This window comes from Podarcis melisellensis (genome assembly GCF_964234715.1).
Source record: "Podarcis melisellensis genome assembly, chromosome: 16".
Taxonomy (NCBI): Eukaryota; Metazoa; Chordata; class Lepidosauria; order Squamata; family Lacertidae; genus Podarcis; species Podarcis melisellensis.
In genome coordinates this window covers 32748929-33017808 of record NC_138533.1, presented here as the reverse complement: position 1 = coordinate 33017808, position 268880 = coordinate 32748929, and the positions used below count along the sequence as shown (strand labels likewise).

The following is a 268880-nucleotide window of genomic DNA, read 5'->3' as shown; positions in this document are numbered from 1 at the left end:
GAGGTGAGTGGGGCTGAGAGACTTCAGAGAAGTGTGACTGGCCCAAGGTCACCCCGCAGCTGCATGTGGAAGAGCGGAGACGCGAACCCGGTTCCCCAGATTACGAGACTACCGCTCTTAACCACTACACCACACTGGCCTGGCTTGGAGAATGAGGTGTGAGGGCTCTGCCTGGGTCCTAGAGCCCTCTGTCCTCCTTCCCAAAGCCAAGCAAGTCCTTAGCAGGCTTTGGGAATATGATAGGAGAGTGGTAGGACTCTGCCAGAGCCTCACGCCACCTTCCCAAAGCCCAGCTTAAACCAGTGCTGCGAGGGCTGGGGGTGGGGTGCCAAATGGCCTCCATAGGAAGGCATATTACCAAGGTCTAACCCTGCCAGAACTCCTGCATCAGTAAGACAGAAAATGGGGATGTTCTGGAAAGAATCATGGGCATGTTGGGGGAAGTAATGAGTCTGTTAGATTCCCAATCTCATGGCATTTCCCAAAACCAGGATGAAAACTAAGCCAGTCCTGGAGCTGGTGAAGCTTATTCCCTTCTTCCATTGTTCCCACTGAGAGGTGGGTCATCAAGAAGAACGAAAGAACATATTCTCAGCTGAGTTGACTCCATAAGAACAGTGGCTGTTATCCTTATTTTAGCCTTTTATTTTTTAAAAATATAGGTCATTGTGTATTCATAAAACAGGATGGACCAAGAGGTCAGAAGTCCACACAAATATAATACATTCATTCATCTCACATATGGTTCAATAATTCATTTCTTTTCTCTTTTAGAATACCAAGATCTAACTTGCTAGCAAGCAGGCAGGCAGGCAGGCAAAGTGCTGAGTTTCAACTCCAAACAAAAAAGCATTTAATTTCCGAGTTATCTTCACCCTGCTTCTTCACATAGCTTTTCTTATCCGCAATTCTGGAGTGCTTGTTCCTTCAGGCCACAGTGGTGGAGAAGCAAGGCTCCAGCGTTAGTTATCACTGCAGCTTGCAAACCAAAACAGTATTTAGGTTTGAAGTCTCTGTGAGAAGGGTCTTTAGCCTGAGTCCCCTACGCCTTGCAGGACCAATAAAGATGCATTTCTGCTTGCTTCAGTCTAGCTGGCTACAAGGTGGCCAGTCTCCTCTATAGTTTGTTGCAAACCCTTTGACCATCTTGGTTGCCCTTTCTGGCAGCTCCCAGGCTGTCAAGGGTGTTATGTGGTCCTTCAGTGCTATAGCTTCCTAAAGGTAGGGTTCTACCTGTTTCAGGTGAGCTTTTAATTCATCCCCATCCTGAGCTGAGGTCCATCACACGTTCTTCTTGCTTCTCCTCATCCCAGAAGGTCTTACCAGACTTTGATGCCAGGCCCAGTGGATCTTGACTGGGGCTGAGCACACGTTCCTAACACTTCTGGTTTGGGAAAGAGTGTACATTCATTAGCTACAACCCACAGCTATTCTGTTGTTTCTCATGAAAATGCTGTGTTTTGATGCATTTCCCCCTAAACCAGCTTCAATCTGCATTGAGAAAAAGAACAACCTAGATGTGTTATGAGACAGTAGTGTGTACACTATCCCAGGAATATCTGAATATATGTGTGTGTGTGTGTGTGTGTGTGTGTGTGTGTGTGTGTCAGGTCTACTGAAGAAATGAGAACATTGATTTTCCTTTCAAAAAACAGGTTGTTTTTTTTTTAAAAAGGGTATTTGCTCACAGTAAGATTGTGGAGACCTATAATGTAGCACCATTTGTTCTGCCTTTAGCAAAATTTCATGCTAAATTTGTTCACCATTGCATTAGAAATTGTGCTGCAAGGACAGAAAATTTCCTGGCTTAAGCAATGGACGGCTGGTGTGTGTGTGTGTGTGTGGCCAACACTTTGCAAAGGTCTGCACATTGCTATGACCAATAATATACTCCTAGTTCAGGGGCCTCATTCAAATGAAGACCCAACAAATGGGGGCTTCATATAATCCTCCCCCAACTTTTGGCAGCAGTGGTAAAAAGAAAAAAATAGACACAGTGTTACTTGACCCCAATGCCCTGATGGCAGTGCAAATGATTTTCTCTGTGTACGTCAAAGTGATCATGTGATGAGCCCTTAGGACACAACAACCCCCTCCTTTGCTGATCTACATGGATTAGCTCAGGGGTCAGCAAGCTTACTGGATGACCCCTGAGCTAATCCAAGCTTACTGGACGACGGGCCAGCCCATGCTCCGCCTGTGGGAGGATGGGCTGGTGGCGTGTTCACATGCTATTTCCGACCTGAGTGTGCGCCAGAAATAGCGTGTGTGCGTGCGCACAGGCACTTTTCCATCCCGCACGCATGTACACATTCTATTTCCAGCGCACATCCGGGTCAGAGGAGAGCCTGTGCGCATGCCATCAACCCAGACGCCATCAACCCAGAAGTCAGTCCCTGCACCGTGCCGTGCTGGATAGATGAGCCCCATGGGCTGCTACCGGCCCATGGGCCTTAGGTTGCCGACCCCTGGATTAGCTAAACAGGGGGGTATTTGTCTCTGTCTGTCTGTCTGTGTACATGTGAGTGTGTGGTGTAGCCAACTATTGCAGCCCATGAGTTGAGGAGGCGAAAAGGCAGGGGTGGAGCCACATCAGTTCAAAGCTTGGGAATTTGGGAGGGCTTGGAGAAGACTGTGCCAACACAGAATGGACCACAAATCAGTTTCAAAAGCTCACAATCAAAAATAGTGCATCATTAAGAGTAAAACAACAAACAACAGCAAACTTGTTGTGAATTTATTAACCAAGAAAATTTATTAAGCCTAAGGAAAAGTAGTAGCTGCCAAAGATACAGTTAATTCAGGATATATTTATCCTGGCCCTGAAAAGATAATGAATAAGTCCATGGGAAATAGCTTCTGCCTGGAGACAGAAGTTGACAACTGGTAGATTGCTAGTGGCAGATGACATGTATTGGAGAATTTCATGTATGGAAACATACATTCCTGCAGTTTGCATGTTCATCCAGGGCTAGGAACAGAAATCACACAAGTAAATATGAGCAGTATTGGCTGTTGTTTATTTTCAGTCCACAAAGGTTATGTAAATAATTACGTTATTTTATTGCACTGAAATTAATTACCATATTTTTTGCTCTATAAGACTCATTTTTTCCCTCCTAAAAAGTAAGGGGAAATGTGTATGCGTCTTATGGAGAGAATGCAGGCTGCGCAGCTATCCCGGAAGCCAGAACAGCAAGAGGGGCTGCTGCTTTCACTGCGCAGCGATCCCTCTTGCTGTTCTGGCTTCTGAGATTCAGAATATTTTTTTTCTTGTTTTCCTCCTCCAAAAACTAGGTGCGTCTTGTGGTCTGGTGCATCTTATAGAGCGAAAAATACGGTACATAACTAAATAATCACATAAGTGTTGGATGTAGTGGATAGCGAAATGAAAAACATAGGTTATAGCGCAAGGTGAACTGCAATGGAACAGAAACAGCGCTGATTGCTGTGAACCCAGGTTGTGCCAAATCACTGCCTCCTTCCTTTCCTGGATAGGTGTAACAATGTGAACGGAGTTCAGAAGCAAAACCAGCAATAGTGTGGGAGGAGTCTGAAGGAGGGACAGGAAGCAGGGACGAGGGGAGATGGATCCAAGGCAAGGAGAGAACAGTAAGCCCAGTAACTGCTTTGTCGGAAATGATCTTAATAGTGTATGGTCTTTATAATGCACATGACTAGCCTTGATGGCTATGATCTGCCTCCACGGCTGGATGCAGTAATACTTCTGAATGCTAGTTGCTGGAAACCACAGGAAGGGAGAGGACTCTTGTGCTTGAATCCTGCTTGTCAATTTCCCACAGGCATCTGGCTGGCCACTGTGAGAATGGGATAATGGACTAGGTGGGCTGTTCATTTGGCCTGATCCTGCAGGGCTCTTCCTGTGTTCTTATATTTAGTTGTACAAACAGTGCCACATGAAACAGCGGGGAAGTACTGTCAGGCAGGAGTGTTGCTAAGCCAACACAGTTGATGCAGAGAAGATGCAAACAAACGGATAATCTCCCAGCCTTTTATTTAGCAGCTCTAACGCTCAAATTGCATGCCATGTTATACCCATAAATTGACAAAAACCTGCCGTTCATTTAAAAACAAAGGTACGCTCCTCTTGACGTGTGAGCAGAATCGGGTAAAATGTTATGTTTGCAGTCTAGGAATTTGTGCCTCTCTAATTGGTAGGGAAACAAGAGAGCCTTTTAATGCATTTTTAATATATAAAGAGGAAGGCTATTTGAGCGTGACAAGGCCAGATTGCCCCTAATGATGTGCTTGGATACTTGGAAGCGACTCGCCATGTTAGAGAAATAGATAAAATAGCTGCCTTAATCTGGGAGAAACACAAAAGGCTTGAAAATGTACTGAGCTGGGTTGGGGGAAAAGAACACAGTGCACTGTGGGAGAGCCAGGCAGGAGCACAGCCCTTCCTGGACCTTGTCCTACAAAGCTGGGAAGCAGTGCATTGTGGGGTTAGGTTGCAGAAGATGACAACCATGGTTGGAGTTCTGGAAACCACAGGAAGGGAGAGTGTTCATGTGCTCGAGTCCTCTTTGTGGGTATCTCACAGGTATCTGGGTGTTCACATTAAGAACCGGATGCTGGGCCAGATGAGCCATTGTCCAGATTCAGCAGGCTCTTCTCATGATGTTCAGGGTCAATTGGCTAGTGCTGATGCCATCACTGATGAAGAGTGACAGAACTCTTAACTCTCTGGCCCCCCTCCTGCAGCCTATTGTCCATTGTGACTTGGACAGCATCACTCAGCCTGCAACCAAGAACGGAAACTTATTAGTGTCGTGCTGCTGTGTAGGTATTGATCATTAATTAGTTAAATTACAGACTTCACAAAATAAATGCTTTGGCACGATACAAAATCAATTAAAAACATAACATTAATGCAGCTTTAACAATCCGCACTGAATCTTAAAAATCCAAGAGCTGCTGCCAGCCAGAGTAAATAAATAGTACAGGACTAGATGGACTAGATAGCAGTTTGAAAGCACGTCAAAGTGCAAGTAGATAAATAGGTACCACTCTGGCGGGAAGGCAAACAGTGTTTCCATGTGCTGCTCTGGTTCGCCAGAGGCGGCTTGGTCATGCTGGCCACATGACCCGGAAGCGGTACGCCGGCTCCCTCGGCCAATAAAGCGAGATGAGCGCTGCAACCCCAGAGTCGGCCACGACTGGACCTAATGGTCAGGGGTCTCTTTACCTTTCCCTTACTAGATGTACAGATAGTCTGACCTGGTAGCTTCCTACATTCCATAAAGGTATCTAGCTCCTGAGCAGTGCCTCACAATTAACTACACCACTTTCCTCTGGTACTGCCGCTGAATGCATCACCACTTATTCTGCAGCTACTCTGTGCTGCAGCTTCCTAAAAACCTGTAGTCCAACTGCCATCAAGTCAGCTGTCTGAGGGAAGAACTGTGTGACAGAAGCTGCCCTATCCTCTTGGCCAGAGCATTATCACCTGCTCTGGTCCAGGATCTGATCTGGGAGAGGAGCGAGCTTCAAAGGGAGGAACTATTCTATTCTGGCAAGACAGCCAGAACTGCCACCAACATCAGCTGCAACTTTAAGAACTGTAATGTTAAGAGCTTGTGCTTGAGCTTGTTTTGCCCTCTTCCCTTCCCTTCTTTTTTCCTTGCGTGCCATGCCTTTTTTAAGATGGTGAGCTTGATTTTGGGTTAGCCTTTTTGGTCAAGGCATAGATGCTGAAAACAAACAAAGAACTAATACTTTTTGGACATTTGCGACTACGAGTCCCATCAACATTGGCAATTGGCTACACTCTCATGTTTCTCTGGGGATTAATAGAGGAACTCAATGTTTGTCCTTGGAGGACCTGCTGCACTCCTTGTAAACTGACAGTACAAAACAAATCACTTCCTGGGGTGCAGGAGAAGATTTCCTCGATAAATATTCTGCTGTACTGCTGACATTCTGTTTGACAGGGAGATTATCTTTTTGTGATCGTCTGAGCTAATATTATAGCTCCAGCTTGTCTATCAAGCCCATGTCCCAAGGTGGCTCTGAGCTGTATATCAGTTCTCTCCCTCCCACCCCCGCCTGCAATCTCTCTAGCATCATTGATTGATAATTTCGGAGGCTGGGCCCCCTACATTTAGCTGAAGGTGACCCTCATGAAAACAACGGGAGCAAATCTCAGAAAATTTCTCTGATTGCTTAGGAATTTCTTTTTTAAAGATCAGCACTCATCAGGACTAGACTTGAACTTTTATTACAATGGAAGATGAACTATGGGATGCCTAGTTATAGCTCTGCAAATGTGGGGTGGGTGCATTAAGCCATGCTTAGAGGTCCTTTGGGTTTATGCACACTGCATGCATGATGGATTCTAGCTAATTTGAATGGCACACTTCTAGTCCTAGTGGGATAGTCAGAGCTAGCTGTGATCTTAAGCTTTTGGTCCCCAAATGTGCATCCCTTTACACCTGCTTGCACTGAAGCACATTTGCCATTGAACTACCGCTTGCCGGCTGCAAAATCTTGCCAGGGTAGCCTGTGTCTCAGCCCTTCTATGCCTCTCCCACCCAATAAATTCCTGCCACACACAAACCCTCCCTTCTATATATGTACTTCCTACCCATCAGAACGATAGCTGTTTTTGCTAGCTCACAATATTAAGTTGTAAATCATACAACACTATTAATGCTCAAAGTGCTGTGAGGCTGTTAGCTTGCTGATGCAAACTGTGGATTTAATTTTCTGCAACAGAGCATTTCTGTAAACTTTATCATAGCCCCCCCTCCCCATTTTAAAAAGCTTCTTCTTCTTTTTACTGCTACTGGACGGGCCATTAATTATCACCTGCTTTTATAGGAATAGTTAATTAGCCGTGCATTTTATTTTATTTTTCACTTCAGGCACATTTATCGTAAGAGGGCCTTAAACTAAAAATAAAAATAATTTTCCCCAAAACAGCCCCAATCAATAAGTAAAATTATGAAGAGTGTAATCTATTTCCCTCTTCTAATGAGCTGATGACTAAATAACTGTGAACCCTATTGGATGGGGCTATTGATTGCGGCTTCCCACTGAGGTGCTGTGCATTTTTTAAGAAGGGGAGGTCAGCAGGTACTCTCCGTAGGAACTCTCAGTAGCAGAATAACAACAGATTTCTCATCCTGTTTTGGTTCTCTTTGGGAAATTGAGCAGCGGTGCCTGTCTTTATTTGTTATAAGGATGCAAGAGGAATCTTGAGGAAGTATGTAGTTCAATAGTAGGGCATCTATTTCGCATGCAGAAGATCCCAGGTTAAAAAGTGCCCCAGTCTGAGCCTCTGGCTGCCAATCAGTATAGAAAATACTTAGCCAGATATATTTGTACATCATTTGCAAGTGCTCAAAATGTTTCACATGTATTATGTAGAAACCGTCCTGAAAACAACCTGGCAAGGTAAGTGAGGATTTAATTAACTACCGTACTTTGTTTTGTTTTTCCTTTTCTATTACATTTTATTGTAATTTATATTTGGTGTTAGCTACCCTGAACCTGGCCCTGGCTGGGGACGGTGGGGTATAAATAATAATAATAATAATAATAATAATAATAATAATAATAATTCCCCCATAAGGTAAAGGTACAGTGGTGTAGCGTGGGGGTGCAGGGGGGCCCGGCCGCACCGGGTGCAACATCTGGGGGTTAGGGTTAGGGGGCGCAAATCCACGGATTAGGGGGCGCAAATCCATGGGTAGGGGGCGCAAATCCACGGGTTAGGGTGCTGACAACCCACGCTACGCCACTGTAAAGGTAAATGGTAAAGGACCCCTGGACGGTTAAGTCTATTCAAACGCAACTGTGGGGTTGCAGCGCTCATCTCGCTTTCAGGCCGAGGGAGACGGCCTTTGTCCACAGACAGCTTTCCTTATGACCAGCATGACTAAACCGCTTCTGGCACAACGGAACACAGTGACAGAAACCGGAGCACACGGAAACACTGTTTACCTTCCTGCCACAGCGGGATGTGCATGTTAAAGTGCTAGTAGATTAATAGGGAAGGGTAAGTAAACAGCGTTTCCGTGCGCTGCTCTGGTTCACCAGAAGCGGCTTAGTCATGCTGGCCACATGACCTGGAAGCTGTACGCCGGCTCCCTCGGCCAATAAAGCAACATGAGCGCCGCAACCCCAGAGGCAGTCATGACTGGACCTAATGGTCAGGGGTCCCTTTACCTTTACCTAGTTTCCCTTTATACAACAGTCTAGTTTCTTCACACTTACTCAGTCCTTTCTGTCCTCCATCTAGGCAGGCAAGAGGCACAAGCAGAGTTCAAGGACACAACTCAGCCAGGCAGAAACTCTCAAAATGGATGGGCAACAGGGCTGCTGAGGGGCTTGATTTGGAAGGAGGCATGGCCTGGGAGAGTCCCGAGGGCCACATAACAATAACTGGGGGCCACATTTGGCCCACATACCTGAGGTTCCTGATCCCTGTCTCTTTCCCCTGCAATACCAAATACTTCAGAAGCAAAAGTGGAGCTGACAAACAGCTGTTATTAGTATACATAACTTTTTTTCTTTAAAAAAAAATAAACGCTTCTTCTCTGTATCCTGTTTTTCTTTTACAACAACGTGCAGCAATTTTTCTAAAGATAGGGAGTTTATTATCATCGGGAGAATTACTAGAATCTTCTACAGAGAGAGACACTTGTCACTCCTTTGTGAAGCAAAGCCCTTTAAGCAGCTCAGAAGCAAATTCGTAAGTGTCATTTTGAGCAGAGAGTGCCAAAAAGAGAGAAATAGTTCAGATTTCATCTTGGGTTTTGGCAGCTGATTAAATGTCTGAAATTGCAGTTGTATTCATTGCATAAGGAAGAAAGCACTGTCTCTCTATTCAAAGAACGATGCGTTTTTGTATTCTTGATTATAGGCCTGCACAATCTCTTTTCCCCCCTGCTCATTTTCCCTCCCTCTGTGAGGAAATAACCAATTTCCTTTTTGTAAGAATTTTAGTGGCACGTTTAGAATACTTTCAAACAGTTACCCATTAGTTCTGTTCTATGGTGTTTTAGGAACTATTCACGAGGGCTAGTGAGCCCCCCATTTAAAGGGACAATGCAGAAGATGATTTATTTGTTAGAAGGCTTGAAGCTCATACAAATACACCGGGAAACATCCATTTTACGCGGAATGTAAGAAGAGCCTTGTAGTTGGATCCGGCTAAAGACCCATTATAGTCCAGAATCTTTTTCTCGCAGTGGCCAGCCACATGTCTAGGGCAGGGGTCAGCAAGGTTTATCTTGCCTGGGCCGGATCGGTCCCACGGAGATCCCACGTGTGATCGTGCCCCCCGGGATTTCCGGCATCTGCGCAGACACAATTTTCGGCACATGCGCAACACGATTTCCAGCGCCGCAGAAGCGAGTCCCTGTGCCACGCTGTGCCAGTTTAGCACAGTGTGCGAGCGGGCAACTTGGTTTGGGGGCAGCTCATGGGCTGGTCATGAAGCCTTATTATATTATAGGGACCCTGAGCCAAGGCTCATTTGCCCGCTTCCCCAGGACCTCAGAAGAGACAAACTCACCAGGGATCAGAGTTCTTCAGAGAAAAGAGTTTATTGAGATCTGCGCAGAGGCTGCCAGTGGAATCACTTCCAAAGACTGGCCGCAATACATGGCATTTGGCAGGCATTCTTATACTGAAGGTACACCTTTCCCTTCACCAATCACCAATCGCCAACCAAGCATTTTACCTTAAGAGGATAATCACGTTAAGCAAGTTCCTCACCTATTTCCTTGTCTTATTTGGTAAGCCTTTTCCTTGTGCCTACGTGGCTTCTTCTATTATCTACTTGACCTGTGTCACAAGCCAAACCTGTTTAAGCAATCTATATTGGAATCTAAAGCCAAAGCTGCTCAGGCAATCTATATTGCAATCTATATTGTGACAGGGCTAAACCCTCCCTTCCTTCAGTCAAACAACCTGTGTGGGCCACTTCCGGCCCATGGGCCTTAGGTTGCTGACCCCTGGTCTAAGGGAAGCCTGAAAGCAGGACCCAAAAGCAGGACATGTTCTTCTTACATGTGATTTCTAGCTTTTACTCTCGCAAGATTGAATGTATTTCCCTCGGCTGTACTTGAGGGATGATTCCAACAGATTCCACATGAAAAACGCTTATGTGCCTGTGGAGATGGCAGTCCCGACTTGGTGGTGCATGCCCTGCTGGCTTGCACTCTTTATAAGGAAGGAGGTTATCACCCTTCTTTTTTTAAAAAAAATTAAATAAATTTTATTGAGTACAAAATAGGGGAAAAAAATACAAATATCCAAATACAAAGAAATAAAGAAAAATACATGTAGCCAAAGGAAAATTAGGAAAAATAAAGAATACAAATATTTTACCTATTCACATGCATATAATTATTTACAGATTTGTAAAACAATATTCACAAAGAAGAAGAAGAAAAAAAATATAAGAGGAAAAGAAGAAAAGTTCAAGAATGAAGATTTAAAAATGGGAAAGTATTCACCATAGATAACAATTTTGATGGCATTACCGAATCGGTGGCACATGCCCTGCTGGCTTGCACTCTTTATAAAGACTTGAGGAATGAGATTATCACTCTTCTTTTATTGTGCATTCCGGGTTGTCCAGCCACTTTCTCTTGGCGTTTCAAGATGAGCAGGTGACAGCAAAGGTTGCAAGGCTTTTAGCTGGGGCAATCAGAATAAGACCCACTATTTGACTATTGATTCAAAACCCTAAAATGTATTTTATATAATTGACTTTTCACTTCTAGTCCTTGTATAGCGTATTGTTGTTTTATTGCTATGGCCGATGGCTGACACAAAGATTCATTCATTCAACCAATCCTAGCAAACTGGTATTCAAAGGTAGAGCTGGTCCACCTAAGAGACAGACTGAGGTAGTCACCTCAGGTATGGAAACCCAAGAGGCGGCATCCTGATGGGCACCTCACCTGCTTTGCTAGCTTCACCACTGGTGGAGGAACGGCACTGGCAACAGCGGCAATTTCTGGAAAGCTCTCACCTAAATCTTATGAGATCTCCTGAACTCTGTGGGACTTTGCCTATAGTTTACTAGGTAAAGGTAAAGTTAAAGAACCCCTGGACAGTTAAGTCCAGTCAAAGACGACTATGGGGTTGTGGCTCTCATCTGAGGGAGCCGGTGTTTGTCCACAGACAGATTTCCAGGTCATATGACCAGCAGGGCTAAACCGCTACTGGCGCACGAAGGACCGTGACGAGGGCCAGAGTGCATGGAAACACCGTTTACCCTCCCGCCGCAGGGGTACCTATTTATCTACTTGCACTGGCATGCTTTCGAACTGCTAGGTTGGCAGGAGCTGGGGCAGAGCAACAGGAGCTCACCCCTATCGTCTGGATTTGAACCGCGAACCAGCAAGCCCAAGAGGATCAGTGGTTAAGATCACAGCGCCACTCGCTAGTTTACTATGTAATTGTCCATTGATTGACAACCACAGAAGCAAAGACATATGATTGTGCTTGGCTTTTGCGATCCTTGATTAATTCAGCTCCACAAGCCATCTTGCTGAATCCAGGGACCTGTACATGCCTGGGATGTCTCTACATCACCTCCAGGAACAAAGATGGTGACAAACGAAGACAAAAGCCACCATGAGGAAGTGATGTGCTTTCTTGGGCAGCTTGAATTCTCTTTCCAGCAATCTCCACTCCTAAGGATGAGTACCAGTGACTTTGGTTTCTAGGACAAAGACTTCCAGGCCTAGGGAGAGATCTTTGGGCTGACCTTTAAAGCCCTAAACGGCCTTGGTTCAGTATACCTGGAGAAGCGTCTCCACCTCCATCGTTTTGCCCGGACACTGAGGTCCAGCGCCGAGGGCCTTCTGGCAGTGCCTCGCTGTGAGAAGCCAAGTTACAGGGAACCAGGCAGAAGGCCTTCTTGGTGGTGGCACCCGCTCTGTGGAACGCCTCCCACCACATGCCAAAGAGAAAAATAACTACCAAAATTTTAGAAGACATCTGAAGGCAGCCCTGTTTAGGGAAGCTTTTAACGTTTAATAGGTTATTGTATTTTAGTGTTTTGTTGGAAGCCGCCCAGAGTGGCTGGGGAAACCTGCCCAGATGGGCGGGGTATAAATAATAATATATTATTATTATTATCATTATTATTAGTCATCCTGAAATCCCCCCCCCCCCCAGATATGGTGGCATTCCAACAAGTCATTGTTTGGGGGTAAAATGTGGGCACTACAGCAAAGCAAACCAAAGCAAAATGGTAAAGAAGAGGGACGCCTCTGCTGCCACCACTCCCAGTGAGATCTTGCCCCTGAAAGTTACTGAGAATTTTCCGCATTCCAAAATTCACCACCAGAGATGAGTTGACAATGTGGAAGGCGCCCCATGCTGGTCTTTCAACTGAAGTTTGGGCACATCAGTGCTGTTACAGCGAAAGCGGGATTGGCCTTCTGTTTTGTTTTTTTTGTTGACGTTGGCAAAGGAGGGAGGCAAACCCCTCAAAGCCATAATCATTTCTCACTTCTGCAAAAAAAATTATAAAAAAATGATAATAATAAAAATGGAGTGTTTTCTAAAAGTTAATTGCCAGCACATCTCAAAAATGAATTGTAATTGTTTTAGGAAATGTTTTGCTTAGTTACAGTAAGAGCATATTCCTAACGTGGCCACTGTTAGACAAAATTATGCCGTGCTATAAATATTCTTTATTAGAGAGTTATATTCCTCTTGGAAGGCAGAATTACTTTTTCCCAAAATAATTGACAGGCTTACCCCTAAAGCAACATTAGCGTGTCAATGCTTGGAGATGGATGCAGTCAAAATAATCACTTGCTATTTAAACATTCCATTCAGTTTAGAAAGTAAGATGTAATGCCTGCGCTTAATAGTCTTGAGTGCTCTTTTAAAGGGTAATTCTTTTAAAAAATATATGATTATTGGAGTGGAAGGCTTCTACTAACCTCTCTCTCTCCCTCCCTCCGCACTTCCGAAATACACAAGAGAGACAGAGAGGCACAAGTTATCAGAAGAACACCCCTGATTCAAGATGAATTATAAATGGAGTACAGGATTTAGACTGTAAGGTTGGAAAGGACATCAAAGGACATCTAGTCTAACCCCACTGCAGTGCAGGAATCAGAGCTAAAGAATCCCAGATGGCCATCCATCCTTTCTTTTAAAACTTCATATGGAGGAGACCCCACAACCTTCTAAGGTAGTCTGCTCCACTGAATTAGCTCTTACCTAATTCAGACTTTTGGGGGTGGATGGGGGATATTTCAAATTGAAATACAGCTATCATTTAAAAATTGCACTTCTCTGAATTTTGTTTCCAAACCTCTACGGAAGGAGAGCCCACCTCTCCTCGTGGAAGCCTCTTCCACTGTCAAACATCTCTTACAGTCAGAAACTTCTTCCTAATGTTTAGATGGTATCTCATTTCTTGTAATTTGAATCTCTTGGGTCAGGTCTTACCTTCTGGAGCGTCATCTTCCATGGGGCAGCCCTCCAGATCTTTGAAGATGGCTATTGTATCACTCCTCAAACTACTCCAGTCTGAACATACCTAGCTCCTTCAACCATTCCTCATGTTGCCCTTGTAGAATTTAGTAGGGAGGGGCTGAGAATAAATCAATGGCTCTGGCTTTAGTAGGGAGGGGCTGAGAATGAATCAATGGCTCTGGCTTCCTGACTTCTTCACTACCAGATCTATTGGACACCAGCCACTCATTGAATTCAATGGGGCTTACTCCCAGGTAAGTGGAGTTAGTATTGCAAATTTACTTTCTTACACTTGTTACGTCAAATATCTCTGTTTTTACAGTTGGATAATAGGCCTTAATACTTTTTGTAGACTTCTTTCCCTTTCATGGTTAGATCACTAATTAAATTTTTATGAAGTCCTTCAATCTTTTTTGTCATTAATCAAGTCATTAATTAGTTAATTCCCCCCACGAGCGCTTATAATTTATGATGAACATTAATTCTTACTTCCATATAATCAATTTGTAAGAACCCCTGTGACTTAGAATATATATTTAAAAGTCTTGTTAATTCATATCTCATTTTCATCTGATCAATTCCAAAAACCTCTTTCATATCCAATACACATTTCATCCAACCTCTGAAAAGAATAATACTGAAAGCCCAGCAGCCATATCGCCCTTAATTCATTGCCATATTTCAACCCATTCATTAATGTGACGTTTTCAACACATTGCACTCTGTCCCCCGAATAGACCCCATGTTCCTTCACTCTTTTGCTTATCTTAAATGTCTTTCCCTTCCCATTGTTCAAACCTGTTCCAGTTCTGATAATTCACTTTTGATAATTAACATTGCTCCAGTCCCAAATACCCAAAGTCTTTAATGATAGCTTGTTATATATTCTTTCATGTATTGCCCTTTCTTTCCTCTCCAGTATCTGTCCTATTGTGCCTCAAACATACTTTTTAAATCATCTCTTTGCTACGTGCTCAGTAGACAACCTTCTCCATGACCTCCATAATTCCAAGGCTTAAGAAGAAAGCAGAGCAAACGTTTGTAGCTTTGCTCTTGCCCCTATGTGCCTCATCCACAGGGTCTCCTCTAAGGACCCTTAAATGCTCATCCTTCCTTTGTACTGTATCTCTTACTGTGAGTAGCCAGGGTAGGTAGGTTGAACCAGTGTTTGAATGTCTCATTCTTTCTGCCTTACGTTCTGGAGCAGAGTTGCTCTTAGCTGCAAGAGGATGGAAAATGGAGTTTGCTGGGCACACGTTTCAGAAGGAGATGAGCTGTGGCTTACCAGCTGACAGTTGTCTATGACTCATCTCCAGACAGAAATCACGTAGTCAAAGCAAGGGGAACATATCCGTACCATCGATGCTAACCTTCATAGTGCTGGAGTGGCTAACTTGTGCCCACCCTCTGATGTTGCTGCACTACAAAGCCCATGAGCCCCAGCCAGCATGGAGTCAGCGATGATGGGAGTTGCTGTTCAGCAAAATCTGGAGGGGTGCAGTCCTTCCACTTCTTCTGTAGTGAGGGCCCATATGGCATGGCAAAGTGTGAACTCCATGGGTCAAGTGTGTTCCTGCACAAAGCCAGCATGAAAGAACCATTTCAGACTTGCTCTCAAGACCTTGAAAGCGAGACCGATATTACACATCTCCCCCTTTCCTTTCCTTCTTCCATAATTAATCACCTCTCTACTTAAGACTAGATTATTAGCTTGATTTTGTTCCCAAGGTGTCCCACCTGTTTGATCTTAATTATAACCGGATCGAACACACTGCCTCCATTTAATTGCCATCATTTCTGTCAATACTTCAGGGTGCGTGATCAATAGACTTAACTTCTTAAAAGTGCTCTCACACTTGGTTGCGATACTTCAGACAATGTAATTAACTGGCCACTGGTCAATACAATGTAACCTCTAGCAAGCAGAGTTGTTCACTACTGCATTTTTGATTCGCCCCCCCCCCCAACTCCCAAATAGATGAAAGGTTGAGATCTTTATGTGGTGGAGTCTGCCCCATTGGGGCAAATGGGACCCTGACCCTCCAACTTCAGTGTCTGCCCCCACTTGCCTGCCTTCTTAATTATACAACCAGTCCACAGGTGTGGCCCTCGTTGGCATCTTCTTCCTCCGGAGTCTCAGGGTTGCCCCTTACAAAACTCAGCAAGGAGGAGGATGGGGACAAAGAGAGAATTAGTTGGCTCCTCTACCTCTCATTGGCTCTAGAGACACCTACTGTTTGGCTCCCTCCTTTTTGCCCTATCAGTCCCAATAGGCCCCAGCTACCACTGGCCATCAATTACCGTATTTTTCGCTCCATACGGCGCACCAGACCATAGGGCGCACCTAGTTTTTAGAAGGGGAAATCAAGAAAAAAAATCTGCTGGGGCTGCCAGGGGAAGCTGGGTTTCCCCAACCCCAAAGAGCAAAGAAGCCTCGGCTTCCTCTTTAGCCGCGCGCAACCTCTCCAGCCGGGAGAGGCTGTGCGGGGCTAAAGAAGCCATAGCCGCATGCAGCCTCTCCCTGCCAGAGGGGCTGTGCGTGGCTATCCCTGAGGCCTTCGGAGCGCAGCGCGAGTTCCTGCTGCACTCCTCAGGCTTTGGGTTCCTTTTGCTGAAACCGGGAGAGGAAGACTCTCCTGGCTTCAGCAAAAGGAACCTGAAGCCTCCAGGACGCAGCGGAAACTCGCGCGGTGCTCCAAAGGCTTCAGGCAGCTATCCCTGAAGCCTGGAGAGCGAGAGGGGTCAGTGCGCACCAACCCCTCTCGCTCTCCAGGCTTCAGCGAAAGCAACGCGAAGCCTCCGGAGCGTGGAGGGAGTGCTCCCTCTGCGCTTCGGAGGGTGGAGGGAGTGCTCCCTCTGCGCTTCGGAGGCTTCGCGTTGCTATCGCTGAAACAAAGGAGCCTGCATTCGCTCCATAGGACGCACACACATTTCCCCTTAATTTTTGGAGGGGAAAAAGCATGACTTATAGAGGGAAAAATATGGTAATCTGGATGGCCCAGTAGGACCGAGTGTTGAAAGTCACGAAGAGGCGGATACAGGATCGCTATCCAGTCAAGAAGGCTCAGAAAGAGCAGGGTTTCATGGTTCAACAGAGCATTTTTATTTTATTTTTAAATTTTATTTATATCCCGCCGTCCCCAGGCAAGACAGGGCTCAGGGCGGCTAACACCAGGTATAAAAACAATTGATTAAAATACAACTTAAAAACAAGATTAAAATACAACATTAAAATGCAGCCTCATTCAGTAGAAGCTCAAATCAAAAACTTTTTGCAGATGAAAACGTCAAATCTTCACCAAGGCCAACTATCCAGACTGGTCTTATGTGGGCCAGAAAAAAGCCAGGGAAGTCCCCAAATAGGAGTTCCATCACAGAAGGAGAAAGGAAAAAGGAAAGAGGGGGAGGGGATCAAGTTGATTCCAAGCCGAAGGCCAGGCGGAACAACTCTGTCGTACAGGCCCTGCGGAAAGAAATCAATTTCTGCGGAAAGAAATCAGATCCGTATTACATGCGGTAGTGGCTTAGTGGTTGGAGAAGAACTGCTTTCTGGCATATGTTCACACCAGGGCTGCAGTGAGGTTTGCATCACAATGACATCCCTGCCATTTCACTCCTTCCCCTCTCCTTCTTGGTAAGTAGCAGTGACCCATCTGCTAGGAAGCTGGCACTGCAGCTCTGACTCACCCAGCAAGCCACTTCTGGTGATATCTGGTGTTGTTATGGATCTGTTGTGCTCTTCTAGAGAAGTCCTCTTCAGAGGAGGGCCTGGCATTGCCCAAATTGCAGCACGTGGAGGAACAGGTGGTGCCAGAGGTCACTGAAGCAGAATCAGGGCCATCCCTCGACGTGCACCATCTCCTATGCCTGAACTTAGAAATGGAGATGAAGTCCAACCCACCTTCAAGTCTAAGTGAAGGCTGGCTCCTAAAGGGTCAGGACCAGGGTATCCCCAGAAGTAACAAGCTCCTCCTGAGCAGAGGCAAAGCTGCATGGTCCGGCACCAGGGGCAGATAGCAGGCGTGGGCGTGGCTGGGGCACGTCCCGGGGGTGTGGTGCCCAGCACAGTGGGTGGTGCGTGGCGCACGTCTGGAGGGGCGGCCGTGATGGTACCCCCTCCCCGATGGTGCCTGGGCAGTGTGAGTACTGTTGCTCCTCTGAGTGAGACTCAGGTGACTGACAGGTATGTTGAAGGTGGCGCTTGAGAGAATAATTATTGCTTATTCATTTACTTATTTACTGGTACTTACTTATTCATAATGGGACGTAGGTGGCGCTGTGGGTTAAACCACAGAGCCTAGGACTTGCCGATCAGAAGGTCGGCGGTTCAAATCCCCGCAACGGGGTGAACTCCCATTGCTCAGTCCCTGCTTCTGCCAACCTAGCAGTTCGAAAGCACATCAAAGTGCAAGTAGATAAATAGGTACTGCTCCAGCGCGAAGGTAAACGGCGTTTCTGTGCGCTGCTCTGGTTCACCAGAAGCGGCTTAGTCATGCTGGCGACATGACCTGGAAGCTGTACGCCAGCTCCCTTGGCCAATAAAGCGAGATGAGCGCCACAACCCCAGAGTTGGCCACGACTGGACCTAAAGGTCAGGGGTCCCTTTACCTTTAACTTACTTATTCATAAGTATTTATAAACTGCTTAATATTTTGAAAACCTCTGTAAGCATGCACAATAAAAAAGCAAGCAATATTCTTACAACAAAAATTCCACATGAAACATGTGTAAAAGCATGTGTGTGCGCGGGGGGACAGGACCCAAATTAAACAGGCATTCATGGATTCGTCCTCGCGAAACTTCACAGTATTGCTTCTTCAGTGCAAACAAACAACCATTCCCTATTCAGGTGGAAAGATAACATTGTTCACTCTTAACATTTCCCCATTCTACTTGCCCTTTTCTTCAATATTTATAAAAGAATTGTGTGCACAGTGTTCTAGTCTTCTTTTAATTTCCTTCACTCTGGTTTTGAAAAAAAATCAGTTCATCGCATTCTGTGAAATATAATTTCTTCTTCTTTTAATTATCATTCTTTATTTTCCAGTTTCAAATAATCATTTTGAAGGGAGGGATGAAACACGACCCGGCAGAAAATGCATTAACTCCTCTTTTATAAATTCTCTTTCATAGCTCTGTGTGTTCAGCTATTCATCTCCTCACAGATAACTTCTGCCTCATAGGCTCAGTCCTTCTCCTGTATTAATGTTGGGTGCACATTCTTGATTTGTCATTAGCAAACTCTGGTGTCTTTATGTGCCAATATTCCTTTCCTTTCATTTCCTGATTAAATCCAGTTGCTGGAAAGAAGCTGGAGCATACTCGGAGGAAAGGTACCCACAGAATAAATGCCAAAAAGAAGGCGTCATATTTGTCTTCGGTGGCCTGTCAATTCACTGTTGAGCTCTCTTTTCAAGAACAATTGTGAAGACAAAGCGAAAGACATCTTTTGTCTGCTTTGGGATTGGCAAAATGCAGGGCCCAATCCATCATTACTCCAAGCAGGGCACTTAGGAATAGGCAATATTTTAAGTTTCTCTTCTCCCTGCCCACCCAGACTTCAGATTTTTTTTGGGTTTGTTTATTGCATTATATCCAGTAGCGTCGCAACAGGAGGGGGGTGAGGACGGTTTGCCCTGGGTGCCATGTCTGGGGGCGTGACAAGAAGGCACCATGCGGGGGCTCACGGTGGCACGAGCAACCATCGCGCTGCCGCAGCCGCATGTGGAGGATCCTCTGTTCGCTGCTGCAGCCACGAGCAGAGGATTCCGGTGCTGGCGTCAAACCGCTATGTACAGCGCATGTACGGCATCGCACGCATGTGCTGTATGTAATGATGCTGCACATGCGCTGTACATAGCGGTTTGCCGCCACCGCCGCTCGAGCACCGGATGGACGGTGGTGGGATCCCTCCGTTGCCACTACAGCCACGTGGTTTAGTGGTTAAGACTCATAATCTGGTGAACTGGGTTTGCTTTCCCGCTCCTCCACATGCAGCTGCTGGGTGACCTTGGGTCACAACTTTATTAAAGGAACTCACCAACTATCTGCAAGCAGCTGCATCTGTAACCTGCACCATGTGGGCATATCTAATTTGAGGTGAGATGTGGAGCAAGCTCCCTTCCTCTGAGAGCCAGTGTGGTGTAGTGGTTAAGAGCGGTGGACTCGTAATCTGGTGAACCGGGTTCACTTCCCCGCTCCTCCACATGCAGCTGCTGGGTGACCTTGGGCTAGTCACACTTCTTTGAAGTCTCTCAGCCTCGTTCACCTCACAGAGTGTTTGTTGTGGGGGAGGAAGGGAAAGGAGAATGTTAGCTGCTTTGAAACGCCTTAGGGTAGTGATAAAGTGGAATATCAAATCCAAACTCTTCTGCTTCTTCACGCTGCAACCATGAGCAGAGGATTCAGGCACTATCCAGACGGCCCTGGAGCGGCACTGCTGGCAAACTGCTATGTACAGCACATGTGTGGCGTTGCTATGTACGGCACATGCGCCGTACGTAGCGACGCCCCACCCCAGGTGTCACAACACCTTCGTTCGCCCCTGATTATATCCCACCTTTTTCTCTAAGGAGCTCAAGGTAGCAGACATGACCCGCCCCAATTTAATCCCCACAACAAACCTGTGAGGCATGTTACACTGAAAGGGAGTGGCTGGCCCAAGGTCTCCCAGAGAACTTCATTGCTGAGTGGAGATTCAAATCCTGGTCTCCCAGGTTCTAGTCCAACACTCTAACCACTATGCCATACTGGCTCTCATTCATTACCTCCTTCTCCTTCTTGTTAGATTATTAAATTTACATCCTACCCTTCCCTCTGGAGTCCAGGGCAGCAAACACATCAATAACAAAAATACAAAAACAGTTAAAAACATTCTCTCCGCCACTGATCAGGGTTGCCGGCAACAGTATCTTTCAACTATTTAATGCCTGGGTAAACATTAATGTCTTCAAATTCCTCCTGAAAGTTAATAATGAGGGAGGCAGGTGCACCTTGCCAGGGAGGGCATTCCACAAAAGGAGAACCACCACTGAGAAGGCCCTGTCATAGGTCAATGCTAACCAGGCAGAACCCAGTGCAGCAGCACCAACAAGGCCTCACCTGCCAATCATAGGTGTCTAAGACAGTTGATATTGGAGAAAGGGATCTTTTTCATGCATGCATGCATACATAATTTTATGTGTACGCTCTCTTTCCACCATTCAAACCATGTGCAAGGCATTTTCCAACACGAAAAGGCTACAGTTTGCTTTTGTTTTGAAAAAGCTACAAAAACATTTTCATGCCTTTTTCTTCCAGTGCATGCATTTTGATGTGTTTGTCTAATGCAATATTTTTGGGGGGAAGCATTTTCCAGTAACGCATTTGTGTCTTTTTTTTTTTTTACTAACACACACTTTTTGTGTGTGAGCACCTTCCCCTAATATGGGGTTAAATAATAACAATAATAAATGGAGATCTGCCTTGCAACATCGGGAAGAATGTGATTTTTGGTTCGCATATCGCAGTGCTGGGGAACTTGTTCCAGCACTAGGGCTGCATAACCTTCTGAGGCCACATGCTGTCTGCTGAGTGGGACCAAATGGAAAGGTGGGCAGAGCAAAGAATGTACAGTAAGCTACTCACACCCCACTCTCTTTATAGGTGTGTAAAAAATCAGCACTTGGACTATAAACCATTTCCCATGCTTGCTTTAAATGCATGAGGTTCAAAGGTCAGTCCTGACACCCCTGAAACCCTGGAGATCCAGTCATTGTGGAGAGTTCGACGCTAGATGGATTGGTTGCCCGGCTTGGTAGGAAAAAAGCTTCCAATATTCCAATGACATTATTGATGGTGTTTCTGAATTCATCTCTGCAGAACCCTAAACTGGCTGCTGCTGCAGCGGTGCTGTCAGTAGGGAGGTGAAGAGAGAGGAATGGGATGCACCTACAGAGTCCATTTTTGAGTGCTATTGCAGCTAATATCTGACACCAACTTCCAAAGCATTGTCTCAAGCAAGACCTCCCCCCCCTTTCCTAATCTAGACACAACTGGGAAATATTTAAATATTCAAATATTCACCAATGATTCCTGTTTGCTTCATTTGCATACCCGACCTTGGTTTTGACTTGATTGCTCTCCCTCTCATTATTTATCTTAATTTCACACATTTGCACCTCTCCTAGTAGCATGTCATTTATGAGTCACTGGAAAAGAGGTTTTGTGCCCCCTCTGCTTTTTGCCACCCCCCCAGCCCCAGCAATGAAGCCCAGAATATAAATCGACCTCACCCCACCCTAGTTAAAAATAACTCTTGCCTTGCTTTAATATTTTCCATAGGCAGTGACGCTGAATCACTTTGGCTGTATTTTGTTAATGAAAATTATGGGTGCATTGGACTCCTGTAGTGCTGTGAGCAATGGCAACCCTTTGAAATCCGTGCTTCCCTGAATTTTGCGATGCAGTTCTTTGGACAAGCATTGTGTACGAGATGCGTAGGCTGGGGTAAAGAGTCCATCAAAATGCATTTACTGACATACAAAAAAAATGGATTTTATATGGGAAAATGGCATTGTAACGAGGTATGCATTAAGGAAAATTGCATAGAGTTTAGGAGAAGTAGGCACTAAAATGCTGGTAAAAGGAGGATTTTTTCTTTTAAAAAAATTATATGAACTGTTGTGAAGAACTGAACAAAAGACTGGAAAAATCATACCTGTGAGTCTTCCAGCTATGGGGCCTTACTGTCAATGGACTTTGTTGAAGACCTAGAAGCAAGTAACTATGGACCAAGCAAAAGCAGATATGTGGGTTCTCTTAGATTTTATAGTAGCTCTGTCCAATCCAGAGGTTTCAGCAGCTCCTGAAGCCAAGCTGGTGTCAAACATATTGCTCTGCTTTCCTTTGGACTACATCAGCTGAGGACCTCCATACACATTGCCCAGGCTTGCACCCCTTGGAGGTCACTGTGGTGCTGCTAGCACAGCAGTTTGACTTCACTCCTGGGAGGTGAAGTCTCTCTCTCTTGAGACTGATGGATGCCAACAGCAAATATCCAGTTGCACATCAAATGGTCCTATTCATGTTCAAAGTGCTCGGAGGTCTTTAGCATGCTGATGCAAATGCGAGATTTAATTTTCTGCAACAGAGCATTTCTGTAAACATGAATGGTTTACATTCCTTAACTTCAGGCGCATTTATTGTAAGTCGTCTATCAAAATGCCAAACAACAACAACAACAACAAAACCACCAAGCCTGGGACCGATGACCCCATAACACCTCAAAAACAGTCCTTGTCAACATGTAAAATTATGAGGAGTGTAATCTGTTCCTCTCCTCTAATGAGCTGATGAGTAAATAACTTGTCGGCCTTATTGGATGGAGCTATTGATTGCGGCTTCCCGCAGAGGTGCAGCACACTGTATAAGTATCTTCCTTTGAGAAGGGGAGGATCAGTAGAAAATCTCAGGAGGGACTCAAACTAAGGGGTCTCATTCTATTTTAGCTCTTGCTTTGCAGTTGGGCACCCGTGCCTTTTGCATGTAATAATGATAATACTTAAGAACATCCTGGATCAGACCAAAGGCCTGTCTAATCTAGCAGGTACTGGATTCAGGTCAGGGTTTGGATTCCTTGTGACAGTGTCAGGTAACCTTTGACCTACCTGCTAGGGTGGGACTAAAACTCTCATTCACCCTAACTATTGACTATGATGGCTGGGTTTCGGGTTGCCCCCTTTGTTCTGGCAAAATGCGGGACAGGGTGGTGCAGTGCATTTGGGGGGCAGTTATTTTTTTATCAGAGGGACGCGGGTGGCGCTGTGGGTTAAAGCCTCAGCGCCTAGGGCTTGCCGATCGAAAGGTCGGCGGTTCGAATCCCCGCGGCGGGGTGCGCTCCCGTTGTTCGGTCCCAGTGCCTGCCAACCTAGCAGTTCGAAAGCACCCTCGGGTGCAAGTAGATAAATAGGGACCGCTTTCTAGCGGGAAGGTAAACGGTGTTTCCGTGTGCGGCTCTGGCTCGCCAGAGCAGCGATGTCACGCTGGCCACATGACCCGGAAGTGTCTTCGGACAGCGCTGGCCCCTGGCCTCTTGAGTGAGATGGGCGCACAACCCCAGAGTCTGGCAAGACTGGCCTGTACGGGCAGGGGTACCTTTACCTTTACCTTATTTTTTTATCTGGTGACTTCAGAGCAATCCATTACAATCTATTGCAGCCTAACAGGATGGCCCATCTGGAATTGGACACACCCGCCCACACCCACACCCCAGACCCTCCAAGTGTCCCTATTTTCCAAGGACAGTCCTGGATTTACAAAAGCCATCCCAGTTTCTGATTTCATCCCGGAATGTCCCACTTTTCCTTAGGATGTCCCTATTTTCATTGGAGAAGTGTGGGAGGGGACGGTATGGAGTTAAGAGAGCCAGTGTGGTGTAGTGGTTAAGAGTGGTAGTCTTGTAATCTGGTGAACCGGGTTCGCATCCCAGCTCCTCCACATGCAGCTGCTGGGTGGCCTTGGGCTAGTCACACTTCTCTGAAGTCTCTCAGCCTCACTCACCTCACAGAGTGTTTGGTGTCGGGGAGGAAGGGAAAGGAGATTGTTAGCCGCTTTGAGACTCCTTCGGGTAGTGATAAAGTGGGATATCAAATCCAAACTCCTCCTCCTCCTCCTCTTCTCCTCCTCCTCCTCCTCCTCTTCTTCTTCTTCTTCTTCTTCTTCTTCTTCTTCTTCGACTCCTAAGCCAAGTAGATAAGTAACTATACAACCTTTAGAAGACATCTGACAGCAGCTCTGTATAGTTTTATCATGTTCTTATGTATGTTGGAAGCCCCCCAGACAACGGCGGAGGAAGCCTCTCAGGGACCTGGGGCGGAGCGCCCAGGGCGGGGAGAACCCATAGGGAAGGATGGGATGGGGTGCCTCCTTCCCATCCTCTCCCCTGCCTGCCTGCCTCCTCTAATCGGGAGCGCAGGGCAACAGCACACCACCCACCTGCGACTCTCCCCTGACCCTCGACTCGCGAATTGAGGGGGGAAGGCCGCTGGCAAAGTGGCGCAGCTCCTGCCTGCCTCCTCCAACTGGGAGTGCAGGGCAACGGTGCACTGCCTGCTTGTGACTCTCCCCCAACTCCCGACTCTCAAAATGAAGGGGGAAAGCTGGCGGCAAAGCGGTACAGTTTCCCCCTTCCCCTGACGGCTCGGGACTCTACCCCGAGCCATCAGGGGAAAGGAGGAGCTGTGCCGCTTTGCTGCCAGCCTCCCCCCTTCGTTTTGTCAGGTGAGACGTGGGAGTCGTGGGGGGGGGGGCTGCTGAATGTCACCTTCCTCAGGATGACACCCAGGGCGGATTGCCCCCACCGCACTCCCCTTTCTCCGCTACTACTCCCAGAGGAGCTGGAGCAACCCAGTCATTAGGGCAGAGATCCAGACCATGGGGAGCTCTGAAAAATTAATAATTATAATTTGGACTATGATTTGGTTTTTTTATTTTAGTTTTTTATTTTAATTAGAGTATTAGGATTGGATATATTAATTGGATGTTTTTTATTGGAAAATAAATAAAAATAATTTTTTATGTGATGCTGTTGTTGTTGTTGAATAGGACATCCCTATTTTCATCGGTGAAATGTTGGAGGGTATGCATACACATGAATTGTAAATCTCTCTGTTTTTGGCTACCCAGAGCTTAAATTCATGACCCTTTCCATGACATACCCTTTCAAATTCATGCATTTGGAGAGAATCCTGGTGGCAACCCTAGCTGGGGTGGATAGGAGTTGGACTTGGAGTCCAACATCTAAAAACACAAAAACATAAGATGCTTCCTGCAGGATTAGGCCATACTTTATCCAGAACTTTGTTTCCCATGATGGCCATCAAAGTGGGTGGCCATCACTCATTCTTTTCCATTTTCCTTCCTTTGTTATGCTTTAGTGTATTAGCCTGACATCCAGGCACAATCTCCTAAACTCCCCTCTGCATTCCTTACTCTGTTGGGACTTTTAAAATGACAGCAGATTTTGTTTTGTTAAGGCTCATGGTTTAGGATAATTTCTCTTCATGGCTGTGGACAGACAGCACCCCCCTGCCCAAACCCTTTCTCCTGGCTAGGTTTAAAGTCTATGCCAATTAACATCTGTTCCCATATTTTGCAATAGGCATGCTAATTCCCTTTTGGTACAATACAATCTGACTCTTATTTATCTTGTCCTTGTTAACCCTTGGGGTGCCAAATCCTGCAGTGCATTCAGTTCTCACTGTCAAAAGATCCCCAAAGAGAAAAAGAGGGGGAGGGGGAGGAGAGAGATAGTGTGAAATTTGCATGTGAGAACCACTGACTAGCGTGCAAACAGCACACTTTGTAACAGAATTGCAGGATCCAATTTGGAACTGTAAATTTAAGGTGGGTTGCAGTAGTGATGGCTCTCAGTCCCATTTCTTACACAAGTCACGATTCAGCCACCATTTGTTTCTCTCCAGGATCCTGCAAAAACCCCAAAAACAAAATAAAAAAAATCTCTGCACTAGGCATAGAGTTGTTCAGCACTCTCAGGTAAAAGCTTTAATTGGATATACATGGCAAGGGTAGCAATGTTCTGATTTGCACATCTGATGTTTCTTGAATAGGCGACGAGCTTCACAACCCAAATAGCTGTCCTTGGTGATCACCTTTAATGTGTAACCTTGACTAGAAAAAGCTGCTGCAGAAAGACCACTTCACACCCCAAAGCTCCACCAATGATCAGAATTTTATTTGCAGCTCTAAGAAATGCCAGAAACTGTGTCACGAAGCAGAGGGCAACCTTTCAAGCTTAGCATTCTTTGAAATCCTTGTAATTTTGCTCCGACTCTGGAGTGTTTTCCACCCTAAATGGAGGCAGGGCTTTAATTAAAATCAGCACATGATTTTTTTTGTTTTGTTTTTTATATGTGTGCCCAGTGGTTTGATGTTCTATTTTTAGTTTCCTTAAATAAACCTTTTCCTGTTGTTGCCTGCCATGCTCTGGTCTCAAACTGATCCATTCTGCATTAAGAATATCCGTTAGGAGAATGCAACTCTCTCTCTCTCTCTCTCTCTCTCTCTCTCTCTCTCTCTCTCTCTCTCTCTCTCTCTGTGTGTGTGTGTGTGTGAATCAGGACCAGATGGACGTATCTCACATCCCAGGGTAAGCATAAGATTGTCAGGGGTTGTTGTCTCTTTAATTTTGTATTACGACAAGGGCTGGATTTAGATTTGATGAGGCCCTAGGCTACTGAAGGTAATGGGGCCCTTTATATGTCCATCTGTCCTTTGTCAACAACAAATTGTTGCAAAAAATTGCAATTCTTTTGTGTTGAATATATGCTACAGTGGTACCTCGGGTTACAGACGCTTAAGGTTACAGACGCTTAAGGTTACAGACTCCGCTATCCCAGAAATAGTACCTTGGGTTAAGAACTTTGCTTCAGGATGAGAACAGAAATTGTGCTCTGACAGTGGGAGACCCCATTAGCTAAAGTGGTACCTCAGGTTAAGAACAGTTTCAGGTTAAGAACGGACCTCCAGAACGAATTAAGTTCTTAACCCGAGGTACCACTATATATGGTAATTTATGGACCTAATAGGTATCTAAAGCCATTTGCCACTGTTGCTATATATTTTATTTTATTTATTTATTTTAAAATTTGGAAATATACATCCAGTTTATTGCCAGACTCAAGGCAAACACAGACCACTGAATACATAACAGCCGGTATGCACCATTCGCCCCCCCTGCTTGCCTGCCCACCCATTCCCTCCCTCTCCCATGTACCTTTGCTGCTTCCTCCTCCTCCACTTCCTGAGGCTGCAGGCATGGCCTTCCAGAAGCTCTATGGTGTGACCTTTTTACAATCTGCTATCGTCAGGGTTGTGCCAAAGCGCTTCTGCAGCCTTGGGAAGTGGCAGTGGTGGCAGCAGAGGAAGTGGCAAAGGTGCGGGGTGAGCGGGCATGCAAGTGGCGGAGGCAAGATGATGACGGGGGGGAAAGAGGTGGCAGTACTGCACACCGGCATGTAAGGTAAAGAGTAAAGGGACCCCTGACCATTAGGTCCAGTCGTGACCGTCTCTGGGGTTTTGGCGCTCATTTCGCTTTACTGGCTGAGGGAGCCGGCGTACAGCTTCCGGATCATGTGGCCCGCATGACTAAGCCGCTTCTGGCGAACCAGAGCAGCGCACGGAAATGCCATTTACCTTCCCACCGGAGTGGTACCTATTTATCTACTTGTACTATGACATGCTTTCGAACTGCTAGGTTGGCAGGAGCAGGGACCGGGCAATGGGAGCTCACCCTGTCGTGGGGATTCGAACCGCTGAACTTCTGATCTGCAAGCCCAAGAGGCTCTGTGGTTTAACCCACAGTGCCACCTGCGTCCCATACCGGCATGTACTACCACAAAAAGACCACTGGGTAGTACCAAGAGTGGGTGAGGCCATCCTTTCCCATGCACTGCATTTCCACACCCCTTGCTACCCACACAAAATTAGGCTGTAGGCAGTGCCGGATTTGCGTATAAGCTAAACAAGGTATAGCTTAGGGCCCCACTCTCTTGAGAGCCCCCAAAAAAATTAAAGGTAAAAAACTTGGATGTACATTTCCAAAATATAAGATAAAAAACAAATAAAATAAAACCAACTTATAGCAACAGTGTTTTGTTTTCTGTAGGCTCCTATGATGTAAGTAATGGGCCCCGCTTGCTAGCCTGCTCCCTGGAATATCACCGGTTTGCTCATTTCTATATATAGGGTACCTACATTCTGCATGGATTGGTTGCATGACAACATGTGCAAATGGCTTTAGATACCTATTAGGTCCATAAATTACCATATAGCATATATTCAAGACAAAAAACAGCGACAATTTGTTGTTGACGAAGGAGAGCTGGACATATAAAGGGCCCCATTACCTTCAGTAGCTTAGGGCCTCATCAAACCTAAATCCGGCCCTTGCTGTAGGTCACATGTGGCCCACCCCTGACTTAGAAGAAGGGTGGGGTAAAAATGTAATAAACAAGACCTCATAAATAAAAGCCTCGTTCTGTGCTATAGCACCATGGATAAAGTACGTTGCCATGGAAGTGACATTTATTGCATGCTTTCGTTACCCCATTCTGCTTTCCAGGGAGATCAGAGTGGCATTTGAGGTTTTCCCTGAGGTGGAGCACCAACAGGCGGTAATCCTTCCCAAATAAGCAAAATTCTCACTGAACTTAAATATGCAGTGGATGAAAAACATTGAAGTCCAGAGTTTGCTTGCCAACATTTGGATCTGGGCAGATCCTGCAGGGCTTGTCTTATACAAAGCTCACACTGTATACCAGGGGTGGGGGAACTCAAACCAGGGGCCAAACGTGGCCCTCCAGGCCTCCCAGTCTGGCCCTTGAGACTCTCCACAGACTGCTCCCCTTACCAGACTGATTTTGCACTTTCCTCAAGTATTTTAACCTGGCTTACATGTGTCCCTGGAACTCTGATAATTCCACTTGCTTTCCTGGGTGGAAGATAGAGATGGGCAGTGCTTCTTTTCTGGGGGGATGCAGGGGTATGTATACCCCTAAACATTTTGTGCATCTAATCGGAGAATAAACTATTTTTTTATTTTTTAAAAAATATTTTCTTCTCTAGCATGGTGAATCGTCAGTTGCTTTGCTACCCCTGACGGTGGCCCTTCTTTCCTGTCATGGTGTTTCCCGAGTCTCAGACGGAAGCGAGTGTTTAATGCAGGGGTCGGCAACCTAAGGCCCATGGGCCACAAGCGACCCATGGGGGTGTTTAACCGTCCCATGAACTGCCCCCAAACCAAGCCGCCCGGTCAGCAAGTTCCAATGCGCTGCGCTAAACCACGGAAATCGCATCTGCGCAGATGCAGAAGCCAGAAATCATGGGCGCGCATGCTCATGCATGCATTTGCAATACAGCCCACAGAGGGATCTCCGCTGGAGTGAACCAGCCCAGGCGAGGTAAACCTTGCCAAACCCTGGTTTAATGTTTGAAGCAGTGTGTAATGTGGATGTGTGGTGTTTTACTACTACTACTACTACTACTACTACTACTACTGGAGAGCCAGTGTGGTATAGTGGTTAAGAGCAGTAGACTCATAATCTGGTGGACTGGATTCACTTCCATGCAACTGCACATGCAGCTGCTGGGTGACCTTGGGCTAGTCAAACTTCTCTGAAGTCTCTCAGCCCCACTCACCTCACAGAGTGTTTGTTGTGGAGGAGGAAGGGAAAGGAGAATGTTAGCAGCTTTGAGACTCCTTCGGGTAGTGATAAAGCGGGATATCAAATCCAAACTCTTCTTTCTTCTACTAATAAATTTTATTTATACCCCACCCTCCCCAGCCAAGACCGGGCTCAGGGCAGCTAACATCTGATATAAAAACAAATTGATGGAAATACAACTTAAAAACAAGATTAAAATACAACATTAAAACATTAAAATACAGCCTCATTTCAATGGAAACTCAATCAAATACTTTTTGGGGGGGATGAAAATGTCAAGTCTTCACCAAGGCCAACTATCCAGACTGGTCCTACACGGGCCAGAAAAAAGCCAAGGAAGTCCCCAAATAGGAGTTCCATCACAGAAGGAGTAAGGAAAAAAAAGAAGAGGGGGAGGGAATCAAGTTGATTCCAAGCCGAAGGCCAGGTGGAACAACTCTGTCTTACAGGCCCTGCAGAAAGAAGGTTTGGCCTCATTGAGGGGCAATGTTTCAATATGAGTAGGAAAATTACTATTTTTCATCATGATGAGGTAATGCATGTTCTTTGTACTTTTGTCCATTTACTGTATTTATTTTTTCTGATTTGAACTATAAAATGGTGATTTTTCTTGAGTCAAAATGAGAGTACCCCTAAACATTTTTTAAGGAAAAAAAGCACTGGAGATGGGGGTCAGAGTTTGTGTAGACACATTTGCTGTTTCACGCACTTTTGGCTCTAGCCGCACCTGCCACTGGCCTGTGACCCTCCGGAAGTTGCCAGAAGGAAATGCAGCTCTGGGGCTGAAAGCTCCGCTTCCCCCGCATGCCATCTTAAAACAAAGACCTTATCCTGAGCGCACAGTAGTTTGCAAATATACTGCATACTAAAACAAAGATTTATCTGCATGGTGCGCTGAATAGTTAACAGTTAATTATGTTCCTGATCAGAAACTCATTAGCCAAAATTTCCACCAGAAGACAGAAGGTGCCTGCTTGGAATGGAAATAATTCACAGTGAATAATTCTAGCATCTATTAAAAAAACTGAAGCAGAGCAATACTGTTAAGGGGAACGACACCTGGCAACTCTTAATCCAGAATATCACAATTTATAGAGCATGTGTCGGACCCTCTTAATTTCCACAGAATTGTATAAAGCAGCAGCATCCATATGGGCCAAAAAGGGGACTGAAATTAATTACCAGAAAATCCAAATCTTTCAGCTGTTACTTACTTGCATGCATCGAGGTGTATCTTTAGTGAGACAGTGTGGTACTGTACAGTAACCATCAACCTTTTTAGATCCAGGAAGACCCAACATTTAACACCAGCCTGAAACATGGAACTTGGTTGGGATGCTTTATGCCAGGGGTCAGCAAACTTTTTCAGCAGGGGGCCGGTCCACTGTCCCTCAGACCGTGTGGGGGCCGGACTGTATTTTTTTGGGGGGAAATGAACGAATTCCTATACCCCACAAATAACCCAGAGATGCATTTTAAATAAAAGGACACATTATACTCATGTAAAAACATGCTGATTCCTGGACCATCCGCAGTCCGGATTTAGAAGGTAATTGGGCCGGATCCAGCCTCCGGGCCTTAGTTTTCCTACCCATGCTTTATGCTGTCTGTCCATGGAGATGTTAAACAGCACTGGAGACAGACTGGACCCATGTGGGACCCTACAGCCACAAAGCCCAACAACGTAAGGAGGGACATTGCTTCCCTGTTGCTGATCTACAGTGGATTGTCGTAAATGGTCAGGCGGTCAGTGCCTTTAATAGGGCCAGAAGCCAGTCAAGTTAAAATACAAAGCGCAAATGTCAGTAGACAGAAGACACAGTCTCCATTTCAACAAATATAGTCAGCATGACTATTTTAACTTGAACAGCTCAAGTTCTAAAAAGGGAAATGGGAAATAGGAGATGAGAAGCCAGATACCAAAGAATCATAGAATCCTAAAATCTTAGTGTTGGAAGGGACCCCGGGGTCATCTAGTCTAACCCCCTGCAATGCAGGAATCTGAGCTAAAGCATCCATGACAGATGGCCATCCAATATCTGCTTAAAAGCCTCCATTGAAGGAGAGTTCACCACCTCTTGTGGGAGACTGTTCCACTGCTGGTCAGCTCTTACTGTCAGAAAACATTTTTCCGAATGTTTAGTCGGAATCTCCTTTCTTGCAACTTGAAGCCATGCGTTCGAGTCCTACCCTCCGGAGCAGGAGAAAACAAGCATGCTCCCACCTCTATGTGACAGCCTTTAAGATATTTGAAGATAGCTATCACATCTCCTCCCAGTCTCCTCTTTTCCAGGCTAAGCATACCCAGCTCCTTCAAGGCTTGGTTTCCAGACCCTTGATCATCTTGGTTGCCCTCCTCTGCACATGTTCCAGTCTGTCAGCATCCTTCTTAAATTGTGGTGCTCAGAATTGGACACAGTATTCCTGACTAAGGCAGAATAAAGGTAAAGGGTAAAGGGACCCCTGACCATTAGGTCCAGTCGTGACCGACTCTGGGGTTGCGGTGCTCATCTCGCTCTATAGGCCGAGGGAGCCGGCGTTTGTCCGCAGACAGCTTCCGGGTCATGTGGCCAGCATGACTAAGCCGCTTCTGGCAAACCAGAGCAGCGCACGGAAATGCCATTTACCTTCCCGCCATAGTGGTACCTATTTATCTACTTGCACTTTGACGTGCTTTCGAACTGCTAGGTTGGCAGAAGCAGGGACCAAGCAATGGAAGCTCACCCCGTCGCGGGGATTCAAACCGCCGACCTTCTGATCAGCAAATCCTAGCTTCTGTGGTTTAACCCACAGCGCCACCCGTGTCCCTAAGACAGACTAGAGTGCTACTATTACTTTCCTTGATCTGGGTGCTATGTGACTTGTTTTAGAAATTATGTTCCTTCCCCTGCTTCCACACACACATGCTGAGTCTCCTGACAAGCAAAAGGTTCCCCAAAGATGAAAATGTATTTACAATGATGCTTGATAGAACATCATCTGACAATTTATTATCTTTATGATGCTGCTGTATGTATATATTTTTCTTTTGATGGATAGATGCTTTGCAAAACTTAATGGCCTTTTCATGACTTCAGGCTGGAAGCTTATTCATTCATTAGTATCAGCTATTAATTCAAGTTTGATTTCCCCCCTTTTATTTATTGTTCCATTTGGATTACTGTGTTTTGTTTGATGTCGGTTCTCTTCCCGCCCTCAGATACAGTGGATATTATTCAATCATATGCTTGATGTGCCAGACTTAAGAGGAATGTAGTGTGAAAAGTGGAAATCGGGTCCACATTAATCATCAGGCTAATAAAGATATAGCCTTAGTGATAGTTAGACCCTCAGTTCCCTCAAGCTCACTGAGTGGCCTTGGGCCAGCTATTCTCTCTTAGCCTTATCATTCCAGGGGGGTTGTTGTGGGCAGGAGTGCCACCTTGTCCCCGTGACAGTGGGTTCCCCGGGGCAGACCAACATCACCGTGGCATGTGTGCATCACGTTGGTACTCCCTATGGCATTGTAATGGCTTGGTCTCTCCCACAGATACGAGACAACTCCAGCAGTCAATTATTTCAGATTTATTGCTCAAACAAACAAATCATGATGGAGCTCAGCTACTCAGCGTCGTCCTTCAAGGCAGCAGTTGCCGGGTCTGAGCTCCACCCCTCCCCCCCCCCAACATGAAAACCCCCACTTCCGTTTTATTTCCTTTCCTTTTTAGTTTTAGATTTTATTTATTTTATTAATAATTTATTTACAACATAGTCCACAACAACTCATACATACAAACAAATCCACCACCACTGAATGGCTTTGAAATACTGAGAAAAATTGGGGTCAGATTTTGACCAAGCATGGATTAAAGGTGTGAGTGGCTGTAGGAAGGACCTAACCAACATATACCGGATAATGCAAAAAAAAAAAAAAGGAAAAATAGTAGTTGTCCCATTTTGACAACTGAATTGTACTGTATTTGGAGCTGCTCTTGAAGATGGTCTGGAGGCTACAGCTAGCACAGATAAATAAATCACAAAGTCCTCAAATTACCTAAAATGTGTTCAAATCTAGGAGAAAGTCTTCCAAAAAAAAAATTTAAAATAATTTTTATTAAGTTTTACATTTTTGTCATAATAACATCAAATAACAAAACATACAATTGCCAAACTAGTCTTCCCTAGTTTCTAAGTAGAAATCCAAGAGTGAGTTGGAGGCCTCTCCAGTGAGAGCATCCCAGTGCTGTGCAGACACTTGAGACTGGGATATGACCTAGTTGCATGTTGCTGACCCACCAGTGCATTTGCTCCAATATTCCAGGAGGGTAAAGTGGGCTGCTCCCCCATTCTGTCTAATCCATATTGTGCGATGTGAAACACAGAGCAGTCAAGTGCAACATCCCTAGAGTGGACATAAAAAGGGGATGTCTGGACCAGCCAGTTGGAACTTCCTGTTTCCTCCTAGACTGGGACAGACTTCCTCTACATGTGACCAGATGTGGGCATGGCCTCACCTGTGCAGGTAACAAAAGCATAGGACTGGCCGCCACCTCTCTCTCCCTGACTACATTCATTGAAGAAGCAACATCTGCTTAGCCTTATGGGATAGTTTCCAGGTATATTACTTTTGTGACATGTAAAGAAACTGAAGGTACATTCTTTCACCTTTGGTGGACGTGCCCAAGGATTATGGCTTTCTGGGAGATGATCTATAATGAAATGAAAAAGGTACTTAAGTACACTTTCCTGAAGAAACCAGAGGCCTTTCTCCTGGGCATAGTCGGCCAATTGGTGCCAAAGAAGGATAGAACTTTCTTTATGTATGCTACAGCAGCAGCAAGAATACTCATCGCAAAGCATTGGAAGACACAAGACCTACCCACTCTGGAAGAATGGCAGATGCAAGTAATGGACTACATGGAAATGGCGGAAATGACTGGCAGAATCCGAGACCGGGGAGAAGAGTTGGTGGAAGAAGATTGGAGGAAATTTAAAATTTATTTACAGAAACATTGTAAAATTTCTGAATGTTGATGACATTGAAATGAACTGAAGGGGTTCTAGCAACAAGGTAAAAAATAAGATTGGATTGATAATAGATAAATTAATTGGATATGAATTTGCTGAATTAATTTTTAAAAGGGATACAAAAAAGGGAGGCGTGAGGAAGTCAGGAAAATAAGTGAATCAAAGATGAGAAATTAAAAAGAGGGATTTTTGTTTCTTTGTGTGTGTGTGTTTTTGTTTTTCTTCTTTTTTTCTTATGTTAAATGTTTGTATTTTTTGTATTTTGTATCTTTGTGCCTTTATATTTTTCTCGTGTTTTTTCTTTTTTCTGTTTGTTGTTATTCTTAAAACTTAATAAAATATTAGAATATTACTTTTGTGACTTAAGTCTGCCTTCTGGGATCCATCTGTGAACAGAATGTGTGAGTAAACTCTTTTTATTCTTTTATAGAAGACTGTGTCGTGTCTACTTATTTTATGAGGGACTAAAGGGGAAATTACCAGGTAACTTATTTTAGAGGCTTTAGCGAGCCTGAGCAAACGCATCCGCTGTGCAAGCTTAAGAAGGGGAATGTTACTCTGCTAAATTGTAGAGCTTGTTAACACAAGTTGGAAAGGTGATAATCAAACAATATATCCTCTCCTGCATCCCTGAACATTTCCACACATCTCCACTCTCCTTTGTCCACCTTCCCACCCAATCTCAGCGCTCCCCACTCCTCCCACCTTTGGACTCCTTTGCTCATGTCGCTTGCCCTCCCTCCCCCTCCCAGCTTTGCCTGCCGGCAGCAGTGACACTTCAAATATATTTCCAGATGCTGGCTTGTGGATGTGCTGTGATGGAAAGAGGAAGAAGAGTTGTAACATTCAAGGACGAGATACATAGCTTTTGCTTGCATTCTGGGGTCCTGAGCTCTGGCGTGAGCCAACTGACTTCTGCCAAGGCACAGAACCAACACCTGTTTTTTTTGGTCCTGCACGGGAGCCAAAATGAGACACCCAGGATTGGGATCAATCTGAGATGCCCCTCTTAAAATGGGACAGTTGGGCAGCATGCCAATGGGAGAGCAATGGTCTAGACTGGAATTGTCAACATGGCAACCTTATGGTGAGTTGGCGATGAAAGGCTTGCAGCCATCAAGCCAGAGCTGTGTCACCCCTGTGAAATGATGAGGAGGAAGAAGAAGAGTTTGGATTTGATATCCCGCTTTATCACTACCCTAAGGAGTCTCAAGTCCTCAAGGACGCGGGTGGCACTGTGGGTAAGCCACAGAGCCAAGGGCTTGCTGATCAGAAGGTCTCCGGTTTGAATCCCTGCGATGGGGTGAGCTCCTGTTGCTTGGTCCCTGCTCCTGCTAACCTAGCAGTTCGAAAGTACATCAAAGTGCAAGTAGATAAATAGGTACTGTTCTGGTGGGAAGGTAAACGGCGTTTCCATGCTCTGCTCTGGTTCACCAAAAGTGGCTTAGTCTTGCTGGCCACATGACTCAGAAGCTGAATGCCGGCTCCCTCGGCCAATAAAGCGTGATGAGCGCTGGAACCCCAGAGTCGGCCACGACTGGACCTAATGGTCAGGGGTCCCTTTACCTTTACCTTTAAGGAGTCTCAAAGCAGCTAACCATCTCCTTTCCCTTCCTCCTCCACAACAAACACTCTGTGAGGTTAGTGAGGCTGAGAGACTTCAAGGAAGTGTGACTAGCCCAAGGTCACCCAGCAGCTGCATGTGGAGGAGCGGGGAAGTGAACCCGGTTCACCAGATTATGAGTCCACCGCTCTTAACCACTACACCACACTGGCTCTCAGAGGAAGGGAGCTTGCTCCACATCTCACCTCAAATTAGATATGCCCACATGGTGCAGAGGCAGGTTACGGATGCAGTTCCTTGCAGATAGTTGGTGAGTTCCTTTAATAAAGTTGTGACTATTTAACCACATTACCCATCTTGCGCTTTCATTTAGGTGTATGGAGACAACTCTATTATTTTCCTAAAAGCTGAACAGACTTAATGCTCTGTGAACTTCCATTCCCAACCACCCCAGAATCTAAACATCCCTCTGCTCCCATCCCTCATTTTATATGGCTCTGAACACCTGTTTACCAAATGTTAATTGCAGATAATGAATCATCAATTATCACTAGTTACATTTTCACCTGTTCCATTTGCAAATTCCCAGGATTCAGAGCTCCTTGGATGGGCCAGCCTCAGATCGCATTCCAGACCTGTTAAGGAATATAATATCATGGAGCCAGTCTAGTTAGCTGCTTAACCCTGAGTATACCAAGCTCCTTAGAAAATCCAAATACAGTGGTACCTCGGTTTACAAACTTAATCCGTTCTGGAAGTCCGTTCTTAAACCAAAACCGTTCTTAAACCGAGGTGTGCTTTCCCTAACGAGGCCCTTCCACCGGTGCCCTTCCACCATTCGGATTCCATTCTTACACCAAGGTAAAGTTTGCAACTTCTTTGGACACTACTTCTGGTTTTGTGGAGTTCGTAAACCAAATCGTTCGTAAACAGGGCTGTTCTTAAACCAAGGTTCCACAGTACAGTGGTGCCTCGGGTTACATACGCTTCAGGTTACAGACTCCGCTAACCCTCGGGGTACCTCGGGTTAAGAACTTTGCTTCTGGATGAGAACAGAAATTGTGCTCTGGCAGTGCGGCGGCAGCGGGAGGCCCCATTAGCTAAAGTGGTGCTTCAGGTTAAGAACAGTTTCAGGTTCAGAACGGACCTCCAGAATGAATTAAGTACTTAACCCGAGGTACCACTGTATTGATTCTCTAGGTCACCAAATATGGATACCTGCTCTTTAGCTGAGATGGCTGTATAATATTTCTTTTTATTCCTATGCTTTCCTTATCTCCCCCTCCCCTTCACTGGGTGAATGGGCAGTGTTCAGCTGAACAGGTCTGTTAGTGCAGGCACAGGCCAATTTGGCCCTCCAGATGTTTTGGGACTACAATTCCCATCATCCCTGACCACTGGTGCTGTTAGCTAGGGATGATGGGAGTTGTAGTCCCAAAACATCTGGAGGGCCGAGTTTGCCTATGCCTGTGTTAGTGCAATGACACTTAGCTGTGTAATGGAACTTCCTTGCCCTCTCCTCTCCTCACACACCCTCTGTGCAACTTCTGTTCTGGAGGTTCACCAACCTTCCTTCCCCTGGTGATTTACAAGGATGCGCAGGAAGTGCCCTGGGAAAGGAGAAGGTAAGGAAGACCCATTGCACAGTGAAAAATCCTTGCACTAGTGAAAATGTTTAGCTGGATACTACCCAATAGATATTGTGTGTCTCTTTACTATATTTTTCACTAGCTTGTTATCATGCTGCAATTTGCAAGGCTGTTAACAGATGGTTCTTTGGGGGGGGGGGTATTATTTATTTATTTTTTATAATTTTCAAGTTTATACATTTCACTAATTTTACAATCATTTTGACATTTCAAAACCTGACTTGCTCCCCTCTTTCTGCGGTTCCTTAAATTTATTTTTAATATCTTCTGCATATCCGAATTAACTTAATTTGCTCATTAATTCACCTTCTTTAAATATGTACTCTTATGAAACTGCAGGTTATTACAATAATCCTGCCAATGGTTTTATCTCTCGACAATTTATCTGTAAATATTCAACAAGCCATTTGCATTCTTTTCTTTAAAAATTGTTATCTTGATTTCTTATCCTTCTGGTAAGTTTTGCCATTTCTGCATATTCCATAAGTTATTGTATCCATTCTTCCTTTGCTGGGAATTGTAGTGCACAAAAGAGATTAGTCATGGGGTGGTGAGAACCCACACAATGGGTGAGGAAAAAACACTCTGCATATGTTCAGAGGAGCATCTTTTGTACACAGTGAGCCTTGTAAGGTTTCTTGGGCGAAGGAGAGAACAGGGGCTCTGCACCAGCACACACCAGGTTTCAACACCCAATAAGGAAAATGTGCTGTTTCTTTTGCGTACGCTGCTCCATTTATTTTTTGCTTCTGGCCCTCCCCTCCGCTGGCATGTGCCCCCCCCCCAAAGCAACTCCAAAGCAATTGTGGCCCTTTACCTTAGAAACATTCCCCAACCCCTGGCTTAGAGGCTCCTTATATTGTAGCACCCTGCTTGTGGTTAACGCTTAGCTGGAATGAAATATTCAATGTAGCAATAGAGAAATTAAAACAATAATTTATTTGTCAGACAAATAAATGATAGGCACAGTGGTATATGGTTACCAAAGCTCTGCCTATGCTCCAGCCCTGATGGCCAGCACTTACATTTCCTCAACCCAGCCCCCTTGCTCCTCCTTTGGCTGCCTCTGTCCAATCAGCCTGGTTGAAATTCCTATTGGCTGTTTGCTAGAACCAATCATAAAAGATACACCCATTTCCTATTACCTTTTATGGGAGACAAAGAGCTATATTTCCTTCTATCCATAAATGGCAAACAAGTAGCCATATATCTTACATTTACCTCGACAAGGCACCTTAATTACCAGATCAGCTTTTGCCCTTGTTACCCCTCCATTCTAAAATAGATGACTAAAACAGATGGCTCATTCTGTCTTAAACAGAGATCTTGGGTTCACATTCTCACATACCATCAATGAAATAAGAATATAACATAAGAATCTAACATTTCTTACTTTCTAAATCCTTTGCATAATTACATTTAAGCCAACAAATCTCATACATTAACATAGATAGCTTTTTAGGAGAAAAGACATTTTTAAAGTAAAACTTCAATTTACACCCCCCTTTCCTGGCCAGCTGCTTTTCCCATTAGCTCTTGCCCTTTAACCTTAGGAAAATGTGGCTAAAGTCTCTAATGGGAGGCACATGGTATTATATTTTGTTAAACAATAAATCCTACTATTTACCAACTCTTAATTAGTGCTTTTGCAGCTTGATTGTATTCTGTAATATGTGGGGTCAGTGTAACCTTCTTGCTACCAGCCTATAATTCCCTTTTACAACTTTGAGAATTTTGGCTCCTGCTATAAATCAGGGGGGCCCTTGTCCAGGAGGATAAACATCTGCCAAAGTCCTTAGCCAGCTGGTTTTTCTGCCTGGCATAAAAACATTTGCAAATATATATTTAAGCTCATTTTAAAATACAGACCTTGATCAGATGCCTCAATATGCTGCTGTTCTTAAAACCTAGCAAAAGGAAAGAGCAGCACTCAGCCATTGTCTTATTTATGCGGCTGCAGTGGCCGGCAGTATAATAATAAAATTTAAGGTCTTATATATATTAATAATAAATGTTCATAAATGTACCAACCAAGCACGTACATAGATCAGCACAGGAAGACTGACCTGAAACCATTTTGACTCCCAAACTGACCAGATGTTTTGTCTGCAAGGAGGAAGGGGGTCAGGGAGCCTTCCCATTGTCTCAGGAATTGGGAAATCACCATCGCAAAGGGTGACAGACTACCAGGAAAGGCAATCAGATAAGGCATTATTCAGATAACCTGGCAGACAGAAAAAACAACAACATTCAAATTTCTGCTGTAGACCACCTTTTCTGTGATGTAGGTATGATGTTTGTGGGGTGGTGGTCTTGGGTTACACCCCTTCTGTGATGTATGTATGATGTATGGAGGGGTGGTCTTGAGCTCCAGGGCAGGGAATTTAAAATGTCTATATAAGGGCCGGCACACCTTTGTTCTGGGTCCTCCTCCTTTCCTGCATGTGAGGGGAGCACCCTGTTGCAAACAGTTCAATAAAGATCAGGCTTATGAGCTGCTTTGCTTCTCAGTATTCTCTGGTTGGCCTCTGTTATTTTCTCCTACCAATAGGGAACCCACGTAAGGACTCTATACAGGCTCTTGGATACCCCATAAGGGAAAAAGGGCAGATCTTGTTTACAACAGGCAGCATAGAGCTATCTCAGCCAACCACAGTGGGGGAGAGAGAAATAAAACACCTCTCTGGTCATTTTCTGTAGCTTGCCTGTTTTAATTTCCTACAGATTCTCCCGGAGAAGCAATGAACTATGGAGCACAGAGCTTCTGTCCAAGTGAACCCTCTGTGTGTGTGTGTGTGTGTGTTAAAAAATGATAGCTCCGTCATGGGATCTAACAGCAATAAGGCTCTTATAAACGCTCCAAATTTAACAAGCTCCATTGTGCTTTTGCCAAGTGTGAGGCCTCGTTCCGATGAAATGTTACAATGCCCTTTATCCCTTCCCTTTCATTCCCAGCAAAGCCCCCCCCCCGCCCCCCGCCAGCTCTGAGGAGAATTGTGGGTTTTAAATCAGCAAAAAGCATGAAGGAATTGTGTCCCCCTTGAGTCTTTGTATTATGATAATGCTTAGATAAAGATGCCTTTTTATTAATTGGAGTTATATCCACAGGGACCGGTAACATGCGAGGGAGAAGGAGAGAGCAGAGACCAAATCAGAGCCTTAGTTTGGGCAAGTCTCCTGACTGCGGAGGAGAAGGAGACGTCCAGCCAAGAAAAGCAGGCTGATGGAAGGCTGCTATCAGAGCACCCAGTGGCACTGTTGTGCCTTTCACAAGGTGTATGACAGGCGGAAATCCAAACAAAAAAAATTCCTTCCAGTAGCACCTTAAAGACCAACTAAGTTAGTTCTTGGTATGAGCTTTTGTGTGCATGCACACTTCTTCAGATACACTGAAACAGAAGTCACCAGACCCTTCTATATAGTGAGAAGGTGGGGAGGGGTATTACTCAGAAGGGTGGTGGGAATGGGTGATTGGCAGATAGCTCTAATGAGCCTGTTGACGACTCTTAACGACTGCAATAGGTCTTACAGGAAAAAGCAAGGGGTGAGAAGGTGAAAAATGGCTTTGTCATGTATAATGAGATAAGAATCCAATGTCTTTGTTCAGACCAGGTCTCTCCATGGTTTTAAGTTTGGTAATAAGTTGCAATTCAGCAGCTTCTCTTTCCAGTCTATTTCTGAAATTCCTTTGTAGTAAAACAGCTACTTTGAGATCTTGTATAGAATGTCCTGGGAGATTGAAGTGTTCTCCTACTGGTTTCTCTGTCTTGTGATTCCTGATGTCAGATTTATGTCCGTTTATTCTTTGGTGTAAGGTTTGGCCTGTTTGTCCAATATAGAGAGCTGAAGGACACTGTTGGCATTTGATGGCATACACAATGTTAGACGATGAGCAATTAAATAGTCCCGAGATGGTGTGTGTGATGTTGTTGGGGCCAGTAATGGTGTTGTCCGGGTGTATGTGGCAGCAAAGTTGGCATCTGGGTTTATTGCAGGCTCTGGTGCCAGTGTCCGTGTTAGGTCTGGTTGTAGTATTATTGTGGGTTAGGAGTTGTTTAAGATTGGGTGGCTGTCTGTAGGCAATGAAAGGTCTTCCTCCCAAAGCTTGAGAAAGAGAACTGTCATTGTCCAGGAGAGGTTGTAGATCTCTGATGATGCGTTGTACTGTTTTGTACAGTACAAAACAGTACAACGCCTATCTGCAGGCGGAAATCCAGCTGGGGAAGACTTTCTGCCATGTGATGCAACAATGGGGACAGCTTCACCTGCTGGGATGGCTGGCAGGGCTACCGTCCTGTTGTACCACTGGTGCAGCTAGGTAAGTTTAGATCCTGGACTTAATAAAGATAATTAAAGCGCCTCTCTAAAAATAATGAAAAGAAGGGTTCAAAGCAAGAGGAAGAGCAAGGAAGTCATAGTTCCTCTGCATGGAGAAGTTGGAGAAACGCTGTTAGGTGACAGAGAGATGGTGGAACTGCTTAGCATCTACTTTGACAGTCTTCTCCAAAAGGGACAACAGTGCTTGGGTTGCCATATCAAAATTGTTGGGCTTTTTTAAAGGAAACCACAAAAAATATTTTTTATTTTAGAAACCCACCAAAATTTTGGAGCTTTTTGGGGAAAATCTAACCCCAAAATAGTGATTTTAAGCTGTCTGAGTCATACATCCAGGTTTTCCCTGACATTTTGCCAATTGCCCCCATGCCATTTTTACACCCCAAAACCAGGACATGTCAGGAATTTGCCTGGCATATGGCAAGCCTAAACAGTGCCCAACCTTATTCACATTTTCTCCACAGTAAAAAGTCCCAAATGCTGCAACCTTTCCTCATGAAGCAGTTGGGGGGGGGCTGTCACTCCATCTTCTTGATCATTTTGGTTTCCCTCTTTTCACAGCACACCTGTATGAAAGGTGGAAGTCTCCAACTGACCACATTTCCCATTTCTTCGAAACTACTAAACTAGGGCTAATCATTTTGAAACAAGTCAGTATCTTAAACCACAGTTTGAACTTGTTTTACGATCCTGACTTTTTCAAAAGCTGGTAGCCTTCATTACCCAATTTGGACAAAATGAGAGACAGTGCTGTCAGAAACTTTGTAAGAATTTGTGAACTGTTGTCATAGTGGGAGATAAGGAAATGGCTTTCTTTTGTTTATGAGCCTTCTCTGTAATCCTTGCAAAGGTGGCTACAGAATATGAGATGCCACAATCTGAACAAGAAGATAAGAAGTGCCTGCTCTCACAGTGGGCAAACTGATAACTGTGGGAAGTTAGGGAGCAGAACATGAGCACAAGAGCACTCTCCTTGTGGTTTCCAGCCACTAGAATTCAAAAGCATTGCTGCCTCCAACATGCTGAAAGATCCTGGGTTGTTCAAAAGCTGGTAGCCATAATTTCTCAGTCCCACATGCGTTGGCTACCACCCAACTTGGGGTGGGGCCCACCACACATGGTATCACATGGTGGAAAGAGGTCTGGCGGGGCCCGTCATGGCCATGGAAAGGCCTGACAGGGCCTATCAGCAGGGCCCACTTCAGCCACAGGAACTTCTGGTAGGGCCCACCATGGCTGCGGGTAGGCCCTGTTAGAATTCCTGCTCCATGATTGCAGTCATGGGATTTTTGTCTATCACATGTCGGTGTGTGTTTTGACTCCACAGAGTGGGAAGTGACAGAGACAGGATGTTTGTGTTACTGTGTTCCGTGAAGTGGGACTATTGCCGTTTGTTCTTTTTCTCTTTGCTGTCTGATGCTAGAGAGAGGGAGCCATGTTGCCGTGCTCTCTGTGTGTTTATATGTAAATAAAGTAGATTAGCCAAAATGCTGATTTGCTAAGGTCTGTTATCCAAGCTGCGGATCCCTAAGTGTGCTGATATCTGTTGGCATCGGTCGCTGTGATGTTCGGGCTGAAGAAAGCTTTTGAAGCTCCCAAACGATCGACCAGGAGGGAGAGAACATGCCAGTTGGGCAGGTGTTTCTGCCAGGGTCCTACTCGAGTGTAGGACGAGCTCCTGACAGGCCCAACGGGGTCCGCCTAGCCCCCTCCTAGAAGTTTTTTAGGAGGGGCTCAGCCCCCTGGCTCCCCCCTAGATGGCACCCCTGCCCAGTCCCAGTGAAGTAGGAAACTAAGCTTAACTGTAGACTTCAGGTGTGAGAAAAGGGAACGTGTTAAGTGGTGCAAAGCTCATTCATTTCTTGGCTTATTACACTGACAGATGATTATAAGGATCTGGCTGCTAAAGTCAAAACATTGGACCATTGAACTTTGTACTCTCTCCTTATTCCTTTTGTTAGACAGCCTCTGTTGCTGAAGTGCTTAAATCTGTACATCAGATGTGTGTGTGTGTGGGGGGGGGGGTCTTGCTCTTGAAAACTGCACACCGAAGCTATTTTTCTCACTGTCAATAAATCTGACAGCATTTAAACTCAGGTTTAAAATCATGTTGACACATTTTGTAACAAGCTGACATCTCAATCATCTTGCAATGTATTCTTTACGGCCCCGGATGGAAGAAACTGGTATAAGATCCATCTCTCCCCCTCCCCATCACTCCTCAAGGAAGATCTTAGGCTATAACCCACATCTCTTAATCCTAGCTTTAGGCACTTGAGATGTATATTTTAGGACCCTCTCTTTTCCCATAATTACAAGCTTTTCATAACTGTTTTTAACATTTGTTTTTTAATTAACGGCCTAGGACCCTCGTACCTAGTGGTCCGCCTCTCCCAGTATGCCCCACGGAGGACCTTAAGGTCCATAAATAGCAACACCCTAGAGGTCCCGGATCCTAAGGAAGTTAGATTAGCCTCAACCAGAGGCAGGGCCTTTTCATCTCTGGCTCCGGCCTGGTGGAACGCTCTGTCTCATGAGACCAGGGCCCTGCGGGATCTGATTTCTTTCCACAGGGCCTGTAAGACAGAGTTGTCCCGCCTGGCCTTTGGCTTAGAATCAATTTGATTCCCTCCCCCTCTTTCTTTTTTCCTTTCTCCTCCTGTGAAGAGGCTGCATTTTAATGTTTTAATGTTGTATTTTAATCTTGTTTTTTTAAGTTGTATTTTAATCAACTTGTTTTTATTATTGGTTGTTAGCTGCCCTGAGCCCGGTCTTGGCTGGGGAGGGCGGGGTATAAATAAAATTTATTATTATTATTATTATTATTATTATTATTATTATTATTATTATTAATTGCTGTAACCTGCCCTGGGACCATGGAGTGAAGAGAGGGTAATAAATTGTAATAATAATAATAATGCCACCAACTTATGTGGGGTATAGAATGCAATGGGACTTATTTGTGAGTAGACATGCATAGGACTGTACTATTAAGAGAGAGCTCCAAATCTTTCCAGTGATCTTGAAGGGCTCTAGAGGTGAATAGCGTCACATTTTTGTCCACTGTCTGGTTTATTCCAGAACCTTGAGATTGTGTGGGTGGCATTCAGTTGTGTACCAGCAAATTCAAGTTGCACAATTACAGTGGATCTGGGCTATTGTGCAAACAATCACACACACACACACACACACACTCTCCCACCCTCTTAAAGCCCCCAAACAGAAAGTGAAAGGAAATTGCACTGGAAAGTAGCAGCTCACAATTGCTCGATGTGGCATCGTGTAAGCTCCATGGGTTCAAGTGCAGCTGAAGGTCTTCAACTAGCAGCTGGACAGCTCCCTGCCCTACACTGAGTTATTGGGTAGAATTAGATCAGGGTGGAGAACATTTTTTCAGCCTGAAGGCCACCTTCCACACAGCCACCTTCCAGTGGTGTGTGTGGCCACAGGCAGAAGTGAGTGGAGCAATATATGTAAAGTTGACCTTTGCTCAGTAGGCTAGTTTCTACACACCCTTCTCTATCCTCCATCCAGGCAGCCAAGAGGAATGAACAGAGTTCAGGGGCATGTTCTAGCTAGGTGAAAACACCCACAGAGGGTATGAAGAAGGGTTAGGTGTGGCCTGGGGAGGGAGGCTGAGGAGGGGACATGCTTAGCCTAGGACTATATAGAGGGCTATACAGAGAGGCCTCAGGTTCCCAAAACCAGATGTCTCTCAAGGTCCCCTCTATGAGTCTAACTTATACTTTTAACCAGCCGTTTCAGAAAAGGTGCCAATTAGCACGTTTTTTTCACAGGGACATGGATCAGGAAACGGGCAGCATCCCTCTCAAATACTCCACATATTTGGAAAGCAGGTTAGATATTTTACAGACTTTTGTGGAAAGGAACTACAATATGTCTGTGAGTAGTGTAGCTTGAAACACAATCCATCAATGCTCTGTTTACTCTCTGCAGTGAAGAGTATTGAGGTGGTGGAACAAATTGGCAGAGTTTTATTGTATCATGTGAAGGCTCTCATAAAATCCAGATTGGCTTGTACAACCAGTGCGGAAAATAGCTAGATCCTAACAGCCAGGGGTTTTTTATTTAAGAATTAGGAGTAACTCTACATTCTGGTCCACTCCCGCTGCCCCAACAAAGAAATCTATAATGCTATTGATTTTGTTGGCAGGGATCATAAGGTTTCATCTTGCAGAGAAAATATAAAAGTTGGCTTGCTAGCAGGATTAGGATTTGGATCCCGTCTTTGCTCTGTCAATATGCTCTCGGAAAGCTCTATAAGAAGCTTGTCTATAGGCGGGGATTTCTGAGTTTTGCTTGTAAATGAGTCGAACAGAAACATGTAAGTGCCTTGGAGCTGGGAGCCCTGGAGAGGCCAGCGCTGGGGCAGACTGCAAGGCATAATTCTCTCCGCTGGTGGGATATGGAAAACCCCCTGCCTGCGCAGCCAATATATCAAGTTGTCACAGCTATATAAACCATCCTGGAAAGATGATTTGCCGCTGGCATTTTGTTGGTCTTTTGTAATTGTGTTGGTATTTGATGCAGCTGCACATTTTGAAAGGATCTCACTGGGTTGACTACAAGGAGTGCCAGGAGAGATCTCAGGTTGCCATCAAATAGCACGAAAGTTGATGTGTGTGCAGGGCTAATGCCCCACCAACCTCAGGCGACCCAGTCAGATGGGCCACATATAAATTGTTGTTGTTGTTGTTGCCTTGAGCCAATCCCCACCTGTCTGCCTTTCAACATTCCACTCATCTAGGAAGTGGCACTGGGTGTTAGCTCCCAGAACTGGGGCTCAAGCCCGGGTAGTGTGTATGGAGGTATTGGGTTGCCCAGATGACAATACAGCATCTCTCTCACCCTCACTGATGTGGTCCAGAGGAAAGCAGAGCAATACATTTGTCCCCAGCTTGGCTGCAGGAGTTGCTGGAAGGAGGCATGCAAGGCGCCATCCAACCTTCTTAGGGACTCTACTCTGGATTTGTGTTGGGTTAATTCCTTGGCCCTTTCTTCTCCTGAAGATATCCCAAAAGGCAGTAGAGGTTTAGGATCAGAGCTTTCCTTGTCTTAGATGGGCTACCTTCCCAGGTTGACGAGTGCCATCTGTCCCTCACTTCCCTCTACAGCATGTACAGGAACTGCCTTCTTGAATGTTGGGCACTATGGGTCTCTCGTTTGCTCAATCCACCAGAGCCTGTCATTGCATGCCGAGGAAACTCCTAACTCACTGAATGTTTGAGACCCATTGGCTACCCTCACCTGGTTTAGCCACCCACTCAAAGCTGTTTCCTAGTGTGTGGCTGCTGTCACATGCTGACAGCTTCTAGGAGCCACAGGTAAGAACTGAGAGCTGGGTGGGGACCAAAGGTGGAAAAACTCCCCCAGAAGGGGCCTGATGTGTCCCCCACCAGAGGCGCTACCCCTCCCCTAACACCCCATACACTCAATACCCAGTCTACTACTACTACTACTACTATTGCTCCATGTACAGCAGAGGTTAGCAGATCTTGGGTTTGTGGGATCTACTTTGCTTTGGATTCAAGCCAACCTAGTCCACCAACCAGTTCCAGGTGCAAACTAGTGTCCCATTCAGTTAGCTGTACAGTAAGGAACAGTGTGCCTCTAAGCCAGGTGCACCAGGTATCTTCAACCCTCTCAATATGTGTTGGAAAGGGGCTGTGCACCCTCAATGTTGAGTGGGCCCAGCACGCATCATGCACACGTGATGTCATGTGTGTTGCAGCTTCAACAGCTGGCTCCTTCAGAATGCTCTGCCTCCTCCAGATAATGTGATGTTGTGCATACATCATGCACATGACCTCACACATGAGTTATGTGTGCCAGGCCCACTCAGTCTTCACGACAACCTGGCACCTCGGCTCTGAGTGCTTGTTTGGCCTGGGAATTTGGGATCAGCACCAGAACCAAGCCAACAAGTCCTTAAACACAAAAACCCGCTCCAGACTTTGCCCCCCAAACATTCTTTCTCAGCAATCTTATCATTGTGGCTTATTGCTAGACAACAGAGAGTCAGAAGCCGTTTGCTGATCTACTGCAAATTCCACACATTAAATTTCATTTTGTCCTTTGGATTTGGAACCTTGTCTTCAAGTTTCCAGATACTGTTTTATTGAGATATTACACACACACACACACACACAACATTGCAGAAAATATAAATCTAGTGTCAGCTGCTGACTTTTTTGTAAGTTATCTCCTTTTGCTTTGGCTTCTGCAAGAATCTATGCAAAAGAGCTTCCAAACATAAATTCATTGTCATGATGATGATAATTTTATTTTTCACTTTATTGCTTTTTAATTTTTTTGTTTTATTGCTTTTTATTGTGAATAACTTTATTCTGTGTTTTATTGCTTTTTTTCAAAAAGAAATCATTTCTTTTATTGCTCCTCCCCGCCAAAATCCCTCTTTCTGGTTTATAGCTATTGTGTTTTATAGACCTAGTATTTTTAGCAGTTGGGTTGCAAGTGTAATTTGTCATGTTACCTTTGAGCCTGTCTGAATTTTTATGAAGCCTTTGACCATAAGTGCTAAAAGTTTGACCTGACCTGAAGCAAATTGCCCAGAGATCTCTATTAGTAGATTGAGATTTATCTTCTGATAACCCACCCCTCTTGTGAAGATAAGGCCCACCCTTCAAGGAATAACTTTTGGATTGGAGTTCCACAGCTATGATGTGTGTGTGTGTGTGTGTGTGTGAGAGAGAGAGAGAGAGAGAGAGGGGGGGGATTGCTGTATGCTGACAGAGGCTTTGGAACGTGACCAGGAAGTGCATTGAAAAGTGTGGGAGGAACAAATGACTAACAGGAGGACTTGCAAACACAGCACAATCAAATCAGAATGCTCATTGTTGTAAAACCACCCTGTAAACAATTCAGAACAAATGCTCAATAATGACTGGATTTTATCTAACCCTCACATATGCTTGCTGCAAGCAACTCAGGATGAATGCTCAATAGATGGGTGATCTATTTATAAGCCCCTAACTGCACCGGGACGCGTGCAGTTAAACCACAGAGCCTAGAACTTGCCGATCAGAAGGTTGGCAGTTCGAATCCCCGCGATGGAGTGAGCTCCCGTTGCTTGGTCCCTGCTCCTGCTAACCTAGGAGTTTGAAAGCACGTCAAAGTGCAAGTAGATAAATAGGTACCGCTCTGGTGGGAAGGTAAACGGCATTTCCGTGCACTGCACTAGTTCGTCAGAAGCAGCTTAGTCATGCTGGCCACATGACCCGGAAGCTGTACGCCGGCTCCCTCAGCCAATAAAGCAAGATGAGCACCGCAACCCCAGAGTCAGTCACGACTGGACCTAATGGTCAGGGGTCCCTTTACCTTTAACTGCACCAGGAGGCAGTGGAAGACAGGAGTGCCTGGCAAGCTCTGGTCTATGGGGTCATGAAGAGTCGGACATGACTAAACGACTAAACGACAACAACAAAACTGCACATCTTGTGGCTGCCTATTAACAACATATACTGTAAATGAGGCTCTTTCCCCAGCTAGCAGGGCCACTGTCCTTTTTCTTTCACAAGCTTGCCTGCCATTCAAAACTGTCTTTTTCTCATAAGGTTTTCCGTTCAGACACTCTGGTCACCGGTGCTGAATGGATGCTGTTTTTAGGTGACCATGTGTGGGATCTGCAAAAAGAAAAAAAGGGGGGGAAGGGTTGGGGGCATGGGGGAAGCAGAGTGTTCAAAGAATGACACATGAAACAAGGTCCATGCTGTTGCTGAGAAGCTTCTGAAACACACCATTGTTAACTTCTTACATTCTCAGGCTCCAATCTCCCTTTGATTTGACTGCAGTGAAGAAGAGTGACGATGTCTCTATTATTCAGAATGGAGACCTGAGATTGTACTTTGGCTTCTGAGCGAAGGAAGATTGTCAGCTCCTTCTTCAGGGTGGTAATCAGAAGAAAGTGCCATCATGGAATCATAAAGCCATTGTGTTTTGCATAGTCGAGTATGAGAAGCTACTCTAGCATTAAAAATAAAATATGGAGATGGGAAAGAATAGACGTTTCAGCTTTATAATTCTTCCCAAGGGTGAGGGAAGAGAATATATATGATCAGAAGATTTCTTCAACCCAGTTTTGCTATTGTTATGAATGAGGGACTGAAGCAAAGGAACTCCTAAATCTCAAAATGAAATTATTCCATTTCCCTTCCACTCCACAATGAACGTCTGCCTCTCCTTCTCTCTCTGTTGTTCATTAAGTGCTGTTTGGTTTGGCTGTTAAAAAGTGTGCTCTACCAGCAAACATCTGCATCAGTGTTTTTTGAATTGCTGATCCCTCAGGCAGCGGTGGATCTTGGCTTCTCAAATTTCAGTGGCCCCCTGTGCAACGTCAAAATCTGACACACACACCCTGCCTTTCGCCTTCTGTTGGACATTCTTGTTGCAGCACCTGCTGTGGTGCCCAGAAGCTCCGCACCCAGTGCGACCAAACTGGTTGCGCTCCCCTAGATCTGCCTTTGCTTCAGGCACATTTTCTCTTCTGAATTAAAAATGGAGGCAAACTTCAAACTCACGTACAGTGGTACCTCGGGGTTACATACACTTCAGGTTACAGACTCCACTAACACAGAAATAGTGCTTCAGGTTAAGAACTTTGCTTCAGGATAAGAACAGAAATCGTGCTCCGGCAGTGCGGTGGCAGCAGGGGGCCCCATTAGCTAAAGTGGTGCTTCAGGTTAAGAACGGACCTCCGGAACGAATTAAGTACTTAACCCAAGGTACCACTGTATATGCCAACTAGGAACGGAGGGGGGGGGGAATCTGTGTTTTTGTTATGGAAATTATGGGGAGGGGGTACATCTTTAAAGTTAAATGTTACAAATATTATGCCTGAATGTATCCTTTCAACTTGACAGCTCAGGGAAGATACCTAGCTTTAAAAATAATATAAAATCAACTCCTTTGCCAGTTTCCTCCATTCCAAAGCTATTTTCCCCTTGAAAGGGACTCCAGGAAGTTCCCAGAGGTGACAATTGCTGAGCTGATTGTTGGCCAAGGAAAGCCTAATCACATCACCAAATTTGCCAAGGGGCCAGACATGCAAAGGAAGTTCTATTGTACTTTGGTGATTTTCTGTAACAGTTTTAGAGCAAACGACTAAATTTGCAATTCCAGGAGTTGTAGAGGGTTGTACCCAAGCTAAGTCCTGCTTGGAGCAGATTGGATACAATGCAGAGATAATGGAATACAGCCAACCATTGGAAGGTACACTTCTCCCAAATTTTGCAATGCAGCTCTAGGGTTTAAAGAAAGGTGTACAAAAGGCACATTTTCCAAGAAAATTGATACAAAATGCCTATTTCAGAAGACTGCTGAACCGTATGTATTTGGAGTTCAGTCAAACCTTGGTTCTCGAACAGAATGCGTTCTGGGATTCCCAGAACCGATTCCCGGAACCGGTCGAAAACCAAGGCGCAGCTTCCAATTGGCTGCAGGAGCATCCTGCAGCCAATCAGAAGCCACGTAAGCCACGTTGGACATTTAGCTTCTGAAAATCATTCGAAAACCAGAACACTAACTTCCGGGTTTCAATTGTTCAGGAGCCAAGGCGTTTGAGATCCAAGGTAGGACTGTATTGTCTTAGCTTGATCACACTCTGGACAGAATAATTCTTCTGCTCTCAAGACAGACATTTGAGAGCCAGTGTGGTGTAGTGGTTAAGAGCGGTAGTCTCGTAATGTGGTGAACCGGGTTCAATTCCCCGCTCCTGCACATGCAGCTGCTGGGTGACCTCGGGCTAGTCACACTTCTCTGAAGTCTCTCAGCCTCACTCACCTCACAGAGTGTTTGTTGTGGGGGAGGAAGGGAAAGGAGAATGTTAGCCGCTTTGAGACTCCTTTGGGTAGTGATAAAGCGGGATATCAAATCCAAACTCTACTTCTTCTCTTCTTCTACTTTAGTCATAAGACAGACCACAGTTTCTTGATCAAAGTCCCTCCCCCCATTCCACTCCACAGATTCTGAGGTGAACACCTTTACCATGCACATGGATTTGCTCTCAAAATTCAGCTTGGTATTAAGCTTCAGTAACATGGTGGCGGTGTCCTCATGTGCCTTAAGACCATAATCCAGGGTCTTTAGTCCTGGCCACCTGCAGCCCTAAACCTTTCCTGCAGTGACTTGAACATGATATGGACCACCTCCAGTTCACCACGGGCTCTTGCGCTGTTTTGACAGCATCCTTCTGTGGCTTTTCTCCTGGAGCAGGTGAAGTTTAACTCAAAGATGCTCTTCCTTCCATCCTCAGTTGCATGGTGAGATGGTGAATGGTACATTTTTGCTGTGCTTTTATTGGCTTTCAGAGGTTATTGCATTGTTATTTTTGTGTGCCACATTGTACTTTTTCTTCTGGTTTTATGTCATGCTTCATATTTTTAAATTTTTTGTAAGTGATGTGTCCAACAACTAATAAATTGAATAAGTGGTGGTGATGAATTCACAGATGGAGGGAGATAGTTTCCACAAAGGGAAAGCCAGAGCCAAAATAGTTTGAAGCAAGAGGGAAAGAGGATAAGAGAAGCCTCTTACATTGTTTTTTGCTGGTATTAAATACCGATAAATAAAATAAGTTAGGTCCGCCACCCTGGAAGTACCACTCAATGCCAGGTCCTCCCTGCCATTTTTCTTTCCTGCCACTCCTAAAAATGTGGTCAAAATGTTTATTTGAGAAGGTTTGAATCAGGCCAATTAAGAGCCCTACTAACCATGGGCTATATTCCAGGCCTCATAACTCCCTGTGGAGGAAGCAAGTTTCCCTGAAAAAGTAAATTCTAACACAGGGAAAAAGAATTAATTTAGCATCAGTTAATTTAATCAGAATCTGTCTTTGGCCATTCCAGTCATGGCTGAGTCTTTCTAACAATGTTCTCCAAGGAGGAGGAAAGCAATTTCTAAAGCAAACAAATCAATATTCAGAAGCTACATGGCATTTAGAATGTTATCTACAACAGGAAGGCATTATTAAAACATAAGCAGCGTCCCAGCTCAGAGATTGGATATGCATGTTGAGATTATATTATTCTGTTCAGTGAACCTCTTCCTCAGTCACTCACCTTTCTGGACTCAAAATTAACATTATAAAGACCAAAGAGGTGATCTTTGATGGTTCTGCTCACAAAACAACCCCCTCCCCCCAAAAAACCACTGGCTTCCTGAAGGACCAGAGAAAAGCAGAGCTGGAATAAATTTTAACTGAATGCACACATATGTATGTCCAGTCGAATGCCAGCCTCTTGACATCCATAGACAGAAAGCATCTCTTAATGAGTTCCAGCCACAGTTGCTGAGGCAAAAAGGAGTATCTTGCTAATACAGTGGAAATGAACAGAAACAAGGACCAGAAGGGAAGAACTTTTAGTTAGAGGGCCACATTCCCTTTTGGTTGGGGCCAGAGGCAAAAGTTGGAAGTGCAGTAAGCTAGTTTTTACACCCCACCCACCCCTCTCTGTCCTCCATGAGAGCCAATGTGGTGTAGTGGTTAAGAGCGGTGGACTCGTAATCTGGTGAACTGGGTTTGCTTCCTCGCTCCTCCACATGAAGCTTCTGGGTGACCTTGGGCTAGTCACACTTCTCTGAAGTCTCTCAGCCTCACTCACCTCACAGAGTGTTTGTTGTGGGGGAGGAAGGGAAAGGAGAATGTTAGCTGCTTTGAGACTCCTTAAAGGGAGTGAAAGGCGGGATATCAAATCCAAACTACTACTACTACTACTACTACTACTACTACTCCTCTTCTTCTTCTTCTTCTTCTTCTTCTTCTTCTTCTTCTTCTTCTTCTTCTTCTTCTTCTTCTTCTTCTTCTTCTTCTTCTTCTTCTTCTTCTTCTTCTTCTTCCATCCAGGCAGGCAAGCAAGCAAGCAAGCAAGCAAGCAAGAGGAATGATAAGAGTTCAAGAACACATTCTACCTGTTCCAAAACAATCAAGGAGGGTGTAATGCAGAGCTGTTGAGAGGCATGGATTGGGAACTCTATGGAGAGTCCTGAGGACCAGGTATACATACATACATACATACATACATACATACATACATCAGACCTTCCAAGTCTCCCAGTGAAAAGAAAGTACATGGGTAACAGATAGGGAGCTGTTAACAGAGGTGGAAGGAGAAGTTAAAATAGAGATTTGAATCTCATCAATGAGATTGCAAAAGCATTCTGGGAAATAATTAACAGTGGTACCTCAGGTTACAGACGGTGCGGGTTACAGACGCTTCAGTTTACAGACACTTCAGGTTACAGACTCCGCTAACCCAGAAATAGTACCTCGGGTTAAGAACTTTGCTTCAGGATGAGAACAGAACTTGTGTGGTGGTGGCAGGAGACCCCATTAGCTAAAGTGGTACCTCAGGTTAAGAACAGTTGCAGGTGCGTCATATGGAGTGAAAAATACAGTATTTCCCCCTTCTTTGTACTCATTTCCTATGCCAGACAGACACTTTTTTTTGGAGGGGGTAAATTTGCAAACCAGTTCACTGTCTTCCAATCTACTTATAAATCGGGGAACTGCAAATTAGGTTGGTTTGCTTTGAAATGCAGCGCAAGCAAACTTGTTCTTTGTCTACTATACAAAAAAGCCTTCCACATGTTAAGGGAATTATGGAACGGAGGTACACATTCTCGAGTCTGTGCCCTTAGAGAAGGTCAAACCAATCCTCATCTCTGTGGGTTATTATTATTATTATTCTACTATCCCCAAATAGTCTAAAAAATGGATGCCTCAGATCTCTACTCTCAGCTGGAAATCTAATTTGAAACTATTTTGCCATCAACATTAGATGGAACTTTAATAAGGTGGAGTGAAACTGCTGGAGTTTTTCATCCCCAGAGGAAGAGCCCATGCTTCTCTTTAAAATCCACCATATGCAGAATAAGCGTGTGTGCTCAGGTAATTAAATCCTCACGACACTTTTGCTCGGCACCAGACTGAATATTGGCTCCAGTGCATCTGATTGCTGAGCCTCAGCAAAATGAGTTCTCAGAAAAATCAGATGGTTTGGCAAGTGCAGCAGAAAGGGGGGAGGAGGCGGAATAGTTTGCTGGCTCACTGCAAAAATTGTTCAAGTGTTAGCAAATGAAGCTGTTCTCTGCGAACAAATGTTTGAAGCTCAGCAGGAGATCAACCCCTGGGTGGACATGGAATATGGATTTTGAGATAAATGGGAATATCCTTACTTGGGTTGCCATGGAGGTCAAGGAAAAGGTTTTCCACTCATTAGCAGAAACTGGGGAGAGTGCTGTTGCGTCAGGTTCTGCTTGTGAGCTTCCCAAAGGCATCTATTGGCCACTGTGATCCAGAAGGGTTTTCCTTACACTCTTAAGGAGCAGGTGCTGCTCAAGATTGCCACTTGGGAACCCGAGAAATCAAATTTCCTGAGGCTCCTGCCTCATTGAATTGCCTTGAGAGGTCTGGGAAGCACCATTTCCCAGCATGCTCAGCAGCAATACATTCTGGGTCCATCATCCTTTTCCACATTGTCTTTTGCCCTCGGCTGTACTTGAGGGATGATTCCAACAGATTCCACACAAAAAACACTTATGTTTCTGTGGAGATGGCAGTACCGAATCGGTGGCACATGCCCTGCTGGCTTGCACTCTTTATAAAAACTTGAGGGATGAGGCTATCACCCCTCTTTTACAGTGGTACCTCTGGAAGTGAATGGGATCTGTTCTGGAGCCCCCTTCGCATCCTGAGTAGAACGTAACATGCGACTGCGCGTCTGTGTGTGCCACGTTTTGCTGCTTCTGTGCATGCGTGTGACATCATTTTGAGTGTCTGCGCATGTGCGAGCGGAGAAACCCAGAAGTAACACACTCCGTTACTTCCAGGTTGCTGCGGATCACAACCCGAAAATGCTTAACCTGACGCTACTTCAACCCAAGGTATGACTGTATTGTCCATTCCGGGTCGCCCAGCCACTGCCACAGTGTCCTTTCTCTTGGCAGATCAAGATGAGCAGGTGACAGCAAAGTTTGCAAGGTTTTTAGCTGGGGCAATCAGAATAAGATCCACTATTTGACTATTGATTCAAAACCCAAAAATGTATTTTATATAATTGACTTTTTATTTCTAGTCTTTGTATAATGTATTGTTGTTTTATAGCTACGGCCAATGGCTGACGCAAATAAAGATTCAGTCATTCATTCCACATTGTCTGTGTTGCCAACTCAGTAACAATTGGCAATGCAGATATGAGATTTGCCACCAAAATCTAGAAAATAACAGCAACTGCTATCTCTTTTGACTTTTTGTTCATAATGAAAAAGCCATTGCTAATCTCCCATTTCCCTCCCGTGGTAGGTTTGCAAAAAAGCAAAAACAAAAACACCATGTATAATTTCGATTGGACAAATGAATATAAAGAGAGTGAGATGAATTATAGTAAGAGAGAGCAAATGAAATCTAAGAGCTGTGACAGGCAGCTGGAAAGCAGGACTGATTTGGAGACATGATGCCAGAAAGGGAATCATAAAACCCACCCATCCTTCGTTTTAGCATCAAGAAACATCTGCTGGCTTCTCACTCATTTCTCAAGAGAATCTACTCCTGGGGTGGGGAGGAAACAGTTCTCCCTTGATGTCTTGCAGAGATCGGATCAGATAAGGGGAGGGGGAGAGGAAAGACTAGCCTCAGACTCAGTTTTGTTGAAGGGCAGTTTATGCAACTTCTGTTCGATACATTGGGTTGCCTCCAGTGCTCAGAGTCATCAAAATTAATGAGCATGACTAACTGGGGCTCTTTCATTCCAGCAGGTGGGCACAGAGTAAAACCTAGCTGGCTACAACCCATTTATGTAAGGATTGCTGGAGTTAACCACTTTGCCAAAATTGAGGGAGGTGATGGTATTTAGAGCAGCTGGGTGTTTCTGATGAAAGAAAACCGTGCCAAATCCCAAAAATAAAGGTTGCCAATTTATTTCTTATAAATTGGGCTGCCATTTTGCAAAAAAGGTCACCGATTTTCTTTGTTTACAATCTGTCAAAACTATCAACACTTTTGCATATCAGATTTTATAGTCACCATCACAAGGATTTCTGTGAACTTACATTTTTGAAAATTGGTTCCCAAACAGAATAAAGCCATGACATTCCCTCCACCCAATGACACCTTTTTACATATTCTTACAAAGTCTCTGATGGCATAGTCTTTCATTTCATCCAGACAGAGAAGCTATGGCTACCACTTTAGGAACAAGTTCAAGATCCTGGTTTGTTCCAAACTTGTTAGCCACAATTCCTCTCTTTGCAAGAAATTGGGAACACAAACTGCTTCTTGACTTGCTATTTTTAAGTGGAATTCAGTCGCATTATGGCAAGCTCGGTTGTGCAATTAAAGTTGACTTGGAGTCCTTGAGCAACAAAGCTGCCCTCCTGCCCAAATCAGTCTTTTTGTGATAAGGAAAGTGATGGGTGTCATGGTGCTGTCAATGACTCCTGGCTGGTTGCCCAGGAAAGTATAACAACAAGGAAAAGTTTCTCACAGTCCTTTTTAATTTCAGTCTTTACAGAGAGAGGCTATAGAACCCAGCCTCTTGGATAATGGCGTTGTCCCGAGTGAATCTCCACCCCCTATCTCTCCCACTCCCTCATTCGCCATTCTCATCCTCTCCTCTAGGGATGCTGCTACATGCCCTCTGTCTTCAAGCTATTTGGTCTCCTACTTTTAAGGCTCACCGGGTTCTGGGGGATGGAGGGTCTGGGATGCTTTCTAATGACAACACGTCAGCCAGGTGTTGCTCTGGCTCTCCCATGACTTCCCAACTTTCCCCCTCATTTGCCTCTCAGCTGCAAACTCCTTCAAACCCCTGTTGTAAATCTATTCTGTCTTCCTCTTCCTCATCCCAGGAAGGGTCAGGATGGGCACTGGCGTTGCAAGGGGGGCAGGGGGCGGTGCGTCCTGGGTGTCATGTCTAGGGGGGAGTGACAAGAAGGCATCCTTTGGGGTGGCAGCGCAAGCAGCCATCGCACTGCCACAGCATGTGGTAGATCCTCCGTTCGCAGCTGCAGCCATGAGCAGAGGATCTTGCCACCGTCCGTACAGTGTTCGAGGGGTGCTGGCGGCAAACCGCTATGTACAACACATGTGCAGTGCCGCACACATGCGTTGTACATAGTGGCGCTGCACATGCGCCCTATGTAGTGACACTACGCAGGTGTCATACGTAGCATCACAACATGTGCGCAGCCGGCAGTTTGCCCTGTCCTGGATGTTGGTTAGCCTTCATTCGCCCCTGAGGATGGGGAGGTGGTCTCCACCATTCCTCCATAAACAGAATGTCTGAAAGCAATTGTGGACTAATGAGCTTGACCACATTGATTATGAATCTGCCACTGCTCTGACCATTCCAGCCCCCTCCTGGTTCTGGAAGATGGGGTTGGGGAGAAGATTTTGTTGCAGCAGGAAGGGGAGACACCCATGCCTCTTCACCAACCTGACTCATCTCTGCCTCTTGGCCTCCTGCCTCCTGCTCACCAGCTTCATCTTCTGCCTCTGATTCCGGACTTCTTTCTGCCAGATCTCACTAAGCTTTTGACACCTCCTCTTTCCGTTTTTCTCCTTCTGACCCACTACCACTCCCCAGGCTCTGAGCCTTCTTACCTTGAGAGTTCCGCCAACCATTTCTCTTCATCCAACCCAGGGCTGGATTTAGGTTTGATGAGGCCCTAAGCTACTGAAGTTAATGGGGCCCTTTATATGTCCAGCTCTCCTTTGTCAACAACAAATTGTCGCTGTTTTTGGTGTTGAATATATGCTATATGGTAATTTATGGACCTAATAGGTATCTAAAGCCATTGGCACATAACAAAATACGTATTTTATCAAAGTAAATGTTGAACTGAAATACAATTAAGAAGAAGTATATTAATAGTGAAATACAATTAAGAAGAAGTATATTAATAGTGAAATACAATTAAGAAGTATATTAATAGTGAAATAATTATTAAGCTCTAACTGTATGTATGTTTTATTTTATTTGTTTTTTATCTTATATTTTGGAAATGTACATCCAGTTGTTTTTTTCTCCTTTAATTTTTATTGGGGTCCCCAAGAGATTGGGGCCCTAAGCTATAGCTTGTTTAACTTATATGTAAATCCAGCACTGGTTCAACCAGTCCCTGACATTGAATGACTTGGAATGGTTCCCTTTATATGATGGAATCTCTCCTCAGCCTTTGGAAAGAGTGGGAAAGGGAGAACATAAGTTCTGAGGAAGTTTGAATTTGGATAGCATCTGATGGAGACTTAAGAACAGGAGACTGAAGTGCGAAAGCATCCTAGAGAGTTGTGATGTTCCTACCCTGCTACTTTGGGGACCTAGGAGCCTGGGTGTTGATGTTGGATGGGATGTGAAAAGAGGGCTTTGTTGGCAAAGCTCACTTGATGAGCCCCTATCTCTCAGTCTAGCCAATTTCACATGCGGATAACATTGAAATGAGTGGAAAAACTCCACATGCTGTCAAGTGGAATAAAGGTTGGCTATACGCTCAATAAATAGACCTTTGCTTCTACTGTGCTCTGCTCTCACATTAAGAAATAAAGGAATATTATGCAGATAACTTAAATCTCTTGTGCCTGGAACCTTCCATCTCTTATCAGGGGGGAAAGGACTGGTGCAAAGCACTATCAAATCAGTATCAAATTTAAAATCAGAAGCTCCACAGCAGGGGTGTGATTGTGTCATTATCCTGTCCCATCCCATGCTGTTTCAATCTGCAGCTGTCTTAAAGTATGTTACGCCCCGTTCATAGAATCGTGGAATTGGAAGGGACTTCTAGGGTCATCTAATCCAACCCCTTGAAATGCAGGAATCACAGCTAAAGAACCCCCTACAGATGGCCATCCAAGTTCTGTCTAAAAAGCTCTGATGATGAAGAGTTCACCACCTTCTGAGGCTATCTTGTCAAACAGCTCTTGCCACCAGAAAGCTTTTCCTGAAGTTTAGTCGGAACCTCTGTTATTGTCATTTGACTCCACTGGTGCATTTCCTACCCTGCGGAGCAGTAGGAAAGATGCTTCAGATCTTTGAAGATGGCTATCACAATCACCTCTTCTCCAGGCTAAGCATAGCTGACTCCCTCAACCATGCCTCATAAGGCTTGATTTCCAGACCCTTTATTATCTTGGTGCTTTCTGAAGGATAATTCTGGGCAGCGACAGTTGGCGGCTGTTGGGTCTGGTGAGACAGAAGGCAAGGAGAAGCCAATAATGAAGTCAGAACCAATGAGAGGCAGAGGCAATGAATACTACTTTTCTCCTCATCCTCTGCCCCACTGCTGAGTTCTACAAGGGCAACACGGAGAGGAGGAAGGAGGAAGGAGGAAGGAGGAAGGAGGAAGGAGGAAGGAGGAAGGAGGAGGAAGCTGACAAGCCAATGCCAGCCCCTGGACTGGCAATAAATAGGAAGGCAGGCAGGTGAGGTCCAGATGAGGTGTGTGGAGCAGGGCTCCAGTGGACAAGCCTCTGCTGATGTTGGGGAAATCCTTGGAAAAACCACACAAGGCAGTAACCCTGCAACACCCCCACCCACCCCAGCCATAAAATAATTTGAGAGTACTTATGGGATATAATGTAAACGTAAAGGGCCCCTGACAGTTAAGTCCAGTTGCAGATGACTCTGGGGTTGCAGTGCTCATCTCGCTTTTACTGGTGAAGGAATGCGGGTGCGGAGGGAGTGGACCACCCCTGGCAACACTATTCCAGTAGGGTGCCATTGCGGTGCCCCCCCGGACATGCACCACCCCTTGTGCGCTGGTTGCTATGCCTGCTCAGGTGGCATGCCATGCCTCCAGAACGTGCGTCACATCCCTGTGGGCGGCGCGCCATGCCCCTGCCTGTTCTCTGCCCCTGGTAGCAGAGCATGCAGCTTCACCACTGCTTGCTTTACAGGCCAAGTGAGCTGGCGTTTGTCCACAGACAGTTTTTCCGGGTCATGTGGCTAGCATGACTAAGCCGCTCCTGGCGCAATGGAAACCAGAATCAGAGCAGCGCACGGAAATGCCATTTACCTTCCCGCTGGAGCGGTACCTATTTATCTACTTGCACTTTTTGGCATACTTTTGAACTGCTAGGTTGGCAGGAGCTAGGACCGAGCAACGGGAGCTCACCCCATTGTGGGGATTCGAACCGCAGACCTTGTGATCGGCAAGCCCAAGAGGCTCAGTGGTTTAGACCACAGCGCTACCTACGTCCCTTTATGGGATATAGAGAGAGCTATTATGCATCTTCCTTTGTTTTTAATACTGTAAAACTTCTAGGAGGAGTGTCAAAGCCCGGCTTCTGCCACACCTGGTTAAAATGCTTTCATCATGACTCAGGAAGCTATGGTATGCAGCTTCCTATGTAATGATGTGGTTGTTTGCCTGGCTGGAGGATGGAGAAAGGTATGTGAGTGCAATACAGAGCTGCAATTCTCTTTCATTGCTCCACCCACTTTTGCCTCTTGCCCCCCTTCACCCCCTTAAGTCATTATATGTCTCCCTGCTCTTCCTAAGCCTCTCTGTTTATCTCTCCCTGCACCATATATAGATTTGTTCAGATGACTGGTCATATATTATCAGTTTCTTTTCTCTCTGGACTCCCCCTGTATTATTTGGGGGATTCTGCTATCAAAGGTAAAATAACAGTGCCTCTGCCCTCCAGATTATTCTGGGCCATATGAAACTGCCTTATACTGTGTCAGATCCATCTAGGTCAGTATTGTTTACACTGACTGGCAGCAGCTCTTTCCAGGGTTTCAGGCAGGGGACACTCCCAACTTTACTTGGAGATGCTAGCATTTGAGATTTCTGCATGCAAGACGTGTGCTGTACCGCTGAGCTAGGCCCTTCTGCCTCGTCCTCCAACTGTTCCACACAACAAACTCCATATATCACTTATTGCCCTTTGAGCATAATTCTTTGATAATCCCACCTCACTGTCAAGGAGAGTCCTCTTCACCCCAGGACTTTCAGGGACTCTATTGTGAAAGATTTGAAAACCACACAGAGAAAGGGCTGAATCGCAGTGGTAGAGCATGTGCACCCAGAAGGGAGCAACAGAACATGTTTTGATAGTGCCCGGGGTGGGTTTGTCTGTGTGCCCACCTGCCCCTGGGGCAGGGTGAGGGTGAAGGACAAATGGAGCCCACCGTGCCCAATCACTGCTTGTTGTTGTTTAGTCGTTTAGTCGTGTCCGACTGTTCGTGACCCCATGGACCAGAGCGGCCAGGCACTTCTGTCTTCCACTGCCTCCCGCAGTTTAGTCAAACTCATGCTGGTAGCTTCGAGAACACTGTCCAACCATCTCGTCCTCTGTCATCCCCTTCTCCTTGTGCCCTCCATCTTTCCCAACATCAGGGTCTTTTCCAGAGGGTCTTCTCTTCTCATGAGGTGGCCAAAATATTGGAGCCTCAGCTTCAGGATCTGTCCTTCCAGTGAGCACTCAGGGCTGATTTCCTTAAGAATGGATAGGTTTGATCTTCTTGCAGTCCATGGGACTCTCAAGGATCTCCTCCAGCACCATAATTCAACCAACTCCCACCATGCTATGCACCTGCAGGAAGGTCCCAGTTTTAGTCCCCAGCATCTTCCGATAGGATGGTAAATATCTCCAGTGTAAAACCCTGGGGTGGTACTGCCAGTCACTGTAGACAATATTGAGCTGCGTGGACCAATTTGGAAAGCCTTGGTAGAAGGAAGCTTCTTGTGTTCCTTAATTTTGGCATGTTACTGATGCACTCCAACATTACCTTGGGGGGCAGGGGCTGAATGGGCTTCTATGAACAACTACTAGATCATACAAAGGTGTGTATCTGGAAAGGAACCAATCAACAATCACTAAACCATGAATGCAGATCTCACAGTCCTTCAGACCTCGTTGGACTCCAGCTCCCATCATCTATGACAACTGGACAGGCTGGGGATGATGGGAATTGGAGTCCAACAACATCTGAAGGGGTCACAGTCTCTCCATCCCTGGTTTAGATATTGGACTGTTAAGACAATAAGTGTGTGTGTGTTCTAAGTGTGGTGTTGTGGCTAGAGTTAGACTTGGGAGACTTGAGGTCAAATAACTCAGCTGGAAAGATCATTGCATGACTTGGGGCTCGCTGCTCTTTTTCAGCCTGAATTACCTTATGGTGTAGTTGTGATGATAAAACAGAGTCTGTTGACTAACAGGTCACCTTTGTTTTCTCTGCTGCCCTGTTGGCACTACATAAAGACAAAGACATTCTATTTTTAAAAATGAAGGGGGAGGGGGGAGGAAAGATTCAGAGCAGGTTCCCTAGCTGTGATGTGAACCTAAATTGCTTTCAGAGCTGTGGTTTGAATGAGAACAGTCTTTGTCCGCAAACTGAATGCTGGTTCAGCTCTCAGCCTCACCTTCCCAACATGGTAAGATTGTCCATTTGAAGCTTATTTTGATAAGGCTACACATCAGGGGTCAGCAAACTTTTTCAGCAGGGGGCCGGTCCACTGTCCCTCAGACCTTGTGGGGGGGCAGACTATATTTTGAAAAAAAATAATGAATGAATTCCTATGCCCCACAAATAACCCAGAGATGCATTTTAAATAAAAGCACACATTCTACTCATGTAAAAACACGTTGATTCTCGGACCACCTGTAGGCTGGATTTAGAAGGCGACTGGGCCGAATCTTGCCCCTGGGCCTTAGTTTGCCTACCCATGCTGCACATAGCCTTATAAAGTTTCCCACTTTGAACACCCATCTTTTCCTGGCTCTGGGGATGAGAGGACCTGTGGCAAAAATGCTACCTATTGGTGGGTCCTCTCCCACTTCTGATGCCTGCCCTGCCCTTCGTTTTAAAGTGTCTTCTAACACCCCACAATACCTTTTTGGATCCCTACTCCGAAGCCCTGGAAGTTGATTTATTCTGAAGCATTGTGAGAGGAGTAAACGGAAAGATGATTTCTGCTACCAAACATGGCACCAGTCTCTTGTACCATACTCTACAATGACTTAGGTTACATCCACACTATAAATGCCATTTTAACTGTTACGGAGGATCCTGGTAGCTGTAGTTTGTTAAGAGCGCTGTTCTCACAGAGCTACAGTTCCCAGCACCCTTAAGAATCCGAGGATTGTCTGTGAGTGTTGTTTGTTTATTATATAATATCAGTGTGGTTTCCAGCAGCTATGTATAAAACCATACAGTTAAAAATATAAAGGAGTTAAAAATCAAAATCAGCCAACTATTATGGAAAAGGTATTCTTAATTATTAAACAAAGTGGTATAATAGTGTTTTAAACATATGGTGTGTGTGTGTGACCTTCATATTCAGGACTGTGGGAACGAAAGAGAAGCTGCTCATTGGATGGGGTGGTGGTGGAGGCAGTAAATTAAAAATGGCGCCCAGGGCAGACATTTTGGGTGTGGCCTCACAAAGCACTGGCAGCTATTGCAGTATGCCTTGTGAAAGCACTGGGCCTGCCCTTTGCCCTATTCAATACAAAAAATACAGGTGTTTAAAAAGCACAAATCTGAGACTAGTGGATTCCCCCCCCCCGAATTTGCTTCCAGATGAATGGACCAGCCCCACTGTTCTAAAAATGCCCCATCTGTTCCCACTCTCCCTTTCCCCCCCAGAATAATTAAGAACAATTAAACTGAGACTCCAAGGCAAACACTCTGGAAACATTCCATTTTCTTTTCTTTTCTTTCTTTTGCAGTGTAATTTATTTACAGAGTATTTCGTCGTCGTTGTCGATGTTATTGTTCAGAATAGTTACTCAGACATGCTGAAGAGGTGGGATTTCCCCAGTCCGTTTGGATAGGAAGTACAGTATAAAAGGCACACGGTTCTGTTCACCATAAGAGTTGTGCATCAGTCAGCAACTTAAAGCTAACAGATCCTTCTGCCCCAGGGACCTTCTTCAGTGAGGCACGAGACTGATCTGTCCTGCAAACCTGACCCAAGTATGGCTGCCCTCCTGTTTCCTCCCAGAAAGTGGATGCAAAGTCTGGCTTCTGTGGTTGCTCTCCGACTGAGTTCCAAAAAAGCAGAAAGCTTGCACAACTCTTTCTGGGGCACCCATTGTTATGAGCATAGGCTCAGCTCTCACCAAGGTGGTAAACCTTTGCTCGGACTATGAAACTTCAGACTCACGTGATTGAAAGTTCCTCCTTAGGAACTTAGAACTTAGTGAACTTAGAAAAGAGCATATCAAAGAGACGAGTTTTTCCCTGACATGCTAGTCTTCTATATGCAGGGATTTCTTTTCCTTAATGGAGAGGTGATTGTATCATGTGCGCCTATAAGCCCTAGTCTGAAATGATACGGTCTAGGTACAGGTGTATCACTTCCGTGGCCTTAGGTGGAATGCCAGTCTCCATCTTTCCTTTCTTTAAAAAAATAAAAGAACATGTGCCCAGCAGTAAACCTTCTCCTTCAATGAGCTGTCTTCTTCTCATCACAATAGTCCTCTTTAACCTGAATCTCTTGGAGGGGCGCCCACGTACTGGTCAAAGGACTCCAGAAGAGTAAGCCTCTTCCCAGCTCTGAATCAATGCCGGCCATGCTTGATCCAGTTTCTGATCATCCATTTCTGCCCCGAGCATCTTTGTACGACTAATCGCAGCCCAAAGTTGGCATCCTTGGACATCTCTACTTCTAGACACCGGCCAGTGTCTCGGCTGATGATTGGGCCGTTCTGTAGGGGTGAAAGAAATGAATACACAATAAGACACAAACCAGAAAATATAATCAATACTACTACTACTACTACTAATTTATTATTTGTACCCTGCCCATCTGGCTGGCTTTCCCCAGCCACTCTGGGCGGCTTCCAACAGAATATTAAAATACAATAGTCTATTAAACATTAAAAGGTTCTCTAATCAAGAAGGAATGGGACTCTCTGAATGAATATTTTGAAAGACAAGGTTCAAGGGTAAAAATCTGGCTGTGTTTAGAATGATCTCGTGAATGGAAAGGAAAATGTAAATACATATATATACATATTAAGATAAGAATAATAATGAAATACAGATAGGCATATTAAGTATGAAAGGAAGTGCTGTGAGATTGGTGGAAGTCAAATAATAATAATAATAATAATAATAATAATAATAATAATAATAACAATAATAATTTATTTATATCCCGCCCTCCCCAGCCAAAGCCGGGCTCAGAGCAGCTATCAACAGTAAATCACCTATGATTTATGTAGAAAAGGTGTTAATGGTTTTTCTAAAATATTTTTCTTTAACTATTCTTCTTTTTTCTATTTCTTTTCTACATTCTCGCTTCACTTTCATTATTTTTTTCTCCTTCCTTCCTTCATCTATTCTTTTATTCTTTGTTTTATTTGTTATTGTATTTTCATGTATTGTTATTGTATTTTCATGTATGCTTTGTTTCGATGTAGTTACTTTGCAATAATGAACAAACAAACAAACGAATACTGAAAACCGATATGTGGTGGACTTGGGGAAACAAATCAAGTCATTAGAGAAATGGCAGAGGGTTAGGGAAAGAATTCATAATGAATTGGAAAAAAATGTTTAAAAGTACTTCTCAAAAAAACCAAAACAAAACAGAATCCTTTTTCTTGGGGATAATTCAGATGGAAATTCCCAGGGGTCAAAAAAGGATATTTATGTATGCCACTACTGCAGCCTGTGTTTTGTTAGCCCCAAAATGGAAAACAAGCGAAGTCTCAACTAAAGAAGAATGGCAACTTAAGCTGATGGAATATGTGCAGGTTGCGGACTTAACATATAGAATAAGATAATAATAATAATAATAATAATAATAATAATAATAATAATAATAATAATAATTTATTTATTTATACCCCGCCCATCTGGCTGAGTCTCCCCAGCCACTCTGGGCGGCTCCCAATCAAGTGTTAAAAACAGTACAGCATTAAATATTTAAAACTTCCCTGAACAGGGCTGCCTTCAGATGTCTTTTAAAGATAGGATAGCTGCTTATTTCCTTCACATCTGAAGGGAAGGTGTTCCACAGGGTGGGTGCCACTACCGAGAAGGCCCTCTGTCTGTTACATAGAACATATGTAAACATAATGGGTTTGTTTATATAAAATATGCCTGGCGTGCTCTGGTCTATGGGGTCACGAAGAGTCGGACACGACTAAACGACTAAACAACAACAACATGCAGGGATTTATGTTATGCAAAATGAACCATGGAAAGAGAAGAAGGGAAGTCATTGATATTTAAAGGTTGTTTAAATGGACATTCTAAAATGTAAAACAGAAGATTTTATAAAAATTATAGGGGGGAAAAGAGAGAAATGGCAAAGGAGAAAAATTAAAGGCATTGGAGGATACAGTCTACCCTTAAATCCATTGAACAACTTGCTGGAATATGTTTATAAGTCTGCTATTAAGTATCTATTTAATTTGCTTTCAAGCCTGTCAATATCAGCTAGGAATCAAAGAGCCCTGATAATCTATCAGGCTAAAGTCCATCTAGTTCAGCCACATGTTTACACAGTGGCCAACTCAGTTGCCAGATGAGCGGGGTATAAATGTTGTTGTTGTTGTCGTTATTATTATTATTATTATTATTATTAGCCTGAAAACAAGACCTGCGTGCAACAGTAACGCTCCCAGTTTGTAATTCCCAGCAGTTGTGCAACCATGAACACCCAAAGTCTTCACTCACAAGTGAATTTTTTTGACTTTGAATTCACAAGAAAGGCTGCCTTTGGCAACAAAACAAAACAAAAACTTTTTCAGAACATGGGCACGGTGCCGGATTTAGGGAGGTGCGGGCAGTTCTGCTGCACAGGCCACTGAGCTGAGGGGGCGCAAAATTGAGAAGATCCATAACTGAGAAGGTCCATTTGGCAGCGCCAACTCTTGGCCTCGCATAGGATGCCATATTACAAAAGATTGCTGAAATCTGTCCCTGATGAGGGCAAGTCACAAACCTGGGGAAAGGGAGATGGAACAGACAACTGAGAATCCTGAACACAAACACAAAACACTAATATTTTGTGACAGGTCCTGCTTGCATGCACAGCTGGCTCCAATACCTGTGTAAAATCCCACAGCCTTTGTGCCGGCCTCAAGGTGTCTTCACATTTCTTCAGAGTGGGGGTCCTCCCTTTCCCATCGTCAATGAGACATTTGGAGTCAGGCAGAAATGCAGTAGATCCCAGAGGGCCCAGCTGCAGAAGTCCTTCAGAGCTGTAACGAACAAGCTGGAACCAAATTAAAACAGAGAAGGCTGCAGTCAAGTAAGCCATGAGGCATTTCTGAAAAAGCAAGACGTGCTAAAGGTCAAGCTTGCCTTGCAATTGAGACTCTTTGCATTAGTAGAAAGCTTTCCCTTAACCCCCGGCCATGTGAGTAGACAGAGACAGTTGTTTTTCTCCCTCTCTCTTAACGCTAGCTGTCTAGGACATCCTGCAAAACTGACTGTTGGAAGAGTCAGGAAAGGGAAAAGAAAGGACTTCTTCATAAAGCGTGTGGTTAAACTATGGAATTGGTACCCACAAAAGGTTTAGGTAAATTAATGGATGATAAGACTCTCGATGGCTAGGTATGAGCCATGTTGGCTATGCTCTCCCTCTACTTTTGGAGGCAGGGAATGCACTGGGGAAACAGGATTTAACCTGCCACTCAATAGGAGCTAACCGCAAGGGGCCTTGGGTGCCTGGGCACCCACAACAATAGAATTGTGGGGGCTGGGACCCACAAAGTCTATGAGAAAAGCTGGCAGGCGTCAGTGGCGCTGCCTGCGAGAGAGAAGCAGTTCAGCTCTGCCCTCTGCAGACAGCCAGCAAGGCACCCCTTTTCCAGGGTGGGTGGGTGGGTGGGTGTGCCTCAGATGCAGAGGCAGGTACCCACAATCCTGAGGGTGAGATAGCACCCCTGTCCCACTCACCGACTGGATAGCAGAGAGTTGAATCCTGTTGACTGCAGGATTTTCCTTTGTATCCACTAGCAGGTGATGATCTGATCCAAGGTGGGTCACAACAGGAGCACTACCACCTTGCACATATATGGTAAAAGATTAAGAAATGGGTCCCCCAATCTTATTACCGTTATTGTTATGGTTCAACTACAAAATTGACTGTGTGAAATTTGGGCTATGATTCCGGCAAAGACCTTTAATGGAATGATAAAAAGAATTTACGATGGGAGCGATGGCGTTTTTTTCAGAGGCACCAGCTTGCTAGCAGCTGGAATAAGATTACAGGAGGGAACTTTGGTTATCTGCCCCGTGTTAATGGTGAAAGGCGACATCCCCCTCGATCTTGGCCGTGACGCACTAAGAGATGTCTTTGTGCAGAAAGTGAAAGTGGATGAGAACGTTGGATTACAACAGGACAATATTTCACACAGAACTACAAAGGATTAACCCGCTTGTTAAATGAACTCAGAGGCTGTTAAAAATAAATGAAGGATCAACATCGGAAATGTTTATTGGGACTACCTGAATTAATTAAGGAATGCAGTAACAATATTAGATCATCACTCCCTGAACTTCAGAGCATGGGAAGTCACCCAAAGATATATAATTTGGCATGATTATTTGGCTGTTTTGTTGCAGTATAATTGTTGTTGTTTATTAGTTTAGTCATGTCCAACTCTTCGTGACCCCATGGACCAGAGCACGCCAGGCACTTCTGTCTTCCACTGCCTCCCACAGTTTGGTCAAACTCATGCTGGTAGCTTCAAGAACACTGTCCAACCATCTCGTCCTCTGTCGCCCCCTTCTCCGTGTGCCCTCCATCTTTCCCAACATCAGGGTCTTTTCCAGGGAGTCTTCTCTTCTCATGAGGTGGCCAAAGTATTGGAGCCTCAGCTTCAGGATCTGTCCTTCCAGAGCACTCAGGGCTGATTTCCTTAAGAATGGATAGGTTTGATCTTCTTGCAGTCCATGGGACTCTCAAGAAGAAGAAGAAGAAGAAGAAGAGGAGGAGGAGGAGGAGGAGGAGGAGTTTGGATTTGATATCCCGCCTTTCATTCCCTTTAAGGAGTTTCAAAGTGGCTAACAATCTCCTTTCCCTTCCTCCCCCACAACAAACACTCTGTGAGGTGAGTGGGGCTGAGGGACTTCAGAGAAGTGTGACTAGTCCAAGGCCACCCAGCAGCTGCATGTGGAGGAGTGGAGACGCAAACCCGGTTCCTCAGATTACGAGACTACCGCTCTTAACCACTACACCACACTGGCTCCACAAGAGTCTCCTCCAGCACCATAATTCAAAATATATTATAATTAGGAATGATTAAATGTGGTTTTTATTGGATCGTTAAAGTGGAAAATTTAATAAATATCATGAAAAGAAAAGAAAAGAAAAGAAAAGAAAAGAAAAGAAAAGAAAAGAAAAGAAAAGAAAAGAAGAGAAAAGAAAAGAAAAGAGATGGGTCCCCCAAACACATGTTTGGGTTAAAAGTGAATCCTGGGTCTGAAAAGGTTGAAGGCTACCCTGACTGGTGGTGACTCTCATGTTTCAGACCTCTCTGACCCTTCTGCATGCAGAGCAGATGCTCGACTGCTTCCCCACCCAGGGGGGTCCTACCCATAGAGGTTAGTGGCGCGGGGCGCCAGGGCGCCAAGTTCTGGAGGGTACCAGGGAAGAGGCGGAGGCTGGACGTGATGCCTCAGGGCATCAACTCACCACCCTCACCCGCCTATGCCATGCCAAAGCAGTGCCGTGCCAGGAGCCTCCGTCTGCTGTGGCCACCACAACATGGAGTGGCCAGCTGAGCCGGGAGGCGCCGTGTCCAGCCCTCGCCTCTTCCACGCTGGAGGAGCCGCCCTCCAGCCACTGCCTGCCTCCTCCAGCCCTGCTGGCAGCGCCGTCTGCCCTAAAAAACTCTGGGAAATGGGTGGGGGGGCACCGGAGGGAGCTTTGCACCACGGCGCCGGATATGCTTAAGACGGCCCTGTCCTCCCCATCTTTCCATGATGGCTTTCTGAAATGCTACAGTGGGGGATTCTGCATTCATTTTAACATGGAGCGAAAACAGCCCTGCCTATAAATATGCAGAGGTCCCATAAATGGCATCTGTTACTTTAGGGCTCTTTGAAAAGAAAAGAACGGAAGAAAAGGGAGGGGGAGGGGAGGGAAAGAAAGTTCATGCGTACCGCTGCTTGCAAGCAGTAATGGCTTAACACAACCAGCACATAATATGCTAATCTTTCCTGTAGGAGTAGAATGCCCTTTGGAATTCACTCTTTGTTCTCCTTTTTTAAATGACTAGATTGCATGTCGGAAGCTGTTCTTAATAAAGAAGCCATCTGCGGAGCAAATGCAAGGCACCAGGAGGGAAGGAAATTGAATGTGCTGGGGGAATGCAAGGATTTTTTCCCTTAATGTACTGATTGTAGTGGGGTCTTACTGGGGGGTGGGCAGGGTTGCGAAAGCAAGTCAGAGGGGAGCTGGTGGTATATCATGAAGGCAGCATTTCTCAAAACCACTGGAACTTCCCCTAAGAGTGTTTATAAACCCCACCAAGCCTGGAGCTATGGGTTTTCTAGTTCTGTTTCCAAAGGGGAACTTATGCAATACGCTACCCATGCTATTCTTTCCTATTCTTTTTAGGAAGATAGGTAGCTGCCTTCTACAGAGTCAAACCAGGGGTCCATGCCGCCAAGTATTGTTTACATGCCCCCCCCCAACCTCCGGGCAGTGAGAGACTCCAGAGGTTCGAGGAACTTACTCAGGGCTTGGTTTCCTTGGAAACCAAGGTCAGCGGAGACTGTAGTGTCTTTAGCATATGTGGCTTTATTTACACATGTACAGGTGAAACTCGAAAAATTAGAATATCGTGGACAGGTTCATTTATTTCAATAATTCAACTTAAAAGGTGAGACTAATATATGAGATAGACTCATGACATGCAAAGAGAGATATGTCAAGCCTTTATTTGTTATAATTGTGATGATCAATTACACAATCTGAGCATGGGATGGAGGAGCTCACAGCATTAGCATGCCTGCATAGCTGGATTCTCTGTTAGGTTAGCAGAGGAGCCCCAAAGTCCAGTGCCGTACAGTGAAACCTTGGTTCTCGAACTTAATCCGTTCCAGGAGTCAGTTTGACTCCTGAAACTGTTCGAAAACCAAGGCACGGCTTCTGATTGGCTACAGGAGCTTCCTGAACTCAAACGAAAGCCACATTGGGCATTCGGGTTCCAAAAAACGTTCACAAACTGGAACACTTACTTCTGGGTTTGCAGCGTTCAGGAGCCGATTTGTTCGACAACTAAGCCATTCAAGAACCAAGGTACCACTGTACAAGCAACTCTCTGCATCTCCAGCTTCCAGCCTTCTTCCATCTCTCTCTCTCTCTCTCTCTCTCTCTCTCTCTCTCTCTCTCTCTCTCTCTCTCTCTCTCTCTCACACACACACACACAACTTTTCAGTCCAGCCACTATTTGGCCTATTGTTCTCCATCACTTAGCTGCAGCTATTGCAACCTAGCGCATTCTTTGAGATGAGGATGAGAGCACTTCAGTGGCCAGCTAAGCTCATTGTCTTATAAAGAAACTTGTCTGACCAGTTCAGCAACCTCCTCTACTGGATTCTAACCCTCACTGGATACAGAATCACAGGCCTGGAATGGATCCAAGGACACTGTCCAGACTGACTCCCCCTGCCTCCCCAAACCCTTCTTAACACTATTATCTACACAGGCTGACAATAGTTCTCCAGGTTTTGAGGACAGGATTATTTTCCAGCTCTTTTTGGAGATTCCAGTAATTGAGCCTGAGACCTGGCGCATACTCTATCACTGAGCTGTACCCTCCTCTGTTGTACAGAGCATTCACACTTGCCGCTAGTGCTGTGCTGAAAATTTATTTTGGTCCCCCCCCCCCCTCTCTCTTCTAGTCATGAGAAAAAAAATGGATTTGAAAATTACTGAAAGGGTAGAAAGTTCAGGGAAATCCTTGTGTCTGGGATGCAGGACTTTATGCTTTTGTTTTTCATTTAACATGAAAAACCCATTATTATTATTATTATGTCCCTGGCTGCGCTGTCCTATAAGTATGAGAAGTCAGGAAGGCTGTCCAATGTGCTCCTAAGAACTGGTCATTATTATTGTTGTTATTGTTATTTAGAGCAAAGACTTAATTTTCACAAAATCAGTGCAGAAAGGGTTTTTGTTTTTTGTTTTTTTAAGGAAGGACTTCCCTTAAAAACAAAATTAGTCAGCCTGATCCTACCAATCTCAGGCACTTGGAAGCCCGCCACCCCATCTTCTCACACTTCAGTTAAATCAAAGGGAAAGATATCTTGAGGTTAATAATGGAATGGGACTTTTTCAAATCAGGAAACATGGCTGGCTGGGGATCTGCTGGCCCTCCAGATGTTGAAGGACTCCCATCAGCCCCAACTAACACTGTGAATGGTCAGAGATGATGGGATCTGTAGCCCCACAGAACCTGTAGGGCCACAGGTCCCCTAGCAGACAAAGGTTTTCCCTCTGAGAACTATCTTGACCACGCAGCAGAGGTGTTCTTCGCCATTAGGGTTTAAAAATAATAATAATTTGCAAAGCATATTTAGCAAGAAATGGTGAAGCCCAACCATGAAGATGTGGTGCTTTTTGTTATTATTTTATCTCGGCGGAACATTTTGCAGATAGCAAAGGGCTGGGATCATTCTTATGTAGCCGAGTTAATTAACGTTCACAAAGCCGAAAAAGCTTCTCTCATTTCACCACAATTTGCAAAATTAATTTGGTGTGAGGGCTGCAACAGCCTCTCTCAAGGATGCTCAGGCAGAGAGTGTGAAGAGGTCTGACAGCTAGCAGCCGACGATGTTAAGCAGACACGCAAATAATCATCGCTGTTGTAATAATAATTTTATTATTTATACCCCGCCCATCTGGCTGGGTTTCCCCAGCCACTTACAGGATATATCAAACGTAATAAAGCATCGAACATTAAAAACCCATCCCTCATCCTTCAAGCACAGACGCGGTCCCACCTGGCACTGAAACATTTCTCACGCCAACCTGAAGCTGGTTTGAAAGTGCTAAGCAAACTTCCGCCTGCCTGCATTCAATCAATAAGTGGTTTGCCATGCTCTGTACATGCACAGCAGCCTCAGGAACTCCAGCAGCCAGGGGACAAAACCAAGAGTCAGGACCAGGATGATCCAGAAGCCAACCTGGGTGGGTGGAGGCAGTCCAAGGCCGGAAGGTACTTCACTGAGAAGCTGCCATGTGCAATTCAGTGGCTCGCCAGAGGGGACAGTGCCTACAGATCTCAGCACCTCCTGAAGGCGTCGGCTGCTATCGTGAAGCAAATTTAGCACCCTTGGATTCAGCTGACAGTCCCATTTCCAGACTATCCTAATTAACCAGGTATGTCAGGAGTGCGTGCAGGAGCCAGGCCTTGTGACCATCAGGGTTTTGCAGGACTGGGGCCTTCCTAAGTTTGTTCTGAAGAGGCAAGGCATGGCTACATAGGTGAGGCCAATTGGTAACCCACAGCACCTGGTGGCAAGAGCCGGGGAGGGATATAAGGTGAGCATTTCCCTTTGGCTCGTTGCCACAGCAACACGCTTTCTGCCTTTGGCTTCTTGTTTCCTGATCCTTGGACCCTTGACTTCATGACTCCTTGCTTCATGATCCTTGGACCCTTGTTTTCGTGACTCCCTGCTTCCTGACCCTTGGACCCTTGGCTTCTGGACTCTCATTCCTGCTCCCACCCTGCCATTTTGCCCCCGGTCCCAACATCCTCAGCTGGGACTTTGATCGCCCATGGACCGGACCATGACAATGTGTCTTGGCTCACATGCGTACGATATTTCATCCAGCTTTTCTGGTATGGAGGGCGGGGGGGGGGGGGAGAGAAAATCAAAGCCCAGAGGGACATTCTCTGGAAGATAAAGTGCAAGGAACAGTGTTGGACTAAGATAATCCTTGGAGTTTCCTTCCAATTCTATGATTCTAAGACAAGATGCTTTGAGGGTGACTGTTGCTGTTATAGTTATCGCCAATTTGCCTCCAGGCCAGGTTCAATGTCAATTTTGTTAATTCACAAAGGGTTGTGGTTAACTAAGATGTGCTTGGAGTAGATCCATTACAACAATAGACCTAAGTTTATCATGCCCACTAATTTCAAGGGTCTACTCTGAGCAGGGCTAATATTGGATGTGGCCCAAAGTACCACCTGATTCCTTATGCTCCATCTCAGTTGCTGAAAACTTCCAATGGGAAACTTGGTGGTTGCCCACATCCTTGGGGTTCAATCATCCTTTACCATGGACTGAGTTTTAAATGAGGAACTCTGCCCTGTGGAACTCCCTGCCAATAGAACTTGATACCCCCTTTTTAAAAAAAACCCTGAACAGTTCAGACAGGACCTTGGAATGTGACACCCCCCCTTTTAACCAACCTGTCTTTATTGATGTTGCTATTGTTGTTGGATGATTCTGTGTGTATGTGTGTGTGTGTGCATTGCAGATTATACCTAATTCAATAAAACTAACACATCAATAAATAGTGTTATGACTTGGTGGGTGCCAGAATTCTAATCCCTATAATCCTAACAGGCTAGTTTCCTCCTGAAGTGATCTTAGGGCAGAGTTGTGTGTGATGGGGGAGAAAGGGGGAGAAAGCAGGTTGGATAGGCAAAGAAAAAAAAGATGGCTGATTTCAGCTTGAATCCAAGGCTGTGGCTAAGGGAGAAGACCCTATTGGAGTGTTAATGCTGTGAACTCTTCCAACATAGACTCAGGCTGTACAGTGGTACCTCGGGTTACGAACTTAATTCGTTCTGGAGGTCCGTTCTTAACCTGAAACTGTTCTTAACCTGAGGTACCACTTTAGCTAATGGGGCTTCCAGCTGCTGCCGCACTACCATCATGCGATTTTTGTTCTCATCCTGAAGCAAAGTTCTTAACCCGAGGTACTATTTCTAGGTTAGCAGAGTCTGTAACCTGAAGGTACCAATGTATATATGTGTGAATAAACCACACATCACAAAGACACCACAGTCTCCTCTGCGCCTCATTCTCCAAAGGAAACACAAACCCTGGGGAAGTGCCTAGAACTCTGGGGATTCCACTTGGAGATTGGGGTGGCACACAACAATACCATTGAGCCAAGAGATTGTCAGAAAAACATAGGGCAGCCAGAACCATTTCCCCTCATCCTGTTCCTTTTGTACAAGGCAGGTTCTTGGAGGATGTGGACGGTCCCCTTTGTTTGGCCAACAGGAAGATGGCCAACATAATTAAAAGCCAGGTGAACTTGTGTCAGCATCTTGCTAAATAGGGCTCTGTACGAAAACCTTACTTGAATCTAATTAAGTGGCTCTTTTCTGTTTCTCTCTCCCCCCCTCCCCACCCCTTATTTACCAAAGGCCAAACTTGCTGCGGAAAGTGCCACAAGCCCATCCAAGATGGATGTTGTGACAGTGACAACAGAGCACCCAGTTGGTTCAGCTGCAACAATTAAAAAGGGAACACACACACACATAATTTTGCCTGTAATATTAATGTTCAAGCTGACACCCGCAGTCCAAACCAATAACATGTACGGCTAAACTTCAGGTAATTGTTTGGTGGGTGATAAGGTCAGAATTATTTATGCATAAACGCATGAGTGACAATTCATTAATGCCGTTCCAATTTAGAAGACACATCAGAAAGGGCTAAAATGGCATCGTAGGAGGAGGGTTATGTGGGGAGGGGAACCATCTGGGATTTAAATGATATCTGATTTTCATTAAAAAGTAAGGAATAGCAATAGAAGCATGATCAGAAGAGATTTTCTTTTAAAACCTCAAGGCGCACGGAATAAAATAATCATCATCGTCTTTGAATGGTTAGGGCAAAATGCAGAGGAATGGTTTAGAATGAAAAAAGAATAATAATAATTACAGAAATGATTCAAAATTCAAGCCTAGAAATATGAATATATGGGCTGAAATTCCTATGGGTCCCGAGAAGATTAAAACTGTGTATTTAATACTGAGTCAAAGTTTAAAGGATTGGATGTGGCCATGACTAAAGACCTGAATTGCACAGGGGGCAGAAGAGCAGTGGCAGTGTGTGTGTGCAGAAGAACGGGGGGGGGCAGGGGTGGTGGTCGCCCCCGGGCATGATGTCTGGGGGGGAGTGACAAGAAGGCACCCCCTGGGGGCTTGTGGTTGCGCAAGCAGCCATTGCGCAGCCGCAGCAGCATGTGGAGGATCCTCCGTTTGCGGCTGTAGCCGCGAGCAGAGGATCCCAGCGCCATGTGCATGTGCGGCATCGCATGCATGAGCTGTACATAATGATGCCGCACATGCGCTGTACATAGCGGTTTGCCGCCGGCGCCACTTGAGCGCCATACAGACGGCGGTGGGATCCCTCTGTCGCTACTAGAGCAGCGAACGGATGCTCCTCTTTTTGCGGCTGCAGCAGCAAGCAGAGGATCCCAGCACTGTCCGTACGGTGCTGGAGCAGCGCCACCAGCAAACCGCTATGTACAGTGCATGTGCGGCCTCGCTACGTAGGGTGCATGCGTCATATGTAGCAATGCCACACATGCACCCTACGTAGGAACACCCTGCCCCGGGTGTCACAACGCCTTTGTTCGCCCCTGCAGAAGAGAGATGGATTGACAGCCTTGGGGTTGGTGGGATATGGGAGGAGGTGAATATATAGTACCATAGAGTTGGGAAGGCCCTGGTAGGCCACCCAGTGCAACTTCCTGCTCAATGCAGGAAAACCAGAGTTAGCACCCCCAAGAGGTGGCTGTCCAACCTCTGCTATAAGACATAGATTCCACCACCCCTATAGGCAGTGGAGGCTGGTCCATTCAGGGAGATGGAGTACTGAAATACCAAACTCAGTCTACCCCTCAGCCAGAGCCCCACATGCCTTAAAAAGAAAATGTGTATAAAATCCACGAAGGCATGTTAATTGTGAGCTGGAAGTACAAAGTGTATGTGTGTAAGTTGTTGGCAGAGGAATAGCTGAAATGTTTTGACTGCTCATGGAAACAGCACAACTATGCATCCCATTAGCATTTCCTTTGCACAGAAAATGTGTCATACAGTTCCTGTAACATAAAAATCCATTTAAAATATCAAATGGTTGCGGTTTTTTTGCTTGCTTTTCTTTTTTTTTTGCAAGAAACGAACTGAAAGCCAGTGTGGTGGAATTAATGACACAGGCACACACACAATTTTATTGCGGTCCATCGACCCAAAATACACAGTACAACAATAGTATATGGGATTATTAAGGTGTAGGATAAATACTCAGGACACCTGGGTTCAAATCTCTGCAGAACTATGAGGTTCAAGCTTATGCATAGCATCTCAATAGGCTTGAAGAAAGAATGCCCAGTGCCCAGGGCTGGCATCAAAGGTTGGCATGCCTGTGTATCTGCTGAGGACCCGCTCCTCAATGTGGGGTCCACTGACAAGAGCTCTTTAGATCTGCTGCAATGAGGGGGAAGATTCAGGGGGTGGGGGTCACAGAGGTTCTCTTGTCAAAGGGCCCTCCAAAACTTGGAAGCAATACTGACCACACCTCTCCATCCTGCCCCTGGACCCCTGGTGCCTAGAAACACAGGAAGGGATGTAGGAAGTGGCCTCATACTGAATCAGAACATTGGGTCCGTCTAGCTCAATACAGTGGTACCTCGGGTTAAGTACTTAATTCATTCTGGAGTTCCGTTCTTAACCTGAAATTATTCTTAACCTGAAGCACCACTTTAGCCAATGGGACCTCCTGCTGCTGCCGCACCGCCGGAGCATGATTTCTGTTCTCATCCTGAAGCAAAGTTCTTAACCCGGGGTACTATTTCTGGGTTAGCGGTGTCTGTAACCTGAAGCGTATGTAACCCGAGGTACCACTGTATTGCCTACTCCCACTGGCATTGATTCTCCATCTGTGCAACTTGTGCAAAGGAGGGCAACCAAGATGATCAAGGATCTGGAAACTAAGCCTTATGAGGAACGCTTGAAGGAGCTGGGTAAGTTTAGCCTGGCAAAGAGGAGGCTGAGAGGAGACCTGAAGGCCATCTTCAAATATCTTAAAGGTTGTCACATGGAAGAGGGAACAAGTTTGTTTTCTCCTGCTCTGGAGGGTAGGACTCGAACCAATGGCTTCAAGTTGCAAGAAAGGAAATTCAGACTAAACATACAAAAAATCTTTCTGACCGTAAGAGTTCTTTGACAGTGGAACGGTTTCCCTTGGGAGGTTGTGGACTCTCCTTCCTCGGAGGTTTTAAGCAGAGATTGGATGGTCATCTGCCAGAGGTGTTTTAGCTGAGATTCCTGCATTGCATGGGTTTGGACTAGACAAGCCTTGGGGTCCCTTCTAACTATAATTCCATGATTCTAGAGTTTCAGACAAGGAGTCTTTCTCAGCCCTACCTGGAGACACCAGGGAATGAATCTGGGACTTTCTGCATGCAAAACAGATGTTCTTCCACCGCCTCACCCCTTCCCTGAAATGTATCTCATCATTTGTAATCTAGTTGTACTTACGGATGGGCAAATATGTCAGTTATGTTCACTCTCAGTTTAATATTTTTCAAGTCTTCCATTCACTTCTCCACATTTCCACACAAGTTTGTAATGTCTTTTTTAAAAGCCCTCATGAAAACTCACCAGCGTTTTAGTGAGAACTTATCCTAGTATACTGTCAGGCTTTGGGGAATCAGCTCCCTCCCACGGGGCAGCCCAGAATCAGATAAACGATAAGAGTTCTTACCAAGCAATTTATTCAATAATTCACAGAGAACGATGAAGGAATGCAGCCTTCCCTAAAATGGTATTGCTCTAACTGAGCTCCTCTCCCCCTCCCTTCCTAGTAACAGCATTTCTCCTTATGGCGGCTGCCAGGGGCTAATAGTCTCTGAGTCCTTTGCTCTTCCACTTTCAATGCACGCCGGGTTCTGGGGGATGGAGGGTCAGAAATGCTCTCCGGAGATAATGTGTCAGTTGGCTGCTCTGTCTCTGTCTCCCCCTTCTCTTCTCCTAACACCCCCCAGCTGTTCTGTTCACCCGTCTCTGAGCTGTGATCTTCCTCAAACCACTGCTGTAATTCAATACTGCCTTCCTCTTCTCTGGGAAGCTCAGGAGGAGGTTCCTCCTCAGTTTCGTCCCCCTCAGTTCAGTCCCTGACATATACACATGTTTCCCTCTTTATTTTCAACTTTCTTGGGCACATGAAAAAAACCACAATTACCTTGAATTTCTGCTTAACCCTCAAGAAAGAAGGGCATTTTTGCTGGCCAAGTTTAATTGAAATCCATCCAACCACCTTTGGGGAAGGTTTTCAGCAGGGTGGAAGGAGAAAGAACTTGCCCGTGTGAAGACCACCTGATGGAAACCCTTACACATATGGTTCTTAATTGTAAACTATATGCTGATCTCTGCCAGCAATTTCTAGATCAACTCTGCATCCCCAAATGGAAACCAGAGTCGGAGGTCATATATTTTCTATTACTGGGGAATGATCAGGAGCTCACCAAGTTAGTGGCTAAATATCTCTATTTGGTTTTTGACGTCGAAATATACTGCAGACGTCTGATCTTCCTGGAGACCTAGAGATGTGACGATAGACTGTTCTGCCTCCTTTCTTTTAGCAAATGTTTTGGGCCACTGGGGAAGTGGTAATTTTGCATTGATTTGTTTTGGATGTTTGTATGTGATGCCAATAAAAGGTTTGATGATGATGATATCCCCCTAACCACCCCTAATAACTTGATACCACTCAGCAGAGATTGGGGTTTGGCGGGCCACATCTTTAACATAACAGTAAGGGTGTTCCCCTCTCATAACATGAGAACTCGTGGGCATTCAATGAAGCTGAATGTTGGAGGATTCAGGGCAGAGAAAAGAAAAATAATTTAACTGTAGAAAGAGGATTGGACAAACTCATGGAGGATAAAGCTATCAACAGCTACTAGCCACAATAGCTGAGCTCTGCCTCCATGCAAAGTTTGGAGGCATGCAAATTGCAAAGGACAGCTGTGCTTCGGTTCATGTATCAGTTCAAGAAGTATGAATCGGGCAGTTTCTCCTTAAAATGCAAACAAAATCAAATTTGCCACGGAAGAAATGTAATAACATATGATCTCATCTACCTGGGAGGACATGCCGTGACACGGGTAGAGAATGGCTTTGTCATCGTCTTCTGCACCCTGATCCAAACAGAAGCCACTGGCTTTGCTGTTGCGAACCTGAAATCAACATCAGGGTAGGAGGGAGGGGAAAAGAGAAATTTAACCAATATTGTGATGTTCTGATGAATGTCTTATATGATCCTAGCTCTGGGATGGGGAACTTCCAGGTGATGATGGATTCCAACACTCACCAACCCTGGCCAGAATAGGGTGATGGGAGTTGAAGTGCAACAAAATCTGGAACAGTGAATGCTGCTTCACTTGAGCAAATGGGGTACTGGTCCACCAACCAATGTGTGCCTTCAGCCAGCTCTCCCACCTGCCTTTTCACTTAAAACCAATCCAGGGGCTGGGAATGCCTGTCAGCTGCTTCTTCTTTGGTCTCAACACTGTCCTTCCATTCTAGAACAGAACAAGGAGGAGCATGGGGCTAGAACTACCATTAATTGGCTCCACAACTCATGGGTTCTGGCTCCACCTACTGTTGAGCTCCTGGCCTTCTACCTTACCAGTCTCAGTGGTTACCAACCAACACTTATCTGGCGGTGTTGGCCATATCGGTTGGCCTCGGTGTAGGGGAATTCTCTAACCCAAAGCCTTAGTGGAGGACAGGGGGCAGGTCCTGGTTCGAGCACCTACATCTCCCAGCTGTCTTATATATTCTCACAAATCTCCACAAAAAGCTTGCAATACATTGAGAAGCAGAGTTTCAGGCAAGGGACATTCCTATCCCTGGCTGGGGATGTCAGGGGTTGAACCTAGAACCTTCTGAGGGCAAGACAGATGTTCTACCACTGAGCCACAGCCCTTCCCTGTCCTGGAGCAGCTTAAACTTGTTTTTAAGCAAAGTAAATAGGATGCTAACCACCAGGGAGTCTCTCTGAAGGAAGAAAAACACACTCATTCACTTCTCCTGACACCCCATTAATCCTTCTTTTGCGTATCAGTTAGGGGCTGCATAGCCAACTTGTTCTTCTGCGAAAGCAGACATGAATTGTCCTTACAGGCAGAACACACACATTCTGATGACTTGGACTAGACATTTATTTGTGGAGTACGACATGAAAGATGATGAATTAGGAATACACATCGTAAACAGCCCAGTCAGAATCCCGCTCTGAATAACCCTGATGAGAAATCTGGATCCCATCTTAGGATGAAATCCATCACACTCCCTGATTGCCATCTAAAGATAAGCACACAGATCCTGCTACAGAGGAATGTCAGAAGAGACTTGTTGGGTCAGACCAACGATTCATCTGGTCCAGCATCTTGCTTGCCATCATGGACAACCACATGCTTCTAGGAAGGCCACAAGCAGAGCTTAAAGGACACTTGCCTTCGATGTAGCGGTGGGCACAAACTTGGAACTTGCTCCCATAAAGGGCAGGGGTGGCCACCAACTTGGATGGCTTTAAAAGAGAACTAGACACATTCATATTTAACTGTCTACTTATCACCACAGTGCTGAGAGACCCCTGTTCCCCCTCACAAGGCTACAATTCCCAGAGTGGTTTTACAGTCAATCCCTCTTCTCAGGGAACTTTGGGAATTGTTGCTCTGGGAGTTGGCTAGAGGTTCTCTCAACAACCTTAATAAACTACGCTTCCCAGAAGGCTTTGTGAAGAAGCCACGGCTATTTAAAGTGGTACAATACTTCTTCAAATGTACAGTGCAGATGGGGTCTATGGAGAGGTACACTGGCATCAAGCAATAAGTGGCACCCGTCCCGTGGAACGCCCTCCCACCAGATGTCAAAGAGAAGAACAACTACCAGACTTATAGAAGACATCTGAAGGCAGCCCTGTTTAGGGAAGCTTTTAATGTTTAACAGACCACTGTATTTTAATACTTTGTTGGAAGCCTTCCAAAGTGGCTGGGGAAACCCAACCAGATGAGCAGGGTATAAATAAATAAAAATAATAATAATTAGTGCCTCTTCCAGGAAACTGTGGAAATCGGAGTTCGGGGGGGGGGGGCGGGGGGACGGACCAGGGTCTCTTAACCAGTTTCCTCACCTTTAAAAACCTTTTTTTCTGGGGAAAGCCATGGCTGTGAGCATCCTTGAAGCTTTCTATCCCCTTCTGCTCTGAGCCACAATATAAATATTGTCTGACAGCACAGCATGTCACAAGGCCACCCAACCTGCCTTCCCAAGCTGCTGCCAATTAAAGAATGCCAACTGTTAAGCGGTAGCAGAGTCAGTTTACGACAAGCGTGCTACCCAGGTATAAGGCGACGACAGGCATTTTACAACTCATCCTTAAAAAAAAAGTGACTTCACTTGGGAGGAAATATATTTTTACAACCCTTTCAATATGTTTTATGTCCACCTCAACATATTTAGTTCCTTCAGCCTCTGGAGTCTCAGTCTGGAGACTGGAGGTTGTCAAATAAGCCACAAAGCTGTGGGCCAGCAATGAGAAATTCATTCGTAATTTATTCTGAAATCTTACTACCTGTGATATAGTCCAAACCAGTACATAGATTACATAGAATTTCATAGAGTTGGAAGGGGGCCACAAGGGTCATCTAATCTAACCCCCTGTGATGCAGGAATCTTTTACCCAACATGGCGCTTGAACCCACAATTGTGAGATGAAGAGTCTCATGCTCTACTGACTGAACATCTCTGATCCAAATCTGACACAAGCTCATGAGCCTGCCTTAAGGAAACAATTTCAATCTCTGCCTTGCCACCCTGTTCCACCTGCAATATGGGATTTGAGATATTGTCTTACTTGCATCCCTGCTCAGCTTTTTAAACACTCTTTCCGCCCCTCCTGGGAGAGATGATCCCTGGTTCTTTCTTATCAGATACTTCAAGGTTCTCAGATAGGCCCCTTTGGGGCGGAGGAAGGGGGACGGTGGGGGCAGGCCGCTCCGGGTGTCACCACTGAGGAGGGTGATAAAATAGTGGGTGGCGCTCACCGCGGCAGTGTGCCCGAGCAACACATCTCTCCTGGGAGTGATGTGGTGGCTTGGGTGCCCACAGGCTCCACGCTGTCCCAAACAGTCTGCCCTCTACCTCCCCCTCAGCTGTAGGGCAGCTGAGTGGGAAGAGACAGGTAGACTCCTCGAAGGCCCTGCAGAACATCCTTGTTAAGTTGTGGGTGAACATATCAGACAACACAGCGATTCTTCAAACAGCTCTTGTTTATTCACAGGCCAGAACAGAACTGAACTGAAGGGTTCAGCCAGCCTGCTTATATAGAGCTCCACTAGAACGCAACAGTAACCATTTTCTGTAACTATCCAATCACTGAACGTCACTTTCGATCCCTTATTTGCATATGTGGACCTGAACGATCTACAGTATCCCCCTGCTGGCCCACGGTGAGAACTTCAGTACATAACAGTCCTCCCCTGGCTTGCCCTGCCCTGTGGGTGGCTGGCCCCGCCCCTGGACACAGGGCACGAACACCGCCCCAGGCGCCCAATCGGCTTGCTCCACCACTAGGCCCCTTAAGGACCTCTTCTGCCTATGAAGAGGCTTGGAGGAAGATACCTGAGAGCCTCACTTAGAGAAAGAGCGGGCAGCATTTTTCATACTCCAAAAAGAAGAACTGATTGCTAAACCACTCTGAAAATTCTGAGAGGAACAGGATTCTTACGGGGAAACCCATGGCTATTTAAAGTGAGACAATGCAGATTTAAATGTTTAGTGCAGATGGGGGCTAACTTAGCAAACCATGTTATGCAACCCATTAACTTTAGTAGCCATTGGCAACTTGGTGGAACACTCTGTCACAAGAGACCAGGGCCCTGCGGGAGTTGACATCTTTTCACAGGGCCTGCAAGACAGAGCTGTTCCACCTGGCCTTTGGTTTGGACTCAGTCTGACCCTTATGTTTTCCTCCCCTTATGGTTTAGATCTATGGGCTGCATTTTAAATTATATTTTAACCTGTATTTTAAATTGTTTTTTTATTTTATTATTATTATTATGTGTTGTAATTTTACTGGTGTTAGCCACCCTGAGCCTGGCTCTGGGCAGGGAGGGCGGGGTATAAATAAAAATGATGATGATGATGATGATGATGATGATGATGCATGGGACTAGTCAGGAGGACGGGGACACACATACAGGCACCTGCCCAAATCAAGGCCTGGCTGAGAGCCCTGAAAGGGTGAACCCTCCAGAACTTAGATGAGCTTCACTGCTGAAACAACATCTGTCTTTGGTCCACATTCCAGTACAAAAGCCCTCCGGAACTGGGGAAATGGAACAGTAATGCAGAGGTGTGACAGACATTTAGCACCATACATTACCTCCCCATAAGTGATAGTATTGTTGTAAATTCTCATCTCAGGGTAGACATTCTCCAAGTACCACTTAAAACTTCGGCACTGAAGACGTTGCCGCAGCGCAATCCGTTCGGAAACATCCCCGAAGTCAACTCCAGGGTTCTGCAAAACAAAAAAACCCACAGGCCAACAGGAGCGTATAAACACAGAAATCCTATTAGGCCATTTTCCAGTCAATTTCATTATTTGAAAAATGCTCATTGTTCATTTTGTTTACAAGCAGATTTCTCCCTCCCTCCCTCCCTCTCTCTCTCTCTCCCTCCCTCTCTCTTTCTCTCTCAAACTACCCCCCAACCCTCTCTTGCCGTGTAAGTAGCTACTCAGTCTACAACTGTCCTTGAGAACAGGGAATACATATTAATGAACCTTTGGTAACAGAAAAGAAGATGATCTGAAGTGGGGGTGGAGAAGGAGAATGTCAAAGTTTGGCTACCACAGCATTCAATTTACTGTCTGCAGTCAAGAAACAAGCAGGCAAAGCTGTACAGAATTAAGTGAAGGAAAGATGCCAGCTTGTTAAAAGAATGCCTTGTAAACAGATTTGTACTGAGTTCAAAATACGCATGTATATACCTGCATATGTATGCTCCAGTGAGCATATGGTGTTCCCATGTGAGATCATGCTCCCTCGATTCATTTCAGGGGAGAGAGCCACTCTTTTTGACCTGTATGCATCGTGATAACCCCTCCATTGCAATGAATGGGAAAAATCCTGGATGAGGGGCTCCAGGGCTGGATCTACATTGCTTTGTAAAAACGCTATTAAAGGCTATTAAAAAAGTTATACTGTATAGCTCTCAATGCAATTTCCCATTGTCGATGGGTTGCTCTGCAGCGCCCTCTGGTGTCACGTTTTTATAATGCATTTTTAACGTCATAACCGACCAGTGTAGATTCGCCCCAGGTGTGTCTTGGAGGTTCTGCACATTGAAAGAATTATGAAGCATCACAAAGGGGAAAGGAGATACTCGGGAGGGAGGGTTTCAGCCCTTCCTAGTCCATTATCTCCATTTGCCCCATTATTTATTTGTTGTTGTTGTTGTTGTTGTTGTTGTGCCAGTAATAATTAATTAATTAAATTTGTATACTGCCCTATACCGTATACCTGTAGATCTCAGGTTGCTTCACAACATAAAATCACAATATAAAAAACAGAAAATACATAATATTATGTCCTCTGTCCTAAGGTCTTTGGGCAGGTTACAGCAATTTAAAAAGTTCAATATTAAAAACAGCATAAAACAAATTACAGCCAAAGAAATAGAGTGGAGCCTGAATATATATATATATCTCAGGTGTGACAGGCAGGGGAGTCCCACAACCTAGGAGCTGCCACAGAGAATGTCCTTTTCTAGGCCTTCCCCTCACAAACTTCTGAGGGAGGTGAAACTACCAAGAGGTAGTGTGGAAGGAAAGACCACCCTCTGGTCTTTCACATATCTGAGGTCAAAGTATTGCTCACTCTTTTTCCAAATCACTCATAACCTCCATGCCTCAGTTCACCCCCTGCTTGAGGACCAATGGATAATTGAACAATTTTAAAGTATTTGAGACTTGTTTTTCACTTGTGTAGGGGTTTCTTTAGGTTGTTACTGATGTTGTTTGTCGTAATTTGTTTCAGTATCTCTATTGTGCCTCATGTCACTTTGAATAATTTCCACTAATAATAATGTGCTTTACTTTTGTAGTTTTATGCTGTGAACTGCCCTTCGGATGAAGGACTACACAATCAATCAATCAATCAATCAATCAATCAATCAATCAAGCTGTCTCCCATTCCCTCATATTTTTCAGTTTTCTTTTCCAGCTGATCCTCAACACATTTGGCTACTGAACATAGTAATAAAGTAACTACGCTAGTAGGACTGCAAGAAGTTCTGTAAGAAGGACTTTGTGAAATATTGCAAGAAAGACTTTGGAAAGAATTATTAGTTAAGGACAATTAAAAGTAATAGAGAAATTAAGAAATGCAGAACAAGTGATAAAGAACGGGAAATCTTCAGAGGTTGTTGACAGAAGTCTAAAAATATTGTATAAGATAAGAAGTTATGTTAAATGATTGTTGGAATTTATATGCTAAAAAGTTAATATTTGTGTGTGTGTGTGTGAACATAGTATTAAAGACTTGGGGTATTTTTTTGTACTTTAGGGTCCCCCAAGTACACTGATACAGCACCTGCCTCTTGTTTTTCACTGCCCCCATTTTGGCTATTTTTTGTCAGCGCTCAGCACCTGAATTCAATATTAGAGGGAGTGATAGACGGATCAATAGACAATTTAAAAGCCACTGTGAATCCACCGTTGCAAAGCAGTTGTGTTCCAAAGGAAAGGAAATGGTGGTTATTTTTGTGATGTTTAAAAACCATTTTCTTTTCTGGAAGGCTGGTTTATGTCTGATAAAGCAATGTGCCTTTATTTTTCTTTCCCTAAAGGCCTGCTTTATAGCTCATTGGAGAAAATGATCATATGAAAGTAATGGAAGAGAAGCAAAGACCGAAGGTTTTCATCACGCTTAAGTGCTTGCCGCAAGGGCCATTTGTAAACATCTCAAGCCTCGTTTTGGTGCAAACCTTGCCTTGGCACCTGTATGCTGAATCAGGCAGGACAACGGAGGGGAAATGATTTTGCCATCACAAGAGAAAGAAGACTCACGATAAAAAAAATGTTATGGGTAAACAGATTATATTTATTAAAAGATAACAGACTAGGGGATTGGCAAATTAACCAAGTAATACACACCTGGGCAGGTGAATAGCAATAAAGGGAATGGGGATTCAATCTGTCCCATCTACTGGGCAAGTTTACACACACACACTGTAAATAGCAAGATTTGTTTAGATTCCTGCCATTGGTATGACTCAGACATGCACAGCGTGGCTCCATTGGCCAGCCTTCACCCCAATGTGCATGACCAACCCAACCCAAATTGCCTCATATATTAACACAGGCCTTACTTAAACCTGTTCACCTGCCCGGACAAAATGTCAATAGAGCCAGATTAAGGAAAGCCACTTCCGCCCTTTGGAGGAGGTGGAGTTGGGGGCTTCACGGCCCCAGCCCCGCACGGTTGGGGGGATTCCCGGCCGTGCCGTCCCCTGGCCAGCCAATTGGCTGGATCTGGGGGCATGGCCTGCCCTATTTAAGGCAGGACGCAGCAGGGGATCTCCCTCTTTCCCCGCCTGCTAGCTGTTCCTGCTTTTCCCACCCTACCGCCCTATAAGGTTTTCTTTTCCTTGACCTTGCTATGACCTTGGTTGGTTGCCGTCGAGGGGCCTGGTAGGAATTTTTCCACTTGGCAAATTGGCACCAGCCACTTGGTTTTTGCCTACCTCATAGCAAATCATCACAACTTTCTTGGTATTGGGGGTTAAAGGTAAAGGTAAAGGGACCCCTGCCCATTAGGTCCAGTCGTTGCCGTCTCTGGGGTTGCGGCGCTCATCTCGCTTTACTGGCCAAGGGAGCCGGCGTACAGCTTCCGGGTCATGTGGCCAGCATGACTAAGCCACTTCTGGCAAACCAGAGCAGCACACAGAAACACCGTTTACCCTCCCGCCGGAGCGGTACCTATTTATCTACTTGCACTTTGATGTGCTTTCGAACTGCTAGGTCGGCAGGAACAGGGACCGACCAACAGGAGCTCACCCCGTTGTGGGGATTCAAACTGCCGACCTTCTGATCGGCAAGTCCTAGACTCTGTGGTTTAACCCACAGTACCACCCATGTCCTTGGGGGTTAGGCATTGGTATTGTTCTGTAGATGGAAGAGGGGAGGTAGCGCCATCACTTGCCCTGCATATTAAAGGGTAGTCTGATAAAGGATTCCGGGGGCGCGTGGCCCTGTCTGAAGCCTAGGGAGGTGAGGGCCTAAGGCACGCCCCCTATCGGTGACCCCGGGGGAGTTCCTAGTTGTTGTGCATCAGCAGGACTCCCCCTACTGGTGGTTAACCCTTCCTGGACTTCAAGCAGATGGGCTGAAGTTGGATATAGTCTGTTAGAACCAATGCCTAAGCCAATACTGCTCATCATCTGTAACCAATAAAGTTGTGGCCTTATTTAGCCCATTAACCTGCATTGTGTCATTATTTCCATGGGGGGGGGAGGGACCCAATGGCCCTCCAGTCACACAAGTAACGCCCAACAGTGTGGAGAAGACAAAAAAGAGGAGACCCAGAGCCAACCAATGACTCCCTCAAAGACTCCTACTCAGTCCCCAAAGAAAGGGCCACTAGCAATGCCCACACTGCAAAGAGAAGGGTGGTGGGATGCCAGTGCCGTAGCGTGGGGGGTGCAGGGGGGCCGGCCGCACCGGGCGCAACATCTGGGGGTTAGGGTTAGGCGGCGCAAATTCACGGGTTAGGGGGCACAAATCCACGGGTTAGGGGGTGCAAATTACTTGCCTTGCCCCGGGTGCTGACAACCCACGCTACGCCACTGGTGGGTGCCAACAGAAGAAGAGGGAAGAGTGTGGGGCAGAGCTAGCTTCAGTCTCTGCCTATTGGGAAACACTGCCCACATGCTCAACCACATTCTGGCTAAACCATCTCTCCTCTTCTCCCGGGGAAGGAGGGTGTGGTAAATCATCACACCCTATATGGGGGGGATGGCATTCTGAGCATGTGCAGAGTTTCTTTTTTTCACCACTGCATAAGAGCTGCTTCACATTTGTACACATTTTAACTGACACACCAGATACACCAAATGCTCCACACTGCTGCAGGTTTCCTTTGACTGTACACCAATTAGCCCCAGCCAGCAAGGCCAATGATCAGGGAGGTTCATTTTTAAAAGGAGCTAGTTCTAGTTCAACATGGCTCAAGTGATCCTCAACAAGGGGGCAGCAGCTATGGCAATTAAAGGGCAACAGATGCAAGGATGTTGTGCAGAGAAGACTGAATATTCTCAGGTCCCTCATCAAACTGCAACTTCCAGGATATGTGTGTGTGTGTGTGTGTGTGTGTGTGTGTGTGTGTGTACCAGCAACCGTTAACAACTCTGCAATGTCTCTTTGAGAGCCTTCTCAGCCTGCCCTTACCGTCATTGGTATGTTCCACGCCATGTAAACATGCGACTTGAAGTCGTCCATCCAGACTTCAGCAGCACGCAGTGCGTTGCGCTTTGCATAGTAGTCAATGTCGTTGTTGTAAGGTTTCTTGGTGCGCTCGATGTGGGCGACTCTGGAGCAAGGCAGCACCTCCATGCTTCCGCCACACTGCCAGACCTGTGACGATGCAAAGAACAAAGGGAGGGAGGAATGAACTAAGGCGGCAAGACGGGAGCTGGCAAAGCGGCGTGGTGAAGGCAGTGGAATCTCAGCCAGGGTTTCAAATGTGGGGCTCCAGGCCCTTGGCAACCACCCCAGTTCATATCTGATTCCCAGCAATATCCCTTCTCACCAGAATACACGGTTCTCCTTTGCACCTCAAGTGATTTTGCCTGGCTGGATTGTGCCCTTGAACTCTGATACTACAGGCAAGCCTGATGATTATGATGATGATAGTAATAGTAATAATAATAATAATAATAATAATAATAATAATAATAATAATAATACTATATTTATACCCTGCCTATCTGGGGCTGGGTTTCCCCAGCCACTCTGGGCGGCTCCCAACAGAATATTAAAAACATGATAAAACATCAGACATTAAAAACTTCCCTAAACAGGGCTACCTTCAGGTGTCTTCTAACAGTCAGATAGCTGTTTATTTCTTTGACATCTGGGGGGAGGGCATTCCGCAGGGCGGGCGCCACCACCGAGAAGGCCCTGTGTTCTGGGTCATAGTGCGCTTGCATGAAATCGCATATAATTGAAAGTTCTGTCTCCACCCCTTTGAGTGATGTCTTTTATGACATTTCCGGGTTACTTCCAGGTTTGGTGCTGTGTGCGTGATTGCACACATATTGGTTGTGCCTAAAACGGAGGTTGCCTGTAAATCTTGTCTGGATGGAGGATAGAGAGGGGTTTCTGAATGTGTGTAGGAACTAACCTGGTCTACAAAGGAAAAACTCATTGCTTTGCCTACTTTCACCCTTGGCTAGTGGTGGCGAGTGGCTCCCAGGAGCCGAAAAGTGTTCCCTAGCCCTGTCTCACAGAATATGAAACGAGAGCCAGTGTGACGATAGTAGTTAAGAAGGATAGTCTTTTGCAAGCTGGGTTCCAATCCACACTCCACACTCCACACGTTTCCTGGTTGTGTTCTGCGGAACAGGTTGTGGGCACATAACTGCAGCATCCTCAGGATGCATCTTTTCATGCTCTTGCCAACTGTGGGAAACCAAGTCAGGAGGACCAAATGCAGCCCCACAGACCTTTCAAACTGGCACTCAGAACAGCGGCAGAGTGTGTGCTGAAATTGTATCCTTAAAATGTCTGCTCTAAAGGCAAAACAGGTCACCATTTCAGAAATGTAAATGTCTCCTAATAAGAAGTTAATCAAGTGTTCAATCGATCCGTCAGCTGAGTGATTTAAATCTTTGAACAAGGCTGCTCTTAAGTCCTCATAAATTGGGCAAACAAGTTATTAGTGGAGTAAATCCTCAGGCACATTTCCCCCTTCATGGACAGACTTGCTCTTCATACAGAACATGGCCATGGCTGTCTTAAGCATATGCAGTGCCGGGGTGCAAAGATCCACCTGGCCCTCCCCCCAGGTCGCCCAGTCTCAGGTGTGCAGTAGGGTGGAGCCAGCCAGCTGCCTCAGTGTCTCGCTGGCTCGGTCGCCCCTGAACTTGCAACACAGAGCTGCTTGCAGCAGAAGAGCCTGCTGCGGCTCTCTGACTGATGGACGGGCTCTTCCCCAGACTCAACTCTCGAGCCCCAGACTCTCGGCCTGGTGCCCTTGAGAGCCTGATGCCTGGGTGCCCTGCACCCCAGTACGTATGGGTAAGACGGCCCTGAACAATGCAATAGCATCCTTCAGCTACAGCAGAGCACAACGTGGAATTGCAGAGCTGCAAAAGCTTTCTTTTTCTGTTTAACTTTTTTTAAATTTAACATTTGTAATGCTGGTTACATAGTAAGGGTGAGGAGTCTGAATGGGTAATTTGGCACATCAATGGGCACATTTTGACAGGCAAGCAGAAGTATGATCAGCAGAAAAAAATCATTTAAAAAAATAATTTCATACAGAAAGACGACATTTCAAAGCGTTCAAAGAGAGTCTGTGCATAATAATAACTTGTAGTATTTCCTGACTAACTGTGGATACAACCCATTTCTGATCCACCAGGATCTGTCAGGCCCACCCAAGTTAGAAACAACAACAACAACTTGTTTAATTTCTATACCTCTTAATATCTTTAAAATGTCTTTAAGCAGTGTACAAAAAACTGAAGCCACAGCAGGCAACTTAAACAAAATATTATAAAGACACACAGTTACATATAAACATGTTACACTAATACAAAGGTATTACTATTTATAAATCAATGTCAATTCATTTTCCTTCTGACACACATTCCCTCTCAGCCTCTGGTTTCTTACTCAGGGTCCATACTAACTCTTAGTTCACCTACCAAATCTCATGACAGTAATGAGTTCATGGAAGCAGCAGACATCAGCCTTAACCCACAGCTTTCCAAACTTTTCATGTTGGTGACACACTTTCTCGACATGCATCATTCAGTTTTAGCAGCCCCCTTCCAGCCTAGGAGTGCAGGGAGTGTTTGTACAACACACCTACACGCTGCAGCCAACACAGCATTTCATCAGGTCCCAAACTCTCCCCCTGCCAGAAACACACATCTCATTTACCAGCAAGTTCTGCACTGTGACCAGCCACCCCCATATCCCCCTGCATCCTTCACATCTTTGGTGACAAAGAAAAACTATTTCACAAATGGCCGAACAAAATGCTACACTGCTTTTTCAAATTTATTTTGCTAAACGATATTTATTCCCCCATTGCCATCCCCTAGCAGTTGCATGCTAAATCACCAGCTCCGCAAATTTGCATTTGATTAACGGAAGACATATTGGAGGTGGTGGTGGTGGTGGGGACATAAATCTGGACAGACGTAGGTCCAGAATTTCTGCAACAAAAGGAATGAGCATCGGGGTGCAGAAAGAAATGGGTTCGTTTTAATAAGCTGAATAAAAAATGTAAAAAAACAAATAAATGTCAGTGCATTGGCCATGCTCCGGGTTCCATTGCAAACTTCAGAGAAGCTGAACCAAGTTTAAAGGGAGAACTTGCTAGTGTCAGGGACCAGGAGTCAGATAGCTGCCTGATGGGGGGGGGGTGAGAATTTGGAACGTGAAGGGGCAGGGAACATAGGAACAGCCCCAGAAGCACTCATATCAGATGAGCCTCCAGGACCAGTGCCCTACCCCATGGGTGTAGCAGGATTTATGTTGTGGAGGGGTGTGTCAGGACACCCAACTGTCACCACCCTCTGTTTGGCTCTGTCTAGCAGACTTGGAACGAAATGTCTCAACAACAGTTGTTTAAAATTACTTTCTTTTGACTCCAAGAGCTCAGAAAAAATCTGTCAAAATCTTCCCACAATTTCTACTTTCAGTTAAGTAGTTTTATTTATGGGTGGGAGGGCAGCTGCCACCCAGCCCATGGCCCTACCCACTGTTGCAGAAGCAGATTACTGGAGAAAGCTGCCCCCCCCTTTAAGTCATCTTGCAGCATAGGTGATGTTAATAATCAGGCTGTACCCGGTGCTGCTGCTACAAAAGGGCTCAGCCATCTTATTATTTATTATTTCATAAAATTTATATACTGCCTGATTGTAAACAAAAGAAAACAAAACAAAAAACAACAACTCCACATGGCTTACAAAAAATAAAACAATCAAATCAAGAAAACACACATATGTACCTGAGCCTATGATGGAGGGGTTCACAGCATTAACACCACAAGAGGGCTTTGCTTTCTCCCATAGCTACAGCCTTGGATTCAAACAGAAATCAAACATTGCTCTGTCTCAGTTCCCAGCTTCCTGCTCTGTTTCTAGCTCACATCACTCCAACTCTCTGCTTTCAACTCTGGCTTTGTCTTTCCAACTACCTGTGAGTTGGGGGAGGTGGCTGTACCCATTTGTCATCTTGCACAGAGTCCATTCATTTGTTCCCTTAATGACCGATTACCTCACCAGTAAGCTGTCCTGCCTGTTCCAATACTGAGAAATGAGCCAAGGTGTTAGGAGGGTCTTGGCCATACCTCCTACCCCACAACTCATAACAATACATAGCTAGGTGCAGTAATGTCTTTCTTTATTATAGCAAGGAAAAGCTAGGAACTGCTACAAGGGGGGAGGTTTTTTCCTTTTTTTAAGTGTGTGTGCATATATGCGTTCTTACTAGAAGCAGAAAGTGAGGTACTAACTACAAGGAGCCTCTTCAAGCACCGCTGCCTGTAGCAGCTGTTGAAATGGAAAAGTCAGTACAGGCACATTGAGCCTTCATTACTCTTTCTTTATTAAGACAATACTCTATTCTTTATTAAGACAATAGCATGTGGATTATTTCTTATTTACAAATTAAGGACCATAGCTGATCTTATAAATATCCTGCCTATTTTAATTCTGTTTGCTGCAGTTCATGTCCACATACTTCTTCAAATGTTATATAAGGCAGATTTATTTCCCTCCCAAGATGGATGGTTATGCAATATGTTGAAACTAAAAAAGCACTAAAGCACTGTGTAAAAGGAAATGGTCCGACTCGTCTATAAATGCAAGAGACAAAATTGTTGTTTACTGAAGATAAATTCTCAGCAGACACCTGGCTTTGGTGGAGAGAGAAAGAAAATATGACTGCCATAGGGTGGAGAATGCTTTTCTTGTCGGAGAAAGTGAGTGTTGCTTAGCAGTGGGCACAGATGTGCTCAATGATGCGATGTCTGTAGCCATTGATATTTCTCCCCTGCTTTGCCCCATCTGCTGTCCTCCATTCAGGGCAAATATATAGATTGGTTGATGATGGGTTACAAGAATCCACCGTGAGTTATGATCAATAAGGCCTGGAAAGGAACCTTTTACTATATAAAACAGTGGGCAGAGAGATCTGAACCATTGATCTGGTCCCCAGTTGGTTTTTCTTTCCTGGGGCAAAATGTCTTCTGTCGTGCAGGGTATTTGATTTGTTTTAAATATGGACAGTGCACTCCCCAGTTCAGAAGTCTCAGAGCAGAGAACAATAAAGGCCATGAAACAGTGACAGTACAGTATTTTTGCATTTTTAAAGCTAAGAAAAAAATAAAATCAGCAGGAGAGATTCAAAGAAAATACTACAGCAGACACCCTGGAATATTCTAAAATTAAGAGCCTTTGTTTCTGCTTTTTGTTTGGGATCATAGGAAACTGCCTTATACTGAATTCAGACAATTGGTCCACCTAGTTCAGTATTGTGAATTCTGTCAAAATGTCTGAAAAAGGATGCCTATGCATGTACAGCTGTTCATTCACTGGCTTTCAACCAGATCATGTGGAGTTCAATAGCGTCCTGGAAGCCTTTATGCATACAGATGAACATTGTGGGTGGAGCTGATTCTTGAAGAGGCATCTAAATAGGCAAACATTCCTCTGAACTTTCTGATCTAATTGTTTCAGTTGCTCTTTTAATTGTTTTAATAGTCATACCTTTAATGGACATGTTTTACTGCATATTTTCATTAAGGATGTTTTTGTTGTATTGTGCATTTTAATTATATGTGGATACCTTATAATCGATTTTATACTTGCAAATGGTTTAGAAGCCATTTTGCAATGCTACTGGGATAGAAATGAAATAATAATAATAATAGGCAAGACTGATGTATGTGGTACTATTACTTCCCGTAATCTGGACACTACTACTGGTTTTTAGTATCCTGGTTGCTGTAATTGAAAACTGATATTTCTCTGCCTTGTCTTTACAGATCTGTTTTCTAGATCTGTGATGTATTGTTTTGCTTTAAATAACTCTGGTACTCTCCGGAGTAACAGGGAATATAGAAACTGCATAATAAAACAAATAATAAATAAAACAAGTGCAGTTGCCTTAATGTTGTTCTTCACTTAGAAGAGGAGGAAGCTACACATGGAGCAGACATTGAGCGATGGGTGCCACCATTAACTTCCTGGAAAATGGTGCATTTTTCCTTGGGAAGGGGTCAAATTCACTCCAGATTCCGGTGAATCAATTGGCTGGCAACTCTGGGAACTGATTTATCAGGACTGTTTGATAATGTATCAGATGTTGGGCTAGCTGAGGACCAAACACTGTGCCAGTAGGGAGAGCAATTTCTGCTGTTAACTCCCAATATAAACATTGTCCTTTTGATGCCAATAAACAAACCTGATGATGGTGGTGGTAGAAACATGAGTGTTGTTGCATTACCTGAACAGTGCAGCTGCTAATTAGCCCAATCAACTTGGCAAAGCTTGACTCTTAACAGAGTTGCAGGAAGAGCAAGCAACCCCCTGCTGCACACAGTCACCCCAGTGCAGGATTATAGCCTTGAGCAATACTGTTTGCAATTCATAGCATTGTGGCTCTGAAAGGTTAGCTTTGGACCATACCTGTGAGCTTGAGATAGGATGTCTTATATTTCCACTACATGGTACTGGGTTTAATTTTCCCTGGCAGCGCATTTCCAATAGCCTAAGGAGACTTCTGCTTTGGGTTTTCTTCAAACCAAATATGCAAATTGTGGACATAGAGCACGAAGCATATTGCATTCAGAAGGGATGGACAATTCCTCTTCAGGGTTTCAGTCCGCTATTTATTGGCCCTTGAAACAGAACATCCCACTCTTCTCCCTTCCCTTTCCCCATTTATCTCCTTCAGGTGTCGCTCAACAGTTTGTCAAAACTAAGCATCCTATTTCTGGTTTGCAGAAACCTACTTATTTGTTTTTGGAGAGCTGCTGGTGGTGAGGACTGTCTCGCCAGAGTGGGGCATGCTCTAGTTATCTCCCGCTTGGACTACTGCAATGCGCTCTATGTGGAGCTACCTTTGAAGGTGACCCAGAAACTACAACTAATCCAGAATGTGGCAGCTAGACTGGTGACTGGGGACGGCCGCCAAGACCACATAACACCGGTCTTGAAAGACCTACATTGGCTCCCAGTATGTTTCCGAGCACAATTCAAAGTGTTGGTGCTGACCTTTAAAGCCCTAAATGGCCTTGGCCCAATATACCTGAAGGAGCGTCTCCACCCCCATCGTTCTGCCTGGACGCTGAGGTCCAGCTCTGAGGCCTTCTGGCAGTTCCCTCATTGCGAGAAGCAAAGCTACAGGGAACCAGGCAGAGGGCCTTCTCAGTAGTGGCGCCCGCCGTGTGGAACGCCCTCCCATCAGATGTCAAAGTGATAAACAACTACCTGACATTCAGAAGACATCTTAAGGCAGCTCTGTTCAGGGAAGTTTTTAATCTGTGACATTTTAATGTATTTTTGGTCTCTGTGGAAGCCGCCCAGAGTTGCTGGGGAAACCCAGCCAGATGGGCGGGGTACAAATAATAAATTATTATTATTATTATTATTATTATATTTTTCCCTGGTGTCTCAAGGTAGGGCTGGGAAAATGCACAGAACCACAGCCCATCAGAGTCTACAGTCAGTCAATGTCAACAATACTGGGCTAGATGACCAATAGTCTAGATCAGTCTTTTTCAACCTTGGGTTCCCAGATGTTGCTGGACTACAACTCCCATCATCCATAGTCAGCAGGGGCAGCAGTCAAGGATGCTGGGAGTGGTAGTCCAACAACACATGGGAATTCAGTATCAATATCAATGCAAATACTGAAATCAGTTATCAATGCCAATGATTTATGTAAAACTCTGTCTGGAACTATATAAATTCTCTAATACTCATGGAATGTGACACACCTTGACCTGTCTGACCCATTGTATCCCCACTTGGAATCTGATGTATTTCTGACATTTCTCCACCATGACACTGATGTTTGCAAGGTAGGGGATGTCCCACTTCTGCATACATAAAAGACTATGCATACCTTTTCCAAGCATTCCTTTTTCTTCACTTGCAGGGAGATTGAATCTTAGTTGCGACCAATAAAGAGACAATCAAAGGCTTAACAACTCGCTTTCTTTTTTCTTTGCCTGTCTGCCTTACCCTTTTTTTCTTTGCTCTGACAGAGGAACCTAGTAACCATTTAGTTCGGTACCTCGGAGGAGGCATAGACATAAGCTAGACCTCCCTTGTTCTGGTAACATTGTCCAACAACATCTGGAAACCCAAGTTTGAGAAAGGCCGGTCTTGATGGACCAAGGCAGCTTCTTGTTAGGGGGAGGGCCATCGTTCTGTGGTAGATCACGTGCCTTGCATATGGAAGGTCCCAGGTTTGATCACCGGCATCTCCAGGTAGGACTACGAGACACCCTAGTCTGAAATCCTGGAGAACTGCTGACAGTCAGGGTAGACAATATTGAGAGAGATGGGCCCAATGGTTTGACTTGGCATGTGGGTTTCCTATGTTCTTATGAATGGGCAGAGTTCAAAAGACCTTCATCCCAAGCCCAAGGTTCATGTTTAAATCTACCTGATTAGGGATCCCATGTCTTTCATCCACTCACAAATAGAACTCTCTGCACCCAAGAGGCTTTGATAATAAAATAGGTTATGTGGATGGATATGCAAACTCATTTAGATTTATGCTGCTTTTACAACTTATCTCTTACACCACCCTTCATGGAGGCTCCTCCCTCCCTTTTATTCTATTCTTGTTTGAAACAAAAGAACCCACCAAGCAATTATAATTGCTTCTTGTGAATTCCTGGAATATCCTCTGTTGAGAGAGGGCATCAAACAGGCTGGGTTGCAAAGCTGAATATAGCTCGCATGAATCAAAACGAGAAATAGAAGGAGGAAATAACCATTTTTTAAAAAAACTCTCCAGGCTCCAGAAGTGCCTCCATATGTTTGCTTTCGAGATAATGGGAAATGGACCTGGCTGGTGTCTGACGAGATGCGATACTGACCCAAAGAATTGCATGCATTTAAGCTGGAATGGGGAAGCAGCCTGCAAAAAGCATTCGTACTCTTGTGAATTTTGTTCATCTTGGAAGGAGCAAAAGTGTGAACATTCAGCACACAGACATTTGGCATGTTTCCACAATTTCTTTTTTTATATATAATGTTCTCATGAAAATTGTTCAAGCATCTTTCAGTTTATGTTCATAAAGATGTGACATGGGAGAAATTGCATAAAATTAAATGCCAGCTTAGAAGCATAGGGTCAACTAGTCCAGCCCCCTGCAGTGCAGGAATCTCAGCTAAAACATCCCTGACATCCAACCTCTGCTTAAATGCCTCATGTCCAGCACCTTCTGAGGGAGTCCATTCCACTGCTGAACAGCTGCCACCTAATTCAGACTTCCTGAAAGAATACCCAAATTGAAATGCAGCTATCTTTGGAAAATTGCGCTACTCTGAATTTTGTGGTGACAGGTCTACAACCCCAAAATGCAGAAAAGCAGACATTGGGGAAAAGCAATGTCCAAACCACAAAAAGCTGAAATCTCACGTCTGCAGTCTGTGGTCCTTATGATACCTGCATTTTTTAAGATGGATTTTGGAGGTGAAGAGATCTGATTCGTGCTGCTGTCATTAGCAACTCCTGTTTAGTGATTGCCAACACTTTTTTCCAGCAGGAGCTCACTGGAACCCAGTTCTGGCACCTCTCAGGTGGGCACCCTTGGCATTATAAGAGAACAAGGGTGAGGTCTGGCACCTCTTTTTTCTAGAAAAATAGCACTCGTGATTGCTGCTTTGTGTCTTTAAAGGGTCATGGTTTTATTGCATTTTTTGGTATTCTTCTCTGTTTGCTTTGGTGTGGTATATAAATCATCTAAAATAAATAAATATGACAATGTTGCTGCTCCAAACTTGCCATATTCATGTAATATTTTAACACATATGTCAGACCATCTGCAGTAGTTCCACTAATATTTGATAAATCTGCAGGCAGGGATGGAGGAGAAATTTGATGCTGCAAGCATATAAAGCTGAATCTATCACTTGCGTACATACAATTGAAGATGGTGGGGGAAAATAACATACAAAGATGCATTGTAAAAGGTAAAATTCCTTGCAAAAATGTGTACATTGGTCAAAACTACATATAAAAATTCCATTCTGCATTTGTAAAGAATTCGATCGTTTGGAACTGCCTGCCTATTGATAGCAGACAAGCACCATTACTGAACTCTTTTCAGCACCTCCCAAAAACATTCTTGTTAAGACCAGCCTACGTAGATGTTTGGAAAGTTGAGGTAATTTAAACCTGTTTTAGTGTTTTAGCTTTTGTTTGCTTTAAAGCATTGTTGTGATTTTTCTTGATTTTCTTGTTTTATCTTTCATAAACTGCTTTGAGGTTTTACAATCAAGTGGTGTGTGTGTGTGTGTGTGTGTGTGTATCTATATATATATCTATATCTATATCTATATCTATATCTATATCTATATCTATATCTATATCTATATCTATATATATGCAGGTTTTGGTGTCCTCGGGTGTCTTCCCGTGTAAAAGTTGGGGTGTCTAGGCGACGTTTCGACGAGGTCTCACTCGTCATCTTCAGGCTGGTGCTTTCGGCTTCTTGTTACTGGAACAGAGCAGGATCTCAGTGTTTGAGTTCCTATAAATACTGTTGAGGGGGTGTGGTGTATAGCCTCCAATGTTCTGGGCAGAGAGGAAGTTCCCAGGCTAGTGTGCCTTTTCTTCTTTTGTTCCTTAATTACTTGAGGGATATCTTGAGTGATTTCTTGAGTGATATCCTGAGTACCACTTAGGTGGGTCATTAGGTGTGGATTAGTTGCTAAAGTCTTTGTGTCTTGACCTCTTGAACTTTGTGAAGAGTTTTTCTGAGAAGATGGCTGTACTGCACTTAGTTGTGCTCTGGCTTGGCTTCGTGTATAGGGGCGAGCTGTGGTTTTGTGGCCTGTGTCAGCCAGATCTGTGTAGGGATTCCAGTTCATAGAAACAATAAAGAAGCAAAACCTACATCCTAATGACCTACTTGTGAGCTTCGATGTTGTATCTCTCTTCACACAAGTGCCCATTAATGAAGCCTTGACAGCCATTCAAAACAAATACAATCCCCCCGAATACATCTTGGACCTGACCAACCACTGCCTAACCAACACGTACTTCATCCACAATGGACAAAGATACAAACAGATAGAAGGAGCACCTATGGGATCACCCCTCTCACCGGTCATCGCAAACCTGTACATGGAACACTTTGAAACCAATGCTTTAGACAAGTCAGAACACAAACCCAAACTTTGGCTCAGATATGTTGACGACACCTTTGTAATTTGGCCACACGGGAAGGAAAAACTGGATAGCTTCCTCACACATCTCAACAGCCTACACCCCAAAATACAATTCACTATGGAAATAGAAGCCAACAACCAACTTCCCTTCCTTGACGTCCTAATCTACAAAAAACCTGATGGCTCCCTAGGACACACTATCTACCGGAAAAAAACACACACCAACCGCTACTTACATGCACAATCACACCACCACCCTGCACAAATAAACTCCGTAGCCAAGACTCTCATCTCCAGAACCAAACGCCTGGCTGACAAAGACCACTTGACAACTGAGTTACAGAATCTCTCAAATGTGTTAATTGCCAATGGATACCAGCAAAACAGGGTTACGAAGCTAATCCAAAAAGAAACACCCCCCAAAAACCAAGACACAGAAGAAAACAATGGCATGGCCCTCCTTCCTTATATCAAGGGCACTACAGATAAAATTAGCAAAATCCTCCATAAACACAATATCAAAACAGCCTTTTGCACCAACCAAAAAATAGCCAATATCCTCAGAAACCCCAAGGATAAAATCCAGTTGGAAAACCAAGGGGTCTATGAAATACCCTGCAAAGTCTGCCCAGCCACGTACATTGGACAAACAAACAGACGAATAAATGCACGTATCGCAGAACACAAGAATGCCGTCAAAAAAGAAGAAAAAACTTCCTCTCTTTTCCAACACATGAAAGAAACAGGACACGAAATTAATTTTGCAGATTCCAAATTGCTCTTTAACATGGAACATCACCACAAGAGAATAATCATGGAAGCCATCGAGATAGAGAAACACCCTCACAACATGAACAAGCGTGACGACACATCCCGCTTGCCAGACATCTGGAAATTAGCCCTCCCCACAAAAACTGACACCAGATCCAGAGGCACACAGAACGCCATCACCAATCAACCACACCAGACCCAAACCCAGACCCTCTCCACAGATAAATTACAGACACCATCCAGTAGCCAAACCATGGTGGCACCTCCGGATGCTGCACCCCCCTGCAATCCCTACACAGATCTGGCTGACACAGGCCACAAAACCACAGCTCGCCCCTATACACGAAGCCAAGCCAGAGCACAACTAAGTGCAGTACAGCCATCTTCTCAGAAAAACTCTTCACAAAGTTCAAGAGGTCAAGACACAAAGACTTTAGCAACTAATCCACACCTAATGACCCACCTAAGTGGTACTCAGGATATCACTCAAGAAATCACTCAAGATATCCCTCAAGTAATTAAGGAACAAAAGAAGAAAAGGCACACTAGCCTGGGAACTTCCTCTCTGCCCAGAACATTGGAGGCTATACACCACACCCCCTCAACAGTATTTATAGGAACTCAAACACTGAGATCCTGCTCTGTTCCAGTAACAAGAAGCCGAAAGCACCAGCCTGAAGATGACGAGTGAGACCTCGTCGAAACGTCGCCTAGACACCCCAACTTTTACACGGGAAGACACCCGAGGACACCAAAACCTGCATTCCTGTACCCGTGAAAATCTACGAAAGCATCTATATATATATATATATATGTATAAAACAAAAACATGTTTGTTTAGGAGAAATTCACACTTAAGAGTGCTGGTGAATTTTCATGAGGATTCTTGCCCCCAACATAGGTATAGGTTCAGGTATAGGTATAGGTATATCTGCAAATGTGGAGGACAAAAGATTGGGAAAATGAGAAAGTGAGGGAACTGAAAAGACAGATCCTTCCATCCTTATCTGCAGGTGACTAAGAGACTGCTACAGAAGACCAACAAACAATAGCTCTAGAACTGCTATAGATGCTGCTTAGAGAAGTGGTCTTCAGTTCCCAGACTCTATCATGGCACCCATTTTCACATATTCAATTCTGATTTATACTTAGGTAAAGGTAAAGGGACCCCTGACCATTAGGTCCAGTTGCGGATGACGCTGGGATTGTGGTACCCATCTCGCTTTATTGGCCGAGGGAGTCGGCGTACAGCTTCCAGGTCATGTGGCCAGCATGACTAAGCCACTTCTGGCGAACCAGAGCAGTGCACGGAAACGCCGTTTACCTTCCCGCCGGAGCGGTACCTATTTATCTACTTGCACTTTTGATGTACTTTCGAACTGCTATACTTAGTAGCACTAATAAAGCACATTATTAATCCCATAATAGCAATTCGCAGAGCAACAGACATTTAGCATAGGTTTACCAGATTTTTTCCAATGAATCCAGGGACACTTTTCAACTTCAGTAGGAATGTTAGGATTTTGTCAGGGGACTGATGTGTAAATCCGGGGACTGTCCCCGGGAAACAGGGACGTCTGGTAACCTTAATTTAGCATGACTACTGAAGAAAAACCAGTGATATTTTATTTTAGGGTTCAAGAAGCAAAACCAAGCTACCCACTCCAGAAGCCACTTCCATCCTGGAAGGCAAATTCATGCATGTGACTAACAACACAATCCCAAACATGTCTACTCAGAAGTAAGCCCCAATGAATTCAATGGCACTTACTCCCAGGTAAGTGGATGTTGGGGAAAACTAGGAATTGTTGGGACTGGCATAAATCAGGGGTTCCCAACATTCATGGTATGTTGAACCACAAGTGCAAATTTACTCGGTGGGCAAATTTACCCATCAATTCATTGTCACGGGAGTTTTGGGCCTTGGGCATTTGTCAGCAAGGCAAGGTGCGTAAACTGCCTTGGGCAGCTGGATCCACAGGGGTGGCAGATCTGGCCTCCAAGGAATGTGTCACCTACTGCTGCTGCCACTGTGGCAGCGATGGCTGTGACACACTCCTTGAAGCCTGGCTCTGCCACTGCAGCAACAGCCACATCTACAGTGGCCTCTTGGTGAATGGGAGGCGGTGGTAGCACCTAGGGAGGGGGTGGTAGGAGCTGCCCCCTTGGGTCTCCTGGGTTCTGCTCTCACCCAGCACGATTCAGAGCAAGCCCAGTTCCCTTCCACAATGGCCCATGATTCTCACTTCAGCTGTTGGGTAAGACTGATTTGATTCATCTCCTTGTTGCCAATGTAGATTGTCACCAACCCCTTGCTCCCTGATGGGCAGAGGGGTGCCATTTTGTGGTTTACCTCAGGTGCTAAAACACCTTGGGCCAGCCCTGTTTGGCAGCCATATCTTTCATGCTTTTTAACTACCAACTTCTTGAGATATCCAAGCAAAAATTTACTTAACGCCCAAACTAATGTGGAGTTTGTTGAATTATTTATAGTTCTTACAGAGTTACTCACAGTTTTGTTTATGGGAACCATCTGATTGCACAATATTGTTTCATGAGCTATAAAAATTATTCTAAAAACAGACGGCTACTGAAGCAATGCTAGATAGAAAAAACTCCACATCTCCTTGGACTAAACTATTCCCTAACTGCGGCAGAAGATCCAGAGATGGTTCACCATGGGGCACTCACACAGGGAATTGTTCTGAGTGACTGCTGCAGGTGGCCTCTGATGGGCTGGTGCTGATAATGTGCCAATAAAACGAAGCAGTATTCATCACACCAGTTAAGTATAACAAGCAATAATTATTTGGGCTTATGGCGCTGTGGGTTAAATCACAGAAACTAGGACTTGCCGATCAGAAGGTCAGCGGTTCGAATCCCCGCGACGGGGTGAGCTCCCGTTGCTCGGTCCCTGCTCCTGCCAACCTAGCAATTTGAAAGCACGTCAAAGTGCAAGTAGATAAATAGGAACCGCTCCGGCGGGAACGTAAACGGTGTTTCTGTTTCTCTGGTTCGCCAGAAGCGGCTTAGTCATGTTGGCCACATGACCCGGAAGCTGTACGCTGGCTCCCCCGGCCAATAAAGCGAGATGAGCGCCACAACCCCAGAGTCGGCCACGACTGGACCTAATGGTCAGGGGTCCCTTTACCTTTATGTCAAGTCCTTATACTTGCAGTGGGGGGTAGAAGATAGGCATTGTGGCTAGTCACCGTTGATGGCCTTTCTTTCATGAATCTGCCTAACCTTTTCTTAAGATAAAAGGTAAAGGTAAAGGACCCCTGGACAGTTACGTCTAGTCAAAGACTACTATGGGGTTGCAGCGCTCATCTCGCTTTCAGGCCGAGGGAGCTGGCGTTTGCCCACAGACAGCTTTCTGGGTCATGTGGCCAGCATGACTAAATGCTTCTGGCACAATTGAACACCATTATGGAAACCAGGGTGCACGGAAACACCATTTACCTTTTCGCCACTGCGGTACCTATTTATCTACTCACACTGGTAGCTTTTGAACTGCTAGGTTGGCAGGAGCTGGGACAGAGCAATGGGAGCTCACCGTGTTGTGGGGATTCAAACCACTGACCTTCTGATCAGCAAGCCCAAGAGGCTCAGTGGTTTAGACCACAATGCCACCTGCATCCCTAATCCTTTCTTAAGGACATCCAAAAGAGGATTAGAGAGATTCATGGAGGTTAAGGCTATGTTCCACCTCAACTTTCCAGAGACGGGCAGCAGCATGGAAGGAATCGTGGAATCCTAATTGTAGAGTTAGAAGCAACTCAGGGGTCATCCAGTCCAATCACAGCTAAAGACTCTGACAGATGGCCATCCAACCTCTCTTTAAAAACCACCAATGAAGGAGAGTTCCCAACCTACTGAGTTAGTCTGTTTGACCCATTAGACACCAAAAAGTGCATCCTAAAGTTAGGGACGTGGGTGGTGCTGTGGTCTAAACCACTGAGCCTCTTGGGCTTGCCGATCAGAAGTTCAGTGGTTTGAATCCCCACAACGGGGTGAATTTCTGTTGTTCTGTCCCAGCTCCTGCCAACCTAGCAGTTCGAAAGCACACTAGTGCAAGTAGATAAATAGGTACCGCTCCGACGGGAAGGCATTTCTGTGCACTGCTTTGGTTTTGCAAGAAGTGGCTTAGTCATGCTGGCCACATGACCCAGAAAAACTGTCTGCCGACAAACACCAGCTCCCTCGGCCTGTAAAGCGAGATAAGCGCTGCAACCCCAGAGTTGTCTGCGACTGTCCTTTATCTTTTAATGTTAAGTTGGAATATCCTTTCTAATTGATCCTTTGAATCAATTAGTTTGGCTCCTCCCCTCTGGAGCAGGAGAAGACAAGCTTGCTCCATCTTCCATGTGAGAGCCCTTCAGATATTTGAAGATGGTTATCATTTCACCTCCCAGCCTTCTGTTCTCCAGGCTAGACATACTCAACTCATCTTGGTCACTTCTTCTGCACACGTTCCAGCTTGTCAATATCCTTCTTATGCTCTGAATTGAACACAGCACGCCAGGTGGGGTCTGATCAAGGCAGAATAGAGAGGGGTACTATTATTCCTCTTGATCTGGACACTATTTCTCTGTTGATGCAGCCTAGAATTGTATTAGCCTTTTTTGCTGCTGTATCAAATTATTGACTCATGTTAAGCTACTAAGACCCTAAGGATGCATAGGACGAGAGCTTAAACTGAGTGGTATAGTCACTTGGCAGAAGTTCCTGGTTGCTGCTTGGATCTTCATTATTATTCTTATTTATAGGGATTCTTTTGAAACTGGGAGGATTTTTTTAAGAAAAAAAGATCTGCCATGGGGGGAAAAAATTAGAAGTCATGTCATTGAGAAAGGGCAAGGACTTTTGTTAACCTTCTTACAAAAGAAGAACACTTAATCATGCCAAAATTGAAATATTTCCCGGAGAAACCTGTGCTCAGCAATCTTCATCTCTCTGCAGAACGAGGTTTTATGAGCGGAGAGATAAATCAGGTAAATTAATAGTCTGGCACAATGGGAGGGAGAAGGAGATAAGGTTTAAAGTGATATTTAAAAAAATGACCCATATACCTTAACTGTTAATCCGATCTCCATAAACTCCCATTTTGTAGAATTTTTACTAAGAACATGGCCTCTCTGACCAGAGGATGTCCAGAGATGAAATTAATGTGCTTTTTTATGAGCAGGATGAGATCCTCTTCTGAGAAGACAACTGAGGCCGCAGTTCTCTACAGCAGTGTTTTAAGTGAAACTACCTCCTGCAGCCTATGGATGGGATATGCTGCACAGGTGGGCTTCATCCTGCCCTCTAGATCCCTTCCTACCCATCAGCTGTTGCAGGGAGCAACTGGGAGGAGAAGGGGCTTTAATGTTGTGCAAAATGTAGCTTCTTTGTTAGCAAAGAGAACGGCTGCCAGCAGATTAAATCAGGGTGGAAATTTCTGAGCAGAGCAGAGCCCCCACTCAATCTGCCCCATGGCCCTGATCTGTGGCCCCCAGATTGGGCTGATGTGCCCTGTGTCTCCCTTGTTGGAGAAGGGCTGGAACTCAATGGAAGAGCAGGTGATTTGCATGCAGATCCCTCTTTGTTTGTTTACCTGTTTATTTATTACATTTATATCCCACTTTTCATTCATGGACCTCAAGGTGACATACATTGTTCTCCCGCTCCATTTTATCCTCACAATAACCATGTGAGGTAGGTTGGGCTGAGAGTCCAAGGACACTCGGTGAGCTTCATGGATGAATGGGGAATTGAACCCTGGTCTACTTGGTCCTAGTCCAGCACTCTAACCACTACACCACACTGGTGCTCATCCTCTCCTATATTTCTAATCCCCAGCATCTCCAGGGGAAACCCTGAGGAGCTGCTACCAGCCAGTTTAGACCAGGAGTGAGGAACCCTTTTTGGACAGAGGGCTGCACTCCAATCTGAGCAACATTCTGGGGGAAGAAGTGGGCAGGGCCAGAGGCCAGAAGTGGGCGGAGGAACAAATACCAAGTTGTTTCTGCAACTCCGTCTCTCTCTTCCAGCCACCCAAGCAAGGGGGATCGCATCTAGTTCCACCCTAAGGTCCTGACAGCACTGTGATGGTCGAAAGTCAACAGCTGCCATAGAAAAGTCTCAAAGGCTTTGTGCATTAGATAAATGTTCAGCAGCTCCGGGGTTACAGCTTCCTGATGTGATGGTTTCTGTAGCTTCTTTTATTTTCTTGCCCACCTGCCGCCCCAACCAAAGGACAAGAATGAGGAAAAATAAATTCTGCCTGCCAGTTACATCAAGCCATCGCAGTAAGGGATAAAGAAACACGCATCTCACTTAAACCAGAAAATCTACTTCTGTACTGCTGGCGGATATAAAGGCTGCTTTTCCACTGCTTCATGTTGCTGCAATTCTGGCCAGCAGAATCTATAGCTGCAAGCTATAGATTTGATCCTAAAAAAAGCCAAAAGGGGGAGGGGTGAGCCCCAAACAAATCAAAAACAAACAAACCAAAGCAAGTTTTCAAGTGGCAATAGGGAGCAACAGCCAAGTGAAATTCGGTGCTAGAGTTTATTTCTAAGTTTAAAGGGAGAGTATCTATAGAGTGGCTTAAAAAGGGGAAAAAGTCTGTATTTCTCCTTCAGGACTAAGGCTGGAGTGGGGAACATTTTTTCAGGCCATGTTCCCTGCTGGGAATGCTTTGAGAACCACATGCCAGTTGCCCTCAATTCCTTGAAGGCCAACATCTGGCAACCTTTAAAAGGTCACACAACTGGGTGGTGCCAGAGGATCAATGAATGTATATTTGACCTTTGCACAGTAGACTAGTTTCTATACACATTCTCACCCACCCCTCTCTATCCTCCACCCAGGCAAGCAGAAGGTTTGAGGACACATTGAGGACTCTGGCCTGGAGAGATGGGGTGTCGCTAGGGAGAGTCTCAAGGGCTAGATAAAAAAAGCCTGAAGGGTCACTACAGGCTGCAGATCTGAAGTTCTTCACTACTGCCATAGAGAATAGCAATAATAATAATAATAATAATAATAATAATAATAATAATAATAATTTATTATTTATACCCCGCCCATCTGGCTGGGCCTCCCCAGCCACTCTGGGCGGCTTCCATAAAAACAAAAAATACAATAAAATATCACACGTTAAAAACTTCCCTGAACAGGGCTGCCTTAAGATGTCTTCTGAATGTCAGGTAGTTGTTTATCACTTTGACATCTGCTGGAAGGGCGTTCCACAGGGTGGGCGCCACTACCGAAAAGGCCCTCTGCCTGGTTCCCTGTAGCTTTGCTTCTCGCAATGAGGGAACCGCCAGAAGGCCCTCGGCGCATCGTCCAGGCAGAATGATGGGGGTGGAGACGCTCCTTCAGGTATACTGGACCTCCTTCAGGTATACTAGATGGGGTGATTAATGGTGTGACCCAATACGCAGCAACTTTTGTATGTTTACAGAGATTCCACTTGAAATAAGATTAGCTTCCAGGATGAAAAAGAAAGCTTAAGACTATGCAGAATTGCATAAGATGACAGGAAGGATTCGAAACCTGCAGGACCAGAGATTCACAGAAGATTGGAAGAAATATACCAACAATTTGAAGAGCAACTGTAATCAACAAATTACGCTAGTAGGACTACAAGAAGTTTTGTAAGGAGGAATATATGAAATATTGCAAAGAAGATAAAGAAGAGAGAGATTAGTTATGATACTTAAATGTAATAGTGAAACTAAGAAATGTAAATTAAGTGGAAAAGATTGGGAAATTTTCAGATGTGATTGATGGAAGTAAAAAAAATTGTATAAGATATGAAAGTATGTTTTATAATTGTTGAAAATGAAATGTTAAAACTAATAAAAATATATATATAAAGAAAAAGAAAGCTTAAAGTGTGTGTCAGAGAGAGAGAGAGAGGTATGGGGGCTAAATGAGGGGTCCTTAGGGCATGACAGGAGTTCAGTGGCAGAGCATCTGCATCGCATGCATAATGTACCAAGTTTATTCCCTGGCATTTCCTGGTAGGGTTTGGACTCCATGTCTGAAACCGTGGAGAACTTCTGCTGGTCAGCGTAGACAATACTGAGGCAGATGGACAGATGGGAAAGAAGGAATTGGCAACAGCAACCAGAACTTGTCATTGCCAACATGCTCTTTCGACAAAAAAATAAATTTAAAACTTCATGGAGGCACCCTTGGTCGAACCACTGGCACCTCTTCGACTATGTAATTTTCTGAGCTGAAGATCGCCATGATATGCTCCTTACCAGAACTATGACGAGTGCCAATGACTGCTGGACAGATCACCGATTAATACACTCCATGATGGCTATCAAGATTATACCTCAACACAGGCTTCAAGGAAGGAAACCAAGGTGCAAAATGAACACTCAAGCCCTTGAAGATCCTATTAAACGGGATTGTTTCCAAACAACTCTTAAGGACCATCTGCTTTTGGGGAGCCCTGATAACATCAAGGAACACTGGACCAAACCAAAAACATTCATTTTTGCAGTCTGTGAACAAACTATTGGATACCAAACCAAGAAACACCAGGAGTGGTTTGATGAGACTGGTATAAACACCAACGACTGGGAAACACTGCCCTGCGATTGCTCCAATCGGAGAACAGCCTTTACCAAAGGTGTCATGGGCTTTGAAGATGCTTGAACACAGGATGAAAGGGAGAAACATGCTAAGAGGAAGGCACGCTTGGCAAACCCTCACCATGATCAACTTCCACCCGGAAACTTATGTCCCCATTGTGGAAGGACGTGTGGATCCAGAATTGGCCTCCATAGTCATTTACGGACTCACTGTTAAGACCATGTTCATGGAAGACAATCTTACTCGGCCACGAGTGATTGCCACCAGGGAACCATAGCTATAAAAAACTGGGTGGTATTCAACTAAGGTTTACTTAATAGACTTAACTTAGTCACCTTTGTTAATTTCACTCTGAGTAAAAGTGACTTAAATTCCCCCCTCAAGTGAAACATTGGTTAATAAGATGATCATGTGGGGTCCTTCTCAAATGACTGTAATGCCTCCATTATTCTTTCCATCCACCTTCTCTGGGCATCATGTACACAAATTCCTGGGTTGCTTTAAAAAAATTTGATCTTTAAGAGGGAGAGTCAGAAAAGCCTTTGTGCAGTAAAGGATTCATTCAGAAGAAACAATGGTCTGTCTGTTTAACCAACCATCCATCTCTAGCTAGATACAGATATAGACATTTGGGGCTGAGGGATTTGCATGAGGTGTATGAGATCCTGCTTTGTTCCATGATGGTCTTTTGAAATGCAAATTCTACCATGCTGATCTACTTATGCTAATACCTCCTAAACAAAGGGCATTAAAGTAATAGCTTCCCTATTAGCAAAGAAATGCTACACAACTGGCATTAACTGCTAATATTTGAGACTGCTGGGGATATCTAAGGTCCCAGCCTGAATTTGTTTCTAGCCCAAATATCGTATTAATGAAAGTATTTTTCAATTTAGCTGCTCCTAAATGTGTTAAAAAGGAACATGGGATAGAAGCTCAGTTCTAGCCTGGTTCACAAGTGCCCATATTTTTACAGCTTGATACATTGTCACCTCACAGCTGAATGAGTGAATGGAAGACCCTGAAAATCATGGACTACATTTTTAAATTCATGAAATGCCCAGGGCAGAGCATTCTCTGTGGCAGCCCCTAAGCTGTAGAATTCTCTCCACAAAGAGGAGCCTCTGGATCCCTCATTGCACAGCTGTGTGTGCACCCTAGTCTTCTGATTATAAATTGTTTTTAAACCCTGGGGACTGTCAGGAGCTCAGCCTACACTCTAGTAGGACCCTGGTAGAGACACATGCCCGACTGGCATGTTCTTTCCCTCCTGGTCAATCGTTCGGGAGCTTCAAAAGCTTTCTTCAGCCCAAACATCACAGCGACCGATGCCAACTGACACCGGCACACTTAGGGATCCGCAGAGTTTGTGCATCATGCGTAACAGACCTCAGCAACTCAGCATTTTGGCTAATCTACTTTATTTACATATAAACACACAGAGAGCACTGCAACATGGCTGCCTCTCTCTTTAGCATCAGACAGCATAGAGAAAGAGAACAAAGGACAATAGACCCACTTCACGGAACACAGTAACACAAACATCCTGTCTTCGTCACTACCCACTCTGTGGAGTCAAAACATATACCGTCATGTGAAAGACAACAATCCCATGACTGCAATCACGGAGCAGGAATTCTAACAGGGACTAATGTTATCTACCTATCATATTTAGAGTATATCTCACCTTTTCCTCACAGAGCTTAAAACGGAGTGCATGGTTCTCCCCCTCTCCATATTATTCTCATAATGACCCTCAAGGTAGGCCAGGCTGAAAGACTGCAACTGGCCCATGATTACCCAGGCAAACTTCATGACTATGTGGGGATTTGAGCTCTGGCCTGGCCTAAATGCAGACTTCAGAATTAAACCCTGGGTTAATCTGAGGCATGAGAGCTAAACGGAGCCTCCGTGGGCAGCATCAGTGTATCTCTGTGTACAAGAATGGTAGTGATTCACAAGAAGGGATTACCTTTCACCTTCATTTCCATGGAAATGGATTGCGCTTTTGATCTGGAAAGGCAGTTCTTTATTTTCTTATGTTCTTAAGCCTTCTGTGGCTCCCATTCCAGCTGGGTTTAGAAGCTTCCGTTGCTAACTCTGAAGTGGCTCAGCTATGACTACCTTGGATAAACTGGAGAGAGTGTTCACTTAAGGCATGGTGGCATTGCATGTCCCTGGACTGCTGCTCTCATTTTAGTTCCACCAATACAGCTCAACCATAGCCCAATAGAAGGCTAGAAAAGAAGCTGGGAGGGAGAGAACAGAGTAGTATTATCTGTTTTATTTGTCAAAGAGTAATGGTTGCCATTAAATAATTCCTTCCCCTCTCCCAGTCTCAGTTTCCAGGGTCCTAAGAGAGAGATGCGCTGAAGGGGATGAAGTTATGGTGTCTGTTGACAATTTTACTCCCTATGGACCTAAAACAATACAACCCTTTCCCCCCAACTCTTTGCTTTTTAAAGTTTATGCCTGCTTTTTGCACCCTATTTCTCCCATCACAACAGGCCCCCAGGGTGAATTGGCCAATTAACGGGAAGGCATCCCACGAAATGGTATGTGTGCGTCGTAAAATGCAGTTCGCAGCACCCTCATTGCTTATGCCCAATCCTTTCTCGTGGAGGAGAAATATAGCTTACTGCTATCTACACAAGGGTGTTTTTGTGAGGCTCTCCATTTCATATGTTGCCTCTCCAAGCCCTCCCGGCTGTAAAGAATGGGGAGGTCAACACTCTTGAAGCAAACCCTGGGTTTCTAAGTGATTTCTTTTCCAGCACAGCTTGCTTGTCACAGGAAAGGCCATATCTTTCTGGTATAGGGGTAGACAATATTCCCAGCTGGATAAATTCATCTTTACCACAAGTATATGTTGTGTATGTTTCCAGTTTTGTTTAAAACGTATTTGCTGGTTTTTGTTCCTAACTGTTTTTGCTTTTCTTTAGTGTGCATCACCTTGATAGTAGTCTGTTGAATCTTGTTCATCTGTTGAGGACCGTGTTGAGGAGGGCTGCACTGATGAAGAATGGTGGGAGCCGCCCCCTCCCCCTGGCCCTGAATCTTCATGGGAGCAGGAGGACAGTATAGATTTGGAACAGTGGTTTGTAGAGGGGCCTAGTTCAGAAGGCAGAAGCTGGGAAATACCGGATGGGGAACAGCAAGCAGAAGAAACACCAGAGGAGAAAGAGTTAACAGACTCACAGTCTCTGGCTAGTATCCACCCACCTTCCCCAAAGTCCCGGAGAGCTCAGAAAGGGGCAGAACAGAAAACACAGCTGCTCCTAACTCACATTACAAGATGTAGAAGTGATGTAGATTAATAGGGTCGGATGGGGTGTGTGAACTTAATTGGGAGCACCGCCATTCCTAGGTGATGTGTTCTTTGTTCTCTTGCTGTGATTATTAAAGTTTCTAAGTGGTAAGAAGACTACGTTTCCTTTGCTCAGCTTATTTACTGCCATGGGGGGCAGGCGGGGGGGACCCAATTCCCTGAAGCCTGACAAGGAGTGATCTGTCATGGGCCACATAACAGTGGTGGTTGGAGCTACTCCTTTCCCCTTCCTCTTTCTGCCACCCCCTTCTCTCTCCCTTTTGCCGCACCCCTTTTCTCCCACCTGCCCCCTTTCTCACTGGCAAATGAAGTCATTGTTCTAGCTACTTTTGCCTCTGGCCCCACACATCCCTAGCGTGTGACCCCTGGGAGCTGCCCAGAAGGGAATACACCTCTGGTGATGAAAGTATTCCCTCTTCCCTGGTCCAGGAAAAACCTCCTTTACATAGGAAAGGCAGAGAATTTAATGTCTCTAGACAATACGACTATATAAAGAACCCTGTTGGGTCAGACCAAAGGTCCATCTGGTCCAGCCCTTGATTTTCCACGGTGACCAATCATGTGCCACTGAGAATCCCACAAATGAGAAATGTGCACCACAGTCCTCTCCTGCTCATGATCTTCATCTCAACTGGTATTCAGAGGTGCACCACTTCTGATCCTGGAGGCAATAATAGCCATCATAACTGGTAACCAGTAAGACACTTAACAGTGTGTCTGTGTTAGAGATAGGCAATTCTGTCAATTTGGGGACTCTCAATTTCTTTCTCATATTTTAAATTTAATTCTCCACATTTCTTCAGCAAGCCTTTTTTTTTAAAAAAAAACAATTTTTATGACAGTTCATCGACATTTACTGCAAATTTCCCCTAACATACACAATTTCTTATGCAGTTTTGACTAATATACACATTTTTGCAAGTAAGCGTCCCCAATATTATCATTTTTGTATGTAATTCTCTCTCTCTCTCTCTCTCTCTCTCTCTCTCTCACACACACACACACACACACACACACACTTCCTCCAAGAGATGCATTTCTGAATGTATAGTTTCATTGGAGAACTGCATTGCAAAATTCAGAGAAGTACAGATTTCAAAGGATAGTTCTGTTTCAGTTTGTGTACTGTTTCACATAGTTTGAATTCAGTCATTTCTCATTAAAATGCAAACAAAATCAAATTCCTCTTCCATTCCCCATCTGTATGCACACTATAGTCATCCAGCGCACCCCCTGTTTTCCATTTACCTTAACTCTTCTTAACCCTAAAACCCAATTAGCTCAAATCAAGAAAAATTACTAGGTAGGAAAGGAAGAATCTATTTCATAGCAGATGGCAGGTGAGCCACTATGATTCATAGAAAGGGAAGATTTCCACCACTGCAAGCTGCATCTATCTTCCCTTGGAGACTGATGGAGCCAGTCTCTATTCTTAGTCTTCAATTTATCTGCGTATACACACTGTAAAAAGAGAGCTGTTCCCAAAGGAAGTCTGAACTGTTCCATCATAACTTAGCTGCTCCAAGTTTGAGCTGTTGGTGCTTAAAGGAACAACAGAATTTAAGCAAGCATATTTACCCACAGCCTTTTCTTGCTGATGAAGCTTCTGAAGGATGTGGGAAGGAAATGAGAGCTTCATTCCCCTTCACTGTTACAGCCAATATGCTTCTGACTACCTGGTTGGTACTCATCTGTCTTAGGAGACATTGGAGGAGTGTGACATTGAGGGTGAAGTCAAGCTGCTAGAAGGTTACAGTGCCTGCTGTGGCTGGAGAGACCAATGTGGGAGAGACATGTTTTGTTGCAGCTGGGGCAGAGGAAGGCGTCCAGTTTGATTGCTGCAGATGTACCATGGCGTTTCTTCTCTCTGCACCCCTCCCAGTAGCCATTCCTCCTTTGGTCACTGCTATGGATGCATGGCCAGACTGCCTGTCTCCAGGCACTGTGGTCATCTGCAGGGAATTCCCACATGGTGATGTTGGTGTTGCCAACCTTCATGTCACATGTCCAGAAACCTTTTAATGCAGAGTTGGTCTGCCAATCAGACTGGTGCCTGAAGCCAGCTGCCTGTAGAGCATGTCCTTGGGGATCATGCTTCCATTCTGTGGACTTAACCATGCCAGCTGCTGAAGCAGTTGTTGCTGAAACAGGAATGTGAACTTGTTGGGAATGTGGCTTGGGAGAGAACATCTTTGTTTGAGACTCTGTCCCGCTTTGTGATGCCCAAAATCTTCCAGATGCAGCGCATGTGGAAGGTGTTGAGGCAGCACTCCTGGCTGTTGTAAATTGCCAGTGACTTACTTCCATAAAGCAACATGGTCAACACTCAAGCCTGGCAGACCTTCATCTTGTCATTGGATGTCAACATCACATTCTCCCATACCTTTTTGGAGAGGCAAGCCAGTGCTGTAGGCTACCTTGCCAATATGCTTGTTCAGCTCAGCATCAATGGAGAGGCTGATGGTTATGGTGGAACACAGATAGACAACATTGTCTACTCCACTTCAAGCATGTGGAAATCACTAGTGAGATGGGTGCTTGTGGTCAATTCAAATGTCAATTCAGAGGAAACCCAAATTGCTATTTGTTTCAAATCAGCACTAAAGAGCGGGTTTTCCCCTGACAGTCATGGACTGCTCTGGGCCATCCAGTCTGAACCATAGTGATCCTAGGTTGTTTGTACCTACCTGATCTGATGCTGAAGTCCCTTTGAATATGCCCAATTTGGCTCAGGCTAAGTCCTAACATATAGAATCTAAGAATATAGAGTTGGAAGGGACCATAAGGGTCATCTGATTTAACCCCCTGCAATACAGGGATTGGGATGCGGGTGGCGCTGTGGGTTAAACCACAGAGCCTAGGGCTTGCCAATCAGAAGGTTGGCGGTTCGAATCCCCGCGACGGGGTGAGCTCCCGTTGCTTGGTCCCAGCTCCTGCCAATCTAGCAGTTCGAAAGCACGTCAAGTGCAAGTAGATAAATAGGTACCGCTCCGGCGGGAAGGTAAACAGTGTTTCTGTGCGCTGCTCTGGTTCACCAGAAGCGGCTTAGTCATGCTGGCCACATGACCCGGAAGCTGTACGCTGGCTCCCTCGGCCTATAGAGTGAGATGAGCACCGCAACCCCAGAGTCGGTCACGACTGGACCTAATGGTCAGGGGTCCCTTTACCTTTACCTTTAATACAGGGATCACAGCTAAAGAACCCCTTGACAGATGTTCACCCAACCTCTCTTAAAAAAATATCCAATAGAGAGTCCACCACTGAGGTAGTCCGTTCTACTGTTGAACAGCTCTCGTCACCCAGATGTTCTTCTAATGCTTAGCCGAATCTCATTTCTTGTAATTTGAAACTGTAGGTCTGGGTCCTGCCCTCTGGAGCAGCAGAAAACAAGCCAGCTCCATCTTCCATGAGACAGCCCTTCAAATATTTGAATACGGCTAGCATATTACCTGTCAGTCTTCCCTATATGTATGTTTGTGTGTGTGCGCAAATCTAGCGACTGCTGCTCGGAAAGACAAAGCCAGAGAAATACATGTGACAGGGCTGATAGAAGAAGACGAAATGAAATGCAGCCCTCGTGGCCTGCCTTTTGTAAAAAGGCAATGCTGTGAGAGATGTCCAGCTGCTGCACAGGGAAATTCTTCAGAGAACGATTCCCATTAGGACTAATTGGTTTGTCAGTGTCCTCCTCATTACCATTCCCCCCTCCCTCCGCAGTTTCGATTTCCTAAGGTTTGAGAACAAAAAGCTCTTGTTCTTGAAGCACATTTGTGGAAGCAAAGGGGGGGGGGGAGCCAGAAATCTGTAGGCCCCTGAGGAGAAGTCCCATCGACTCAGTGGAAGTTCCTTTGTAAGTTACACATAGGAACTGTCAACGTATATCTGAATCTATTTGTTTCTGTTTCCCCCTCAGAAGTGGCACAGCACCATTTACACATTGGCGGCGAGGAACTGTGTTTTCTTTGAAACACAGTTGAGCTGCTGCCAGCCTGTGTTGACAATGCTGAACTAGCTGGACCAAAGGCCTCACTCAGTAGGAGACAGGTTCTTACCAGAGGAAGCACTATGGGCCAGTGGTACAGCATTTGTTCAGCATGCAGAAGGTTCAAGGTTCAACCCCAGAATCTCCAGGTAGGACTGGGAGAGAACCCTCCCTAAAACCCTGGAGATGTGCTGCCTGTCAGTGTAGACACTACTAAGCTAGCTGGACCAAAGGTCTGACTTAACATGAGGCAGCTTCCCAAGAAGGGCCAAAATTTAGCCACCCACAATGGGTACAGCTCCAAGTACTCCCATTTGGTTTTCAGGCAAATGACAAGGGAGCCACCTTGAGGTCCCAGTCCTGGGTCCTTTGGATGGCATACCAAGGTTTCTTCCTGTTTTTGGATCATGAGCATCTTTCCCCCCTTCCCTGAACCCTCAATTTAGACCCTGAAAAAGAAGGGCAGATGAGTCAGGAGAAGCAGTAAGTAGCACAGGTCAGAGAACATACCCTCCAACAATTTATCCGATGAAAATAGGAACATCCTATTCAATAATAATAATAATAATAATAATAATAATAATAATAATAATAATAATATTTATACCCCACCCATCTGACTGTGTTGCCCCAACCACACTGGATGGCTTCCAACATCTATAAAAACATAATAAAGCATTGATCTTCCTCATACAGGGCTGCCTTCAGATGTCTTCTAAAGGTTGTATCATTGCTTATCTCCTTGGCTTGTGGGTCGCATAACTCCCTGCTCTCCAACATTTCTCCGGTGAAAATACAGACGTCCTAAGGAAAAGCGGGACATTCCAGGATCAAATCAGAAACAGGGATGGCTTCTCTAAATCCGGGACTGTCCCAGGAAAGTAGAGACACTTGGAGGGTCTGAAAGCAGGAGCAGAGCAAGGGGGTGCGGTGGGGTCGGACAACCCCGGGTGCCCTCATTGAGGGGGGTGACATTTGGTGTGCTGCCCGCCTGCCTGCCTGCGACTCCCTAGCCTACCCCGAGCCGTTGGGGGAAGGGGGAGCTGCGCCGCTTTGCTGGCAGCATTCCCCCTTCCTCCATCGTTTTGACAGCTGGGGGAGACTTGGGAGTTGCAGGCAGGTGGCGCGTCGAATATCTGCCATTGGTGCTGCGCTGCAGGGTGCTACGCCGCTCCATGCACCCAAGGGGCTATCCCGTGCCTGGGAGGTCACCCTCTGCGCCCCTTCCCCCTCAGGAGCATGCCCACCCTGGGCAGTGCGGGCATATGCTCCACCGCTGTCTGAGAGAAGTCCTAAAACTCATCCTGCCTCCAGCAACCAGGGACCTCCACTGAGTCAAAGCCTTTCCATTCCACAGGAAGGAATTGCAGGCTGCAGGAAAACCTCTCTCTCTCTCTCTCTCTCTCTCTCTCTCTCTCTCTCTCTCTCTCTCTCAGCTTCCTTCATACGAAAGGCAGTTTCAATGAGATGTTCTTTTTCCTTTTTTTTAAACATTTGGAAAGCCAGCACTCCACTGATAATGGAGATCCTAAAATTACGTTTTAATGGTAATGTGAGAAAATCATTGCTTTTAACGATTCCAAACCCTTCCACTATTTTTACTTATTCAAGGCAGTACGGGGATTTTATAAAGAGTAATGTATAATTTAAGCTGGAGGTGAAGGGGAAAAAATATATAGAAGTGGAGCCAGAATTTGTACGATGGTAAAACAGGGGAAGTATGATGGGGAGTGGAGGGGGAAGCCCTGAAGGCTTAGTATAGAATTAGAATTTTACAGCATCATGTGGATGCCAGGATTCACCTCGTCGGAGGCATATTAGCTGGAATTCAAAGGGATTCAAAGCATTCCAGTGGATCAAAGAGGTTCTGAGAATCCCATGGCTATATTTTTAGTGCTTCCATTCAGCTAACAGCTGCTCTAGCCCTGTGATTATACCGCAGCCCTGGCCATGTAGCTGTCCATCAGAATCCACCTGCACATATTCATCACAGAATGGCTGCAGTATCAAGTATGCATATCTGAATGAGTCACCATCACAAATCAAAACCAGAGAATCTCTAGGCCTGGGAAATCTGTGGACTCTGGATCCAGGCACACAACACAGCCAGCACTAAACGAAGAAAGTGACGTCTGTTTACTTCCCTGGTTCCAGAAGCCCTGAAGCTCCCAATGTGTTGTTGCTTCAGCAGCAAAAACATTCAGACTGAGAGCATCCTCTGGAGTTAAGAATGCAAGAAGAGCCAATGGCACATCTGGTCTAGCCTGTCCCCACAGTGGCCAACCAGGTGCCTGCAGAAAACATGCAAACAGGATTCATGCACAAGAGCCCTCTCTCCTCCTGCAGTTTCCAGCAACTGGTATCCAGAACCATTGCTGCTTCCAACTGTGGAAACAGAGCATAGTCATCATGGCCAATAGACACCAGCAGCCCTCTCCTCCATTTATCTGTCTAATCCCCTTTTAAAGCCATCCAAGGTGGTGACTGTGGTCTTTGTCTATGGAGTTTTCTTGGCAGGGATACTGGAGTGGCTTGCTGGTTCCTGCTCCAAGTGGATCACATTTGGTCAAAACTCTCCACCATGACCTGTCCATCTTGGGTGCCCTGCTCGGCATAGTTCATAGCTTCTCTGAGTTATTCAAGCCCCTTCACCATGGCAAGGCAGTGCTCCATGAAGGGGTAGTGATGGTTTTCCCAGTAGTGATGTATGGAATTGAGAGCTGGACCATAAAGAAGGCTGATCGCCGAAGAATTGATGCTTTTGAATTATGGTGCTGGAGGAGACTCTTGAGAGTCCCATGGACTGCAAGAAGATCAAACCTATCCATTCTGAAGGAAATCAGCCCTGAGTGCTCACTGGAAGGACAGATCCTGAAGCTGAGGCTCCAATACTTTGGCCACCTCATGAGAAGAGAAGACTCCCTGGAAACGACCCTGATGTTGGGAAAGGAGAAGGGGACAACAGAGGACGAGATGGTTGGATAGTGTTCTCGAAACTACCAGCATGAGTTTGACCAAACTGTGGGAGGCAGTGGAAGACAGGAGTGCCTGGCGTGCTCTGGTCCATGGGGTCATGAAGAGTTGGACATGACTAAACAACTAAACAACAACAACAAAGGTGGTGCCTATCACTGCCTGCTGGGGGGCCTGAGTTCCATTGTTTAATTATGTGGCAAATTCCTTTATTTTACCTGTCCTGAATCTTCCAACATCCCAACGTTTTGGCTGCCCACAAATTCTAGTTTTAGGAGAGAGGGAGAAAAACTGATTCTCTATCCACTTTTATAAACTTATCTGTCCAATTGTATAAACTTCCATCCTGTCACCTCTGACTCACCTTTCCCCTGAACTATAAGGCCCCAAGCGCTGCCATCTTTCATCCATAGGAGAGCTGTGCCATCCCCTTGATGATTTTGGCTGCCCTTGCCTGAACCCTTGCCAACTCCACAAGATACTTTTTGAGGTGAGGTGGCCAGAAAGCTGGGCTCTGATATGTGCTTCCTCCAGAAGCAGCTCACCTTGTGAGGCCAAGGTGCAACGTCGCCTTTCCAGGAGTAGTGTTGCTACTGCCTACAGAAGGTGGCATGGAGGTCAGTGAAGTGCAGGTGTATTGCTGGGAACAATAGATCAGCTTCACTGGTATGTCTGCCCTAAGATGACACCCCCAAAACCTTGCCCCTTCCTTACTCCCTTCCTGGTAAGTGGCAGTGATGCCACTGCTGGGAAGCTTGAATCCCAGCTTTGCCTGATTTGGCAAAGTGCTTCTTCTTTCCCAGTCCAGCTGAGTTGTCTCATGTGTGGCTAGCTAAGTACTTTTCTGGAAGCCCTGAAGCTCCTCCTAGGTTCTCCATCTCATCTGCTCCTGGGTATGAGGTGACAATATCCAGATCTGAGAGCTTTTCAGCAGCAGTGCAAGGTTTTGTGGGAGTGTTTTACTCCCTGTGCTCCACCTCAGGTCCCAGGTCTCGGTAGTGTTGAATAGGGCCAGCCCAGGCTGCCTCTGCCTTCTCCTCCTCTGCACCCAGCCCTGCCACTGATTGCTACCTCCTCCTTGCCTGCTGCTCCTGAGATGACTGGAGGTGGCCTGGAAAGCCCTGGTGTGCTGGAGGTGGAAAATAAGAGGAGGTGGAGAGGAGCAGGCAGCAGGGGTTAAGCTGTGTTGGAGAAGGTGATGGAGACAGTGTGTGACAAGTGCAAGTGGTGACAGGCTATGTGCTGCTTGGGGGGTGGGCAGATCTGCTGCCTCTCCCAGGTGTCCCCAGCCTGCCTGAGGCAGCTGTCTCACCCAGTCTCATAGGTGGGTCCGGCCCTGATACCTTCAAGAGAGGTACATGGATGCATGACCTATCCTAGGAAAAGGTAAATGGACCCCTGACCATTAGGTCCAGTTGTGGCTGACTTTGGGGTTGCAGTGTTCATCTCACTTTATTGGCCGAGGGAACCGGTGTACATCTTCCAGGTCATGTGGCCAGCATGACTAAGCCGCTTCTGGTGAACCAGAGCAGTGCACGGAAACGCCGTTTACCTTCCTGCTGGAGCGGTACCTATTTATCTACTTGCACTTTGACGTGCTTTTGAACTGCTAGGTTGGCAGGAGCAGGGACCAAACAACGGGAGCTCACCCTGTCATGGGGATTCGAACCGCAACCTTCTGATCAACAAGTCCTAGGCTCTGTGGTTTAACCCACAGTGCCACCCACATCCCTCTCATGACCTATCCTATTGGTAAGTTAATAAGGACAAGTTTAAATGCTTTTAAGAAGAGGATGGGGGTATCGTTGCCCACTGAACATGCCAATACATTAACATTACAAACAAAATCTGGTTGCTAAAAATCAATGCCTGCAGATGAACAAGGAAGCCACCTGCGCAAGTGTCTTGTTCTATTTATATATGCCAAAGCAGCACATGCTAATTGGGGAAGAGAAAGTCTGTTCATCTCAATATAGATACCGGTAGTTATAAAAGCATCAAATGGCACTTCATGCAAGTTCGTGTTCTGGATCTGTTTTGGGATCAGGTTAATCACCAAAATAATATATATGCCACTGTGAATAACAAAGCAAGAGTATTTTTAATGTATGCAGCCAGACGTCTTGTCTTTTGTCTTCATCAGCTGTTCTGATAAACACACTTGATGGAATGGGTGCTGGTAGAGGACAGTTGATGTTTCCTTTTGCATATGGGAGAAGAATGAGAGGACAAGCACTGGCTCTTACCAGTGCTTCTTACCAGTGCTTACCATCACACTCCCATCAGCTAGCTTTGCTAAACTTATTCATTTTAAGAAGAGTCTCCTGAGGACCAGCCCATTTGGACCAGCATCCTGTTCTTCCAGTGGCCACTAGATGCCTGTGGGAAACCTGCAAGCAGGACCAGAACACAAAAGCACTCTCCACTCTCCCAGTTTCCAGCAACTGGTATTCAGAAGAACCACGAAGGAAAATGCCCGTCTGGAAGACTCATTGACTGGTCCATGGTTATCCAGTGATGTTCATGGCAGTCATAATTTGAACTCTGGTCTCCTGGTTCCTAGTCTGACATGCTTATCCTTACACCACACTGACTTTCTTACTTCATGCCTTGGAGAGTAACAGGGGCCAGGCTGGGACATTTCACTGCTTGAGGCAAAATGAAGAATGCAACCCACCTGTTGACCCCTTCTCTTCTGCAGGAAATGCCTTCTCCTCCTTCTCTTCTGCAGCCCTCACCCATGTTGAAGGCAGCAGGGGAGTAAAAGGAGATTGGAGAGGAATGGGCAGCAGTGGGCACTGGTGCTCCTTGGAGGCCACATCAGCTGCCTGAAGCAAACACCTCACCTCGCCTCATGGGTGGGCCGGCCCTGGAGGGTAACTATCTGCCACGGCGAACCTGATCCACCATGTAATTTGGATCCCTGGTCATTCAGGCTTCTGAATTGTTTGGGGAACCTCTGTGAGGAGACATGACTCCTCGGTGCAAATGCCCAGCCTCAACTCAGGGTGGGCAGCAGGACTTGGTCATTGGGAGCACAATGGCCATACGAGAAAAGCATAGCTGTGATGTCTAGTAGCTGCTGATTGCCTTATCCTCCATGAATTTATCTATCCTCTTGTAGAGCCATCCAAATTGGAAGCCATCATTGCCCTCTGTAGAAGCATAGCTTAACTAGGTGCTGTATGAATAAATATTTCCCTAAATCTTTAAATATGTAGCTTCATTGGATGCCCACAAGCAGTGGATGCCCACAAGTATTATTACTTATAATAACAAATGATATGATATCATGTTGCCTTTCATGTGTGCTTCCCATGTCTGTCTCATTGGCCACTGTGATAATAGGATGCTAGACTAGATGGATTTTTGGCCTTGATCCAGTAGGGATATTATTCTGTTCTTAGGAGGGGGAGGTGACTGGTTTCTGTCGGATCTAGAATGTAATCCCAAATAGATCTAGACCAGCACTTTTGGATCCCAAACCTCATAATCCCTGATCTTCGGCTATGCTAGCTGGGGCTGATGGGAACTGGAACCTATCAAACCTGTGTGTGTGTGTGGGGGGGTTATGTTCCCCATCTCTGCCCTAGACTATAAATCTGCCACCAAATTGCAGTTGATTCCCGGGTGAGGAAAGTTATATTTCTTCACACACACACACACACACACACACACACACACACACACACATTGATGTTTGGAATTCTCATGCAAGTGCTGTTGTTCCAAATTTATGTCATTCCTAAACACATGTAAATATATTAAATTAGAGTGTAAATATACTTTCTCCTGAATTAAAACTTGCCAAATAGAAAGGCCTAAATAAAATATGCTAATCTAATCATTTCTGGCTGGAAACCAGCATGTTATTTTTTTTAAGTTAGTGGCTATTTATCGATGTTCAGCACACATTCTTTCCTAACAACACAATAAATGGAGAGGTAACTCAGTCTGCTGGGATCAACCACTAGTAGAGTAGTGCTAATTGTTTGGATTGCAAAAATGTGAGTGCACATTGGCAGGAGTGAAGGAAGCCCTTTCTTCTTTGGCATCTTCAATGACACCAATGAAAGCCCTCCAGACACTGCTTGTGAGAAGAAGGTTGGTAGCTGGGGGCTGGTTGATGTTGGCAGGGCAGTTGGCCCCCACTAGCCAATGGGCAGGAATGGTGGGAGTTGTAGTCTAACAACGTCCACGGACATCACCTTGCCCACAAAGGTCCGTATAGTTAAAGCTATGGTTTTCCCAGTAGTGATGTACGGAAGTGAGAGCTGGACCATAAAGAAGGCTGATCGCCGAGGAATTGATGCTTTTGAATTATGGTGCTGGAGGAGACTCTTGGACTGCAAGAAGATCAAACCTATCCATTCTGAAGGAAATCAGCCCTGAGTGCTCACTGGAAGGACAGATCCTGAAGCTGAGGCTCCAATACTCTGGCCACCTCATGAGAAGAGAAGACTCCCTGAAACGACCCTGATGTTGGGAAAGATGGAGGGCACAAGGAGAAGGGGATGACAGAGGACGAGATGGTTGGATAGTGTTCTCGAAACTACCAGCATGAGTTTGACTAAACTGCAGGAGGCATTGGAATACAGAAGTGCCTGGTGTGCTCTGGTTCATGGGGTCACGAAAAGTTGGACACGACTAAACGACTAAACAACAACAACAACGTCCATGGACCAGATTCCCAATTTAGGTCTGCATTATTTGTTTAAAATGTTGCCCGCCACAGTTTTACAACTATGTAAGGCTAGCTATTCTCATTTATCTTGACCCACCCCTGACCTAAAGGCACTGAGTGTTGTTGTTGTTGTTTGTCTCAAGACAGACTATTTCTCCACCCAGGAGTGTCTGCTCTGACACTGGCCGTGTTTCAGTTTATATATTATGCTGGAAACTGTGGATCTGGCAAGTTTGTCTTTAAAGGTTAGCCAAGTTGAATATCTGCCCCATTTCTACTCTCCAAGGCTTGTGCTGATCTCTGAATGAGAGAGGGGTCTGGCATCTGATTAGGCTATCCCCACCCATCCTGTGGTTTTGTGATAGTACAGGCAGACAAAGGAAGGTTGGGGCTACATCGACCTCTAAGGTTTAGAACAAGGTTTAGAGCAGGGGTCAACAAACTTTTTCAGCAGGGGGCCGGTCCACTATCCCTCTGACCTTGTGGGGCGCCGGACTATATTTCTGGGGAAAAAAATGAATGAATTCCTATGCCCCACAAATAACCCAGAGATGCATTTTAAATAAAAGCACACATTCTACTCATGTAAAAACACCAGACAGGCCCCACAAATGACCCAGAGATGCACAAATGACCCAGAGAGCCAGTGTGGTATATTGGTTAAGAGCGGTAGACATGTAATCTGGTGAACTGTGTTCGCATCCCCACTCCTCCACATGCAGCTGCTGGGTGACCTTGGGCTAGTCCCACTTCTTTGAAGTCTCTCAGCCTGACTCACCTCACAGAGTGTTTGTTGTAGGAGAGGAAGGGAAAGGAGAATGTTAGCCACTTTGAGACTCCTTAGGGTAGTTATAAAGCAGGATATTAAATCCAAACTCTTCTTCTCTTCTTTTAAATAAAAGGACACATTCTACTCATCTAAAAACATGCTGATTCCTGGACCATCCACAGGCCGGATTGAGAAGGCGAATGGGCCGGATCCGGCCCCTGTGCCTTAGTTTGCCTACCCATGGTTTAGACTATGTTGTGGTCATAATGAGCTCGCTGAGGATAAGAGGCCACAAATTCTGCCCCTACCTTCACTGTATCCCCGGAGCTGACTCCCTCTCTCATCCTCTTCCCTTTCGACATGTGGGTTTCCTACACATCTGATAAGACCGCCCAAGGGCTGCAAACTCAGAATTGGTTTTGAGCTGCTCTTTGATGCAGGCTGTAGCATGGCAGCTGAAGCCAGTGGCAAGTATGAGTATCCCAGAGCACTGCCCGGAATCAATGGCATCCCTTCAGGCAAAACACTAATTCATAAATCCTGCTGCATGACTGTGTCATTCCGCTAATGAATTCTCCAGCTAATGTAGGTGCGCTGAACAACAAAGATAAATACCGGTGTGTGAGCAGGCATAATATAGATTTATCGCCTCTGTGCTATACAAGGGCACACATGGCTTTGCAAAGATGCAAGACCGCTTGATGAAATTTCGCAGGCACGTCTCTTTTCATTCTGCTTTTCAGGGCTGCTTTTCAGTGTGGCTTGGAAGCGACAACGGAGCACAAGCAAAACATATTTTGACAACTACCTCTCATCTGGAGTTGCCTCCAGCCTGTATTTTGCAGAAGGGATTCAAACACAGAAATTTAGGTTGGTATGGTTAAAGTGGATTAAAGCCCTCTGTCCCCCTACTGCACTTAAGTTTTTGTTTTTTTTTTAAAAAATGATCAGACTTTTTGCGGTCAAGAAAGTGATGAGGAAATGCACTGGAAAATGCGAGATGAAAGTATCGGCAGTGCAATGGAGGGGAGAGCAGGCATGGCCGCATATGAGCAGCTAAACCACGCCCCTGAGCTGCCACCCGATTGGGTGCCCATCTGGGAGGCATGGCGAGCCAGCAATGAGGGTAGGGCAGGGGCCGGAACGCCCCCTGCGTAGCACGGGAATCGGTTCCCGCTCATAATCCCTCCACTCCGGAAGAAGGAAAGGCTTTGCTGAATTAGGTCGGTGGCCCACTTAATCCACCATCCTGTCCCCACAGTGGCTACCCAGAACACTGTGGGAAACTTGCAAGCAGGATCCAGGCACAATAGTTACCCACCTCTTCCAGTTTCCTGTAACTGGTATACAGAAGCATTATGGCCTCTGATTGTGCAGGCAGAACATAGTCACTGTGGTTAGTAGTTATTGAAAGCCTTCTCCACAATAGATCTGATTGTATTGTAATGGTGTATGTCAATTTGAACTTTTTCCATGGCTTATTTCTGTAGATAATGGCATTAGTGAAGTTGGCACAGCTTGGTATAAAAACAGTCCCCATTATGACCTATTTTATCCTTGGCACTTGCCCTTATCTTAAATGTGTCCTGGGAGGCATGAATAAATGCCCTGACCTCTTAATACCTAATGTAATGATCAGCACACTAATTCAGCAAAGCTTAATTACCATCTCCGGTAGGAAAGAACGGCATTTTCTACAGACAGTAGAATCTTTCTCCAAAAGGAAAGTCATGATTCAGGAAACTAGTTAGTCATTTGTCACTAGAGCCATGCCCTTTCAACTACAAACTGGGCAAAGTGAACAAAATAGCAAACAGACAGGAACTTGTAGAAAATAGACAATGATACAAAGGGATAAAAAGACCCCCTTCCTTCTCCCTTAGTATACTGTTTTTCAATGGTTGAGTTAGCACAAAGCTTGACAGATCATAAACCTCTTGGGAATGTGCATAGGAATGAGTACTGAACATGCATATAGGTTGAGATGCATACCTTGCGCCAGCACAACAGTCACAACGAATGCTCAGTAAAGGCTGGGCACAATCTAACCTCTATGTGAGCTTTGTGTGAGAAAAGAAGGCTAAATGCTCAATGGGTGTGTCAGCTGAAGGACCCCTGAGTTTCTTCTTGTATTATTGAATTCTAAATTATATGGAACCCATGCATTAAGAAATCATTCAGCTTGTTCTGTCATTATTTGAATTTTTGCTTTCCCCATTCACTGTTCTGCAAGTTTACAGTTTGGCATTCTCCACTGAAGAGAAGTTAGCACATCAGAGTGGAAGATTCTGGGATGACTAGGTCTTCCTACACTTGCATAGCTTCATCCACTGATGTGAATTTTAAAAAAAATCCGCCTGAAAATTCCACCAACATTTTAGCACAAATTTCTCCAAATTGACACATTGTTGTATGCAATTTTGGCTAATATACACATTTTTGCAAAGCAATTTACCCTAATGTAATGCATTTCTATGTACACTAATTCATGCATTTTGTGCACACTTTTCCTGAGCGATATGCAATTCTGTAGGCATTATACTTGGTTGCAGAATTGCATTGCAAAATTTAGACAAAGGGTAAATTTCAAAGGGTGGTCATGTATCGGTTCTGGTGTTGTTCCATAAATTACGAATCTGGCAGGTTCACCTTTATATGCGAATTGAACCCTATCGGCAATTTCTTCGCTTTACCTGGATCTATTTCCCCTCCTTTCCCTGGCGCTCTTACTCCAGACAAGTTCCAAAAGAGTGGATTGTATGTGATTTGTACTTAAATGTGAGCCACTGGTGTAACCTTTCTGATCAATTCACGCTAATTAAAAGAGTAATTCGCTGGCTTCCCCCCCTTCCTTTTGAGCCAATTTACCTTTCCAGGATTGCATGAATGCCAGCAGCACTAGTAATAATGAGGTAACGTCTTAGAGCCAATTAAGTGAAAATGAATCAGGAGAGCCTATTAGGCTTGATAAAGGCCAGAAAGAAATAAAGCAGGTGACTTTAAAAAAAAACAAAAAACTCTTCAGAGCCAAGCAAAGAAAAGACAAACCATGTGACTTTGTGCTAAAGAATATGCAGCTTGCTGTTGCTTTTGACATGTTATACGTTTCTCCCTCATTAGGGATGGGGGAGAGTTTTGATTCAGTTTGTATTTAAAAGTGACCCTATCAAAGATGCACTTTCTGAAACAGTGCATGAACTGAAATAATCAACAGATGTATAGCGTCCGGATCAAGGGAAGTAACAGTACGGCTTCATTCTGCCTTAGTTAGATCACACCTAGAATACTATGTCCAGTTCTAGACACCAAAATTTAAGAAGGATATCGACAAGCTGAAATGTGGGTGGCCAAGAGGATCACTGGTCTGGAAACCAAGCTTTATGAGTGTGCTGGGCCCGGGGGTAACCCGAAAAGCACGGTCCAGGTCCGGTCCAGAATCTGTAGGTTCTGCTAGTAGTTAGTCTGATAGGGTCAAGGCAGGACACGAGGCAGGAAACCAGGCAAGGACAGATGCGGGGTCTGGCATACAGCAATGTTGCTCCTGCAACCTGGGGTGGGGTCTGACAGCCTTTTATCTTTGTCGGGGTAACGGCCGGTCCTGATCCCCCAGTGACTCACCTCCCTGTTTCTCCCAAAGGCAAGCACTCCTCCTGTGAGTACTCAGCTCTCTTCTCTCTGACCTTAGTCTCTGCAGCTTGGGAGACGTCGGTGAGTTACTAGACCCAGGGGCCGCCTCAGTCTCCCCTGACCAAACCGGTAGTGGAGCAGCTGTAAGTGATTGCCCAACTGAAGGCAACGAGTTAATCCCCGCATCTGGAGCCAGGGCAGGCTCAGGCCCCTGACTCGGGCCAGCTGGTGTTTGTTACAGGGGAACCTGTGCAGACTGGGACTCTTCAGGATAAGCCCCAGACTTGGTTCAGATGATGCCTGAGGCAAAGGATCCGGTGCAGACTGAGACTCCTCTGGTTCCAAGTCTGAGCCCAAGTCCCAGGCCATCACAATGAGGAACAGTTGAGGGAGTTGGTTGTGTTTAGCCTGGAGAAGAGGCGACTGAGAGGAAATAGGATAGCCATCTTCAAATATCTAAAGGGCTCTCACATGGAGGATGTAGCAAGCTTGTTTCTCATGCTCTGGAGACCAAGACCCAAACAATGGATTCAAGTTATAAGAAAAGAGATCCCGACTAAACATTAGGAAGGACTTTCTCACAGTAAGAGCTGTTCAACAGTAGAATGGTCTCCCTCAGGAAGTGGTGGACTCTCATTCCATGGATGTTTTTTAGCAGAGGTTGGATGGCCACCAGCCTTGAATGCTTTAGTTGGGATTCCTGTGATGTAGGGGGTTGGACTAGATCAGGCATAGGCAAACTTTGCCCTCCAGATGTTTTGGGACTACAACTCCCATCATCCCTAGCTAACAGGACCAGTGGTCAGGGATGATGGGAATTGTAGTCTCAAAACATCTGGAGGGCCGAGTTTGCCTATGACTGGACTCGATGAATCTCAGGGTCCCTTCTAACACTACATTTCTATGAATCTATAAAACTATGATTTTATACCAGCGTTTCACTTGTAGGAAGTGGCGAAACTAGAATTAGTTGGCTCCACCTGTCATTTCCTCTGGCACCACCTACTGCTGGCCTCCCTGCCTTCCACCCTACCAGTCCTAATGGGCACTAGCCACTATTGGCACCCAGTCAGAATCATGAGATTCAGAGTCCACTAACATTTGGAGGGCCACAGATTCTCCCCTCTTGCTTCAGCTGCCTCTTTACAAGGGACCACCCCAATTTCCTGGATTCCGTTTGGTAATTCAAAAATTTTCAACTCCATAATAGTAATAATAGCAGCAATTGTTTGCAGTGTTTTATGCATGTTCACTGGTTAATGGAGGAAGGAGGGGAAATACAAAAGAAAGAAAGAACTGAACTCTCTGGCAAGTGCGCTCCAAGGCTCTAATCAGACTGAGCCAACATTTCTCAGAGAAAGATTCTGAAGAGCTGTTGCTACTCAGCAACCATATCCACACCTGATCCTGTTTGCCCTCCTCCCCTCTCCACAAAGTAGCTCTAAAAACTTTTTAAAAACACCTAGTTGGCAGATTCTAAACCTGCAGCATGAAGGACACTGCGTAAATCCTTATTGGGAAAGAACACAACACACCACCTTTTTGACCTTATATGCTTCTGCCCAATTACCCTTCTTTGCCCCAAGCCATCAATTACCATCACAATCTGCAGGTACAAGGCAGAAGGTGAAGAAGAGAGATGAGACCGGCGGAAGCCACAACCAAATAATTTGTTTACCAGCTGGGTCCTGTGAGTTAGCACAGACAGAAATCATTTTCTGCTGCACTTGCTTATCTTGATTCCCTTTGGAGAGTTGGCTCAGCACTCCAAGGTTGGAGGCAAGAAAAGGGCAGAAGCAGCAAAATACAGATGAGCACTCGCTGCCCCTCCTGATCCTGGTCCAAGTTGAGGGGCTCATCTTCTTCCCAGTTGTCAAATTAACACCAACAAATTCTCAATCAGGAGGTTTTTTTAAAAAATAAATGTGTGTGTGGTGGGGGTTATTGTTTTTGCTTTTTATCATGGTATGTATTTTTGTGTTTTTATATTGTAAACATACAGTGGTACCTCGGGTTACAGACGCTTCAGGTTACAGACTCCACTAACCCAGAAATAGTGCTTCAGGTTAAGAAATTTGCTTCAGGATGAGAACAGAAATCGTGCTCTGGCGGTGGGGCGGCAGCAGGAGGCCCCATTAGTTAAAGTGGTGCTTCAGGTTAAGAACAGTTTCAGGTTAAGAACAGACCTCCAGAATGAATTAAGTTCTTAACCAGAGGTACCCCTGTCTTGTGATATTTGGATAAAGGGCAGTATAGGAATTATTGTTGTTGTTGTTGTTTCTGCTGAACATTAAGATTATGGGTTGTAGTCAAATAAGTTCTACTCAGAGTAGACCTGCTGAAATGAATGGGCCTAAGTTAAATTATTTCAACAGGTCTAATCTGAGTATGACTAAGATTTAATACAATCCTATATTCTGAATGAACCTTCTTCCGTGTTTTCTCTCTCTGTTTTATAGTGGATTGAGGCTTTGGTAAATGTGTCAAAGTTGGCCAACTCTTGCTTCAGCCCCTTGAAGATATAGCTCCACACACCACTGAACTTAAACTGAGTTAAGAAAATGTTGCTATTACTACTACTACCACTATTAATATTATTAGCAATAGCATTTTAGAAAAGCAATGTTACAAGGGCAAAATCACAGTGCGTAACACAGCCCTTGCACCCAGTTTGGCCCATAGCTGTCAACTTACAGATTTGAAAATAAAGGACCAGTAGCCTCGAAAATAAGGGATCAGCAGCCAAAATAAGGGATTTTCAGAGCACAGGTATGTTCAGCTTCTGAGCCCCTCCGAGCCAAAGGCAGAAAGCAACCAAACAAAGCCTCGAGCGGTGGTTCCCACAGCACAGCAACCCGGCAAAGGGGATGCAGCAAGGGAAACCACCATCCCTTCTCCGCTGGGAAGTGCTGAGCAAAGGCGAGTCCCCAGGCAACGCAGCCGATTTGATTGGCACAAGGCATGCAAGCTCCACCCCCCCAGTCGTTCTTAGACTCCTTATTGGGTGAGCAACGCAGCCAAGCAACACAGTTGGAGCCTCCCTCCAGCAGGGAGGGAGGGAGAGGAGCTGCTTCCTTTGAAACCTGGGAAATTTAAGGGACATCATCAATAAGGGACAACAGCGGGACACGGCGCTGGGATAAGGGACTTCCCCACCAAATAAGGGATGGTTGACAGCTATGGTTTGGCCTTAAAGTTAGGTCACAGCAGTATACTTGTTGCACTGGTGAAATATTGTGCACATGAAAACATTACTGAATAGTGCTGTGCTATGGATTGCACAAGAACTAGCTGTTGTGCAACAAGCTTCCACCACTGCAACAGTTTCACCTAACTCCTTTGATCTGCAACCTGCCAAGCACCGGAGCCAGGACTCTAGTGGACATGTATATTGGATATGGCCCAGTGGGATTCAGTCAGAATCTTTCTGATTTGCATCAGTTTTGCATACAATTCACTCATGCCTCTTCTCTCCAGATCCTACATTGATCTGCAGGCTTTTCATTTTATCTGTATGAATTCACATTTATAAACTATTTAAATGCACATATTAAACACATTTTCATACATAAATGTATGCTATTTAAATGTATGCATTGTGATTATAGTAATCTGAAAAAGCATTTGGACCAATTTCAACAGTTAGCAAAAAGTAGATTCTAGGGACCAAACAGCTAAACTGGGCTTCTTGCTTCCTTGGTGTCAAGTAGAGATGTAAGAAGGGATTGTTTTCTATTCCACCCTGTTCTCATCACACGCACCACTGTTTCCGTTCTTCTGCTGTTTGTCTTCTGACAAAAAAGATGTTATTTGTCTCACTGTCTCTCACGCCGAAATTGCATAAGCTGCATTGATATTAAGTTGTTGTTGTTTAGTCATTCAGTCGTGTCCGACTCTTCATGACCCCATGGACCAGAGCATGCCAGGCACTTCTGTCTTCCACTGCCTCCTGCAGTTTGGTCAAACTCATGCTGGTAGCTTCGAGAACACTGTCTAACCATCTCGTCCTCTGTTGTCCCCTTCTCCTTGTGCCCTCCATCTTTCCCAACATCAGGGTCTTTTCCAGGGAGTCTTCTATTCTCATGAGGCAGCCAAAGTATTGGAGCCTCAGCTTCACGATCTGTCCTTCCAGTGAGCACTCAGGGCTGATTTACTTAAGAATGGATAGGTTTGATCTTCTTGCAGTCCATGGGACTCTCAAGAGTCTCCTCCAGCACCATAATTCAAAAGTTATTCTGCCATTATTAAGTTCAATTCAAAATCCTTTATTAGGCATAGCACACCACACATACATATCGTAATACAATATAATATAAAATAATAATACAACGAAAAATCATCAGCTACCATTAACAACCACTAAGTCTCCTTATCATGGCCCATTCTTTCTTCATGGACAGCTCTTAGAAATTCGGCCGCTAGTAAAGTAATTTGATCGTCGCTGTCCGCCAGCATGTCCTGAACAGTTGGTTGGATGAAAGTCTGTTTATTGAATTTTAGGGCCTCATACAATTGTATTCTGGCATAACTGCCAAAATCACAGGAAAAGAATATATGTTCTAGAGTATCTAGTTGCCATTATTAAGTTATTCCACACCAATCATTTCAATGCAAAGGAAACACAGTGCAAATGAGTGGAAGAAACGTAATCAATTACATATCAGTTGCAGACTGAAGGCAACAGCAATAATGAATATAGTTCATATGTGCTGGATTCCTGTCTGCTTGAGGTATGGGACAAATAAGAACACCAGCAATTTCCACCTTCCCTCTCTCTGTTTCCATTGGACTTCTCTGACATCCCTAGCACCAAGAGGCACTTTAAAATAAAGTTATCTGACTTACAATATTTCTTGGTAAGTAACAGGTATAGAATTGCCCCCGAAAGATGTTAATTTTTTTTTGTATGCCGCAACTGCTGCTCAAATTTTACTAGCTAAGAATTGGAAAACACAGGAAGTACCAACAGTGGAAGAATGGCAGATGAAGATGATGGATTTTTCGGAGCTAGCCGACTTGACAGGAAGAGTCTGTGACCAGAAGAAGGAGGAGTATCAGGAAGAATGGATGAAATTCAACGATTATTTAGTTAAATATGTTAAGTTAAATTAATTGTAAAAAAACTTGCAAATACCGGATAGGCTTCGGATTTAAATATGTAACAAGTGATGAATCAATATGTTTAATACTGAATTGGTTAGAAAGAAAGATGTTAAGTGATTAAGTAAATTTTATAAGAATACTGAATTGGAAAACCGTTATAATGATATCCATTGAAATCCAACCAGGGGGATACGAGGAAGTCACTTAACAATGTTAATTAGATTAAGGCTTAAAAAGGCTATGATTTATGTTTGTTTAGTTGTTTATGTGTTTGCTTATCTGTTTGTGTGTTTAAATTTTTGTGAAAACCCCCAATAATTTCCCCCCAAAAATAAATAAATACAATATTTCTTGGTAAGAATTGTTTAGAGGTGGTTGCTGAGGGCAGTTGTATTCATTTGATCTTGTTGATCACACCTGGATTAACATTTCTTTTGGGCGGAAGTGATAGCCTTGGTGATACACAAATGCCGAATGAGGCTTTGAGCATTCCCCTTGGGGCATTTTAATTATATGTAGCAGGCTGCCTACATTTCCTCTTAAAAGTCTGGCTTTCATTTATGTTGCTCCCTGGAGTCGCTTTTGCAGAACTGGCACGTAGCCTTATTGCCATGGCCTAAAGAAGCAGGGACTCTTGCAAGGAGCTCATTAAGGCCTTGCACAGCACAGCTTTCAGAAGAAAGATTAATTTGCGGAATATTAATTTTGAATTCAAGGATAGAGAACCTGTGGCCCTCAGCGTGTTGTTGGACTCAAACTCTTATCAGCCCCAGCCAGCTGATGGTTAAGGGTAAAGTAAAGATAAAGGTAAAGGGACCCCTGACCATTTGGTCCAGTCGTGACTTACTCTGGGGTTGCGGCGCTCATCTCGCTTTATTGGCCGAGGGAGCCGGCGTACAGCTTCTGGGTCATGTGGCCAGCATTACTATGCAGCTTCTGGCGAACCAGAGCAGCGCACGGAAACACTGTTTACCTTCCCGCCGGAGCAGTACCTATTTATCTACTTGCACTTTGACGTGCTTTCAAACTGCTAGGTTGGCAGGAGCAGGGACCGAACAACGGGAGCTCACCCCATCGCGGAGATTCGAACCACCGACCTTCTGATTGGCAAGCCCTAGGCTCTGTGGTTTAACCCACAGCGCCACCCGCATCCCTATGGTTAGGGGTGGTTAGGGATGTACAAATCTATCAATTTTGGGTCAATCTCAGTTTTTCATTTTTCACTTCTTTGAATTTCCAGATCACTTTGTGGTTATCGTTTTGTTTTGTTTTAAAAAAACTCCTCATGAAAATTCCCCAGCATTTTTGTGTGAATTTTGACTAAAATATAGAAATGTGCACTTTTTCTTCTCAATTTTTCAATTACCTTTAATATAATGCATTTTTGTTATTTTCTGCAAGATACAAATTTATATGCACATGGTCCTACTCTATCTTTTTTATGGGCATGTTATTTGGCTGGAGAACTGCACTACAAAATTCAGAGAAGTGTGAATTTCAGAGAAGGCTGCATTTCAGATCATATTGCATTTTGGGGAGTGCAGACTGGATAAGTCTACCTTTAAATTTGAACTGAAGCAAATCTGCCCCCCTCATCCCTGTTCGAGGGTGACGGGAATTGTAGTCAGACAACATTTAGAAGCTGCTCCCCCCCCCCATTTAGAACTTGAATATTTGCTAAATAGCTTGCCTGCTTCCATGTGGCTGACCCCTCTTAAGATGGGCTGACCTTGCAACATTGCACAATCTTCTCCTTCTTTATGTTAAGCATCAGCAAAGCTCCTTAGAGTGCAGCCTCCATTTTGCTTTCTAGTGTGTGGGGGTAAGGGGGCTGTTGGCTGAATTGCATTGGGGTAGGTGCTGCTATACTTTGGGGGCCCCAGCAGCTGCCTGAAGATGCCACACACGGGTGCCAAGCAAGCCTGGATAACAATTTAAGGCTGCATAGGCACCACACATTTAAAGCACATTTATAGCATCTTTCACAGTAGTATATCCTTCACAGAGCTGAAATCCCCAGCATCCTTAAACTACAGTTCCTAGGATTCTTTGGGAAAACTTATGTGCCTTAAATGCATAGTATGAACACAGCCTAAGTCCCTTGTCAGAGGCCACCCAGGAACCTCATCGGTGAGCTACAATTTGAACAGGGGACATCAAGGTGGAATCTACACACATATAAAAAAATGCTGTGAAAATGCTTTTTTTAAAAAAAGTTTTGAAAAATACATTGAATTTGGCGTTGCTCACTCTCGCCATCTAGTGTCACATTTGTATATTGCACTTTACAACACATTTAAACATTTTATTTGCAGCTGTATATTTGAGTCAGACTCATAGCTCCTTCCTTTAACCACTGCACTGCACCACACCAGCCTTTAGGAACATGTTCTGGAATGTATTGCTTTTCAGTCTCTGAGACCAAGAGCGGAGCTGTGCATAAAAGAAATGAGGAACACTTTCCCCAAGTATGCTGTGTGCAGAAAAATCCCTCAGTAATCTTTGCTGCCACTTTGGCTGAAGTCTGTGTAGGCTCTCTGACCCGTAGGCGTAAATCCCCCAAGATCCCATTTGGCTGGCAGGCAAAAAGCTTGCTGTTCTCGAGAAGCCTAATTCCTTGCTCTTATCTGGTTACTTTAACAACTTTAGCAAGCTTAGCAGCGCGGTTTCTCGAGGCTCTCACAAACATCAGCTCTGAAATAGTCTCCAATTGCCCTGTAAACATCTTGTCGCAATGTGTCTGCGCCTGGGGAACCAACTCCTTCTCTGGTTTGACACAGAAAATACGTCTGTGTTTGCCCTGATACAGAGTCCTGTATCAATTAATTACTGAATGTTAGAACCTAAACAACCCCTGCTGGATCAGGCCAAAGGCCCATCTTGCTCACATGTAGCCTAGCCAGGAATCAGTCTGGATGAGCCGCTAATGGGTAACAACAACAACAACAACAACAATTTATTATTTATACCTTGCCCATCTGGCTGGGTTTCCCCAGCTACTGTGGGCGACTCCCAACAGAATATTAAAAACACGATAAAACATCAAACATTAAAAACTTCCCTAAACAGGGCTGCCTTCAGGTGTCTTCTAAAAGTCAGATAATTGCTCCTTTCCTTGACATGTGATGGGAGGGCGTTCCACAGGGTGGGCGCCTCTACCGAAAAGGCCCTTTGCCTGGTTTCCTGTAACCTCACTTCTTGCAGTGAGGGAACCGCCAGGAAGTCCTCGGAGCTGGACCTCAGTATCTGGGCTTAACAATGGGGGTGGAGACACTCCTTCAGGTATACTGGGCCAAGGCTGTTTACGGCTTTAAAGGTCCGCAACAACACTTTGAATTGTACTTGGAAACATACTGGGAGCCAATGTAGTCAGTGTTTTCACAGTGCCAAAACAGATGCCTGTGGGAATTCGCAAGCAGGGCTGGCATACAAGAACACTCCCTCCATTTGTGATTCCCAGCAACTCGCATTCAAAGGCACACTGTCCCCCAAAATGAAGACCTGGTGGTATTGGCCATTTAAATCTTTATACTCCACGAATTTTTCTAACCCCCTTAAGAAAACGGGAAGAGCCTGGTGTATCAAGCCAAAGGCCCATCAGCATCCTCATCTCACAAAGGGCAGCCGGATGCCCCTAGGAAGCCCGCAAACAGGACCAGAGTGCAATAGCACCCGCCTGCCTTGGTCGGCGGTTCAAATCCCCACGACGGGGTGAGCTCCCATTGCTCGGTCCCTGCTTCTGCCAACCTAGCAGTTCGAAAGCACATAAAAGTGCAAGGAGATAAACAGATCTGGCGGGAAGGTAAACGGCGTTTCTGTGCACTGCTCTGGTTCGCCAGAAGTGGCTTAGTCATGCTGGCCACATGACCCAGAAGCTGTACGCCGGCTCCCTCGGCCAATAAAGGGAGATGAGCACCGCAACCCTAGAGTCGGTCACGACTGGACCTAATGGTCAGGGGTCCCTTTACCTTTACCTTGGATTTCCCGGAAACTTACTGCCTCTGACAGTGGAGGCAGAACATAGCCACTGTGGATATCCATCATCATCATCATCATCATCATCATTATTATTATTATTCATTCTTTTATTTAGATTTTATACATTTAAAAAAAATGTTTTTATAAAGTAATAATCATAAATAAATAAGAATAAAAATGTGCACCTCACCCCCTAGACCATTCCGTTATAACCGTTCAACCTCCCAAAATTTCAACACCTTTTGTGATGGTTTGACCCCCTTCCTGTTTTAACAGTACAAATTCTACAAACACCCTCCATATCTCCTCAAAATAATTTATCCTGCATATTCACTGTCTTTCCTCAATGGCACATGTAAATTTATCGTTAATACTGTAGCTATATCCCACACCTCTTTCTACAATTCTTCCATTTTATATTCTGTTTGCCCCTTCCACTTCCTAGCTATAACAATTTGTGCAGCTGTCAATAAATTTGGGTGCAAGTCCTTCATAGCCTGTGAACCTTCCACCCCATCGTAAATTGATAATAATGTTACCTCTGGACTTTTGGTCAGCTTTAACCCAGTGGTTTCTGTTATCTTCTTAAACACTCTTCGCAAAAAATAATAATAAATGTACATATTTACACCCCCACCACATGTGAACATAATTCCCTGTTTCCTGGCATGCCTGGATATCCTAATCCTTCATGAATATATCAAATCCTGTTTTTAACCCCATCCAAGTTGGTGGCCACCACTACCTCTTACGGGAGTGAATTTAACTATGTGCTGGTGGAAAAAAACTCCTTTTCTCCACGCTGCTTGTGTCACCGTCACTGTGCCATGCATACCCTCCAACATTTCTCCAATGAAAATAGGGATGTGCTGTTGTTGTTGTTGTTGTTGTTGTTGTTGTTGTTGTTGTTATTATTATTATTACCCCACCCATCTGACTGAGTGGACCAGCCACTCTGGGCAGCTTCCAACATATAGAAAAACATAATAAAACATTAAATATGTTAAAAAAAAAACCCCATACAAAGCTGCCTTCAGATGTCTTCTAAAGGTTGTATCTCCTTGGCTTGAGGGTCGCATAACTCCATACCTTCCAACATTTCTTCTATGAAAATAGGGACATCCTAAGGGAAAGTAGGACATTCTGGGATCAAATCAGAAACTGGGATGGCTTCTGTAAATCTGAGACTGTCCTTGGAAAACAGGGACACTTAGAGGGTCAGTATGTTGTTGGGTCCCTCTGATTAGCCACACTCCCTGAGCCCTCTCAGAGCATGTTCACTCCCCTTAGCAGCTGTTCAAGGTCAAATGGGACTTTAAAAATATGAATGAATGTCAGCCTTTGCCACACCACAAGCTTTCTGATTACTGACAGGTCCCATTAATAAATTAGCCCTGACAGGTGCAGTAAATTGTTAAGAGGGTGCTGGATTTGGAAGTCACATTTAAAAAAGCAGGCAAGTCCATTGGGGGCAAGGGAGGAAGTCTTGGGCAAGGAGGACCATACTGAACAGCCATCTGTGCACGATACACAATCCCTGTTTTATCTATCATGGGTCATTCTAGCTTAGAGTTACCCTGGGACAAAGTGGCTCACCAAGTCTACGGAGTGAAGTCCTCCAAGCTGTGCCACCCAATATCATTTGTGGGTAAAGATCTGGAGATTGAACCTTTGCAATCAGGGTTTGGGAACCACATGCCCAAGGCCAAATGCATTCCTTCAGGGCTTTCCCTCTGGCCCCTCAGGACTCTCCATAGACCATGTCCCTCACCAGAGTACATTCCTCACCAGTTGAGTGCTTTTGCTTGGCTGGAATGTGTCCTTGAACTGCTTGCCTGAACAAGGAATGGCTGGTACAAAATAAAATAAAAATAATAAAAGAATCCTTCCAGTAGCACCTTAGAGACCAACTAAGATTGTTATTGGTATGAGCTTTCGTGTGCATGCACACTTCTTCAGATACACGTAATCTCTGCCATCTACTAGTGCAAGGGTTCTTGTACTGTGAAACAGCCAACATTAGATATAGCCCATTATACTTCAACTCTGTGCATGTCAGAAATTGTTCTGCTTTCACCGGGGTTTGTGACCATATAATAAAATTTGCATTATATTAAATTTTAAGGGAAATCCACCTTAAGCTGCCTTTGCCTGTGATGTTCACTCTGCTTAGAACTCGGTACACATCATCCGCCCCCGTGGCTTCTCCATTCATCCTCCTTTCATTAATCTCTTTCACATATCAAAACATGACACTCTAGGGAAACTTTAAATAGACCTGTCCCTCTAAATGAAGCTGAGGCCAGGCAAATGGGACCCCCTCAGATATTTTCTCTCCCTGCTTTTAACACTTTCCCAGACGTGTTGGCAAATACACAAAACTGCTTTTGATGGTGAGGAAGTGCGAAAGCGATTCTGTGAAACGGGGACAGGATTGAACCAAGAAAAGAGGAGAGGAGATGGGAGATTGACAGTCAGTGCCATCCCTGACCTAGTTGTAAGCAAGAAGGCAGCCAGGCGGAGGCAGGCGGAGGTTGGTAGGGCAGTGCCCTCTTTGCACTAATGGACTAGTGTGATGGCCTGGGAATCGGATTCAGAGGCTGAACCTGAGGAATCCCAGCCTGCACAGCAGACACCAGCCGAATCCTCTCTGGCTCCAGAGGTGATTGAGGACCCATTGCCTGCAGGTGCTCCTCTCCCAGCCCTGTCAGGGGAAGGTGAGGTTGCTTCTGGGTCCAGTAGCCCTCCAGTCTCTTCGGAGATGCAGAGGCTCAGGGCAGAGAGGCGGAGGGAGCTAAGTTCTCGCAGGAGGAGTGCTCGCCTCCAGGCCAGGAGAGGCGAGTCACCTGTGGACCGGAGCCGCCCTATGCCTCTGAGGAGATAAAGGCCAGCCAACCCAGTCCCAGGTTGTGGGAGCAACATCGTTGGTAACCTGTTCCTGCCGGCACCCTGACCTGCTCTCCTGCCAGAGTTCCTGACCACGCCCTACTCCTCACTTTGGACCTCGCTTTGCCCCTGACGGACAGCCTCCATACCCTCGACCTAGGGCCGGACTCAGACCACGCCGCATGGTAACCCCCCTCCCCGGACCAGCACAACTAGCCTCTTCTGCCTTTACGTACAAACACAGTGTCTGCTTCCAGCAAGGCAAAGGTCTCTACATGCCAGCTTCTTTCCCAGCCACACTTCCTGGGAGGTCAGATAACTATGTGACATCACGTGTTCCCATAGACAACCCAGAAAGTTCTGTGGGCCTAGCATTTGTGCTTAAACAACAAAGACTCCGTACTTTGGAGCCACACCATACTTTGAAAAAAAAAATATAAGAAGCTGCAAATTAGGCAGGGTCAAATTAAAGACAAATTTGTCCCCCATCCTTAGGCTCACAAGTGTAATTAGCTGCCAGAGCATGTCTGGTCCTTATTAGGCAACTGTCAGAGGGAGACAAGAATGTTTGGAGAAATGGGTTTGTGGTGGCCTGACCGCCCCTAAAATAGGGTTAGCCAAAGTGGTGCTCTCCAGATGTTTCTGAACCTCAGCTCCCATCATCCCTCACCATTGGTCACGCTGCCTGGGACTGATGGAAACTGGATTCCAACAACAGCTGGAGGCCAGTGTATTGGTCACACAAGGCTTACAGTTTACTCCACAGGCTGCACCACCTTATGAAATTGCCCATCACCCCCCCACTAGTCACGTTGGCTGGGACTGATGGGAGGTGGAATTCAACAATGTCTGGAGGGCCACAGCTTCAACAACAACTTTAAAGGAGAACAAAGGACATTGTCGGATGGAGCCAAGAATGTACAAGGTGAGGCTGCAAGAGGTTCCTAATGGTTTAGGCCTGTCTTTCCCAGGCATGGGTCACCAGATGTTGTTGAACTACAACCCCCATGAGCACCATCCAGTATGAGCAATGGTCAGAGATGATGGGAATTGTAATCCAACAATGTAGGAAAATAGGAAACTGACTTATACTGAGTTAGGTCATTGGTCCATGGAACTCAGTATTGTCTGCACTGCCAGACAGGAGCTGTCCAGGGTCCTGAGACAACCCTACCAGCGGATGCCTGAAGTTGATTCTGGGACCTTTGGTGTGCAGAGCAGAAGCTCCATCACTGAGCTACAGCCCTTCCTAATCTGGGTCCCATGGTTGGGAAGATTATATTGGGCTTGGATACAGATTTGTGACATTCAGAGATGCTTGCCGTCCAGCACTGCAGTTCACCAGCCTGTGGAAGAGCCAGATGGGTGCATTAGTCATGCGGGCCAAGTGTCTGCACATTTTTACAAACACAGAAGTGACTTCTATGCCTTTAAAACATAATAGGAGACAGTGACCTTTCTTTTAAATAGATGGGATTGATCTGAGTGCACACTGAGGCTTTCAGAAACTTCTACGTTATCAGCTAATACAACAAAAGGGAGAGTTCAGAGTTTAAATTCAGCATAGGTAAACCGTGAGACTATTATAAAAGACGGTGGCAGAAAGGGGGACTGATAATAATAATAATAAAGCAACAACTGTTCAAAGGAGCATGAAATCTCTTTATTCTAAAGCAGGAAAACCAAACCAAGAACAAAGCCAAGCCAGTCTACACAAACACACAAATACACACACAAGGGGCTGTGCCCCTGCTCACTCCCCTCACATTCACCCCACAGAGGTTCCCCTTCCCACCTCATGCAACAACCACACTCACTTTCCACCTTCCTAACCCCATTTCTGAAGCCACTTCTCTCTTCTCTTTGTCAGCCCTGAATTGCACCCACGTTTTCACCTTCATCCTCATGTCCAGGCCTCCTCCTCCTCCTGCTCTCTCCTATTCTGCAGCCCCCTTTGCACATGCACCTCATGCAGACATACGTATAAGTATATTTCAGATGAATAGAATCAAGCCTGGCTCCTTGTGCTTGCTTTACTACAAAAATGGGGGAACCTGCGTCTCTCCAGATATTGTGGCATCCCTGGGGAGTTGGCATTCAATGAGATCTGGAGGGCCACAGGTCCCCCACCTTTCATTAGAGACATGGCTGGTGCAGAAAAGAGACAGTGTCTTCCTTTGGAGGGTCACAGCTTCCCCACCATGACCTCAAGCACCCCCATCATTTCGCTGGAACTCTACTTTTGTCTCTGGGCCCTTGATCCCTGGTTTTCCAGTTGTGCAGCCAGTTCCACTGCTTATTGACCCTCATGGGCGGGTCTTCTCCTTCCTCCTTGGAGAGGAGCCAAAGATCAGGAGGAGTAAAGGGGGGGAAAGTGCAGCTCATTGCTCCTGATGGCTGGCACACTCCAGCTGATGGAAAGAGCACTTTACTAGGATGATTAACAGCCGCACCGTAAAAAGATGGCTCATAAACTCTTTCTATTAGGTCAAATCATAAAGTATGCTTTTAATGTTTATACGCTCCCTTTTCTAAACAATCAAGGGCATCTGTAGTTTCCGCTAATAAGGGGACTTATATAAGGCTTGTCAGGCACTCTGGTTATTTTTAATGAGTCAGGGGAGTAAATAACCCGCAGTTTGTTAGAGCTATTGATTTCTGTCTCTTTAACCCTCTCCAGTTCTGCTTGCCTTTGGACAAGCTCAGGCACGAAAGACTGAAGGGCCATGGTACAGTCGCAGAGCACATGTTTCGCATGATGAGTGTCCCAGGTCCAAATCTCGGCAGCTGTTGGAAGCCGATCCACTAGAGTGAATGGGACACTGCCTTCTTACTATAACCAGTCCAGGAGACGGCCCTGGCTGTCACCTCCTTCATCTCCATTTTGTAGAACTCAGCAGGGAGGATTAGAATGCCTGCCATTGGCTCTGATTCTGCCTACTGTGGGCCTCCCTGTTCCGGCCCTACCAGTCCAAAAGTGCACCAGCCACCATTGCTGGCAACTCTGGCAAAGGCTAGGAACGTTCCCTGTCTTAAATCCTGGATATCTATTTCCAAGCAGTGCAGACAGTGCAATAGTAGAAGGCAGCTTCTGATCTTGCCAAGTCCCCAAAAGCAACTTTCAGGTCCCTTGGGTGGTATTTAGTGAACATTTTCTCACAATAGGCCCACCAAAACATTACTCCTAATGGAGTAATGTTCATTCACTTCCATGGCTCTGAGTAAAGCCTGAATACCACCCTGTGTATGCAAATCCTGTAGCAATGTATGCAAATCCTGTAGCTGTGTATGCAAATCCTGTAGCAATCATGCAAATGATAGCGAAATGTGCAAATTTATTTGTATAATGTATCCAGCTTGCGATGGAGAGGGGCAAGGAGTTGGGCAGCACACAGATGTTTTGCCCCCTTGGAACTTCTTAGTGCCATGGTTCCCAACATGGGGCACATGCCCCACAAGGGGGCTAATTTGATTTTTAAGGGGGGCAATTCGAGAATGAGTTATTAACAGTTAATGGCCTTTTAGGCTTCCTCCATGTGAATAGGAATTCACTTTTTGAATAATAAGAATTATATGTCACAGGGGTGGGCATCAGGATTTTAGAGGTGCTTAGGTGGGGCATAAAGGGACGCGGGTGGCGCTGTGGGTAAAACCTCAGTGCCTAGGACTTGCCGATCGTCAGGTCGGTGGTTCGAATCCCTGCGGCGGGGTGCGCTCCCATCTTACGGTCCCAGCACCTGCCAACCTAGCAGTTTGAAAGCACCCCCGGGTGCAAGTAGATAAATAGGGACTGCTTACTAGTGGGAAGGTAAATGGCGTTTCCGTGTGCTGCGCTGGCTTGCCAGATGCAGCTTGTCACACTGGCCACGTGACCCGGAAGTGTCTTCGGACAGCGCTGGCCCCCGGCCTCTTAAGTGAGATGGGTGCACAACCCTAGAGTCAGACATGACTGGCCCATACAGGCAGGGGTACCTTCACCTTTACCTTTTAGGTGGGGCATGGCTAAAAAAGGTTGGGAACCACGGTCTTAGGGGGATTGGAACAGAACAGGTACATGCGACAGTGTTCTTCCCACTTGAGTATGTCCAGCAATAGGTATTCAGAGATGTTCAGTGGGGTTTCTTGTCTCCACTCCCGGCCTTCACTCAACAGTCAGAGATGGCAGCTTTTGGCACTGAGTGGCACAAGAACATAAGAAGAATCCTGCTGGATCAGACTAGTGGCCCATCTAGTCTAGCTTGTGGTTCTCATGGTAGCCAACCAGATGCCTGTGGGAAGCCTGCAAGCTGGACGTGAGAACAACAGTATGCATTCAGAGGCATACTGTCTTCAACTGTCTCCAACACATCAGTTTGCATTTCTCTGTGCAACTGGATTTCTTATGGACAGTGCCAATCCTGAATGTATTGGATTTTTGACCATTATGCTCAACTGCCTTCAGTAGCAGTAAAGCTCTGCTGGATGAAATGCAATTGCCTCTGGTCTATTTTGTGGGAAATCCTGCAACATGTTTATGTTTTTACTCTGCTAACTATACGTTGGAGTTTTGCTCTGGGTCAATATTGAGTAGAATATATGATACAACATAGCCTTCATGTGGTCACTGATAGCCTCAGCCTCCATGCATTGGTCAAATTGGTTGGTTCTTCTTCCTCAGTTTAATTTCAGCTGGAAATGCAGGTTTTGGGATGTAGGTGGTATTCAGAAAGGTTAGAAATGTTCTTCTAATTCATGAGACTAAATGTACAAAGGGCTAGCAACTTAAAACTGGCTCTTTATCAGGGAATGAATTTGGGATCTTTGCCATGTGCTCTGCTACTGAGCATGGTTCCTTATGCACCTGCAGACACATTCTGTCCTGACAGCTGGAAAACAACAAAAAAAGCTTATCTGAAATAAATGTTACTGTTTAAAAAGGATTTGGAGGGTCACCAGGCAATATTCTAATCAAATCAGTCTCATTAATTAGACAGGATTCTCTGATTCCAGTTGATTAAAATTATTTCAACAAAGGTTTATCAGACATAACAAAACCAAGCAGAAGCCTTCTGTTTTCTCTTCAGCAGAAAAATAATGTTAATTAGTAAAGGCATTTTCAAGCATTATTAAGCATTTGCTAATAACTTTTAGCTCCTATCAGCCTTTGCTTCCTCTTCCCCACTCCCCGTGATATTTTAGCTCTGAACTATTCTTGCATGAGAACCTGAGAAATGCAGCCTTCAGTTTAAAGGAAGGAATAAGTTGCAATCCCAACCCACACGTGCCTGTAGGGCTCTTCAGGGTGGCAGAGCAACTGCACATCCTCACAGTGGCTGAAACAGAAGCTGGGGAAGCAGGATAACTGGGTCCTCTCTCTGAACCAGCACCCAGGTGGCAGAGCAGTTGAGTACAAGTCATGCCCAAAGTTGCCAACACCACTGGATTCTGAGCCAGTGAGTCTGGCTCAGAATCCAATGGATCCCAGACCAGATTCACCTCACAAGACTGGCAATGGATTCACCTATGTTCAGGACTGAAACCATCCTAGTCTTTAATACTAGCATTGCAGTTTGCAGCCACAATGGGACTAAGGAAATTGGGGGTGCTTCTGACATTCTCCGCATCAGATTTTTGGAGTGTCTGCCCTTGTGCCAGGATCTGCTGGGTAGGTGTACAGCTCACCCAGTGGCAAACCTTTGAGGTTCAGGCGGCATCCTGGACGAAGACCTGAGGGCCACATGGAGAAGCTTGGTGGGCTGGAATTTGACCCTCGGGGGACTGAGGTTCCCTACTATTGGTATACAGCACAATACTCTTAATCTCAAGGTCACGGGTTCAAGCCCCACATTGGGCAAAAAGTTTCCTGCATTACAGGGGGTTGGCCTAGATGGCCCTTGTGGTCCCTTTCAACTCTATGTTTCTATGAAAACTGTGGGATGTGAAACACAAGAGCAGTCAAGTACAGCATCTCTAGAGTGGACATAAAAGGGGTGTCTGGACCAGCCAGTCAGAACTTCCTGTTTCTCCTAAGATGGGACAGATTTCCTCTGCATGTGACTAGAGGTGGGCGTGGCCTCACCTGTGCAGGTAGCAAAAGCATAGGACTGGCCACCATCTCTTTCTCTCTGACTACATTCATCAAAGAAGCAACATCTGCTTAGCCTAAGATGCTCTCTTGGCTTCCAGTCAAGAGAGGACAAAGGAGCTGTCTCCTTATGGGATAGTTTCCAGGTACAGTATATTACTTTTCTAAGCTAAGTCTGCCTTCTGGGATTCAATTGTGAACAGAAAGTGTGAGTAAACTCTTTTTAAACTTTCATAGAAGACTGTGTCATGTCTTATCTTTTTATGAGGGACTGAATGGGAATTACCGAAAGGAAGCTTATTATAGAGGCTTTAACGAGCCTGAGCAAATGCATCCGCTGTACAAGTTTTAAAAGGGGAATGTTACTCTGCTAAATTGTGGAACTTGTTAACACAAGTTGGAAAGGATATAATCAAACAATATATCTTCTCCTGCATCCCTGAACATTCCCACAAAAACTGCATCTATGAAGCTCCCTCTTCCAATCCACCTTTGTGGGCCAACTTAAATTAGGCTGAATGCTATAGGTCCTCCTCCCTAGCTATAGTCAACCAATACCTAACTTAGGGCTCCTGATTCCAGATTGCTGTTAGGGGTCATCAGTATCAGGCATCTGCCAAAGTCCATACCACATTGGTGATAATCTCAAAAGCCCTCTAGTCCCTTCTCTCTCTCTCTCTCTCTCTCTCTCTCTCTCTCTCTCTCTCTCTCTCTCTCTCTCTCTCTCATCTTGGAAGACCTAGGAGAACCAGCACTCTGGGAAGTAGAACTGATTGGGCTAAGAAAGACTATCAAGCTGATGAGCAGCACCAACAGTGGCAAAGGGGAGTAGAACCCCACCATAGCATGCATCCTGCCCATGTCCCTCCCCAAAAAAACTGGGGGATTCATACCCACCTGCTGCCCAACACCAAGGACCAAAACATAACCTATCCTTTAATGCAGGCATAGGCAAACTCCAGCCCTCCAGATGTTTGGGGCTACAATTCCCATCATCCCTGACCACTGGTCCTGTTAGCTAGGGAAGATGGGAATTGTCCCAAACATCTGGAGGGCTGGAATTTGCCTATGCCTGGTTTAATGTGTCGCAGCCTACTTCTTTAAAAGTGCTGACCACCGATACATCATCCTGCTACCTTCAAGGAGACATTTAGCAGCAGCTCTGAGAAAAAAAAGTCACAGCAAGCAATCTTGAATATGCTAAGCCCGGTCTACGCCAGGGAGTTGGATGAAAGCTGACAGGCGCCAAATTTAGCTGCTCCGACTCTCTGGCAGCAATTTGAGAGTCAGATGCATCCAGCCACATTCTCCAGAGGCATTTGCCCCAACTGTTTCTATGATGCTGCTAGACCCCAGAACCAGTCCCTCTGGAACAGCCCTCTCCTCAACGTCTACGTTTCAGCACAATTGCATCTTCCAGGGCTCCAGGGCTTGGCTTTTGCTCACTAATTATGTATCAGCCTTTGGCTGCTGTGCCAGGCATCTACAGTCATGCACACCTCAAGGTAGCTGCCCAACTGGAAGTAATTCTCTGGGTGCAAGTAGGACCGGGGGGAGAACTGCAGAGTTGCACACACATCTGCATGCAAAGCATCCCATTCATTTCAGCTGGAGGAAATGCAGGCCCCCCCACCTCCACATTAAGAAAGGAGCTGTCAGAAAAGTGCTACGTGAGGTTCTTAGAGCCCCAGGTTGTCTCTTCCTGTCAGAGACCGCTGGTGGGAAATTTGCCACTTGAGTTTAGATACCTTCTTTTTCATAGTGGCCTGCCAACAGACCACACAGTTTTCTGTAGTATATTGGTTCCTTCCCTATAACTTTGCACTTCTTTCTCCGTCTCGGTCTCTCCCTTTCCTGGCTCACCACTGTGCTTACCAACCCAGACATGGTTCCATATCCTTCCCTGCACCTTCCTCCTTCATTGGAATGCTTCTGTTCTATGACATATTTTTCCGTTTTCCTTTCCTTTCTTCTCATTCTGTCTTCATACTGCAAAGCCTCTACCAATCCATTCCCAGTCTCTGTTCCTAGAGCCTTGGGACCCTTCCTCACTGCTGCTGCTACATCCTGATGTTTATGCAGATGCTGGGAGCATCTGGGGAATCCTCTCGCTTCACTGTCATCACATCACTTCCAGCCAGCCTGCTTCTTCATTGGGTTGAGCCAGAGGAGAAGCAATGTGGATGGCGGTGGTAGCCTCTTCATTTTCCCATCAGCTGCTATCAGGAGGTTCCTTGGGTAGTAACTGGAGTGGCTTTCTTAGAAAGGTTAACCCAAAGATTTTTTTCAGCTCATCAAAAACAAGGCACCAAAATTCTCTAATCTTTCTACATGTCCACCACATATGATACATGTCTCCATTACTTTCCCCACACTTTCAACAGTTGTTTGCTATGTTTTTGTACATCTTTGAGAGCTTTGATGGGGTTAGATACCACCTATATTGCATCTTTAACATGTTTTCTTTAATGTTATAACATGCTGTAAACTTCATAGTTGTTTTCCAGAGGTTTCCCCACTCATTCAGCATTTTAGGGCGTCCAATATCTTGAACACATCTAATCATAACTGCCTTAACCTCCTCCTCCTTGACTTCCCAGTCAAGGAAGAGTTGGTACATCTTTGATATTATCTTTGTATTATTATTCACTATTTCCTTCTCAAATTTAGAGGGTTTGATAGCAAATCTATTCTTCTTATCCTCTTAAAATGTCTCACAGAGTTGATGACATTCCAGCCAGCTGTTGTGCGGCTGCCATCATATGGAAAGCTAAAGGTAAAGGTAAAGGTACCCCTGCCCATATGGGCCAGTCGTGTCCAACTCTGGGGTTGTGCGCCCATCTCACTTGGCCCGGGGGCCAGCGCTGTCCGGAGACACTTCCGGGTCACGTGGCCAGCGTGACGAAGCTGCTGTGGCGAGCCAGCACCAGTGCTGCACACGGAAACGCCGTTTACCTTCCCGCTATAAAGTGGTACCTATTTATCTACTTGCACTTAGGGGTGCTTTCGAACTGCTAGGTGGGCAGGAGCTGGGACCAAAAGATGGGAGCTCACCCTGCTGTGGGGATTCGAACCACCGACCATGCGATTGGCAAGCCCTAGGCACTGAGGTTTTACCCACAGCGCCACCCGCGTCCCTTATGGAAAGCTAGGAGTGAACATATCTTGGGCAACAGTTCCTGAGATCCCGAAAGACTCTGATGACACAGACTAGTCACTGAACTCCTCTTGACCCCAAATAACTATAATAGTTCTTTGCTAATAGCTGACACATTACCTGGACGGCAACAGGATTTACTGACTTTTGACTTCTGGGTTGTAAAGTCAGCTGATGATTCCTGCTCTCGCCTCTTGTTCAGTGACTGCCCCCTGACCCATTTCTGGCAGTATCATGTGAACCAATCTTTATTTCCCATTTTAGGTGCATGGAGTCTCTATCCGGCATCTCCTTGTTATGTTTGGTCCCTAATTATCATTCCAAGGAGCTCAGGGAAGCATCCAGAGCTGTTCTGCTCTAACCTCACAACATCCCTTGCAAGGTAGAGATAGTGACTTGCCGGAGTGAGTTTTATAGGTGATCAGGAAATGGGATCTTGACTTTCTCAGTTGAAACCCACGACTACTCTGATGTCTCACAGTCTGTTTCTAGACAGATTTATTTGGAACTGATCCCCCCTGACTCCAGTCCCATTTACTCCCTAGCTGCATGTTGTCCTTGTGATTGCCACCATAAAGCAATTGAAACAGTCAATGGTCAAGCAGGCTCAAATAATGAGTTAACACCGAAAGGCCTAGTCCGAGCAAGGCTAAATCATTAAGCCAAGAGCTCTTATCTCTTCAAGCCCTACTTGATATACAGTCCACAAAGCCAATAATGTGTCACTCACCCTCATACCAAGTTCAATGTTTTCTCCCCCATAAACTTCCATTCCAGGGTCAAGAAGGCCGATCTCACCAAAGTACTCTCTGTCCACCACAAACGAACAACCAATCATGGCTGGTGTCCTGTTGATGAGGGGAAACAAGGACAAACGAAGGACAAAGGGTTCAAACAATGCACCTCTGGAATAGCAGCAACAATTTATGTAATTTATATACAGCCCTTTATCCAAAGATCCCAGAGTGATGTACAAGATTAAAAACACATTACAGAACATCACTGATAAAACAATATACTTCTTACTATGTTTTTACCTCCCCCCGACACTTTCACAGGCTATTGATTAATAGCCATAGGCCTGGGTAAAGAGGAAAGTTTTTGCCTGGCTTCTAAAGACATGTAATGATGGCGCCAGACAAGCCTCTCTGGGGAGAGCATTCCACAATCGGGGAGCCACCAAAGAAAAGGTCCTTTCTAAGAAAGGAGGGGCATATTCAAACAAACCCACGTCACACCATGTGATGTCAAAATGAACTTCATATCCATGCATCATATAATTTACATAATTTACATATAAACACACACGGAGTACTGCAACATGACTCCCTCTCTCTCTCTAGAGAAAGAACAAGGACAATAGTCCCACATCACGGAACACAGTAACACAAACATCCTGTCTCCGTCACTTCCCACTTTGTGGGGTCAAAACATACACCGTCATGTGAAAGACAACAATCCCATGACTGCAATCATGGAGCAGGAATTCTAACACCACCCACCCACCCAGTCAATGTGAGTCAGCAAAAACCTAACTCTAGATCTGAAAGGGCTCAGGAGTAGATAATCTGCCTTGTAAGCAGGAGGTCTCAAGTTCAATCCAGGGCTGGGAAAGACAACCTGCATAGAGAGCTGCTGCCAGCCAGTTTAGACAATGGCACTGAGCTAGATGGCAGCTTCCTATATTCCACTGCAATGTGAAAACAGTGCAGTCCTTCCCATGTCTATTCAGAAGGAAGTTAAATTGACATGCTACAATGTAAGTGAGTTTAGGACAGGGGACAACAAACTTTTTCAGCAGGGGGCTGGTCCACTGTTCCTCAGACCTTGTGGGGGGCCGGACTATATTTTGAAGGGGGGGGGGGAATGAACAAATTCCTATGTCCCACAAATAACCCAGAGATGCATTTTAAATAAAAGGACACATTCTACTCATGTAAAAACATGCTGATTCCCAGACCACCGATGGACCGTATTTAGAAGGCGATTGGGCCAGATCCGGCCCCTGGGCCTTAGTTTGCCTACACATGGTTCAGATTAGAAGGTCCTGGTAGCGCCTTCTATCCAAATACAAGCCACTCTGATACAGTTGGGGAGAGAGCATTGCTGAGAAGAAGAGGACATGTTTTGCATATAGAAGGTCCTGGGTGCAATCTTTAGCATCCTTAGCTTTTTTGAAAAAGAACAGACAGGTAGCAGGCGACAGGAGAGGATAGCTACCTGAGACCCTGACTGTGATTTGGTTTGTGTATTGTTTTGGAAAGCTCAAGTTACATAGGTACATCAGCCCTTGAACTCAAACGGAATTTAATTTCTTCTCTATCCCTACTCTGAAGAGAGAGGCTCCAAAAGAGAACTACGAAAATGCCAACACAGCCCTTGTAAACAGCCAGCCTTGGTCCAAAAACAATGAGAACATTAGAGCCCCATTACCCCTTTATTCAAGCAATGATTCAATTCATTCCTTTATTAGATGTCGGTTGTAAAACTTCCCCTAATGGAACTTTATTACTGCCTTAAAAAATAAAAAGAAGGAAAGAGAGAAAGAAAAGAACAGCAGCTTTCTTACCAGGGAAGTAATATTTTACCAACATGCAGCAAACATTCTAATCAATTTGCCTTGTGTTTAATAATAATAATAAAAATGCACGGAGGACTGATAAATTGAATCAGAGATCCTCCTGCCAAGTCTATTGTGGCTTGTAATGACAATAAAAATAATAACGATCAAGCAAAGTTCTGAAATAAACTTCAATGCATACAAAAGGAAGCTGCAATCTGGCTCATCTTGCATGTTTATATCTGACGCCTGGTGTTGCTCCTGCTTAAAAATGGAGCACAAAAGAAAACCAGCAATACTCAGAGGAATTCAATGGGACTTACTCACAGCTAAGTATTTACAGAATTGCTGCCCAAGGCTGGAATAGAAACCTGTGGCCTCCAGATGTGGTAGAGTACCCCTCTTTTCACCCCTTCATGGATCACTGCCTTGCCGTGGCGAAAGGGCTTGAATAACTCAAGAAGCTATGAACTATGCCGTGCAGGGCAAGATTGTGCCACCCAAGATGGACAGGTCATAGTGGAGAGTTTTGACCAAACGTGATCCACCTGGAGCAGGAACCAGCAAGCCACTCCAGTATCCCTGCCAAGAAAACTCCATGGCTGGAGGAGACTCTTGAGAGTCCCATGGATTGCAAGAAGATCAAACCTAATCCATTCTGAAGGAAATCAGCCCTGAGTGCTCACTGGAAGGACAGATTGTGAAGCTGAGGCTCCAATACTTTGGCCACCTCATGAGAAGAGAAGACTCCCTGGAAAAGACCCTGATGTTGGGAAAGATGGAGGGCACAAGGAGAAGGGGACAAGAGAGGACGAGATGGTTGGACAGTGTTCTCGAAGCTATGAAGATGAGTTTGACCAAACTGCGGGAGGCAGTGGAAGACAGAAGTGCCTGGTGTGTTCTGGTCCATGGGGTCACGAAGAGTCGGACACAACTAAACAACTAAACAACAACAACATCCCTCTTTTCAACCCTGACAACTGGCCATGCTGGCAAGGATTTTGCCTCTCATCATTACCCCTGCTCCAAGCCAAGCCTAAATCATTTTTGCTAAATCATTTTGGGAGTCATGGTTATCCTGTTCATCTGATTTCAGTGGGACTTAAACACAGCATTCACTGGGCTGAGGCCTGTCATTCTGCAAGCTGGGGTTCTTGTTGCTGCTGCAGCAGTTGTGGATGATAACCTTCATTTGCAAAATGCCTTTCCTGGCAAGGTGTGTCTGTCTGCCTCATTATTGACTATTGACCATTATTGACATAATGACATAAAGAAGAAGAAGCTGCTGTTGTTCCTAGTCTTTGGCCGAGCAGGAATTGTGAGCTTCTGCTTTCCCCTCCTTGGCGGTGGGATTTCCCATGAAAGGGATCCACAGGGAAGTGCTTCTCTCCATAGTTCCACATGGGGGCTGGGGGCCAGTGACAGAGCTTCAAGCTCTGGCTTGGGGGTGGAGAGCCGGGGAGGGCATGGCTGGCTCGCATCCTGGGGACGTGGCTTGTGTCCTGGGGGTGTGGTGGCCTGTGGGGGTGTGGCGCCCAGCGTAGGGGGAAGCCGCGATGGCACCCCACCAAGATTGTGCCACCGGGGGCGGTGTGCTCCCCCTGCACCCCTGTTCCTCTGCCAGTGCTGAGGGCCATAGCACTCCCTAATTTGGCTACCCAATGCCAAGTCAAACTCACCTTGGCATTGTTGTTGTGGCCTATTTTTAACCCCCCAAAACATTGGATTTACCAATATGTCCTGATGGAGGTGGATTTGTGGTGCCGGGCATACAAGGAAGGGCCGCAGCTCAGTGGTGCAGCACCTGCTTTGCATTCACAAGGTCCCATGTTCAATCTGGATCAAATTGCTCCCCCATCCTAAGAGGTGAAGGAAAACATGTCTGAGTCGGCATTGTCAAGGGTGAGGGGGAAGTCCGAAGTGTCTACCAGCCCAGCCATAATCAATCAAACAGAATCTATTTTGTTTATAATCACTCTTTCTCATCCAGCTAGTAGTGAGAGGAAGACAGATACAGGGAGCGAGAGAATGAAAGAGAAAGGGGAAAAGGTGATTAATGGTGGCCAAACTGCTTTTGGATAATCTGATGGGCTAGCCGATGGGTGCAGAGCATTATCAAGAAGAGTATCAGCACGGGGACATCTAACGCTGGAACAATGAAATGGCTTTTGGTTTTGGCAGGGCTGGAGCTTTCCAAGTGCTACACTGCAAATGAATATTGTTGTACTGGGGCAGGGGAGAGATTGTGAAGTCAATCTGTATAAATTACTTTAAGATGTTCTTCTGTGAGCACAGCTTGAGATCCTCTGGAGAAGTGAGAATGCTGCTGTCCAAGGTAGCAAAAACAAAAGTGGTGAGCTAGGGTTGCCCTTGTGCTATTGGTGACTTTGCATCTTCCCACAGTGGCAGGATAACCTCCAACATTTCTCCAATGAAAATATGAACACCCTAAGGAAAAGTGGGACATTCTGGGATCAAATCAGAAACCAAGACAGTTTCTATAAATTCAGGACTGTCCCTGGGAAATAGGGGCACTTGGAGGGTCTGATAATGTCCTCAATGGGATAATATACTTGGTCTTTATTAGTTCTTGAGTGTGAAGAAACCAGCACACCTTGCTCTTGACAGACAGGGCGTGGGAATAGATGGATCATAGGTGTGATCTATTCTGACAGATCTTGTCTCCCTTAATGCCTTAATCTAATCTGACAATCCAGGAGGAGGGGGAAAATTGGCCTGCCATCTGTCTCTTTTGCTGCTCAAACACCGGTATGATTTTATTTCCCAGATGTCTTTACAGAGGAGGAGGGGAGAGAAGTAACTTCTGATTAGAATCAAAGTGACACAAATCCACACCCGCACCACTGAAGTCAAAAGGATGTCAAGAGAGTCGGCGAGATGTCAACAAAGACTTAATATGCACCAAAAAACAACAACAACTGAGTTTTCTCAGGCCATTGAAGCAGGGAGAGCTTGCGAGAGGTTGGGCAGAAAGACGGCGTGTTTCACTGCAAACTCATTTCGATAAATTAGAGAATGTCAAAACAGACTTTGCGGAGATGGCGGAATACTTGCGCGTGGCACCTTGATGGAGCATCACCTGCCTCGTTCTATGGTACATTAAGCAATCGGCGAGAAACGTATGGGTTGTTTTAACAGGCCACTACTGCTGGGATAAGGAGATAAAAATTCAAGGCAGAGGCGAGCCTGACTGGAGACAGGTGACTAATGGCTCCAGGAGGTGTTGATAATGGAATGCAACAGAGCAGTCCATCAATAGGCAGAGCAGGTGAGTGGGGAGGGAAGCAGCCCGATGGACAATTAGGCCTCCCCGTCTGGCCTCTGAGGCTGCTTTGGGTAAACCATTTATGGTGTATGATATCAGGTGTAGGGCAGCTAAGGATGCAGCTAGGGTGAAAGGTGGACTGTGGAGCTGGCAAAGTCCCAGCACTTGGGAACTGCTGACTAGCAGCTGATTGTTGCGGCTTGCAAGTGCATGGCCTTGAATCAACCAATCATCAGGATTTGCAAAACATGGTGCAGACTATCAATGACTACTAGCTATGGTAGTCATGTTCTATCTTTCCTATCGAAGGCAGTATGCCCCTGAATGCAAGTTGCTAGGAATCACAGGTGGGGAGAGTTGCTGTTGCAGTCAGGTTGGCCACAGGCATTCGGTTGGCCACTATGAGAACAGGCCTAGATGGGCTGTTGGCTTGATTCAGCAGGCTTCTTTTGTGTTCTTCAAGTCTTATGCCACTGAGTGCCAAAGTCTGCCATCTCTGTGTGGCAGGGAGTGTGAAGAAGGAATCCAGCACATCATGAGGCTCTGCCTGCTTAGCTTCACTCCCAGATTCTATGGCTTTGTGAACTTCTGGCTTGACATTTTGCAGTGAGGAATGAAAAGGGGATGGTTTTTTTGTGGGGGGGAGTTATTACTTGGAGGCAAAAGTAGTGACAGCGCCTTCCCGGCAGTGGCACCCTCCCATCAGATATCAAGGAGATAAAGAACTACACAACTTTTAGAAGACATCTGAAGGCAGCCCTGTATCAGGAAGTTTTTAATGTTTGGTGGTTTATTATGTTTTTATATTTTGCTGGAAGCAGCCCTGAGTGGCTGGGAGAACCCAGTCAGATGGGTGGGGTATAAATAATAAAAATGATTGATTTTATTACGTCATTTGACTTCTTTTTTAAAAAAGTTTTTGCTGTTCCACAAGTGGCACAGTGGAGTCACTGCTCCCTGCCCCTGCCCACCCTGTGCTTTTCAGCATGTTGCTACTGCATGATGTAGCCATGTTCCAAGGGCCATGCAATCACAGAATGGGAAGGTCTTAATGCTGGTGGTGGCCAAACCAAAAGAGGTGGTAGAGGAAAAACAACACTAAACAGTATATATCCCTTGAAAATGTTGCTGACTTTCACCATCCACACACACACAAAAATCACTGAAATGCCTCCCTGACGCTACTTCAATTCACAGTTTGTGAACATGGGGATTTCATCTCAGCCCAGCTTCACAAACTTTCATCAGCACCATCTGCCAATGTGCCTGGTGATGTACAGAACAAATGCAACCCTCCATCCCAAGAAGCCTGCAATGTAAAAGAGAAGGCAATGAAAGGAGGAGTGTGGATAATGGAGGTACAGGTAAAATGGAAAATAATACGTGGTCTGTGGCAACACAGAATCCCAACAGTAAAGAGGGGCCATTCAGAAGAGAAGAGGTGTGTGTGTGTGTGTGTGTGTGAGAGAGAGAGAGAGAGAGAGAGAGAAACCAAAGATTAAGTTGGTGTAGTCTCTGCTTCCCTGGCCACTGGAATCAATAGCAAAACATTCCCAGTGCATAGATGTATCTCCACAGTGACAATGAAATAGTGGCTGCTCTTTGAAAGGGGAAGGAGAAAAGCTGGCCAGGTTTATCAAGGGACATTCAGATTTCCTGAGCAATTACCTGCCTGCATATTGAGGCTTCACAAAGAGCAGGAGGTCCCCGATAACAGACGTGCACTGCTTGAAGATAAATAAAATGAATGCTGTCGCGTCCCTCTGTTTCGCAGCGATAAGAGGAAAAGTAAGGCTAAAGCCCAATTTGCATCATTTATGAACCTTTGCTCAGGCGTGGGGTTGCCTCTAATGGGGAAAGGAGGAGGGAACCATATGTGTGAGAACACACACACGGACAGAGGGAGGGTGGTATGAAACGTCTGCAGCTCCTGAATTTGCAAACTATGAGTTGGGTGGAGGGCCTTTGGAAGAGAAAAAAAGCCATCAGGAGTGGAGGAGCTTCACCCATTTCCACAGCCACTGCTTCTGGATCTCCTCCCCCAGGCTGCTTTACCCCTTGAGATGAACATATATATGTGCATAGCTGCATTTTGGTCCACATATTGCTTCAAGGAGTACAAATTAGGTAGATGCACAATAAAAAGCAAAAAACTGTCTGGATTTCGTGTCCAGCCCTATTGACTTCCCAGCCAAGATGTGAGTGGGACAGAGTGGCCAGAAGAAAGGTTGCTTTTTGTGGGGTATGTGAGGAAGATGCCATCAGTGGGGCTCCCTTTTGTGTGAGCCCACATACTCATCATTGGTGCTTATTTCCTGCCTTCCTTCCTCTGTCCCTAAGCCACACAGCTGCTCAAAAGAAGGCATGACAGGTGGAGGAAGCAGCTCCAGTTCCTGAGTCTTCTCACTGCATGGAGAGGGCAAGTGATCAGGTGGTAGGAGTAACGAATATGAGGGGGAAGGGCCATAGCTCAGTGGTAGATCATCTGTCTTCCATGCAGAAGGTCCCAGGTTCAATCCTTGGTACCTCCAGGTGGGATTGTGAATGTCCATGATGTGATACCCTGGAGAGCCACTGCCACTGCCAACACTGAGCTAGCTGGACCACTGGCCTGACTCAATATGAGGCAGTTTCTTAACGTCGGTGTGGGTGATACTGAACTACATGGAACACTGGATGGGCTTAGCCTAAGGCAGCTTCCTATGAGGATCACAACCAAGGGGCCCTAGGGGTCAGTGATGGGCCTTCTGAAGGAATGCATACCTCAATAGGAACCCAGTAATGCCTGCTAGAAGTTTGGGTGCAACTCAGCTTGGACAAGAGGGATTTTGCATGGGTTAAGGTAGATAGAATTTGGGGCATCCAGATTCCTAGACTTCCTTGTACTTTTAACCTCTTGAGCTGACCTCTGTATCTGATATTAGACTGATATGGTTGCATTCTTTTACAGCTTCCTGTCCCTCTCACACTTTTCTCTTGGACCTTAATATGAGAGGTCAACTTGGAGCTAGTATGGCTGCCTTTGTTCTTCTCCAGATTGGTTGGTTAGGTTAGAAACTTTTCTATCCAACGTATGTATGTCCTACTATAAACTACTTCATTGTTTTCTTACACTGCAAGCATATATCTGTGTGGGATTGCAACAAGTCTACTCTTTCGCTCAGTTGGTTAGAGTGTAGTGCTGATAACGCTAAGATTGCAGGTTCGATCCCTTTAGGGATTGGATTAGATGATCCTCAGTGTCCCTTCTAACTCTACAATTCTATGATTCTACGATTCTTTAACCAAGATTCACTAGCAAAAATGCCTCGCACTCTGCATACGAAAGGGTTCCAACAAGTAACTGGACCCAGCTATCCCAATAATGCCTAGACAGAATGCTGCACTGACACCAGCTCTGAAAGTTGCACAAGGACTTGGCCAACTCAGAACAGTGGTGTGTGGTTGATGCATCTGATGGGGTGGCTTAAATTCCTCAAGGCACACAACACGCCCTCTCATGGCATGCAGTGTTGTTTTTGTGGGACGTGGTCACCAAGATCAGCCCTTGGGATTCAGGAACTTTCAGCAGTAAAGTATCAATGGTATGAAATTGCAGAAAGTCACCTGATGGGTGCAGACTCGTCCCCCTTGTCCAGCCAGTCTTGCGGTGGGATTATGTACATACACCAGAGTCCCCAGTTGTAGCCATGAGCTGCATTGGCGTATTGCTGCACTTCAAACGTGTTGTACTTTATGTTGTCGATAGCTGGAAGGATGATCCGTTTCCTGTCTTCTTTGATGCGGGTAAGTGCCGGCTCCACCCTGTAAACAAACAATATTTGTTCCTGTTTTTCTTTTTGTTTTAAAGAAGAGTATTTTGTTGAGCATAAATGGAACCGAAATTAATGCTCCCAATTCACCCCCATATGGAATATTGATGGCCACCAACTGGGAAGGCTTTACAAGAGGATTAGACAAATTCATGGAGCAAAAAGGATATCAGCAGCTTTGTTCTTCCTCTACTTTTGAAGACACTATGCCTCAAAACATCTATTGCTGGGAATCACAAATCATAGCTTACTAGCTGGCTTCCCCTGGGCATCTGGCTGGCTGCTGTGGAACAAGACGCTGGACTAGATTATCCTTACCTTATCCAGCAGCCTCTTCTTATGTTCTCTTGAAGTCAACTATTATTTCTTTAAAAAATAAGTGAACAAATCAATCTTGAATATATCCATGAGCAGGGCTGTTGGACATGAGCAGGGAACCTGTAGATATTCAGATGTTCATAGAATCAATTGTAGAATTGGAAGGGACCTTGAGGATCATGTTGGACACCAACGCATAAGAACATAGGAAGGACCTTCTATGATCAGGCCAATGACCCATCTTGTCCAGCATTCTGTTCTCACAGTGGCTAACCCGATGACTGTGGGAAATTCACAAGCAGAATATGAGTGCAAGAGCAGGCTCACTTCCTGTGGTTTCCAGCAACTGGGATTCAGAAGCACTACTGCCACCAACTCCCATCAGTCCCAAGCCTCATGGCCAGTGGTCAGATGATGGAGCTCAGCCACGCTGGGAGGACTACAGGTCCACCACCCCTGCTTTAGGACTTTGTAAGAATCTCAACCCATCCCACCACTGAGATTTGAAACAGCACCCCTGAACCCTTTCATTCATTTGAAGCGAGATGCTGCATGGCCAACAAACACCTATAGGATGCATGGGAGGGGACGTAGGCTATGCATCCCGTCATATCAAGAGCCAATAGCCATCTAGATGTGGCTGGACTACAACTTCCAGCATCCCTGACCATCATGCTGGTTGGGGCTGGGGCCAACATCATCTGGAGGACCACAGGTTTCCCTTTCGTGCTCCAAGCCATGCTTGTATTGGGTCCATCAGAAAGGTGGGCAAGGCAGCTTCCTATATGATATGTAGAAGAGCCTCTGGTTTCTGGGGTATCAAGTCATTAGCTTAAGGAATGCACGTGTACTTATCCTCCAGCATTTCACAGAAGAAAACAGGATACATTCACCTTGCACCACTCCTGCCCTTGTAGGGAAGATCACTATCTGAACCTTCAGAACATAATGCATTGCTGAAGGCTCTGCTCTTGCCTGTCACTTGCTATCTTCACATACTCTGCAAAGGCCTGCCCTCCCCTGGTCTGGAAAGCCAACATGGTGTTTATTCTTTTGGTTAAAGAATTCAGCAGGGAAAACTGCTACAACAAATTGTCTAAGAAGACATAACCAACAACAGTGAAATGGTAAGTGGTGCACTGCATACCAATTTAGTGTTTACATCAAGGATGGGGCAGTTCTAGCCTGTGGGTCAAACTTGGCCTTCCATGCTTCCCCATTTTGCGTGCAAGAATAAAACCATGCTCACCTGTCCCACACCTGATGTAATATGTGGTGTTAGGTGTGGGACACATATATTCATGGTTGCAGAAAGCAGGGTTGACCTCCCTGTGCATCAGTTAACACATGGTGGTGGGGACGGGCTGGTACACTCAAACTCTGCAGGAAGTAGGGCTGAACTCCCATTCATGAGCTAATATGCAGAAAGTTCAGTCCTACTTGGTTCAGGCATGCAAACCAGTCCCCATTCCTGAGCCTTGCAGGAAGCAAGATTGAACCTCAGTTCCTCAGCAGATGAGCAGGGAATTCAATCCTTCTTGATCTGGGCACATCAGCCAGCTCCTGCTCCCGCACCCTGAAAAAGCAGGATTGAACCCTTCTGTATCACCCGATATGCAGTTTGTTGAATATTGATCAGGTAATGTCTCTCCTCACCACCACCAAGGGTCAACTTCATCGGGTGTTATAAAGGCAAGATGAACCCACCCAACCACCACCACTCAGAGATGTAACTTCCAGAGGACTGGGGGTGCAGTTAAATGTTGCTGGATGGCAACTCTTAAAGAGAAGCAGTGTGGAATAATGGTTAGAGTGTTGGGCTAGGACCAAGCAGACCAAATGTATCTCTGAATGTCAGTAGCTGGGATTGTTGTCCCTCTATCCTTCTTGTGGGCTTCCCAGAGGCCACTGAGGGAAACATGATGCTGGACTAGATAGGTTTTTGGTGTGAACCAGCAGGGTCCTTCTTACATTCTTATCCAGGTTCAAATTCCCATTCATCCATGAAACTCACTGGACAATCTGAGGCTGGTCACAATTGCTTAGCCTAACTTACTTTACAAGGATGTGGGGGGAGGAACATGTATTAACATCTTGGAGGAAATGTGGAAGATAATGGATGACAATTCTAGCAGATTGTACTAACCATGTTTGAACAAGGCATGCCCAAAAGGCAAAAGCAAAAACATAGGAAAGCAATTTACCAGAGTCCAGTAATAGCAAAGAGGAATTGTCCCTAACAAATAGGAGCAGTCAGAGCACAAACATCTGCAGGAGCACGTGCAACATATTGTTCAAATCAAAACACTCAAGGGCCAAACTGCTCCACCCCCACGATGGTATAGATAAGAGACATCTGTTCAATGCTCTCTCTTCTCTTTTCTCTTCTCTCTCCATAGTCCATTAGTCAAAAGGTCCCAGTTTGTGGAATCTTAATCTTACCCACATGGCCTAGAGAAGGAGACCTTCTTTTTAAACAACAACAACAACAACCAGCTTGTGCTATTTAGACAAGATTAAATTTATGAGAAAGCTGGCTGTTGGAGGATGACAGGGGATTCCAGGGAGAAGAGCTGGATATTCTCCAAGAAATCAAAACACAATTCAGCTAAGAGGGGCAATTTCTCCCTACTTCTCAAGCAGAAATGTCTTGTTGTGCTGCAGGCATCTGTGGAAATGTGGAGAGGTAAACTCTCTCTCTCTCTCTCTCTCTCTCTCTCTCTCTCTCTCTCACACACACACACACACACACACACAAACACACTTACATGGCAATGCCACAACTGTCATTTCTCCTGGTTGAATCAGCAGGTTTTTGTGTCTCCATTAGTCAAGTAAGTGGGAATAATCCATGCAGACCTAAATAACAACTGCTGTCTGCAACACACACACACTCACTCACACACACACACACACGTTGCTTTGTTTTGGCCTGCTATGTCAAGCATCTGAATACCAAGCAACAGATGTAGGCGTCATTAGTGACACACTGTTAATTTGTTTACCTGGCAGAGAAGGACTTGGCTGCTGTGATTCACTTGTTATTGAAGGGTGAAGTGGGGAGTCACCTTGGGGTATTTCATTGCCAAGTGACAACCACCTCAGGGAACAGCCCTCAGGGGGCTGTCACTGAAAGAAGAGGGGGTCTTTGTATTGTCATTGTAGCAGTACAGATCAGAGAGTCTTGAAGGTAAATAGCATTGCATGCAATAAGTCACTGTGACAAGTGTCTTCTCTAGTGCGGACAACCCATTTAGGAGGGATGGCTATATCACAGATCGTAATACTGTGGGATAGAGGATAAATTGGTTCAGTTCACATTTTAAATCCAACTGATCTACTTAGACGGTCCTGAACTCATATGTAGACCAGAATGCAGCTACCAGCTGGCTGATGTGCTTCTCTCAGAGTTTTGTGATGCAGTCTTGGTTTTGGAAAGCACACCCAAAAATTCATATTTAACAAGAAAAATGCATATTTTATGGGGAAATGCATTTGAAAAGGACACAGAATGCATATTTTAGGGAGAGAATATGTACATAACGTGTGGGTTTTTTCAGTTAGCAAAAAATAATGATGGAATGGACCTACAATTAACCGTATGTGAAACTGATATGGAATGGAAATGGGTTCATCAGTCCATCCCAATAACACTTTGTGTTGTTTTGTCAGAAAATTCCCTGCTAGATATGAATACCCATGGATGGTCAATATCACAGGAACATAGGAAGCTTCCATATATCAAACCAGATCATTGGTTCATTGAGCTCAGTGTTGCTTACACTGGCTGGCAGTGACTACCCAGGGTTTCAGACAAAGGACATTTCAAGAGCTACCTGGAGATGCCAGGATTTGAACCTGGGACCTCCTGCATGAGCTGCTGCTCTACAGCTCAGACAAAGGCAGCCAGAACATCTCCCTTTGGCCTGTCCCTCACCTCTGTGATAGGAGGGCAGTCTAGACAATCATGGCAGAGACCTCTGGTGACAGTGGACACAGTCCAATGCCACTCGTAGTAACTTCCTCCTGCCTATTTCTTCTGTTGTAAACTGCCCTGTGATCTTTGGGCAAAGGCTGTTTTATCAATTTAATAAACAACAACAATAGTATTAGGGGGAGAGCTCCCGATATATGAACAGACTGTAAAATTATGAATGGCTGGAAAGCCTAGTTTATTCTCACAGTGTTGGGGATTCTTTGCTTGTCGGACATTTGTGTCCTCTTTTGTAAAAATTTGATTAACATAAAGCAATACCCAGTGTGGAGCTCACTTGGGTACCATGAGAAATTAATGCAACACCCTTTCCTCAAAAGCAGTTGCGCCATGCTGCCTGTTTCAAAAAGGAGATGCCTAAAATCTTTTATCAAAGGATCCCTTGCAGAGGCCTGGTGAAGCTGTAATGTTGGATACTGCCAAACCACCCCCATTTCCTTATTACAGCTGACTACGATTCTCTAAGGCCGCTAGTTTGTCCTCCTCCTGCACGTACTTTCCATAGCTCCATAGCAACTCCATAAATCATCTTGCTTGCAGCTTCCTGTACAAGAGAGATCAGATTTCCTTATGGGAGAACAATGACGATATCAGTAGGGCTGTTTGTGCTTTAGTAGTCCTTCTGAAGCGGGGAGCGGGGGCAGCTGGCGACGATCAGGGAATCGTGCCCACTTCCAAATAAAGTCTTAACAATGTGGTGTGAGTGTCCTCCCAACACTGTCCCCAGATAGCTAGGGAATTCAGCAATGAGAGGATGACATAAGGGTTAGGGTGCTGGACTAGGACCTGGGAGATCAGTGTTTATGTCCCCACTCAGCCATGGAGCTTGATGGGTGAACTTGGGCCAGTCTCCAAGTCCCACTTTGACTAGGTGCATTGCAAGCAATAGCACCAAACTAGCTGTGATTATTAATTTCAATTTGGACTAACAATAGATGCAACCGACTGTCCCTCAGTCTAACCTACCTCTCAGGATAAGGAAGGGAGAACTATGAACCCCGCCTTGAGCTGCATAGAGGAGCAGTGGGATATAAGGCAATTCTTACATTTATATACTATATTTTCCACCAAGGAGCTGAAGGTGGTGTATCCCCATTTTATCTTCACAACAACCCTGTGAGGTGAGTTAGGCTGAGAAGTAGTGACTGGTCAAAGGTCACCAATTAAGCTTCATGGCTTAGTGGGTATTCAAACCCTGGTCTCCTAGGTCCTACTCTGACACTCTAAGTATGTAAACTACAACAACCAAGGAGGTTGTCAAGCAAGGAAATGAAAGCAGATGTGAGGGAGTTCTGAGGACCAGACAAGCTTGGAAGACACCATTCAGTCTTCAGGTGTGAGGTTCCCCACCCCTCCATTAGAACATCAATTATCACACTGGACACAAAGTACTTCTGGTTTCAAACTAAAGAGCTAAACCGTTCCCAATGATGAGCTATGTTTGAAAACTTCCATTCCCACTTTCTCGGAAGCCTGAACTGTGAAATTTCACAGATACAGAAATGGCAAGCGAAGATTCCCCCGGGTTTGTGAAAGAATGAGATCATGTCACCACTTTTATTTTCCATCTGGAAAGAATACTAAAATGGAAACACACGGGAAACGATGACACAATCAAAGCCTTTGAGGAGAGGAGCAGCACCTGTGCCATGCCAAAGTCAGCTGTTCTGCCATGACCCCAAGGGTACAAATATACACGGAAGATACTTTTATAAGAAAGAAATATCAGAGGTCTTCCAGAGAATTCCAGAGAAACCATTGGAGAATTTATCCCAACTCCCTGGGAAATTTGGTTTCCCTGCGTGTGAATAAAGTGGAGAATTTAAAGAGGCCACATGTAACGTGATCTCCAGCTGATGCTCAAAGCACTAGAAATCTCTGATTTGAGGCCAATTCCAATGTTCTCTCCATGTGGAGAAGAAGTAAGGAGGGGTCTCCAGCAGCAATTAACCCTGAAGCTAAGTTCCTTGACAGCATAGGAAGCAGAATTCCCTATCCTTATCCTGCTGGTTGAAGCAGGGGAGTGGTCCAATCAAGCCCTATGAAGAACTATTACATAGGACATTGGACCAGTAGAGGAGCTGTCCAACAGCTTCAGCAACATGAAGTCCAAGCTCCAAGTGCTGAAGCAGTCAAGGGGGAAGGTAGACCTAGGAGCTGGTCAATGGATCCATCAGCAGCTTCCAGGAAACAAAGAAAGCTTTATGTCATTAATGGAGAACCTTTTACCTGTTTAACTCCAACTCCCATCAGTCCCAGCCAGCATGGCCAGTCCTTAGGGTTGACAGGAATTATAGTCCAATGACATCCGTAGGCAAAAAGTTAATGTAATTAGCTGGGTTCTCTCATTCTTCCTGGCACATTAGTGGGAACCAAATCTCATGGTGATTGGTAGGGGTCCAGAATTCGGTTGGGGCACATTATTGTTAGAAAACGCCCTGGGGTGCCTCTGAAAGCCCCCAAAACTCCAAACGTCTTCTGATGAGCATAACTCCAGAGAGGCATTCCCCTTGTCTCCAGGGTGCTCCAGTCCCAAGCTTCCTTGGAAAATGCAACTATTTTGCAGGCTATCTGACCTCTCAGGGTGATTGTGAGAATGAAATAGGAGAGAATCATATATTCCACCTTGATCTACATAGAAAAGTTGGATATAAATGCAGGTAATAATCAGTGATATCATGGTCTCAGGGTTCCTGTCAAAGTGTCCTGTCTCCTCCTCATCCTGGTCCATGCTCAGACTCACAGCAGAATCACATCTAATTCTTTATCACATCAGGACCAAGGAGCAAGCTAGAACTTGGGACAAAACCATTACTGAGAGTGCAGGAACACAACAGAGTCTGAGAAGTCCTTTTGCAAGGCTCAATCTGACCAGGAAGCATTATGATACTCCTTTCTGTGCCGAAGGATCCAATGGCCAGCCTGTGTGGGTGGAGACAATCAGTCCAGGACCTGAAGGCAGTCAACTAGGGAAGCTGCCCCCTGCAATTCAGAGCTTCACCACATGGGGCACCCACACAAAGGCTGAGCTGTTCTTGAAATTAGAGGGCCATGCAGAGGTAGTGAGGACTGGCTGATCACGAGAAAACTTGTGGCAGGTAGCATTTAATTAAACAATAGAAACAAAACTTTGGGCCAAAAGCCAGCATTTCCTTGACAATTATTGATTTGTGACAAATCCCAGGTATCTCTGGACTGTTGGGACATATGTCTTTGGTCTGACCCAGAACAATATCTCCTATGCTCTGAATATTTTCAATCTCATTTTCCTCATTGAGTAACTTAAGTAGGGGAATTGCTCGGGCTAAGAGAGACACCATTAAGCCTCATTCTCCTACATTCCATTATTAGCCTAATGGCCCAAAATCTTTTGATTGAAAATTAATTCTCTGGAGGAATCTGGACAACAGTGTTTGAAATGGCAGCATTTATTTTTTTTTGGCGGGTGAATGGGGTAAGGGCCTCCCCAGCCTCATAATGACTATTTCTGGGTATTCAACCAGTTAGATTCTTTTCAACTTCATTGGCGCTCCCTGCAGGGACATTAATGTGACTTGAAGTAAATGGTTGGTTGGAGACACACTGAAGCTTACCTCCTTCAGATTCCAAAGCTAAATACTCATGTCTACTCATTATGTCTTATATATCTGTCTTTTAAGGATGAGTGGGCTTCCCCCTCCTCCCTGTCACCATTCCAGTGCCATTCCCAGGTTTGCTCTCCCATCTCTCCCAGTTTAACTTTGCGAATGTCTCAATTTGATTCCAGACTTCCTCAATTCAGGATTAGAACTCCCATCATCCTTGACAATTGGGCTGATGGGGAGGAGTAGCCAAAACATCTGGAGGGCACTAGGTCAGGGAAATAAGCAGTAGCCCCTTTCCTGCATTCTTCTATGCACAGGTTTAATACCAGGGAGAAGCATTCATAGAATCCAGAGCTGGAAGGGACGCTAAGGATCATCTAGTCCCCAACAATGCAGGAAGATGCACATACGGTGGAACCTTGGTACTCGAACGGCTTGGCTTCTGAACAAATCGGCTCCTGAACGCTGCAAACCCAGAAGTATGTGTTCCAGTTTGCGAGCATTTTTCAGAAGCCGAACGTCCCACACAGCTTCCGCTTGAGTGCAGGAAGCTCCTGCAGCCAATCAGAAGCCATGCCTTGGTTTTTGAATGGTTTCGGGAGTTGAATGGACTCCCAGAATGGAATAAGTTTGAGAACCAAGGTACCACTGTATGGGGATCGAACCTACAACCTTGACATTGTTAGCACCACATCTAACCAATTGAGCTATCAGAAGCAGGACTATGTCAACTGGCCGCACCTCCTGATGTGCACAAGAGCCCTCTCTCCTCCTGTTATTTCTTGCTACTGGTGTTTAGAAGCATTGTGGTGGCACAACATAGCCATTGTGGCTAGTTGTAGAGTGACCCAGGCTGTGTTGGGTTAAACCAACAGGAAGGAAGGAAGGAAGGAAGGGAGGGAGGGAGGGAGGGAGGGAGGGAGGGAGGGAGGAAATAAAGAAACTTGGGACTCTGCAGAATGAGCAGTTCAAGCCTAAGTTTCAGTAACTGGAATGAAGTTGTCATGAGACAGAGTTTTAGCAGTCTGCAGACAGCATTTCAAACTCCACCACCATCGCAGGCATGGTAATAAAAGTGTCTCAGCAACTTCTCAAGGTCTTTTATCGATTGCCAGTTAAAGCAGCCGTCCTTTTAGCTTTTTACCAATTGCCCTATTCAAGCATCCATTCTATCACAAAGCACAACCTTGAAGCTTACACCTGAGATACATTAACTGTTAATATTTAATACTTAAATTAGCTAGCCTACAATCCTTGTCCTAGATGAGTGAAGGACGAATGCGTTGCCACTGGTGGGTTAAGAGAGAATTCTCTTTCTCTGATAACCTTTCCTGTGACTCAGCTACATTAGTAAAAAAAACACAGCACTTCGAATACAGAATACAGGCTTCAGATTTTTCTCAGTTTCCATGGCTTAGAATGCCCGCCCCAACTTGTCCATTATGCCATCTCCCCTGCCAATGTCCTACCTATCATAGACCTTACCAGCCGGTGTTGAACTCGACGTGAGCATCAAAAAACCCAACCACTGGTGATGTTGCTGCCTTCCAACCTTGGATTCTGGCTCGGATCAGCCCTTCTCGTTTGTTATTACGAACTATTTTCACCAGCCCTGGGTATCTCTTGTGGACATACTGGTCCAAATTAAACTTCAGCTCAACTGTAAAAACAAAGAGAGAAGGAGATCTGGGAGTTGAGAAGCACATTCTGTTTCATTTCAACAGAATCTCATTTAACTCAGAGTAAACATTTCTGAAGCTGAAGGCTCCGATACTTTGGCCACCTCATGAGAAGAGAAGACTCCCTGGAAAAGACCCTGATGTTGGGTAAGATTGAGGGCACAAGGAGAAGGGGATGACAGAGGACGAGATGGTTGGACAGTGTTCTCGACCAACATGAGTCTGACCAAACTGCGGGAGGCAGTGGAGGACAGGAGTGCCTGGCGTGCTCTGGTCCATGGGGTCACGAAGAGTAAGACACGACTAAACGACTAAACAACAACAAACATTTTTGAAGACCTGAATGAGGACAATTCAATCATGCCAAATTACTCAGTACTTAGCCCCTTCTCTCTGCCCCACCATTTAAAAATTACTTCTAAAACAGAGGGTAGTATTCAATGATTGTGCTACCTGGAGTAGACACATTGAAATTAATGGACTTGATTCACTTAAGTTCATTAATTTCAGTGGGTCTATTCTGAATAGGATTTAGTTGGATAGTGTATTGGGGTTACTCTATTTTATTGTGCATTTGCTATGTTAGGTAGCCGAAAATGAGATGGATTGGGCCATTTGAATATTATTATTACTTATTATTGGTATTAGTATTCCAGATCATGAGAAATAATGAGTTTCTGCGCATTAAATTGTAATAAGTTGGTCCCACTGACCAAAGCTTAAGAAAGATTCACTTGGGAAGAGCCATAACTCAGTGGTAGGACATCTGACTTCGAATACAGAAGGTCACGTGTTCAATTCCCAGCATTTCCGTGTAGGGCTGGAAAAGACCCCTGCTGGAAACTGGTTAGTATAGTCGTTACTGAACTAGATAGACCAGTAGTCTGACTCAGTGCAAGACCATTTCCTATGTTTCTAAACTTAAAGTGCACCCCACAGTAAATATACATATTGCACCCCAAGATTGGATCACAAGTTCTCCTTCAACGGAAACAATACCTCTATATCTTCATTCTTTTTGGTGTCCATACCTGCCGCCTCCATTGAAGCAGAATAAGCACAGGTTTAGCACTAATTTTCATGTTATTTGCAATTGGATACTTCCCCGCCCCCCGGAAGCAAATGACACAGAAATCAGCACTAAACTTCTGCTACATTTCTCTTTTATGTCATGTGAAAGCACAAATATAATTAGGAACTTGACAGTTAGGGCAACGTTGGGGAGAACAGGATCAGTTGTGGTGCAAATGCAGTGCAGAACCCATATGTTTGCAGGCAAAGGGCCACAGCTCTGTGGTACATGGGAAGCTGCCATTGGTTCACCTAGTCCAGTGTTGTTTACATGGTCTGGCAGCAGTTCTCAAGGGTTTCAGACAAGAGTTTTAGTCTTGCCTGAAGATACCAGAATTTGAATCCGGGACCTTTTGCATACACTCTGCCACTAAGCTGTGGCATTGCACAGCACACAATTAGCACATTATTTCCCCATAGTGGGAAAACAAGCTGCTCATAAGTATATATGAATCATTTTTCCTCAACAGCTTTTCCTCCATTATGGACAATCCAAACATGCATTATATTAGTAAGAAACACAAACAAACAAACAAACAAACAAACAAACAAACAGGTGTTTTGAATATTCACCATTGTCACTGTTGTCATCCACCAAGATAATCTCCTTGAGCAAGTGGGATGGGGTGTGATTCACAACACTGTGTACTGAGCGCAAGATGACAGATAGAGCCTCATTTACAAAAATAAAGACCACCGAGATCTGGGGCAGGTCATCGGGATAGGACATCTGTTTGCACCTGGGGAGAATAAAAACAAAGACTAAGGTATACTGAGCATTTAAAAAACAACAACAAAAACCACACCTTAGCTTTCATTAAGCTTTTCTCCATTTAAATGCAGGGACCCAATTTTATGTATTTATAAAAACATTTGCATACCGTTATGTCATAAAAACAATATCAAAGTGGTTTACACCATGGGTTGGCAAACTAAGGCCCGCAGGCCAGATCAGGCCCCATTGCCTTCTGGATCCGGCCTGTGGACGGTCCGGGAATCGCTGTGTGGATCACCCATGCGCATGTTCTTCCCCTCTCCGTCCCTCTTCCTCACATGGCGGTGGTGGCGCCTCCTCCCTCCCTCCTTCTGTCTTCTTCCCACCCTGCCTAGAGAAGGAAGGGGGCTGGACTTTGTTGGTGCCAGCAGCAGCAGCAGTGCTCGAGTGGCTACCATTTTAAGTAGCCCTTCTCTAGAGCCTTTTCACACGCCGCTCATCATCACTCCGCCGCTGCCGCCAGCCCCTCCCGCTCGCAAGACACAGGTAAGCAGCCACAGGGGCTCGTGGTGCTTTTGTATCATTTTTTCTTCTTCTTCAAAATATAGTCTGGCCCCCCACAAGGTCTGAGGGACAGTGGACCGGCCCCCTGCTGAAAAAGTTTGTTGTTTACACCAATGGAATATAAAAATGTACAATAAAAACAATTACAGAAAGTTAAGAGCAGACATCTATTAACCACTGTGGAAGGGTGCCTTCTTAATTGTCTGCATGGCCCTGGCAGAATAGAGAAGTATTCAGCAGGCATTTAAACTGTATGGGGAGCAACCCTACTAGAAAAGCTAACCAGCAATCTGAAATTAGCACAGAGACAAACAGAAGAGGGTGTCTTCACCCTGGTGTGGCTCCCCTTTATTCCATATGCATTCCAACAAGACAATGACCTAAACCCCTAACATATATACGAATTGACCCAACAGCCACCCCCAAGCAAAACTCACTGCAATCAACTGAATGCAACCAAACATGCTCTGGGCTCTCCATTCTCTCGCACCACCAATATTAATGAATAAATTAATAAAGAAAGAACCTCTCCATGTGATGCTGACACAGAAACTCTGCACATACACTATGCCAAATAATGAAAAAAACATTATCTCCCCCTTCTCTCGCCCTTCAGTGTCTCACACTGAATGTAACTGACCTATAGAAAGGACTCTGTGAATTGAAAACAGAGACGTTATATGTACCTTTGTTACGCATGAAAATATTTCAACAAAACCTTTTTTTAAAAAAAAAGTTGGCACAGAAGGCACCTGCTGAATGTCTATTGACAGAGTGTTGCATAGGACTGGGGTGATGACACTATAGACACAGTTTCTTATTATTGTCAATAAGAGCATCTGCAAGTTGGAGAACAATTAGCAATGCTCCTGCAAATTATCTTAGTCATCAATCTGAGATTTAAGGGTTTAAGGAGCCCCTGAGGGACCCTGGACATAAGTCGTTCAGGGCTTTGTAATTTTTTGGAAATGGTTCACCCATATGCACTGGTCACTTATCTCCCCTCCATCTTGTGTGTATAGGATCACCAGGGATGCTTCTTTTTCTGGGTGATGGGAGGCTAGTCTGTGGCCTCCTAGGTATTAGGGACATGGGTGGCACTGTGGTCTAAACCACTGAGCCCCTTGGGCTTGCCGATCAGAAGGTCAGCAGTTCAAATCCCCGCGATGGGGTGAGGTCCCATTGCTCTGTCCCAGCTCCTGCCAACCTAGCAGTGCACACCAGTGAAAGTAGATAAATAGGTACCACTGTGGCAGGAACGTAAATGGCATTTCCGTGTGCTCTGGTTTCCGTCACAGTGTTCCATTGTGCCAGAAGTGGTTTAGTCATGCTGGTCACATGACCAGGAAAGCTGACTGTGGACAAACACCGGCACCCTCAGCCTGAAGCGAGATGAGTGCTGCAACCCCATTGTCGCCTTTGACTAGACTTAACTGTCCAGGCATCCTTTACCTTTAACTTTACTCCAAGATGTTACTCAACATTGAACAACTGAAATATCATCTCACTCCTTATGCACCCAATTGACCACTGCGCTCTGCAGGTGAGGACATCCTACATCTTATCAGGAAGTCAGTTCCTCACAATACAGAAATTGGGTCCTTACTGTGGTGGAATTCCCTCCCATTAAATATTAGGCAGGTGCCATCTCACTTGTCTTTTGGGTGCCTAATTTAGAGACGTTTCCCATTCAACAAGTGGAGTTCTCTCTCAGTTTGCATCTGTATTCGAATTGTTTAAAATATTTTTTAATAGTTTTAATTTAATTTAATTGGTTGTCTCCTTTGAGAGGTAGAGTGGGATATAGATTTAATTATTTGATTAATTAATAAGTACCATAAGCTCCAGCGAATATGGGCAACAGCCAGGGATGATGGGAGCTATAGTATGAAACTACCTGGAAAGCAACAGGTTAGGCCCCCAATCCTATTTGAACCAGGATATAGATTTTTCCCCAGCCACTACAATTGTGCTAATGGCTGAGTGTTACTCTAGGCACTGTCTAAACATTTTTGGATATTCAAACCATGCAGGAACCTGAGAATTAACCCCAGCTGCCGCAGGTATCAACCCACAGTTCAGTCTTCTGCAGAGCACCTTGCAATGAAAGTGAAATGCCAACTCTCTCCTTTGCATAGAAATTAATGTTAAAAATAACCAACATGCTCTCACAGGCAGATCCAGGGTCCAATTACCATAGCAATTACGAGGCCTGTTCTCTAAAATACAGCTAATGATACCACAGGAAATGACTTTCCTTGCTCTTGTCAAACTCGATGACCTCCTGGCTCATCACTTCAACGTAATGATCATACTTTTTTTAACCATTAGCCATTTATCTCTGGGCGTGGGGGTCACAGGACGTGCCTGGCTACCAGATAACCCCTGGTGATACGTGATGGAGAAGGTGAAAGTGCTGGAGCAATCTATTTTCTGGCCCAGTCCGAGCTGTACTGTATCAAAAGGTTGGTGGAAGCTATCACCCACCCCAATGTCCTTGTGACAATTTAAAGTCCTGTGGGCAACCTACCTCTCAGTGGGGCAGCACATTAGGGCAAATGGGGCAGTGCCCCATCACCCTCAGTCTGCCCTCAGCCAGCCCCCACTTGCCTGTCTTCTTACTTACAACTCGACCGGGGAGTGTGCATATGTCAGCTTCCTCCTCTGTAGAACTCAGCAGGGTGAAGGATGGGTAGAAGAAGAAGAGTTTGGATTTGATATCCCACTTTATCACTCCCTTTAAGGAGTCTCAAAGCGGCTAACATTCTCCTTTCCCTTCCTCCCCCACAACAAACACTCTGCGAGGTGAGTGGGGCTGAGAGACTTCAGAGAAGTGTGACTAACCCAAGGTCACCCAGCAGCTGCATGTGGAGGAGCGGGGAAGCGAACCCGGTTCACCACATTACGAGACTACCGCTCTTAACCACTACACCACACTGGCTCTCTAGAAGTTGTTGGCTCCACCTATCATTGACTCTGGAGCCACCTACTGTTGGCGTCCCCACCTTCCACCCTACCAGTCCCAATGGGCTACTGCTGGCTATGTACTAAAAAGGTCCACTGCGCATTATTAGCCTGCTAAAACATATTCCAGTGCTTTATAAAAAATAAACCTTGATGAGAGTGGGAGTGAGGGCAGAATTAGGAATGGTTCCTAAACACTATTCACTATGTGTTTGATTTGATTTGTGAGTCACCTACTGCAATCATACCTCTCAGCAACTTACAGTTTAAAATAATGAGCAATACACACACACACACACCGTAGCCCAAAAGTAGGTGTGCTGCTTTAGAATCCACTTTGTTTGTTCTTGACTCAAATTCTGATCATTCAAAATATCAGAAATGAAAAACAATCATGTATGTATCTATGTACAGTGGTACCTCTGGTTAAGAACTTAATTCGTTCTGGAGGTCCGTTCTTAACCTGAAACTGTTCTTAACCTGAGGTACCACTTTAGCTTATGGGGCCTCCCACTGCCGCCATGCGATTTCTGTTCTCATCCTGAAGCAAAGTTCTTAACCTGAGGTACCACTGTATGTATGTATGTATGTATGTATGTATGTATGTATGTATGTATGGAAAGTATATCTACTTTTGGGCCACCCTGTATAAGAGCTGCATTCAAACAAGGTTTATTCAGAGTAAAGACCCTAAAATGAATGGGCCTAAGTTAGTTCCCTGTCAATTTCAACGATTATACTCCGAGTACAACGAAGGTTGAATGTAATCCATTATATAATAAAAAAATACATAATATCAACAAAGAAGAAGAAGAGAAGGAGCAGGAGGAGATGCCATCTGGATCAGGCCAATGGCCCATACAGTTAGCATCCTGTTCTCACAGTGACCAACAAGGTGCGTTTGGGAAGCCCACAGGCAGGATTTGAGCACAAGAGCACTTTCCCCTCTCACTGGATTCCAGCAACTGATATTCAGTATTGCCTAAGATCCAGGACAAAAGCGCCGCCTTTTGGAAATTTCCCCCGAACGTCAATTCTGCCTTTGAAATCCTAAACATATGGCAGCTGTAGAGTAAACATGTCTAGGATTGCACTGTTTAACTTTAGCACTATTCAGATACTAAAATGTTCAACCTGTTGAAGGGTCGTGTGTACTAACCACACCCCAATATATTCTTGCAACCATCTTTGGCCTTCCCGCATTCAGCAGGAAGGTTGGGTCAGGGGATTCTAATGGAGAAGGGCCATGGCTCAGTGGTAGAGCATCTTGCTTTATGTGCAGAAGGTCCCAGGTTCGCTCCCTGGCATCTCCAGGTAGGATGGGGAGAGAACTCTGTCTGAAATTCTGGAGAGCTGCTGTCAGTCCGTGTGGACAATGCTGAGCTAAGTGGAACAACAGTCTGGTTCTATATAAGGCAGTATCCTCTGCATATTTAGCTGAAGCTTCCTGAGTCTTGGGAACCCTGAATGATCAGGATTTTGCTGCATAGTTTTCAAGGGACCTGTCAGGAGTAAGCATGAACCAATGGTACCAAATAGTATGGGAAACAGCCCTACTAGAAAAATCAACCAATAAAATGAAACTGACACGGGGACAAACAGAAGAAGACACCTTTACCCCGGTATGGCTCCCCTTTATCACATACACAGCCCAACAGGACAATGACAATAATCCGCCAACAGCATACAAATCAATATGGCTAACCTGATCCAAAACACCCACCCACGCCACTCACACACGAAAACAAAGATCACCACAGCCAACCACAAATGAATAACCACACCCTAGGCCAACCCCAACCTCTCTCACCACTGAAGGAACACAAGTGAACAGCACAAGCAACGCTGACACCAAACCCTACATACATTAAGCATAACAGAAACATCGCTACCCAACCCCAACCCCACTCATCTTCCCCCCCTCCACCCCTTCTTTTTTTTCCCTCCCCCTAATGTCTCCACAAATGAAAAGGATTTGTAAAAATGTTACATGGAAAAAATATGAGAGACATTACACTTACTTCTGTAAAACCAGAAAATCTTTAATAAATTATTTTTTACAAAAACAACAACTCCGCTGCCTTTCCACTCTCTCCCCCATACTTATTGCACCACCTGTATCTGTGATCCTGGCTACTACAGGGGGTGATGTTTCAGAACAGGGATAAGGAATGTCTGGTCCAGGGAGCAAATTTAGCCTTTAAGTGCCTGCTATTTTCACTAATATATGCATTTTTGTGCATATTTTAGCCTACCATAATGTATTTTTGTACACATTACTTTGCTGGAGAGCTGAACCGGAGAATTCAGAAACGTGTGAATTTTGAAGGCAGACTGTGTTTCGGTTTGTGTACAGTTTGCGGAAGTGCACATTAGGGCAGTTCTCATTGAAATGCAAAGTGGATCAAATTTGTCCCCCATCTCTGGTGAGGGCAAGATTCAAATCCTCGGTCTCTGATCCTACCCCCTACCCCCCACCCCAGACAAAAAGGCACTTGCTGACTGCAGAATCGCTAAGTTCTTTGGCTGCTGGATCTTGCAGGCAACCCTTCTGTTCTCCATTTGTTTCCTAATAAACCTAATTAGAATTAGGTTCTTGCTTCTGGGGAAAATGCTAATGACTATATCATGTGGCCTTTCCCCCTACCAAGTAATGAACCCTTTTCCTCCCCGATCCTACTGGGGGGGGGCGCACACTAAAGAAGCAAAATAACAAACTGGCATGATGAAGCACTAATGAGGCAAGAGAAGTGCACTGGGTTGATGTGAAGAGGAAGGAAGGGAACACATCTCCTTGGAAGCGAGCAATGGTTAAGGAAAAGTAAGGACACAAAGGCTGCCTACAAGCTCCTGGATGAATTTTCAGTGTACCTGCTGTGCTAGAGCAAGAAGGATTGGGGGGGGAAATGTTCCACCCATGCAGTAAGTTGAGAGAGAGAGAGAGGGGGGGAGGGAAGGAGGGAGGGAGGGAGGAAGAAGAAACAAGTTTTCATGGGAAATGGACCAAGCATCTGGTAAAATGGACAAGCCATTGGCCTGTTTCAGCAGGCTCTCCTCATGTTCTTTACTTCTAAGCAGGGAGAACTACTAGCCAGGATGGGTCTCTTCTGTTGGAGGCAGTATGACCCTGATACCGGTTGCTGGGAATAGACTCCCATCAGCCCCAGCCAACATGGCCAATGGTCAGGAATGATGGGAGCTGTAGCCCAGCAACATCTAGAGGACCACAGGTCCCCCATCCCTGCCCTACAACTGTGTTGGTGCAGGAGCCTCAGAATTCAGCCCCATTGTGAAATGTGTAGTAGACACACACACACCAAACTCAGCTTAAAAATGGGACGGGGCAGAAGAAAACCCAACACTAGGCCCAAGGCAATTCTCTTACCAACCCACATATCAAATAGAACAAATTTCAGCAGCTGCTCCAATCAGAATTAGGGATGTGGGGTTCGGTCGCTTTTGGTTTTATTCCAGTCTTAAATCAACTTCACATTTTCACATCAGTTTGTGGTGTTTTTTTTAAAAAAAGCCCTCATGAAATTTCAACATTTTAGTGTGAATTTCTCTTAAAATATATCTGTTTGCATGTGATTCGTAAGTCTTAACATTTGTATACTTTGTTCCTATGAATACATGCATAGTTCTGCACTTTATCCCAGAATGTATACTTCTGTACACATTCCTTGGCTGAAGAATTGCCTTTCAAAATACAGAGAAGTGCATGTTTTAAGGGGTGGGTGTATTTCAGTTTCTCAGTGTGACAGAATGTGTGAATTAGGTAGGTTCACCTTTAAATGCAAACTAAATTTATCTCCCATATCCTCAGTCAGACTATGAACTGAGAACTTCTGGAAGATGCAATTTAATAATTTTTAAAATAAAATAAAAATGAGCCTTTGGCTCAGAATAGACCTGTTGCTGCCCCAGTTCACCAATGAGGGAAATGAAAGCCTTCTCAAGGCTCTACAGTGGCTGATGGTGAATTGCCAGAGAACACACAATTCAGACATATATTTGTTATTCCCATATGGTCTTCAGAGTTTCTACTATGAGGAGAGCCAAGAACACTGGTGCTCTCGTCTGTGTGTAGCAAACATCCTGCTGCATTTCCTATAAGGAGATGTATCTGGTGATGAGGTGCCAACGTTTGTTCCTTTAGTGTTTGGATCCCTGCACTGATAATACACTCAAGCCAATACACTCAAGTGTTGCTGCAGGAGTCTTCCATAAATGGAAGCTCAGCTTCTTCTTTCACGGAAAGACTGCGTGTCTGACCAGAAAACACAAGCAACTTCCCTCCTCTGCAGAACGTCCCTTGCTTTATCATGACACCCTTGCAAAGATCTCCATTGAGTGCACTAATAATCCACTGTATGGCTACATTCACACCCAATCTCGAAAGCACTATGATACCACTTTAAACAATCATGGCTTCCCTCAAAGAATTATGGGAGCTGTAGTTTGTTAAGAGTGCTGAGAGTCCTCAGGAGACTCCTATTCAACTCCTGGAGCTACAATTCTCACAGTTTCCTTTGAAGAGGGATTGATTGTTAAACCATTCTGAGAATTGTAGCTCCATGAGGGGAATGAGAGTTTTCTAGTGACTCTCAGCACCCTTAACCAGTGGCGTAGCGTGGGGGGTGCAGGGGGGGCCGGCCACACCGGGCGCAACATCTGGGGGTTAGGGTTAGGGGGCGCAAATCCACGGGTTAGGGGGCGCAAATCCACGGGTTAGGGGGTGCAAATTACTTGCCTTGCCCCGGGTGCTGACAACCCACGCTATGCCACTACCCTTAACCAAATGACAATTCCCAGGATTCTTTGGGGGAAGCCATGATTGTATAAAGTGGAATCATAGCACTTTAAATGCATGGTATGAATATGGCTCTTGTTTCCTTTGACTCAAATGCCTCCTGATTCCTATATGACACTCCTGTGAGGATCATATCATGTCGTTGCAATGCAGTTGTGGGATGGGAGACGCCAACGGAATGGGCTAACTTAGCTCTACCTCTGATGCAGAGCCCATACAGTGGACCTTGCTATTTCCCCTCTCCTTCTGCCGCATTGATTACTACATTACAGTATAATTGGCTTTTGTTTATTGGCTTTGTGATCTGCTCTAATACCTTAGGGTTGGTCTGGTAAGCAATATTATAAGGAACATGCATTGTGCCATATAGAATGGTGATGTTCTTAAACTAAACAAGGAACCTCTCCTCACTTTAGGTGATTTGAGTGCTGGAAAAAAATTCCATTAGGGATTTCATTAAGGCTCTCTTGTCAGGAGCTCATGCAGCAATGTGTTAGGGAGAGCAGGAGCCGGGGAGAGAATTCAATTATTTGCCACTCTTGACTTCCCCTAACTGGCTTCTACTCTGTAAAAGTAGCTTAAGAGCCCTTGACAAGCAGTTTCCGTTTTAATGGTCTCTTGCATATTTCACAGGGGACTATCTTCAATCTGTGATTAAATCTAGCGCTGCAGAATTGGGGCATCTGCCTAGCCCAGCCTTTCCCACACTGGTGCTCTCCAGACATTTTGAACCCACTCAGCCAGTGCCAGCTAGTTCCAGTCACGGGGTGCTCATTTGGAAAGGCAGGAGGACCAACAGTAGGTGGAGCCAGATTCAGTAATAGGCAGTCACCCCCTGACTAGTTGTAAGTAACAAGGCAGGCAGTTGGGGACTAGCTGGGGGCAGACTGTGTGTGTGTGTGTACACACACATACACATTGCTTTTTTTCTAAAAAAACATTTAGGGGTACTCTCATTTTCCTACTCATATTGAAATACTGCCCCTCAATGAGGCCAAACTTAGATTCACAAAATGCTTAGGGGTATGTGTACCCCTGCATTCCCCAGAAAAAGCTCTATATCATCTATCATCTATCTATCTATCATCTATCTATCATCTATCTACACACACACACACACACACACATTTCAAAATACAATTGGAGGAAAAAAGGAAAAAGACAGAAAAACAACAAACAATAATACAGTACATTTCAATCATTTCATCAAATAATTTCTTTTGCTCAACTTCCCTTCCAACCTTCCATAGTTTCCTCAAATTGCATATTCTGCTTTTCCTAATCAGTCTTACCTTCCAATTTTAAACCACTTAGCATACTCCAAACCAGGTAGTGTTTTAACATTCTTACAATTGGTGTTGTTTTTTTTTTTTTTGAATAATCTACAAATAATTTCCAATCCTCTTTAAATGTTGTCACTTCTTGTTCTCTCATTTTACTCATCAAACTTGCTAATTCTACATACTCCATCAGTTTCATCTGCCACTCCTCCTTTGCAGGCACTGCATCCTCTCGCCATTTCTTGCAGACTGAGGTTCAGGGGCCAGTGCCCCATTGGGTCTGATTGACCAGCCTCCACTAGCTCCAGATAAATTTCCAGCTTTTGCAAGTGAGTTACTGGAGCTTTCAGGGGAGAACAAAAGCCTTACCTGTCGCCGACAGAACTAAACAAACAAGAAAGCGGACTGAACAAAATTACCCCCTAGTCTTTGCTTGTTCACCTGATGCTGTTACAGTGTGAAGAAATTAATATTTTAGGTGCCTTGATGTTCAGGAGTTATGTATAATTTACTCCTCAGGTTGCTCCCTCTTGCTAAGCTGAATAGTTCAAGGAAAGCTGAGGCCAAGTCTTATAGGAAAGGAATCCAATGCATGGCAAACCACCTAGTTGTACTGTAGATGTGCTTTGCAGAAGTTGTTGGTGTAGAATTTGTATCAGCATGGCCAACAGTAGTCCAAAACATATGTAGGGTAAAAGGTTAGGAAAAGCTGGACTCATTTAGAAATCTTAGAACCCCTTTAAGCTGTGATTCCTGCATTGCTTGACCTAGATGTCTCTTTTGTTCCCTTCCAACTCTACAGTTCTATGAACACCTGTTTTGAAACAGCTTCTTTGGCTTCCAGTTGGCTTCCAGGACCAACTTAAGGGATTCACTGTAGTGTTTGCAGACGTGTGCTTCTCCATATTCCAGTAGCTCTGACCTATAGCTCTTAGTGGACTGCAGAAAATAATAATTGTGTGTCACCCTCCAGACCTATCTTGGAGGAGACACATGGATTGCAGGGTCTGGGTCAGTTCATATGGCGAGAGGTGGTTCTTGAGGTATTGTGGTCCCAAGTTGTTTAGGGCTTTACAGGTCAAAACCAGCACTTTGAATTAGGCCCAGAAATTAATTGGCAGCCAGTGCAGTCGGACCAGGATCAGTGTAATATGCTCAAACAGTCTAACCCCGTGAGCTACCTGGCTGCCAAATTCTACAGCAGCTGAAGTTTCCAAACTGTTTTCACTACATCAATTAAATTTACACTTTTTTAAAGACAACGTGCTGCTGCCTGCCTGCTCCCACATTATGATTCCCAAACGGAAATTCAAAACAACGTGTGAACCAACAGAGAACTTTTGAAAGAAGCATTTCTTTTCCTAATGCATAGAAGAAGCTTCAAATCAGTGACCCGGGTAGGATCTGAGTGGCAAATCACAACTGGAAAGTATTTCTTAAAACTGTGAGTTAGGGCTGCTATCTTTGAAGTAAAGCTAAGATTCAAAAAAGAGCACCTTCAAACCAGTTGTAGTAGTTAAAATTGCAGCATATTGGCGTTGTCTTAAGCTGGCCAGCAGAGAGATGCCTTGCTGAATGTAAACACGCCACAGTCTGCTTTTAAATTTGGTATCAGCAATTGCTGGTTTCAAGTACCGCAGTGCTGAAACCTATCTTACAATTTCTCAAAAAAAGGTGTATTCCTTGCTGAAATGGCTTCGATTCTTCTTCACACTCTCATGGACTTTTAGAACGTTTTCAGAATTTTAGTGGGTGAAGCAAAGCTTGCTTTCTGGTTGTGAGGTGGTTTTGAGTGTTGTGTGTACGTTTCCATTTCTATTCAGCCAGGGTGTCTAATCTGTGGCATATCCTCCAACATTTATCTGATGAAAATAGGGACGTCTTAAGGAAAAGCAGGACATTCCAGGATCAAATCAGAAACCAGGACAGCTTCTGTAAATCCAGGACTGTCCCTGGAAAAAGGGACACTTGGAGGGTCTGACTGTAGCCTTCCAGATGTTGTTGAGAATCCAACTTCAGCAGCCTCAACCAATGCTCAAAGATGGTGGGAGTTGTACTCCAACTGCATATGGAGGTCCAAGGGCTAGCCACTCCTGCATTCATCATTTCAACACCACTCTGACACCTCCCTGGCTATTTGCACTTCCTGATCTGGCAGCCCTATGGCTTAAGCTATCTACCGACGACTTCCCCTGAGCTCTATCCAAAGCCTGGGAAACAAGGGAGTCTGGCTTCCCAGTGCATGAGATCAGTGTGCTCACTCATCTTGTTTTTAAGGGACATTCTTCCTCCTAGCTTTGTTGATTTGTTAAAAAGTAAAAATATTTTACATGCGAAGGCAGCAATGTACAGATTTCCACCATCCTGTACTTAAAGGAATACCCAGCTGAGGATATGGTGAGGTTTCATGGAAGGGCAAGAACCTATAAAGTCTGCAGAACACAGACCACCAGAGAGATGTTTTGTAGTATGAAATAAAGGTGACTGAAAAACACCTCTTAGCTACCCTGAAAGTAAGGCACAACTCTTGTGTGTGTTGGTGGTGGTGGTATATTTTTGCTTCCCAGGGCAGTCATTTTGTGCTGGCATCCGCGACACTTTTATCAAGACATGAGTACTGGCACCTCATTTCTTTTGTTTACCAAAAAGAGCTGGGAACAAAATGAGCCTTCACACCACTCATGAGAATGTCACCAAAATTTTGTCCGACTATCTTCTCATGGAAGTTCTTTTCTCACTAAGCAATGGAAAATGTAGGAGACAATTTGGATACAGTGCTGCTTTCAAGATGGAAAACCAAACCCATAACCTCAAGCAGTGTATCAAATGGGTGATCCTTACTTCCCCATCATGGCCTGACTGTTGCCATCTAAACTATGTATATGGATGTGTGGTACTACGCTAGATTCACAGGGACATTGTGTTATGTCTGTTCTTGATGCCATACCTGATTGTAGTCTTTTTAATGAGAATCTTCAGCAAGCAATCTTGCTGCGAGCCTCTAATGCCTATAAAGTGGGGTGCAAACCATCCTGTGATCATCAGGAGAAAGGCAGTACACTGGTACCTCGGGTTACAGACGCTTCAGGTTACAGACTCCGCTAACCCAGAAATAGTACCTCGGGTTAAGAACTTTGCTTCAGGATGAGAACAGAAATTGTGTGGCGACAGTGGATTAGCTAAAGTGGTACTTCAGGTTAAGAACAGTTTCAGGTTAACAACGGACCTCTAGAACAAATTAAGTTCATAACCCGAGGTAACACTGTATAGAAATTTAATAAATAAGAAGAAGACATAAATAAATATTAAGAGCCATTCCTCTAGACATGGTCACAGTATACATAGATGAGTGCCGCAACCCCATAGTCGCCTTTGACTGGACCTAGCCGTCTTTCTACACCCCCACACAGCCCAAGAGCTGAGATAAAGCCAGATAGACTCTGACAGCTCCTGATTATTTCACAAATGCATTGACTACTACAGAGTCCATTTGGTTGTTAACAATCTCCTCTGAACACTTATCTCTAGTGACAATGCCTAGGTTTGCAATTATCTGGTTCAGTCTACAAATTTGTCCAACTCATAATGCTTCTCTGCATTGCAGACTGCGAAGGGATGGGTGGCTCAGTCTATTTCCAGTCAGTGTCAATTTCACATGTGATCAGTCTGAAGTCGACTGCATCTTGGGTTTTTCCCTCCTCCACCACCTCCTTTTAAAAAGAGATTGCATTCAAAATTGCATTTAAATTATACATGTTTTATATGCATTTTGCATGCATTGCACATGTATCACCCCCCAAAAAAACATACATTTTTGTAGGCTTTCCAATGCATTTATCGGGCCAGATGGCCCAAACCAGATGCTTTATCAGGGTATGGAAGCATTTTATTGTCTGAGCCTCCTTCTCAATCAGTCTCCTTGATGGTTGTGAACCTTCTGAGAAGAGCCATTGCCCAGTGCTACAGCATCCGATTTGTATGCAGAAGGTCCCAGGTCCATCCACAGCTGCTGCATTCTGGATTACTTGCAGTTTCCAAGTCACCTTCAAGGGTAGCCCCATGCAGAGTGCATTGCAGTAGTCCAAGTGGGAGATAACCAGAGCATGTACCACTCTGGCAAGATGGTGTGCAGGCAGGTAGGGTCTCAGCTGGTGTACCAGACGGTGCTGGTAGACACTTGCCCTGGACACATACCAGCACTCCCTGAATTCAGGCAAGCACTCCCTGAATTTCCTCCTTTAATTGTTCCTTGTTTTAATTGGTATACTTGTTGTATTGCGTATTTTAACTATGTATGGTTTTTCAGTGCTTTGATAGGATCGTTTTGTTATCTGTTTTAAACATGGATGGATTTTATAATTTTATAATTCAGCAGTTGAGGGAGTTGGATATGTTTAGCCTGGAAAATAGGAGACTGGGAGGAGATATCATAGCCATCTTCAAACATCAAACAAATGGATTCAAATTACAAGAAAGGAGATTCTGGCTGAACATCGGGAAGAACTTTCTGACAGTAAAAGCTGTTCAACCATGGAATGGTCTCTCTCAGAAGGTTGTGGACTCTCCTTTCTTGGAGGTTTTTAAGCAGAGGCTGGAGGGTCATCTGCCCTGGATGATTTAGCTAAGATTTCTGTATTGCTGGAAGTTGGACTAGATGACTCCCAGGTTTCCTTCCAACACTACAATTCTATGATTTTATATCTGTAAGCCATTTAGAAGACATTTAGGCATGTAAGCTATATATAAACTAATAAATGATAGATGATATATATGCTGATCCATCCCTAATTGTAAATATACCCATCTTACTCTGAATCAAGCTGATAGAATTTCACCCACTGCATGATAAACAATTGACCAGTTAGGAGAGGGCATCTTACATGTCCCCAATGGCAACAAAGAGTCCTATTTGATCTCAAGTAGCTCCTTCATTGTTATTTTTTTATATAGCCAAGGACTCTTTTCAGTAGTTTGTGGGACAGGATCTCTAAGGGCACGCTTGCTTGCCACCTTGGCATAAATTAAAGCTAATTGAAGCTGCAGGGTACAATAGCAAACGCCTTCATGCATGCAGGCATTTTTAAGACTAATATAAAGAGCCATTTCCCAGCTGATAATTATAGCAGGCACTTAAAATAACATTTGCATTTTAAATTTCATCTCTGTTACCTGAGAAAATTAAAAAGCCATTCTCTGGCCATTAGTGTTGTCCAGTAATGCCCTTCATAACAAGGCAGACCAAGAATAGATTATGATGATGTATGAACTTCATCCAGCTTTCCCCAAAAATAGAAGATGTTCTGAAATACAGTCTCCCTTCAGTCAATTACAGCAAGGCCTGAGGTGAATTCTGATGACAGGGAGCTACGTGGTAGTCAGACGTTTGCAGCACACTGCCTGTAGCATCTGGGGGGAGTCAGCTATCTGTAGACTCCAATTAGGTGGTTAAACCTGATGGCTACCTATGCCTCTGCAGGAGGAGCCAAAGTATGAATGGTTCAAAAGCTTATTGTGAATGTTTCATTTGTAAGTTAAATAAAACTCCCCTGAATAAGGGTTAAATATGACAAATATTTCATACCCATCTTTATTCTCTACTCTTTTAATAACTGCATCTCCCTCCCTCCCTTGACGAGCTGAAGAATGCCATCAACTCAAGACAGGATGGAATCCAAACAGAAGTGCTGAAAGCTGGATTCAATTCCTCCCTCATGTCACACCTCCACAGCTTCCTCTTGCAGTGTTGGCAACAAGGATTCATGCCACAAGACATGTGCAACACCAGCATTGTGATCGTCTACAAGAATAAAGGTGACAGTCATGACCAAGGGTAGACAACCTAAGGCCCAGGGGCTGGATGCGGCCCAATCGCCTTCTCAGTCCGGCCTGCAGACGGTCCAGGAATCAGTGTGTTTTTACATGAGTAGAATGTGTCCTTTTATTTAAAATGCATCTCTGGGTTATTTGTGGGGCATAGGAATTTGTTCATCCCCCCCCCCCAAAAAAAATAGTCCAGCCCACCACATGGTCTGAGGGATGGTGGACCGGCCCATGGCTGAAAAGGGTTGCTGTCCACTGGTCATGACTGGGACAACTACCATGGAATCTCCCTGCTGAGTACTGTGGGGAAAGCCTTTGCCTATGTAGTTCTCAACAGATTACAGTCACTCCCTGACAGGGTCTATCTCAACTCACAATGTGGCTTTAGAGCTCAGCCAACATGTTCTTCTCACTGTGTCAGCTGCAGGAGAAATGCCAAGAACAGAGGTTCCCCTTGTACGCTGACCTGACAAAGGCCTTTGACCTCATCAGTCAAAACGGACTCTTCACTCTGCTCAATATGATAGGATGCCCTCCTAAGCTCCACAAAATGATCAGGTCCTTCCATGAAAACATGTATGGCACCATCAAGTGTGCCCATCCTTGTACACCTTCCTTATAAAGAGCAGCATGAAGCAGGGCCATGTTCTTTTTTTTTTATAAATTTTTTTTATTGATTTTTCCAACACATAATAAAAGACAAACACATTACAAAACAAAAACATACACCACATTAAACATATACCGACTTCCCCGTACCTCCCTTTCGCTGCATCCTTATTCCAAAGTTCTTTAGCAACCCTTTAATCAGTTTATCTATTGGTTCCCTTTCATTAAGTTTCTTTAAACTTAATATTTACAGCTGTATTTCTCTACTTCTTACCCCTTGACATCTCAACACTCCTCAATTTTACAACAGTTTTTAAGATATAATTTAAACTTCTTCCAGTCCTCTTCCACTGTCTCTTTCCCCTGATCTCGGATTCTGCCGGTCATCTCTGCTAGTCCCATGAAGTCTGTCACCTTCGTCTGCCATTCTTCCAGAGTAGGTAGTTCTTGCATCTTCCAATACTTGAAGCAGGGCCATGTTCTTATCCCTACTCTCTTTGGTATATGTTTTGCTCTTGTGCTCTCATATGCCTTCAGCTCAACTGAAGATGGTGTGTACACCCATTCAAGGAGTGACAGAGGTCTGTTCAACCTGGCATGTCTCCACACCAAGATCAAAGTTTGGTTGGAGATGTTGCTTGCAGATGACACAGCCTTGACAGCACACACCTACAGAGTCTAATAAACCATTTTACTCAAGCCTACATGGAGTTCGGCCTGATGAAGAACAACATCCTGGGTCAGGACACTGTCAGCATTCTACACATCTTCTCTTCTCCAGGCTAAACATACCCATGTCCCTCAACAGGCCTCATAAAACTTGGTTCCCAGACCCTTTATCTTAATTGGTTGCCCTCCTCTGCACACATTCCAGTTTGTCTATATTGACAGTGTATCTCTGGGATTGAACACAGATCTCCTAACCCTACCTAGAGATGCCAGAGAGTGAATCTAGGGCCTTCTCCATGCAAAGCAGATGCTCTACCAGTGAATTCTGTCCCCTCCCCTCCTACATGCAGGGTCCTTAACAGATAGCGGTACTAGTTGCACAGTCATACCTTATGTTACGTTTGCTTCATGTTACATTTTTTCAGGTTGCGTCCAGTGGTGGCCCGGAAGTACCGGAAAGGGTTACTTCCGGGTTTCGCTGCTCACACATGCGCAGTAGTGCTAAATCTTGCTTCGCGCATGCGCACAAGCACCAAATCATGCCACACACCTGCTCAGTTATGGCGCTTCAAGTTGTGGGCTTTTCATGTTGCGAATGGGCCTCCGGAACGGATCCCTTTGCAACCAAGGTACCACTGTACTGCTGCTTAGTCCTATTGCTTTAAGCTATAGGGTCCCAACAAAGGTCCATTCTATCATCTATGCTATTCAACACAGCATAGGTTCTCTACTCATTACCTGCACAATTAATGTTTGGTAATCACAAATTCACAGAAAAAATAGGTCTTTTTATTGCTATTAACAATAATGTCTAAATGGAGCCTTCAGTTCAGTGGTGGTTGCAAGAGAGGCCTGTTGTTTCTGCCCTGCTTGTGAGCTTCCTGGAGGCGTCCGACTGGTCACACTGGAAAGCAGGGTACTGGGCTACATAGCTAGATTTATCTGATCCAGCAAGGCATTTCTTATGTTACCCATGAAACCCCTTTTGTAGCAATAGCACTAGCAGCAGTAAAAGCAACAGCAACAACTTATATCAAAACTGAAGGTGACATAAAATAACAACCAAAGAGAGAAAGGCAGCTAGCTGACTTGTGGCAGGTGGAACCAAATCCTGTGACGATTAAAGGAAACATTTGAAGGTGAGGATGGGCTAAGGAATTTAGCCTAATAGGGATGTACTTATCAAAAAATTACAGAGGGGATGGAAATGGAATTCATAGCCAGCCACATCCTATTACCTCGATCATCCTTTGATGTGGCACAGTGGAGCATAACAATAACATGACAGTTTCAAAATTTACAGGAGAGCCTTTTCTCTTTCTGGAACTGATAGGGGACAACAGTCAGAAATGTTCACGAAAGAACCACAATAAGCTGAGCTATAAAATACTACCATTTTTGCGGTACCCAGGAAGCGGTCAATGGCTCAGAATCAAGATTGTATCTTCCATTTTTACTCCATCCTTCCTCCAGGGAGCTCAGGAGGACACCATACCCATTTCTATCCTCATAACACTTCTGTGAGTTTAGCTAGGCTAAGAGAATATGACTCATGCAAACTTCATAGCTGGTTTGGCCCTTAAAATGGGTCTTCTTAGTCCCTAGCCCAACAGTCCCACCCAAGCTTCCCCAACCTGATGCTCTCCAGATGATTTGGGCTCCATGTCCCATCATCCCTAATCGGAATGGCCAAAAATCACATGTGATGGTTGCTCTACTCCAAAACATCTGGAGGACATCCAGTTGGGGAAAGAGGCCCTAAACCATGGGTTGCCACCCTGGCATCCTCCATGAAATGGTTTAGTCCCAGGAAGTCTTATCACCTGATTACTCCATGAGAAGAGAATGACTCTTTCGTCTCTTCTCATTGCTACCCTGCTACATTCCCAAGGAATTTATCATTGTTTATCCAAGATTTCATAGCCAATCATTCAAATCATTATGGGATTGCACCCTTCTGTCATTTCCTACCCCCGGGGCTTTCACTTAGTTTTTTTTCTTTTTAAATTTACGCTTTCATATACAATTAACATCATCAACTTAACACTGATGAAGCAGTGGACTCTCAAAGAATTTGCACACTAGAATTTGCAGGCTAACTCTTGGCTGTGCAAATTTCCTGAGACAGCTGTCAGTTTAATATGGCCGTATACATTTGTTGATTTGGCTTCCTTTTTTAAAATAACATTTTATTGGCTGAAAGGCTTCTGCAGCATGAAAATCGACCACAGGTAGCCTCTTGCTCTCTGTTATCAAATGCATGTGATACAACAAGTTCATCTCAAGTTGGAATGAATGCTTATGGCTCTCTCCATACATTTCTGCCTATGGCACTTGCAAGTTACCGTATTTTTCGCTCTATAAGATGCACCAGACCATAAGACGCACCTAGGTTTTGGAGGAGGAAAACAAGAAAAAAATATTCTGAATCTCAGGAGCCAGAACAGCAAGAGGGATCACTGTGCAGTGAAAGCAGCAATCCCTCTTGCTGTTCTGGCTTCTGGGATAGCTGTGCAGCCTGCATTCACTCCATAAGACGCACACACATTTCCCCTTACTTTTTAGGAGGGAAAAAGTGAGTCTTATAGAGCAAAAAATACGGTAAGTAAAACAAAACTAGTAGCCTGCTAAAGCTATGGTGTGTTGTGTGTTGTGTGTGGAAAATTTTGTGCCCGTTACTAATCAAAGCTTCTTTTGAAAGAAAAACTGAAATAAATGCACCTTCTATTTCACTTGTTTTATTTCACTTATTTTTAAAAAGCATACTATATACTGCTTAATATTTCAAAAATCTCTAAGCTGTGCAACCAGTGCTTTTTTTTCTAAAAAAATGTTTAGAGGTACTCTCATTTTCCTACTCATATTGAAATACTGCCCCTAAATGAGGCCAAACTTAGATTGACAAAATGTTTAGAGGTATGTGTACCGCTGCGCCCCCCAGAACAAAAGCACTGGGTGCAACTGTCTAAAAACAAGCAATATGTCATGAAACAAAAATCCTAGAAATCTAGAAACCACTAACATGGCAATATAAAAATGACACAAAAGTGTATAAGAATGAACGAAACAGAAATTCAAACATGTAAAACAGGGTGCAGTCTTATGGGTCAAGGAAAGTCTTCACAAGATGTCTGAAGCTGCTGATGGTTGCTCCTTCATCTACAGGAGAGGGCAAAGCATCTCACAGTACAGACATCAGCAGAAAATGCCTTTATCTGAGCCACTGCCCTATGAAACTCTGCAGGGCGCAGTGCCACAAGTAGAATTTCCCCAGATGATGCAAGTCTTGTTCCAATCACTCGCTGCGTGCAGGGCAACTTTGCCTGGAGGTATAGAGGCTCGGAGGGTGGGAGAGAGGAGGAGTTATCTTTCCCTCCCCACCATCTTTTTGTGAGATACCATCTCCTGAAATATCAAGAGAGGGAAGGAGGGGCTAAGGCCTTTAAAGGTCTCATCTGTTAAGGTTGCTGCTTCCAGCCTCAGCGTCTCCTTATAGGGCTTTTAAAAATTATTATTACGCCATTTCCTCCTAGGAGGAGAGGGGGTTGCAGGCTAAACCCTCCTCCCACACATGCAGGGGCGGGATCTTGCCCCCGCGTGGACAGGGAATCCCCGCGCGTGCCTTCCACCTTGTCTGCCAATCGGCGGGCCGGGGAGGCGGGGCCTAGCCCATTTAAGGCCGGGCACACCCGGGGACCGCCCTCTTTTCCCTTTCCCAGCCGAGCGGTTTTCCCATCCCACCCACCCTTTAGGTTTAGCTAGCTATGACCTTGCTATGGACTTCGGTTGGTCGCCGCAAGGGGCCTGGTAGGAATTTTTCCAAGTTGGCACACTTCAAGCCTTTTGGTTTTTTCGCCTACCTTGTAGCAAACGTTACAACTTCCACGGTATTGGCGGTTAGGCATTGGCAGGGGTTAATTGTTATGCAAATGAATGGGGGGGAGGAAGCGCCATCACCTTCCCCAATGGAAAGGGTAGTCCGGTAGAGGACTCCAGGGGGCGTTGCCTTGTCCGAAACCTAGGGAGGTAATGGCCCCCGGCACGCCCCCGAGCGGTGACACCCGTGGGATCCTAGTTGGCGTACTTCAACAGGACTCCCACAGCTTGTGGACAACCCATTCCGGTCTCCATGCCGGGTAGACGATAGGAGCCAATGCCTAAGGCCAATACCTTTCAATTCTGTAATCAATAAAGTTGTGGCCTTTTTTATGCCCATTAACCTTAAATAATGTGTCCAGTGTCTTCATTTCTCATGGGGGGAGGGGACTTGCCACGCAAACTACATTTCTGAGTGACTATCCACCATCCTGGCTGTGCTTCAACATGGGGACAGGGCAGGTGAAACATATTGATAATTTCCATGTGAAAATGCAACAATGGACATACATCCAGACCGTTCAGTGGAAAAGCATCTGCTTTGCATGCAGAAGTTCCTAGGTTCAGCCCTTGACATCTCCAGGTAGGACCGGGAGAGACCTTTGTCTGAAATCCTGGAGAGCTCCTTCCAGTCGACATGGACAATGCTAAGCTAGCTGGAACAACAATCTTACTCGATATGAGGCAACTTCCTATATTATTTATTTTATATGTTTCTCTGTGTGTGTGTCTCTGAGTGTATTAGTATATGCAAGTTCTATCCACATTTGTTGTCTTCTCCTTTTTGGCACGCGGGTGGTGCTGTGGGTTAAACCACAGAGCCTAGGACTTGCCATTAGAAGGTTGGCGGTTCGAATCCCTGCAACAGGGTGAGCTCCCGTTGCTCGGTCCCTGCTCCTGCCAACCTAGCAGTTCGAAAGCACATCAAAGTGCAAGTAGATAAATAGGTACCGCTCTGGCGGGAAGGTAAATGGTGTTTCCATGCACTGCTCTGGTTCTCCAGAAGCGGCTTAGTTATGCTGGCCACATGACCCGGAAGCTGTACACTGGCTCCCTCGGCCAATAAAGCCCGATGAGCGCCACAACCCCAGAGTCAGCCACGATTGGACCTAACGGTCAGGGGTCCCTTTACCTTTACATTTTTGGCAATGAGGAAGTGGGTCACCCTATTTGAGGGGGGGGGAGCCCTGGTATTTGGTCACCTGGGGCTATTGCTCAGCCCAAGACATTTTGCAGCTTGAGGCAAAGGACAAAATCTCACCCATTCCACATAGACTGGATTGGCTGCTGAATACTACTTCAGTACTAGCGCTGGGGCACTGTACTGCCCCTGAGGGAGACCAGCAGACTAGTTATAAAGGTGGAATAGGTGGTGCACGAGACACAGCTCTCTTCTCCAACAGAAGGGTATGGTCAAGGAGCTAAAACCTGAGGCAGTCGCCTCACTCTACCTGATGGTAGGGCTGGCCCTGCCTGGATTTGCACTGGGAGTCCAAGCAAGCAAGTCCAGACACCCCCATTTCAGCTGCCATGCTTTCTTGAGCAGGGGCAGGAGAAATGGTAGCATATTTTTAGAGAGAACAGCATGATGAACTATTTCAGTGCTCCTTGGCTTTCCCCGGCAGCTTGAACCTGACATATCCTTAAACCTTAAGCCGACAGCAACCAGCATTTGCTCAAACAATTCATAGATGTGACAGAACTGTTTCAATGAGGCAGCAAGGTGCAGGGCTCTGGAGCATTTGAATGTAGCAGAGGCTTACAGATATAGAGATAAGGTCACTAATTTTTACAGTTCTATTTAATTTCAGTTTGCTCATTCTGTTATCCCAAGGGCTGCGGTTAATAATCAGGATCTACGCCACATACGTTTGTGGTATAATTAAACTTGCTGCTTAATTAGAAAACTAGGCTAGGGCTAAACAAAGGGGAATCAATAATGTATCTAATGGGGAAAGAGAGCAAGAGAGAGAGAAACTGTTGGGGTGGCATCAAAATTAGCTCAGAGCTAATGGTACATATCTAGCAGGACTTCTGAATTAATCATGGGGCATTGAGAAGCAAAGCTCCACCTGTGTCAAGGCCAGCTTTTGCATCTTGTAAGCTAACTACTGGGTTACAGTGACCCACCTCTGATGGATGCAGCTGCTGAGGAAACTGGTTAGAACCAGTTAGAAGGGAAGAACTCTTCAAGAATTAGGCAGGTGTCTTTGTGTTGCCTCCTCACAATCAGTGGCGGCCGGTGCTCATTAGGACTGGTAGGGCAGAAAGCAGGGAAGCCACGGAAAGGTGGAGCTGGAACCAATGACAGGAAGAGCCAGCTAATTCCAGATTTCCTCACCCCACCCCATTTCCTGATGGATTAGACAAGGGCAACACCTCAGTGCCATCTGTGCTATACATTTAAAGCAGTGTCCTAACATTTGAAACAGTCATGGCTTCCCCACAAGAATCCTGGGAGCTATGGTTTATTAAGGGTGCTGAGAGTTTGTTAGGACACACACACACACACACACACACACGCCATTCCCCTCACAGAACCACAGTTCCCAACCTCTAGGAACCCTAGGAAATATAGCTCTATGAAGGGAATAGGGATTTCCTAAGCACTCTCGGCAACCTTAGCCAACTACAATCCCCAAGGTTCTTTGGGGAAAGCCATGGCTGTTCAAAGTGTTATGACCCTGCTTTAAATGTATAAAGGTAAAGGAACCCCTGACCATTCTCCTGCCAACCTAGCAGTTCGAAAGCAGGTCAAAGTGCAAGTAGATAAATAGGTACCACTCTGGTTGGAAGGTAAACCGCATTTCCGTGCGCTGCTCTGGATCGCCAGAAGCTGCATAGTCATGCTGGCCACATGACCCGGAAGCTGTAGGCTGGCTTCCTTCTGCCAATAAAGCGAGATGAGCGCCGCAACCCCAGAGTCAGTCACGACTGGACCTAATGGTCAGGGGTCCCTTTGCCTTTACCTTACCCCAGTGGCGTAGCGTGGGTTGTCAGCACCCAGGGCAAGGCAAGTAATTATGCACCCCCTAACCCATGGATTTTAGCACTCGAGGTAGGGGCAGAGAGCTGCGAGTGCGAGCGCCCCCCCCCCCAGATGTTGCGCCCTGTGTGGCTGGCCCCCCTGCACCCCCACGCTACGCCACTGCCTCACCCCTGACCATTAGGTCCAGTCATGAACGACTCTGGGGTTGTGGCACTCATCTCACTCTATAGGCCAAGGGAGCCGGCGTTTGTCCACAGACAGTTTTTGGGTCATGTGGCCAGCATGACTAAGCCGCTTCTGGCAAACCAGAGCAGTGCACAGAAACTCTGTTTACCTTCCCGCTGGAGCAGTTTACCTATTTATGTACTTGCACTTTGATGTGCTTTCGAACTGCTAGGTTGGCAGGAGCAGGGAGCAACAGGAGCTTACCCCGTTGCGGGGATTCGAACCGCCGACCTTCTGATTGGCAAGCCCTAGGCTCTGTGGTTTAGACCACAGCGCCACCCACTTCCCTTTTGCTTTAAATGTATAATGCAGATGAAAGCTGACAGCCAGTGCCTGGGGTGGCTGCAAGTAAGCCCTGTGCCAGCTTCAGTTTTCTGTGGATTCCTAGGTAACGTGGGCCTCCTTTGTAAACAGGCTGCATTTGAAGAAGAGCCGTAGCTCAGTGGTAGAGCATTTGCCCTGCATGCAGGAGGTCCCAGGTTCAAATCCCCGGCATCTCCACATACGTCTGGGAATATCCCCTGCCCAGGACCTTGGAGAACTGATGCCTGCTAGTGTGGACAGTACTGACCTAGACATGCCAATGGCCACACTCAGAATAAGGCAGTTTCCTTTCTTCCTAAGGCACATATCCTTGCCATGCTCACCATTGACCATTATGTGCTCTCTGGACTGGATCAGCCCAGGCAACTGGAAGCTGCTTCCTCGTCTCATTGCTGCTTGTCACTGCTTGCAAACTTGGAGTAGGCAGGTGAAGAAGGAGCTAAAGCAGGGTATTCTTTAGTGCAGTGGTGTCCAAACTTTTTTCAAAGAGGGCCAGATTTGATGAAGTGAAGAGCCATGGGGGCCGACCAAAGGGCATACCAAAGTTATTGACCTTTCTTTAGGATTGAAGTTGGCCACATTCCTTTCCAGATAGGGCCACATGCCAGTGGTGTGTGGAGCTAGAGACAAAAATGTGCAGGGCAACAGAGGCACTCTGCAGCAAATATTGTGGGCTACCACTAGGGCTGCCGTATTTCAAAAAGTGAAAATTCAGACGTATGGCAACCCAACAACAACTCCAATCAGCCCCAGCCAGCATCATGGTGTGATGCTAAGGCTGATGGAAGTTGTAGCCTGCAACAGCCATGCTAGCTGGGCTGCCTTGCAATTTAAGCATGCTATCTGCTCAGGCAGCATCTTAAAAAGTAGAGACATCACCTTGCCAACAAAGGTCCGTATAGTTAAAGCTATGGTTTTCCCAGTAGTGATGTATGGAAGTGAGAGCTGGTCCATAAAGAAGGCTGATCGCCGAAGAATTGATGCTTTTGAATTATGGTGCTGGAGGAGACTCTTGAGAGTCCCATGGACTGCAAGAAGATCAAACCTATCCATTCTGAAGGAAACCAGCCCTGGGTGCTCACTGGAAGGACAGATCCTGAAGCTGAGGCTCCAATACTTTGGCCACCTCCTGAGAAGAGAAGACTCCCCAGAAAAGACCCTGATGTTGGGAAAGATGGAGGGTGCAAGCAGAAGGGGACAACAGAGGACGAGATGGTTGGATAGTGTTCTCGAAGCTATGAACATGAGTTTGACCAAACTGCGGGAGGCAGTGGAAGACAGAAGTGCCTGGTGTGCTCTGGTCCATGGGGTCACGAAGGGTCGGACACGACTAAACGACTAAAGAACAACAACCTGCTCAGATTTTGACATGCTGCCTTTTTCTTCCTGGCTGCCTGCAGCTGGAGTGATCTCTCCAGAAAGACTTGTTGAGCATGCTTTATTTAAACTTTTTCTCTCCCCACTTAATAAGGCTCTTTATTTAAACTTTCAGCTGTGCTTCCAGCTCCCCAAAGGTTTTTTTGGGGGGGAGGAATTATTATTAGAAATTAATTAAGTATTCTTTTCAGTCCTGCCTATGGAGAGCAGTTTAGCAGTGTCGCATTCCTTGGGCTGCATTAAGACGTTTACCGATTGTTATTATCATGACAGGGAAGGAAGGACATCTCCTTTGGAGCATATTGGAAGGATCTCCTTTGGAGGATTTTGAAAGCCACTTAATGAAGGAAGTCCTTAAATGGTGTCAGCGTTAAACACAGTTTGCCATACTGGTCAAAGAAGAGATGCATGAAAAATGTGGCACTTTGGTATAAGTTAGTTTATCAATGCATGTGCAAGGCAGTCATGGAGAAAATCCCATAAAAAATTAGTATAGTTAAAGGGCCCTAAAGTCACATCCATGCTATACATTTAAGGCACCCTTATGTCCTTACCCCACATTTGCATACTGGACTGCTTCGATCTGCAGAACTGGCACTTACAGCTGCAGAGAGCCTTTTTGGCAGTGGCGCCCTCCCTGTGGAACGTCCTCCCATCAGACGTCAACGAGATAAAGAACTACACAACTTTTAGAAGACATATGAAGGCAGCCCTGTATCTGGAAGTTTTTAATCTACAGTGGTACCTTGGGTTAGGAACTTAATTCATTCTGGAGGTCCGTTCTTAACCTGAAACTGTTCTTAACCTGAATACCACTTTAGCTAATGGGGCCTCCTGCTGCCGCATGATTTCTGTTCTCATCCTGAAGCAAAGTTCTTAACCCAAGGTACGAGTCTGTAACCTGAAGTCTGTAACCTGTTGTACAGGTACCCCTGTACAACATTTTACTAGGGTTTTATATGTGCTGTAAGCTCCCAGAGTGGCTGGGGAAACCTAGTCAGATGTGTGTGGATATTATTATTATTATTATTATTATTATTATTATTATTATTATTATTGAATAGGATGTCCCTATATTCATCAGATAAACGTTCTGGTATGCTGTTTTAACACCAGGCAGCAACTGCTAGAATTTTTTCTTTGTTTAGACCAGGGGTTCCCAATTAGCTAAGTACTGCAGAAACCCTATTTTTCTAAAGCCAAGCTGTGGACCCCCTACTTTTGAAAAATATATATGATATGTCTATGGTGATTTTTGTTATGTGAATAGTGCCGTGAAATCCCTGGGTGTGTTATGTGGACCCCCTGGGGTCCTTGGATCACCAATTGGGAACCATCGGTTTAGACAATTCTACCCAAACATGTAGACTGTTGAAGTATGTTCTAATTTGCTGGTTTTATTTTTTATTTTTTGTTTTAAATAGTTGTTTTTGACTGTTTCTACTGATAATATTAAGGGCCGCGGGTGGCACTGTGGGTTAAACCACAGAGCCTAGGACTTGCCGATCAGAAGGTCGGTGGTTTGAATCCCCACGACGGGGTGAGCTCCCGTTGTTCGGTCCCTGCTCCTGCCAACCTAGCAGTTTGAAAGCACGTCAAAGTGCAAGTAGATAAATAGGAACCGCTCTGGCGGGAAGGTACTGTGCACTGCTCTGGTTCGCCAGAAGTGGCTTAGTCATGCTGGCCGCATGACCCGGAAGCTGTACGCTGGCTCCCTCGGCCAATAAAGCAAGATGAGCACTGCAATCCCAGAGTCGGTCCCAACTGGACCTAATGGTCTCATTATCTTTACCTTTACTGATAATATTATTGTTTTATTCTCTTGGGGGTGTTTTTTTAAACAATCAAGCAGAATATATATTTTTTGAAATAAATCATTAAGATAAAAGTCACAACAGTTATGCCTTACCCCCCAAAGAATTCTGGGAAATATAGTTGATTGAGGATGCTGAGCTTTGTTAGGAGACCCTATTCCCTCGAGAGAGCTACAATTCCCAGAGCAGATTAATGACCAATCCCTCTTCCCAGGGAACGTTAGGAATTGTAGCTCTCGGAGAATGAATAAGGATTTCTTAACAATGCTCAGCATTCTTACCAAAATACAGCTCCCAGGATTTCTTTTGTGGGAAGCCATGATTCCGAAAGTAGTATTGGAGTGCTTTCAATGCATAATGTGGATGTAGCCTTACTTTAAAGCAAAAAGCCAAAGTTGGCTTGAATAAAGATCCTGGCTATATAGTTCTTTCGTTATATTTCTTTTCTCAGAAGTACAATTAAAGATGAGTCATTTGATCCTCCCAACCTCCAGCCCACATATGTCTCAGGGTTAGATACAAATGTTTTTTAAAAGGAATCTGAACAAATTGAAACTGACAAGGCTCTCCTGCTACCTTGTCAGTTTCAGTGGAGAAGCAGACCATCATCCCAAGCCAGCCAGCTGCCCAGCATCACCCTTCCCTCAGCCAATGAAACAAGATAAAAGAGCTTCTCATTTCCAAAAGGCCATGTGTGCATATATGCCACCAATGTGTACAGTAGAACCGAGAGATTCTTATTCCTTCATTTCCTTCTGTTCCAGCAGTTTTTCAGAAGTTTTTTTTAAAAAAATCAACATTTTTGATAAAGGCTGCTATTCAGCCAGGTTTTCCTGGACACCATTTTCCATTGACGAATCCTGGATATGTCCAGGAAATTCTGGATGTATGGCAGCCCTAATTGAGGGGACAGGAGAATTACACTCTCCAGGCCTACATTCAGGTTAGCTTCCCACAACCCTCACCTGGTCTTGGCAGACAGGAGAGAAGAGCAAAAGAACAAAAGAAGAGCCCTACTGGATCAGAGCAATTGCCTATCTAGTTCTGCATTCTGTTTCCCACTGCAGCCAACTTTGAGGAAGCCCATAGGCAAGACATGGGTGCAATAGCCCCTTCCTGCTGTTATTTCCTAGCATCTGGTATTAGGAGACATGCTGCCTTTCATATTAGTTATCATTTGAGAAGACTGAATTTCCAAATGGTGACACACACAGGTAAGTTACCAGTAGACATCTGGTTCAGGTTTCCATTGTCCTATAACTTGACCTTTCTAGTTGCTTAGCTAGTTGGACATCATCTGCTAGCTTCAAGGATGGCCAAATTAGAGCCACCCAGATATTGTTGGACTACAACTCCCATCATCTCTGATCATTGGCCATGCTGGTTGGGGCTGATGGGTGCTGGAGTCTAATAATATGAGGAGGGCATCATCTAGGCCAGTGTTTCCCAACCTTTGGTCTACAGCTCTTTTTGGACTACAACTCCCATCATTCCTAGCGATCAAGATCAGTGGTCGGGGTGATGGGAATTGTAGTCTGAAAACAGCTAGAGACCAAAGGTTGGGAAACATTGATCTAGGCTACCTTTACACCAACACTTAGACAAACCTTTAGGAGCTTTCCAATGTAAGTAAAGAAAACAGAATCATGTCCACTAATAAAAGTGTACTTACTTTTTTGGTCTGTAGTCAGGAATAGACCTGTCCAGTGAAATCCGATCACTTAGCTGGGCATTATAACCATATTCTTCATACTTTGTTTCAGATTCATGACTATCGTCTCTCAGGGTAGCAGCCATCCCTCCTTGGCCCAAGCCTCCAGGGCCTTCAACTAATCCCATTGGCTTGGCTAGACCTGCAGAGAAGATATAGGCAATCATTAGGTGCATCTTAGTTAACACGGATCCCAGTAGTTCCTAAACATCTTGGCAGATTTTTCGTTTTAATCTTCTGAATGAAGATTTAACTCTTTTCTCACTTTTATACCTGGGGGAAAGGGTTATTCCCCACCCCTCTTTGAATATCTTTTCAGTCATCCTATGCCATAAAACACTCAAAATTTACAGGATAAAGATGTGCTAAGAAAATAATATTATATTAGTAATTCACAGATCTGGGTAAAGTTTCTGAAAACCCCGTAAAAGTACTTCAGGGTTGGATTCTGTGTAGTGTTTTACTGACATGAGTGAGTGGCCCTGCACTTTGGTGGAACCACAGTACATCAAGATTTCTTCTCACCCCCTTTCAGAAGATACATATGAAGTGAAATATGTGGCAAAATGTGCATGCACAGTGCTTTATGCATTGCGGTTTTTAAAACGAAGATAACCCAAAAGAATGTGGCTGCAGTGAACAGGATCCAATGAAATCTAATGGCATGCTTTCTTTAAGATAGCCCCAAAGGATTCATGAAATCACTTATTGTTATATAACAGGGAAGGGGGAAACTTTTGGTCTCACAGACCAGATCCTTATCTCTCCCTAGCCCCCATGGGTCTATCCGGACAGGTAAAGATAAAGGTAAAGGGACCCCTGACCATTAGGTCCAGTCATGACCTACTCTGGGGTTGCGGCGCTCATTTTGCTTTATTGGCCGAAGGAGCCGGCGTACAGCTTCCGGGTCATGTGGCCAGCATGACTAAGCCGCTTCTGGCGAACCAGAGCGGCGCACGGAAACGCCGTTTACCTTCCCGCAGCAGAAGTACCTGTTTATCTACTTGCACTTTGACATGCTTTCGAACTGCTAGGTTGGCAGGAGCGGGAACTGAGCAACAGGAGCTCACCCCATCACGGGGATTCGAACCGCCAACCTTCTGATCGGCAAGTCCTAGGCTCTGTGGTTTAACCCACAGCGCCACCCGCCGCATCCCCACATAGGAGGGTGAAATAAACCCAGTGGAGAGGTTTTCTTGTGTTTATTTCAACTCATAGTATAAACAGTTAATCATCCTGTAGAAGTGAGTCAGTGATGTCCCGCCCAGATCCCAGGCTATATATACTTTATTGACACCATCAGTCACACCTGAGAGGCTAATTCAAACTCCCCTCTTGGAGCTGGATTGGACAGCTCCTACGGGCCAATCAAATTACTACATTCTAAAATCCTACCTGCCTATTGTTCTGTGATCCACGCTCAAGACATAACAGTGGGACAACCTATCTCTCAATATGATGTAAGATGATTGACAGTTGTTGTCCCATCCACCCATCTGGGTCTCTTGTGCAGTGCTTCCCAAGTACCCAGCAGCCAGCTGCTCAGAATCTGCAGCACAGGACTCTTTGCCAGCTCTGTGCTAGACAGTGCCAAGCACAGGACTGGCAAAACTTACTGTCTGCAGGGATCGGCTGCATGATTTAGTTCTCCACATGGAACTTAGCTTTGCTGCCAAAGCAGCTCTGCCTAATGTCACATATGGTGGTTTGTGGTTTGGTGGTGGAAATGGCCACACACACCATATTGGGATCTATACTGGTCCAAAGTTGACCCTCAGACTGGATGCCCCCCCTCCATATAATAATCATTTCCTGTATACGTTTAATGATTCCACCTACCCTAGAAACCTCAGGTTTTCTTACACGTCCACCATACATGCATACAATCTGCTCTGTTTTCCTCACATTTCTAGCATGCATCACAACTACTTAGCAAACATCTGTCAGGCTTTCTATAATAATGTTTTAGGGATTTATTCCTAAAACATTATTCTGTCCCCTTCATTTGAAGATCAATTTTTCATGATTTTGATTGTTACTGCTGTTCTTTTGTCATTTTTATCATAGGCTTCTAGTAAACTTTTTGATGATGCTTTGAGTACCTTTGATGGAAAAGTGACTCATAAATTGTAACATTAAATAGGAGGGAAACGAGACTGTCATGTTTCTGCTTTGATTTACATTTGGAGCTATTGGCATGTGCCATTACGCAAAACAGAGAAATCCATGTTTATTTTATTTTTTGCATGTGAACAAATGGCATTTTAAAAGGTTTTGTAGGCAGATGATTTGCTATTGTTTACTAGTAGGCCCACATCTTCTAGATCAGATCCAATAAAATTGAACAATAGTGTTGGTGCATTTTCTAGCAATTTCCGACTCATTTGGAGGTGAGGAACCTCTGGCTTGGAAGCCATATTAGTTCCATTAGGCCTTCCCATTTGGCCTGTGAGATCATTTCAGTCAAGCCAGGACTGCCTGCTCTACCACTGACATTGTACGTCCTGGTTCCCAGTTGTTCAAGAACATTAACTCTAATAATAATAATAATAATAATAATAATAATAATAATAATAATAATATCTTTATTGTCATTGCCCCCTCTCGGGGACAACAAAATTACTTGACTGCTCGATAAAAACATTAATTAAAACAATACAGTATAGTACAGCAAGGAAGATTAGATGACTTTCAAAGTCCAGGCTTCCCATTCAGGGCCGAGATCGCTCTGGAGAAGAAGCTGTTCTTAAGACGGCTCGTTCTTGTCTTCATCGTCCTGTATCTCCATCCCGACGGCAGGAGCTCGAAGAGACAGTGACCAGGATGCGATGGATCTTTTACTATGTCCAGCGCCTTCCTATGGCACCTCGTGGCATAAATCTGCTCTAAGGTGGAGAGTGGGCAGCCAACAATGCTCTCTGCTGCCTTAACAACTCTGCACAACCCCATCCTGTCCTGGGTAGTACAGCTTCCGTACCACACACATAAGGATGTTTCCAAAGGCATTAACACTTACATAAGTGAAATACCTATGTGAATAGCTGGCTGGAGGGACAGCAGGTAACAGAGTTGATCCAAGGCACAGAAACACAAAGGCATGGCAGGTGATCTAGCTTATGTGTTCATCCAACATGGCCACACCCCTTGGTATCCTATTTAAATGGTTCAGGGATGGGCTCAACTTGGTGCAGCAAGTGCGCTCCTTAGCCAAGCATTAGATTGCTATAGAAGGTGAATTCCGCTCCACCTTTTCACACCTCTTTTGGCACCTCTGGGGCTTAGGTGACAGAGGAGGTGTCTTTGCTCTCTGCAAGGCAGGCATGGCAGGTAGAACACCTACATCTGGAGAAGCAGGAGTGGGCAGTGCAATAGGCACCATGGAAATATCCGATATAGGTTCCAGTGGCTGTGGGGAGGGAGGAAGGGCTTGTGGCTCTCAAAGCAGGGATGGTTGAGATGAGAAAGCAGATTGAAGGAAGCCCCACACGCTTAGACCCTCCTCAAGATCTACACCCAACTGGAGTCCTCCCCCAGGTCTCTAGAAAACAACCCATCTATATCATCCTTCCTCTGCCAGCCCATGACAGTGGGGCAGATAAAAATTAAATCTGGTTCAGTGCCAAAAGGGTGTTTGCATGTGCTACTGATCAGCTGTTTGCCCGTGACTACAAAGCTCTTTTCAAATTAGGGTTTTCAAAAACAGCATTTTGAGTCAGGCTCTTGAAGATGTCTTCAGAAACCCCTTCCAAAATAGGGTCTGAAGAAGAAGAAGAAGAGTTTGGATTTGATATCCTGCTTTATCACTACCCGAAGGAGTCTCAGAGCGGCTAACATTCTCCTTTCCCTTCCTCCCCCACAACAAACACTCTGTGAGGTGAGTGGGGCTGAGAGACTTCAAAGAAGTGTGACTGGCCCAAGGTCACCCAGCAGCTGCATGTGGAGGAGCGAAGATGCGAACCCAGTTCCCCAGATTACGAGACTACCGCTCTTAACCACTATACCACACTGGCTCTCAGTCTGGAGGCTGCTGTGGGCAAATAAGGGTCACCTGGTATGATTGCCAGGTGGGTGGTTCCACTCTTCTGTCAAACTTGGCTTGGGAGTGGTGGGAGGAGGTATCAATCTGGCTTGCTGGTTCCCCTGACCTTGGATTAATTGATTAAACACCAAATGTTGTTTCTGAGCCAGGTCAAGCCTGATAAGCTGGACAGGAGGAGGGTGGGGAGGGAACATCTCCTGAAACTTTAGACCTCCTTGGTCAAGATTTTCTTGCCTTCCTCTGCAGTGCAATCCACACACAAACCTCTTTTCTCGCCTCCTTGCTATCCTGAGCTTAATACTATCATTTCTATTTTCTTCCCCTGGCTGGAAAAAAAAGCCATTCTCTCGCTCTCATTTTTAAAAAATGCAGCCATACTCATGACGCACATTCTGGTTTCCTTGCATTACTTTCCTCATTTCTAGGAAATTGCCACTAGCCAGCCCTAATCCACTTGAACTGCACTGAAATGGCCTCTTTCCCTATGAAACATTGGAGCTTGCTTACAGCATCCATAATCAACCAGCCGAGGTTGTCGAGCAGGCACAAGCACCAGCCAGGCGCTTCTGTATTCTGTAACCAACACCAAAAGTGAGTATTGCTGATGGGCGAAGAACAATTAAAAAGAGATTTGATGCCTTCTCTTTCTCTTGCCCGCCGCCACGACACAATTCAGAAAAGCCACTAAACGCGAAGCTGTTGCCAGCAGTCATTCTGCATCACGGTGCTTTCAATTCAGCACACATTGCGAGGTCGTGCACAATAGTGCTTAGAAGAAAGGGGAACCTTTTCTCAGATAAGGGCCACATTCTCTCCGGGGTAATCTGTGGGGGGCCACTTGCTGGTGGGCCTGAATCCAGTAGTGGATGGGACCAAACCTTGAAGTGGATGCACTGGAGCACAGAATGCTTTCCGAAATGACCTCCAACATTTCTCCCACGAAAATAGGGACACCCCATTCCATAATGATAATTTTACTATTTATACCCCATACATCTTACTAGGTTGCCCCAGGCACTACGGGTAGCTTCCAGCATATATAAAAACATAATAAAACATTTAACATTAAAAAAACCTTCCATATACAGGATTGCCTTCATACAGCTTGGGAGTCGAATAACTCCATACCGTCCAACATTTCTCCAATGAAAATAGGGACGTCCTCAGGAAAAGCAGGACATTCTGGGATCAAATCAGAAACTGGGATGGCTTCTCTAAATCAGGGATATCCCTGGAAAATAGGGACATTTGGAGGGTGTGTTCTTATGCCATGTCATACCATTGGTCCATCCAGCTTAGAACTGGAGGTGCTACAACAGCGGCAAAAGTTTTGATAGCACAAGGATGGAAGAATGAAGAAATCCCGACAAAAGAACAGTGGCAAGAGAAATTGATGAACTACGCAGAACTGGCCAAATTGACGTACAAATTGCGAGACAAGGACAACATGTCACTTCAAGGAGGAATGGGAACTTTATACAAATTATTTAAAAATGCAACAAAATCAACTGGACTCCTTGGCAGGTTTTGAATAAACATACACACATTTATTGTTGATAACATGAAGGACATATATGTAAAGATATATATAATTTTATAATATGCAGAGAAAATATGTGCAGCAAAATCAGGGAGTGGAGCTGAGGGAAGTCTATGGGGGGGATTATGTAGGCAACTGTATGGTTTGATAATTTGTTATGTGGAAATTGTGCAATAAAAATATTTTTAAAAAAAGAACTGGAGGTGGGGATTCTTCAGGCTGCAGGCCAGATTTGGCACAGCACAGGTCCCAATCTGGCCCGCAAGACTGTTTCCCCCCAAACCATACCCACCTGCCTGACCTCTGATGTCCTATGTGTGGCATAGTATAAGAAGTGGCTGGAACACACAAGCACAGCCAGTTTCTGCAGGAACCACTTATTCCCCAGTGTTTGGGAAGCTTTCTGCAGTGCTTCCCAAATGCTTGATAGACGGGCTGTTGTCACTTAAAAACAATTTTAGTGCTGTAGTATGTGTCTCCTCCCCCGGCGAAATGCTGGATGCATTTTGAGATCAAAGAGAAGAAATGAAAAGCAGTATTAATAATAGCAGCAAAAGTTCTTGGGGTGGGGGTGTCGCACACTTTGCAGGTGCACAGCTTCACTGATCAAGACTTGCATGTTCAGTTAGATTCACAGAATCATAGAGTCCTCCAGTGTTTCAGAGAAGGGAGTCATAGAATCCTAGAATTACAGAATTGTAGAGTCAGAAGGTACCATAAGGGTAATCTAGCACAGAATCACAGCTTGTGTTGGGCCCGGGGGTAACCCGTGAAACGCAGTCCAGGACCGGTCCAGAATCCAAAGGTTCCACTAAGAGTCAGTTCAACAGGGCCAAGGCAAGACACGAGGCAGGATACCAGGCAAGGACAGGTACAGGATCTCAGGCAGGATCTGGCATACAGCAATGTTGCTCCCGCAACATTTTATCTTTGTCAGGGTAGCGGTCAGTCCTGATCCCCCAGCAACTCACCTCCCTGTTTCACCCAAAGGCGAGCACTCCTCCTGCGAGTACTCAGGTCTCTCCTTCTCTCAGACCTTAGTCTCTGCAGCTCAGGAGTCGTTGGTGGGTTACTAGAACCAGGGGCCGCTTCAGCCTCCCCTGACCTAACCGGTAGTGGAGCAGCTGTAAGTGATGGCCCAGCTGAAGGCAACAAGGTAATCCCCGCATCTGGAGCCAGGGCAGGCTCAGGCCCCTGACTTGACCCAGCTGGTGTTTGTTGCAGGGGAACCTGTGCAGACTGGGACTCGTCAGGATCAGGCCCCAGACTTGGTTCAGATGATGCCTGAGGCAAAGGATCCAGTGCAGACTGAGACTCCTCTGGTTCAGAGTCCGAGCCCGAGCCCGAGGCCATCACACAGCTAAAGAATCCCTGAAGGGTGGCCACCCAACCTCTCTTTAGAAACCTCCAGTGAAAGAGATTCCACCTTCTTTTGTAATCTACTGCCAAACAGCTCTTACCACCAGAAATGTCTTCCTAATGTTTAACTAGAATCCCCTTTCTTGTAATTTGTATTCATTGGTTCACATCCTACCCTGTGGAGCTGAAGGTGTCTATCATATTACCTCTTAGTCTTCTCTTCTCCAGGCTGAACATACCCAACTCCCTGAACTGGTCCTCATAAGGCTTGACTTCCATACCCTTGATCATCTTGGTCTCCATTCTCTATACCTCTCAAACATGAGAGAGGACAAAATGTCCAGAATGTTCTGTTGTCTACAAAACAGCCACCCATAAATCAACTTATTTAATCTGAACCACAGACAGAACAGGAATTGTTCCCCCTTTTGTAACAAAGCAGGAGCAAAAGTGTATATTTAACTGCAAAGAACTACAGTGGTACCTCAGATTAAGAACTTAATTCATTCTGGAGGTCCGTTCTTAACCTGAAACTGTTCCTAACCTGAAGACCACTTTAGCTAATGGGGCCTCTTGCTGCTGCCACACCACTGCCACACGATTTCTGTTCTCATCTTGAAACAAAGTTCTTAACCCGAGGTACTATTTCTGGGTTAGCTGAGTCTGTAACCTGAAGCGTCTGTAACCCGAGGTACCACTGTGTTCACAGAACAGCAGTGGCTCTACCAAGAAGAGAACAAAGCTGAAGCACAATGAACACGGAGACCACAGAGGATGAAAAGCAGCTTATCATTTTTCCTAGGAGAGAGGTGGCCCACCTTAGCTGTACATAATTATAAGGCTTGCATTTGGTTTTCTGCAAAATCTGGTGTTTTAGCTGCTCCCACTGCTAATCTGATCTTTCTTAAGGAAAATAACACACACCGATCCAATCTGAACTCAAAACTGTTTTCATTGTTCATAGGCAAACTGGAAGCTGCCTTATTACTGAGTCAGACCACAGCTTCATGAGCTCAGTATAATCTACTCTGACTGGCAGCAACTCTACAGGGTTTCCAAGCCATATCTGGATTCACCAGGGATTGAACCTGGGACCTGCTGCATGCAAGGCAGATATTCCACCACAGAACTATGGTCCTTTTCCTATAGTTCATCAGGCTGCCACTGTGCTGCTGGATGTTTGAAGTTGTCAGGAAGAAGCATGGAAGCACTGATCAATAGCTAGCAAAAGCAAACCAACAAACATTGCAATATTAAATCCTGCCAGTACAAAATCAAATGGACTTGCATATCTTTCAGTAAAGTTCAACTGGGCCTCCAGTCAAGAGGACTGGAGATGCTTAGAGTGTGTTCCTTTGCTAGCTGTGGCACTGGCCTGATCCACCAGGTTCTTAAATATGTTGTGAGTCGCTTGGAGACCTTCTGGAGCAATAAGCAATTTAACAAGCTCTATTCTTCATTTGTTAGTTGCTGTTGTTGCCAATATTAATAAATAGTTAATAGTATTATGCTCCATATTTGCTGTCCTAATCATTTTGATGAAGGGCATATTTGAACGTAAATTTCCAAGTATAGATTTTTCTTTCCTGTTAAAAAACGTACTAACTTGTCTGCTCTCCATGCATTTCCTGGATCACCAAACCTATTCACAGGGTCGTACAGTTCTTGTGTGTGGAGGGGATTTGGGCTCACTGCTGGTTCCAAACCAAACAAATGTACAATTCCAAATCTCACAAACACGTCTTTGCTTAATATTTAGGCTGAGTCATAAGCCGGAAGCATTTCCATCTTCATTTGTACGTTCAATATGACCTCCTCTTGTAAAATAGGTAGCAATCTCAAAGTTGAAATAACGTCATTTTGCCTGGATGCTGTTGAGTACAGTATATGTGCTTGCCAAAGGTTTTCATTTTGCATACTCTCAGTATTGGCATGCTGAGCCAGTAATGCATTCTGTGACCTTTTTTCCTCTTTCTTCTGTCTGAGGGACAAGAGAATTTTTTGGATGGCCTCCAAAGCAATAATTTTACGGAGCGTCTCTGTAGTTCTGGACCTCTTTTTTTTCTTCATTAAGCAGAGAGTTTGTGCAGGATTTATGAGCCTTGATGGTAGAAGTATATTACAGAGTCTTAGAAAATGAACAAAGTTCTACACTTGCCCTGCGACTGCAGAGAGCGAAGGACACTGGCCAGCGAATGGGAGGTTGCTAGGAGGCTGTACATCTCCCTGGAAGAAAGCAGCATGGCAATGGGGAGAGACCAACCTGGCTCCATCCAATAGACAGAGGTGGAAACAGAGTTGGAAACTGATGCTCCATATGCCAGTTGTGGTGGGGTTGCAAAGGTGAAAGGAATAAGACTCTGGCCTCTCTTCTCTTCTTTCTTTGGTGATTAGTCGCAGCCAAGTAAGATTGTCTTCCATAAACATGGTTTTAACAATGAGTCCGTAAGTGACTGTGGAGGCCAATTCTGGATCCACACCTCCTTCCACAGTGTGGACATTGGTTCCCGGGTGGGAGTTGATCACAGTGTGGATTTGCCAAGCGTGCCTTCCTCCTAGCACTTTTCTCCCTTGCATTCTGAGTTTGAGTGTCTTCAAAGCCCATGACACCTTTGGTAAAGGCTGTTCTCCAAGTGGAGCGCTCGCAGGCCAGTGTTTCCCGGTTGTCGGTGTTTATACTACATTTTTTTTTATTTGTCTTGAGACAGTCTTTAAACCTCTTTTGTTGATTAGCAACAACATGGTACCAACAAACTAGTCAAAAGGAATAAGAATCTAAATGCTATTAAAAGAAAAGACAAATTTTGGATAAATATTATGTTAAAACTAAGTCTTTAGAATTACGGTCTAAATTTTCTAAAATTTGAGATTTAATATTGGAAAATTGTACTATAAGAATTGAAACAAGTTAATAATTTGCTGGTAAAATTTAAGAGTTCGGAATGCAGGAACGTGAGTCGCGAGGAAGTCCAATGAGGAGAATGAAATGTGGATACTGGAAAATTATATGTTACTCTGTATGTTTTTTACTGTTTAAATTTTTTTTAAATAAATATTATTTTTAAAAAATAAACCTCTTTTGTTAACCACCAACATTACACTTTCCATTTTTAAGTTCTGAATAGAGTAGTTGCTTTGGAAGACAATCATCAGGCATCTGCACAACACGACCAGTCCAATGAAGCTGATGTTGAAGAATCATTGCTACAACACTGGTGATCTTTGCTTCACCCAGTACACTGATATTAGTTCGCCTGTCTTCCCAAGTGATGTGTAAGATTTTTTGGAGACACCGTTGATGGGATCTTTCGAGAAGCTGGAGATGGCGTTTGTAAGTGGTCCATGTTTCACAAGCATAGAGTAAGGTTGGTAGTACAATAGCTTTGTAAACAAGCATTTTTGTTTCCTTGCAAATGTCCCGGTCCTCAAACACTCTGCACTTCAATCGGGAGAAAGCCGCACTCTCAGAGCTCAGGAGATGCTGGATTTCGGCAACAATGTTGACCCTTGTGGAAAGATAACTGCCTAGGTAGGAGAAGTGATCAACATTTTCTAATGTTACACCACTGAGTTGGATTTGTGGCGCTGCAGAGGGGTTATTTTGTACTTGATGGTGCAGCACTTTGGTTTTTTGGATGTTGAGTGACAGGCCAAGCTTTTTGTAAGCTTCTGCGAAGATATTTAGGATGGTTTGGAGTTCATCCTCTGAGCATGCGCACACTACATTGTCATCAGCATACTGAAGCTCTATGACGGAAGTTACGGTAACCTTACTCTTTGCTTTCAGCCTGCGCTGATTAAAGAGATTTCCATCTGTTCGATATATGATTTCTACCCCAGTGGGGAGTTTCCCTTTGACAAAGTGTAGGATCATGGCAATGAAAATTTACTGAATAGAGTTGGGGCAATAACACAACCCTGTTTAACACCTGATCCCACTGTGAATGGTTCACTGAGAGCCATTGTTATCTGTGATTGTTGCTGTCATATTATCATGGAGGAGCCGAATGATGGAGGAGCCTCTCAACCCCCAGCTAGAGGAGTAAGACCAGAGGACCATGACTAGCAAAGCAAGGCCATCAGAAAGAGGAAGTTTGTCTGGGCTAAAACAACAGCAAACAGAAATGAAGAACTTAGGAGAAAATGAGTAAAATTTAAATCTATTTTGGGGGTGCTTTTTTAAAAAATTGCATAAAACAGGATGGAGTGGGCACATTGTTGAGTGCATGAGAAACTGAAACAGATTGGAAATTGACTAATCCACCATCCTTGGAACCATACACATTTCTGAATTTCACCCCCCACTTTCGTTCCTAATCTTTCCAGACTGAAGTTCAGCTCCTGACATTTCCACATCAGCTTGCACTCCCCCCCCCATTTTACTGCACATTTCTCCAAATACATACATGCTTATATGCCATTTTGCTGAATACACATATTTTTGCATAAAACTTTACTACTATAAGAAATTTTTGTATATTATTTTCACTAATGTATGCATTGTATGCTCACTTTCCACCAACATAAGTATTTTTACACACCTTTAGGGGTTGGAGAACTTCATTGGAAAATTTGTAGCAGTGCAAATTTTGAAGGAAAGCTGTGCTTTGGTTCACATGTTGTTTGAGGCAGTGCAATTTAGTTAGCATTGGCATTAAAAGGTGAACCAAAGTGAATGTCTCCCTCATCCTTACCCATCCCTATTTTGCACATGCTCAGAGACCTTTCCTATGACTCAGCTCAAAGGCAGTTTCTAGTTTGGAACTCTGACTCAAACTGTGTCCAAAGGTGAAACAGCACCTACACATGATGGCGTGTGTGTGTGTGTGTGTGTGCGAGCGTGCATGCATGCACGCACGCACGCACGCAACACAGATGTTTGTGCACGCATTCTTGTTATATCCCGGTGGAACCAACAGAAACAATAGCTCCGCTCAGTCCGCTGTCTCTGTGGACAAAATTCATTACTATTTTTAATTGGAAATGATACAACATTTATGTGTACAGATCTCCAATATCAAAATGTAATTGCTTTTAAGCAATCCTCATTTGAAGCCTGCGGCCCCTAGAGATGAGGAGAAGGATTCTAATTACAAGAGATAATTTGGAAGAAGATAAACAAATATCAGAAGATCATGAAGGTCAACAACAGATAGACACAAAGGTAGGGGAGGTAGGATGAAAGTCTCCATTTGCAAAGGAGCTGGTAACTCCTTATAGGTCATACTACCTTCATATCAAGGCTGGCACCAGAAACCAACTAAGGATTTTTGAGACCTCGGCATCGGGGGCCCAATTACACATCATTAAAAAGGAGGAAACACATCACAGTTGCTTAGGTTAATATTTATATAGACAGTGGTACCTTGAGTTACAAACACCTCAGGTTACAAACGCTTCAGGTTACAAACTCTGCTAACCTGGAAAAGTTACCTCGAGTTGAGAACTTTGCCCCAGGATGAGAACAGAAATCGTGTGCCGGTGGTGCAGCGGCAACAAGAGGCCCCATTAGCGAAAGCACGCCTCTAGTTAAGAACAGTTTCAGGTTAGGAACGGACCTCCAGAACAAATTAAGTTCATAACTAGAGGTACCACTGCACTGTAGATCATTATGGAGGACCTGTGGTCCTCTAGATCCCATTAGGCTACAACTTCTATCGTCCCTGACTATTGGACATGGTGGGTGGAGCTAATGAGAATGGTAGTCCAACAGCATCTAGAGAGCCACAGGCTCCCCATCTCTTGTAGAGATGCAATTTTAGAAGCACCCAGTCTAAATTTTAACAGGAATTCAATGCAGATCTCACTATAGTAGAGTAGGCTGTGACCCAGTGACCTGTGTGCCTGCTTAGTCTGCTGTGCAGTCACTCACTCTTGGTGGGCAACTCCCAGGTCTCAAATCTCTCTTCTTAGAATCATAGAATCATAGAGTTGGAAGAGATCACAAGGGCCATCGAGTCCAACCCCCTGCCAAGCAAGAAACACCATCAGAGCACTCCTGACATATGGTTGTCAAGCCTCTGCTTAAAGACCTCCAAAGAAGGAGACTCAACCACACTCCTTGGCAGCAAATTCCACTGTCGAACAGCTGTTACTGTCAGGAAGTTCTTCCTAATGTTTAGGTGGAATCTTTTTTCTTGTAGTTTGGATCCATTGCTCCGTGTCCGCTTCTCTGGAGCAGCAGAAAACAACCTTTCTCCCTCCTCTATGTGACATCCTTTTATATATTTGAACATGGCTATCATATCACCCCTTAACCTCCTCTTCTCCAGGCTAAACATGCCCAGCTCCCTTAGCCGTTCCTCATAAGGCATCGTTTCCAGGCCTTTGACCATTTTGGTTGCCCTCCTCTGGACACGTTCCACTTTGTCAGTGTCCTTCTTGAAGTGTGGTGCCCAGAACTGGACACAGTTCTTAATGTTCTCTAAACTGGATGTGGGCTGGATAGCCCTTCTAATATACGACTGCCTTCTGTGAAAGGCAGGTGTATTGTATCCTGTTCTGGTCACATTTAGAGGGTATCAGTTATCATGAGAAGGCTAGGCTATCAGCTCTTTTCCCCATCTGTGCCTTATTTCTATGGGGTAGATAATAGGGCATACCAGCTCAACCCCAGATCCCAAACTGAATTTGGCCCATTTGGGTCAACCTGGGATTTGGCTGGAATGGGTTGAGGCCTGGATCAAATTGGGTCCGCTTGAATTGATCTGGGGTTGTCAAAGGGGGTGGCCTTGCACATTTTAAACTCTAATTAAATGCAATACAAGACTCCTGAATAAGATTGGAGCACAGATTCAGGTAGGTCTGGCCCTGGATAATTCTGGATCGGATCAGGGCCATTCCAAAGCATTGGAATGGGCTCTGAACTGGATTGTGGGTGCATGCACATCCCTAGTAGATAATACTGCATTTGTTAAAGGGTTTTTTAAATTGCATTTCTCTTTCATTGTCATCAGTTTGTCATAAGCTCCCATTTTTTTCTTTAAAAAAACCCTACAGAAGATTCTATATCTGTTTTAAACAAAATTGAATAATTCATGCCACTACTTCCCTTTCTTCATTTTGATACACCCACCTCTCATATGAATCAGGAGAGTGTTTATAATTCATAGTTTTCTGCAGATCAGGAAGGGGGCAAGGAAACAGCCAGAAGATTCTGGATTGGGTGATGGCCTCAACATTGAGAGGAGACAAGTGATGCTGTGGTACTCATCTGTGCTGCTAGGCAACCAGGTTCCCTCCCCTCCCCGCAAGGAAACGAAGATTCAGAATGCCATCAGTCTCCTATTTGACCTCTGGCAGTGGCTGATACCCGAGGCCTCCAGTGCCAAGCAAAAGCAGTATGAAGAGCCTGGGCCAATTAAACAGAGAGGCTTGTGGTGGATGGAAAGAACATATCTCTTTGAACCCTACAGGTAAACAGCTTGCACCCCGAAGCAAAATATTTCATTGCCCCTCATTATTAGATGAAGCCAGGCAGCTAGGCATTCTGACAGCAGCCTCCAAACTTGTAAAGAAACTAAAATAAGAAGGAAACAACCAAATACACTGATTTGAGCTTGCTGATCTTCCACAGTAGTAGGTTGGCTTTAATCGGTGCTATTTTTCTAGAAAAAAAGGTGCTGCAACTCATAATGAAACCTCCCTCATTCTCTTAAAATGGCATTGGTGCCCGCCCAAGAGGTGCTGGAACTGAGTTCCAGCAAGTTCCAGCTGAAAAAAAGCCCTGGCTTTAACTAGGCTAAGTAACCTCAGTGCCCAGGGCCAAAGGCAGCCCTCTGACCTCTCCATCAAGCCATAAAGACTTGTCCCAGGCCACAGCCTTCCCCAGCCCTGCTTCTCACACTCCTTGAGGGTCCCCTGCCCTGGACTGGGATCGTCTTGATTTGTGATCATGTCTCCTGCTTGCCCAGATGAAGGATGGTGTGTGTATGTTGGTACATTTTCATGAGGACTTTTTTAAAAAAAAGTAAACTGATGTGGAAATGTGGAGAACTGAGCTTAAGGCTAGAAGAATGAGAAACTGCGAGAAACCAAAATTGACAGCTCCATCCATCCCTATCAACCACGAATAAACCTCTCCTTCATGTATTTGTCCCCTCCCCCTTTTAAAGCTACCCAAAACTGTTGCCCTCACTACATCTGTGGCAGCACATTATATGAATCTGGAATGTGCTGTGTGAAGATGTATGTGTAGAAAACACTTAGGGATATGTGAAGGTCTCCTAGGGGAAATTTGCCAGCATCCTTCAACTTTTTGCTGGCTTCCTTTGAACTTCAGGAACCTCACCATTATATATATTTTGATTTTGTCTCTAGCGAAGGGGGGAGGGGGATATCCTGTGACAGCATAATTGCATATAAAAGCTCCAAGAGATGTCACTCTTTTGACCCAAACTCTCCCCACTTCTGCTGAAATCCCTCAAAACGTTTAGGCTTGATGGAGTGAAGTTGACTGAGACTTGATGAAGTGACTATTGTAATGGGCTTACTTGCTCTGTATGCATGCTAAATCCACAAATCAGCCCATAGCTAGTGTGACAGACACTGTCATATAGTGGTTAGCGTGTCAGACTAGGGACCTGGAAACCATGGTTCAAATCCTCACTTGGCCATGAAGCTCACTGGGTGACCTTGGGCCAATCACTGCCTCTCAGCTTATCCTACCTCGCAGGTTTGTGGTGGGGATTAAATGATGAGGGGGAGAGCCATATACAACACCTTGAGCTCCTTGGAGGAAAAGGTGGGATGTAAATGCAATAAAATAAATTAATAGGCACGAGGGATGCTACAACCTATATATGGAGCAGCAGCAACACACTACATCCACACCATACATTCAAAGCACATTTAAAGCACATGGCTTCCCCCAAAGAATTATCAGAATTGTAACTTAAGGGTGCTGGGAACTGTAGTTCTGTGAGGTGCAAACTATAGTTCCCAGGACTCCTTGGGGGAGCCCCATGCATTAAATGCAAGCTGCTGATGTGACCACAGGATCTGCTACTATGTTCCTCCTGATGGTGCATACAACATGTCAATCAACCTTGAGTTTGCCACCATAGTTCTTTCACCTGTGTATTCCCCCGGCTCAGAAAGGTTGGCACTTGGATGAGAACTATGGTTTCATCCAGTGGTAACTGATGCTCGATGTGGCGTTTGCCTCCTAGGATGGGTCATAAGGAAAGGGTTAAAATGGGTGTGATGTGATTGGCCAGTGAGAATGCAAGGGTGGAGTAAAAGTTAGAGTGGGAGCTGTTTGAGAGTCAGTTGAGGTTTGGGAGTTGGGAGTTGAGGTTTGGGAGTTGGAGAAGTAAGAGGGAGGAATAGGCAGTGGGTTGGTCGAGTTGTATTGTGAGAGAGTGAGAGGAATTGTTAGGTTGAGTCAGATAGATAGTTGGAATAATCAGTTTGGAGTTGTTAGGAACTCAGATTATGAAACTGACAAGAGAAAAATAAACTGAAACCATACGCTTGTTCCTGCATTTAAAAATAAACTTGATTATTTGTTAATGTTAACAACTGTCTGGACTCTGTGTGTCCCCGTGAGAAGCAGGGTGGTGGCAGTGAAGAAAGCAATCACAGTGGTGGCACAGGGTCAATAGACCATCAAACATCCGGGGGCCCTGTGTGTGATCACCACACTCGTTGAGACTGGTAGGGCAGAAGGCAGGGAGCCCAATGGTAGATGGAATAAGAGCCAAAGACAGAACCAGCTAGGGACACATCCATACATTTAAAGAACATCCAGAACACAATTAAATCACATGACTTCCCCTAAAGAGTCCAAGTAGCTGTAGCTACTATTCACACACCTATGATTCCCAAGCATTTGTCACATTTCCAGAGTGTGGCCCTCAGCAGATGCGCAACAATCCTGATCCTTGGCACCTGGTGTGTAACATCCCCTAAATATGACACAAGCCTTTTCTACTGCTTTCCTAAAACTGGAGCATCTCTCTACGCCAGGATTTGTTTTCAGCCCCATCACACCTGTACTCTGTCTCCCTCTCCAATCATTCGAAGTCATGCCCACACCCTCATTTCCCTGACAGTCTCTATACTTTACACTTGTAGGTTTGTGCAGATCAAGGAAAATACATTTGTGCACTCTGTCTCCTTGCAGAGTTTTGCTGTTTTGAAGCCGGGGATCTTCAGACAGGACTTTCATCTTTCCGTTCCTACTTCTTGCTTCCTCCCCATGCTCCCCATACCTTATTCCCTCACCTTTATTCCGCTATCTCACTCCTGCACACATTCACTGGGCCTTATCTGTTCCTGCGCAGGCTGGGCTGACATCCCTTTCTCTACTATTCATCCTCTCTCTCTCTATTAAATCGGAATATGATTTAATTTACTGCAAGGAGAGACGATGCGATAGCAGGCAAGGCACTGGAGCAGGATGGAGAGAAATGTCCATTGAGTGCTTTCTTGCTGAGGTTAAATCCATATCCCACTTTCAAAGGAAGGCAGAGATGGGGGACCTTTGTCAGTCCAGAGGCCACATTCCCTAGAAGGCAGCCTTCCAAGGGCCACATGCCATCGACGGAGGAAAAAAGTTGGAAAAAAAGTTGGTGGAGTTGGTGGAGGCTATGCTCCAGTCATGGAAAGGTCACATGTTTCTACCTACATACAGATACCACTCCAGTTTTCATCCAGGCAAAAGACAGGCATTGTTGCAGTTCAAGGACACTTTCCAAACATTCAAATTCAGCCGAGGAGGGGATGGACCAGGTTCAGTAACTGGTGTGGCTTGAGAAGGAGGCATGGCTTGAGAAGAGTCTGGTGAGTCAGATTTAGCTCTAAGCTGGAATTTCTCCACTCCCATTATAAGGCCACAATGGCACCCCACCGGGATTGCGCTGCTGGGGGCGGTGTGCTCCCCCCGCACTCCTCTTCTTCCACCAGTGATCCTGCCTCTTGCCCCCATGCAGCCCCTAAACCTCTTCTAGGAGCTCTCTCAACTCTCTGGGGCAGAATCAGAGCATGGAGGAAATCCTTTTTCTGGTAGAAAGCATCAGTTGGGTCTAATACTAATAAACAACAATAATTGAGAGTAATATGAGTAATAAAGAGAAAATTGAGCATGATCACATTTTGGAGTCACAATAAAACCGGAGAACTAAAGAAGATAGTTTGGTCTTGCAATAGCACAGAAGGAGAATAAGCAGGAAAGGAAAGCGTCAGCAAGAAAGTGGCATAGCGTTTTATTTAAAAGGAGCAATAAAGCCTGGAACATTTTCATTTCTCCTTTCTTGCTTATCGTTTGTATAAAGATTAATTGGCTTTGACATTTAGGGGAGGGAATGCAATGGCCGTCACTTTATACAGAAACATTAGCCCACTTCAGGCATTGCAATAAGAATTAAGTGAAAAATGTGAGGAGCAACTACCCTAACTCTACTCCACCCACCCCCCTTTTGCTGTTCTTGTTACACACCCCTAAGCATGGGGGGCAGCCAAGAAGAAGAGGAGGAGGAGGAGTTGGAGTTTGGATTTGATATCCCACTTTATCACTACCCTAAGGAGTCTCAAAGTGGCTAACATTCTCCTTTCCCTTCCTCCCCCACAACAAACACTCTGTGAGGTGAGTGAGGCTGAGAGACTTCAAAGAAGTGTGACTAGCCCAAGGTCACCCAGCAGCTGCATGTGGAGGAGTGGGGATGCAAACCCCGTTCACCAGATTACGAGTCCACTGCTCTTAACCACTACACACACTGGCTGTCTAACAAAGCCAGGCTTCTAACAAAGGAACAGAGGAAACTGCCTGATACTGAGTCAGACCAGTGGTCCAATGTGCTCAGTATTGTCTGCATGGAGAAATGGCGGGAGTTAAAGGTGGGGCTTGCTGTGTGCAAATGACCCAGGGTTGCCATATGTCTGGTAAAACCTGGACATATCCTCTTTTTAAGGGTCAACATGCCCATCCAGGTGGATTTTTACATTTTAAAGAAAATGTATGGGGCTTGGGCTTCACTGCATGCTGCAGCTATTGTCAGCCTGAGCTGGGTCAGAGGTACGTGGGTGCAGCAGTGGTGGCCCTGTGAGCCCATGCCCATACGCCTCTTTCCCCAGTTCGGGCTGGCAGTGGCTCAGGCTGTCCTCTTTTTTTGCTCTTCAAGATATGGCAATCCTAGCTCTGCCACTGAGCTGTAAAGGGACCCCTGACCATTAGGTCCAGTCGTGACCGACTCTGAGGTTGCGGCGCTCATCTCGCTTTATTGGCCAAGGGAGCTGGCGTACAGCTTCTGGGTCATGTGGCCAGCATGACTAAGCTGCTTCTGGTGAACCAGAGCAGTGCACGGAAACGCCGTTTACCTCCCCGCCAGAGTGGTACCTATTTATCTACTTGCACTGTGACGTGCTTTCAAACTGCTAGGTTGGCAGGAGCAGGGACCAAGCAATGGCAGCTCAGCCCGTTGCGGGGATTTGAACTGCCAACCTTCTGATCGGCAAGTCCTAGGCTCTGTGTTTTAACCCACAGTGCCACCTGTGTCGCCCACTGAGCTGTAGCCCTTCCCCAAATATGTATCCATGCTAGCACTTGATTAAGGAACATAGGAAACTGCCTTAATAGAATATAGAGCTAGATGGGCTAATAGTCTTGAATAAGTATTGTCTACACTGTCTGGCTCACCAGCTCAGACTGGGGATGTACTGGAGATGCCAGGGGTTGCAACTGGAACCTTCTGCATATAATGCAGATGCTCTGCCACTGAGCTATGAGCCTTTCTTCTCAACCAATCTATGATTTGAGCACCAGCCAACCTGCAATGGGCTGGAATCAGTGGATCAGCCCATCCCAAAAGCTCCATATCTGTCAGGAGGAAAGTGGTCTGTTGTTGGCTTACTTACTCTTACAGATAATATTTGGACGCTGATATTTTCTGCAAAGCCCTGCAAGGGATTTAAACTATAAAAATGAATCAAAGAAGTGATAGTTACGACCCCCGTGAGCTCGCTCTGTTGCCTTGTGATAGGAAGACAGAAGGAACATACCACCCACAAGGAAAGGATCACAAAAACAGTGAAATGGGCCTCTCTGGGATAATTAGCAGTAGCTGCTGCACACAAATTGCCTACTTAATTATTTTCAGATCAATTAATTTGGGAGCTAGGTACGCAGTCAGTGTGCTTTGAATGCTCCTTGCTGCAAAAGGGTTTATGGTGGAGACTGCAATGCTGTGTAAGCATTTGGACATAAAAATGGATGTGAAAGGTGGGATGAGAAGATTGTATGAGACAATGGTAGCCAGTCTGATTCCCTCTATCATCTTCCCTGCTGTTAATACAAGGGGGGGGGGACGACACAAATTCATGGAGTAGGATGAAGCCTATTCTCCTCTGCTGACAAGTTGGACCTTGGTTGTCAGGGATTCTAGGACTTGTACATACCAGCCATTTTATGGTTTTGAAAATGAGAGCTATCCATATTGAGTCATTGCTGCACGTATGTTCTAATATCTCAGAGCCCTGTTCAAGTGGAGAAGTGGTTTCCAACATTAGTGACTAGTAGTCCCCAGATCAGGGGTAAGAGTCACAGAATAATAGAATTGTAGAGTTTGAAGGGACCCAAATACTCATCTAGTCCAACCCTCTGCAATGCAGGAATCACAGCTAAAGACTCATTGACAGATGACCATCCAACCTCTTCTGAAAAGCATCAAATGAAGGAGAGTCTACCGCCATCCAAGATCTCAGATTTGTTTGTTTGCTTGTTTAGTAGAACCCCAAGATTCACCAACTGGAGGGCATGTGCAAAAGACTAACAACCACTTAGGTGTCATTGATCAGCTGGGCAAATGTTTACAGCTAACTACCAGCCAGCTTAAAAAAGGAACATGGTAGATGTAAGATAGCACCTATACATAATAAGAAAGCAAATTCAATGCATTCAGCTGAGAAGAGACCTCCAATCATCCCTGACCATGGGCCACACTAACTGACAATAATGGGGTGTTGTATTCCAACAAGATCTGGGGGGGGGGGGACCATGCTGGCTACCATTGGCATATGGCATTTTATCTGTCATGGATAAGCTGGATGCAGAGGAGTGGCGGGAGGCATCAGCTAGGGAAGAAGGCTCAGAGCCAGGGGATTGATGGTGGGACGACAGTGAGTGCTCAGAAGGAGAAGAGAGAGCAGATGGGGAAGAGGAGGTGTCAAAAGCTGAAGAGGCAACAGGGTTCAGTGAGCAGGAACAAGCTATGGCAGAGAGCAGTCCAGAGTCAGAGGCAGAGGTGGAGGCTGGAGAGGAGGGTGGCCAAGAGGCTGAATGTGCTGGTCCCGTGGGTTACCCAAGAGGCGAGGTCCAAGTCCAGTCCATGGTCAAAGTACAACATGGAGGCAGTCCATAGTAGCTGAAGCTGGGTGCAGGGCAGGGAGTTAGGTGAAGTCAGGAACAGGCATGCAAGCAGGGAGCCAGGAGTTCTGGCAGAAAAGCAGGACAGGGTTCAGGCAGGAACTAGCAGCCATCCATGTTGCTCCCACAACTTGGGACTGGGTCTGGCCAGCTTTTATCTGCCCTGAGGCATAGGGCGGCCCCAATCCTCTGGTGACTCGCCTCTCCTGGCCTGGAGTCGAGCACTCCTCTTGCGGGAACTTAGTTCCCTCCGCCTCTCTGCCCTGAGCCTCTGTAGCTCAGGAGAGGCTGGAGGGTTACTGGACCCAGAGGCAACCTCAGCTTCCTCTGACGGGGCTGAGAGTGGAGCACCTGCAGGCAATGGGTCCTCCTCACCTCAGGGGCCAGAGCAGACTCAGCTGATGCCTTCACCTGAGCATCCAGCACAGGTGAGGACCCTTCAGGCTCATGCCCCAGCCCTGGCTCAGCTAGTTCTGGAGGCAGGGAATCCTGTGCAGGCTGGGATCCCTCAGGTTCAGCATCCGAGTCCGAATCCCAGGCCATCACACTGAAGAAGCCAGGGAGTCCCCCCTCCTGCTGTGACCAGCTCCCCGAGCATGTCTCCCAGAACCTGCAGAGGTATGAAGAGGGCAGAGTAAAGACAGACCAGGCAGAGAAGTCTCAGGCTGCTTGGCAAGGACCCAGGAGAGGAGGAGACTTAGAGAGTTGTGGGAAAGTGGGGACCTTCAGTCCTTCTTGCAACTGCTTTATTGGGGGTAAGACTTACTGAGAAGAGTTGATGTGCTCACTAGACCTGAGCGGTTTAGTTTCTTTGAATAAAATTGTTAACTTCATGGACGTCTTGTGAGTTATTGCTGACTGGCTCCTGGCTCCCACCTTGACACTATTCAACTTTTTGACAGAGGAATGAAATCCAGCTGCTTTCTTGATATTTTGGATTACACTTCCTATCAATCCCACTCAGCATGGCTAATGAACAAAGATGCGGTGGCTTGCAGTTGAAAACATCTGGAGGACACGACATTTTGAAAGCATCTGATAGTCAGTGTAGACAATATTGAGCTAGATGGACCAGTGGTCTGATTCAGTATAAAGAAGTTTCCTATGTAATGATGATGTGGCTCACTCCATGTGTGAAGTCTAGGGCAATTGCCCCATTATTCAACTTTCATTCATATTAAACTGAGATGGGGACCTGTAAGTTCTATGCAGGTTATACATCTTGTCCCAAGATGCTGTTAGCTAAAGAGAGGCTGGTCTGTGTGTCAGGAATTTGAAGGTTATTGAGGACTGGGTGTAATTCATTCAGCATGAGCCTCTGGAATCTGATTATGTCCTTGTGTAACCCACACCTCCAGTCTCTTTTACCAGATAAAATAGGGCAACCCATCACCCCAGCCAGGGTTGTGGGTGCAAAAGCCATTATCCTCTCTACTTAAATATGGCAAGGGGGCAAATTGAAACATCAACCACCACACCTGCAAGTGGCTGTGGTCCTTGAGCAGCTGAGCATTAGTTATGGATGGGAGAATCTGTCCACCACAGTTTATTTTCCCAGTTTTAAGTTCAGTTCATCACATCTGAGATTTCTTTTTTAAAAAAAGCCCTTATGAATATTAAACACAATTTTGCAATATTGTGCACCTTTGTATGCTGTTTTCAGCAATATATGCATTTTTGTGCACACTTTACCTTAGTATATGCATTTTTTTATGTGGTACCTCACTGGAGAACTGCATGGGAAAAATCAGAGACGTGAGAATTTCAAAGAGTGGCTCTGTTTCAATTTGCGTTTTATATCAGAAAGTGCAAAGCAGATTACCATATTTTTTCGCTCTATAAGACGCACCAGACCACAAGACACACTTAATTTTTGGAGGAGGAAAACAAGAAAAAAAATATATTCTGAATCTCAGAAGCCAGAACAGCAAGAGGGATCGCTGTGCAGTGAAAGCAGCAATCCCTCTTGCTGTTCTGGCTTCTGGGATAGCTGCGCAGCCTGCATTCGCCCCATAAGACGCACACACATTTCCCCTTACTTTTTAGGAGGGGGAAAAAGTGAGTCTTATAGAGCAAAAAATACGGTATTTGCTTTTAAATGGAAATTGAATTTCTTCTCCATCCCTAGCTTTGGTGCATGATGAAGGAATCCCCATCCTAATTTCACCAGTCATATGAATGAGCCCAGCTTGCATATCAGCCCAGAGGATACTTACGATTGGCAGGACCCATTCAATGCACAGGAGCGATGGACCCTGCAGAATTCCTTCCTAAGTGCAACACTGTGTTGTTTTCACTTGATTTGCTGAACATTTGGCTGATTAGGCAGGAATCGCTGCCTGGGTTTCAAGAAGTGACAGCAACATTTCCATCATCTCAAGGTACACTAAATCTCTGGGTTGCACAATTCCATCTCAGCTGGGCTTATTTTCAACCTTATCACTGTAGTTGCTCCAGCAGGCTCTCAGAAAGGGACACATCACTCCATTCGCAACACAAAGCTGACTGGAAAAACGAGTTAATACAATAATAAAAAAAATGCATCTTTATTTATCAAAGCCGTTTACCCCACGGGCATATTGGAGTGGCGGAAGAAAATAAACTCAATTTCGAAAAGGGCAGCGAAGCCTTTTTGCCAAATAAAATACACAAAACAGCGGAAGGAAGCCAAATGAAAACAACCAATTAACCCCAGCACCTTGCAGAGAGAAACCACCCAGTCTAAGCAAGGAGACAACATATTTGGCCTAGTTTGAGGGAAGAAGAGAACCATCCACATTGGGGGATGGCTGGAGTAAGAATAATGTGATATGGATGAGATCATTTCTTTGGCTTAGGCGTGCAACTAATGTTTGGGAGTTTTGATTCCCAAGCTACACACACACACACAGAGAGAGAGAGAGAGAGACCCATGGAGAAGCAATAAGCAAGATGCTTCTAGCCCAACTGCATTAGCTGCCAGTTTGTATCAAAAAGTTAGTTTTTTGCCTCAACTAGAGCCAGGGCGTTAGTTTTTCGCCTCAACTAGAGCCAGGGCTTTTTCAGCTGTGGCTCCGATCTGGTGGAACGCTCTGTCACTAGAGACTAGGGCCCTGCGGGACTTGACATCTTTCCGCAGGGCCTGCAAGACAGAGCTGGTCCACCAGGCCTTTGGCCAGGGCACAGCCTGACTCCCTCCCTCGGCAATCTTCGTGGAGCTCTGGCACAATGGTTGCCAGTGGCTTGATTTGAATCAATTTTATAATGAATGATTTTAGAGTGTTGTTTGTGCTGTACTTTTGTACTGTTTTATTGTTGTTAGCCGCCCTGTGCCTGGCTTTGGCTGGGGAGGGCGGGATATAAATAAATTATTTTATTATTATTATTATTATTATTATTATTATTATTATTATTATTATTATTATTTAAAGCCTTACATGGTTCATGGCCCCAATACCTCCAGGGCCATCTTCCATATATAAACTTGTCCAGACCTTGAAATTGTCACCTGAAGCCTTTCTCTGCATGTCATCCCCCTCCCTGTATACTTGCTGAGGGTGATGAGAGTTGAAGTCAACAATATCTGGACAGCACCAGGGCTGGGAAAGCTCACAAAACCATGGGAGGGGAACTGGTGGTCTTCCAAATGTTGGACTTCAGTTGCACTCATCCTTAGCCATTGGCTATGCTGGCTGGGGCTGATGGGAGTTGGAGTTCAACAACATCTGGAAGGTCACAGACTCCTCCCTGTTGATATAAACCAGCAGTTCCCAAAGTGAGTTCTCCCATCTCCTGGATGGTGGCTGGATTACCTGGGGTGGGGCACTAAGAGGCAAGCATACAGGGACAGGGGGCACTGGAGGTGTAAATAACTATTGGGCTTTGGATCACTGAATCAAGTTCATCTTTTTTATCAATTAAAATAAATAATTTTAATTGGATGTTGAGTAAAGGTGCAATTAATTGTTATTGTTTTGAATTTTATTGTGCTATTTTACCATCCTTAGTATGTTGTGCAAAACGCTACTCTGAATGATGCTTTTTACAGGGTAGGGTAGGTGGGATGCATTTATGGAGTCCAGAGGGAGATGGCCTAAAAAGGTTTTGGAACCACTGTTCTAAATCATCCTGTGGTATCCTAAGAAGGGGCTAAGATACCTCTTACTCTAGGCATATCTCACCTCTGCTTTCATTAGGATTTTCTGATGTAGATTATAATGCAGCATAACTCAGAAAAGGTCTGCTTTGATTTTTCAGGTTGCTCTTTAGTGGCTCCTTATCCTTAATTTCTTTCTTTTCCCCTTCAAATAGCTATTATGGAGAAACATTCCAGGATGCCTACAGAAACGAGAGACAATTCTGGGTTTGGGATTTTTCCATTTATTCAATCCTTTCTTAACAGTGCAGAGCCGCCTACTGAGGTCATGGAAGGCTCTGAAATAAACCTGCATGTAAGCATATTAATAGGAAGAAACTTTTCCCCCAAAAGAAAAGAAAAATCAGGATTGCTCTTTGCTATAAATACACTTCAGTTCAGAACAAAATGTTAGCAAGTATTCCTTGATAAGGCCAAGGACTGCCAAGTGGCTTTCTGAGAGAGGCAGAAAGCAACAGAATTGCCTCTTCCTCCAGACAACTGATGGCACAATGCTCTACAAGTGGACTCAGTAGTAAGACCTATTGCTGTCAATTGGCCTTTCTCTGAGGATCATGCCAGAAAGCCCGGCCCAATCTGGGGTAAATCTGAGGCTGTCTCCACCCAACTCAGGCAAAGACTGGTTCTGCACAAAGTGATTGTTCTCACACAGAACAATCCTGTGCATGTTTGCATGAAAGCAAGCCACATTGCATTCAGTGAAGCTCATTCCAAAATGCAGGTGCCTAGGTAAAGAACCCCTGGACAGTTATGTCCAGTCAAAGATGACTATGGGTTTGTGGTGCTCATCTCGCTTTCCATAAAAACACAAAATCAAATGATTAGTTTAAAATACAATTTGAATCACATTTAAAATCAAAATAAAATTTTAAAATATTAAACTTTTTTAAAAAAACTTCTCTATACAATTGTACCTTGGAAGATGAACGGAATCTGTTCTGGAAGTCCGTTTGACTTCCCAAAGTGCAGTTTCCCAAAGTGCAGCTTCTGATTGGCTGCAGGAAGCTTCTGCAGCCAATTGGAAGCCGTGGAAGCATCACCAGACATTCGGCTTCCAAAATTTATTTGAGAACTAGAAGACTCACTTCCAGGTTTCCATCGTTCAGGAGCCAATTTGTACAGGAGCCAAGGCATTTGAGATCTAAGGTACAAGTGTACAGGATTGCCTTCAAATGGCATAGGAGTTGGATAACTCCATACCCTCCAACATTTTTCCAATGAAAATAAGGACATCCTCAGGAAAATCAGGACATTTGGTTATCAAATCAGAAACTGGGATGGCTTTCCTAAATCAGGGATGTCCCTGGAAAATAGGGACACTTGGAGGGTCAGCAGCTAGCAACTCTCTGAACCATTGAAAATACAGCAAAACAACAGCCGCCTTTTAAAACTCCTCCATCAAACCAGAAAAGGCAGAATGTTATTATATTTAAGGCCAAAGCCATTCTTAATAGCAGCTGCATCGGTTTGATTCATTTGCCTCATCTTTCAGGAGATGATAGCTATTTCCACGCGACCTCCATAAGCAAATGGCTACAAACTATTGCCATCAATCTCAATGCTTACTTTCCAATAGCAAACAGAGGCGACTCATGCTTTGTTTGGAACTCAAGCGCTCCAGACAGGAAGCCTTACCCATAATCCCAGATAAATGGAGCCTGGTTGGGTGATTTCTAAATTGAGGTGGGTGCAAATCCCAGTTTGGAGAGGGTGCAGCGCCATCTTGACTGCTCAGTGGTAAAGGGAGAACAACACAATCATCCCCAAAGATGTGCTTGTATTGGTACGTCATAGTTCCAGGTGTCATAACTGGACTATACAAGGAACTAGACACAGACAAGGCTTTCCCTTCAGTCATAAGAATGTAAGACTAACTCTGCTGGATCCAGCCATAGTCCTGTATATTTCAGCATCCTTTCATCATAGTGGCCAACTAGATGCCTCTGGGAAGCAGAACCTGAGTGCAATAGCATTTTACCCACTAGCCAGTGTGGTGTAGTGGTTAAGAGTGGTAGTCTGGTAATCTGGTGAACCAGGTTCAATTCCCCGCTCCTCCACATGCAGCTGCTGGGTGACCTTGGGCTAGTCACACTTCTCTGAAGTCTCTCAGCCCCACTCACCTCACAGAGTGTTTGTTGTGGGGGAGGAAGGGAAAGGAGAATGTTAGCCGCTTTGAGACTCCTTTGGGTAGTGATAAAGCGGGATATCAAATCCAAACTCTTCTTGTGATTCCCAGCAACTGATACCCAAAAGCAAAGTGTCTCCAACAGTAGAGGCAGAACATAACCATCATGCTGAGTCATCCCTTAGAAACAGAACACCCACCACACAGTGCCTCAGTCTCCTAATTCACAGAACCAGTCCAGAACGACATCAAAAGTTGCTGAGAGAATAAGGGGAATCAACAAGGCCACACTCCATCTGTCTTTCTCCCAATGAAGGTCATCGGTCAGAGTGACCAGGGCAATTTTGGTCCCAACGTCAGTCCTGAAAACAGCCTGAAATGCGTTTGATAATTGGCTTTCTCCAGACACACTTGAAACTGACTAGTCACAGCCTCCTAGATAACCTTGCCAGAAATGGGGCATTTGCAACCAGGTAGAAGTTGCATAATACAGGGCTGGGAACCCTTTTCATCTCGAGGGATGCACTCCCTTTGGGGCCCACAATCTGTTCCATTCAACATACATGGATTAACAATTTAATTGCAATGTGTTGTGGTATTGTGGCTATGTATTGCCCTGTTTATTTTTATGACCTTGTGGGCAGATGAAGTTGATGGACTACATGGAACTGGCGGAAATGACTGGCAGAATCCGAGACCAGGGAGAAGAGTTGGTAGAAGAAGACTGGAATAAATTTAAAGACTATCTACAGAAACACTGTAAAATGAAGGAATGTTAGAAGGATGCTGGAATGAAGTTATGTGGCTTTAGCAATAATGTTACAAAGGGGTATGTAAAAATGGATTGTTAACAGGTGAAAATGTAAAGTTACAATATATTAAGATAAAATATCAAGATAAAAGCAAAAATGGTAAGGACTTGCTGAAACAACTATTGAATTAGAATACAAAAAAGGGAGGTGTGAGGAGGTCAGGGAAACAAGCAAATGAAAGACAGGACATGGAAAGACTGATTTGTTTTTAATTGTTTTTATTTTTCTGTATTTTGTATTTTTTTCTTTTTTTTTCTTTTTTTGTCTTTTCATTTTTGTAACTTCTTTGAAACTTTAATAAATATTATTTTTTTAAAAAACATATTTTTATGACCTTGTGATTTTGTGGTTTTATGGCTGTTGACGTTTTAATTTGTATTTCACTGTCCTTAGAAATTTTGTGGAAAGGGAAGTCTAACAAACATGACATAAAGTAATAAATAACCAGGTCTCATGAATGTTTGCTTCTGGTCAAGCCTAGACAGGGTCCAGTTTTGGATGGAACCACTGATGCCTGGTGTAGTGGTTAGAGTGCTGGACTAGGACTTGGGAGATCAGGGTTCAAATCCCCACTTGGCCATGAAGCTCACTGGGTGACCTTGGGCTAGTCACTACCTCTCAGCCCAACATACTTCACAGAGTTGTTGCAGGGATTAAATGAGGAGGTGGAGAACCTTGCACACCAGCTTGAGTTCCTTGGGGAAAAAGGTGGGGTATAAATGCAATTAAATAAGCAAGTAGTAGTAGCAATTTAAAAAAAGAGGAAGGAGCAGATTGTGCTGTATGTACAGAGAAACTGCCTTGAGGTCCTTGGAAGAAAGACCAGATATAAATACAATGAAAAATAATTGGGAATCCAAACTGCACAACTCAGTGCTAGCAGGAATAGGATGCCAGTTCTCACCTCTGCAACTAAAAACAGATTTCAGGTCTAAGCCTGGCAGAAATTAAAAGGCAGGGCATTCTGTCTCCTGAACAAACTAAGGGATCCACTGTCTAGAGTGAAAGTGCAAGACCAGTGTTGCCCCTAACAACACATCTCCACTTCCCTAGGGTGGCTCACTTTCCCATGTGCAAAGCCCTGATTCCACAAGTGTACTTACACAACACTTTTGTAAGACTGAGTAAAGACTCCCAGTGGGGTTTCAGGAACCTTCCTTCAAATTATCTGCAAAGCTCCTCAAAGCTTCAAGCTTGCCTCAGTTCAGTAGTAAAGCTAAAGGGACCCCTGACTCTTAGGTCCAGTTGCAGATGACTCTGGAGTTGCGGCACTCATCTCACTTTATTGGCCGAGGGAGCTGGGTTACAGCCTCCAGGTCATGTGGCCAGCATGACTAAGCCACTTCTGGCAAACCAGAGCAGCGCACAGAAACGCCGTTTACCTTCCCGCAGCACCTATTTATCTACTTGCACTGCATGCTTTCAAACTGCTAAGTTGGCAGGAGCAGGGACCGAGCAACGGGAGCTCACCCCGTTGCAGGGATTCGAACTGCCGACCTTCAGATTGGCAAGCCCTAGGCTCTGTGGTTTAACCCACAGTGCCACCCACATCCCATCAATTCAGTAGTAGGTCCCAGCAAACAAATGAAGTGTTACTTCTGAGTCTCCCTTTGCTACAGGGATGCTATTGCATATTGAGGCAAAATACATAGCAGTGACAGGTTCTTCCTTAATGCAAAGCCAGCAGTCAGGATGGAACCGTCTATTCTGCGCATATGGTTTAGCTCTCCTGCATTTCAAAGGAATGCCTATCAAGGAACACGTCTCTCCTGCTTTTAATGCCGCTCTTCTCTGTCTCGTTTTTCAAAAAATGAATCTGATGCACATGACATTAATATTGGGGGTGCCTGTTTCCCTCTTTGTGTCTCTGATATAGAATATTATGGCAATTTCAGATTTCAGTTCCTGGCTTTGGAAAGGGTGCACCTTAAAAATGCAGCATGCCTCTGAATACCAGCTGCTGGGAAATGCAAGTGGAGAGATTGTTGTTGACCTCGGGTTCTGCTTGCGAGCTTCCCATAGGCATCTGGTTGGCTACTGCAAGAACAGGATGCTGGAAAAGATGGGCTACTGACTTGAGGCATCAGAGTGGCTTTTATGCACTTAAGCCATGGGTAGACAAACTAAAGCCTGGGGGCTGGATCCGGCCCAATTGCCTTCTAAATCTGGCCCACAGACGGTTTGGAAATCAGTGTGTTTTTACATGAGTAGAATGTGCCCTTTTATTTAAAATGCATCTCTGGGTTATTTGTGGGGCCTGCCGCAGCCAGAAACACCATAACCAGACACTGGAGAGACCTGTCAGGAGTAAGCATGGACCAATGGTACCAAATAGTATGGGAAACAGCCCTACTAGAAAAATTAACCAATAAACTGAAACTGACATGGGGACAAACAGAAGAAGACGCCTTTTCCCCGGTATGGCTCCCCTTTATCACATACAGAGCCCAACAAGACAATGACAATAATCCACCAACAGCATACAAATCAATATGGCTAACCTGATCCAAAACACCCACCCACCCCACTCACACATGAAAACAAAGATCACCACCACCAATCACAAACAAACAACCACACCCTAGGCCAACCGCAACCTCTCTCACCACCAAAGGAACACAAGTGAACAGCACAAGCAACGCTGACACCAAACCCTACATACATTAAGCATAATAGAAACATCTAGGCAAGCAAAAGGCTTTATCAGAGTTCCAGGACACATTCCAAACAAGCAAAAGGACTCAAGGAGGGTGCAGAGCAGACTGTGAGGGTTGTGGCCTGGAGAAACGGGATTTGGCCTGGGGAGAATTCCAAGGGCCAGGCAGAGACGCCTCAAGGGCCACATTTGACCCCTGAGCCTAATCCACTACATTCTGCACTGAGCACCAGACTGGGTTGTTCACAGGGTCCTAGCCCTGCTAGCTGAACTCATTTTATTAAGAGATGCCAGGAATTTAACCCAGAACCTTCTGCTCTTCTTATTAAAGTTCCTCTCTTTTTCTTCTTACAGCTAAATGAGGCCTGTGAATGACGTCCCCGGTGGCCTTGTTTGGAATGCAGCATCTTCTTCCTTCCCACTAAGTGACACAGGTCACTTACGATTCATCCATCAAGCCCCCAAAAATGCCTCTGTATTTAATCCTCCCAAAGAGAGCACAATCAAATTATTATGATGTGCAAGAGTGATAATCTGCCAGAATTTTTCCCCAAAAAAGTTATTCTTTTCCTCCTGCTGCCCCTAATAGGCCAAAAAGGTCTAATAAGAAAGCCATCGGCAGGAAGGCGTGAGGAGTGGGTGCATAACAAGAATATGAAAACTCTCTTCATCTTTTCCAGATTGAATGAAATCTAATTACATGGCGTATTGATTGTTGTGTATTACTCGAAGAGGTGAAAAGGGGGGAGTGGGGGAGAAGCAATTACAGTAAAATTGCCGGCTGACCCTTTCAATTGCTTTTGGCATAAAAGGATTATGCATGAGGTGGAGATATTAAACCTCCCCACCCCCACTGCTGCCGCCACCACCAAAAAACCCCACCCTCTGTTGAATTATTATCTAGGCAGTTATAAAGGCAAAACCCTGGTGAGGAAGATCTAGTCAATTAAGCCAACAAATCTAAAGGTCCTCATTACAGATGAACTCTCTAGGATTTACTTCTGAGTAAACATCTTTTAGGTTTCCACTGTGTGTGGGGAGCCTTTCTGAAATATCCTCGTCAGCTCAGTACATAATACTTTCTTTTTAAACATCCATGCTGATCTGTTTCTGGGGAGGCTATAGGACATTGCATCAAGAGTCATCTTGTCGGGTGTATGTTTGTCACTCAAGATGGTTATGGGGGAGAAGTTTGATTCACTCCAAAGGCTAATTCGCTTTCCACCTTGTCAGTGGCAGGTTATAAGGCCCGTAACCACCTTTGTGGTTAATCCCACCCACCCCACTTTAGGATTGCAGTCTTATTTCCAAGGAATGCAAATCACACCTTGATTAAATGACACGGGGTCCTTGCTGGTCAAAAGCAAACCTTTGTTCTTGGCAGGGATAAGTAATAATGGAATAGAGGTGAATGCTTCCATCAGCAGTGAGACAAATTTCACAGGTGCATAATTAGGCATTATCATAATCCAAAATCTGTCTGCCTAATCCCATATGTACAGTGTTAGGGAGGACAGGAATGTTTGCTTACTTTGGCCATAATTTTGCACTCATTGCACACAGAGCAAAGCGAAAGGAGTGGAATACTTTGGGCACCAAGTCTAGAGTGTGGGCTGCCCAGGAATGAGACCTTGGGGTCATAGTAGATAGCATGATGAAGATGTCAACCAATTGTGAGGCAGCAGTTGAAAAGACAAATTCTATGCTAGGGAGCATATGGAAGAACTTAAAATAAAACTGCCAGTATCAAAATGCAATTATACAAAACTAGGGTATGGCCGCATCTGGAATACTGTGTACAGTTTTGGTTGCCTCAGCTCGTTGCTTGTTGAGTTCAGAAAAGATTCAGAAAAGGGCAACTAAAATGATCAAGGGATGGAAACATTCTCCTATGAGGAAAGGTTCCAGCATTTGGGGCTTTTCAGTTTATAGAAAAAGAGAGTTAAGAGGGACTTGATAGAAGTGCATAATAGGCAAGGCATGGTGAAAAGCTTTTCTTTTTCTCTCAATGCTAAAAGTCATGGATGCCCAATGAAGCTGAGTGTTGGAAAAACCAGGGACATATAAAAGGAAGTACTTCTCCTCACAACTACAAAACTCTCCCGCAGGAGGCAGTGAGGGCAACCAACCTAGATGGCTTTAAAAGAAGATTTGACAAATTTATGGGGAAAGCAATTGATGGCAACTAGCCACAATGGTTAATGCTTTGCCTCCACAGTCCGTGTGTGTGTGTGTACACACACAGAAAAAATATTGTTATAAATATCAGTCAGCATTTTGGTGCAAATTTCTCCCAGTATACTTACATTGGTGTGCAATTTTGCCTAATCTATGCATTTTTTTGGCCAAGCATTTGCCCTAAATATAATTAAGTTACTTTCACCAATATATGCATTTTCACAAATACTTGACCTTAGTATGTACACATTACTTAGCTGGAGAACTGCACTGCAAAATTCACAGAAGTGCACATTGTGAGGGATAGGTGAGTTTTGATTTGTACGTTGTTTCAGAAAGTGCAGATTGGGGAAATTCATATTTAAATGTGCATTTAACTCAGTTGCATGCTGTTGTGGACTGGCTAGATGCAGATGAGTGGTCAGAGAGAGAAGAGGGAGCAGACTGGCAGGAAAATGTGTCTGAAGCTGAAGAGATAACAAGGACTACTGAGCAGGAAGAGGCTGTGGCAGACAGCAGTGCTGAGGCAGAAGCAGAGGCTGGAGAGAAGAGAAGCCATGAGGCAGGTTGCTGAAGAAGCCAGGGAGTTTCCTCCTCCTGATGTGACCAGTTCCTCTCCCCACTATCTCTCAGAACTTGCATAGGTATGAAGAGGGTGGGGTAGAGCAAAGACAGATAAGGCAAAGAAGTCTCAGGTTACTTGGGAATAGGGTTGCCATATTTCAAGAGGTAAAAATCCGGACACAAAAAGTTGATGAGGTTTTTTTTAGGACAATCGCCCGATAGCCCTTCTGCTGCCACCAAGCCTGAGCCCCACGCGAGAGCCCAGGTTGCCAGAGCCAGAGCAGACCCTCCAAATGCCCGTTTTCTAGGGACTTCCCTGAATTAGAGAAGCCATCCCAGTTTCTGATTTGATCCCAGAATGTCCCGCTTTTCCTTAGGACATCCCTAATTTTATTGGAGAAATGCTGGAAGGTATGGTGTTATCTGACCCCCAAGCTGTCTGAAGACAATCCTGTATAGGGAAGTTTTTTAAAATGTTTAATAATTTATTATGTTTTTATATATGTTGGAAGCTGTCCAGAGTGGCTGGGGCAACCCAGTAAGATGTGTGGGGTGTAAATAGTAAAAATATCATTATGGAATGGGGTATCCCTTTTTTAATCAGAGAAATGTTGGAGGGTATGCCAGAGCCTGAACCACAGCCAGCCACCCACACTACACCCACCCACCCACACCATCTTTTTCCATCTATAAGACGCCCCCATGTATAAGACGCCCACTATTTTGGGGGACTCAGATTTAAGAAAATGGTGGGAGATGTATCCGTGTATAAGATGCCCCCAAATTTTTGACATTTTTTAAAAGGAAAAAAAACTTAGTATTGTACACAGAAAAATACGGTATTTGTCTGTCTGTCTGTCTGTCTGTCTGTCTGTCTAGCTAGCTAATCATCTCCCTGAAAAGGACATGTCTGGGAATTCCTGGACATATGGCAACCCTACTTGGGAAGGACCCTGGGGAGGAGGAAACTTAGAAAGTGGGAGCCTTCAGTCCTCACAATTGCCTCGGGGGGGGGCAGGACCTACTGGGAAGAGTTGCTGTGCTCACTAGGCCTGAGCTCTTCTGTTCATTTCATTGACACCTTGTGAGTTACTTCTGACCTGCACCCAACTTCTGCCTTGACACACCCCTATCCATGCTCCCTACTGCAGTGGGTCTGGCTTCACTTCTCTATAATTCTAGACAGCTGGTTGAGACACATTTTAGGGAGACAGGTGTCTGGAAGGAGTGTCCTGAGTGATTCTGCTATTGGCAATTGTTTTTTTATTATTATTATTCTATTCAATCTTTGTATTTCTGTCTAGCAGTGCCCAACATGGTAATAACAAAATAAATGATGCAAGGAGGGAGCTGAAGCCCAAGATACAAAAAGATAGGAACAGCTAGCTACTTTAAATGAATCCAAATCTCCAGGGCCTGAAGAGCAGCTGCACTCAAAGGTACTAAAGGAGCTTGCAGGTGTAATCTCAGAGCCTCTGTCTATAATCTTTGAGAACAACTGGAGATCATGTGAGGTCCCTATGGACTGGAGGCAGACAAATGTTGTTCCCACCTTCAAAAAGAAGGAAAAGAAGTCACAGGTAACTACTGACAGGAAAGTTTGATGTTGATACCAGAAAAGGTCCTAGAACAGATAATTCAACGGTCTGTGAGGACTTAGAAAAGGATGTTTACTAAGACCCAGCACTAGTATCTCAAAAACAAGTCATGCCAGAAAAATCTAATTTCTTCATTTGATAGAGGTTACAAGTTTGGTGGATCGGAGGAATGCTGTGGACATACTGTATCTTGATTCCAGTAAAGTGGTAAGCTGAGATTCCTGCATTGCAGGGAGTTGGACTAGATGACCCTCAGGGTCTCTTTCAACCCTACAATTCTATGATTCTATTATTCCATACTTTGTTTTAAACCACCCTGTCACTTGAACAAAGGGCATTTATAAATCATATAAACAAAAGGACAGCATCAACTTTTTACTAAAGCAGGGGTAGGGAAGTCTGTGGCCCTACAAATATTTCATGGACCCTGACCTCCATCAGCCCCAACTGGAGTTCAGCAACATCTGGAGGGCCACAACTTCCCCGCTGCTTAACAAATCCAAGGAAATGCCAAGTTGATGAACTGGAGCAAGAAAATGTTTCTGCTTTTGACAAAGGCTGGATTTCCAAAACTTAAAGAATAGTGGATTTATATGAACCCGCTTATACAAGACAAAGCCACAATCATGTGACTCCTCCCACCTCCACCTCCAGCAGCTGTTAGAAACACAAATGATCTGTGAGCATAGGAAATGAAGGAATCAACCAATGGAAACTATTGTTTAGGCATTATAACAGCTCAGACAGAGGGAGCTAAGAATTCTCTTCTGCTCTTTTTTATCCATGAGCTACAGACCTGAGGACACAACACTCTGAGAGACTGCTCTCCCTGCCTTCCAGAAAGAACATCCTGGCCAGGAAGAGACCCACCAGAACCAATTCATGTGCCAAAGAAGCAGCAGATGAATGGAATTCGGCTTTCATACCTGAAAGAACAATGAGCTCCACCTACCAGTAGCCCTTCAGCTACAGAAGCAAGTCGGGGAGGCACACACTCTGACCCTATTCCTTGGCCAACAGAACAAGAGTCGCCAACTGCTATTCAAGCAAGAATGCCACCAAGGGAAGATGAGCCTGGACTGAACTGGATATAAATTGTAGTTCACCACTTGGTTCTGGCCTTGAATAACTGATCTCCCTCCTCCACAGTCTCCCTCCACCACACCACCTCTTTTCTTGTGTGTTGTATGAGGTTGGTGGCCTGATTAATTGACAGGTCCAGATGGCAATTTGTTATTGTGCTTTTTAGTGCATTCGTGATTACTTGTGCTCATGAGAGTAATTGGGATGGTTGTACACAGTCCCCCTTTGACTACGCTTTGCACCTTTGCAGGAAGTAGAGCCTACTAATGTATGGAACATTGCTTTATCTGAATGTTTGGTTAGATATAGTCATGTAGTCTGGGGTGAAGTCAAATCACACAGTTTTGATGCAGGCTAGTTCCTATTATATTATTGCATAAATAGGGAGAGTCATATAAGCACTTCATCTATGACTCACTCCTCATTGTGGCTGGGCTATATAGACACTTTTGAAACTTTGTTAGATGTAACGGCATTTCTTTAACTTGTGCTTTATTCTATGCTCCATGCATGGTTCCATTGTTGTTTGCATTGTTATGTGTTAGCTTGTACACATCTCTATGACAAATCAATAAAAAATATTATAAAAATACTGATTGCACATGTAAAAGGATAAGGATGGGCATATTGCTTTGTTTCCCATTGATGCATAGCCCATGGCCTCCTTCTGAGATCTTGTAACTTTCATACTAAAAATAATCTTAGGGGTCTTGATGCTGGCCCCAGTTTTGCTGCACTGTTGCACAATGCTGCCCCCTTCCAGATGGCCATAATGCACCCAGATCCTGGTGTAAGATGAATGTGTTGTTCAGCTGATTGGAATCAGTAACTTTAGAGCTATCGAATTCAACATATACATATGCAAATGGATAGTTGCTCAGAAAATCCAGCGCAGGCACGTTTTACTTCAAAAGCAGAAACTCACCAAAATGAGGAGTTTGGCAAAAAGGAAATGGAAAGGCAAAGTGAAAAGGGTCAAGTCTATCCGATATGCCTGGTAGTTAAAAAAGAAAAAGTTCAGCTAGAGTGTACTCCTAAAATCAGAAAAGGTACTACCAGGGTGAAAAGGATGCCTGCATGGCTAACATGCAGAGTCACGGAAGCTATTTTAGGCAATAAAGCTTCGTCTTTGTCTAAATGAGAATAAAAAGGAATACTAACTTTGGCAAACGAAATCCAAGCATACAATAATGCTTGGAAAATAAAAAAAGTGTTTTTTGGTGCTAAAAACAAACAGGCCAACAACAAAACAAAACTTTTAAATGCATTAGTAGCAGGAGACCAGCTAGGAATGAAGTTGGATTTTTGAATGACAAGTCAAAATGTGTGCTAATGGAGGAAAAGAAGATAGCACAGAAGCTAGATTCATTTCCCAGTGCAATGCAAAGGGCAGATTCCTGTGCCTGAACTAACATTATGGGAAGGGAGTCTAAGAATGGGCCTTTTTGGTGCTGGCCCCCTTCTTGTGAAATGGCCTCCCGTCTCTAACCATGCAGCATGCCTATCACCATCTTTGTTTTTGGAACTGGACAGAGACTTCTCCCTTAACTTAGACATTTGGCCCTTGATTTGCAATGTTTCAGCAACAAAGAAAGATCTAGGTCCTTTTGAATAAATTAAAAACTGATAAGCCATTTGATCTGAAAACACTTGACGTGTTTTAAAGAATTCCTCAGCATTTTCTGCCAGGCTACGTAGATGACATTTGATGTTCACAACTTTTATATCAGGCAAACAAATCACCATGTGGTCTGCCTGCCCATCACACACCCAGCTATCTAAGTCCCTAATGTTTCCATCATCCACATGCTAAGATCTTTCCACTCACCAGAGGAGCACCCTCAGGAAAGGATAGCTCTTCATAATAATAATAATAATAATAATAATAATAATAATAATAATAATAATATCTTTATTGTCATTGCCCCCTCTCAGGGACAACGAAATTACTTGGCTGCTCCATCCACCCAGATAGGGCACTCCACTCAAAATCAGAACAACTATAAAAACACTAATTAAAACAATATAATATAATACAGCAAGGAAGGTTAGATGCCTTTCAAAGTCCAGGTTTCCCATTCAGGGCCGAGATCGCTCTGGAGAAGAAGCTGTTCTTGAGACGGCTCGTTCTTGTCATCATCGTCCTGTATCTCCGTCCCGACGGCAGGAGCTCAAAGAGACAGTGACCAGGATGCGATGGATCTTTTACTATGTCCAGTGCCTTCCTATGGCACCTTGTGGCATAAATCTGCTCTAAGGTGGAGAGTGGGCAGCCAACAATGCTCTCTGCTGCCTTAACAACTCTGCACAACGCCATCCTGTCCTGGGTAGTACAGCTTCCGTACCACACACATAAGCCATAAGTGAGCACGCTCTCAATGGCACAGTGATAGAAGGCAAGCATCCTGAAAGAGGCAATGAATGCCTTCTAAGAGATCATTTCCCTCTTCCTCAGATTGATGCTTTCCTTCCATGAGGCATCCATGGCAGCTAGGGAACTCTCATCCTGGGATTGAGAGGCAGCTATCACATCTCTGAGGTCCTTGTCAAATAACATTTCTGACTCTCTATGCTTATCCAGGTCAGCTACTCTCTGTGCTTCTCCAGGTCAGCTACCTTGGCCTCAAGGGAATGAACTTGCTCCCTGCAGATCAGACATTTATTGATTACACACTCATATCCTTTGTCCAGCAAGCAGATAGTTATACACGTGACATTCTGTAAATATATATTGAACAGTCCTCACAACCCTGCTGACTTTCTACCTGCATATTTGTTTTTATAGGGTGGTGAGTTAGTTTACCTGGAAAACTGAGATGGGTTAGGTTACTAAGGAGAAGAGCAGAGTTGCCCATCTCAACCTTCTTGTCTTGCAGCTGGTCTCAGTTGCCTGCTTAACTTGCTTGTTATTTTGATGCTCTATCACAGGCTGAAACACTACATCATCTGGGACTCCCCTCTTGCTCATGGCGTAGGATCCCTAGGTTGTTCCAAAATTATAGTCCTGGCTACATCCCAGTGAGCAGGAACTTGAAAGGAAGGTGGGCTTAGGTCAATTTACCTTCCTGGGAATAGGAATTGTTTTTCACAGGAGTAGACAATGGGTAGAGATTAACCCTCTGGCTTTAAAAACAAAAAACCCTGAAGCTAGGTTTTATACTAAACTGAAAGCTGAAACTGAAGGCTATACTGAGCTTCGCACAAAAGCTTAAGTCTACCTTTTTAATTCTAATCTGAATCTCCCATTAGCTGGGTCTGCACTGCATGACAGTGGGTTTCTTTTTCTTTTCTTTTTTTACCCTCTCTATAAAAATTGGGATTTTATCTAGGTTTATTGTAGCTCATCAAGATTCCCTGCTGGAAACGAAGTTTCTACAGGCTTAATACCTCTAGGATTAATCTCTGAGTTTTTACAGGATTTAGCTTCCAGCATACAATGCCCTTAATTATGGTCTCCTCACAGTTTAAATTGATGCTTTAATTAATTAATTAATTAAATAGGTGGTACTTTCCCTCTCATCACTTGTTCCCTTGACTCTTTGTCACTTGAGCTGGGATGCTTCATCTTGGGCTCCCCATCTTACTCAGGGGTGTGTATGTGTATGTGTGTGTTTCTGTACAGATGGAGAATGGTCTCTGTGTGTAGTTATTGTCCTGCACCATTATTACAATCTCTCTCTCTCTCTCTCTCTCTCTCTCTCTCTCTCTCTCTCTCTCTCTCTCTCTTTCTCATGGAACCAGCTGTGAACATCTTAATTGGGATGCTACAGCCATGGATTTCCTGTATTGGCATAGTGTTGGATTAGATTAAAAGGTAGCTTTTAATGCCATTATTCCATGAAAGGCATGGTATAGATAAGTTAAGTGTGTGAGTAGGTGCACAGAGATCCTTGCATACATCTGAATATTTTCCTCCAGCTGCTGCAAATTAGGGTATGCAGAGCTAGATAAGGTGCTATGGTCAACGGTTCTTCTTAAAGGGGTTTTCCACATTTGCCCTCTTGTTACAACTGTTTCTTGTTGAGTGGGAAGCAAGCAAAGGAAAGCAAAGATTACTCATGGGCAGCAAGAGCCAAGTATCCTTATTAGCAATACTAACCCAATGATGGGCTTAAGGAGTACCACCTGACCTACTCTGGTTGCTTCATGTAAGCAGTCCGGTGAAATAGCAGTTCCTGTCTTTTACCAAAGCAGTGTGTTGGCACACACACAACCTGAATCCCCAGTTAGCATCCCATAGATTGCCTATCTAATACCTGATAGGAGTCTTTCCATCTTCATCCACACATTTATAGTTACAGATATTGAAATCCATGTGCCTTAGTGCTCTGAGCACATAAGCATGGACAAATATTTTACTTAGATGTTCTACATCAGGGCTGGGGGACCTGTGGCCCTTCAGCCATTCAACACTGATCATTGACCAAGCAGGCTGGGACAAATTGGTCCAGCAATTCCCATCCATATTCTACATCTTGACCTAGAGAGTGGACACCTTCCTCCTCCAAATCTTATTTGCAAAGTTCTCATTTTGGGTCTTAGAAAAAGAGAAACCACCAGCAGTAATTGATCATTCCATGAGTACCCACTTCACGCACTGGAGGGCCTGATCCATGTCTTTAAAAAATCACCGAAGTTTCAACAAACTTTGTTGCACAGCCTCCTCATGCAAAGGCGTCACAGTGCAACTTAACTGTGAAATATACCAGCAAGCAAAGCACTGCGTTACGCAAAAACATCAGAAATATAACCATTGATTTTAACCATTTCACTTTCACTGCTTTTGAAAGTTGAAATGACACCTGTTGGCCAGAGAAATCCTATCCCACAGATCCACCGGCTGGAGGGATTTAGGTCTGAGCAGAGGTGCATCTCTTCCAGTGAAGAAGAGCTTCACTGTTATTAAGTTCCACAGGCATAGTGCTACCACTGGTAGTTGTTTCACTAGTGGTAGCTGGTATTAGGCCCACAGAAGAATGAAAGACGCACTTTTGTTCATTGAGGAGTCTCTGGCTCAGGCTTCCCCTCTATGCCATCCTGCATCTGCTGCAACTCAGTTTCTCCCCACTGAAACCAAGGGTGGGGGAAGAGACCCCCATGTAGGGGAAATGTGGTAAGTCTGCTGCCCGCCATAAGCCTGCAGGACTCTAGAAGAGATGGGTGATCTTTGAAAACACATACCCTGCCCAACTCCATTTAGTATTGCACTGGAAATCAACTTTCTGCATATGACAAGTGTGCCCTTAATCTTATCTATGTAGCTTTATTGGTCGCTAAACATGAGTTGAGGCACAACATTACATCTAACACATTCCTTCCTCCCAAATTGTTGCAAAATTTCATTACTGTATGCTGTAACTCCCTTAAGGGTTCATATTTAGCTGTTTATGAATATCTGTAAAATCAGAATGCGCTTGTGAGGCATCAGGCACAGGGAAGATGGGGAGTAACATAAACAGGTTTTTTTAGTCATCTTGTTTCAAACCCACAAATAAACATGTTCTCATCTGTACATCTAATGAGATCTTTTTTTAAAAAAACAAACAAACCCAAACTTGGAGGGACAGCAAGTAGGATTAATAAAAAGCTGTTGTATGCTTTCATAAAATAAAATTGGTCTCAGCCCTTCATGAGGACTAGGAACAATGGTAGCAGAAGTGATACAGAAATGGCACTCAAAAAAGAGTACAAAGGATGTTAAACATCCACCTTCAACATAACAATGCAACCTTTTACTGCTACTATATTTTCTATCACATTTTTAATCTTGCAAAGTGCTTTACAATGTGTACTGTGTTTGCAGTGCCAATAGAGAGGTCAGTATGGCTGGCTCATGCCTGCTGATGTTCATCACAATAAGTGACTCCAGTATCAAGAGGTGAGCCATCACTGGACATCAGAGATCAAACAGCATAGCCAGAACTTTCCTGTTGGCTTTGATTACAAGAGAGATGGTTTACACCATCATCTGTGAGCCTTTCATGACTGGTATTTCTTCACATCTTGTGGAACCAATACATAATTTGATTATGTGAATGAGTCAGCACAGGTCAATAGCCACAGACAGAAAATTTGTATCACACTGCCCAGTGAAGTTAGTATGCAGTTAGGATAGCAACCACCAAGCACTACAAAGTGTGCCTTGGACTGAGAAAAGTGGCTTGAACCAGACTGGGATCCTCCTCTGCCTCCCTCTTGGGTCTGCTTCTGTACCCCAAACAGAGCCCCCTAAGATTTCTCCTTAATCAACCACATCCCTACTGTTACACGCACCCTTAGAGTCAACCAACCATATAGGGCTTCTTAGCTCTCTGGTGATGTGAGGCCATCCACGTGTTATGGCAACAACTAGACTACAACTCTTTGTGATACTGCACCTTCCAGTTCCATGGGAGCACATCCCCATAACTGGGAGAGTGAAGCCTCTCTTTCCCAATGGGCTGTGGGCTGGGTCCATGGCATCATTCCTTGCATTAGGGTTGGAGAACAAGTGACCTTCCAGATGTTGCAGAACTCCAACTGCCATCATCCCCCATTAGCATATTCAATGGTCAGGGATTATGGAAGTTGTAGCCTACCAACATCTGGAGGTTCTCTATGTTCCCCATTAAGCCTTACACTGCCCACCATAATTTTTGGTACTACCATGGCTGTCACTCCCACAGTCAGTTTATAATTCACTGCCTGAGCATAGTGAGATGAAGTGATGCATGTCTGAACCAGTCCTAAGTGTTGCATAAACATGTGATGAGAATTCAAGTGATATTCATGAAGGTGGGAGCACACAATCCCATTTTTACAGATGGGGAATAGAAGTTCATATACTGCAGTAGCAAACTATGATTATGTGGCACAAGTGAGTCTTGAACACAGACTTTTTGCAAGCCACATTGATTTGAACTGCTTTGAAATTACGAGAAAGGAGATTCCAACTAAACATTAAAAATAACTTTCTGAAAGCAAGAGCTGTTCCACAGTGAAACTGGCTGCTTCAGCAAGTTAAAAACCTCCAATGAAAGAGAGTCCATAAACAGAGGTTGGATGGCCAGCGTCTGGGATGTCCATCGCCTGGGATTCTTTAGCTGTGATTCCTGCATTGCAGGAGGTTGGACTAGATGACCATTGGGGTCCCTTCCAACTCCACAATTCTATGATTCTCTGAGGTTTGTTTGAAGTGGTTAAAAAAAATCAAGCAAACAAGCAGTTTTTATGAAAATAAAGAAATCCACTTGTCTCATCACTGGCCTACATGAAGTGCAGACTCGCTTGAAACTTACAGAGACTGTAAAATTATTGGCCATTATCTATCTACATTGTTAGACCTTTCAATAAGTGCAGCCTGGTTGCTGTTAGGTATAAAGAAGAACAAAGGACCCTAAACTATGAGTATGTGATATATGCCCCCTTTGTGCTCAAGTTCTATAGCCCCAGAGTTACCCTAGCTTTATATTCAAGAAGCAGTACTCAGAAGATGCTTGAATCAAAATATCCTATATTATCCCTCTTTCCAGCAACTCCTCTATCTTAAACACACTGCCTGTACCTGTGAGGCTTGTGGGTATTCCACTGACCTGTTCAACAGGGGCATCATGTGATTTGCCCAAGCCTTAGAAAACTCCACGTGGTCTAACCATTGCATGGTAAAAACACACACAAACACACAGAGAGAGCTAGCTGAGTATCAGGCTGTACTTTTAAACCCACCCCCAAAGCCCTGTATGAACCCTCCCACCACCCCCAGACACTTGTGCTCATCCTCCTGCCGGCTTACCATTGAGCTGGTTGTACACAACTTCCTCCAGGTGGTCCAGCCGCTGCAGGATGGACTCCCTGTCCAGGAGGGCTCCCACCTTGGTATTCCGGCTCCTCATCCGCCGGTCGGCGCTCCTGACGATCTGCACCAACTCCTGGGAACGATCCTGGATCCTGCAGTAGACCGAGAAGAGGATGATCCCCACAAAGACCAAAATATTCACAGTCAACAAAGTTTTTATTTTCCTTGCCACCGCCATGGACACCGCTGGGGAGGGTGGAGGGCATCAAGGCATGGTCGCCGGTGCCCTCTGAGCTGCAGCAGCATCTAAGGCAGAAGCACCTGCCTGCAGAAGGTGGGGGGGAGAGCTGAGGGAGGGAGGGAGGTCTGGGCAAGTCCCCCGCCCTACCCTCTTCCTCCTCTATCCTTGATTATAAAGAGGCAGAGAGGAGAGAGACCGGCGGATGTCTAGAGCCAAGGCGATGCTGGAGAAGGAGCTGTCCTTTCAGCACCACGGCGCTCTCCGCTTCCTCCTCTTGCAAGCAGCAGCTGGTAGGACTCAAGTCACCTTCCTATCTACTCTCTGGCGGCGGCTTTGCGGGCAAAGAGAGGACCCTTCTTCGCGGCTCTGGAAGGGAGGTTGCAGGGAGGCTCTCGCGATGGGGGCAGGGGATAGGGATGGAGATAGAGATGGGGGGGGGGGGTCGTACAGACAGTAAAGGACACGACCAAGCTGGCGGGCGCGCGCGCGATCCAGGCTTTCCAAGCAGCCCTCCTCACAAGGCCAGCCCGGCTCGTGCAGCAAGAAAGAAGCGAGACATACATCCAGAGAGAATAAGGATGTTAGGAGGGAACGATGGAGCGAGAGAAAAGGCGTCGCACTTGATCGCAGCCTCCTTCCTTGTGTGTGTGTGTGCGTTTCGCAATTGCATCGTTTCTCCCTCTCGCAGAGCGCCGGTGCGAAGTCACGTGCTTTGTTGGTGGGGGGGGGGGGAGAGAGTGAGAGAGAGAGAAAGGGAGGGCGAGGACCGAGGAGATGAAAAACTCATCTACATTCACATAGTCGAGCTGCCTGTTCGCTTCACTCGCTCGTCTTCCACCAGCCGAGGAAGCCCGTCTGGGACGCCTATCCCAGCGCAGGAGGGGAGGCTGAGCTGAGCAGGCTCACTGTTCGGTTCAGCTAGAGCGTCTTCCTTGAAAATGCCTTTCTCGGGTATGTGGTTGGTTGGGAAGTTTCTTCCAAAGCGCTGGGTTTGGAAGGGAGCAAAGCCATTGAGGGAAGAGGGTGAAGCGAGGCCAGCTCTTCGATTCACTGATGAGAAGGCCCCCTTTTAAAAATCACTACTTTAAAAGTTGTGAAGTCGGAACACAGTGCCTCTGAACATGCACAAGGTGTCTTCCTCCCTCTCCGCAGCTGGGGTTAGGGAGGGAGAAGTCTCTGCCAGTGAGTAACACAGCTCTGCGGCCCTTTCTCCTGCTAAATAGCAAGAATATGCATTTGTTAGGTTTGACCACTATCATGGGCATAGCCAGGATTTTTTTGGGGGGCAGGGCTTTTTGGGGGGGCAGAACTGACATGATTGGTCAGTTAGTTAAGTATTTCTATTGTTTTACTTGATCTGGGGGCGGGGCAGATGTGTCCTTGCTATATAATCACATTAATATTATTATTAGCATCAGCATTTATACCCCACCTTTCTACCAAGAGCTCAGTGTGGCACACATGGCTCTTTTCCTCTCCATTTTATCCTCGCAAAACCCTGTGAACTAGGTTAGTCTGAGAGGTATTGATTGAGTCAAGGTCACCCAGTGAGCTTTGCGGGCCAAGAGGGGATTCAAACCCTGATCTTCCAGGTCCTGGTCTGACACTCTAACCACTACACCACACATCCCTACTTACAGTTTTAGTATTCTTAAGCAAAGTGCTTCATGAGGTTCACCCGGGAAAAAAATGGTATACAAATATTTTAAATAGGCAATGAATACATCCTGTGTATTTTATTGACACAGAACTAGAATAAAAGCAATGCTTACAATATAAGGAAAAGAGTTACTTGAAGTGAGTTGGGAGGGGGGGAGTATGCACTGCCTGGCTCAGCGATAGACAACATGGTGCCCTCCAGGTGTCATCCATGACTGTTCTCTATGCCGATGGAGTTTGCTACTTCTGGCAAGCTGCTAAGGTAATGATTGGGTACTTTGGGGGAGGGGGGGCTGCAGTTATGACACAAATGCCAACTTGTGAAATTCTTGTTTGACATGAGAGTAAACAACTGCATTTATTCAAGATTTCTCACTGCTTCCCTGAGCAGTGAGAAATCTTGGAGCAGTGCCAGTGGAATTTGGATGAGAGAGCACACTGGAGACTTATGCTATTTTAGCTTTTGTTTGTTTACAACTGTGCAGTTAGTATGTATTAGAATCAAGCAGACTTCTAAAGCAGGCAGCACAGCTATTATTGCTGCTCCATATTACCCCCCGAAAGCAGCTGCTTGCCAAGTATGCTTTGTGAAGAGCTACAATGCCCTGATCTAGCACCAGTCCATCAACAACTGGCCCATCCCACTTCTCTCCTCTTGCCACAGGAGTCAGCAAACTTTTTCAGCAGGGGGCTGGTCCACTGTCCCTCAGACCTTGTGGGGGGCCAGACTATATTTTTTTGGGGGGGGATGAACAAATTCCTATGCCCCACAAATAACCCAGAGATCCATCTTTAATAAACAGCACACATTCTACTCATGCAAAAACACCAGGCAGGCCCCACAAATAACCCAGAGATGCATTTTAAATAAAAGGACACATTCTACTCATTTAAAAACATGCTGATTTCCGGACAGTCCATGGGCCAGATTTATAAGGCGACTGGGCCGGATCTGGCCCCCGGGCCTTAGTTTATCTACCTATGCAATATATGCTTATTGGTCACCTGGGACAAGGAGTGCAGGATTTCCATTGCCTTATGGTGGTCTACTATGGTGGTTGTAAGTTGCTTTGGGCAGGATAAAGCATCAAGCACAATATAAATAAATAAATAAATAATAGCTGAAGCCATTCTATATAGGCTTTCATCCATTCTATATAGGCTTTCATGATGATAATAGAATATTAAATTTGATAGGACAAGCCTGAATTCAAAGCACTAGGTGGCATCTGGCATCTTGCCAGATGAACCGAATGGTACAATATATATTAATTAGTTGCAAATTCCTGGTGACACTGGACTTTGTGATATTTTATTTGAAAAAGAATGTAAAAATACATAATCTCTTTGGGGTGAATTGCAATGGTCATACCGCTGGTCATCTTTTGCCTTCTTTCACAATCCTCTTTTCTCCCTATCTTATTTCAGGTTGTTTTAAGAGGGCTGTAGGAACAATAGCAGTCCAAGCTAGAAGCTTTAGAACCCTAAGTCTCAGAGCTAATTGACTCAGCTAGACATGAAGGATTGTGAGAAGGTGTCTTCTAACAGTTAAGCATTGCTTGAATTTCAAGAATGCCAGTATCCTTTGAGCCTAGTGTCTGGCTTGCTCTGTTACCTTGCTTGTCCGTTGATTCTTTCAAAGGCTGCAATCCTAACCATATCTACTCAAAAACAAGTCTCATTGAAATCAGTGGGGCTTTCTCCCATGTAATTGGGGTTAGGATTGCTGTCTTATTATTCAGCCCTGATTGCTGGCTCCTAGCTAACAGCCATTGATAGCGTTATCCACCATGATTTTGTCTAACGCTCTTTTAAAGTCATCCAAGTTGGTGGCAATCAATACCTCTTGGGAGAGCAATTTCCGTAGTTTAACTAAGCTCAGTGTGGAGAAGTAGTCCTATTTTTGGTCTTTCTTGAGTCTCCCATCATTTAACTTCATTGGATGTTCCTGAGTTGAAGTGTTATAAGAGAGAGAAAAAAACTTTTCTCTGTCCTCTTTCTCCATACCATGCACAATTTTTTATACATTTATCTGGCCCCTCTTACTTGCCTTTTCTCGAAACGGTAAAGTCTCAAACGCTGTCATCGTTCCTCCAGCAGGATTCATTCCATCACCTTAATCATTTTTGTCACCCTTTTCTGAACCTTTTCCAATTCTACAATATCCTTTTTGATGTGCGCTGACCAGAACTGTTGTTACACAGTCCTCCAAGCATGTGACACCATCAGTTTGTATAACAGCATTAAGATACTGGCAATTTCATTTTGGATTTCTTTCCTAATGATCCCTTGCCCTAAAAGCCCTAAATGGCCTCGGCCCAGTATACCTGAAGGAGTGTCTCCACCTCCATCATTCAGCCCAGACACTGAGGTCCAACTCCGAGAGCCTTCTGGTGGTTGCCTCACTGTGAGAAGTGAGGTTACAGGGAACCAGACAGAGGGCCTTCTCGGTAGTGATGCCCGCCCTATGGAAGGCCCTCCCACCAGATGTCAAAGAGGTAAACAACTATCTGATGTTCAGAAGACATCTGAAGGCAGCCCTGTTTAGGGAAGTTTTTTAATGACTGATGTTTTGATATATTTTTAATCTCCTGTTGGAAGCCACCCAGATGTTGGAAACCCAGCCAGATGGGCGGGGTATAAGTAATAAATTATTATTATTAATTATTATTATTATTAGCATGGGATTCACTTTTTTCAGCATTGCTGTTGGGTCTGTACCTTTCTACAAATTTTGGTACCCTGGGCTTGCTGATCCTTACCTCCTGTATGTGTGGTGCCATTTTGTTTGTATAAGGACTCATATTCTGAAAATGAGTTTATTAGTATATAATGAGGGTGGACAACTTGCAGCCCTCCAGATATTGTGGGACTCAAACTCCCTTCAACCGCAGCCAGCATGGCCCGTAGTCATGGATGATGAGCTTTGTCCTCAAGCAACATCTGCAGGGCCACAGGTTGCCCATTCCTGATATATAGGATGGATATCTTTCTAGTATGCATAAACATCTGTGGGCATTTCCCCACCCCAGTCACAATACTAATGCTGTTACAAAGCATTTTGCTGGAAACGCATTCATTAAATACCAGAAAATATCTTGAATGAATCCTCCAGGGTCTTTTATTTATTTGATGCCTTTCAATCATTCAAAATATTACAGCAACATCTGCTGGTGGTGGTACAGTTAAGAGCCTGATAGCTTGTACTCTTCCTTGCCAGGAGCAACAAGAAGGACCTGTTTATCCAATCAATGTCAAGGGTCTTTCTCTAGCAGAGCATTTTAGATGGCAGATACAGGGGGTGTTGCATGTTTGAATGCACCTCACATAAACCTTCCTTGCCTGATTTTTTAAAATGTAAGGTAGCCTTTCAGTGAGAAGGTTTGGCTGTGCTGTTCTAACCCTGATCATATCTCTTCGACGTAAGTCCTATGGAATTCAGTGGGGCTTACTCCCAGGTAGGCGAGTTAAAGATTGCAGCCATAAGTTTCTATTGCACTGAAAGGTTTGGGGTTGTTGTTTCTTCCCTGCCCACCCTCCAAATGATATCTGGGAGATGTGAGTTCAAATCCCCACTTTGCCATGAAGCTCATTAGTTGACCTTGGGCCAGCCACTGTCTCTCAACCAAAGCCTACTTCACAAGGCCATTGGGAAGATTAAAAAGAGAAGAGAAGAGAAGAGAAGAGAAGAGAAGAGAAGAGAAGAGAAGAGAAGAGAAGAGAAGAGAAGAGAAGAGAGAGCTGTGTATGTGACCTTGAGCTCCTTGGATAAAAGGGTGTGATATAAATAAAATGAATAACAATAAAGTAAAATAGAAATATGTGAAGAAAGCAATCATGTCATGGAAAAGCCTTAAGTAGATAATAAAGCACTGGGTTAGTGGCAGAGGAAGTAGATGGCTTTTCAGTAACTGAATTCTATTATTTCTACTACAGCTTCAGGTGAGAGCTGTGATTCCTGGGAGCTGTCAGCATGGGACAGTGACCACACCCTGGGAAATGGCTTAGACTGGCTGCCTAAACCAGGTGAGGGTAGCTGATGGGTTCTCAAATCCTTGGTGAGTTAGGGACTTGCCCTGCATGTGAAGATAGGCCCTGGCAGACTGAGTAGATGAGACTAATAGTGGGTCCAATGGTCAAGAAGGTGGTTTCTGGATGGGCGGTAGAGGGATGGGATGGGTAGATGAGACTCATCAACTTGGGAAGGTAGCCCACTTAGAAGAAGGAATATCATGAACCTAAACCTCTACTGCCTTGCAGCTATACTCATTCATGTAAAGGCTTCGGGAGTAAACTTAAAGGAAAAAATCTGTACCCACTGCCTTGCAGGAAATCTTTGGGAGGAGTAAACCCTATAGAAATCCAGAGTGGAGTCCATAAGATGGTTGAATAGCGCATTGTAAGAATCTTTCCAGCAACTCCTGCAGCCAAGCCGGTGCCAAATGCATTGCTCTACTTTCCTTTGGACCACATCAGTGAGACCGAGAGGGGGTCTTGTCTTCCGGACAACCCAGGACCTCCATACACTTTGCCCTGGCTTGCTCCCCAGGGAGGTCACTTTGGGACTGCTAAATGCAGCAAAAACAACATGGGAGGCAGCAGTTATGAGTTACTGGTCTTTGCAGCAGCAGCAGGTACTGTAGTTCTCCATTGTTTCACCCCAGGAGGCACATTCAGTTGTCTCTTGAGACAGATGAATGCCCGTTGCAGCTCCTCAACCTATCTGCATAGGAAGAGAGTCTGGAAATAATTATTGATGGTTGGGGGGGGGGAGATTTGGGTGTTGGCATATGTAGACCACTTTCCCAGCTGTCTGTCACATAGAGAGCTCTTCAGTACCCACCAAGTGCTCATTTTAATTCCAGGGCCTTAATCCAGAACCAATTTTCTCCTGAGAATTTCTCTGAGATCAATGGAAATGTGTCAAGTAAGGGACTTTAAGTTTTTACAGCTGTGACTGTAGTGAAATTTAAAGTTGGGATTTGTCTCTTTGGATTCATTAAACACTGCAGTGATGGAGGTGAATTTTAGAACAGGCAACCCACCCCTGGTATGCAACATCCAAGAGGAAATTGTGCTCTGCAACAGAGGTCTACTTAAAACAGGATTTAACAGTTGAGTATTAAATTTTGGGGAGTGGTGGGGTCTCTTTTCAACCCCACCCCACCCCGGTTTTAATGATTGGATCAGTTTTATTTAGTTTTAGTTTTTGTAAAGATGCCTTGAGTTGCCTGCAGTGAGAGAATGCATCTAATAAATGTTGTTGTTGTTGATTAGTCGTTTAGACGTGTCTGACTCTTCGTGACCCCATGGACCAGAGCACGCCAGGCACTCCTGTCTTCCACTGCCTCCCGCAGTTTGGTCAGACTCATGTTTGTAGCTTTGAGAACACTGTCCAGTCATCTCGTCCTCTGTCGTTCCCTTCTCCTTGTGCCCTCCATCTTTCCCAGGGAGTCTTCTCTTCTCATGAGGTGGCCAAAGTATTGGAGCCTCAGCTTCACGATCTGTCCTTCCAGTGAGCACCCAGGGCTTATTTCCTTAAGAATGGATACGTTTGATCTTCTTGCAGTCCATGGGACTCTCAAGAGTCTCCTCCAGCACCATAATTCAAAAGCATCAATTCTTCGGCGATCAGCCTTCTTTATGGTCCAGCTCTCACTTCCATACATCACTACTGGGAAAACCATAGCTTTAACTATACGGACCTTTGTTGGCACTGATGTCTCTGCTTTTTTATAATAAATGTAATAAATAATAATATATTTACTATAGACTTGAGTCTCCTCCTTTTTATTCCTGCCTGTCCTTCCCTCACCTCTGCCTTGATAATCTTGAGAAATAGTCAATGAAAACAGTGCAATGATAGATACATGTATACAGGGTTAGAAACTGATATAGGAAAGCTAGGAGCTAAATGGGTGCAACAACTGAATGTCTAGGCAATATATAATAACAAGAATATAGAACTGAAAACGAATGAACTGCAGCTAAAATATTATGTTCATTTTTCACATGGTCTAGTCCTTCTCCTGCCCACCCCCCTAATATTCTTAAGAGGGTCTCTTCTCCAGTCTTCAGAGAGTAGCTGGAAGTGGGGAGGCAGTAAAAGGTCCCCCTTTCCTTCCACTTTGCAGTTTATTCAGAAATCTTAACCACAGCAGTGTACCCAGAGCTCAGAAAATGCTCGTGCTAATGAAATTCCGTGTTGTAGAATGCATCTAGAACAATGGGAGTTTCGAACACTGCATGCATACATAGGAAATATAGTAAAGATACAAATACTTTCCCCATCCTTTCTCCACAGAAGAGGGCATCCATTGGCCTGTGAGGTATTGACAGATGGGTGATAATAAGGGTTGTAATATAAGGGTTGTAATATATTGCTCATGAAGTTATTCCTCTGACCAATTAGCATTTTATTTGTTTGGATGCTGCTCTAACAGTTTTATTATACCACAAGCTTTCATGGTCTAGATTCCCCTGTGGACTCCAGACCATGAAAGGTTATGTCACAATAAGTTTGCTAGTCCATATGATGTCACAAGGTTCTTTGATATCAACTCCTGCCATATGTAATAGGGTAAGCATGCTCTTGCTCGTTTCATAACATGTGAGCAAGTTGGAGACTTTGGATTGTGTCCAATGCTAGTCCTTTTTAGAGTGGACCCGTTAAAATTAATGGAACTAAGTTAATCATGTGCATTAATATCAGTAGGTCTATTCTGGGTAGAAGTAGCATTGGCTAATAACCATTTGCTTGAGAATCACATGCACCCACCCACCCATTCTCTTCACTTCATAGAGCTTTTGCCAGTCTAGGAACTAACGGAATCAGGTCCCATGTGAATTAACAGCTCTCACAAGACAATCAATGTGGCACTTTTGATAGGCATTAAATATACTTAAAAGAGACATTTCAATTGCTGTTTAGCAAACAAGCTCCTGGAAGAAAGAGAAAGCATTACTGCCTGTTAGCATGCATTGTTCAATACAATTAATGAGGTCCCCTGGCAGAAGCAAATGCAGAAAGCAGCAGTGGGTGAAAGGCTGAGGTTACTCAACTTGTGACAAAAGGTTAGGGAGAACTTTTCAAACAGCCAAGGTAATTGTCTCTCACACCAAATTGCTCAGCTTTTCCTTAGGCTGCAAGTAAAGGGAAGCTGTTTGGGGAGGTGGAAGAGGGCAAGAGGGCACACTGCAAGAATCTGGGTTTAACTCACTGGAACCTGATGGACTGTGAAACCGAGAGTATAACAAAGAAGAGATTGCAAGGGAAAGTTGAAACAAGCAGATGGACTAAATCTTTTATTTCTTCTGAACCTAATATGCCGGCAATGCTCCTAATTCAAGAACCTAGCAGTGCCATGCCTAGACACAACCTGAAAATAGAGAATCCATACCAGCTAATGGTGACGGTTTTGCAAGTGATTCTGAAGGTAGCGCCCACCATGGAATAGAAAAGAGATGGAAACCTAAAGGGCATGTCTCTCCAGAACCTGGCATCCTTGGGCATGCTGGGGCCCCAGTACCTTGGTAAGGACCACCACTGATGTCTCTTCCTTACAGAACCTCATTGGTCAACTGAGGAAGTACCAAATGAAATTGAAAAGACTAAGATTCAGGCACAGGTATAGATGAGTGCCACTGACAACTGGGGGTGGGGGGACAAATCAGCAGACCATGGGAGATTGACAGACTATGTGTCCATGTAGCTCCATTTTGATGTCTCTAGCACAGGCAGCCTAGAAGTTGTACCTTCCAGATGTTGATTTCCAGTTCTCATCAGGCTCAGGCAGGATGGCCAATGGGCAAGGATGAGGGGTGTTGTTTTCCAACAACATCTGGAGGTCACCACATAGGTTATCCCTGGTCTACAGAATCATAGATTTGGAAGGAATCAGAGAGCTGGAAGTGACTTGGATGCTGATACAGTCAACTCTGCATCTCCTCTGGCAACAGTTCTCCAGGGCTTCAGGCAATGGTCTTTCCAATGTCTGCTATTCGAAAACAAGTCAGGGGTTGAACCTGATACATCTTTTTAAAATAATAATAATAATTTTTATTAAATTTTCCATTTTAACAATTCAATCAAATCACATTAAATATTCCAAATTATAAAAATACATATCATATAGTCCAAATATTCCGCCAAATTAAAAATTTTTATTGGGGCTTCACATGCTTCAGGTTCGGTGGGGCTCTGATCATCTTACATCTCTACTGCCTTGAGTTTCCAATAGTTCCTTTAATTCTTCCTGTTGTTACCTTTGAACCTGATGCATCTTCTGCATGCTGAACCACTGAGCTGAACTACTATCCACTGAGGCATGGGTAGGCAAACTAAGGTCTGGGGGCTGGATCCGGCCCAATTGCCTTCTCAATACAGCCCACAGACGAACCGGGAATCAGCATGTTTTTACATGAGTAGAATGTGTCCTTTTATTTAAAATGCACCTCTGGGTTATTTGTGGGGCCTGCCTGGTGTTTTTACATGAGTAGAATGTGTGCTTTTATTTAAATGCATCTCTGGGTTATTTGTGGGGCATAGGAATTCATTCATATTTTTTCCCAAAATATAGCCCCCCCCCAAGGTCTGAGGGACAGTGGACCGGCCCCCTGCTGAAAATGTTTGCTGACCCCTGCACTGAGGTATGGTTCCTTCTCTTTCACATTGTTTAAACTCATGAAACTATATATAGCAGATATGCCTTCTCTACTTTCTTGATCTCAATAGCTTTCAGAGCACCTCTCTGAATATGAACCTACTCAGACCCTTCCATCTTCAATGGAGGAGTACTTCCAAGTTTCACCTCTGAGAGAGATTCAGAGGCTTGCATCAAGGGAGAAGGTCTTTGTAGTTACAGCTCATGCTTGTGGAATGTTCTTCCCAGTGAGGTACACCTGGCACCATCATTAACACTCTTTCAATGCTGGGTAAAACTTCATCTCTCTGCTCTCAGGCATTTGATGGATGAGGATGATTTCCTGCCTATTGGTGGTTTGTTGTTTTGCTGCTGTTTTATTTTGCTTGGTTTATAGGTTATTGTGTGGCTTTTATGCATTGGGTTTTCCCATTTTATGCCATGCTTTCTGCTCTTAATTTTTTTAAGTCACATAGAATCACAGAATTGTGGAGTTGGGAGGTTCCCTAAGAGTCATCTACTCCAAACCCCTGCAATGCAGGAATCACAGCTTTTGATGTGTCAAGTGACTAATAAACTTCAATCATCATAATCCACACCACCAACATCTTATTGCTTTAGCACACACAGCTGATGTTCCATTATGCTATGGGGCAGCCAACATGAAATCAAATCATGTCCCCAACAAATGCTAATTGAAAGTATTTGATCGTGCTTCTCATTTCTTCAAGTGTTTCTGAGTGTCTTCCACAAGGTCACTTTCTTTCTTAGGAGAATTAATAATACAGTGTATTATTACTACTATCTGTCTCTTTGCCATATGGACATAGGAAGCCGCCTTCTGTATTTTGTCTATGCTGACTAGCAATGGCTCTCATCGATTTCATGTGGGCTCACTCCCAGCCCTACCTGGAGATGCTGGGGATTGAACTTGGGACCTTCTGCATGCAAAGCAGGTGTTGTACCACTGAGCATTGGCCCTTTCCCTGAGCCTAACCACCAAGAAACAAGAAACAGAAGCAAATGAATAGAAAAATGTAATATTTAAGTAGTACCAGTTGTGTGGCAAACCTCTCTCATCACCTCTAAGTTTCATTCAGTGCTTCACCTTTATGCCAAACCCATAAGAGCAATTATAAACTTATGGGGAGGAGGCAGAGGTGAGCAAGGGACACACAGAACTAAAGATACAATACAGTATACAGAAGAGCATCCACATCTAACCCAAGGAATCTTCCATGCATAATTCACACTATATGGGAATTCCTCTCTGTCCCAAGTGCACAAACATACAAGCTGAATAAGAGGTATCATGCAAGTAGGCAGACAGTGCTATTTTTAAAAGCAGCATCAGTTTTCCCAAGCAACAATGTGCCCCTGCACCACCAGCTTCAAAAGCTCAAACATCTCTCATATGGAGCTACTTTTAAACCACATCAGATCTACCTACCTGCAGTAACCAACAGTGGACTTCCATGGTCTCAGGTGGGATTCTTTTCTAGCACAGCTACCTGAGGTCCTTTTAAGCTGGAGACTGGACATGGAGTTTTCTGTATGCAAAATGTGCTTTCCACCATTGTGCTGAAGTCCCTCCTCAAATGAAGATGAGTAGGTGTGGAGGATTCCCTGGTCCTGAATGTGGAGGATTCCCTGGTCCTGAATGGGGTAACTGTGCCCCTGAAGGACCAGGTGCGCAGCCTGGGAGTCATTTTGGACTCACAGCTGTCCATGGAGGCACAAGTCAAATCCGTGTCCAGGGCAGCTGTTTACCAGCTCCATCTGGTACGCAGGCTGAGACCCTATCTGCCTGCGGACTGCCTTGCCAGAGTGGTGCGTGCTCTGCTTATCTCCCGCTTGGACTACTGCAATCCGCTCTACGTGGGGCTACCTTTGAACTACAACTAATCCAGAATGCGGCAGCTAGACTGGCGACTGGGAGCGGCTGCCGAGACCATATAACACCGGTCTTGAAAGACCTACATTGGCTCCCAGTACGTTTCCGAGCACAATTCAAAGTGTTGGTGCTGACCTTTAAAGCCCTAAACGGCCTCGGTCCAGTATATCTGAAGGACCGTCTCCACCCCCATCTTTTTACCTGGACACTGAGTTCCTGCACCGAGGGCCTTCTGGCGGTTCCCTCACTGCAAGAAGCCAAGTTACAGGGAAACAGGCAGAGGGCCTTCTCGGTAGTGGCACCCGGCCTGTGGAATGCCCTCCCACCAGATGTCAAAGAGAGCAACAACTACCAGGCTTTTAGAAGATATCTGAAGGCAGCCCTGTTTAGAGAAGCATTTAATGTTTGATGTATTACAGTATTTTAATATTTTCTTGGAAGCCACCCAGAGTGGCTGGGGAAGCCCAGCCAGATGGGTGGGGTATAAATAATATATTATTATTATTATTATTATTATTATTATTATTATTATTATTATTATTATTATTATTAATTCACTGGCACTTCTTATAATGCCCAGTGCTGTTCCCAGTTTTACTACTCCACTAACTCAATTGCTCAGTGCAAATCTAAATACAAATGGTGTTTCTCAGCAAGGAAAAGAGAGAGAAAGTTGTACTTTGCAGCTGGTTAGCAACTTGGAGGGAGAGGGGCAAAGGCAATTACGTTCAATTATGGGGGGACTCACCTAATGGTGGCTGGTGGCCATTAGGCCTGGTAGGGCAGTTTGCTGGAAGATCAACAGTAGGTGGTGCCAGGGCCAATAGCAATGAACTCTACTGTTGTCCTCATCTTCCCAGCTGCGTTCTGCAAGCATGACTGAGTAATCATAGAATTGTAGAGTTGGAAGGGACCCCTAGAGTCATCTAGTCCAACCTCTTGCAATGCAGGAATCTTTCACTCAACGTTGGGCTTGAACCCATGGCCTTGGTATTAAGTGTCTCATGCTCTGCCAACTGAGTTATCCCAACTCCTAATCTGCCACTCTAGCCACAACACATACTGTCTCTGCTTCTTGCTGCTAAAGGAAATGAGGATCTGAAAACAATATTTACCTTGGGAAAGCTTAATGCCATGCAGCTGATTACAATAAATGTCTTATTCAGGGGAGGTGGGGGTAACAGAGATACCAGTATTATGGACCATGATGCTAAGATAATTGGAAGGAAATAGATTTAGCACTAGCTCAATCCTCTTTAACATCATTTAATTGCCATTAATTGCATACAACAGCACTGTAAATTGATACATGATCAGTGAACAAACAGCACTGATTCTGTTTGCTTCTTGAGTAAGAGTGTTTGATGGCACTAAAGCAGCTCCCATAACATAGATGGGAGAGATCAAATATCCATGCAGGATAATGTGGCCTGTTTTCCCCACCCCGCCCCATAGGGCCCACTCTCACATCAGATTTCAGCATTGGGAGATATTGGAAGATCTCAAAACAATTTGCAAATAATAAATATAGATATGGATTTCAGTAAGCAAACCGTAATGGACATGCTTTTCTTCTGAAAATGGGCAGATGATATTCTTGCATTTCCCCAGGTTTGTCCACACAGCTGTCATGGGTAGATGCAGCATCACATCAACATCTGGAAGATGTATCCTCATACCAGGTGCCTGGTCCCTGAGGTCAGTTGCTAGCCCATTACTTCTTGACAAAGTACTTCTTCAAATACCTCGGAGTTATGTGATAGATTTTGTTCCTGCAAGATGCCATGATTACAGCTGTGCATTGGATTTATCCAAAACCCAAACAGACCAGGGAGTGGATGGACTTAATGGTTGTTGTGGTCGCTGCCACGTCCAAAGTCCTGCCTATCACACTGGCCAGGACAAAAGGGCAGGCAGATTACTGTGTTAGCCTGAAAAGGTCCTGGCATCATCATGAGATGGCAATGAGACCAGCTGGGGATCCAGCAGATCCCGGGCTGTTTCAAGCCCCTCCTTGCCTGTGGAAGACACTGTTTGGTGGTTTTATGCAAGCTGCCACCCACAGAGATCCTGCCAGTAGCACTTGTGGCTGCATGTTGAGCTGGTGGAATGGAGAGTTCTGTGCTGACAGAGTGACACCTCTGCCCAGTCTAACCCACCCATCCCAGTATGGCTCAAAGGTATTATTATTTGTTAAGCATTTATTTTTCACCTTTTCCTCCAAGCTGCTCAAGGCAGTATACATAGTTCTCCTCCTCATTTAATCCCCACATCCACCCCGCAAGGTAGGTTAGGCTGGGACGCAGTGATTGGCCCAGGGTTACCCAGTGAGCTTCATGGCCAGGTGGGGATTTGAACTCTGCTCTCCCTGGTCCTACTCTGACACTCTAACCACTGCACCACACTGGCTCACACTTGGATTGCAGCCAAGGAAGAAACCCTTTAACCCAGGGGTGGTGAACCAGCCACATCCCAATTGGCTCTAGTAAGTTATTTATGATGCTCTTTTCACAAGTATGAAAAATCTCCAGACAAAAGCCTTGTGGCACCCCATTACTCTTGTTTTTCAGGGTAGCAACTCACTTGATTAGAAAAGGGAACAAACCTTCCAGGACTGGGTGGAAATGAAGAATGCAGAAGGAAAACCAAACCAAAGAAAAAAGAATTTTTTGTTTCTATATATAGACACATGCATACGTAGCAGGCAGGGAGATGGCAACAACTTGGAAGTAGAAAATTATGTCAAGCAGATCCGACAGACAGGAGCTACAGAGAGCAACAACTACAATGGTCTACCACTATTTTATTGCAATGCAAGCCATTAAGAAAATATATAATATCTACATGAGGTTTCTTCCCTGTCCCCAGAGTTCCTGGTTCACCACCATATCCTGACCCAAAAAGATATGGGTCAATATTTCAACATTTCATTCATGAGGCTCACATTTTGAAAAAGAATAATAATCAGAGTTGCACTGGTGAACTGATGAATTGGTTTGGCTGCTATTCTCCCAGTGATTGATTGGGATTGTAGAGACACCAGAAGCTGCCTGATACTGTTGGACTAATAGTCCATCTAGCTCAATGCTGTCTGCACTGACTAGCAGAGGCTCTCCAAGGTGTCAGATAGGGAACCCGCTCAGCCCTAACTGGGGATGCCAAAGATTGTAACTGTTGGGAAACTGTGTACGTGCAGCTACTCACACGGAGGCAATTAAGGTTTGTCAGACAACCAAAAGGTCATGTGAAGGAGTAAGTCTGCCTGGTGATAACAGAAGCATGGAGGCAGCTCCCTGATTGGTCAAGCTCTCTCAGTGGAGTAATAATTAATGGCCTACTAACTGGAATGTGTTAGTTCAGAGGTTCAGAGTTCTGTGTGTCAGTGTACGAGTTGTGAGTCGTGTATGAGAGAGCTAGCTAAAGATCCGTGTTCTGTTCCTGTAAATAGTCCACTGCATATAATAAATACCTAACTACAAGTTACTGGTTCCTGCTTTGTCTATCCTGTCTGCAGCCAAGTCGCCAATTGATTCTGTGGATTCTGCGTATACTCTGCTAGGTCTGGCTAAGGTCCTGCAACTAGTCAGAAAGTTGCGAAACACCAAATAGGTTTTGCCAATTGTAACTACCTGAAGCTGCTCTGCCACTGAGCTATAACCCTGCCCCTAAGTGCAGGAACACAAGAAACCACCTGATATTGAATCAGACCATTAGTTCATCTAACTCAGTGTTGTCTATAATGTCTGGCAGTAGCTTTCCAGCACTTCAGAAAAGAAGTATTTCTGAAGAGATGCCAGGGATTGAATCTGGGACCTTTTGCATGCAAGGCAGATGCTGTTCCACTGAGCTGCAGTCTTTCCCCAGGTTTTCTCTTCCAGATGCTGTGGAGGAGGGCAGATGCACATTTAAGCCTTCCTTCCTTCTATGAAACATTTTGGGTTCATATGCAGCCACCCATTAAGAGCTGAGTAGGAATTCTGGGGTAGGTTTCCATGCCGTGTAGAATTTAGTTGGATACAACCCTTACTTTGTATGGATCTTGAGCTCCATGGAGGAAGGCCAGACTGTCAGTGATATAAACTAATAAAAGCTAAAGTTTAACCATCTCCTACTGAAATAGCGATGGGTTTGCGTGATCTGCTTGCAAGGGGAAGCTCTCCAGAAGGTCAAGCTATCAAAATTTATTAAAATTTGAAAAGCTGTTGAGACATTCTGCTTGGTTCTAGTGGCACAGTTTAATGTAAGCTTCTCCCGTCAAAGGAGCTATGGGCTTGCATGTTCTGCTGGCATGCTGTAGCTGTCAAGCACTCGAACTATGAAAAAATGATTATCATTTGCAAATCAGTGGAGGTTTTGCTAAGTACTTGCTTGGTTCTAGCAGCTGAGGTTTCTTAGCAAGACATGTTTTAAGTGCTTCCAGAGAAGCAGTCGGGTACAATCCCTTAAACTCTACTTTTTAGAGTAGACTTTTTAGAGCAGACTTTTTTAGTGACTGAGAGTGGCCGCCAGGACCACATAACACTGGTTCTGAGAGATTTGCATTGGTTCCCAGTAAGTTTCCAAGCACAATTCAAAGTGTTGGTGCTGACCTTTAAAGCCCTAAACGGCCTCAGTCCTGTATACCTGAAGGAGCGTCCCCACCTCCATTGCTCAGCCCAGACACTGAGATCCAGCAGCAAGGGCCTTCTGGCGGTTCCCTCATTGCGAGAAGTGAGGTTACAGGGAACCAGACAGAGGGCCTTCTCAGTAGTGGCGCCCCCCCCCCCTTCAGATGTGAAGGAAATAAGCAGCTATCTTCTCTTTAAAAGACATCTGAAGGCAGTCCTGTTTAGGGAAGTTTTAATATTTAATGCTGTATTGTTTTTAACACTTGATTGGAAGCAGCCCAGAGTGGCTGGGGAAACTCAGCCAGATGGGCGGGGTATAAACAATAAATTATTATTATTATTATTATTATTATTATTATTATTATTATTATTATTATTATTATTATTATTATCTTGTCTGACTTCTCAATAGGTTGCAAGGAGTGGCTATCTAATTATGTGTTGTTGTTTTGTTGTTGTTTTTGTGTTCCTTCAAGGAGCTCAAAGTGGCATGCACAGTTCTCCTCCTAACCATTTAAATTTCCAAAACAACCCTGTGAGGCAGTGCCTGGCCCAGTGCCACCCAGTGTGCTTCATGGTCATGTGGGGATTTGAACCCTGGTCTCTCAGGTCCTAGCCTGACACTACACCATACTGTCTCCCCATGGCAGCCACTTTGTGTTATGTCAACTGCCTCCCATTAGCAGCTATTTTGTGACTGGCACCCCCGGCCACCTCTCAAAATTACGCATGTGCTCACTGGTCAAAAAGGTTTGGTCACCTCTGGCCTGTGACATCTATTCCATTGACTTCAGCTATTGCTACCACACCTGTATTTACGAAGCCAACAAGTTCCAAGCATTGTTCTCCCTGCTCCACTCCTCAAGCACCAGAAATAGCAAAAGAACAGCTTTGCTTTTAGAAACTTGAATGTGTGCGTGCGTACGTGTGTTGCTCATTCTCAGGCAAATATTGTCTCTTGCTACTCACAGAGTTGCAACTGAGCAGCTGGTCCAACTCCCTTGATAAAAAAAAACAACAACCACAACCCAGCTTTCAAAGACCAATACAGTTAGGTAACCAAAGGGCTCCAAACATCCATTTGCCTGGGGGAAAAAAACATCTATTGATTGCAGCACATTTGAATTTTAGATTGCCAAATGCCTCCATTTTTCAAGTAGTTCCTGTTTGATGTTCAAGGTCAGGAAAGTCAATTGAAACTTAATTCTCTTCTTCATTGATTTATAGCAGCGCTGACTTTAAGTACCTGATTCAGGATGGATTCAATTGTTTAGCACTGAAAACAAATGGAAAGAGCTATTTTTCTGAGGGTTTTGCCTTGAATAATGGCTCAATGTGTTTTATCATATTACACTGCCATATTTTAATAGAAAGTATTATTCACTCTTGTTTCCTCCCCTGGCATGCTCATATGTTACCAGAAAGCATGACTTCTTAGCAAGACAAAAAAAGGTGAAAGGGCTTAGCCTTAAAGCTGTCCATGTTCCTATGCTCAGTTAATAACTACAATTTCCTATTGCCAGCACATTGTCACTATGAAAAGCCTAGCATTAAATGTTCCATTTCTGCACAGCTTGCAGCAGAAATGTCCAAACAGAAATTTTGGGATGTTGTTGGAGTTATTGTTATTGATTAATGTATATACCACTTAATGTCAAAACAGGCTTTTACATAGATGGCAAGTATAAAAACCAGTAACACACACATTTGGATGTAAAAATCCACAATTAAAATGCACAACTAAGACACATAACAGAATAATCGCATTAAAATGCTCAAATGCAAATTCTGTAATTAAAATATACAACCAAACAATCACCAAAATATGCAACCAAACAATCACCAAAATTCCTATTTCAATTCCTGGAGTTTTGAATTTGGGGGGTCCCTCAAATAGAATATAAGCATGTTGTCCTCCGGTGCCAAAAAAAATATAGTATCTGACTTGGATCAAAATCTGAGCTAGAGAAGAATTCCACTCCTTCCTGCTCCCATCCTGCCCACCCCACCCTCTCAGATTTACCCAGCCTACTCTGAAGCCCCCACTGACATCCCTCACAGTCTTCAAGTGGCTAGTACAATGTTAACAACCACTGAGAAGCTGCATTGCCGAAGATCAGGTTAAGGAAATTGGGGCCCTAGTGTAGTTCCTCTGAAAATGGATCCCCTTCCCTACAAAAGGCATTAAAAAAAAGCTTATTGAATTAAACTTTATTTATTTTATTGTATAAAGCAAGACACACACAAGGCATGCAGTGGGGCAAAATGACAGCAAGTGGGCAGAGACAAGAGAGTCCCTTGCAGACATAGACCCTGGTGTAATTCCCCCAATTGCATCATGATAATCTAGCCTCACATTGTTCCTTTTTGCTGCATAGCACGATGCTAGAACTCAGGTTTGGGGGTTTGAGACCTCACTCTTGTGTCACTGCCACTGCTGAAGCAATAGCAGCAGCCAGGGAAGACAGTGGAAGGGAAGAGAAGTGGATTTCTTTTTGAAGTTCTTTGTGTGGAAATGTTCAGGGAGCAGGAGTGGCTATATTGTTTAATAATATCCTTCCTAACTTGTGTTAGCAAGTTCTATAACTTAGCAGAGTAACATTCCCCTTTTAAGCTTGCATGGCATATAGCTTGTTGCCAGGCTTCTTTAAGCCTCTAAAATAAGATTCCTGGTAATTCCCCTTTATTCCCTCTTAAAAAGAATATACATGACACAGTCTTGTATAAAAAGTATAAAAGAAGTTTACTCACACATTCTGTTCACAAATGGCTCCCAGAAGGCAGACTTAAGTTACAAAATATATACCGGTGCATGTGTGGAACTACCCCATATGGGAGTTAGTCCCAATGACTGCAGGCTAGCAGTCACTGCTGTTCACTTGTTGAAGGCAAGGTGGAGAAGGGAAAAGAGAGAGAGAGATGGTGGCCAGCCCTGTGCTTTTGCTACCTGCACAGGTAAGGTCACGCCCACCTCTGGTCACATGTAGAGGAAGTCTTGTCCCAGTCTAGGAGGAAACAGGAAGTTTACTTACTGGTTGGGAAAAGCATTCCTCTTTATGTCTACTCTAGGAATGTTGTATTTGACTGCTCTGGGTTTCCTCTGTTGAGAGAGGAAATCAGGATTTGGAGACTGGCCATGTGGTGGACTCAGAATCTGAAACAACAACAACAACAAAGTTCCCTGACAGGACTTTGAAAGTAGCAGAATTATTTCCTCATTTGTATAAGAAATCTCTGTCTGGGGCAGCTCACCCATCCCTAGACCAAATATTATATGTTTGCCAGAAGGGATAGGGGAGAATTGTGATTCAGTTTGCATTTAAAGCAGAATCAAATTTCTGAAACAATATGAACACCCAAACCTATTTGTGTCCCTTTCTCCTTTTCTGCTCTTTTAAATGATGTGGCACCCATTTTGCCACCCTCCACAACCACCATTTGTGTCCCTTTCTCCTTTTCTGCTCCTTTAAATGATGTGGCACCCATTTTGCCACCCTCCACAACCACCATTTTTTGTTCAGTCACATACCCCATGCCAGATATTTTGCATTATGCCACACACACCAGAGCAGTCATTTTGTGGCTATGGCACATTCTCAAAATTCCAAATGTGCCCACTTGCCTTGACAATTGGTGGCCTCTTGCATATAGAATGACTATCTGAAGGCCACCCAGCTGAAACCTTCTGAATCACAAGCCATCAGCACATCTTGTAGTAATGAACTGTTTCCCTAAGTTAGCTTTGCTCTGTATACAAAACAACAATAATATCCCTTTTCTATAAACATTGTATTCTCACAGCATTTTAACCAGTGCTATTTTTCTAGAAAAAGAGGTTCAGAAATCACCAGGAACACCCCCCTTGTTCTCTTATAATGGCAATGGTGCCCACCTGAGAGGTGCCGGAACTGAGTTCCAGTGAGTTCAGGCTGAAAAACACACACCCTGGTTTTAACCTTTTCATGTCAAAGCTACAAGGTCTGTTCTCTTGAGCAGAAAAACAAGCATGTTTGAAGACAATTGTTTAGGCAAAAGAGCCAGAACCGTTATTTAAGGGAGGGCTGGATGATACTGAGCAGATGGACCAATAGTCAGACTGAGAATAAAGGGAGATTCAATAAGAAATTCCCTGGTAATTTTAGTCCCAGATCTTATCGGTCCAGTATAGCTGAAGGAGCGTCTCCACCCCCATCATTCTGCCCGGATGCTGAGGTCCAGCGCCGAGGGCCTTCTGGCGGTTCCCTCATTGCGAGAAGCGAAGCTACAGGGAACCAGGCAGAGGGCCTTCTCGGTAGTGGCGCCCACCCTGTGGAACGCCCTTCCAGTAGATGTCAAAGCGATAAACAACTACCTGACATTCAGAAGACATCTTAAGGCAGCCCTGTTCAGGGAAGTTTTTAACGTGTGATATTTTACTGTATTTTTGGTTTTTATGGAAGCCGCCCAGAGTGGCTGGGGAGGCCCAGCCAGATGGGCGGGGTATAAATAATAAATTATTATTAAATTATTATTATTATATCAATTTTGCATGGAGAATTTCCTCACCAGCTGCAAAAGCCAGTCCAGGACCATAAGAGGCAGGCAGTATTCACAGCACTGATTAGTTAGCAGCCTGCCCTGAAGTTTTCTATGGGTCCCAAGGAAGGATGCACATAGTTCCTACCTCAGAAAATGTTGATCATCTTATCAAAACTTCTGGCTGCCCTTCAAAGACATGTGACGATGTCCCTGAGCACCTTGAAATTTTGCTTATGGCAAAATGTGGGGGTAACTCTAAGGTATGGTAGGCATACCACATCCAGGACTCATCCAGCTCCGAGGGCCTTCTGGCAGTTCCCTCACTGCGAGAAGTGAGGTTACAGGGAACCAGGCAGAGGACCTTCTCAGTAGTGGCGCCCCCCTGTGGAACGCCCTCCCATCAGATGTCAAGGCAATAAGCAACTATCTGACTTTCAGAAGACACCTGAAGGCAGCCCTGTTTAGGGAAGTTTTTAATGTCTGATGTTTCATGGTGTTTTTAATATTTTGTTGGAAGCCACCCAGAGTGGCTGGGGAAACCCAGCCAGATGGGTGGGGTAATAATAATAATAATAATAATAATAATAATAATAATAATAATAATCTATATTAAAATGTAATCCCCAGCAACTGATAGTGTAAATCTCCTTCATAATGCCAATGACATCCCTCTCTATAAGTTCAATTACATTCATTTAGATGTGAATAGAGACAATGGTTTCTTGTTCCATTACCAGTGGCGTAGCGTGGGTTGTCAGCACCCGGGGCAAGGCAAGTAATTTGTGCCCCCTAACCCGTGGATTTGCGCCCCCTAACCCTAACCCCCAGATGTTGTGCCCGGTGCAGCCGGGCCCCCCTGCACCCCCTATGCTACGCCACTGTCCATTACAGGTGCTGATTTACTTGGTATTACTGTGTGGTTACAATGTACAGCTGTTGTGAAGGGACACTGTGCTTATTAAGCCCTAACTGAATAGTCAACAGGCTATACTTTTTTAAAACTTCATTGCTATCTAACTCTAACTTCTGCATTCCCCCGCTTTACATCCATGTGAACTCAAGATTAAACTCTAAATATCTGGTGAAGTGGGCTCTGACCCATGTAAATTTATGACTTAACAAATGAGTTACTTTTAAGGCACCACAAGGCTCTTCCCTGTTATCCCTGCCTATAAAGCGGGGCCCTCAGATTAGTCAACAAATCATTATTATT

General features: G+C 44.9%; 1 protein-coding gene across 2 annotated transcripts; it reads right to left on the bottom strand.

The window, feature by feature from the left end:
- Positions 1–65275: 65275 nt before the first annotated feature.
- On the bottom strand, positions 65276–246998 carry GALNT9 (polypeptide N-acetylgalactosaminyltransferase 9). 2 transcript variants are annotated; one of them, XM_081893362.1, is made up of 11 exons: positions 246104–246998; positions 201843–202023; positions 172705–172871; positions 170867–171041; positions 161280–161477; positions 152558–152675; positions 90704–90889; positions 85637–85774; positions 81327–81422; positions 68304–68471; positions 65276–65949 (listed from the first exon to the last, which is right to left on the bottom strand). In XM_081893362.1, the coding sequence occupies exons 1-11, from the start codon at positions 246342–246344 to the stop codon at positions 65803–65805; spliced, it is 1815 nt and encodes a 604-aa protein (XP_081749488.1). In that variant the 5' UTR covers positions 246345–246998; the 3' UTR covers positions 65276–65802. The 2 variants fall into 2 exon arrangements, with proteins under 2 accessions (XP_081749488.1, XP_081749489.1); XM_081893363.1 differs by lacking the exons at positions 172705–172871; positions 201843–202023; positions 246104–246998 and having other exon boundaries at positions 170851–171014.
- Positions 246999–268880: the final 21882 nt, after the last annotated feature.

What these genes read in the sequence shown, in the direction of transcription:
- GALNT9 (XM_081893362.1), bottom strand. Translation starts at nt 246,344, where the DNA reads ATGGCGGTGGCAAGGAAAATAAAAACTTTGTTGACTGTGAATATTTTG. An exon ending in GTCGAGTTCAACACCGGCTG is followed by an intron (nt 161,478 to 170,866) that starts GTAAGGTCTATG and finishes GTTTGTTTACAG; the next exon opens with GGTGGAGCCGGCACTTACCC. An exon ending in GTCACGGCATGTCCTCCCAG is followed by an intron (nt 68,472 to 81,326) that starts GTAGATGAGATC and finishes ATTTGGTTCCAG; the next exon opens with CTTGTTCGTTACAGCTCTGA.